At 47.3% G+C, this 288,358-nt stretch overlaps 1 protein-coding gene across 2 annotated transcripts; it reads right to left on the bottom strand.

Annotated features, from left to right (window-relative positions):
* Window positions 1–64,526: 64,526 nt before the first annotated feature.
* Window positions 64,527–217,367, bottom strand: ESRRB (estrogen related receptor beta). 2 transcript variants are annotated; one of them, XM_015240803.3, is made up of 7 exons: window positions 217,241–217,367; window positions 110,497–110,906; window positions 97,569–97,685; window positions 79,147–79,257; window positions 78,489–78,650; window positions 70,653–70,922; window positions 64,527–65,326 (listed from the first exon to the last, which is right to left on the bottom strand). In XM_015240803.3, coding segments are annotated over exons 1-7 (1,317 nt in total). In that variant the 5' UTR covers window positions 217,243–217,367; the 3' UTR covers window positions 64,527–65,081. The 2 variants fall into 2 exon arrangements, with proteins under 2 accessions (XP_015096289.1, XP_015096290.2); XM_015240804.3 differs by lacking the exon at window positions 217,241–217,367 and adding an exon at window positions 158,260–158,571.
* Window positions 217,368–288,358: the final 70,991 nt, after the last annotated feature.

Here is a 288,358-nt window from a genome sequence, read left to right as displayed (position 1 = left end):
TGCTGCAAATGGCAAAATTTCGTTCTTTTTTATGGCCGAGTAGGTATTACACTGTATATTTATACCCCAGCTTCTTTATCCAGTCATCTGTGGACGGACATTTAGGTTGCTTCTATGTCTTGTCTATTGTAAATAGTGCTGCTATGAACATTGAGGTGTATGTATCTTTCTGAATTAGGGTTTCCTCTGTATATATGCCCAGGAGTGGGATTGCTGGATCATGTGGTAAGTCTATTTTTAGTTTTTTAAGGAACCTCCATACTGTTCACCATAGCGGTTGCACCAAATTATTCTACAGCGGTGTAGGAGGGTTCCTTTTTTTTCCCCATGCTCTCTCTAGCATTTATTATTTGTAGACTTTTTGATAATGACCATTCTGACTGGTGATACCTCATTGTAGTTTTGATTTGCATTTCTTGAGTAATTAGTGATATGAGCATCTTTTCATGTGCCTGTTGGCAATTTCTATACAATTTCTTAGTCATAGCATGTGGCCCAGTGAAGAGCTTGGCCTTTGGGGTCAGAGAAGCCAAGTTCAAAGCCATTCTTTGAGACCTGAGCAAGTTCCCTGGCCTCTGAGGTATAACCCCTCCCCCCATCCCCACAGACACCTTATCCTGTGCCCAGCTTTGTTAATTCCTGGTCCCCTATCCTGTCCCTTCCTGTCCTTCCCTGTCCTTCTGTCTATTGTTCTGTCTTTCCCTTTTTTTCAGTTCTCCCTGTCTGTTTTTCTCAAGCAACATCCCTTAATTCTTTCTTTAAAATGAAAGAAACAACCTTTCAACCAGAGTTTCATTTTTAGACACTCGCTGTCTTGCTCCCCTTCTTCCTCACCTTGTGCCCCCTCCTTCTCTCCCCTCATCCCACTGTGGCCGCTGCCTCTCCCAGCCCCAGACCTGGCACGCAGCCACCCCCTGAGCTCACCCAGGAGTCCGCCAAGCCAGGGCCATAAACATAATGAAGCTGGCACGGCCCCCTCCCCAGGGTTCTCACTGCCGTCACTCACTGTCGCCAACAGGCCCGGTGTCCCCAGTTCCCTTTGCTGTGCTTGGGAGGAGAGAGCCCGGAGTGAAGGGGACTTTGATTTTCCTCCGAGGGCCTTTGTCTTCCTTGTTCCTGCTGAAATCTCTCCTGCTCTGCTCTGGGCCCCTGGCAGCTTGAAATAGTTTTGGGCCCAAATGGGCCTCTCTCCTTCACTCAGCAAACACTAATTAATTAACAAGAATAGCCAATGGTACCAATAAAGAACTTGCCAGGCTGGCCTGAGGGGTGGAGACAGTATTTTGGGAATGGAGGGCTGCACCTTTGGTGATGGATGGGCTGGATCCCTAGGGCTAGGACTCCTGTTTTCCCTCTGCAGCTTTTCCAGCCCCAGGGCTGTGATTTCCGGGTAAAAGTAACACTCTGCTACCAAACAAATCTACACAGCTTATCTCATTCATCATCAGAGCAACCCCGCTTCACTGATGAGACAGAGCCCAAGTTCAGACAGCAGTAAGAGCCCTGCTCCTACCACAAGGCTGCCCTGATTTGTGCAGACAATCTGCTTGTTTCAACAGGACCAGGGAGGCCACCAGCCACCTGCAGGACTCTGCTCAGTCCCACGTCTGCCATGCAAAGCTGTGTGAACTTGCGTGGCAGATGTCACAGCATGGCTACCCAAAGCTATTCCAAACCCCCTCTGTTTCACCTGCCTCTCTCTAAACAGTATGCAAAATCACATACTTACTTTCCTAGTGTCTTTTGCAGCTAGACATAAGTGTGTAATGCAGGTCCCACCAATATATGCAGAGAAGTCTGTAGAAACCTCCAGGGGAGGTTTGTTGCCTTGAATGAAAGGGGAGGCCCTTTCTGCCTATTCTCTTCTTTCCTGCTTAGCATAGTGGTAGGAGGCTATAATGTTGGGAGCTGAGGCAGCCGCTTTGTGAGCATGAGGTGGCAAGCTTAAGAACCAAAGCCAATATATGGAAGGCCATAAAGAGCCTGAGTCATAAAGCACTGCCCCCAAGCCCCATCTTCCACCCCTAGACATATTCTTATGGGAGGAAAATAAACCTCTATTTGTTTATGCTTTTACTATAGGCAGAATAAAGTCTGCCACCCCCAAAGATGTTCATGTCTTAATCCCCAGATCTTGTGAAAATGTTAGGAAATGGCAACGAGGAATAAAGGTAGCAGATGGAGTTGAGGTTGCTAATCAGCTGACTTGGGAAATTATCCTGGAGTATCTGTGTGGACCCAATGTAATTGTATTAGTAAGGATTCTTCAGAGAAACAGGATGTATATATAAGGAATTGGCCCTTGGGGTTGCGAGAGCGGGCAAGTTTGAAATATATATAGTGCAGGCCAGGCCAGCAGGCTGGAAACTCAGGGAAGAGTAGATGTTGCCATCTTGAGTCAGAAGCCTGCAGGCTGGAAACTCAGGCAGGGTTCCATGTTGCAGACCTGAGGTAGAATTGCTTCTTTGAGGGGCTATCTCAGTCTTTACTCATTAGGCCTTTAATGGATTGGATATGGCCCACCCACATTAGGGAAAGTAATTTGCTCTACTCAGAGTCTACTGATTTAAATTTTAATCACATCTAAAAAGTATTTTCACAGCAACATCTACACTGGGTTTGACCAAAGAAATGGGCATCATAGCCTGGCCAAGCTGACACATAAAATTAACCATCACAGTGATCACTTAGTTCCTTAAATGATGGAAGAGAGAGGCAGATAAGTGAGTGTCAGAGTGATTCCATGTGATAAAGACTTGACTGGCCAGTGCTGGCTTTGAATTTGGAAGGGGGCCATGAGCTCTTCTAAGGAATGAGCCAAGGGTTAGTTGACCCCCTCTAGGAGATGAAAAGGCAGCCAAGAAAATGGGTTTTCTTCTAGAACATGGCCTTGCTGACATCTTGATTTTAGCCTGATAGGACGTCTTTGGGTCTCCTGACCTCCAGGACTATAAGATGATGTTTTAAGCTACTAAGCCTCTGGTAGTTCATTATAGCAATCATAGGAAATGAGCAAAGCTACTGTTAGGTCAGGTTTTTTGTTTTTTTAGGAACTTGCAGCCAGAAGCACATCTACCGCTCACTTGGGAATGTTGCTTTGCCTCTCTGGACTTTCAGTTCACCTCTGGCCATGGTGGGAACAGAGAGGGTGTTGTAGACTGGAGCACTCTGGGCCTGATCCTGCCCTGCCCATCTTGGGTTCTAAGCCTACGCTTCTCAGGAGTGGCGCATCACTTCCTCACCAAGTTCCTCCTCTGTAGGATTGTACAACTGGCCTCCAGGACACTGGCCCTGTTTGCTGGCTGCTGTCTTTGAGATTCCCTAGTCACATGCTAAGCTCTTCAAGGCAAGAAGCCCCGTCTTCTCTTTTCCTCATCTTTCCACAGCACCCACTGCATGAACCAGCTTTTCTAGCATTCTCCTATTACCAGCTATGTGACATTGGATAAGTTACTTAACTTCTCTGAGCCTCAGGCTATTAGTTTATAATAAGCAGATAATAAAAGTGCCTACCTCATAGGCTTATTATAAGGAATAAATGAGATAGTGTGCATTACACATTCCGCACAGTGTCTGACATACAGCATACTTGGCAAATATCAGCTGTTATTGGTGGTGTTATTATTATTAACCAGAATAAATATACCAACCAGCTGTGACTCTCACCATTTTGCTGTTGAGGAAACTGATGTTCAAAGAGGTCAACGAACTTGCTCAAGACTGCAGACCTTGGGAAGGCAGAGTTAGACTTGGAACTCAAATTGGCCTGGTTAAATCAAAGGAAATAACCTGGTGAAGTGCCTGGAACAGTGCCTGGAACATACCAGGTTCTCACTAAATGGCAGTTGCTATTATTTCTACTACCCTGACTTAGGTCTGCTTATTCCAGTGACATTTATTGTGTGCCAACTGTGTCTGTGTCAAACCTTGTATTAAGCAGGAAGAATACAGTTTACCTGTCACCCTGTGCTCAAGGCCCTCTTCAACCACTTGCTATTTCTATCAATTCATTGCAGCAGTGCAGCCTATCTGCAGGGTAGGAATGGGGTGCAGCAGGGCGGAGAGCAGGGATCCACACTCTCTTCCCTCCATTGTAACCTACTGGGGCTACTCTTCATCCCTTGAAATGGACTTTCCTTTTCCCACCTCCTGGCCTTGCTTGCTGCCTCTTCCTCACCCACTGTAGGAGGTACTCCTCTCCTCCCCCTACTTCCCATTTCTGCCTTTGGAAATCCCATCCCTTCTTTAAAGCCCAAGCCACCTCCTGCCCTGAGCACTAAGGCTTCCTGGACAACCCCACCCATCTTCCTATGAACAACTCGGGCTGCTATACCCACGGGTGATGATCTAAGTATTTGAGAGCCAGCAGGTCATGGGCGCTGGAGGGCCAGGCTGCACCCCAGCTGTAAGTAATCATCAGCTCTGCGGGGCTCCCCAGCTGAAGAGCAGCCCTTGCAGGCCACTCAATTGCCACTTGGCATTGGCTGCCTTGACTGGTAGGCATTTTTAAATTTTTCATCTTTTTGCTGTTTATGGGGACTAAATTATAAGCTTGTTTGAACTTCTCATAGCACCTGGCCTAGTGCCTTTATTGTTGCATCTATTAGGAACACTTTTAGGTGCAAATAACAGAAACAACTATCAGTGTTTTCAACAAATAGGGGGTTATTTCCCCCCAAAACAAGGAATCTGAGAGTAGATGACTCTGGGCATGGTTCAGTGGCTCAACAGCGTCAGCTCTGCATGTCTCTAGGCTTTTCCTTCATAGTCATAAAACAACTGCCACAGCTCCAAAACGAAGACAAGGAACAGTGACATCAGCAACAGCTGTCCTTTCCGTCATGCTTCCTCTTAAATCTTATTGGCCACATGGTGTCACATGACCATCCTTAGCTGCAAAGGAGGCTGGGAATCTAAATATTTCCTCTTTTCAGCCTCAGGTGGAGGCAGGCTAGGAGTGAGGGGACTGGGGTGGGCATTGTATTAGATAGCGAGCCACCAGTGTCAGCTGCACCATACCTGAATGTATGCGTAAATGAACGAGTGGAGGAATGTATCTAAGAGAAGGTTTTCACCTGGATGAGTCTGTGTGAGACAGGAACCAAGGGACCTGGTTTTCGGAGCTCCATGTGGTCACTGGGTCATGCCTGATGAGAATCTGCTCCCAACTGTCCCTCAGGCCCGGCTTCCCTCCTTCGTCTACCTGGCCGCTTGCAGGCTCCCCTCCGTTGTGGAACCCCAGTACAGCTCTTCACCGCCAGAAGAGGCAGCCAGGGGTCTGCCGGTCCCTGCCCCCCATCCTGTCCATACAAGATTGATAATGAAACCAATACCTTTCACCAGCGTAATTTTCATATTTAATGAGCGTGACTCAAAAACTATTACATTAATTAGTCAAATCCCACAAACCGTTAATGGTGCACGCTGTAATTAATACCATATTCAATTAAAAAATGACCTGTTTCGGGGTCCTCTCCCAGGTTGGGGGCGTTGGCGGGTGTTTGCAGACAGGCTGGCAGAAGCCCTGTGGTTGCCACTGCTCTTTCTTTTCCGTTTTCTTTTCCCTGCGCTTCACAGAGGGAGAAGGTGCCAGGAGAACGCCGTCCCCCGGTGCCGCCGCTGGCCAGCGGCTTGCTTCCCCTCTGCGCGGCCGCCCTCCCCCAGCCCCTTCCCCCTCTGCCAAGCCGACAGCCTACTTGCTGTGATTTATGGGAGGGCCTGGCACAGGGCTCACAGACTGGAAAATTTCCAGTTTACACAAGAATTCCCTGAAAAATGAGCTTGGTTAATTTATTTCTTTCATTAACGAGTTTGAACTGTGAGATAATCTTTCTGAGTGCACCCCCTGTGCCCACCCTGCATTGTTCACACATCCTGACAAGCTGCACCCTTGCCTGCCTCCCCTCCCTTCTAGGCAGGAGGGCTGGGGACCAGTCTCAGGGGGTCTCTGCCCATTGGACCATCCACTGGGACTGAGGACCTGTGGCCAATAGGGGATCCCCTTGTCTCTCACCCTGTTAATGACCAGGATTAAAACTGGGGCTAAGTCAACAAGATCTCTTGGCTTCGTGTTAGCTCAATGCACTTACAGAGGGCACAGCACTTACGTCCTGGGTGCCAGCGGCCAAGAGGAGTTTAAGTCAAAGTGCTCCTCAACCAGGAACTTAAGAAAAGTATGGCTAGGACCTCTATGCAGTGCACAACTGGAGGGCAAGGCCTGAGACCAGGCACATCCCTCACCTGTGTGGGCTGGAACAGGAGTGCACAGGGCCCCCCAACCTGTGCCTCTCCCACTTCTCTTCCCCCAGGACACCTCACCCCGAGATTTGACCCTCTGCCACACAGCTGCCCTCGACCATCCACCAGGTCTGGAGTAAGCATGTTGGTGTGTTGAGCTCACTCCTAAGGGTGGACCCAAGAAAGAGCCCACATAGGTTCTGGAAGCCATTTAGGGCCAGGTGGACAGGGAATAGGCAGAATGTGGTCTACAAAGGGGCACGGGCTTGGCTCCAGGAATCCTTATCCCATGGGGTGGAGCACAGCAGAAGAGATGCAGTGGGGTGACAGGGACCCCACTGCCTGGGTGTAAGGGCAGATCTTATGAGATTATGGTGGAAACACAATTTGAAACCAGAAGGAGGACAGAGTGAAGCCAAGGAGGCAACATGGTGCAGTGGAGAACCTAGGCTTTGAAAAATGTCTGCTTGGTTGGAATTTTGACTACCACTTTCTGGCTGTGCAACTATGGGCAAGTTATTTAACCTATCTGGTCTCAAGGTGTTGGTTTTAGCATGGGGAAGGAAATTATTTCCTCATAGGACTGTTGAGAGTTACATAATCTAAGTAATGCACAGAGCCCACTCTCTGACATGTAGTTGGGATTCAGTTAGTGAAAGTGATTATTATTGTATTAATGGCAGCATTATTAGGCGACCCAGTGACAGTGCTTTGGAAACATCCAGCCTTGTGGTTGATATTGAGGACTCTGGAGGCATCTGCCTCTACCACTTACTTGCCATGGTATTGTGGGAAAATCACATAATCTTCCCGTGCCTTGGTACCCCCTTTCGCAAACAGAGATTATAAAAACACCTCCCATTAAGCGAAGTAAGTGGAACAATGTATGTTAAGGGTTTAGTGCACGGGGAGCACTTTGACAACCTTAGCTATTATCTGTTAAGCGTCTATCACCGCATCTAAATATTTGGGATTCGTCATTATCATCGTCCTCCTAACAGCACTATGGGATGGGTGTGGCAATGCGCACGGCTCCCCAGGGATCTGGCTAAGATGACTTTCTGACTCAGCAGGTCTGAGGAGGAGTCTGAGATTCTTCGTGTCGATCCAGCTCCCACGTGATGCTGAGGCTGCTGGCCCATGGACCACATTCTGGGTAGCAGGGCATTGTTTTACCTACATAATTGATGTGGAAATGGAATTTCAGAAAGGTCACACTTCTTGTGCATGACTAAGACTAAACCACAGAACCAGGATTCAAACAAAGGCACTTGGACTCTAGAGGACCCTGAAAAAACCTGTTTAGGCCCTGAAAACTGTCAATAACTAAAAACTTGATGGTGCTACAAGTCACTTATGAGGTACTAACCATGCTTGGCCTTATTGCAGCTGTTGGTGGCACAGTGAGGGTCCCAGACCTCAGACAGCTCCCCCAACCCCACCCCCTGGACGCATGTCTGAATCTTGGAAATAGTAAGCTAATATGTAATTAGTGCTATGCACTTTAAATGCATTATCTCCTGTATCCTGTTTGCTTATTCTCTCTGCCTCAGTTGTCACTTCTGTAAAATGGGTGTAATAAACAGTCTGTGTCCTAGGATTGTGAGGATGACATGAGTTCTTTCAAGCAAAGCACTTAGAACAGGGCTTCCCATGGAGGACAGTGCAGCCCAGAGGTTAAGCTCATAGCCTGTGGGACTAGAGGGTCTGGGTCCAAAGGCTGACTATGCCACTTATTAGCTGTGCGACCGCCGGCAATTAAAGTTAGTGACTGTGTGCCTTAGTCCTCACATCTGTGCAAAGGGAAGGATACTAGTTGTGGTGAGTAGTTCTTGTTTCACATGAAATGCTATTTAAGTTTTATTATTATCATCCATCCTCATATGGTAGTTACTGTTGTCTTATCTGTGTTACTAATGTGGAAACTGAGGCTCAGAAACTTAATTTCTTGGCCAAAGTCAGTAAATGGCAGATCTGGATGTGAAAGCAGGCATTCTGGCTCTGAATTTGCCCCTCCTCCGTTTTAACTCCACATCTTGTGGAACAATTGGGAGTAGAAGTCAGCACTGTTGGTGGGGATGGGGGAATGCCAGGAGGAATTCTCCCTCATCCGTGCAGCAGAGATGGTCCAGCACTTGGGAGACTCCAGGGTACAATGTGTCAGCAGTACCCACAACAGGAGGGGGGGCTCTGGTGTAGGAAGTGGCAGCAATAGCCGTGGTGGGAGCTCCTGGTGTAAGCAGGGCACTGGGTTCTTTGGGAGGCCTGGGGGATGCCCAGCACCTACGCCTGCCTCTGTAAAGGTGGGTTTGGGCAAAGGTAGCAATATTGGCGGCTGTGCCCAGGTAGCATCCTCCCAGCAGCCACAGGGGCAATGGTGGTGAGGGTGAGTGTTCTCAGCAGTACCAGGGCTGCGCCGAGCCATCAAGGTAGAAGGGTTTTGTCATGTGCTGGCTAGAGTGGTTGTTAATGAGACCACTGGACATACCCATTAGGAACTTCCAGAAACCGCAAAGATGGACTTTGGCCCAGAATGGAGGGAGAGGAGACCTGGAGAAATACAGCTCATTGCTGTTGATGCTACTGCATTTTTATCTCCAGGTCCTGGGGGTGGGAGGGATGGGTCTTTGAACACCCCAGCTAAGCTGTGCATTCCTGGAGAACAGGAACCATACTTTATTCATTTCGATGTTCCCCACAGGAAGTACCACCCTGTTTTACAATTAATGTGACTCCTCTCTTCCATGAATAAATTAACCTAAACCAGTGTATAAAACTGCTATGGAGTGAATGTTTGTGTCACACACCCCTATTCATAGGTTGAAGCCCTAATCCTCAATGCAGTGGTACTAGGAGGTGGGCCTTTGGGAGGTAATTAGGTTTAGATGAAGTCGTGAGGGTGGAGTCCCCATGATGGGCTTAGTACCCGCATTTAAAAAAAGAGGGTACCAGAGCTATCTCCCTCTCTGACATGTGAGGACACAGCAAAAAGGCAGTCTACAAGCCAGGAAGAAGGCCCTCATCAGAACCTGAACTGGCATCCTGATCTTGGACTTCCACTCTCCAGAACTGTGAGAGAAATATCTGTCACTTAAGCCACTCAATCTATGGTACTTGTTCTAGCAGCCTGAGCTAAGACAGAGAAGGAGAAGAAAAGGGCTAAAACACTCTTGCACAAAGATGGCTAACAAACACCCAGGCGGGAACAGTGATGAGGGCAAAAGGACAGGGATGGTTAGGGAGCTGCGATGGCATTAATCCTATCAGTTCTTCAACCCCACCCCTCTCTTTCACCAAATGTTTTAGTTTTACAACTCTAAAATGCAATCCACAAATAATAGAATCTACCTAAATGCATAATTTATAAGTAGTATTACAACTTCTAAGTGTGGTACAAGGAAGAAATCAAATAAAAGTAATTTATTTCAAAAATAATGTGACTTAAGCGTAATATATAGAAAAAATAAAATATAAATAATTTATAACAAAACCCACTTGCATTTTAATCTATTAATGTTCAGGCACAGTGACACTAGATGACATAAAGGAGGAGTCAGTTGGAGCAGTCTGAGTAAGGTCTGTAGTCTCGCCAGCTGTCCTGTGCCACTTGATTTCCTGACTGTGGTAAAGAACCATAGTTGGGTAAAATGTTTCCACTGGGGGAAGCTGGGTGATGGATACAGAGCACCTCTCTGTGCTACACTTGCAGCTCCTTTTGAGTCTATGATCATTTCAAAATATGACCAAAGATCCTTAGAAAGGAATTGGAAGCTTGCACCTATTTGTAGACTCACTATAAATTCAACAGCTACAAGTACAGACCAATACATACCACCAAGTTAGTGCTATACTGTGAATGGCATCCCCATCTTGTGATTTCATTTTCTGAAATAGTGCACAATTCGTGGCAAGTCCTCGACAGAACAAAGTCCAGTTTCACCTTGATTGACAAGAGATGAATTGCTGGAAAGTTTGATGATGTTAAAACTTGGCAAGTGATTACTTTGTGTTTGCATGTGGAAGAGTGTTAGGTCCAGACTCAGACCACTCAGATGAGGTTTTTCACTCACCTGAATGTCCAGCAGAATTGTTGGAATTCACGTGGGACAGGAGACGATTTTTGTTGTGCAGGATTGTCCTGTGTGTTTTTGGATGCTGGTCTCCATGGACACACCCACTAAATGCCAGTTGGGAAGCCTGGGCATTGGGCCCACTCCTTCCCCTCACACACTAAGAGCCATTATCATGATGAACTGGGTTCCTAACCTCTGGGCAGAGGGTATTGTCTTGAATTGGGGCCTGTAATGCCAAGCTTTCCTTGCCCCTACCACTCTAGGAAATGGCTCCCATCCCCATTCCCTGCATATCCGCCCTCAACTCTGTATTCCTTTAACCTGATCCATGTCAACCTCATCCTTACGAATGAGCCTTCTAAAGCCAGGTGCCAGGAGCTGAATCCCTGGATACAGCTGCTGTCCTCCTCAGAGAGGAGTCATCCTCTTGGCTTGCTGCACAGGGAGAGATGAGGTCTAGGCTCAGTCCGAAAGACCTCCCCATTGTGCAGCCCAGCCGTGTGCTTGAGCCCCGGGCCTGCACCTCATGCTGCTCTCAGGTAGCTCTCTGGAATTTGCAATTTGGGTAGGAGTTCCCACCATCCTAAAACACCCTCAGAGAATGAACTGCTCAATTAGCCTTCACATTTTCTTACTCATAAAAGGAAAATATGAAACTGGGGAAAAAAATGCGACCCTTGACAAAACTGATCTCAGGTAGAATCAAAAATACCTATGAGCTGTGCAAATCTGAGCAAGTCACTTAACCTCCCTGAGTCTTTATGTCCTCAGCTTATGTAAGGATCATGTGAAATAGTTTATATGAGTGAGATCTATAAACTACAAAAAGTTATATTAATGTGATAAATTGCTATCACTGTTGTTATTTGAGCCAGTCTAATGATCCATTTAAATATGCCAATGAACAAAAGAGCAGGGGGTGGGAATCCTGAGTTACAGGCACTTAGAATACACATACTCTTCAAATTCATCATCTAGACGAGGGGTTGTTGAATTATGGCCCATGAGAAAACCCAACCCACAGCCTGCTTTTGTCAATAAAGTTTTATTGGAGTGGAGCCATGCACATTCAGTTACATACTCTCCTGGGCTGTTTTTGCACTATAGCAGTAGAGCTGAGTAGCTGTGACAGAGAGCAGATGGCCCTCAAAGCCTAAAATATTTATTACCTGGTCCTCTACAGGAAAAGTTTGCCGACCCCGGGTCTACAGTCAGCAGAAAGATCTATCTAAAGGGTACAACCATGTTCCTACCCACCTTTACAGTGGTTCCTGATGGTGACAGAGTAAAAATGTTAACCTGGAAGAGAAGGCTCTCTGCAGCCTGGCTTCAGCCCACCAGCCAGCCTCACTCTTCTGCTCTAAACTGCAGGCTTTAAAGAATAGGCTTCTTTCTTGCATTTCCCTTGTTCAGTGCTGTTTCTCAGCTCATGCCTTTGCCAACGACACAAGTCTGGCTTGGGATGGTTCTGGCAGGCTGAGGCCTGAATGCCTTTCCCAGCTCACAATCAGACCTCTTAGTCCCATCCCTGGAGGCCTCAGCCCCTCTGTCCTTGAAACACATGTTCATCTCAGCCTGGGAAGGCCCTGCAGGGGAGTAAGCATCACTCAGGAACTTGCCTCTGGGGTGTGTAAAGCCCCAGCTCCATGCCTGTCACCCAGGAAGTAGCAATGAGAGACACATATATTATGTATAACTACCTTTCAAGCACTGCCAAGGCCCAGAATGCTCCAACTTTCAGGGGCCATGAGGATTCAAGGGGAGCAGACCCCCTCCCCTACTGTCTACCTGCCGCTTCATCCTCTCCTCTCTAGGACATGGCAGGGGTTTTTCTAAGGCAGGTAACACTATAATTTCAAGTGCTCTGTAATGACTTCTTAGTTACATAGACATTTCATAGAATTTTCTGAGAAAGAGATTGAGTCCACAGTCATTCTAGAACAACTACCGAGTTGAGCATAATTGCTGCTAATAGATGAAGAGGTAATTATGGTGTAACCCGCCTTCTGGTTTCAAAGCAAACAGTCAAGATGTGATGTGCGCTTGGGGGGATCTGAAGACTGTTGCTGTTGTGCCCTTTTGTGCCCTAGTCTTTGTGCTGCTTGAAAAGACCCAGTGATCCAATTATAAGACCACTGAGTCTCTGGCTGGGAAGGGACACAGAGGTCCTACGGTAAGCAGATAATGGCCCCCAAAGATGTCCACATCCTAATCCCATGAACCTGGGAATATGTTGCATTACACGGCAAAAGGGAAGGAAGGTTGTAGATGGAATGAAGATTGCTACTCAGCCAACCTTAAAAACAGGGAGATTATCCTGAATTATCTGGACAGGCCCAATATAATCACAAGGGTCCTTACATGTGGAAGAGGGAGGCAGAAGAGGTCAGAGTGATGTGTTGGGAGAAGGCCTCAACCCACCGTTGCTGGCTTCAAAGATGGAGGAAGGGGACCACAAGTCAAGGAATGCAGGAGACCCCTAGAGGCCAGGGAACAGATTCTCCCCAGAGCCTCCAGAAAGGAACACAGCTCTACTGATGCCTAGATTTTAGTCTAGTGAGATTCATGTTCGATTTCTAACCTATAGAACTATAAAATAATGCACCTGTGTTGTTTTACACCACTAAGTTTGTGGCAATTTGTTACAGCAGCCAGAGAGGACCAATGTGGGACCCTCATTTATTCTAGCTTCTTCCCTGATATGGAAACCCCTCTGCAGCAAAGCTGATTCAGGGTCCTCCAGCCTCCGCTGGAGGACTTCCCGCAACCAGGAGCTCACTCCTTAAGTCACAGCCTATCAGATGCTGGTCAGCTATCATTGTTGGAAAAGGCTTCCTCTGGGGCTCAAAATTGGTCTCCCATCATGATCACTTTCTCCTTGGCAAATGCCCTCCTTTGCTCTCCAGTTGTCTTGGTTGACAAAGCTTTCTGTTCTTGCCCCCACCTCTGGCCACAGCGATTGGCTCAGGATGGAACATGACTGAAGCCAGAAAAACTAGAACCAGCGAGACCCAGTTCTTGGAATTTGGTGGAAGGACAACCATTAAGAAAGAGGCACTCTGAGAACATCCTGAGAGATCCAGGAATCCAAACTTTAACCAGGAACCCTAGCTTTCTGTATCACCTGTTCCCCTGTCACACTTGGAGAAACACTATAGTGGCATTGTTTTCTGTGATCTCAGTCTGAACTCCACACATGTGGATTCAAGCACCAATCCTGAAGGTGGCTTTTAATGCAGGATCTTATGAAGGCAGGAGAGGGACTATTTCAGAAGATTTAAATCTATATGAGAATAAACTGTGGGTAGTTTTGTGAAACATAAAAATACATAGCTACTTAAAAACATTAGTAGGGAGTCACCCTTTTTCCAGTCTACGCTCTCACTGGAGGTCTTGTCAGCCTGCTAAATAGTCTGCTTCTCTGTCTTTGTCTCTGTCTCTTTCCATAGCTGTCTCGCAGCTTCTCATGCAGACATCCAAGTTAAGGAGAACAAAGAGGGGCCAGTCCAGGGAACCCTCTACTGCTCCCCCAACCCCAGCCCCTACCCTCAGAACAGGTGAAGGCCTCATTGTGCCCATAGATGATCAGAGCCAAGGTGCTCCTGGGGGCTGCTCCAGGGGACAAGCACCCTATCCTCACTGGGAAAGGAGGTGTGGGTATTAGCAATTGGGCCTCTGGATTCCCCAGGTTTCTATGCCTCTTGAACTGGGCTCTCTCTGTCCTTTAGTTGGAAGCCCAGTCAAAGTGCCAGCCATTCTCTCTCTGCTCTGGAGGGCAAAATAGAAGTTGCCACCAGAGGACTGAGTGGCATCTGTGCTTTGGGGCCAGGCCATGATCTCCTGGGACCTGCTGCTGGGAGTTAGGGCTGTTAAGTCCTAAACTCTATACCTGTGAATGTGATTTTTCTTGCAGGTATAATCAAGTCAAGATGAGGTCATTAAGATGGGCCCTAACTCCAATATGATTAGTGTCCTTATAAAAGAGGATTTTGGACATAGACAGAGAGACAGCCTTGTGAAGAGGGTGGCAGAAACTGGAGTTAGGCTGCCACAAGCCAAGGACATCTGGGGCTTCCATAAGCTGGGAGACACAAGGAAGTCCCTCCCCTAGGGCCTTCAGAGGGAGCGTGGCCCTGCCAGCATCTTGAACTATGAGAACTATGAGAAAGAACTTCTACTGTTGTAAGCCAGACTGTGGTACTTCATCACAGCAGCTCTGGAGGGGTAGCGTGGAAGAGTGTGTCAAAGCACGATTTTCCAGGCCACACTTCCTTAATGAAAGCGAGAACAGGCATATTTGGAAAAGCTCTCCACATATGTGAGGGTTTTAAATTGCTTCACAGCGTTGTTGAGGATCAGGAAGTCTACCTGTGAATGAAAGAGGTTTGGAAAGTGTTAGGCACCAATCATATATGTTTATGAGATAATTATTCCATTATTGTGAAAACAGAGCCAAAGCTGATCGCTCGGTCCTTCTCCCGTGCACGCTCATCTGATAATTTCTGAACCACTTACATACCTCTTTCCGTCAGTTCTCGTCTTCTTTCCTCCACTGTGTGCCCTGCAGACACGAAGCAGCGATCGTCCCTGACAGCCCAGTTAGGGACATGAGGTGGGTTAACCCAGCTCTGAGGAGGCATGCTACACATGGTTAACTGACCCACAGGGAGCTGGGAACCCCTGTCGCCCTCCCAAGGCGTGCGTGTGCACTCATGTGTGCCCCCGGAGCATAGGGAGAGAATCCAGTGATATTTCACACAAATGAGAAATGTTATTCTGCAGATTAAAGCCTCGCCGAGCCTGGTTTTGTCTTTATTTATGCTTTTCCATTTCCCTCTGCGCTGACATGGGTGCCCACGCCGGGGAGCACCGAAGGACGTAATTGGCGTGGTGAAGGATTGTTGAGCGGCCCGGATGCTCCCTCGCAGGGCTACCCCCCTTCTCTCCCCCATCTGTCACCATCTAATGTGACAAAGTTTTTATCGGGCATTGAGGCACAGGAGATTAAAAGTAAATACTGCAATCAGGAGGCAGCTGGGGAGAAAATGCAGTGCATTTCACAGTAAGCTGCACAGCTCATCAGGGTAGCCTTGTGGCTCCAGGAGGCAAGGGTGATGGGGGATGGAGGGCTCGGGTGCAGGGCGGAGGGTGGTGGGCGGTGTGGAGGGCTCCGGAGGTGGGGGGAAGGGGGCGGGGAGGGGTGAGGAAGGCCCCACCAGCTGCGCTTTCACACTTTGATCACTAATAATAAAATGATAGCCGCCACCGTATCTCAGGGGCCTACTATGTGCCAGGCATTTGGACCAGGTGATTTGGGTTCATTTTCTAATTTAATCCTCACAATGCTCATGTAAAGTTAGTATAGGCTCCTTCTTTAAAGAACCTGAAGGCCAGAGAAGTCAAGGCACAGGCCCAAGTTCCCTTTCCTCCCAATCTTCCCTGCCCTCTTCTTCAAATGAACAAATAGTGGAGCTTGAGTTTGCAAGGTAAATTGTCAGAGGAGAGATTTTGTTTTGTTGCATCTTTATTATTATTTTGCACTAAACCACAAGCTTCCACCACTAATTAACTGATTCAATCATATGTGTGTTTATTTAGAATCTAAGCTCTGTGTTCTATTTTTTTTTCCTACTGTCGCTCCAGCACTTAGAACATTGTCTAACATATAGTAAGTGCCCAATAAGTATTTGTTGGATCCTTGAATGAATGGAAACTGAATGAGTGAACAAAGGTGACCTGTGTGCTTGCGGAAGTTTGAGAGACACCCGCACATACTAAGACCCTTGGCTTGATGGCCTAGGCTCTCCTGCTTTATCACCGTGGATGAAGGGGGTTGAATGTCACACGTACTGCTGTGACAGTGCTTTATGCCATGTGTAGTTAAATCCCATTGTTAGATCACCACCATTAGATGGTCTTTCAGGGTGGTCAGAATCAGCTGTGGATGGGCACCAGCAAATCCTTTCTCCCTTTGTCTCCCTGCCCCTTCCCTTTTTCTCCCGCTGCCCTCCCTACAGGCCCCGGCCTCACAGACCTGGCCAATAATGGATCCTTGAAATCTTCACAGTGGGCACCATCTTTAGGCACCATGTTCTCTCCTGTAGAGTGGATCCTCTCTCATGGGGAGGATCAGAGCAGGTGAGGAAGAAAGAGAACTTCATTCTGCCAAACTTTGAGCCACAAAAGCCTTTACTTGTTATGGTCCATCAGAAAGTCTGGTTCATTTCCATTTTACAGTCAGGGAGATTGAGACCCAGGAAGGAGGAGGAGCCTCAGGAAGGCTGATAACACCAAACACTGAGTAGTATTGGGTCCTTGAGGGACAGATGCAGCACTGGACTGGATCACACCTACCTGCTACAGAAACAGTTCCCTGTGGAGCCTGTGAGTTGTCCCTCCCTTCCTGCTTCAGACTCGTGGGCTCCACTGCTTGGGGACAAACGTGCTCGACTGTGACACAGTGTCCTGCTCCAGCCTCTGACATTGCTAGTCTCTAGCTGCCAGCCTTCAGATAATCTAGGATTTAGAGTCATGAAACATGAAGCCAGCTACTCAGGAGCATCCATTATCACATTACCACAATTCACTTTATCAGATACTATACATTTAAATGTGTTTTTCTCATTTTTTTATATTTCTAAAATCAGAGTGCAACTTACGATAGATAAGTACATTTGATAGATTGCTTTATTAAAACAACTTGTATTGAATTGATGGTTTGTGTTACAATTGTTGGCACTTTGGAACTGAGGAAATATGGTATTAAGGCATTAATAGAATGGGACACAACACAGGTACATTTTGATAAATGATAAAGAGCTTAGGAAATGTGGAAATGAGGATAAATTAATAATCACTGAATAACTATAATTAATGCTACTTACTACTTTTTTGCCAATTATATATTTTCTCTAATTCATAAATAGTCCCACAGGAAGATAATGTGACTTTAATCATTTTAAATATATGTATATGTTTCTTTTTCTTTAATAACAGCTTTATTGAGATATAATTCACATGCCATAAAATTTACCCTTTTAAAGAGCACAACTCAGTGGATGGATTTTAGTGTATTCCCAGAGTTGTGCTTATAGTCTTTTTATTTGAGTTTCTTGAGGATCTGATCTTACCATCTCTTAGTCTGCCAGTGTTCTGCCAGTGTTCAGCCATGGTAGATTATTTCCTCATGCACTTTGTAATTTTGGATTGTGAGCTCATTTCCAGTGAGGCTATGTGTGTGTAAATACCCAGTTGATTGGATAGAGGATGTGTCCCTCTAGAGCAAGACCTCATCTAGGGGGTCCAATGAAGAAAGTGATGTCTCCCCTGCCTGGGCCTCAATGTCCTCCCTAGGGGGTGGGGCAGCCTGCCACGTGCAGTTACAGAAGGCCTCTGAAGACCGTAAAGCCTTGTTCAGATGTACATGTGTTCACATCAATGTCAGCAGGACCAATGCCACTCCTGGACAGGGGTTTATCTCACTTTGTTTGCCACTGCTCCTCCTGGGTCTAGATCAGTGCCAACCATGGTGCGTGCTCAATTACTGGCTGTTAGAGAAATCAGTCATTCTCCGAGGATTAGGACGTGCACATCTTTGGGGTGCCCTCTCCTCTTCTTATAAGGATACCAGTCATATTGGATCTAGGGCACTCCCTAATCCAGTGTGACCTCATTTTAACTAATTACATCTGGAAAAAGCCTATTTCCAAATAAGGTCACATTCTGAGGTTCTACGTGGATATGCATTTGGGGAAACACTGTCAACCCAGTACACCAAGTGAGAGGCACTATGACCCACAAATGGAATCCTGGGGAAAGCAGAAGGACCCCAATCTCTCCCCTCCACCCCCACCCCTGCATCACATGCATGCAAGGTGTGGCCCTGCACCTGTGCAGTGGACTCTGGAACAAGTGAGGCAGAGCCAGAGCTCTGTTCAGATGGCTACAACACACAGCAAGTGGCTTGTGGTGACAGATCTCCATGGCCTTCCATCCAGGGGTCCTGCTGGCCCTCAGCAAAGCCCACCTGCTGCAGAAACAGAATGGCGGTTTGTTGTTTGTGGCCCCTGCCCTTGGCTTCCATCCCCCTTCTTTGAGTAAACAGTACTCATATTCCCTTTTGGATCCTGGACTTCAAGCTTGAGAAGCAGAATGACAGCTACAGTCGGAGATGGGGGGAACATTAAAGGGGACCAGATGTCTGTGGAGGTGGGGGCGTGGTGAGTTTAGTTTCGACCTTGTTTGGTGTCTCGTGCCCTCACCACTTCCAAGTGGGGATGTCAGATAGGGAGCTGGACACACAGCACTGGGGCTTGGCGGAGAGGCTGGGCTAGAGTTATCTGAGTGGGGTCACCTGTCTACAGAGGCAGCTGAGGCTAGAGTGCAGGGGATTGGCTGAAGGAGATTCTACAGGGTGAGAAATAAAGGCCCCTGGATGGAGCCTTGAGGAGCACCAGCAGGAGGAAGAGCTCACCGCCAGAGCATCCTCTACCCTGCTCCACCAGACACCAGAGCCCAGCTCTGAGTCACTGCATCCTAACTCCTGAACTTGACTCCCTGGTTTTATTCATCTGAAACAAGCTTGTGGAAGGGATTGGGTCTGCCTTATGCGCCACCTAGGATAAGGCTGCTGGTGTGGCTCACCTCCCCCTGCACTCACCTCGCCTCTGCAATTACCCCTCTTCCTGCATCCCATCTGTACGTGCTTGGTCTGCTCAGGGATTAGATCAGAAGTACCAAGGAGCTAAGGCCCCTGGGGATACCCCTCAACCCTCGCTGATGACCACTGGGAGCCGAGGGTAAACACCCAGCTCCTCTGTCTCTGTAGGGGTAGGCAACTCTGAGACCAGCTGTACACACTTTCTCTGAGTCCCCAGTGTGACCTGCTCATTGTCACTCCTGAATTGCCTCCTTTCCCTTCCCAGCTTCACTCTCCACTCCCGTTCTGGTGCTTCCTGGGATCATGGCCCAGCAACCCCCCTTGCTCACATCCTGTCTCAGACTCAGCTTCAGCAGGGCATCTGGCCTCGGACAAACACTGAGCACCCAGGACAGTGCCTGGCTCACAGCCAAATAAGGACTTTTTGAAGGAATCCATGAATTCCAGCACCTGCACTCCCTGGCACGAAGAAGCAGCCAGTCAACTTTGGTTGGAATGAGAACCATTGATCCCGACACTCATCCACCCTCACCACGTGCCCACGTACAGGCATTCAGTCTCTGCCATGGTCACCACCGGTCCCTCCCTCTAATCGAAGGAAGCCAACCAGGAACCCAGGTCCCCATGGCCCACTGGCACCAGGCACAACAGCAGGGGCGGGGCCCTTGTGTTCTTGACAGTGGCCTTGGGCCCACTCCCAGTGTCCCATGTTCACAGGGGCTCCATCGTCACGGCCCAAAATATGGGTAGCCCTGGCAGCACAATCTCCAGGGTGTCTCTGTGCTAACAAACTGGGGCCAATCAGCTGTGTGTGTGGGGGTGTGTGCCTGGGCATTTGTGTGTGTAGGTGTGTTTAGCTTCTGTGTGTGTGTAGATGTACCTATGTTCTTTTGCTTCCATGTATACTTGTATGTGCGCGGGGCGGCTGTCATTATGCTGCTAATGGAAATACTGCCACGGATCGCAACTCTCAATTAGCTCCTGGGGCGATCGCTGTGACAGCCAGTTACTGAACAGCAAGGCCGAAAGGAATGAATTAATTTGTAGTACACGGCAGTTAGAATCACCGTGTTAGCCACGGACTCGACAGCCAGAGACCCTGATTAGAGGAGGTGGGACCACTGGGTACCAGCGGGGACCTGGGAGGTGGCTCTCGTGTGGGCCTGATCCTGGAAAGGGATCAGAGGGACATCGGGACCTTTGCTGAGCTCAGGACCATGCAGCCCATTCACCACTCTAGGGCTCTTCCATCCACCCCTGCGGACAAGGGCCCTGGCTGGCACACAGCCAGACCGGAGGCACAAGGTGCCAGGAGCTGCGAGAGAAAGGTGAGGCCTCGTTCGCTCTCTCTGCAAACAGGAACTTCTGTTGCCCCCTTTGGCTGGAGCAGGGTCAGGCCTCGTCAAGGATGGACTCTCCTTTGCCTGTCAGCTGGGGGAGGCCCTAGGGTGCATGGGAAGGACAGAAGCCTCCCTTTCCCCACAAGTATCAGTTAGGATTCTTTCTTTTTTTATTTTTAATTGAGGTGACAGTCACATAACATATAGTTGACCATTTAAAAGTGTCCACTCTAACGGTATGCAATGTCTTCACAATGTGCAACCCCCTCCTCTCTCCAGGTACAAAGTATTTTCATCACCCTAGAAGGACACCCCATACCCTTTAAGTAGTCATTCTCCCTTCCCCCTTCCCTTAGCCCCTGGCAGCCACGAATCTACTTCCTGATTCCGTGGGTTTGCCTATTCTAGAAATGTCATAGAAAAGGAGTTATACAATATGTGGTCTTTTACCTCTGGCCTTTGACTTAGCATAATGTTTTCAAGGCTTGTCCAAGTTGCAGTATATGTCAGTACTTTATCCCCTATATGGCTGAAAAGATTCTTACAGGTAAAGGGTGTGCTAGTTTAAATAAACAAAAAATAATGGTGAATTGATTATAAGATAGCTGGCATCTCATGGGCCTGCAGGGCAGAACTGCAGCCTGAGCTCAGAGGGTTCTGGAAGCAGAGACTGGGGCTGCTTCTTGCCTCTCTTCACTGGTGGCCTCCACGTCCCCACTGCACAGGATGCTACAGGCCACCTGCAGCACCCAAGTTTATGTGTTGTGAGTTCAGCCATCCACAGACTCCCCTTGTCACCTCCAGCTCCCCTCCAGTAAGTGGCTCTGGTGTGCCATGTGTTCAGGAGTGAAGAGGCCTACAGTACATCCATGGCTGCCCAGAGCCCACCTCCGATAGGGTACGTAGTTCCTGGGAAAGAGAGAGATGACTTGTGGGCTGGTCAAATACCCAAAAGTGGTTCCTTGAACTGCCCCTAATGGGAAAGGGCAGAAGAGAGAAGCCATCGAGGACGTGGCTGCTTGTCTTCTGGGCAGCCCCATGCTTCTACTAGGCCCCTTGTTTGGGGTACACTCAGGAGTTGGAGGCTCTGGGGCTGGGCCATGTCCAGGGGAAAACATGAAGATGGCGATGTCTCTGTGCCAGGATGCAGAGAGACTCTGGTGGAGAGCAGTAAGATGGACCCGATGGAGAGAGAAGGGGCCTCCAGCGGCCTGTCTTGGACTCCTTCTTCTCTGGAGTCAGTTGACCACGGAAAATCCTCTGTGCGACTTGCCTTTCCTGTGCCTCGGTTTATCTGTCTGCAAATGAAGCAAATAGAAACTATTGTCTTCTGACCTTGCTTGGAGCTTTGCAAACCAAGATAAAAGCCAGCATTGTGCAATAAAGGCCCTGCCTCATCTTTCCACTTTCCCCATCAGCCCTTGAAGTCACAGAGTGGGTGACCTAGAAGCCAAGAGTCCAGAGACAAGATGAGACTCCAGCAGACATGACAGTCCTCAGCGCCCTTCCCCTCTTCAGTGCTTCCCTCTCAACAGTCTGTCCACAACCGGACTTCCCCAAACCTCTGTCTCCCCAGACTTTCCCCCCTCCTCCAACTCCTTCCAACCTTCCCTTTTACTTACCATGCCCCACTTTCTGACAAAGGGTGTTAACACCTCCAGAGCTAGAGGAAATCTGTGGAGGGCTATGGGAAGTCACACACACACACACACACACACACACACACACACACACACACACTGGAAGCACTGACCTTTGTTATGTGTAATACACTTGCTATTTTTTATTTATTCCCTTTCATTAAAAAAAAAGTGTGGATCAGCCACCCCCTGAACTGATTTATGGTTGTGACCCACAGTTTGGAAAGCAGAGCTTCAGGGACCCCAAGGGCTTATCCTAGCTGAGTAGGGCACGTGCCCTCTTCAAGGCCCTGATGGCCTCCAAGGTTTCTTTAAAGTCAACTCACTATGCATTTACCTATAAGCTAAGTTGTCTGTCCAGTCCGTCTGAGCTTATGTTACCAAGCTCAAGATGATCTTCCCTGTTTGTACGCACAGATGCCCATGGCCATGTGGTTGGAAGAAAATACCTTCAGAATGCACAGGAAGCCTGGTATTTGTGATGTTTTTTCTGATGTGTCAACTTGGCTAGGCTATAGTCCTCAATTACTCAATCAAACACTAATCTAGGCATTGCTGTTATGATATTTTTACAGATGTGATTAAACACCATAATCAGATGACTTAAGAGAGATCAGCCTTAAAAATCTGGATGAGCCTCATTCAATCAGTTGACAGGTCATAAAAGCAGAGCTGAGGCTTCTCGCAAGAAGAAATTCTGCCTGTGGACAGCAGCTCTAGCCCATGCCCAAGAGTTCCCACTCATCCTCCCCAATGGCCTCTTTCTTCCCCAGCATCCTCCCCTTCTCTCTCTCCCCCTGCTTCTCCAGTTGAACCCTGACTGGCACAGGTTTACCTATCATCTACAGCTGCTTTTTGCCCTACTCCACAGAGAGGTAGTTGTAACAGAGGCTCTGTGGCACACACAGCCTGAAATATTTACTATCTGGATTTTTACAGAAGAGTTTGCCAATCTCTAGTCTAGAGGAATGGATGCTGAGAACCCAAACCAATAAATGCTACTGAAATAAATGAGAAGCTCAATGCCTATTAATTCAGGCTCCCACATGGGACTCCTTAGAATGGCCTTGCTTCTTACCTGAGAGTTAGCTTGTGAAGTCAACATGTAAAGCAAAAATCACATACATTTTCAAACTTATCCTGGAAAGTCCTCTGAAAGTCACTATGTTGAAGATTGATCTGCTGTTTCTAAGTCCAGCATAGCCAGGTTACCAGCAACTACAAATCCGTGGTGAGCATTTGTAGTTGTATGCATACAAGGTGCAAGGAACCACTGTAGGCAGCATCCCCAGCCCTGAGACCTGAAGGCTCAAATCTGCAGTGTAATCAATTGCAATTCTGAAACCAAATCACATATGGGCTGGCAATGTTTAAAGGAAATAAATGATTAAAAACCCTAGACTAGCATTCCCCAGAAGCTCTCTCATTTGGAAAATTGCAAAAGGAAATTGAAGAGAAGTGGGAAATGTTTTGCCAACATGAAAGTTAGAAAAAAAAAAAACCTCTTAAACATATGTTGAGACTTTCTATTTTATATCTAGATCCTTGTAAATTCCCTCAATTATTAGCGAGTGCCATAAACACCACCTAACTGTGAGTGATTAAAAAACTGATTTGAAAGAGCATTCCAAATATCTTTGAAATGCTATGATGTGGTTAATGCAAAAATGAGACACTATTTCATACTCACTGGATTGGCCAAATATAAGTTGGGGTATACTAAGCAATGATCAGGATGTGGAGAGCTGATTATGCTTACATATTGCTGGTGGGAATAAAGTTAATACACCCACCCTGAAGAGCAATTTGGGAGTGACAGTTAAAGGTGAAATGTGTATACCCAACCACCTCTGGTTAGATACCGTAGGGCAGCAGTTCTCAAAGTGTGATCCTGGACCCCTACGGAGCTCAAAGGAGCTGCTTCCAGGGGACCTACAAGGTCAAAACTCTTTTCAGAATAATACGAAGATGTTATTTGTATCTTCTGCTGCGTTGACATTTGCACTGATGGTGTAAAAGATTGCTGATACCTTAGTGTGAATCAATGCGGTGGCCCCAAATTGTACCAGTCATCATTGCATTCTGCACTGCCATGCACTTTGTAGGGGGAAAACAGTTTTACTAAAGAGTGTTCTACCTGGAGCAGTAGAATTTTTAATTTTTAAAAATCTTGACCCTGGAGTCCTTGTTACTTAAAACTCTGTGTGATGAAATGGGAATTGCACAAAAAGCCCTTCTGCTGAATGCTCGAGTATGACTGTCTGGAGGAAAAGCACACATGTGACTGAGGTGAAAGATGAACCAGCCAGTTTTTTCATGGAACACTATTTTTCCCTGAAAGACCAACTCAAACTATGATGATTCAGGTTTGGCTATTTGGCAGATATCTTCTCAAAAATAAAGTGAACCTGTCACGTCAAAGAAAACAACAAATTATGTTTGTCGCCAATAATAAAATTTGAACCTTTAAATTTTAGGAGACTTATATCTGCCACCAGGAGCATGACAGCTTCTCATCCTTTAAAGGCTTTTGTGATAAGATCAGAAGTGATGTTAACAAGTGCAAGTTTTGGCTATTATATGATGAAGTATGCTAGCATCAGGATGATCTACAGGACCTGGTGAACCAGTAGTTTCCAAATGATCAATGTATGATGTTACAAAAGTTATAAGTAAAAGATCTATTCAAACTGCAAGATAGATCACTGCATCTTGCCGTAATAAAGAACAAAAAGTTAACTGATGTGGTTTCAGGTTTCTCATTGCAACTGATCTTTAAGAAACTACCACTTGTTGAGTTTTGGTGTATTATCAAAGAATATCCACAATTATCTAAAAACGCTACTAAATTACTCCTCCCTTTCCTAACTATGTATCTGTGTGAGGCCAAATTTTCTTTATAGACTTCAACCAATACGTGTAGTACAACAGACATTAGATTTGTAAAAAGTGAAAACCAGTGCTACTCATTTTAGTATATTTACTTTAAAAAACATTATTTTCCATAAAATATGTTATTTATGTTAATATGTGATGGGTTTATTTTTGTTTTAAATTAATTAATAAGTGTATTTTTTAAATCTATTTTAATTTTTAAACTGGTAACTATGATACCTATTGACAGATATAATTCCCTTAAACAAAAGCTCTTAGGGTCCTCAATAATTGTTAAAAATATAAGAGTCTTGAGATCAAAGAGTTTGAGAAGTCCTGTCCTAGAAAGCAAACTCTCCCACAAATACATAGGAAATCTGTATAAGGAAGTTCATGTGTTACTATTAGAAACAGCAGAAAAATTGAGAAGAAACTAACTATCCTTCAGTAGGAAAATAGATAAACTGTAGTTCAGTGATACAATGTCACGTTAGTTAGCAGTTGAAATCAATGAACTAAATTTTTACATGTGAATATCGACAAGTTAAAAAAATCACAATGTTTAAAAAACAAGTTGCAAAAGACTATCAAAACAATTTGATACTATTTATAATTTTAACCACAAGACAAAATTATTTATGAAGGCATATATGTAGTAAATATATTAAAAGTATAATATTAGGATGATTTACATCACCTTCAAGATACTGATTATTTTGAGTACAAGTAACAGAGAAAAGATAAGAGAGTAAGGCTTATACTATATCTATAACATTACAACATTTTTTTACATTTCTTAAAAACTAAAACTTCTAAAGCAAATAAATTCACATTAGGTATGTAGGAATTTGTTTATATCATTTTCTGTATGTTTCAAATATTTCATAATTGAAAACAAAACATTTTTCTTCATTTCAATAAATGATTTATTTTGAAATAGAAGTATATAATTTTTGTTGTTATTCAGTAAGTATCAGTTTCTCCCGACTCCTATTAAACCCATTAAATCATTGTTGAATGTATACTTGCAGAATATCAGCATAACCTGTTAATTCCAGCTCAGCCTGGGGAGCCCTCACCCCCTTGTCTGGCCTTGTGACCGAGGAGTAGAATGCATAGGGAGAACTTTCACTTTCTCTGTATTCTTTTAACCTTTTAGTACGATAATGTTTTATCAGCAAAAAATTAAATAGCACAAAATACGTCTTTCGGTTTTCACTTTTAAAATAATATTGAGACCATGCTCTTCATCCCACTGCGAACACTGATTTTTCTCATTTAACCTTTAATCATTTTCGATGTCATCAATGTTCCAAATCACTATTTTCATGGCTGCCTAATAGTCCACCTTACAAAGTGCCGTATGTTTTATAAAATATTCCTTGTATTTTTAGTCACTGTGGCTGCTTTCAGCTTTATACAGTTGAGACAGGAGGGAAGGGGGCAGGGCACAGCTACTCAAGGAAAGACAGCAACCAAAATGGTGGAAGATTCACCTCCTAGTCGGCCTTGAGGATTAAGAGGTTTAACTTCTAGTAGACCTTGAGCTTCATTATATGCTCATAGTAACAGCTGTGATAAAATAACATGCCTGCAGTCACCATGACAGCCCCAAGGCTAACCGCAAAAGGCCAAAGAATGGGTGGTGGCCCAATTCCTGGTAATCCCAGCCCCTTCCCCAGGGCAGTTAGATTGACCCCACCTGTAGGCATGTGAAGCTACTGAGACCATAAAAAGTGACAACCCCACGCCTAGTGGCCCTTTGCACTCTCTCTCCACTTTGGAGACGGCCCGCACTCTGTCTGTGGAGTGTGTACCTACCTTTACTTTAACCTGAGCACTCAGTTCCCACACCTCTTTCCTTGCCTTCTCTTGCCTTACACTCTATGCAGTATGTATCTCTCTGAACAAATCTACCTTTACTCAACTGTGGCTCGCACTTGAATTCTTTCCTGCCCGAAGCCAAGGACCCACACTTGGCAGGGCACGTCCCAGGGGTTTAATCGAGACCTGAGACACGGCCCTGCTCACGCCCCACATCTGTTTTCCTGCATCACAGTGATGCATCCCTTTGTATGTGGTCTCCATTTTTACTTTTGATTATGAAGGAGCTCAGAACGTGTCATTCCAAAATGTGCCTCTCTGGCATATTGACTATTCTGAATTAAAAGCACTTGAAAAACAGCAAATACAAGAAAGACACTCTGAAGCCCCTTCTTTTTCCTAAAAGCAGGAGATGAACTTCCCACGCAGAAGATGTTTTCGCTATGCCAAGGAAAGTAACATTCTTATCACTGAGGACAGAAGTTAAGACCAAGAGAATTCTATACAAACAGACCCTGTTAAAAGAATCCTTATCTTCCCTCAGCCTAGTTCAGTCCCCGTTTTACAACGGCTTCTCTTTGTTCATTCTAATGTAAGAGCAAGGAGGGTTTGTCATTTCTTTGGGTCTCCACTCCTTATGAAGCCTCCCGTGTCACATAAACGTGCATTAAGTAAGTAGCCCTCTTTGCTCTCTGTTGATCTGTCCTGTGTCAGTTTCTCAGGTTCGGCCAAAAGATCCCTAGAGAGTAAAGGTAGAAGTTTGCCTCTCCAGTGATTTCCTGAAATCTTAGCTGTGTCACTGCCCTTGAGCAAAGATTTTAGCCTTTCTGAGCCCCAAGCAGGACTGGAATGATTCTTAACCAGGGGCAATGTTGTCCCCTTGGGGACATCTGGCAGTGTCTTGAGACATTTTGCAGTTGTCACATCTGCAGGAGGGAGAGGTTGCTGCAGGCATCTAGAGGATAGAGGCCAGGGATGTTGCTGAAACGCCTGCCCTACACAGGACAGCCCCCAGAAGAGAGAATTATCTGACCCCAAATGTCAACGGTGCCAAGGTTGAAGGATCACTAATGTCCCTTCCTGCCTGGAAGATCACTGGGGACTTTTGGAGGGCTTCACTGACTTGATAGGGCTGGAGAAGGCTTTTATCATTTCACTTGGGAAGCCCTTGAGGAGGATGGATCAGAGCATAGAGGGTGTTTCCAAATTGCTCCGACTCCTCCAATCACTAGAGGCAACTGTTAAATGTTCACTCCCAGCCCTGGAGAGTTGAGGGTGGGGCCCAGGAACCTATGCCCTTAACAAGCGCCCCAGAGGAATCTAGTTAGTCCGATCAGACTATCAGACTCTTCTGGGGACTTTCTCAGCAAGGCTCGGGTGGGGTCCAGGAATCTGGGTGGTTTTATTTGTTGGTTTGAAGCTCCAAAAGTGATTCTAAGGAAATCCTCTTGAAAGTTTACATCATCCGCTTTGGGAGATATCTGTGAGAGTTACCTGGACACACATTCATTCATTCATTCATTCATTCATTCATTCATATTCAAGGATTAAAGAGATGCTTAGACTCAGAGTCTTCCTTCAAGGACTCAAGGTTAATAGGGAAGGACCCATTAGCAACTCATTCACAATTCAACTGCCTGTGACAAAGGACAGGAACAAAATTCTGGAAGAGCAAGGAGGAGTCTGTGCCTGAGGGCTTCATGGAGGAGGCTGGCTTTTGAAGTCAGTCTTAAAGGGTGGAAAGGAACTGAAGGGAGGAACTCTTGACTGCAGGAACAGTTGAAGGAGGCCCCTGGGCAGAAAGAAGAGGCAGCAGGAACAAAAAGAGAAAGGGAGGGAATTTACCCCTCTTGACTTAACCTTCGACACAACAGCACAGAGCAGCTGCATTTTTAAGCAAATTTGAAACTGGGCAATTAAACAATATGAATTATGTCTCACTTGTCCAAAATTTGAAATCATGCAGATTGCACTTTATTTCTATGGGAAAATTAGTCTTGAATTTGAGTTTGAAATTAGGAGAGTTTTCAGGAATTCATCTCTTCAAAACTGGACTGCCAGGAATTGAACACCTACGGTGTGCCAGGACCTGTGCTAGGGGTTCTGGAGAGGCAGCCCAGCCCCACCCTGAGGAGATCACATCCCGTCCCAGCCCTGTGGAGCCACGCCCTGCCCTTTGATGTAAGTCTGGCTGGTAGAGTCCAACAAGGAGGCAGGCTGGGCCCAGGTGGGGAGGGTGGTGGATTGCCTGGGGCACCACACTGGCATTTTGAAGAGGACCCCCTGGGGAGAGAACAGGCACTGGGCAGGGGAGTTGAGGTGGCCTGCGGCTGGAAGCCACAACTATCCCTCCTCTCCCACCGCACAGCGACACCACTGCTCTTATCCTCGGAGCTTGACTCCCGGCTGCTTAATTCATCAAAAAATATTTACTGAGCACCTACTATGTCTGCACCAGGGCCGTGTCAGTGTAAATAGACCCAAATTCCTGCCCTCACGGAGCTTACATTCTTGTAGGAGGAGACATCATAAGCAAAATAACCGCGATTTACAAAGCGCGGCAGAAGGGGGTTAGTACACTGGAGAAAAATGCAGCACAGAAGTGGGCGGTGAATGCTGGATGGGTGTGTGTGTGTGTGTGCACATTTAGGTGCACAAATTTTAAAAGACTGTCAGGGAATGCCTAACTGAGAATACATTTGAGGGTTTTCTGTAACTCACACAAGGATCTCAAGTCACGTTTCCACGTGTATGTTCCCATAAGTATCTCCCAGCAAGGGTATACAGTCCTCGAAGGGGTAGAAACTACCTCTCTTGTCTCTAACGTTGTGCAGAGGGCTAAGCAGGGTTGGCCCCTCGTGGGTATTCAAAACTACTTTTTGGATGAATGAGTGAAAAAGAAATGAATAAATAAAAATGGAATGAATGAAGAGAAATGGAAAAGAATTCTGCTGTCCAGCCACTGGAGTCTGGGCGCCTAGTCCAGATGTTACAGAATCGTTGCTGCCCTGGTCCAGCCAACCAGAGACCCTCCCTCTTCTGTTGGGAAGGAGAGGCTGTGACTTGGGAGGGAGGCAGCACAGGGTAGGGTGGGAGGGTGAGGAGGGGTGGGGTGGAGTGAGTGTAGGGGGTGGAGGGGAGACAGAAGAGCAGGAGGAACAGGAGGGGAGAAAACAAAAGATCAATAAGAACAGTCGGGAGGTGACAGCAGCCAGCCAGGGAGCGCTCCTCCTTTGATTAGAATTCATGAACTCCCCTCTTACATTAAGTCTTTATATGACACCTGGCCTTTAATGCAAAGCTGGCTGCGAACATTAAAAATTAAAAGCCGAAGGTAGGCTACATCCATCTCTGATAGCGCGGCTCCCCTCCTATCTGAGGGCTGCACAAAGCTATTACACATTGATAAATTATTTTGGGTAATAGCCGAGATATTACATTGTTTCTGAGTGAAGGTAAAATCTCTCCCTGACATGGGCATTTATCAGAAGCGCCTTTCATCCTATTTATTATGGGCCAGGTGAGCAGGGGCTGCAGCCGGCAGGGGTAAAGGCTGGGGTGTGGGCTGGGTCCCCTTCCCCTCCCCTGCCTCCCCTCCCTCGCTCTCTGTCACTCCCTTGATGGGGCATTGATGAGCTTGTGACAAGTTAATTATTAACTTAAAAGATTTGCACTTCCCCTTAAAGGAGGCAGGGGTTCCTGAGGAAGAGGGAAGTTTGGTTATTGAACAATCACAGCATGGCTCCCGGACCCCACCTTGATGCCACCTGGCAAACCTGAACTTGGTTCTAGGCACATCTCAACCTGCTCGCGGTCACCTGAGAGCAATTGCACAGTGTCCGTGCCTCAGCTCTATCCTGCCGCACCCCCACGCCATTCTGCACGAAAGCTGGCAGCCAGTCAGGGTTGCTGAATGATTGTTCTACAAAGGGCTGCAGGCTCGGAGGGCTTCACCCCTTCACCCCTTCCCCACAACACTCACACCAAAGTATATCCTGAGTCCAGGCTAGAACCCCCGCCTCCTGCTGCGGAGTTTCCAAACTGGTACTATCTGCCCCTCCTGCCCTTTCTTCTCCTTTTCTAACCTCCGCACCCTCACCCCATACTCCTCTGTGTTCAGGTAAAAGACAGCCTTTGGAAGCTGGGTTTTGATAGTAGGCAAGTCATTTAAACTTTCTGAGTCTTAATTTCCTCAACTAGAGCAGGAACATAGTACTAATAACGCCACCCTCTCGGGGTCACTGTCACAAAGGGTCACATCAGGACTGGCTGGCCGTTGGATAAATCCTCACAGGTGGTGTCCATGTGAGGGTGTGGGCTGATCCACAAGTGTGGAGCAACACCCTGGAGCGTTATAGCTGCAGTTAACAGTCGCTTGTCTGGGGCATTCAAGGAACATCTATCCACAACCCCTTTTGCAAGAAGCATCCCTTCCAGAACGTTGACCGAGCGCCTTCCAGTTTCCAAGCACTGTGCTAATGGCTGACCTGACAGTAATGAACAGAACCGGCCACGTCTCTGCTCTCTTGTGGCTCGCTTCTAATGGACTTGACCTGTGATCCCCAGAGCGGAGAAGTAAGTGCTCTGGATAGTTTTTCTCTCCAAGGATAGGTTAGCTCACTAGCCTTCCAACCCTGGATCTGAGTCAGCTGCATCTCCTAGCAAGTGCTTGGCACATAATCGGTGCTCAATAACTATCCTAGGAATGGATGCCCGGAGGACTGAAGAGGCGAGCATTGAGTCCCAGGTGGCCAGGTGTAAGCTTGCTGAGTCTCACTGGGCCCAAGGTGTATCGCCAGCCCTGCTTTCTAGCAAACAAAGGCTGCCGGCTCCCGTCGGGAGACTGCCATCTTCAAGCCCCAGGCAAGTAAGATGACCTCTAACGAAAAGGAAAGCGCCCACTGCAGCTGGGCGCTAAGTCCTCACTGCTGCCAGAGGAGCCAGATGACTGTCTTCTTTCTGGAATTTCTGGCTAATGACATCCAGGGACCCCACCAACCAGTAGGATAAGAATAGGAAGGTCATCAAAGGGCACGTACTCTCTCTGAGCCCAGCTTCCCACTCAATCTACGAGGCAGCCCAGCGTGTAAGACCGGTGGGAGCTGGAGGAGGCCTGCCGTGCTATGTATCATCGCAGTCATGCTCTGTCAGCCTGGCCAGCACCGCTCCAGTCTCTGTCTCTCTAGCCAGCCCTCTTGAACTTTGGTGGGACCCTCTGATTGCTTCTCAGTTTTGGCTTCAGCCCCACTTGCCATCTTTCCAGTTTCCTGACTCCATTCTCTGCCACCCAGGACCAGCCCCACCCCAGCCTGTACCTAACCACACTTCCCAAAGTCCAGGAAGGACGCCAGGGCCCTGATGATGGATGAACTTGGGCCTCACCCAGAGTGCCAGACCTGTCTGCCTACCTTGAGGATTCAGTCGTCAGGCTGAACCAGCTCCTTCTTGATGGATGTTTTCTTATTAGAGGAAGCAAGAGACTAAGATGGTGATTCTCAGCCACTATCGCAGGCTGTTTTCCCTTCCCTCTGTGCAATTCCGGTATCTCTGCTGACTGAACTGAGTGTCATCGCTGTCTACTGCTGAGAGTGGGTCTTATTCAATGAGTGTGATGAAGCAGAATAAAGACTGAGATGCAGCTCTAAAAAGTTGATTGTGTAAAAAATGAAAGGAAAAGCCTTCCAAGATGAGCTCAGTGATAGAGTGACAGGAAGTCATCACCATCATCACCGTCATATTAGCAGCTAATGCTGAGTGTTCCCTGAGTGCCGGGCACTGTGATAAGCATTTTGTATTCAATCTCTCATTTAATCCTCATAAAACCCGAGGAAGTTGGTTTTACAGAGGCCCGGAGCGATCACCAGTGAGAGGTGGAAATGGGCTTTGACCCTGAGTCGGACTCTAGACCACATGCTCTTAACTATTACACTGGAAAGGAGCTTTGTGACTCACCACTCCATCTCTTTATTTCCACACAAGGAAACTTTATTTCTTTATTCCCCAGAGAGGGAATCCCACTGCCTAGAATCAGTAGCAGAGCTGGGCTTGGATGCTAAGAGTCCTAATTCCAAATCCAAAGCTTTTCTCTACTGCCCCACAGTTTACTAGGAACACAGCTCGCCTCTCCTGTCCTCTGTCCTTCCAAGGCCAAGGGAGATCATCAAACCAGAGAGGGAACCCAGAGCCAGGAAAGCTGGGGTCTGGATATGAGCAAACATTGTCAAATGAATCGACGGGTGTGGGCTTGAGCCCCAGGGAGCTCCAGGAAGCTGGACTGAAAGATGGAAGCCAGAGTCAGAAATCAAAGAGCAGCTGGAGGTAAGGAATGTGCAGGCATCTGGGGGCCCAGGTGGTTCTGGAGTCAAAAATCAGTGAAGACAGTGGCCTTGAGGCCCCAGTGTTGAGTGGAACAGAAGCTAGCAGAACCAGGGATCTGCTGAGATGGGAAAGATCCCAGCCAACCTGCGACAGAATCACCCAAGGAAGGTGAGGAAGGTGCCAGCAGAAGGTAAATGCAGAGACGGAAGGGGCAGCGAGGCCCAGTGGTGAGAAGGAGGAGAGGATCCTAGTTACAAACGGGAGAAAAATATAGAGGCAGCCAAGTTTGAGGGATGGTGGCAGTGACAATAAATGAAGACTGGGGTGGGAGGGTACAGCTTAGTGGTAGAGCGTGTGCTTAGCATGCATGAGGTCCTGGGTTCAGTCCCCAGTACCTTCATTAAATAAATAAATAAACATAATCACCTGCCCCACCCCGGAAAAAAAGAAAAGAAAAAAGAACAGTGAATAGGAAAAAAAAAAAAGTGAAAACTCGGCCACTGCCTTACACAGCCTGCTTGGGTATGTGCAGCAACCCAACCGAGAGCACACTCCGGGGCTTGGAGGACTTCTTGGTTTGGAGTTGAGAGTTGCAGAAGGAAAAAGATGTCATGAGCAGGTTAGAAATTTTTTCTGAGCATCAGATAAATATTTCCCTGTGTTATTTTCACAAGTAGCTGCTATAAATATTTAACTTGTACGAATTGCTTTTTTGTCAGACTGACTCCACATCCACCAATGGAAATTTGTGTGGCAACTGGACCACAGGGGAGCTTACATTTCTGAGGGCTGTATATTTAATCAAGGAAAAAAATTAAATAATAAAAACATGATACTGGCATATGTCCATCTATATCTAGAACTGCTTCCTTTCTGTGCAGTATCAATTTTAAACTGTCAAAATGTTGGCTAGGAGTGGTACATGGTATATAGGATGTCGTTTGTCTTGATTTAGCTCCCATGAGGCTTCCCAAGGTCCTCAAAAGCCTTTCCATCTCTAAAAGGAGTGCTCCAGCCAGGGAGGAAGTGTGCTCTCCTCTTCACACCTTTAAGGACAGCAGACCAGCCCGGAGAGAAACTTGCAACATCAGACAGCAAGGGAATCAAATCGCAATCTTTCAGGATGCCTAAGCAGGCCAGTCTTGCATCTCAAGTCTTCGCTAATTCTGCACATTCCTAATCTTCATAATATTTCAGGGAGCTGGGTTTTAGTCTTGGCAACTGAGAGTTAATATTGCTCTGGGGGTGGGGGGAGGGGTAAGGAGGAGGGGTGATGAGTTTCTACAAACCCAGTGCCTCTGTACCCAGAACCTGGTAAGAGGGCAGTGGTCAGAGGGAAACAGAGGGAGAGAAAGATATCAAGTGTAGTAATCAGAATGAAAAATGGAGCCACGGTTACTTTAAACAAGAGCTAATTCATCACAAGAACGAGTGGATAAGTAGCTGAGTTTCAGGCGTTCAGTAAGTTCCCCGTTCTGCTCCAAAAATTATTCCACCCCTGTCTGCATGCTCCCATAAATCATCCCCTCTCCACATCAGCTCCGATTACCAATTACTCCTGCCTGTAACACGCTTTCCTTGCCCAACACCATCTGATGGGGCCCTGCCTTTTAATTTTACAAATGCCTTTTTTCCCCCACTTTTCCTTTCTTCTGTCTCCTCCAGTCTCTCCCCTCCCCCCTTCCGTTCTCTTGCTGTCTCCTCTCTTTCTCTCTGTCTGTCATCTCTTACTTGCACAAGCCCCTCCCCACACCCCGGCCCCTGCCAACCTGGCCCTCTGCAGCGGTCCCTTGGAAAGGGGAGGGGCAAGTAGTATCAGCACTGGGAAAGCCTGCAGAGGAGGTAAGAAGGGCACAGGTCTCAGCCCTCTTGAACTTGCTGCCTGCCCCCACCCCAAGGCGTCCATCCTCAGCCTGCTTCCTGGTCTGCAGACCTGGGTGGAGTTTGAGTCTAGGGTTCTGACAACTTGTTGGAAAGGGCTATGAACTGTCCCTAAGAAGAGAGTTTTACACTCTGCCAGTACCCAGCATGATCACAATGGTCGCTGTAAATATTTATCGTATATTTATGGGCTGCTGACAGTGTTTGATACCCAGAGATGGTGAGTCTCTGCAGGGTGCTAAAAATCCCTTGGGAAGCAGCCCTGCCTTCCAGCCTCACTTCTGCTCCTGACACTGAATCACCCAAAGCTGTGTCTCCCAAACTGTCATCGCTGTTGCATCACTTTCACAGTTGTTGTCGTATTGCAGTAGCATATGTGCCATATTTCCTTAAAATCAACTTGAAATTGATTTCGGGACTTCACTTTGCCCTAAGCAAAAATTCATGAACTCGTGTGCTTGAAGTGACAGTTACATTTTCCCAAATATTATGAAAACAAATGCTTAGCTGCTATGCCAATGAACTTAACTATACCAAGCGGCACCCTCGACACATCTACTACACATTGGTTAAAGCATCACTTCCTGCTGGACACTCAGATATGCAGTGTGATGACTGACGAGGGGACACGACACAGAAGTCAGAGAAGTGAGGACCTCCACGAGCTTCCCTGCCCATTGCAGCACCCCCGTCAGAGACTGAAGCAGGAAGTCAGGGGTACGGGATGGATTGTGAAAGGCGCCCAGCTCTGCTGGGGTGGGACAGGGAAGCTCAGCCTGCTTCCTCCAGCAGCCACTAGGGGATCCAGCCCCATCACCTCTGGGCTTTTACATGCGGGCCTTGCATCACCGCTTTGCTGTGTTTTGATTGGATTTGCAAGCTACAGATTCCAGGAGATTTGAGAACCCCAGAGTGGATGCTAAGCCACTTTCATGCTGACCATTTAAATACAATTGTGCATGGGTTATGGAGAGATAAAAAGTCACCCAGAAGCCCTGGTGGGGACTAGGGTGCCTAGGGAGCAGTTTTTATGGAGACACTGACTCTCAAGGGCTAACCCTGCACTTGTACAACCCTGAGAGTCGGGGCCTCCTTAAATGCTGCAAACTGGGTGTCTTCTTGAACTTACCTGCCCCAGGCCTGGCTCTGCAGAAGCTGTAGTGTTGCTGGGTCCAAATCCTGGCAAGGCAGGGTGAAGTCAGGAGTTAACCCAACAGCCAAGGGGAAAGACACTATGCCAGGTGTACCCACACATGTCATACCTCTAGTCTCACAGGAGCCCACAGTGGACGCATCATTAATTTCACTTTACACCTGAGGACCTCAAAGCTTAGTGAGTAAAAAGGAAGGAAGGAAGGAACTGGTAAACCCAGTAGATCAAACTGGAATGTGAACTCAGGACTACCTGTGTTCTTTTCTCTTCAATATTGACCTTCCCTTTCTCCCCTAGTGCTAGTTAAAATAGACTTGATTCCACCTCACAGATGAGGCCAGTGAGACCCAGACGCCTCATGTTTTCTATGCATTTAATAATTTAGTGCTTTTAGGTCTTTCATATTCATTTAGACCTCTCACATCCAGCCACCATCAAACATGACTGAGTGGGCATCCACACAGAAGAATGGCAAGGCTTCTTTGGGGGGGGATCTGAGAAGCCAGTGGGGAGACAGAATTAGCTCGCGATAATGAATGAGACCAAGGTGAGCAAAGAAGGGAGAGAGACTTACAGCAGAAAACAGGCTAACGGTGATTGTCAAAATGTCACAGAACCTGGCCCTGAGCTTCCCTGGTAAACACGGCAGCTGTTGCTCCCCAGCCGAAGCACTCCTGCTAATCAGATGAAAGGTTCTCTCCACTAAACTGTAAGCATAACGCGCTGCTGAAAATCTTTACCTAAGGGGCACTGACAGAAGCAAAGCCAAGAATAATAAAAATAATAATGTAGTGGTAATAACAGTAATCATAATAGCTATCATTTATCGAATAGGCACTTTCAAACGTTACTTCATCTAATCCTCACAGCTTTACTGGAAGCAAGTATTGTTATAACCCTCTGTTTTCCGAGTGGGAAACTGAGCCGTCAGCAACCTGCCCACCATCCCACAGTCAGAAGTGGCAGATCTGATGGAGAGCACGTTTCTCCAAAGTGGCCTGTATCCCTTGGTTGCTCCATCTATTAAGACCAAAGCTGCTGGTCACAGGATGAAAATCACCTCTTACTATTGAAGGGATATGTTAAATAAGTGACACAGACATTCAAGTTAATTAACTCTTCTGCCCTTTGCCCTTTCATTTCATAATCAGCCCTATTTATCTGAGGTCGAATTTCCTCATGTCTCCTGTTTTATTAAAGTCTTCTCTTCCCACGTGAATGGGGTCTGGACAGAGCTCTGGGGGGAGGGCTCTCATAAGGGAAGGGTGACACAGAAGGGAAACATGCAGTGTGTCAGGCACCCAGGAGCATCTGCACGATTGGGTGAGACTTAAGTGAGATGGTCCAGAGCAGCGATTCTCAAAGTGTGGTCCAGCAGGAGCAGCATCTTGGAACTCATTAGATATGTATTCCTCCAGCCCCATCCCAGAACTACTGAAACCCAGGGTGGACCCAGCGATTTGAGGTTTAACAGGCCCTCCAGGTGACTCTGATTTACTCCAAAACTTGAGAAGCACTGGTGTAAGTGAATAGATTTTCAACTGCGGCGGCACATTGACATTACCTGAGAAGCTTTAAGAACTAACAATGTCAGCAGCATACGTATGGGTCTTGTCTTTTTTTTTAAATCATTCAGAACATTCTCTAACATCATATACAAACATAAACTAAAAATGGATTAAAGGCCTAAATGTAAGACTGGAAACCACAAAACTCCTAGTGGAAAACATAGGCAGAACACTTTTTGACATAAACTGTAGCAATATTTTTTTGAATCTGTCTCCTAAAGTAAAGGAAACAAAAGCAAAAATAAACAAACAGGACCCAATCAAGCTTAAAAACTTTTGCACAGCAAAGGAAACCACTGACAAAATGAGAAGACAGCCTACTGACTGGGAGAAGGTATTTGCATATGATATGACTGATAAGGGGTTAATATCCAACATATATAAGTAGTTCATACAATTCAACATCAAAAAAGCAAACAACAACCTGATTAAAAGATGACCAGAACTGAACAGACATTTTTCCAAAGGGGAAATGCGGATGGCCAACAGGTGCATGAAAAGAGACTCAACGTCGCTAATCGTCAAGGAGATGTTAATCATAACCACAATGAGGTACTACGTCCCATCCGTTGGTATAGCTATCATCAAAAATAACACAAATAACAAACGTTGGTGAGAATGTGGAGAAAAGGGAACCCTCGTACACTGTTGGTGGGAATGTAAATTGGTACAGTCACTGTGGAAAACAGTGTGGAAGTTTTTCAAAAAATTAAAAATAGCACTACCACATGACCTGGCAACTCCCCTCCTGGGTGTATATCCAAAAAAAACAAGAACACTAATTTGAAAAGACACATGCACCCCAATGTTCATAACAGCGTTATTCACATTTGCCAAGATATGGAAGGAACCTAAGTGTCATCAACAGATGACTGGATAAAGAAGCTGTGGGGTATACAGTGGAATACTACTCAGCCATAAAAAGAATGAAATTTTGCCATTTGCAGCAACATGCATGGACTTGGAGATTATCATGCTAAGTGAAATGTCAGGCAGAGAAAGACAAATTCTGTATGGTATCACTTGTATGTGGAATCTAAAAAATACGACAAACTGGTGAATATAACAAAAAAGAAACAGACTCACAGACATAGAGAATAAAGTAGTGGCTACCAGTGGGAAGAGAGAAGTGGGAAGGGACAATATAGGGGTAGGGGATTAAAAGGTACAAACTATTATGTATAAAATAAGCTACAAGAATATATTGTACAACACAGGGAATAAAGCCAATATTTTATTACTATGATTGGAGCATAACCTTTAAAAATTGTGAATCACTATACTGTACATATACCTGTAACTTATGTAATGTTGTACATCAATTATATTTCACTTTAAAAAAAAAAAAAAGCAAGAAATAACAATGCCTGGGTCCTACACCAGATTCTGATTTAATGGGCCTGGGCCAAGGCCTAGGCATTGGGATGTTTTTTAAGATCTCCAGGTGATTCTACAGTGCAGCCCATAAAGGTTGAGACGCTCTGGGTTAGGGAGTCAGAGGACTCAAGACGGCACCCCAGCTCAGTGCCCCTGACTGAGAGAGTGGGTGGGTTCCCACAGGCTCAGGAGTTTAAAGTTGTCTCTTTGCCCTGAAATTCTCCTCAGCTTGAGGGCTTGGAACTAACGGGCTGGGAGGTGGTGTGCTGTCAAGAAAAGAACCTGGAATTGGAAACCAGGTAATAATATTCAGCTCTAGTCGTCCCCTCTTCAACCTGGCTGAATGCTAGAAACTCAGAGGTTGCTCAGAGAAGAATGAATTAGATGAGGCTATTTGGATGGAAAAGAGCTTCCCCCAAAAGCATAGTGAGTATTTACAAAGTATAGTTGGTGTTTACTAACTGCTCACTAAGTGCCAGGACCTCGTGGGCTTGCACTGTCTCACTGAGTCCCATCGTGAGGGTTTAGTCGGTTTCATTGTCCTCCTTTTATAGATGAGGAAACTGGGCACAGGAAGTTAAAGTAGTATTAGGCAACCGAGAAGTGGTTGGAGGCAGAATCTGAACCAGACCCGGTGCCTATACCCAGGCAGCTACTTGCCACTCAAGTACAAACTCCAGACCTGGCAGGTCAGGCACAAAGAAGTATTAGCAAGCGAGGCGCTCCATTCCTGAATGACTGGGAGGTGAGTGAAATTAATCAGGGTCTTTAAGTGGCTGAGAAATGAACCACCGATTAAAACCTGTCTTTAATAAGAAAAATAAAGTTAGGAAATGGGTGCAATTAGTAAGTCATAATAAAAAACAGGTAAAGGGTCACTTAGACAAATTAAATGCTGGAGAGATACATAAATCAGGGGGTCCTATGGCATGCAAACTGAAAGGTCTGGCCAGAATTAGCTAATGAACTTCAGGAACTCTTGACATCGACTTTCAAAAAATGAGGGGGAACCACAGGAGATGGCATAGAGAGGGAAAACAGGGGAATGGGCTTGAAAAACAGGAAGAAAACTGATTCCAGCAACTCCCCCCCAGGGAAGCCATAAGTTCCGTTTGTAGGCAAGCCATAGAACAAATTTTATGATTAAAAATTTACGATAAATTTTATGAGCAGAAAATCCAGTAAGCAGCTGGAGGGCAACAGAGGCCTGAGCCATAAACTGAGCTGGCAGGTTTACGCAGAAGTCATGCCGGGAAACCATAACGCTTTTTTATTCTAACTAATTTGTAATGTTAGTGGGAAGAGGGTCCACTGAAGATTTAGTGCTTTTTGATTTTTAGAAAAGCTTTTGATTCAGTGTCTCATGAAATCTGACTGGGAAAACTAATTTAAATTGGCACGGACAGGGACTGTCTCAGGGATGGGGCTCGGTTGAAAGGCTGTAAACAAAGGTGTGATGAATGGGAGTCACAAGCTGGAGGGGCAAGGGGGCGGGCCTGGGCGGCTGCTGGCAGAGGTGAGTTGAGCAGAAGCAGGTGCCTGATCACATTGATGGTCTCCATGAAGGTGAGGTTAATGGCTGATCGATTAAATCTGCATGTATAATTCAGCCAGGGTGACACAGACAGGGGAGGGTGGGAAACCTGAGCAACATGAAGAGGACAGAATTATTTCTGGGAAACAGTATGTGCTATGTAGCAGGGGCCCGAGACCTGGAGAACCAAAGTCCCCCTGGCAGGAGAAATCTGAGTCCAGGAGAATGTCTAGCAAGATCCCTGAGGGACGGGGACACACACAGGCGGTCAAAGCTGGAAGGGGTGCAGGTAATAGGAAATCTGCCTTGAATGACAAAGAAACCCATCTCACATGTAGGGAGTAAGGAAGTAAGGTTAGCTTCAGGCACAGAGTGATCAGGGCTCTGGCTTGGGTTCTTTGCCATTTGTTGGCTCTGCCCTCTCAGGCTGGTTTCCTTAAGATTGCTGTAGTTGGGGGAATGGTGGCTCCTCCAAAGACATGTCCATACCCTGGAATATGTGAATATGATCTTATTTGGAAAAGGGTCTTTTGAAATGTAATTAAGGTAAGGATCTTCAGATGAGATCATTCTGCATTGGCTTACTGAGTCTTAAATCCAATGACAAATGTCCTTGTAACAGACAGAGGAGGACATAGGCATGGTGGAGAAGGCCATGTGAAGACAGAACGGATTTACATAGCTGCAAGCCAAGACACCTGGAGCCACCAGAAGCTGGAAGAGGCCAGGAAGGATTCTCCCCTAGAGTCTTCCAATCCTGCCAATGCCCTGATTTCAGTCCTCTGGCCTCTGAACTGTAAGAGAAGACATTTCTATTCTTTGAAGCCACCGGTTTGTGGTAATTTGTTACAGAAATCTCAGGAAATGAATACGATGCCCACTGGGAAGCTGTGTCTTGTAGCTCTCTAGTGAGACTGAAGAAGTCCTTTCCAGTGAGCCCCACGCGAGCCTCTCCTCACATCTTATTCGCTTTTGTTAGCCCAGCCTTGTCCCTGAACCAGTCATGGGAAAGATCATGTTGTATGGCTTCCACTCACCACCTGGATGGAGTGGGCAACACCCAATGGCTACCTTCTAGATGGTGGAGCCTTGCAGCCAGTGTCTCCTGTAAGGGGGACATGGAGCAGAGACTACCAGCCTCCATGGTGCATATGTGATGTGCATGAGCAAGGACCCTTTCCTATGCACCCACATGTCACTTAGATCCGGGGGCTATTTGTTACTGAGGCCAACCTGACTAACACAGAGGGGAAGATCATTGACTTAATCTGGGAGAACTGGAAGAATTTTGACAGGAAGATGTGAGAGAGAATCCAGGCAGGCAGAACAGCTCCAAAAAGGGATGCTGGGACAGTACGTTCAGGGAAAGATGGATGAGGAAACAAGTTTTAGAAAGGAAGAAGAGGACCCAGTCAGGGAGGGACAGAGGCTTCCCTGGTACAGAGTTTGGATCTGAAGAGGAGGGAATACGGGTGACAAGATAAATTCAGGAAGATGTTGCTGCCAAAATCCAAGTATGGATGCTGAAGACCTGACCCAAAGAGGGGCAGGGGTAAAAATGACAGTAGTAGCAGTGCTGTAGTGATAGTAGCAGTAATAGAGACCACTTAGAAAAGCCTGGTGTGCCGGGCACTGTGCCGAGTGCTTTATCTTCAGACACTAGTGGAAAGGAGAGTTAGGGCTGAGGGAGAGGCAGCCAATGCAGACACCCCACAGGTTAGCCCCAAACTAGCCAGGCCCGGTGCCCTAGTCTGCGGGCCCGCTGCTCAGTAGAGCTCCCCCTGCAAGGCCTGCAGAGTCGGGGAGTTGCCCTGAACTTTAGTGAGCGTGTTCTACAGGCTGGTGACCCACCTGCGGGAGACCGGTCTGGGGGGGAGCAAGCCCAGGGCCACAGGATCCTAATCTAGGGAGGTGGGCCCGGCCCTGTCCTGACTGGAGACGCACTGTTGGGAGGTGAGGGAGGGTGTGCTGCTCTCTCCAGGGGGCTGCTAAGCTGTCACGGTTTTTGTGCGCTCGCCACCTTGGAAACAGCAGACCCTGTGAGACAGCACAAGAACTCTCCAGTGTCCTGTGGAGAACATTGCCTCTGCTGGGGTGGGGATATCTGGCTCCAATGAGAGGCAGGAAGTTGTAACAAACTAAGGGCTTTGTTGGCTCGTGTCATGGAATGGCCCATGGGTAGGTGTGGTTTCATGCGGAGCTGGGACCTAGATGCCATCAGGGCATCAGGAATCGTCCCTCCTGTCCTCTCTCCATCTTCTCGGCCTTGGTCTTTCTCTACTTGGTGGTGAGGCCACGCTGCTAGCTCCAGGCCTTCCTGGTCTTTGCGGCCAGGGACCCCAGTGAAAAAGACTGGGCCTCTTTCCCTGTGCTTTTAGCCAAAGCCCCAGGGATGGCCCTCAGTGGCACAACTTGGTCAGGTGCCCACCTCAGGGCAGCAGGTAGGATCGGCTCCACCCAAAGTGCATGAATGAAAGATGGTGAAAATGTGGAGTCTTTGGCTGGATTCCCCAAAAAAGACCCTGAGACAAGGGTTTGAATGGTATTTTAAATGGGAGGTGGTCCCAGAAAGCATCATTAGGGGTATGGGGTAGGGAGGCAAGGGAGGGAAGAAACAATAGAATTGTGTTAATGAGCAGGTTACATTATAGGCAACTGGAGCTTAACTCCATGGAGGCCCCCCCCCCCCACCAGGAGACTGTAGAAGCCACCAGTTTGTGGCACTTTGTTACAGAATCTTCAGGAAAGTGGGGCATTTCCCCACCAACGCACAGCTTATCTTTGGTTGAGGATTGCTTCCGGGGACATTAACTCCCCAGCACATCTTACCCGCTCCATGTACGTGGGCTGAGCACGCTTCTGTGGACAGAGAGCCCTGGCAAATGCTCACAGTGAGAAGTTACCTGTGTGTTTGGGAAAATGGGCAGTTCATTGTTGTATATGGTCCCCAAGGGGAAGTAAGAGGCAGTTACCAAAAGCAGGGGATGGGCATGCAGAGCAGGCATAAAGAGCGATGTCCATTGCAGCCAAGCTCCTGATAGAATGGACAAGGCAAGGAAGCTGATTTCTGACCCCACCGCCACCCTCAATTTGTGCTTGTTTCTGGACAGAACATCTGTAAATTTCATTGGACTCTCAAACAAGGTCTGGTCTTAATTGTAGAAAAATTAAGAACCATTTTTCTAAGGGATAACCTGTTAAAACTGAAGATATCACCATTCCCAAAGGATTCATACTAATAAAGGAGGATGATAACTCCAAACAAGTGCATCACGAATGGTAGAATTTCAGGCTCCTCACAGATGTTCACAAGGGAGAGATTCTTGAGAAGAGGGACCTCACCTAGCATTGATACCCCACAAGAAGTCATCCTCTATGGCTAATTAGACATAAGCTGATAGGACTACAACTAATAACGATCATTATTGAGATCTTTTAATAATCTGTGAGGCAGGAAGGGTAAGTATTATCCCACTTTGTACAACAGAAAACTGAGGCTCAAAGAGGTCACACAGCACAGCAAGACTCACCTGGCTTATCTAACTCCAATCGATTCCCCCACTGCTGTCCGACAGGTGGCAAAAGACACTAGCAGGAGAATGCTTGCTTGTGGGACTTTTTGCCAGCAACTCAGAGCACATTCCTTTAAGACTCTTCCCTGTGGTCCTAAAGCCTTCCCCCAAATCCAGACCCCACATCGGGGCTGTGTCAGAGAGGGAAGCATGGGGTTCCCAGGAGCCAAGTGCAGATGAAGACTCAAAATAACACCATAAAATAATAATGGGAACCCAGTCACTAAGGAGACAGGAGAGCAAAGGTCTCAGAGTCTCTAAAAGCATTCAGTTGACTTTACAGTCACTTGATTAAACATTTTTGCCCTGTCTTTGCCCTCTTATATACGCACAAAGCAAAGATCGCACATGTCCCAGAAAGCAGGCTCTTTCTTGGTAACTTCTGTACTCTCTGGACACTCGTGCTAACAAATTGTGCTTCACCCTAAACCATACCGCCCGAAGAGCTCAGATCAACACTCCTAGGTTGGTATTCACAGTACAGACACACCTCCGTTAGAGAAAAAAAACACACAGCACAATCTAGATATAAAGACTGTTTAAAACATAGGAAATATTCAATAAATGTTGGCTATTTGGATTACTGATAAAGGAGTGAGGACGTGAGGGATGCCTAGCTCTGGAAGAGAGCTGCTATTTGCAAGAGCCGTGTCCTACGAGGGTCCTTTATGACTTCTCAGAGGTTCCTATTCCTGCACCATCCACATCTGGTGAGCTGACTGCCAGAAACATCACTGCTGTTTTCCTGCCCAGCTGTGGCTGAGATACTGGGCTGTGGAGCTGGTGTCTTACATGGAGAAGTTTTAGATTTGCTTAAATTTCACTCCAAAAAAGGAAGTGGGCAGGCAGACTCCCTGAGTTCAGCTCGGGACATTAGACAGAAGACAATGGCCAGATGCTTTCCAACCTGCAAGAACTTGTGGAGAGGAAACTCCATGAGCTGAGGAGAGACATAGGTTAGCTGTTGGATCAGGCATATTTTGAGGTCTCCTTCCTGAGAGTCTTGAAGATGAGCATGGAGGCTGCTGTCTGCACTGGGGCAGCCAGTTTTATTGCTAGGATCGCTACCCTTCCTAACTCTACTCATGCCACTGAAACTCGCTTGGCCAATGTTTTTCCAGGGCAGGAGAAGAATCTCACTATTTTATTTCATCTTCACAATAGTCTTCATGAGATAGGTACTGTTTTATCTCTATTCTAGAGTTAAAGAAACAGAAGCACAGAGAGGTTAAGTAACTTGCCCAAGGTCACACAGCTCTTAAGCAGAAAAGTCAGGTTTCAAACTCAGGTCTGTGAATCCCATTCCAGAACCCATGCTCTGAACTAAGCCAAAGAGAAGTATGTCTGTAACTCCCTTCTGTAATTCACTCAGGAGCAATCAGGACGTGAGCTGCCTCATTTAGATCCCTAACTCTTGGCTGCTCTGGTTCTGTCCTTGTCTGGGTTGCCATGATGTACAAAGCCCTGGGGAAAGAGGGAGCACCAAGATTCCTGTGTTTTGTTAATGGGAGAAGCGGTCAAAGAGCTTCCCCCAAACAGACCCAGAGATGGTGGCGATGCCACGGGGCAGAGAATCCAAAGCAGCAAGAGGTAGCCAGAGGCGAGGAAAGCCAACTTCCCACAGATTCTCGGTTTGCTCTGCCTGGCACTTTCCTTCCTGTGCACCCCTCTCCGACTGCCCCAGCCCCCAGGCCCTGATCAGGATGCAGCATCACAATGGGCTGTTTTTAATCCTGGCTAGATCTCTTTTATTTTTTTCCCCCTTTGCTGGGCTTCCTGGGCTGTAATTTTTCCCTCTGTGTCATCCATCACAGACACAACGTCGCTTGTGCAAATTAAAATGCACCTCAGAATAATAAAAAAGGGGCCTTCTTTCCCCCCTCCTTTTCCTTCCCAGCAGCAACTCCTCAACACAAAACATTTGTCTCTGGGCAAGAGCCCGAACGTTAACCCTGCATGTGCCATCACCAGGCCCATATAGTCCCTGCAGCCCGTGCACCAGTGATCAGAGCCGGGGGCCGTTGGGAAGCAGCAGAGAAATGAGCCTGGTTCTCTCCACTTCACTGTGTGCTCATGATGTGCTAGGCGCTGTTCATACCTTGCCTCTGCTGTCCTCACTATAACTCAATTGGGCAGGAACTATTGATGTCTTTCTTCATTTTGCAAATGCAGAAACTGACGAGGATTAAGTGACTTGCCTAGTTGGTTGGTACCAGAGCTGGTACTTGAACACTGTCTGACTCCAAAGTCCATACTATTCTCTTGTTACTCAAAGTGTGGTCCACGGACTAGTAGCTCCACAGGCATCACTTGGGAGCTTGTTAGAAATGCAGACTCTTGGATCCTTCCTCAGACTTACTGAATCAGAATCTGCATTGTAACAGGATACCCTGGTGAGTCACGTGCACATGAAGTGCTGCTCTAAACTGTTATGCTATAGCCACCCTCATCTGTCCCCCACTCCCACAGCTTTGATGTCCCCACCCTGACCTGCCAAGAAAGGACCTTTTCTAGGGACGGGCCAGGAGCTCCCGTGGACTCAGCTCAAGCATCTCCTCCTCCAGGAAGCCAGGCCCCTGGGGGCGCTGACAGATCTCCTTACTTGGGCCTATTTCCATCACAGCACGTGTAACAGGTGTTGTACTTATTTACCTATGTGCTCGCTTCACCTCTCCAGCGTGAGCTTCTTGAGGCTGGAATTGTGCCTTATTTTCTTCTGTCCCTATAGTGCCGGTACAGTGCCTGGCATGAGAGCAAAAGGCTGACAGTGAGCCTTGATGTGGCTGTATCTTAACGCTCCCCCGCCTCTCCCTGCCACGCCGCCGAGACACACACAAAACCATATATAGTCACTGTTTTTTCTAATTTTAAAAGTCATACAGTAGGATTTCTGCTTCTGGGAAGATGAAATAGACATACATTCCCCTATTGTTTCCACTAAATATAACTAGAAACCCTGGACATTGCATATAAAACAATCATAAAAAGACTCTGAAAGGTAGAGTGAAGACAGCAGACCAGCCAGGGATGTCGAGGCCCAAGGAACAAACTGATGGTGAGTTCTCTGTATTTTCCTTTTGCCTCATATCCCCCAGAATGGAAGCTGAAGAAGCTGGCAACCTAGAAACACCAATAAACACAGATTTTTACAAGTCCAAACCAAAGCCTGCTCTCCCCATCCAAAGGATTAGGAAAGGGAAGCCTAGCAAGCCAGGAAACTTTTAGATGACAGCAACTCTGCTCTAACCAAATCCAACAGGAAAACCTGGGGCCACACCCCCTCTCCCAGCAGCAGTGGCCAGGTGTGAAGCCTGGACTTCCATCCTGCTGGGCTGTGATGAGGCACCCTGCCCTCTCCACCAGGGTAGTGTCAGAGAGGCCATGTAGGGAGGGAGCTGGGAATTTTATCCCCATCAGTCGGTAATGAGGTCCCTCCCTCTGTGGTGTCAGTGGAGGCCACGTGGAGAGCAGTAATGAGGCACTCCTACTCTTCCCAGCCAGGGGGTGTCAGGGACATCTAATGAGGAGCCAGGGCTCCCACCTCCACCTCCATCCAGGAGCAATAAGAAGCCCTGCCTTCTACCCCTACCTGGCAGTTCAAGGCTGCAACCCCTCTTCCCCTGCCCAACTGGTGTCAGGAAAAAAACTAGCTAAAAGAGGTTTAAATAAGACCCAGAGTTTCATAATATAAATACCAGATTTCAATGAAAAATGATAATTAGGAAGATCTCAAACTAAAAAGAAAAAGACAATCAATAGACGCCAATATCAAGCAACAGGGATGTTAGAATTAGCTGACAAAGATTTTAAAACAGCTATCATTAAAATGTTTCAATAAGCAACAAACATGCTTGGAACAAATGAAAGGAAAAAACAGCCTCAGCCAAATAATAGAAAATACAAAGAAAAACAAAGTGGACATTTTAGAACTGAAAAGTACAATAACCAAAATAAAAAAAAATCAATAAGATTGGTTCAGTAGCAGAATGGAGAGGGCAGAGGAAAGAATCAGTAAACTTGAAAATAGAACAATAGACTTTAAAAACAGAGTCTCAATAATCTTTGGACTCTAACAAAAGGGCTAATATTTGTGTCATCAGAGTTTTGGAACAAGAGGGGGGTGTAGTTGAAAAGTACTCAAAGAAATAATGCTGAAAACTCTCCAAATTTGGCAAGAGACATAAATCTATAGATTCAAAAGTTGAGCAAATCCCAAACAGGAGGAATCTAAAGAAATCCACATTAGCACACAAGAGTCAAACTTTGAAGACTAAAAACAAAGAAAAAAATCTTAAAAGCAACAAGAGAAAAGATACCTTACTTATAGAGGAGAAATAATTTAAATAGCAGCAAGTTTCTCATTAGAAACCATGGGACCAGAGGGAAGGGGTGCAACAATTTTCAAGTGCACAAGGAAAAGCAGCATCAACCGAAAACCCTATATCCAGCAAAAATATCCTTCAGAAATAAAGGAGGACATCAAGACATTCCAAGATGAAGGAAAACTGAGATAAGTTTTTGCCATTAGACCTAAGCTTAAAAGAATGGCTAAGGGAAATTCTTTAAACAGAAAGAATAAAAGAAGGGACTTTGAAATGAAAGGAAAAAAGATAGAGTACAGTAAGCAGAAATGTGGGTAAATACAACAGACTTTCCTTCTCCTCTCAGGTTTTCTAAATTACATTTGACAGTTGAAGCAAAAATTATAACACTGTCTGATGTGGCTCTAAATATGTGTAGGAGAAATATTTAAGACAATTATATAATAAATAGAGAATGGTAAAGGAACATATAGGGAGGCAAAGTTTCTACACTTTTATTTGAACTGGTAAAAAGATGATACCAATAGACTGTGACTTGTATATCTAATGTAATACATACAGCGACCACTAACAAAGCCACGCAAAGATAGATTCAAAAAAATTATAGATGAATAAAAATTAAATTCTAAAAAATATTCAAAGAATCCAGAGGAAATCAGGAAAAAGAAAACAGAGATACAAAACACAGGGAGAACACACAGAAAACAAAACTCTAGCATATCAATAATTACATTAAATGTAAATTGCTCAAAGATGCTACTTAAAAGAGAGTGAATAAAAATGACATGACTCAACTGTCTTAGCTCAAGCTACTATGACAAAATACCATAAACTTGGCAGCCTAAACGATAGAAATTTATTTCTGTTCTGGAGGCTGGAAGTCCAAGATCAGGGTGCCAGCATGGTTGGGTTCTGATGAGAACCCTCCTCTGGGTTGCAGACAGCTGACTTCTTTTACCCTCACAAGGAAGAGAGAGCTAGCTAGCTCTCTAGCTTTTTCTTACAGTGGTCCTAATCTTGTTCATGACCCAATGACCTCTCCAAAGCCCCACCTCCAAGTACCATCACATAGAGTTTATATATAAATCAATAGCAGAAATATAATGAAAAAATCTCTAACTATTTGGAAAGGGAACATTACATTTCCGTATAATCCATGGGTCAAAAAGGAAAGTCTCAAGGGAAATTAAGGAAAAATAAATCAAACTGAATGAAATCAAAGTACTGCATATTAAAACTTGTGGTTTTGTAGCTAAAGCCATGCTGAGAGGGAAATTTATAGCATTAAATGCTTATATAAGGAAAGACAAAAAGTCTTAAATCAATAATCTAAGCTCCCACCTCAAGACTTTAGAAAAATAGGATCAAAATAAAGCGAGCAGAAGGAAGAAAACAAGAACAAAATCAGTGAAATTAAAAACAGGAAAAAATTTTAAATCAATGGGGAAAAAGAGCTGAGTATTCAAAAATACCAATAAAATTGACAAACCTCTAACAAAACTGACAAAGAAAAAAAGAAAAATGCAACTTACCAATATCAGAAATGAAACAAGAGCTATCACTATAGATGCTGCAGATACATTTTTTAAAAGTAAGAGGATACTGCAAACAACTCCACACACATACATTTGACAACTTAAATGAAATGAACTCATTCCTGAAAAAAACACCAACTACCACACCTCACCCGGTATGGAATTCGAATTACGCTGTAACTTTTGAACAAATTTAAATTTGTAATTTAAAAACTCCCAAATTAGAAACCTCCTGGCCCAGATGGAAGACAGTGATAATATTCTCTTCAATATGTCAACCTAAGATCTATACCCAGTGAAACTGCCTTTTAAGATCGGGGAGGTAGGGGTATAGCTCAGTGGTAGAGCATGTGCTTAGCATGCATGAGGTCCTGGGTTCAATCCCCAGTACTTCCATTAACAGCAACAACAAATTTTGAAAAGGATTTAAAGTAATACATTTTCATATGTATAAAGACTCAGTTTACCTTCATCTAATATTTTATTAAGTGCCTACTATATGCTAAGTACTGTATAAGGACTGCCATTCTGATGAAGTAAACATGATAATTCCCAATTTATATATGGGAAAACTGACGCTTAAAGAAGCTAAGAGACTTGCTCAGATCCTTCTGATTCCAGAATCCATATTTTTTACCCTATACCAAGGAGATGCATCTGAGATTGACAGTGGACTATCCAAGATCCTTCTGTTTCAAGGCTGGATTTAGGATGGACATTTTGAAGACAGAAGGCTATCTGTTTAAGGAGATGGAGCTACAAACTCCCAGGTCTCAGGAGTGTACCTCGTCCACACACCAGCGAGTCTGGGTAAGTCTGTGCAGACAAGTGATCACGGCTTGGGAGGAAGAGCTTTCTGCACACGGTGATGTCCTGTGTGTGTGTGATGCTATGGGGGAGGGTTTGGGGAAGAGTAGTCCAGCTCCCTCCTCCTCCCTTTTCTCTCCTCTGCTTTGCCCTCTATACCCACCTTGCAGGTCTCATGTTCCCTAGCTTAGATAGTCCTTTCATGATGGTTATAATATCATTTACCCTACACAGTTGCCTTGAAAACTAAGTGAGCAAATTCCAGGAGAGCACCCCTCCATGTGTACACCCCATGAGGCTACTCTTATCCTCTGTCCTGTCCCCATCTGCATCAGCAATATTTGATGCCATGTTCTGTGACTGGCACTGAGAACCCAGTGACACAAATGCCAGAATGGGGGGAGGAAATAGCTCAGTGGCAGAGTGTGTGCATAGCATGCATGAGGTCCTGGGCTCAATCCCTGGTACCTCCATTAAAATAAAGAAATAAATAACCTAATTACCCCCAAAAAATTAAATTAAAAAAATGCCAGAATGGAATGACCATCATCATCATTACCTAGCAACATTCTCCCAATCTCCAGTGGAAGAAATAAAATCAAGCAAAAAGTCATAAAGAAGCAAACATGTAGCTGTTCTCCAGGAGGTGAGGAAAAGGAGGTGGAGAAGAGAGAGGAAGAGAAGTGGAAATCACCATCGTTCTTAATCATTACATGGTGCATTAGAATAATATGATTATTCATTGGCATTCTAATTAGTCTTAATGAAGAGTAATGGGTATGAGAGAAGGCCTGGAACACATATGGTTTTATATGGTGTATGTACCCCTCTGCCAGGAAGACACAGGGCCCTACATCAGGACCCCAGGACTCAGAAGCTAGAACAAGATGCAACCTGGGTCAGCTGGTGCCCAGCCATAACTCCTGACATGCACGACTGACGGGATTGACGTCTGATGAACCACGTTGGCTCAGTGTGTTAAAAACCAGACAGACCTTGGCAGATGAGGGGTGGGGACTAGCAGAGGGACATTTTGTGAGCTGTGAATGGTATGGACGTCGGCTGTGGAAGGCACATGGGTGTGATATTGTGTGAATTGTGGTCCCCTCCCTTCTTAAGATGTGTAGACATACTTATAAGGGTATCTCAGGGTACATATGAGTTAGGAATGGGACTAGGGTCGGATTTAGCGTGAGTTTTAAGGATCCCCAAATAACTGGCTACATAGAAGGGAGGAAAATTCCCCAGCTCTCCCTTTGCTGTCTGAGGTGGGCTGATCTATCCTCATGGCGGTGAACTCACCATGGACTTCAGAGTTCTTGAGGCCATGTCTCCCTAGCAGCCATTCAGCTGGATTCCTGGTTAATGGTATGATGGCTTTCCTTCCTTCCTCCCTTCCTTCTTCCCTTCCTTCCTTCCTTTTTATTTCTGGAGAGAGGAGGCTGGTTAGATTGAACTCAGCATGGGCAGTGAACTGGACCAGAATGAGGACAGAAGGATAGAATATAGTTTAGATTAAGTACTTTGAGCCCTCATCAGTGTGTTAGTTGTGACAGGTTATACTGGTTAAAAAAAAAAAGTCAGAAGTTCACTATAATAAAAGCTTATTCTCATTTATCCTACGTGTTACTCACTGGTCAGCAGGGGGCTCTACTCAGTGTTGTTGTCACTTTAGGATTCTGATTGATGGAGAAGCCACCATCTGGATCATTGCAGCTTTTCAAAGTAGAAGGAAAGAGAGCTCTGTCATTAAATGCTTCAGCCTAAAAGTGACACCTGGTAATTCTGCTTATGACTCATTGATCAGAATAATCACATGGTCTCCACCCAACGACAGGGGGCCCAGGGACTGTGCCAAGTGGGTGGGAAGTTAGAAATACTTGAATATGAATAGCATTAATGAATTTAAGAGGCTCCATGGTTCCAAGCACACTTGTCCTGAACTTCCCAGCCTGTGGTCATCAGCTACTCAGTTGTCAAATATTTGCTGAGGGCCTATTCTCAGTCCATCACTGGGCTGGGTTCTGGAGGTATAAAAGTGAATAAGCCAGGGACCCTGCCTTCAAAGACCTTAAGGACTGCCATCACGTGACCCCTGCCCCAGAGTCTGATTGGCCAAGCTCAGCTCCTGGCCCCACCCCTTGCTGGGGAGGGCAGTATGGTTGACAGCCTTGCCAGGACCATGTGGGGAAAAAATGGTGACGTGGGGTGCTGTCATAAAGAGAGAAAGGGTTGAGAAAACCGCAGATACCCGTTGCTGAGTTGCATAAGGAATAACAATAAGAAAATCAGAAGGTAGCTTAGAGTTCCTTTACTCAGCCCAACAAGATAGACCCAGAGGGGTTATATAACTCTTCCATGGCAAAGCTGAGCCCCAAATCCAGGCAGTCTCCCTGATTCAGAGTAGGGCTTCTTCCACTCCACAAAGTGAACAAAGGAGGAAAATGTGCGACAGTTAAGTCTCGGATCGTCTCACCAGCCCCAGCAGGTGTGTTTCAGTTTGCTTATTCTTGGAGCATCTTTAGTTTAATATTTAGTGCTCCATAAAAGGGGATGGGACAAATGCCCCACAACACACATGGAAGCCAGCACCATCTGGTTGACCCCAGACATGGAAGGGAACAGTAGAGTCACATGAGACGACTGCTGCCCAGGAAGGGGACATTGTGGAGGACAGCTGGCTCAGGTCAACTTCCCTCCCTCTCATGAACCCCAGGATACTCATCCCCCCCAGTTTCAGAAGACACCCCAAGGAAGATGAATTGGGCTGTTGACTCCAAGCAGAAGGCGACTGAGAGCCTGTGCCTCTTCCGACAGCAAGGCACTGCCTGGTGCCAGCGTCTTGGAATGTGCTGGCTTCATTGCTCTGACAGCATGAACGATGTTTGGTTTTGTTCCCAGCGCTGTTATCATTTATCATCCTCTTGTAAAAGCTGGCACTCTCTGCCTATTCCCCCTTCTTTCTCACTCTCTCCCTACCCCTTCCTCCAATCCAACCTCCCCATTCTGCCACTGAGGGGAGCCCTCTTGCATTTACCCCAGAGGAAACTCTCTCACATTGGTTCCCCAAAGCCCAAGAGACACCTTAGTTGAATTCATCTCGTAAGTATGTACTGAGCGACCTCTCTGGGCAAAGTGATGTGCTTGGGGCTTTGGATGATAAAAATAAGTGAGACAAGTCCGTGACTTCAAGAACCTTGCATTCAGGCAGGGAAATAACTATGAGCACAGGTATGTGCAGAGTGAGGGAGATAAACCACACATTTGGAAAGCCTGAGAAAGGCAGTACTGATGGCCTTTCAAAGAGCAGAGACTGTTGGGTGAGAGATGGCAGAAGATAGAATGCATGGGTAAAGAGTGAGTGGGGAAGGAAACAATGAAGGCATCAATATTTTCAGAAAAAAAGTTGCTGAGAATACAAAGAAAGAGATGAAAGTCATAGCTGGAAGAGGAGCTATCAAATTTGAGCTGGTTTGAAGGTGAAAGAGATGAAGCCAGTGGAATGCACAAGGTTGAAAGTACAAGAGAGAAAATAATTGATGAAGCAAAGGCCCCAAAGGGGCTGGAAGGCCAGCTTAAGACAGGGGGAAGGGCTGGCTGTGCAGGGAAGTCAGAACACATTTATTTCAAGAACAAAGGAAAGAAGAAACTGGTGTGTGGGCTCCATCTTCTTAGTGAATCAGAAGGCAAGGTCACCTGCTAAGGAATGAGACTGGCTTGGGACCTTAAGAATACTAGAAGTTGGAATATCCACTGAGGATAGATAAAAATATAAATTAAAATAGAAAATGAAAATTCTGATAAATGAAAGAGTTGTCTAACATTAAAGCCCCCTGCTGCAATTCAGTCTCACCCCAGGGCCTTTGCACATGATATTTTTGCTATTTAGAACATACTGCCAACCACTCTGCGTGGTCAACATTTTCTCACCTTTCTGAACTTGGCCTAAATGTCACCTCTTTAAAGTGACCCTCCCCAATAATCTTATTTAAAGTAGCTTTCCTCCCCAACTCATAATTCTCCATCTCAGTTCCTTTATTCCTTTCTTGCCTTCACACCTGTCATACTTTATTAGCTGCTGCTGCTTCTTTTTAAAAAGTCTGTTCAATCCAGCAAGTATGAAAGCCCCGGGGAAGCTGAGACAACACTTGTCTTGTTTACTCCTGCATCCTCAGTGTCTACTCATGTGCCAGGCACGTAGAGGGAACTCAACAAACACTTGTTGAGTAGAGGAATGAGTATCAAAGAATGTGTGTTTGGAGTGGAGCTAACAGCCAGGCTGAGCAGTTTTCCCTGAGGTTGAGGACCGCAGGCAGAGGCTAAGATGGGGTCAGGAATGTAAGATGTCTGTTGGTGGTGGGAACTTGTGAGAGATAAAGGGAAAGAAGCAAAAGTGTTGCATGTGGCCCAGAAGGCAGAACCAGGATGGGGATGGGATGGATAGAAATGAAAAGAAGGCAGAGGTGGGTCAACCCCTGACTTAGTGATTAGATGTGTGCAAAAATGGAATGGATTGTCCAGGATGTAAGATGGCCAGATTTATGAGTAAAAATACAGGACACCCAGTTAAATTCAAATTTCAGATAAACAATAAAAATCTCATGCAGTATTTGGGACATGGTCATACTAAAAAAAAATTATTCCTTATTTGAAATTCAGATTTAACTGAGCATCTTGGATTTCATCTGGAAATCCCTACCAGGATGATAAGTTTTTGTCACTGAAGGCTTACCAGCTGAGTCTGAAACACCACATGAGAGACCATGGGTTGATGATTGGTTGAGATATCAGATGGTGGGCTTGAGTTTAAAAGCCCCACCAGGTATTCCATTTCCCCAGTTCTCCTTGGGCAGAGTGTTCAGGCAAGGGACATTCTGCCTGCTCCCCAGGAAGGATTTAATTCACTGTCCTGGAGCCTGGGAGCTCCTTGTTTAAAGGGCTGTTCTTCAGTCAGCATCATCCCACATCCTGCATCCCCATCCAAGAGCAGCTAGCCTGGGGTGGGGGATGGGCTGGGCAGGTGGCTAACCTCATCCCTAAACCCCTGGACACAAATGTGGGTCCATTGACTCCCCCACCCAAGGCTGGGCTCCCTCCCCTACTGCCCCTTATCAAGCCTCTCTCCTGGGTGGTGAGCTGTCACCCGCCCCGGTGCTGCCCCCTCAGCCTGCCATCACCAGATCCGACTGACTTACAGGGGCTCCTCTTCCCCAGGGTCGGTATTTGCATAGGGTGATGGATGCTGAGATGTCATCTAAACACATCTGCACTTTGCATTTTAAACAAAGCAATTTCCAGAGCAAGCTGGGGCAGCTTTGTCTCCTTCCAGGAACATTTCCTCTGAGTGAAATTCTTTCTCTCTCTTATTTTTTGGCCAGTACTTTTCACACCTGTCCCAGGTTTCGCTCCTCTACTGGCCTCCTGCTCACTCCCCACCCCTGCCCCACCGCCACGGTAGAGACTCCAGTGTGGAGCAAAGGGTTACATGCGCCGCAGGATGGAGAAGGACGTAGGACCTGGCCAGGGCCAGGCAAGGGTCGCCTAGCTCCCCTCTCACCTGGCCACTCTGCCAGTGAGGGCAGAGCAGGGGCTTCTGAGCCTGGGCCAGTCTGAATCTACAGCTAGTGTCTCACCCCGACAGCCAGCCCAGGGAGGACCGAAAGCTTGCCCCACTGTCTCCAGGTGGGAGAGACAGGTCTGACCATGTCCTTCCCCTGCTTAAAACTCGGCCAGAGTTTCCAATTTGTTCTGGATTGAGAGCAATGTCCTCAACAAGCCCTGTGCAATCTGGTCCCCGATTTCCAGCCTTCTCTTCTCTTCTGCCCCTTTGCCACCAACCAACCAACCAAATGGTCTTTTTCCAGTTTCTTGAGCAAGCCCGAGCACATTAGCCTCGCTCTGTGTGTCTCTCCCTCTCTCTGTCCTGGAAGAGAGCTCTCTCTTCCAGAAACTCTCCCCCACCTTACCTGGCTTCCTCCTCTCCTACATGTCTCAGCCTCCACCTGCTTCTGCAGGATGGTTACCTGCACAATACCCCCCATCCCCCACCCCATCCCTGCCAAAGGCTAGGTTGCTTTCCCTGCTACATCCTCCCATATGTTGTTGAAAGTTTCCTGGATAAGATGCCCTTGTAAATTGCTAGTTCAATGCCTATCTTCTCTGCTCAACCGGGAGCCCTCAATACACCCCCAAACTTAGCTCCGTACCAGGTGATGAATGAATGTGTAAAGAAGCAGGTCAAAGGGACCAGAATCAGTCAGGAGAAAGGAGGGCTAACAGAAGAGACAGCACATCCTGAATTGGAGAAGATTTCTAGGTGTTCCCCTAAAACAACTGCCAGCCTTTGAGCCTGGAGGTGTCCCCCTGGAAGAGCACATCTGGGTCCAGTGTGCACGGCAAAGCCTCAGGGCAGGTAAGGGGCAGCTCTCTAGGATTCCAGGTGGCATCTGTTCTGTGGGGGCGAAGTGACTTTGCATCAGAGGCAAAATGAAATACATGAGGTGGCGAGGTCTTCAGTCTTCCTCCACTGTCCTCACCACACGCCCTCTGCTCAAGAAGACGTTTGCTTACTGGAGCAGCTTCTGGCTTCTCTTCAGCTTGTGCTGTAACGTGGAAAGAAGCTGAAGAGGCTGAGCTGATTAGGTAACAAGGAGCTGAATCGGGGAGGGGAGGGCTGAAGCTGGGGCACCTAGAAGGCTGAGTTAGGGGGAGCTGGGGCAGCATGGAGATACATGGGAGAGATTTCCAGGAGCAGGGAACCATCCTGCAGAATCAGGTGGAAGCTGAGACATGTAGGAGAGGATGCCTGGGAGAGAGAGAGGAAGAAAGAGGTTTCTGATGAGGTTTTGCTGTGCATTGATAATTTACTATCCCACTGGTGGTGTTAAGGGTATGCTAAGGGTCAAGACTAGAGTCACTTTTAGTTATTTTGTGGTTGCTGGACTGTTGTTTCTTTGGGAGGGATTGGCTGGGCATTGAACATGGCTTTGGGTTTCATCAGGAACATGTATTTAATGAGAGGCCTTGAGAATGGGGTCAAGTGCAGTTCATGTGGCCCATGAGTTGCTCTAGAGTCTTGTCTCCTTTATGATGGCCTCTGTCCTAGCCTTGCTCCAGGCTTGACTGTAGAGGCTTGTCATGTGTGTCTGTGGGACGAGGGGACAGGAAGCTTTGGTGGTCCCTCTTCTCACAGGGAATGTGGGGAGAGGCTCTTCAGTATTCGAGTGAGAGCCCCAGTGTCCTGGCTTTGGCTTGTGACAGCTGCCAATGGGATCTTTGCACAGATGAGTTGGGCATTTGGGCTGACAAGGAGGGGCATGTCTGCAGAAGTGAGACCAACTTCCTAGAAAAAGTAAGTTGGAAAAAATGTCTCCAAAGACTCCTAACCTTTCTTCCTGTAGAGACGAAGGCTTGGCTTCTGAGCATCACACACGGGGCTTTGAATGGCTAAGCCCCAGGTTCCCCTGCCCATCCCAGGCTAGGGAAAGAAGTGATAAGAGAAAACCCACAGGCGGAACTGAACAGGCAGGGACAGTCATGGGGAGGGCCATTTGGGGCCAAGAGGAGGAGGGAGAGGAGGAGCCATCTTCATCCGTAGCACTCTTAAACAGGGAGCACATGGTCTGCCAGAGGACTCCCCACTTCTTCCAGACATGAAGCCATAAGTGCAATCTTGCTTCCCCAAACCAAAAGTCTACACGTAAAGGGAAACCAGGTGGACGTGACAGCAGAGACTGCAGGACTGGAGCCCTCTCTCCTCGCACCTCTACATTGAGTTAGAACAGGAACCATTCATGTAGTGCATGGGATATTCACCCCGGACAGATGTTTTCGGGGTCAGAGCAAGACTAGGTGAGGTAAAGGTGGCTTCAAGTGGTGGGAAGAGCTTGGTAATGTGAGTTGACACTCCCAAATTCTGTTCCCTGGAACCTGGGGTTTTTTTCTTGAAAATGCCCAGAATATGTGTAAAGCAGTTTCTCAGCCTCAGCACTGCTGACATTTGGAGTCCGAGTCTCCCTCATGCGGAGCTGTCCTGTGCGCTGCACGATGTCTAGCAGCATCCCTAGCCTGCACCCACTAGATGCCAGGAGTGCCCATGGCATGACAGCGAAAGATGTCTCCAGGCATTGCCAAGTGCACCTTTGGAAACAAAACCACCCCTGTTTGAGAACTTCTAGTCTACATTAAGTCAAGCACTCGTGTGCTTCCTAGTCCAGTACCCCACAATGTTTTTTGAGAATCAAGGGTGAGGTTATCATTTAGGCTCATTTCTCACAACAGGCAAATAGGGATATAAAATGGTAATTGCTAAGCCCTTTCTGCTCTAAAAATCTGTGTCTCTAAGACGAGATCTACTTTACTGCCTTTGAGGCTGGGTAGAGAGCAAGGGAGGGTGTCTGGTGGGTGTGAGAAGAAGTCACAACCTGTGAAGATGGTCAGTGCTAACACTGCTATGGAGGGAAGCTCATTGCCTGTTCCCTACCCAGCCAGCTCCATGGCCTGCTGCCTTCCTGGTGCCTCCCCTGACTTTCAATAGCCTCTTTTTTAAGCTTAACACAGTTGATCCTCCCACCTGGCTCCCAGACTTGCCTTCTCTGAGTCTTCCCATCTCAGTGGATGACAACTCTATACTAGTTGTTGGGGCCCAAATCTTGGAAATCACGGATGCCTCCTCTCTTTCCCTTGCATTCCACATCTATCCTATCAGCAAATCCTGGTGGCTTCAGAACTGATCCAGGACCCATGCACTTCTTAATCCCTGCTCTTCTCCCACGCTGGTCCAAGCCACAGTCATCTCCTCACCCGTGGTTTCCTAGGTGGTCTTCCTCCTTCCATCCTTGTCCTCCTATGGCCTGTTATGAACACATCAACCAAAGGCTCCTGTGGAGACGTGTGATCACAGCACTCTTTTACTCAAAATCTTCCACTTAGAGTAAAAGCCGCACTTACTATGACCTCCTACCCACTATGTGATTTGCCCCAGTCCCCCTTGCCTCACCCATTCCACTTCAGCCACCCTTGTTTCCTTTATGCTCACTGAACACACCAGGCATATTCCTACCTCAGGGCCTTTGCACCAGCTGGTCCCTCTGCTTAGAGAGCTTTCCCTCCAGATGCCACATGACCCTCACTTTTTCAAGTTACAGTTCAATGAAACATTCTCATTGAGGCTGCTCTGACCACTCCTTTTAAAATTATATGCCAACCCCCCATTCCTGAGCCCTCATATCCTGCTTTTTTCTCCTCATGGAACTTAACACATTCTAGTTATTTATTGTGCTTGTTCTCTTTACTGATGTAGTCTCTGTGTCCAGTACAGTGCCTGGCACAGGGCAGACTCTCAGTGAATATTTGTTGAATGAATGAATGAATGACCCTCAGTTTTGTTTTCCCCTTTCTTTAAATCTTCAATTCTTTTGCTAACTCAAAGAGGGGAATATTTGGGGAAAGAATGGAGACAAAGATATGGATGAGGGTTAAGTCTTTGGAAAAATGAACTATTAGCTAGTCTGGTCACCCATTATCTAGACAAATTAAAGAAGTAATGCAGAAAATCCTAAAATACAGATAGTCCAGTAAAAATTTCTATTTTGATTGCATTATATGATGTAATGTTGACTCTTTCTTAATTATTTTTTCTTAAGGTAGTAGCATGAATATCAGCTCTGGGTGTGTGTTTCTGTGTGTGTATACATGTACACATGCACAAGATGTAGGTGAACTGGAAAATTACCTAAAATAATTCAGAAACTGGATGCTTTCATTCCCACAAATACTTAATACATTTCATGCACAAGACTTGCTAGGTATTAAGTTCAAAGACTTCCATGTGGATCCTCCTTTCCAAGAGCACAAGGAAACCAAGAGCTCATTGAAAATTGACCAGATCTTGAGCTGTCTAGGTGTGTGGGTTCTATGGGCATCATGGTTGGGTTGTTGCCTCCTAGACTTCCAACCCAATCATTTTTGTGGAGCAGCTAGACTGATGAGTGGAACTGGTCCCACCTCATAGTGGTCACAGTGATCCATTATGGGATAGGCACAAAAGCCATTGGGATTCACAATGAAGATCAGATATTTTCCATGGTTGTAAGAAGGGATTTTTTTCCCTCTCCCTGTGATGTGAAATAAAAAGCTGGCAGCCTTCTTGCTACAATGAAAGAGGCTAGTTTAAAGACAAAGCATACATACAGAAGAGGGCAGAACTGAGAGAATCAAAGAAGTAGAGCCAGAGCCCTATTGACTTTGTGAACCTCTGGATCAAACCCTGCCTGATGCCTGAGCCACTTCTAGACTTCACATATATCCAAGACAGTAAGTCCAGGAAGCTTGTATAAGCTGGGGGTGTTTTTTTCACTTGCAACAAAAGGCATCCTGATATAGTCTTCTTTCATGTTTTTCAGGCCCTCCCTTCTGCCTCTCACAGGTCCTGAGCGTGCCCTGTTACAACACGTGGGCTCCCTGTGCTGTCTGCATTATGTGCATACGTATACAGATGCATTTCAAAATCCTAGGGCGACAAATTGTTTTTAGTTCAGATATACCTAAGGTTCCATTTCTCTGACATTAATGAAAATAGAGGGCTTCAGCATTCATATTAAAAGCCTGAAAAGAAGTAGAAGGGGTTCTTGGACCTGTACCTCACGGCTCAAGTTCCATTCTTGACTTTTGCTGCTGGATACACATTTTAACGCCCACTTGAATCCCCAGAGAACCCTGAGGTGGAGCTGCCTCTCCCGATGGGCTCTCCTGGCATCAGCCCTGAGACCTGAGGGCAGTGCTGTCCAGGGGACAGCCAGCCAGGAAAGATAATGTGTGAAGAAACTCTCCAATAGGCCGTTCCTTATTTATTAGATTCCAGATACACGGGGCCAGGACGGAAAAATCCTAGGGCATTTGGGAGAACACGTACAGAGGTGGGAGTGCGTACAGGGAGGTGATGCAACGAGGGACCGCCATTTAAAAAACATATACATCTGAAGAAGCCATTCCAGCCGTATCATCATTATCAGAAAATAAAACAATCTCCACATAGTGCTTTTCTTTGGTGCTCTTCCGCGGGCATGGGCCCCTGTCTTCTTGCCGCAAGTTTGTCACTCCTTCCCCTCGCCACAACCCCCTTCCACCTTCCCCCATCTGTGCGGGGGGGGGGGGTGGGGAGTCTGAAGGGAAGGGTGGTCCCCGATGCAGGGGTGCGTGCAGTCTGGCTCCTCTAAGGCCCTGTGATGCCTCCCCACCCAGCTTCCTGCTCTGGTCTTGAGCGCTTCCTACTTGGTTCTTAAACTGTGCCCTGGAAAATCACTGAAGTTTTCTGTATGCAAAAAGTGGGAGCCACTATCAAGGTTCACGTGTGGCAAAACCAGTCCAGAATCTTTAGAAAGGGTGGGGATACAGGGAGCAAACAAAACCCAGCCAATACCACCTTCTCCGTGGTTGGATTTTTTTCATTTTATTTCTTGGTTCATTTCAATGACCTGTATCATGAGTACAACTGAAAAGGGCTATTTCCTCTTTACAGAGTTCCCAGGAACAGCAGATTTGGGGGATAAACTTCATTTCTGTTCTGTCTGGGTTCGGGGAACAGGGTGTCCTAAATTCTCCTCACTCCATCCCCTACTAAGTCAGGGCCCTCCTCTTTTCAGGGAGTTCCCAAAGCTGGCTAGGTTTCCAACTAAGTTGGCCCCTAAATTTCCCTGAATGTCAAAGAGTCCATCACGTACATACCAGGGCCATTCCCACTGGACAGCATTCCCATGGTTACTGATACATTTCCTGCTGCCATTGGAGTTTTTAAAGCAGCAGAAGTAGCAGCATCCATCTCACTGGCACCAAGCCATCAGGACCACCGCCCCCTCCCTGCTGTAAATGGGCTCTAATGCTGGGTCACCTGCCCTAGATCCAGCGAGACAAAGCTATTCTGGGTACCGAACACCCACTCACTGCAAACCAGTTGCACTGTTAGCTGAAGGTGCTTTTCCTGAAAAAGGTGGACTGCAAAGGTCAGCTGTGCACAAGCCCCTGGCGTGGCTGACAGCTCGGATCCTCATGCTTGAGCAGGAAGTCACACTGCAGAGAACCAGGTGCCCAGATGATGAGATGCGACCCTTTTCCCCCACTTCCTCAAGCACATAGCATAATGAGAGAATAGGGGAGGCTCCTGCAGAGTGGACCCCAAGTTCTCTCACTGTGTGATCTCTCTGGTCCAGACTTCAGGGCACGGCCCCTAACGGTTAAGTTAGGCTTGGGTTTTATCCCTGGTCCCTTAGAGGTGCCTATGCATCCATCCACCCAGATTGGAAACTGCACAAAGAGCTAGGGCTGAAGCATCCCGGATCATCCCAGTGCTGACTGTGGCCTTGAAGTCCCTGCAGGCAAAAGGGAGGAGGGCACACCTCACTGGTCTGTGATATCTCTTGAAATCCCTGACATTTTCTACGTGAAGATATTCAAGAGCAGACACTGGGAACCCTCCTGCCTAGGGTGACCTGAACATGTCTCAGCATGAACCTTCAGGAGGAGCGGTGTCTGGGAGAGGAGACGTGGAGCCAGCAGTAGCCACTTCCCTGGGAATAGCTGGGAGTTGTGGGAGAGGGCACATGGCCTCCTGGTCCTAGTGACGGGTCGGGGGGATCTGCTTGCCTCTCGGGGTGGAAAAAGGTCGGGTTAGAACAGGTGTAGATTCCCGAGGAATGTGTCCCAGGTGGGGTTGGTCTGATCCCTGCTTTAGAGGGCAGCTGATTGGAAGGAGCATTTTCCATCACACTCGATGCCCCTTCATCCTCGGGAGATCCTCTAAGCTGCCGTCAGTCAGCCCTGTGAGCACCAGATGGGTTGTTCAGGGCTGTCCCCCTCCCCCAGTGTGTTGTAATGGACTTTCATGGCCACTCACAGACATGCATGACCCACTGTCCCCATTTGGCCAGGACTGAGGGGTTTCCTTGGAAATGGAACTTTCAGTGCTATAACCAGTCCTGGGCAAACCGGGGTGGCTGTCACCTTACATAACAGCCAGGACTGGAGGGGATGGGGGGTGTCCCATCAGAAAGCTGGGCCTCAATGTGCCCAGGGAGCTGGGCCACACCTCCTTAGTCCAAGGGTGGCAGGAGCAGCAAGGGTGGCAGAAGCAACCGCTCCTGTGACACTGACTCATCCAGCCCTTTGGAATGCGGGGGAGGGGCGTCCTGGTACCCACTGCCCTGGATGCCAGGAAAGATCAGGCAGGCTGGTGACCTCCACTAAGGCCCTGTCTTCAGGGTTCCCCTGCCTGTTCATCTCTGCTTCTGGACCTTTCTGTGCTCAGCAAAGATTGGTTTGGGCCTCTCCCTATCCTGCCCTGGTCCTCCAGGACTGCCAGTCTAGAATTAGTGCCAGGGTGCCCTCAGACAGGGCCAGGCCACTGCATATCCCCTACTTCCCACAGGCCCACCTGCTCTGGACCTGCGGGGAAGGATGATGGGGGTGGGCGGGGGGAAGCAGCAAGCAGAAGTGGGGCACTGGAGTCTTCCTGGACCCTGCTCTTCTTGGAGCCGGCAAGTCCCCAGCTATGGCCCTGAGGTCATCTTGGCTGGCTGAGCCCACTGCGGGAGAGAACTCAGGAGGTACGGCAGGAAGTATTAGCAGGACTCCTGGGAGATGAGGGGGGATGACAGGCTGGCCCTGGCACACGAGTGAAGAGCAGAGCAGGTGGGGGTGCACAGAGGGATGCGGGGCCCAGGAAACCGCATGCGCTCTGGCAACTACTCTCTTGATGTGAGCCTGGGCCGGGAGCTGAGAGAAAGGAAGGTGGGAGGGAGGGAGGGAGAGAGCATCTGGACTGTGGAAGGTGTAGGGCCTCTTGAGGGGCCCCACAGAACCCCAGAGTAGGCAGGGGCTCTGGAAGAAAGCACCTGCCATCTGGGAAAGGAAAACCTCCGTCAGGTACCCCACCTGAGTGTGCCAGAGTCCTGGGCGCTGAGCACTGCCCACCCCTGCACCATGGGCAGAGGAATGGGGGGCAGCATGGGGTTAGGAAAGGTGTGTGCTGCCTCTTGGTAATTTGGTGGGAAGAGGGGGCATTTCCTCAGCGGTCCCAAGCCACTTGGGAGTCAGCCCTGGCCCAGGCCTCAGCACTGCCTGTGGCTAAGGAAAAACATACCAAAGAAAAAGCCAGTTACAGATGAGCCCGCACCCTGCCCTCCCATGCCCGTTCCCCCGCCCCACAGCACCCAGGACTCTGCACACAGCTGGGAGGCGAAGTCCCTTTCTCTGGGACTGCTCGTGGCCATGATACAGGACTTGAACGTTGAGGCTGGTGGCTGTGGAGGTCTCTGCGTCGGTCCATCCGTTTGTCTGTCCTCGGGCGGGAGTCGGTCCGCGCGTGCCAGGCCCTCAGACCTTGGCCTCCAGCATCTCCAGGAAGAGTTTGTGCATGGGCACCTTGCCCTGCAGTTTGATGCTGTAGAAGTGCTGCACGGCCTTGGCAGCCGTCTGCCGAAGCAGGGGCAGCGTCAGCAGCAACTTGCCCGTCCTCCGCGGCTCCTCATGGCGCTGGCTCAGCTCGTAGTCCTGCAGCGCCTCGTGCAGCAGGTCCTGCAGCTTCTGGACTGCCTCCAGGTCCTCGATGTACATGGAGTCTGTGGGCACATGGGTGAGTGTCAGCGGGTGTGGCTGGAGAGCACTGCCCCGGGGAGGGGGTGGGGAGGGGAGCTCCCATGGTCCTGGGCCTCTGCTTTGGAGCCTTCCAAATCCTCACTATACAGAGAAGGAAACCCAGGCTCAGGGAGGATACACTGCCAGTCTAAAGTCACAGAGGCCAATGACAGAGCTGGGCTTCACATTCAAGGAGAGACCTCTATCCATGGAGGACTTGAGAAACCGTCAAGAGGTGGCAGTGGAGACCCTGAGTGGAATTGCAACCTTGCATCCCTTACTTGCTAGCTGTGTGACTTTAGGAAAGCTATTTAATTTCTCCGTGCCTCATTTATAAAATGAAAGAATGCCTACCTCAAGAGGTTAAATGAGTTAATACAGATCAAGAGCTTGAAACAGCTTAAACTTGTCACAGATTAAGTGCCCACCTAGTGATATCACTACCATTGTCATGACCACCACCACCACCAACACCACCACATTACCACCACCACCATCAGCCATCATCATTACCACCACAATCACCACCATCATCACCTTCATCATCATCACCATCACCACTATCACCATCACCTTCATCATTGTCACCACCATCACCTTCATCATCACCCCCACCATCATCATTGCCATTAACCATCATCATTACCACAGCCACCACCATCATCACCACATCACCATCATCACCATCAACCACCACCATTGTCACCACAACCACCACCATCATCATCTTCATCATCATCATAATCACTCTCACCATCAGCAGCAGCAGTACCATCAGCACCGCCATCATCACAGCTATTACTGCTGCTGGTGCCACTAGGCATTAGCTCAAGTCTTCAGTGAATTCACTAACCTTACACAGATAAAGGGGCTGAGCTCTGTGTCTGGGTGCCTTGAGGTGGTGGACACAGAGGAACTCAGATAGCATGGCTGGACATCAAGGAACAGTGGTGGAAGACACTTAGGAGTTCTATAAAATTCTGGGGAAAGCTTTGGACTCAGATCATGAATTTCAAATGAAATTTACCTAAATCCCAACAGTGCAGGGAGGCTCCTGCTGACAGCTGGGTTTTACAGTTGGGTCTGAGCCGAAGCAAAGCGGAATGTACTTCCTGGCCTCGAGGGAAATAACCAGCCTTCCTCTGATGTTCCTTAAAGATACTGAGCCACTCCCTGTACTGCAGCATCCAATACCTCTTAAAGGTGGGAGGGGATGGGTGCACGTGAATCAAGTGAACTGGAAGCTCTGGGTGGGTCACAGAGGAAGGCTGAGCAGAGTTTCCTGAATTCCTCAAAAGAGCAGGGCAATTCCTTTGCAAGCTGGGTTGGTTTAGATACCAGACTGCCAAGGGCAGCAGCACCAAGTGGCTGACCCACTGACTTCCTCTGAACTTCTGGATCCACACTCAGCCCATGACTCCAAGGGTCCTATCTCTTTCTCTTGAGAGAATAGCAATAGAATGAGGTGGATGAGGCTCTGGAGTCTTAGATGCTCTGTGACTTTGGCCAAGTGACTTAAGCTCTCTGAAACGGTTTCCTCAGCTATGAAACAGAGCAAATAAGAGTGCACACCTCATTGGGTGATGGTGAGGATTAAATGAAATAGTTATCAGGCACTTAGTAGGCATCTAATAAATGCTACTATTATTGCCAGGAGGGCTCAGACTGAGGGCAAATGCCTTGCAGGGCTGGCCCCATACCCAAGACTCCTCCACATTTTTCTGCCCCTTGTTACCAAGGTGATGAGGACTCCTCCTTTGCTGGTGGGGATGAAGCACGGCTCCATTCCTACACTCTTGGCTATTTCCAGAGCGTGCCCCTGAGATGCACCTGGCCGTCCAGACTCCCTGCCTCCCCCCAGCTTCCTCTCCCCATTCCCCGACCCTCCCCAAGGAGGCCAAAATTGGCAGCTGCCTTCAACCAAAAATGAAATAAAATAACATTGCAAGATTAATTTCTTTGCAATCCATCAGCGAGTCTGTATTGATGGCATTGATAAACTGTTAATTACAAAATCAATGGCTATGAATTTTTTCTGCTGTCAAGGAGCCTTGGAGAGGCTGGGAGGTGGGGTGAGAGATGGACAGCAGGCTCCCGAGGGGCTGTGGTTTGGGGCCACAGCCTCTGACGTGCTCCCATTCACTCCACCTCAGCAGTGGCACCCACGGTGGCCCTTGGGGCTGCCACCAAGACCACTCCAGTCATCTCCTGGGCCCTGTCTCTCCTCTAGCTAACACGCTGTCTGCCTGGGTGGATTTCCTACCCTGCTGCTGGGGACAGGTCTCTCCCCCACAACCTTTCATGGCTCCCTCTACTGACTCCATGAGACCCTAATCTCGTCACAATCCTGGAGCCTGGTCTGACCCCAACAACCTAACCTCCAAACAGGCCTGTTCTTTCTCCATTTCCTGCCTGAATCTGATTGCTCCACCATGCAGCCGAGGCCTTACACATTACCAACTCCTCCTTCTCCACTTGGAGCTCTTGTACCCGCAGAGCTGCAGGACAGCCTGGTAAATGCCACCGGGGCAAGAAGTCCAGGTTCTGAGGATCTGTCTTGCACGACAAAGTGTGTACTCAGGCAGAGCTTGACGCTCGCTGCCGCTCCTGTTGGGCTCTGTTGGTCCTCAGGCGCTTTGTATGTGTCCGTGTGCCTGTGTGCGCGTGCACACATACGTGTGCCTGCCTCTGTGTGTTGCGATCAGGGCAAGAACAGCTGGCCGAGCTGAAGAGTCCTCTGAGAGCCCCTGCAGCTTGGCGCCTACGGGTGGGTGGAGGCGACAGGGTGGCCTCCCACCTTTTCACTCTCCTCTCCTGGCACGGGCAAGTGTGAGCTCTAGGTCTCGTGAGAAGTGGTCAGGAGAGTCCAAAATCAAGGATGTGTCCTCCAGGGCCTGGCCAGTCTTGCTGCGCCTCGCTGTGCTCACCCCCTGTCCTCTGCTTCCACTGGTTCCCTCTCCTCCTCTGCACATCCAAATTCCCAGCCCCTCTGCAAGCACTGCAGAGGGGTTACCCTGCTTCCCTCTGAATAGGAGAGCGCGGGGAGGGTGTGAAACACATCCTCATAGCGTGTAATGATGGAGATCTGTCATTGTGTTTGTCACAACCCACAGAACGGTACAAACACAGAGTAAACTCTGAGGGCAACCGTGGGCTTTTGTTAATAATAATGTATCAACATTGGCTCATGAATTGCAACAAATTACCATACCAATGCAAGATGTTAATAATAGGGGAAATTGTGGTCAGGGGCTGGGGACACGGGTAGGATGGTATGTGGAACTCTATGCCCTATCTGTCAATTATTTTGTCCATCTGAATCTCTACTGAAAAAAAACCCCAAAAGCCCAACAGTGTTAGCATTCTCCAACAAAGAACACAGTACAATTTTAGAATCCTACGGTATGTGTGAATGGTCTCTATAGAAGCATGTAAAAATTTTAATTCTTATTTTGCATTAGTTTTTTAATAAAAGAGATTTGAACTAAAAAAAAAAACAGCTTCCCTCTGTGTATTAGGTCAGGTTCTCTGGAGACAGACCCCTAGACAGGGCTTTGGGTGCATGGGACTTGTGGAGATTCAGGAGGCAGGAAGGTGGAGAGGCAGGATAGGGCAAGGGTGGGAGCAACCAAAGTAAGGAGGTAGCCTCGGCTTGGGCTGGATCCCATGCCAGGGGTCCAACCCTTTGTTCCCCTGTGTGGGTCCCCCATCGGCTGGAGGTGCCAAGGTGGGGCGGGTACTAATCCTCCAGGCAAGGCAGGTGAAGGTAGGTCTCTTGTGAAGGGGGCGGGGGGCAGCTGTGAGCTATTAGCAGCAAGATTCCGCAGCTGGGGCACAGGAGCACTAACCCAGTAAAGGGGGTCTGACTTGGGCATCAGCATCCGCAGGGCATCAGCAGCATCCCCTGCATTCTCTACAAGGCCATTTGTTAGGGGACCAACTGTCCCAGTTTTCCAGGGCCTGAGGTTTCCTGGCACATGGAACCTCCAGTAAAAGTGTGACAGCAGCAAGCAAACCGGCTGGTTACCCTGTTTGTCCTGTCTCCACCAGGAACCAGCTCTTCCTCTTCCATATGCTGGTAACACTTGTTTCCTCTAATATTCATAATATTGATCACATTTATTGAACACTTCCTCTAGGCCAGGCACCAGGCTAAGTGCTTTATATTCAGTTGATCATTTCAAACAAAAGTGCTTGGAAGAGGAACAGGGATATCCCCACTTTACACACAGGACAGAGCTAAGGAAGATTGCCAACTGGCCCAAGGTCACACTGCTACTAAGTGCCAGAGCTAGAATTTTAACTTGGGTCCAAGCTGAACTTGACTCAGACTTGAACAATTAATGACTGCATGCCGCCTGGCAGTGGAATTATGTGTATGCATGCTTGACACCCTCCCTTGCACAGGGACCCTGCCTTTCTCCTTCTTCTGCAAGCTTGACCCCTGCCCCAGCTCCTGGCCTATACCTGCAGAGGGTGGACACCCTCTAAATGTGGATACAGGTTACATTCAGGCTCATTCACCTGTGTTACCAACACCAGCCCCTCTCTCCAAATAGTCTAGCCAGAAGTTGGTTGGGGCTAAAGAAATGGAGTGAGGCCCCCTTTTTAATGCCAGGAAAGGTTTCTCTCTTGGGCCTGAGCAATTTGAGTGGGAGATTCAAGGAGTGGGTATAGGCTTGCAGTTGATTCTGGAATTAGAGGACCTTGGTTCGAGTCCTAGGGCTGACCCTCTTTAACTGTGTGACCCTGGGAAATTTGTAAGCCTCGGTTTCCACATCTGTAAAGTGGGGTTAAAATAATAACTTTGCTCATAGGGTTGACTGTAAGATGAAATCAGTTCGTGGCTAATTGATTTACCTTGGTTGAGTACTTATCATGTGCCAGGCATATTGTAAGCATAGTGATATATAGATGAATCCCTTCATAGTTTTGTTGGGTAGAGATGGTTTATGGTCCCCATTTTACTGATGGAGAGACTGAGGCAGAGTGAAGTGAGGCACAGATTTGTCCAAGTGGTAGAAGCAGGATTTGACTCTCAGCGACCTGGCTCTCGAATCTGTGCTGTTAACCCTTGTGTTCATCTGGTCAGTAAGGCTTGAGGAATACTCAGCCAGTGCCAGGCTTCACCACCATCTTTTCGATTCTGCACCCCCCCATCCCTTGCACAATCTTCAATGACAAAAAGAACCTCAGTGTCTTCACACCATCCCTGCCTCTACAGCAGCCCTGCTCACAGGCCAGAAGCTGTGCCTCCCACCGCCTCCCCGGCCCGGAAGCGCCCCCTGCAGGCCACACTCCCGCCCTTACCTGAGTTGGCCAGGGCCAGGGCCTTCAGCGTCACAAACTCCTCCTTCTCCACCTTGAGCTTCTTGTACCTGCGCACCAGCTGCAGGATGGCCCGGTAGAGCTCCAGCAGCCCCGCCAGGCGGGAGTGCTCCTCGTCCATGATGTAGTCCTCGGCATACACCAGCTTGTCGTCGTAGGGCAGCGAGCGGAACACGATGCCCAGGATGAGGATCTCCATCCAGGCGCTCTGCAACAGGCTCATCTGGTCCCCCAGAGAGAGGCTGGAGAAGCCTGTGGGAGGGGGCACGTGGGCAGCCACGGTCGGGGGCGGATCAGGGGTCCTCGGGCACCTCCAGATCCTGCCCCGCCCTCTTTCCCTCCGGACTCATTGTACTTCCCGTGGTGAGTGAGTCAGACACGGAATTCGTAGAAGAGACTTACGTAACAGAACTCGGTCAATGCTGACTGTTGCTACTATCAGTACTACCGTTAGTCCCATTGTATTTTTCAAATGTCTGGAGAAGCTCTTTGATTCATTAAACGCATGTGTAGTTTTAGGAGTTACTGAATTCATAGCAGAATCAGGAGGTGGCAGTACAGGGTCCTGTCCACTCTGAGGAGTTTCCAGGTCTCCCTCTCTGCTCGAACCAGGGGCGGCTTTTGGTGTTTTAAAGTGACATCTGATCCTCAGTGCAGAGTCTCAGCTGTGCCGAGACCCGGGCGCTCAACCAGGAAGGAGTCAGATGCTCCCGGCCAGTGACCTCCAGTGACCACAGTCCAGGACTGCTAAGAGCTCAAGGGCCCCCAGGTCAGAGGCCACCTGTCCTCCCAAGGGTCAGACCCTGCTGGCCCGGCCATCACTCTCCACCTAATGATGACCCAAGCAGTCCTATATTCTGCAAGCTTGGATCATGGGCGTTCCCCTTCCCTACTAGCAAGGAGGCTGTGTCCAGAGTGAAAGGAGGTTGGCGGTGGGGACGGCTCCAGAATTATGACACTGTCTTGTTCACTGGAGATTGCCTGGTATGGAATCCCGGCTCCTCATTTACTACTTATAGGCTGACCTTGTTAAGAGCTGTACTCCTTCCCCAAACCTCAGCTTCCTCATCTATGAAATGGGTATAATAGTAGTGACTGCTTCAGAGAGAGCAGTGACATATAAATGAGACAGTGACTATAAAACATGCAGGACATTTACTGAGCTCTTATTATTATTAATGATGAGATGACAGTCTTCTGCAAAATGAGAATAATATACTGGAACTGTATTATATAGGCACTCAGGTAAACTCATTAAAATATTGATTTAAGAGAAAAGGGAAAAAAAGAAAGGAAGGGAGCAGGTAGGGAAGCAGGGAGGGAGGAAGGCAAGGAGGGAGGAAGAAAGTTGATTTTCAAATATCTTGGTCACTAAACACAAGGCAGTATGTTCAACCAGAAACTCCATGATGGTTTCAACACTGACCAGGCCAGATGAACCGAAAAGGAAAGTTATCCACCAAGCCGTTTGCACCATGCGCCCATCACAGACAGCTGAAATTAAGGAATCTCCGGGGTAATTTCACTGATGTAGGACTATTTACTTCACTTGCTGACCTAGAACCTAACCCGGCTTGGATGTGGTGTTCTGATGCGGGTGTGGTAAGATGGCGCGTGGGAAGCACTTAGCATCTCCCTCTACACACGCTCAGCAAACCTGAACTAGGAAGGTGGTGATGGCTGGAGTCATTACTATTACTGCCATTGTTGTTGTTAGCATGCTATTGACATGACTTTCTTCTCCGCCACCAACTGAAGGCCTGGGGTGGTCCCAAGCCTCTGGTCTGGCCCAAGGCTCTGGGTTTCCGTGGGGTCTATCCCACCCTCATCTGCTGTCCTCTGTCTAAAAGCCACTGTCCCTCCCCATTTCCAACCAATGCAACCAGTGTTCAACTTTACGGCGTGTCCAGGGGATGCACCCTTTGTGCGGCAGGTCCTCTTTCCCAGCAAACACATTTTTGATCTGACCACCTCGATTAGCAGGCCAATCTGTACAACCCGCACCTGGGATCACCGCCTGGCTGCTGGCATCCCCGCATCTGATCGCCCACAGAGCTGGCGCAATGATACTGACGACATGGGGCAAGCCTGGATTGATGCACCTTCTCGGGGAAGAGGCCAAGGCACAGAGGGGTCAGGTGCACATGTGTTGTTGTCCAGATCAGTGTGGGAGAGGGTGTGTGGCTGCCTGTGGCAGTGGGGAGAGCCGGGAGGTAATGAAAGATAGATAGAAATGGACATCCAATTTCCCTTATCGGGCCTCTGAGCGGGAGAGGCCTTGGGCGACATTAATTAACAGATACCAATCAGCCAGCACAGGAGGGTGTGTGTGCGGAGGGACGTGTGGGGCTGCACTGGGGGCGGGGGTCTGAAGGCAGACAGACTGGGAGGGAAGGTGTAGGAGGTGAACGGGGCAAAATTAATAGACAATTGAATTGGAAGGTGGCAGGGGGGAGGGGTGTAGGAGTGAGGTTTCTGGAAACGAAGGAGAAAAGCCTCGTGGGAAGCTAATTACTAGAAGAGTGTGAACAGCACGCTCCGGGCCCCTTCATTCATTCCAGATACTTACTGAGGATCTACTAAGTGCCAGGCCCTGTGCTGGGCATTGGGGACAGAATGACTGGCTCAAACCAGAACCGGTCGCTGCCTTCGAGAGCTCAGTCAGGAGGGAAAGACACACCCCAGGTGACCACACGGCCCCACGAGGTTACAGCTGTCAGAAGAGCTACGGGGAGATGGAGGGCTCTGAGAATTCACAATGGCGGAAGAGAAAGTCAGTTCGGGGGACTTCGCAGAAAAGGAGACTTTGGGGCTGAGCTCTGAAGGGTGAGGTGGGGCCCTGACCAAGCACTGGGCCTGGTGCAAAGAAGGTGCCCCATGAACATTCTGGGCACAGAGGACAAAATGGACAGATGCCACTGGGCCAACTCCTCGGTGATGAGACAATGTGCCAAAAGAACTCGTTTAGACCCTCTTAGTCATTTAGACCGGAGTCCAGATTTAGCTGCCTTTGCTTATTGTGTCTGAGTCAGAGACAGGCCTGCAGGGCGGGTGGCGGGCGGAGGGAGGCTCGCCTTGGAGATGTGGGGCCACCATTGAGGATGCAGCTGAGACCTGTGTGCACACCCCTCTGCTAGGCTGATCTGAGGAGACTTGGCCCCTGACTCCTTTCTAAGAATTTCTCCTAGCAACCACACAAAGATAAATGTGAAAAGGGCGTTTGTTAGATCCACTTGTAATGACCCAAAACAGGAGACAACCTAAGTGTAACCAATGTGATACATGCACTTATTATATAAATGTACTTCTTAGCAGATGAATGGCGTATCAGAAGCCACTAGAAAGAATGAGGAAGAACTATTTGTGTGGACGTGGAAAGATACCCAAGAGCCCAAGGAGGACGAAGCTGTTAAGGGCACAGATGCCAGAGCCAGCCTGTCTGCTGGATTCCTACCTCTGCTGGCCACTGGCTGTGACCCTGGGCACGGTTTCTGTGCCTCAGTTTCCTCATCTGTAAAATGAGGATAATAATAGTACTTATCTCATGGAGTTTTTTGGATTAAATGAGCTAACGTGTGGAACACTCAGAACACGGCTTAGCTTACTAGTAAATCCTACTATTTTATACAACCAAAGGAAAAAAGCAGTGCGTAAAGCACTGTTATAGTATGAGCCATGGTGGGTAGGGACAAAACACACACACACACACACTGGCTATACCCATACAGGACTTTCCCAGAATGATGCTTAAGAAAGAGAGAGGATTTGGAATGCACAACTTCCACCCCTCAGCCACATCTTTACTAGAAGCACAAATTCTTTCTTTCATTAAACCCAAACAAAGGGGCTGAAGCACTCCTCCCTAGCCTTCAGCAGTGCATGCTTCACTTCTGCATTTCTGTGCTGGGCTGGGTCTCTGCCTCCATCAAGTGATCAGCAATTCTGGGGCAGAGGGGCTGCTGGGAGAGGCTGCACGTGGCCCGTGACCCTGGGAGTGCCCCAGCTGGATGCTCACGGCCCTCTCTTCCTACCTCTCCCACCTTGAGCTCTGCTGCCCCTGGAAAGTTACTTTATCTGTACCCACTGATCTAATAACAGTCAGGCTCTTCCTAAGCCCCCATCCCCCAGCGATTTGATGGCTGAGCTCCTAGAATTAAAAAAAAAAAAAGGGCACATAATTTGTGGCAAGTGGAGTTCATAATCTGTTAATTTATTATCGTTTCTGTCGACCTGGAGGGCCATTAGCAGAGGTAATAAAGGGAGATGTAATTATAGGATCTGAGGCCACTCCAGACACAGCTGCTGTCACTCGGCAGCCCATATTTCATTGGCCACTGGCGTTCTCTCCCCAGCGTGAGCCAGACGCTGGCTACCTGGAAGCAGGGCAGCTGAGGGACCCCCTGGTGAGGAGGCCTCTGGGGGGGTCCCCTGCAGAGGCCGTGCACAAGTCAGCCTGGGCCGTGCAGGCCGGAGGTGACGCACCAAGGGCGGGCAGGAGGAGGCGGTCCTGGCTGGGGTACCCTCGGGGCTGCCGGGGGTGGGGGAGGATAACGGCTAATAACATCTGGAGGCTGCAATTCATCAAGTGATGCTCACTGCTTGTGAAAGGTTGTTGCCTCTTGTTCTAATCTCCCGCTCACGGGGAACGAGAGGTGGACACTCTATAAAGACTTAGGCTTATCCCTGGGCAACCCAATACTTGGGAAACTCAAGCCTGTGTTGGGGTGGCCAACTTCAGACTGACTCCAACAAAGAATGGCTGCTATTCTGAGGGAATCACAATCAGCCCTTGCAAAAGTGTCCTGTGTTCAAAAATATGGAGGAAAGGGATGGGAGAGCTGTGATCGAGTTCATGATCAAATGATCCTTCCGTCCAGCTAAGCTGGTGGCTCATTGTACAGCACATAGTGCCCTTCTGGACTTTTCCTCCAAGGTCCCTGCCCATCTATCCTGAAGCCTAACATATGCTCTACTCTCTCCCCCGAAGACCATGGCGTCCCTCCCGCCTCTGCGCTCCATCCTGTGCTTCTTCCTGCTGCATTCTAAGCATCTGCCTTTTCACGTGTGAGAAACAGGAGGCGGGAGACGGGTGGGTAGAGAGGAAAGAAGACTGGCTGTGGTGGGTATAACTGTTGAGCTGGGTAATGGAGGTTCACTACACTATTTGGCTTACTTTTGTTTGAGATTTTCCACGAAAAACTTTTTTAAAAAATTATTTATCTTATTCCCAAATGAGACCATTAGGGTAAAAATTCATCAAATCCTTTGGATCAGCCACAACTCCTCCTTACATACAATTAATTCTCAATAAGCGTATGCAAAAGCAAGTATGACACACTCTCTGTGTGCCAGGCTCTGGACTAGAGGCTGGATGATACTGAGGCATGAGATGCAGTTTCCTCTGCCTAATTCAGGGCAGTGGCTTGGGCTCCACTCCAGAGCTCTAACCTGAGCCGTCTTAAGAAGCCAGTCCTTCTGTCTGTCCAGAAACCAAGATGGACAGGAGCTGACACAAGTCCCAGGGTGGGACCCTGGCTCTCATCTTCTCTACTCAATCTGCCCTCTTGCTCATTCTTTCTCTTTCTAAGAGCTAGTGAGCAGGTCTTCAGATGAGTTTTCCATCTAATCTGAGATGGGATTAAGTCGATTAGTTTAACTGTATCAGGCACTTGATTATGTCATCACCCTTAATATGAGGTTTACATGCAGTGGCAGGAGACCTTGTTAATTAATTTTACCTTAAACACTAGAAGGTCAGGCCCAAATAATCCAGCATGCAAATTTATGCAAAATAGGCAAATTAGCATGAGATAGACAAATGAGCCCCTATGTTTATTTTATTTTTTAATCAAAAAGAATTCAGCTTTGGACAAGGAGAAATGATGATATTAAAGGAGGCTTTTAATACTATTAGCAATGACCACGGCCGCAGTCACGGTCTCTGCCATTTATCCAGCGCCCACTGTGTGGAGGCTGGGCTGAGTGCACCATATCCTCCCAGTAACCCAGTGACGGAGGCTCTATTACGAGTCTCATTTCAGGTGGGGGCCCTGAAAAATGCAGTATCTTGCACAAAGCCAGTAAAGATAGTGCTGGGATGAGAGCACAAGTCTGCCTGAATCCCAAGTCTGTACCCTCAGCAACCATTCTGCTCTGCCCACTGCCCTCTTGGTTGGGCACAGACAGGAGGTGGAGCCGTTAGGTGGGAAGGAAAATGGATGCAGGGGAGGCAGTGCCTCCTGGTTGGACTCCACCCCTTGGGAGATATCATGGGTGGGGTAGGGGGTGGGTAGAAGGAGGCAGTGACCCAGGAGCCCCACCAGGAGCCACTCCTGAGCCATTGCTATGATCCAGTATCTGCTGAACCCGGAAGAGGAGTATGTGGTGGGAAGGGGTGTGTGTGGGCAGAGCTGTGCCCTATTTGGCCCTGGGTTAGTAGAGCAATCCGGGCTGAGGTGTCTTAAGCAGTGGCCTGACCCTACACCGGTGCTGAATCAGCACAGGGCAGATTGAAAAACTACTGAGTGTGTAATCCCAAGAGGCTGAGCTCCTTAGTAAGGGCGCTCCAGCCCAGATCCCCAGGGAGCGCACCCCGAGTCAGGGAGTCCCTGTGGAAGAAATCCTAGGCTTCCGCCAGCTGAGTGACACTAACACCCACTCTGAGCCATCGTCCGCAGGAAGGCTCCTTCCTGTATGTTAGCTGTGCACAGAACATCTTATATAAGGACTTTCTGACTTGCCTCAGTCAACTGTGAACTTTGGCATCTCAAGTCTAGGACACCTTTGCTACATAACCAGGCATGCTGTATTCATCCTTCACAGCCGGCGGCCAACACAAAAAGGATCTACGGACAGGAAGATAAACTGTCGCCTGACGCATAGCTAGAAGAATCCGAGTCCACAGCGGGTCATTGCCAGAGGAGAGCAGGATGTCTCCAACATGCTCTGAGCCAAGCTGTTAGAACTGTCAAGGAATTAACTGCACAGACCTTAGAAAGCTCCCCAACCAGGGTGTAATGCAGAATATGTGGGTATCGGCATCTAAAAACCAAATTAAACATCAGCCCCCTCCCTATATCCAGAATGAAAAAAGCTCCAAGAGGGGCTTGGAGCCACATGCAATGAAGGGGAGTCCATATCACTTGAAACATGTTCATTACATGTACTTTTTATGCCAGAAATGATCTTAAAATCACAGAATCCAAACTAAAAGACAAGCTTCCCTTAAGACCAGGCAAGTGGCAGTAGCAAGCATGCAACTGATGTCAGCAGGTGCCAGAAGCATCACACACATGCTTGCATTTTATCCCCACATCAAAGCCCAGAGAGGTTAGGTGACCCACCCAGGGTTGCACAGAGAGCAAGTTGCAGACCCAGAACTTGAATCCCAGCCTCATTACCCAGCCCATATTCTTAACCACTCCACGTTACCGTCCTCTAATAAGAAGCAAGAGAGTCAGTCCCTCTTCTGTGTTGTTTTCCAGCAAATTTCCAATAAGGTCTATGTGAAAACCCTACTCTTTGGCCTTTAAGAATCCAAAGACCTTGCTTTGATTATTACATAGTGTAGAAACAATCGTAGCCCCACTAGAATGAGAACCAGTTCTGAAGAGCCCCCAGCAGCTCAGGAATATTACTGGACGTTCCAAACACCTGCTCACTTCCAATCCCACAAAGAACAGAGCCCAGATTAAAACAGGATTGCCAAGGTTCCACTGGGCTCCTGGGTCCCGGGCTCCCATGCATCAGGACCAGAGACGTGGGGAAAGTGGCTTCCAGTCTCTGACTACACTCTTCCCCAGGTCTTACGGGACTCACCTGGGATGTGCTTGGCCCAGCCAATGATGACCACGAGCTCCCTGTCCGCCAGGTCACAGAGAGTGGTCAGAGCCTTGATGTCACCCTCTGGCATGCCGGGGGGGGGCATGGCGTAGAGTTTGTCCGGCTCAGCCACCAGCAGGTAGGAGACAATTTTAGTCACTGCAATGACCAAAGGGAGAATGTAAATGCTGGGAAAAAGAGGAAAGGGGCCAAGGTGGAGTCTGGGATGGTTCAGGAAGGAAAATCAGGCTCCAAGGAGCCCCAGGAAGGTCAGACATGGCTAGAATCTCCCCTTCCTTTCTGATGCCGTAAAGTTGCTGGCTGTTGGGAAATATCCTCCAAGGTAAGTTGCCCAGTGAATTCTTTAAAGTGGCATCTGCTTTGGGTGGGAGGTGAGGGGGCATGCTCTGGATGCTGGGCCCGTGCCTTCTTAGGACCATGCTTCATTGGGAGCCATGTTCTATAAACCCCGTAGGAAAGGCCTTCTGAATGAAGCCTGAAGTACCCGACACCAATGCCAGACGCTGGTGCTTCTCTCTGTGACCCCCTCAGTGCCCCATAACCTATCATGCAAAGACAGCATTTCCCCTAAAAGGATGCCAGATGTTCCAGGGACAGATGCTAGCAAAAGGGGTGTGGACTGCCCTGCACTCACAGGGCTTTTTAGCAGGAGGAGAAATCTGCAAGCTCAGGTACGGGCTGCTTTCTGAGTCCAGCCGTCGCTTGTATTTCTGGCGGCCTCCACGTACTCGGTCAAGGCGCACACCTGTTGGGGAGGAAAGGGGGAAGGTCTCGGGGTTATTCGCAGACATCACCAGGAGTGTTAACACTGACTTTGGAATTTCAACAATGGCTAAATCTTTTGGGACTAGCCCAGATGGCCTTTTATAGCTGCCTGAGGGCCAGCCTCAGGCCAGGTGGTTGGACAATCCTAAAATAATTGTCTTCAGTGTAATGGCTCATCCTGGTTGCCCTGAGGCCTGATCCTGACTCTCTGGATTCAGCATCCTCCAGAAATCCATCCCTGGCAACCTTCAGCTGTTAAGTCTTTCAGTCTCCAAAGGCAAAGCACAACAAAAGCATACTTCCAAGTGTTGGGGAAAGAAGACACATCATTGCAGACCTGCTGTGAATGCAGGCAGGACTGCGTTAGCCATAGGCAGCACCTCCACAGAGCTAAAGCAAAGATTTTCAAACTTTTCACATAAGAAGCATCTAGGTAGGCATTTGTTACAAATGGCAATTTCTGGATCCCACCCTCAGAGATTCTAGGATTCAGTACTAGATAGAGTCTGTCTTCTACCAAAGCCCTCGTGGGATGGAGCACAGGGGGTTCTGGCCACACCTGGGAAATCCACGCCTAGAAATATCTCAGCAGCAGGTGCCAAAGTGGTTGTGGCCACTCCACACTGACACCCATTTCCAGGATTGAGGCCATATCCTAGGGAGACCTGTTTTTGTCACTGGGTCTTATACAGCCCTCAAGAAACCTGCCCCGCCCCAGCTCCTGCTGTCTGGACAGACACGTTGGTACCATTTGCCTCACAGGCAGGGCGGAGAGGGCCTCCAGTGGGCTCCTCAGCCCAGGGTACACAAGCCTATGTGTGGCCACCAACCTATGTGGCCTGACCTGAAAAACTGGGTGGGACCCATCGACTTAGCTCTGAGTGAAAACTAACACGGGAAGCAGAGCGGCTCTCCTTTCCTCACCATGAAGTGGACTAGAACACAGAAGTCAGAACCAGAGTCCCCAGAGGGAGCAAGCTCTGTGGCCTCAGCCTCGGAGGTGACCAGCAACATTCAATCCTCCTCCCTTCCCCAAAGGTCAGCAGCATCATATGCACAGAGACCCAGCCAGTTGGTCTTTAGGCTCTGTCTTTCCCTGGTACTTCCTCCTGAAGTCTGACCATCCTTCCATCCTCCTAGCCCATGGGGGCGCACAGAGGGCAAGGAGGATGCTGTAAGCACACCAAGCCAGGCTGCCCTGGGGGGACGGTCACTGCTCAGCATTTCAGCAGCAGCATCCTTTGTACCCCACAACCCGGCACTTCTGCACCTGATGCGGAACACGGCTGTAGCAAACTTCCTTTTCAGGGAGACAGTCCGCCCAGCATCCCATCCCTGCTTCCTATTTCAAGGCAATTCCCTGTGGGGGTCATCTTATTGGGGAGGCAGCTGTAGCGCCTTCAGCAGGGCAAGGAGGTGGGCAGATGCCACCTCTGTCGCCAACTCCATGTGGAATACTCTGTCCTTATGCAGGGCCTGGCCCTTTGTGGGTGTTCAGGTAAGTCTTGATACACACAGGAATGAATGCACCTCCATCCTTCCAACCCCCATCCAGGCTGGGTGCGTCTTCCTGGGCCCCAGTAACACACTGGGCTTTCCCTACCGACTAGGTGCCCTTAGACCAGGGCTGCTCACCATCCCACTCCAGGGTCTGTCACAACATCCAATACACCACGTGGGTGCTTAGAAAATGGGAGCTGTCACCATGCTCACCACCGTCATCATGACCATCACTTCCCCAGCACTGTGTACACCGCTGGTAAGTCACATTGATAATGAGAACAGCCTAACCTGTGGAGGACTTCCTGGATGTGTTGCCTATTTAATCTACAGCATAGAAAGCAGGTGCTATTCCCATTTTACAAACAAGAAAAACTGAGGCTCGGAGAGATTTAGTAATTGCCCAATAAATTGCGCTCTTTGCTGTTCCGGGTATGACCTCCTAGGGCACAGCAGGTGTAAACTCCCTAAATTTTCTCTGCTAGATCTTTACAGTACGATGGTCAATAGCTCCAAACAATAAATGTATCAATTAACAGGTTATTCTGTTAAAAGACAATAGACTTTTGGGTTTGATTATGCACAAATTGATATCTGGCATGAGATATGTTTGCTCTCCTCATGTCCTGTCTGTTTCTCCGAGTCCTACTCAATGCACAAGCCCCAGACGCTCCAGCCCACAGGACCCATCCAGCAAGGTCGCAGGCCCATCTCTGCCCCTTAGGGGTTACGTGGCCTTGGCCAAGTTGTCTCTCACGGCCTTGATCTCATCATCAGACGCAGGGGAGGAGGCAATGGTAATACCCACTCCGCTCCTGCACATGGCTTTCCTGACAAATGGCATAATAGTGGGAAAATGATCGGTAAATTGGAAAGTGGCTTCAGGAGCCAGGTGAAGCCATCTCTCTGTGGTTCTGTGCCTCCACATCCACCTGACACTTCACGTGCCACCTCTGACTCAATGGGCTCTTGGAGGACAGGGCCCAGGTCTGCCCCATTTTCTGAGCTCTCCCTTCCCCCGCACACTGTCCCATGGTCAGGGTTTGCCAATCATCATTTATAGGGTAGAAGGATCCTGGGGCATAGACCTGGGACCCTCAGGCTGGGGGCAGATGGCCCCCCCCATCTAAGTGAACAGCTTGCAGTACTCCCAAAGGCAGTTCACATCCTGCATGCACACTTGAAGGCCCAGTTCAAGTATTATCTCTACTGGGAAGCCCCTCCAGACAACCCCTGGCGGAGCTGGCCGCACCCTTCTTGGGTTCCCTTTTGCTCGTTCTCTATTACAGCAACTCTGGTCTAAACGACTCTTCACAATACACTATATGCCCATCTTGTGGGCAACTCCTAGGCAAGGACTTAACACTTATCTTTGCAGCCCAAGCTCAGCACCCAGCCCGTTATCAGTAATCAAGTGTCTGAGTGAAATGATGTGCCCAGTTAAATGAAGCCTTTTGGATTTAGCAAACAGAAGAATCTCGGGATTTGGTCCTTTCCCCAGCTTCCATTTGTCCTTCCAGCCTCCAGAAATTCACTGAGCCCATTTGTCATGAAATTTTCTCCTAGTATTGAGCTAAATTCTGTCTCCAGATCACATCCTACCCTCCACCCCATCCAGCGAGACTATCCCCTCTTCCACAAGACACCCCCTTATGGACTTGAAAATCCCGGACACCCTCCTTCCATAGCCAAGCATCCTTTATTGTCTACATTTGTTTTTAGGCCAGTCACCTCCTCATTGTCTACGCATTTGTCTTTATTTGATGTGATCTTCTCTGCACTGAGAAAAGTCAGCCCCTCAAGGGCAGAGACAGTGGACAGAGGTCTGAATTCCTCTGTACTCTGCTTAACTTCTTCACCAATATGTTTTTATGTTTTCTTCAATATGCTGCTCACAATTTTAGTAAACAAACAGCAGCCTTTCCCCAAAAGGTAATGGTATGGACTGGATTTTCATCTCGAGAGCTGCAGTGATGTATCATGAATTCTTTAGAAGAGGATCACAAAATTCTAACAGTTGGGTCTGGCAGACATGATTAGTTGTCTACCTAATTCTCATTCCATTCCCTCTCTTCCATGCTCACAGAACCTAGATTTTGTTCAGAGAGATAGTGAGCCCTAGCCAGTCCTAGCAATCCTGTTCCCCACTTTCTCAGCTTCTCAGGTAACCAAGGTTGGTCATATGACCTGGTTCTGGCCAATGGGATATAAAGGTACGTCCACAGTGGGGGGCTTCTGGGAATGGTTTTGCTTTTCTGATAAAAGAGACTGACATGGTTGTTACAGCTTTTTGCCTTTCTCCTGCCCTGACTTGGAGGGTAAAGCCCACAACTGTGGCAACCACCTTGCAACCATGAGGCAGTCATGTGAGGACACCAAAGAACACCAGAGAAGAAAGGAAGAGCCCGGGTCCTTGCCATTGTGGCTGGTTTGCCCATGTAGTGCCAGCATTCGCGTGTCTCTGGACTCCTTGTTTGGCAAAGAAATCAGTCTCATTTATCAATGCTTAAGCCACTAGCAGTCAAGTTCTCTGTAACTTGCAGCAGAAAGCAATCTTCGCTGATACAATGCGCAATTACTTTTCAAATTAGGATGCTGAAGTCTTACAGACAGCAAATGGAAAATAATAAAGGAGGGGACTTGAACCTGAAATGAGTGTTGCCTTGTTGTTTATGTCCTTATATTAGCGAAATGTCTAAAAACTAGGCTCAGGGAGCATATTAAAATACTAATTAACTTACAATTACTGTCCAGGATGATCAGATTGTATCACCTTATTGATAGTTTCTGAATTTAAAAAAGCATCAATAATACTCTCATGTAAATTGTGCCAGATCTCCAAATACTATAATAAATACTTACCCTTTGTGTTCACTGCTGTTCAACACGGTTTAATCCCTCAGTATTTAAGTATTCATTAGCATGTCATGAGTACTAAAAAGAATGCATGTACCTATGCAGACTGAGTCCTTTAGCTGAGCCCAGGACCAGATAAGGACCTGTCCCCCTTCTTGGTCAATATAGTAATCCCCTTAAATCTAATAGACACACGTATAAGCAGAAGTTCACCTCTACTGACCAGTTGTTACCTGGTGCTGCCCCTGCTCTAAGCAGTGTAGGTATATTACTTCACCTCAGGATTGCAACAACCCTCTGAGGGAGCTTCCATTATTATTCTATTTTACAGATGGGGAAAGTGAGTCTAAGAGAGGTAGAGTAACTTGTCAAAGCTACATAGGAAGGGATGCATTCTGATTCCAGATCCCAGGCTCTCCACCACTCTGTCTCCTATGTCATCCTATGTCTCTCAAAGAGCTCAGAGTCTCTGTGGTAGAAGAAAGGCAGCAAAGAGACCCGGGGCCAGGGGCACATTGCACAACCATGGGGGACCATTCACCTAGAATTCTGTCTCAATGTGCCTCAGAGCACCCTGCTGCGATCTGTGTGGCCTCAGCTGAGAATAGCCTCCTTCTTTGCTGGTGGGAGGATCCTGCCCTGAGGCCACTGGAGTCAGCCTCCTTACCAGCAGCCTTCTGTGCTGGTGGCCAGGCTGGCTGTTCTCAGTTGGCTCTTCCAGTTCCACACACAGCTCTTGTCTGCCCCGCCCCCTCACCTGGGATCTCTTATCTTCCAGCCAGAGGCACTGGAGACACCACCACAGAAGGTCAGAAAGCAGGGATGGGGGTATTTATTCCTAATTCCAGCCTCTCTTCCCCACTTCCTGCTGAGCAGAAGCATGACTTTGACCTCCAAGTACAGCCCCTGTTCTCCCTGGCTTCCTGGAACAGCTCATCCCTGGTCTCTCCAGACTGAGGTTATTAAAAGCTCCCTCCTTTTATCAGTCCTGGGGTGTGTCACCCCCTCTGGCTGGTTCCCTCAACCCCACTCATCCTCTGTAAATAGTTCCTTCATAAAATCCTCTTTGGTGGCCCTACGAGGGGACATCTGTACCTGTCTGGCCCTGATCAAGACAGTGAGGAGGTGGGCTGTGCTTGGTCACCCTTGCAAGGAAGAAGGGGAGGACAGTGTGAACAGAGGGAGTAAGCAAGTCCATGCAGAGATGCTCCATTATCAAGTCTGGATGCAGACACTCAGGGCCTCCCCAGCTGTGGCTTGCTACCTGGCCTGGTGACTGTTTAAAAAGTAGCAACAGTGCGGAGGCCCAGAGTGGTCTGTGCCTCTAAAGCAGAAGAAAGAAACACTAGCCTCAAGGTCAGACTTGCCTTATCCCTTCCTATCTGAGTGACCTTGAGCATGTTTCTTCACCCCTCTTTGCCTCAACTTCTGCACCTGTACAATGGGAGTAATAATAATACTTCTCAATTAGTGTGAAGATTAAATGAATTAATATCTGTAAAGCATCTAAAATATTGTAGATGGCACGTAGCGTGAGTTCAGGATTTGCAGATAGTAACTACTATATATAAAATAGAGAAATAGCAAGGTCCTACTGTATAGCACAGGGAACTGTATCCAGTATCTTGTAATAGCCTATAATGAAAACGAATATAAAAGGAATATGTATGCATGTATAACAGAATCACTATGCTGTACACTAGAAATTAACACAACATTGTAAACCAACTATACGTCAATAAAAGCAAAGCAAAGCAAAACAAACCCCACTTCACCTTCAAACTGCTCAGTATCGTGACTGTATTAAGGTAAATATTCTGCTGTGACATTGTATTTACAGTTCAGCAAGATGTTACCATTGGGAGAAATTGGGTTAAGTGTACATGAGATCTCTCTATATTATTTCTTTCAACTGCATATGAATCTACAATTATCTCAAAATAAAGGTTAATTAAATTTTTAACTACTTGTGGAAGTGTAAAATGGTCCACCTGTTGTGGAAAGTAGCCTGGCAATTCATCAAAAAGCTAAACAGAATTATCACATGACCTAGCAATTCCATTCCTAGGTCTATACTCAAAAGATTCGATATCAGGACCTGGAACAGATATTACTATGCCAACGTTCACAGCAGCATTATTCGCAATAGCCAAAAGGTAGAAGCAACCCAAGTATCCACTAACATACAGTGTAGGCTTATACATACAATAGAATATTATTCAGTCATTAAAAAGAATAAAGTCTGATACATGCTATGACACTGATGAACCTTGAAAACATTATGCTAAGTGAAATAACCCAGACACAAAAGGAGAAATGTTGTATGATTTCACTTATTAAAAATAGCTAGAATAGACAGAAAGTAAATTGGAGGTTAGCAGGAACTGGGGGGAGGGGAGAGAGGGGGGCTATTGTTTAATGAATACAGTTTCAGTTTGGGATGATGAAAAAGTGTTGGATAAGTGGTAATGGTTTCAAAACACTGTGGATATGCTTAATACCTCTGAATTGGACACTTAAAAATGGTTTTTAAAAGGTGAATTTTGTTGTATATATTTTGCCACAATTCAGAAAAACGAATTATGCAACACACCTAAAACCAATAAATCGTACACTTTAAAATGGGTGGATTTTATCTCAATAAAGCTGTTCAAAGATTTTAAAAAATACTTCACCTTTCTCTGGCTAGTGGAATTAAATACCATAAAATGTGTGAAACACAGCAATGTGCTTAGGATGCAAGAGGCACTCAGTGGTAATCTCTTTCCTTTCATCTACCTGTTGAAAGTGGAAGCGTCTACCTTGACCTGCCAGCTTTCTTCATGAGAAGAGAAACATATCCCCTTAGTTATAACTACTATAGGTCAGATGTAACTTAAACAAAAACTCTGAAGAAACTAAGGTTCAGAGAGGTTGCATAATGTGCCCAGGGGTACACAGCGCCAACACAGGTGCTCTCTTGAATATGCCAACAAGGCAGAGGGGCCGCCTCTGTCCAAAACCAGGATCGCAGGTGGACCCCCCCCCAACCCCCAGCAGTCTCTGCGGTGGTGTCCCCATATCCGCAGTGTCCAATCCCACTTCCCAACTCAGGCATAGGAAATAGTAAAGAAGCTGCGGGGCTGCTCTGGGGAAGAAACTGCTTGGGAGGAGAGGAGCGGGGCTTCCCAAAGCTCCCAAGCCCATGCCCCATCTGCCGATCTCTCCAACCCACCGCAGGCACGTGGGAGCAGCCAGAGCTGGCAGCCGCCACGTCCTGGATCAGATGTCCACTTGCTGCCTTGATAAGATCGGCCTTCTGACTTTTTTCTTAATGGAAGTAAAATAATTCCTGCTTCCCTCCTCCTCCCCTTTTTCTTCTCAGTTGTCCTCCCTAAGCTGGAAGAGAGCCCAGCCTTTTGGAAGTAAAAATAGAGTGTGCAGGGGTGGCAGAAGTGGGGGGCTGTTTAAGTTTCTTTCTTTTATTCCAGGCACTAAAAATAACCAGTTAAAGCTTGGAAAACCGTGGCCCCACACCTGGCCTGCAGCCTGTCCCAGGCGCTGCCCCTGTCACATTTTCTCTTCCCACAGGAAATGCTCAGACCAGGCAGAGAGGGGCAGGCTCTGAGCCTGTGTCCTTCTTTGCCTCCCCTGCACAGCTGCTGTCCTGACACTGCAAAGTTGTCACGGTCAAGGCCCTTCTCCTCCTCTTACCTAGAAATACCACACCCATCCCCCGCCACACATACACACAATTTAATGTCCTTGGTTTATTAATGATGTGTGCAATGCTTCACAGTTTACAAAGCTATTTCCATATCTCATTTCATCTCTGTGTAACAAAATTGAGGGAGGGAGAATGCATGATTATTATTATTTCCACGTGCAAACTGAGGGCTTGGAAAGCTCCGGTGACTTGCTCAGGGTCACGCATCCAGGAAATGTTAGCGGGAGGAGCTAAACCTTATAATCTCTACGTCCTATCTCCTTTGTCCTGAACTTGAGACCACCCATCCTGTATGATCATCCTGAAAACCTCTGAACTACACAGACCTTGAGGATTTACACTTAGTGGTTCTGAGTCCGTAGGTCTGGGGTGATATCCGGGAATGGATAATTTTGTAAAACTCCTATAAACGATTCTGATTACTTGCAGGTCTTGGGAGCCCCACGCTGGACCTGTTTTATACCATACTTTGATCTAACCAGTGTTCCTTCCAGGAGATTTAGGGATTGACTCTCTGCCTATAAGTGCTACCGAGCTAGAGCTGACCCAGCTCTAGAAAGAGGAGAAAACCACCCCAAAGGTGGAATGCATACTCTGGGCTCCTGAGAGCCCAGGGGCGGTAGGTCATGTGGGCAGGCTGATGGGCACTCCGGCCCTGCTCCTGCACAAGCTGGGCTCCCTTCAGCCACCTGTCCTGTGGGGTTTCTAGGGGACGGGTGAGCTCGCCTTGCTGCCTCTCAGAGAGGACAGCTATTTGGGGCTGCCTCTTATCCTGGCACCACGTTATAATGGTGAAGAATGCCTCACACCTGACTCAAGAAAAGCCGAGAGAGAGAGATGTGGGTGGACAACACACATGCCACCCCATATTCCAGAGCTGTGCCAACTGCTCCAGGCTGGCTGGGTAAGCTGGTACCAGGTGGTGAGGTCCTGGCCTTCTGTCTATTAAAGAAGCGTCCACTCTTGCGCTGCTCCCTCCTCTGGACCCTTCTCACCCGGGGCACCATGTTCCGAAAGACATTTTGGCAGTGTTGTGATATGCCTGCATCCCCAGTGGCTAGGAAGTCTCTAAAACTGAACACCCAACCAGGAAAAGCTACTTCAGCTCCGCCTCCCCTTCCTCTCCTTCCCCCTTTGAGGGACGGCCATAGTCTTTGCTACTCGTCAAGGCAGCTACAGTGAGTTGGAACAGGCTTCTCAGAAGGAATACTTGAATAACCAAGGAGACTAGATTCCACCTGTTATTCACTCATTTGCTTGCTAGCTGTGTGGCCTTGGGCAAATCATTTAAACTCAGTCGCACTAGATCACTCACAGCAAAAAGCTGTCAGCTGTGCCACTGCCCTCCATTTCCCAGTCTGTGGCAGACATTGCTAATCAATCATGGCACTCTTGCCTACTGATCCCAGGCACTGCCTAAGAAGCCTTTCAATCATGCATACTAGGCAGCTGCTCCCCACCCTAGGGCTGACAGTCCAACTAAAAGCAATTTGCTATCCCAGAGTCTGGATGGAGTCTGAGGTCCTTTCTACCACTCAAAGGCCAATTCTGCCACAACACGTCTTCATCTGGCTTCAGGAACTGCTTAGCTGGGCTTCAGAGGCTCTGTGAAGTTGTCTGCAAAATTTTATGTGTAGGTACTTGTATATGTTTTACGGTAGTTTTCAATGGATTTTCAAAAGAATCTGTAAGTACCTAATTCAAGAACAACTTGTGTTGTTCTATCAGAGCGAACAAGTATACAAACAAACAAATGGATAAATAAGACCACTTCACCCTGGGAGAGATCCAAAGAGGAACTAAACAAGGGGATATGATAGAAAGTAATGAAGTGGGAAGAGAGGACTTTCTGAGATGGCATTTAAGTTGAGGCTGGAAGGATGGGGAGCCCGTCACGCAAGAGCATTCCAGGCAGAGGGAAACACCTGAGGGCCATAAGGTGAGAAGGAGTCTGTCGTGCTTGAGCATCAAAAGTAAGCCGGAGAGGCTGAAGCAGAGTGGGTAGGAGTGAGGGGGCAGCAGAGGAACCGTGCGAGCTGGCACTGAAGAGGTAGGGAGGGGTTGGCTCACGCTGAGACAGGCTGGGACCTGGGACCCTTTGCTGCAGTGCCTGCACCTGGACAAACATCTCCTCAAGCAACAGAATACAAAGAAACTACAAGGAACCAAAAATAACTGCCTGCATACCCAGCTGGTGCAAATTATGAACAAGATACAAAAAGACCAAAAACCCAACTGCCACTTCTGAGGTGCTGGGAGCAAAAGCAGGGTACTGCGGGTGATCCCATCACACAGCACCACCAAGAGAGTGGGCAGACCACCTAAGCCAGCCCTCTGGCCCAACCCATTGATTAAGGAGTCCAAGAACCTTGGTCAGTAACAACGCAGGGTCTTGAAAACCAAAGTGTTTAGATTTACTCTAAATGCAATGGAAAGCCACTGAATGATGTGAAGCAAAATGACAGGATCATATTAGTGTTTTAAAAAGACTCCTCTGACTTCTGTGGGAATTGGATTAAATAGGACCAGGAGTGGAATCAGAAGTCTATTTGGGAAATTGTTGCAATGATCTGGGGAAAAGATGGTGTTTCCCTGGACCAGGGGCGTGGCCATAGAGATGAAGAAAAGTGGGAGGATCTGAAATATAGTTTGGATATTGGCTCTGGAGGAGTCCAGGATGACTTCCAGGTTTTCTTGAGCAAGGGGAAAATCAGGATACCATTCCTGAGGTGGGGAAGCCTGGGAGTTGTGGAGGAAGGGGTGGGACAAATCTATAGTACCTCTTAAGATGTGGTGGATCTGCGATGTTGCATAAGGGAGCCAAATGGAGATGCTGGTAGGGCAGTTAGAGATTGGAATCTAAAATGAGGTCTAAGATCTAGTCTTGGATCTAGGAAAGATCACCTGCAGGGCGCAGGGGAAGACGTGGGCCTGGGTCCAAGTCCCAAATAACACAGAAGTGTAAAGGCCAGGAAGAGGAGGAGTGTGTCTTGAAGTGTGGTCCGAGAAGTAAGGAGAAAATGAGGTAAGCGAGGTATCAGAGAAGCCAAGAGAAAAGCATTACAAGGAGGGCTGGCCAACTCTTTGAAATACTGCCCAGAGGCTGAGTGAGTGGAAGACAGAGAAGTACCAGTTCGGCAACTCAGGCGCTGTGCTCATGGAGCAGACTGGGGGTCACCAGCTCATCACACTCAGAAGTCACCTCCAGCAGGATCAGAGACATACATGAGAAAGGCAGATTAAGAAAGCATCTTTATAGTTGTAGGTTAGGAAAAGATCTTTTTTTTTTAATGACACAAAAGTGCAAACCATAAAGGAAAAGACTGTTACAAGAACCTCATGGTGCAATGGTAGCTTATCTGACTCCAGACTGATACAATCAATTTACTAAAATTAGTAACTTCTGTTCATCAAAGGACTCCAAAAAAGAAGAAAGCTACAGATGAGATTTTTACAACACCAGCAACTGATAAATGACTAATAAAATGACCAGAATATATAAAAATTTCTAAATAAAGTGGAAAAATTGGGAAAATGATCAAACACCTCACAGAACACAGCCCTGTTACTCATTTACATGTTTGTCTATGGCCTCTTTCACATTACAACAGCAGAGTTAAACAGTTAAGACAGAGACTTTTTGGCCCACAAAGCCTAAAATATGTACTATCTGGCTGACTCCTATAATACAGAAATGAAAATAAATGAATTACAGCACCATAGCACTCATCTCAGAAATACTGATTAAAATAATCAAGATGCAGAAGAATATGTATAGTCAAGATTCAATTAAAACTAAAAAAAATATGCTTAGGGATGCAAATATACAATAAAACTATAAAGAAAGGCAAGGGAAAATAATGTGAAATCAGGATAATTATTGCCCCTGAAAGTGATGACTGTGGGGACAGGCACAGAGGGAACCTCAAAAGTAAGGGTAAATGTCTTTTTCTTACACTGAGTGGGAGATAGCAGTATTCTTCCTACTTTCCATGTTTTTGGCAAGTAATAATGCCTGTCCTCTAAAATATGTCATTCTTTTTTTCCGTATCAACAGTTTTAGCTGGACATATGGCATCTCAGCTAAAGACTACAATGCCCGGACATCCGTGCAGAACAGTGTGGCCATGTGATTAGATTCTACCAAAGGGCTGTGAATGGAAGGAACCTGTATCACTCTGGGTCCTGCCCTTCAAATGATCTGATGTAGGCTCGTCTTCCTTTTGGCTGTCTGGGAGATGGAGATAACTGGGTCCACAAACGCAAGGCACTTGTGATGGATGGCAAAGCTGCCAACCAGTTCTGGATCACCTTTGACCTTTGGGACAGTTATATGAGAGATGAAAGAGCATTAAAGTTCTATCTTGCTCAGGTTTCTGAGTTTTTTATTTTGAGGGAAGAGGGGAGTCTCTGTATAGAAGCTTAGCCTTACCTTAGCTAATATAATATACTATAAATATTTTTCTGGATCTACTCAATGCATTCTTTTTAAGAAAGTTTGTTTGTTTTTGTTTGTATTTTTTAAGTGGATGGGGTACAGAAGTGGATATAGTAACTGCTATCAACTCTTCAGGGGAAGTTTGGTTGAGAAATAAAGCATGGTAAGGTAGCAGTAGCCAAATGGAGATAAAGAATCAAAATACAGTTGTGGGCTTTTTAAATTACATTTTGTTTCTGTGCTGATGAAAATGATCCAGCAATGAGGAAGAGTTTGACAAGACTGGAAACTGACACAATACTATAGGAGTAAAGTCCTTGATAAAGAAAGAGGAATGTGATTCAGAGGACGGGTTGGGGAGACTGGCCTTTGATGGGAACAGAAATATCTTTAATGGGCGGGGAGACAAAATAAGCCAGTAGGTTTGTGGATTCAACAGCAGGAGGTTTAGAAATTCCCCACTTGACTGTTTCTATTTCCTCAAGAAAATGTGAAGCCGGGTCAGCAGCCAAGGAGCGGGGAGAGAGGCTCTGGGAGGTTCAAAACTGCCTTCTGGAGCACAGAAAACCAAAGATGTAGCACAGTGTGGGGCTTCTCAAATCAATGACCAGCATCTTACTTTGCAGTACAACTCTAGGGTTTTCCCTGATAAATCGCGAGCAAGATGAAATGGCCACTATTATTATTCCCACTTTAGAGAGGAGGAAAGGGAGGCTTAAAGAAGTTTAAGTGAACGGCCCAAGGAGCTGATACATGGTGATGCTGGGCTTTTACCAGCCGGTATGACTCCCGAACCTGTTATCCAACGTCTGACGCGCCGAAACCCTGATGAACAGTAGTAAGGGCCCCGTACAGACAAGACCACCCCCTGTGACTTTATTCAATCAACACTTCCCCAACCAGAGGTCGTCAAGTCATCGCGCCTGAGTGGTCCAAGGCGTGAGGCCACATGGGAAGATCTTGTGGGCGGGCAGACACGTGTGTGTGCGTGCATGTGTGTGTGTCGGGTGCAAAGTGGTTCGGGGGATACAAACAGCCATCAGAGTTCTTGGGCTGTAGTTCAAAGCTGTTCTCTAAAGTGCTCAAGAGTTGTTTTGTTTCAGAACACTAATGTATTTTGGAGAAGAAAAAGAATTTTTAAAGGCAAGTCATCTCTCATCCTCCTTCTTCCTGCATAGGGCCAGGGAAGTGGTATTTCTGGCATTGGCTAGAGGCAGGATACTCTATAAATACAAAGCCATTAAATCCCATGCAGCGGGAACCTGATCGGGGCCTCCTTTTAATTTCCTGACATGAGCTGGCCACTAACCCAATTACCCAGAGTCCCTGGAGGAGCCCTCTGCCTTCCCAACGAGCACAAAGAGAGTGAGGGCATATTGCACGGATGTCAGCCTGGCCTTCACTGAAATCAAATATCTTTTAGAAAACACTTGGGGAAAGGCAGGCAAGGGGCTGAGGGGAGGAGGAAATGGAGCGGGACCGGGAGGCTGGTGGCCTCAGGGAGGTGAAGTGAGGTAAGGAGAAGTTTGCAGGGACAATCTGTGTAGGGGGAGTTGCTGAAATCACAGACATGGGGGCGCCTGTGGAATGCTGCAAATAGTTTTCCAGGTTCTCCTGGCTTAGAAGCTGTCAGGCCACACCCTAGTCAGGTTGCAGAGCCCACCTGTCAGGGGAGAGCCTCTCCACCATCCTCTCAAGGGACCTTCTCATCTTCATTTTAGACCCCAGATGGGGGTCAACCCAAGGTGGATGCCACCTCCAGCAAATCCAGGAGGAAAATCAGGGCGGCTGGACACCAGGATGCCAGGACACCTGGACACCATCTAGCACAATGGCTGGGCTGCTGAAAAGCTGAGCGCAAACGAGCCTGTTTGAATCAAATAGTATTTTTAACGTGCCCAGGAAGCTGACATCTTAAAGCAGCCCCACAGTGCATCTTACCAAGGAGTTGACCCATCTGGTCTTCACCTTGACCTGGTGATGGAGAGCAGGTTTCAGCCACCCCTGCTCTCCAGGTGGAGAGGTGGTCGCCCAGGCCCGTGAGAAATAATATACACAGCAAGGATATCTCAGAGCCACGAGGGGAACACAGGCACCGATTCCCAGCTCAGAGCAGATTTTATATTCAGTTTCTCATAAAGAGAACAATCGCTTTTCCCCTGAAAGTACAGATTTTTCATACACTGGATTTGCTTGAAGCGAGATAGACCCTTGGACATCACCTATGTTCCACAGCCCCTAGCAGCCTCAGCAGAGGCGGCCAAAGAAAGCCCCACTTCTGACATTTTCCCTGGCAGTTGTTGGGCCCCCAAAATCACAGGGCAGTCTCTCAGGTCATTTTACTTAAAGGAAAAGCTGTGAAAGGTGTCCAGAGCTGCTGGATGGAAGAGGGAAACAGGGTTCTGATGTGTTGGTGAGATGGGGAGGAGGCGGAAGCCGGCCTTCCATTCTCTCCTTCCCCAGCCCCCTCCCCCTGGAAGACCCAGGACCCCAGCGCCTGGCTCCCCAATGCCCAAGGCCCACCGTGGAAACTTAAAGATGGGGAGCAGCCCCAGAGAAGGCTGGAGCCTGCATTTCAGAGTCAGGTCAGAGTCTGAGGGAGATGGAGGGAGGCAGGGAGCCTGAGGGCCTGGGCTCCTGCATATGGAGGGGGTGGGAAACAGGCACCCACACAAAAGCAGGAGTCAGGGCAGCTGCCAAGAGCCCTTGCCTGGCAGGGACCCAGGCTCCTCGATGAGGCGCGCTCCTCCTAAGGGGCCGGTCCCCGTGGAGCTTCAGATCCCGGGATCTGGCCAAGGCTCTGTACTGCAGGGACAAGACGAACTAAATGGAGGCGCTCAGAGCCTTTCTGTCATCTTCCCCACTTTGAATTTAGCTCTGGGGGAGGTACAGGGCCAGGGAAGGGAATATTCTGGTGACTGCCCCTCCTCCTAGGGCAGGGCTCCTGGGGGGCCTCTCAGGCTGGGCCCCAGTTAGTTCACCTCAGCAGGTGCATTTGGCTCCTTCCAACAGCCTCGGACGCCCTTGTTAGAAGCCGATCTGCACCAGTCCTGCATCCTGCATCCTGGGCCAAAAACAGGGCTTATCTACAGCAGGAGTGGTCAACACTGGGGCCCACCCTGAATGTCCTCCCTACCTGAGACATGTTTCTCTTGGGCCCGCATGACCCAACACCCTAAACCATCATCCTGGGACACACAGCATCCATCTCCTTTTAAGTGGCTGGTGGGGGTGCCTGGGTTGCTGCCGCCAATGGATTGTGCCCTTGGCCACCTGCTTCTCTGCCTCTTTAGATCTCCTTCATCATTCCCCCTTTCTGGGGGGCCATCAGGAAGTTCCTGTACTCTCCTCCCAGCACTGGGTAGTCCCTAAATAGACTCCATTCAAGGGTGCAAGATGGTCCAGGGATTTTGAATGGTGGTCCCTTCATTTTCCTCACCTCCCTTCTCCTCTGCTCTTTAGCTCACAATCCTGGGGTTGAGGGGAGGTGGCCTGGGGTTGAAAGCCTCTCCATCCCTGACCCATGCCTCTGTGAAGAGCAGACGCAGCACAGAGCATGGAGAAGCTCCAGGCTCTCGGACCAGCTCCCCTCAAACCGACATGTGACTGATGGTGGGAGAATCATCTCACCCCAACCCTGTTAGGACTCAATTTTGTCACTCTTCAAATTCAGGGGTATATTGATAGCAATCAGCTTCCTCTGCATTATGTTCCTCCAATGCTGTGAAGTAAGGAAGCCAAGAGAAGCTACACCCTCCAACCATTGGATAGCTGCCCCCACCCCTTGAGTCAGTGTCCTTACACCCTGCTTCCCAGAACAAGGTGGCAGCTCCCATCCTTACAAACTTAAGAGCAAGGAGTCTCTCCAAGGTCTAGAAAGCCTCAGGTTGGTCCCCAGCAGCACACAGAGGGAAAGTTGAGAGACCAGCACTAAGGCACACTTCTGAGGGCCTTTGTGCCTCAGTTTCCTCATTTGTGAAGCCCAGGATGCTCTGGAGGAGCAGAAAGAATCTGGTGTAGGAGTCAGGGGACCTGGTTCAGCCACTAGCTTGGGTCACACCTTAAATAGGATAGACCCAAATTGGGTAGAATCAAAATGAACCAACACAGTCTTTCAGTAGCTCAAATACAGCCCATTTTTAATCTAGAAAGAGGGCTGTTTCTTCGGTCCATACCCCACCCCTCCGCATGGAGCAGCTGGCATGTGTCTAAGAGCAGAGTGCCTTCTCCATCTCAGAAGGGTTACATGAAGTCATGAGTCAGAAATGCAGTTCAAAGGCCAACGTGCCATGTGGACACAGGGGTGTTTGAACAACTGCTTCAAGGGTTCCTGTTTTACACGTGCAGACCCCGGGCTAAGCTGAGGGGAAGGGGGGAACCTGGAATGGAAAATGGAGGGAAGGGGCCTCTGATTTCCACATTACAACATCTGAGTTGTCCTACTGACAAAGCAACTTAAATTTGAACCCTCTTTCCCAGAGGGTGCCTGAAGAGGGGATGGGAAGAGTGCCTCAGGGCTCTTAAGGCTGGGCTGGGCTGGGCTCCAGAAGCTTCCAGTGAAGGCCAGCATTCCAGTCCCACCCCTTCCCCTTCCCTCCCAGCCCCTCTTGATTAGATAATCTGACCACCAGCACATACCTCTTGTCCTGCTTCCTCCCATTTCTGGAAGGATCCCAGGGCCCAGAATCATGAAAATTCATCTATAAGTATTGCCACTGGCTCCCCTTGAAAGGTGGGGAAGGGGAAACACACACACACACACCCACCCACCCACACACACACACACACACACCCATCTCCAAAAATGATACTGAACAAAAGTCATCACCCTGAGCAGATCCACAGGGAAGGTGATGGAGACGGAGAGCTATCCTAATAACGAAGCCACAGGTTACTTTAAATGTTCCAGTAGCCACACTAAAGACGGTAAAAAGAAGCTTGTGATATTAATGTCACAATGCATTTTGTTTAACCCAGCATATCCAGAATACTATCATCTCAACATGAAATCATTTAAAAAAGTATTATTACAATATTTTATACTCCTTTTTATCATCTTAAAATGTCTTGAAAATCGCGTGTGTGCCTTACACTTAGAAGGCGTGGCTCGTGCTGCCGTGTCGGACGGCACAGCTCTAGAGGAGGAAGGGAGGCAAAAGGCAGAGAAAGAAACGAGAAGAGAGAGGACGGTGGGGACAGGGAACCGGGGAGGGGAAACATTCTCCAGGTGACAGCCATGTCCTGAGCACCTGCCGGAAAGCAGAGGCCGTCCTTGGCAGGTGAAGGGTACGTGATGTGTCATTCTGGGCCTTAATGTCTTTGCACCACCACACTCCATGGGCCACTGAGGGGTAATAAGGCATCTCAAGTTTTCCTTCCCCGTGTGGAGAGGAGGCTGACCCCAGAGGAGGGCCCTCCCCAGAGCGCCAAGCCAGCTTCCTAACGCCCAAGTAGGGTCGCCATTCCCCAAAGGATCCTTCATGGAGAACTTCCATCCCCTGCCCCCAAATGCCCTCCTGAGGGCGTGGAGAGCTATGCGGGGACTGGAGGCTGTATACCTGCTTGCAGTGTGTGTGAGATGGGTGCCCCGGGGACGGGGCCTCCACCTGGGCTGCACAGAGAGTCTGGTAGGGTCTGAGGACCCCACAGACCCCTGTGCTTGTGCCCTGCCCTGGGAGAAGGTCCACAGCTTGCTGGCATCTCCCAGGGATCTGAGACTCCCCTTGGAAAGAAGAGCCTCGCCAGGACCCAGCCTGGGTTCCGCCTTGCGCGGCTAAGCGGGGCCTCTTACCTTCCTTCAGCATCCCCACTTTGAGGCATTTCATGAAGCGGCAGGCCTGGCAGGACTTGCGCCTCCGTTTCGTGATTTCACACTCGTTGGTGGCCGGGCAGCTGTATTCAATGTTCCCTGTAACCAGACACAGAAGGGTTGCCAGGTGCTGTCCAGGGCCCCCACCCACTGGCCAAAGGCTGGATGGGAACTAGCCAGCTGGACGACTACTTCCCCAGCCCTGAGGTTCCCACAGGGCAGTGGTTCTCAAAGTACGAGGTGCTCCGAGGTACTTGTCAGAGTGTTTCCATCTCTCTTACATATAGAGTCCAGTGCCAGGGTAAGGTGGGCCAGGCAGCCACAGTTTTGAAGCCATCACTGAACTGGGACATCAAATTTCACTGAGCTGGCATTTTGTCCTAGTGCTGACCAGAACCTCAGTGTGGCCCATGGGCCCTCTGCCTGCAGCTGGGGCCCCAGCTCATGGGAAAAGCCTATAGGCAGCTCTAAGCCCACAGGGACCAGGGCCTGCCTCCCACATCCCACAGCAGAGGCCCAGGCCACCCAGCTTTGCTGACCTTGAGAAAATCTTTACTACCACTGAGCAGTTTCCTCATCTTCAAAACATGGTATCTACTAAATGAAGGATTAAGCAAGATCATGTATTTAAAACTGCTTTAAATATTGTAAAGCCCTATCAGTGCGAACTGGTTCATTGCTGCAGAGGGACTATGTGATTCGTTTTCCATGTCACCCCTTAAACGGGTGATAATAACAGCTTCCATGAACCTGACGACAGTGGGCTGTGGGCACCATGAGGGCAAGAGTGTGTGCTGTTCACCACAAAATCTCTGTCGCCCTGAGGTCAGCCCCTGCCACACAGAGGCGTGCAAGGCAAACCTGCTGAATGGATAATCTACTGAATCTCATAGCAATTCCATGAAGTAGGTACACTACCGTCCCCATTTTACAGATGAGAAGCCTGAGGTTACAGACTGGTTACAAGCAATGTAACTGTACGGGTCTTATGTAGCTTGACCTTCAAATGCTCTGGGGAGGCCACTGCCCTTTTTCGGTGTCTCTTCCTGAGAAGGCTGACAGGGTGGTGGGGACAGGCCCCAGCTGCCTGTCTACTGTAGGGGCCTCAATCCTGTGCATTCTTAGCTGCCTAAACTCATGTTGCAAATGTGCACTGCACATCTATCACATGCCTGGAGGCCAAAGGAAAGGCAATGGGAGGGGAAGAGGGAGTAGAATTGGTGATGCTGGAGGAGGGGGAGGCAATAGGAAGATGCAAGTGCAGGACAGTGGACCACACAGTGCTGTCTTGTTTTTATTTTGTCTCCTCTGCCGCCATCCCAGTCAGTGAGGTGGGACTGAATCTGTGGTTTTCCGAGAACAGACTCCGAACTAGTACGAGCCTTCCATCCCCACTCCGACCCAGGTCCCCACCTCCTTAGGGGGCAGGGAGACGTGACGGCCCAGCATGCTGCCTGCCCGGATTACCCACCTTGGCCCAGCTCACCCAGCTAGGACGCTGCCTGGTACAGAGCAGCCTCTGAAAGGCCACTCCCAACCCAGGGACAAGGCTCGAAGGGGCAGCTTCAGGCTTGCCTGTCCTCAGGATCTCCGCACATCACCCGTCCACCTTAGCAATAATAATGGCCACCTTTATTGTGCACCAACTATGTGCATGATCTGCCTCAGCTCTCCCAATCCTCTGGGACTCACCAGTGCCCCATTTCACAGACCAAGAAACCGAGATTCGAGGAGCTGAGGTGAGCTACCCAAGGCCACAGAGAGCCCCTGTGCCACCCCTGCACCCCCACAAGGAGCTGGGGGACAGCTTGTGCTAACCCAGCAAATGAGGTGTCTAGAGGAAGGGGAGGAGGGGCTGTCCTCAGGTGTCCCTGAGCCTCAGCCTCCCCGGGTGGCATTTGGAAACCACCTACCATTGGATTTTCTGAGAACAAGCATGAACCAGGTTCCACTACTGATGAAGTGCTTAGAAGTAATGAAATTATGGAGCCCCAATTACACGGTGCCTAATTGTACTGAGTACCCATGACAGCTCAGTGAGTATTCTGATCCTCGTTTTGTGCTGGTGAGAAAACTGAGGCTCACAGAGGTCGATTTGCCTGGGGTACCTCACAGATACCTCCCTCCCTCTCTCCCTCCCTCTCTCTCTCTCTCTGAAGTCCAGCCAGCAGCACCTTTCTGCAGGGACGGGGGCTGGAGGTCATCCTTTGTGCTGTAAGAAGGAAGGAAGAGGAAGGGAAGGAATAAACAGTCTGTGAGCCCCTGCCTCTAGTATCTCACTCTAACCATTTCTCAGGTCACTCTGGCTCATGTGACTTCTCAGGAAATAATTTCAGTATTCACATAAGCGTGGTAAAATTAAAAAGAGAGAGAGAGGAAACCCCATACATCAACGAATTCATCCAGGCCCATCCTGGCTTGGAAGGCTCTGGAGAATTTGGCCCTGGTTCCTATCCCACCCCACCCCACCCCCACCCCAGCCTCAACATCCCCATTGTCTGCATAATTATCAGTTCCTGGAACTCAGCGCTGCCTCCTGGGCTCCCAGGCTTTTGCTGCTTAGAATAAACCCACTCTGCTCCCTCTACCTCCTTGCCACACCTCCAGTTTCCCCTGGGGAAGGTGCTCCTTCTCTCCATCACCTGTGTTGCAACTGTCTGTCTCCTGCTCCCAGACCAGCTCCTCTCCGCAGTCCCAGGGCCTGGCACATGGCAGGTGCTCAGTGCACACTGAGAGCTAACAGCTGTGGTCCTACTTCTCATGTACTGAATCTTTAATTTTCCCAGCAGTCCTGGAGGGAACAGCTTCCTCTCCATCTTACAGATAAGAAAGCGGAGCTGAGTCTAGGACCAGGCCGAGCAAGGACTTGAACCCAGGTGGTCCGGCTCTGCTCTGCATGACTGGGCCATGAGCTCACAGGGGCCTTCTGGCATGGGAATTTGGGCTGCCTTGAGATACCACTTGCATGCGGCTAACCCTTCACGCTCACTGGTCTCAGCCCCTCGGCCAGCCTGCCAATCCCTTGAAGGATGGATCCCAGGTTTCGCAGGGTTGTCGCCCCAGCAAGGGGTCACTGTCTGTTGGCTTGGCGTTGGTGCTCTCCCAGGACAAGAGACCGAGCGTTAACAAGAATCTAGGGATGTTCTTGACCCTTTGTGTGTGTGTGTGTGTGTGTGTGTGAGAGAGAGAGAGAGAGAGAGAGAGAGAGAGATCTAATTTTATTTATTTATTTTTGTTCCTTTCAATTTGTTTTATGGCCCCAGCGGCTGGCTGCCAGCAAAGCCAGGCTGGTGGCCTTGCCTTGTAATTTTTGTAAGTGCCTCCTTGATAAAGTGATGAGATTAATTCATCAGAATTCCTGTGGTCTCTGGAGGGCAGTCTAGGAGAGCGCAGGAGCAGGAATGGGTGTCTGTGGTATGCGCGCATGCACGTGCACGTGCGCGCGCGCACACACACACTTATACACACACATTCTCACCAGCAGAGTGGCAGGGTTGGGGCTGGGCTCTCACAGGACAGGGACACAGCCAACCACTAGCGCAAATTCAGAGTTCTAACCTGGGAGTGTGCCTAGTCCAGACATATACAGACTCCACCTCAAGCAAGTCACCCAAATTCTCTGGGCCCCAGTTTCCACATCTGTAAAATGGGCACAGTATGTTTCCATCTCATAAAGTCCTGTAGACTCAGTGACAGAAAGCACATAAAGGGCTTAGTGAAGTGCACGCACTGGGTAGCAAGCAATCAAAGTGATCATGCTGATTTTTACATCCAAACAGAGCTTCCAGGGCTCATATAGCCAAAAGACTCCGGGATAGGTCATTTCTAGGTGTCAGACCTGAGGCTAGCCACCCATTCTGCCTTTTAAGAACATTAAGATCAGGGTCCCATAGAGAGACCTCGGAGCTGATGCTGCGTGTGGCTGTGGGAGGAAGCCAGGAATGACCCAGTTTCAGTGTGACCTCGAGGCGGAGGGGAAATCCCCACCACCAACTCTCTTTGATCCTCTGCCCCAGGAAGGAAAGCCCAGGGGCGTCCCCATCAGCTGTCCTTGAACAGCTGCAGGGAAGCGGGAAGTCCTCTCCCTGGGGCTCAGGGATAGGGGCTGCAGAGCTAACAGGGCTCTTGAGGAATTTACGGGCTCAGAGGCTGTGGGCTAACATCAGAGCCCAAATGGCCACCCTTTTCAGCTCTGAAGTGATAGGGCTGGGCTGGTAGTCACTTGGTTTCACTCCCTTATTTATCTCACTTCAGAGACTATCCCTTTCATCCCTGTGTGGTCCACTGTCCACCCTTCCCTCCTCCCTACCCTCCAGCTGATGATCTCATTTGTGCCACTGGCTTTAGCTCACGTAACTAGCAAGGACGGGTAGCAAGATATACTGTCTGTGCTTCAAACCCCTATACCCACCTGCCTCCTGAATATTCCCACCTGGAATTCCCTTGGGTTCCTCACACGTCCTCCAGCTGAACCTGTTCTTACCCAGACTCTCTCTTACTGTGGTCCTTGCCTCAGCAAAGCCATCACTAAGCCAGCTGCCACCTAGGTGAGAAACTGAGGTGGCACTCTGGATTCTTCCCTCTCCTTTACTTTTAAGGTCCTTCATCTTACTTCTCTGACATTTACTGCCTCCATCCCCTTCTGCCACAGCTATTTGCCACGCCCATCTTCTCTTGCCTCACCTCTAATGTACCTGCCTCCTCTCGTCCCCACTGCCCTTTCTGGTCACTCAACCCTCCATGCTGTCCCTGGAGGGATGTTAATAACTTTCCTGTGCTAAATGCCTCCATGGACCTCTAGCTCGTCAAGCACATGGAACACATGTCTGCATGCCTTCCCGAGAGCCTGCTAAAGGCCAGCGCAGGAGTGGGAACTGTTACAGAAGAATGCAGGAAGTCCAAACCAAAGTAGCCAAAGAGGGGACTCCAGATATGAAATAAGCAGTTTGTACTACAGAACCACAAAAAGCCTCAGGCGCTGAAGACACAGCAGAAGACGGAGTGAGGTACGGGACTGAAAGCGGGAATTTGCTGGAAACCTGTATTTAAGGAGTACTTAGCTGCCACTCCACGTGGCCACCAAGGACCTCCCCGCATCCTGCACAAGAGAAGCCAACTTAATCTCTGGAGAGTATATGCAGGTGAAGTCGGGACTTAGGGACCCCAGGCTCAGCAGAGGGCAGAAGGGAAGCAGAAGCTGAAAAGAGGATGACTGAATCCTGCACACTGAACAGTGAGACTGCCCAGCCTCACTCCCCCAGCCCACTCTCAGAATTCTAGCAGCCAGATGTACACTCCACCCCCTCACACCCACCCTCCACCCCCACTCCACCAACCTGAAGATAGGAATTCATAGTGTTCTTTTCTGGAAAAACAAACAGCATCAGAGGAAAGACCAGCAGATAAAGATAAGCCAAAGGAAAGCTCCTTCTATGCTTTTTAGCCCTGTTTGCAACTAAGACAGCCAAGGATTACCGATATGTTTGTGAAAAGCCTTCAATGTAAAAACCAACCAAAACAAACAGGGGGGAAGTGTGTGGGAAGAAACCAGAACAGAGCAGCTTTCCCTGGAACAGGCTTTCCTGGAGGACCTATTAAATCAGATTGCTGGGCCCCACCCGCCAGGACCTCAGAGTCTGCAGGTCTGAAATTTGCAGGTCTAACCAGCTCCCTAGTGAAGCTTGTGCTGTGGTCTGGGGACCACATTTTGAGAACCACTGCCCTAGATCTCATTGGACTGAAAATCCTTCTCGGATTCTACTAGGTTTAGCCTCGTATTTCCAGCTGTCCAGGGTAAGGCCTGTGAACTGATCAAACTCAGTATGTCTCAGATTTCATCCATTATCCCAACCCCTCTTCCTTGCCTGCACCCCTTCCACCAGCCAAATTCTTCTTTCTAGGTTTCTTTCCCTCTAATGGCCTCACCATCGCTTAGTAGGCTAACTTAGAAATCCAGGAGCCAGTCTCATGATCCAGTCACTATTCTTTTTATACTGAATCTACTTTCAAAATCCTAACCTCTCCTTTTAACCCTTCTGCCGCTGCCCTGGTTTGGATGCTTCGAAATGGACTGTTAATTAGATCTCTTAACTGGACTGTTAAAATCACCTAACTGGTCTGCCTGACCCTAGACTCTCCCACTTCAATGATAGGGAAGATGGTCTGGAAGTGGGAGATTATCTTGCTAAAAGGAGATATGATTAATTGTCTGCCCAAAAATCTTCAATGGCTTCCTGTTGCCAAGCATAAATAACAAATAACAATTACTATTTATTTAATGGTTATCATATGCCAGGCACTAAGCTCAACACTTAACATGCATGTCTCATTTAATTTCTGCAAGAACATTCTAGGAGCTGGAACTATTTATCAGCCCCATTAATCCCATCTTATTGACAAGAAAATTAAGGTCCAGAGAAACTAAGTAACTTGCTCAAGTTGACACAACTAAGAAATTATAATGTTGGGATTCTAAACCAGGTGAAACAGCTGAGAGGGAATTATTACGCTCCATTCTTCCTTAACACGGCCTGTGGCGCCCTTTGACATCCGGTCCCATGCTCTGTTCCAGCCCGTCACCTACCACTGGCCCCACTTCCTGAGCAGAGCACACTCAACTCCTGTGGGGCTGTTCCTGCTGTTCTTTCTGCGAAGCATGTTCACTTTTCACCCCGCTTACATGTCCCTTCCTCTGGGAAGCCCTCCCTGGTCTGTCCGGCTCTGTGTCTCACCTGACTTGCACCCCGCCTGTGCCTCTGGAAAGAGGAACTGTGATTTGTTCTTCCTCTCACTCCCCCAGTGCCCTGCAGACAACAATGCTTTGTGGGTTTCATTGACTCTTTTTGTACAGATGAGGAAACTGAGGCCAGAGGACTCCAGGCCCTGCTCAAGGTCAGCTGGCTGGTGAGTGGCAGGCCTGGACAGCACCCCACTCCCGGCTCCCACGTACTCCTGGCTTTGTCTCTGCACCCCATCATAGTCTCTGTCCCCTAGGATTGCCTGCCTCATTCTCCAGGACAAAAGGCCTGGAGGCGGTCCAAGGCAGGGTAACCCATCAATCACCCCTCCCCTGTCCCCTCTCGGCCGGTAGTTTCCTTCCGCGCCTGCATCTGGGCCCCAAGTGAACAGAGGAAGCTCAGTGCCAGGGCCTCTTTCTTGCTTGTTCCTCCTCATCTTAAGGAGCTGCTCAGGGGGCCTCCCCTCCCAGCCACCTGCAAAGTTGGCCACGTGCCCTGGGAACACAGGGAGGGGTACCAGGTGGTCTCACCCTCCTCATCACTCCTCAGGGCCATGCAGCATGTGGCGTCAGTGGCTTCCATGCACCCAGAAGAGAATCCAAACGCGGCACTCACTGCGACCCGAGGCTTCGTCAGCCTCTCAGCCCCATCCCTGTCCCTCTGCCCCCACTCACTCACAGCAGCCACACTGGCCCTCCTTCTGGTCCTGAAACAAGGCTGCTGTTTCCTCTGCCTGGAATGCTGGTCCCAGGACTCCCTCCTGTGTTTCACCTTCCTCAAAAGTCACCTTTTTAGCGTGGCCTTACCAAATCCTCAGACTGAATTAGACCCCCTCTCTCATCACCTGCGGTCTCATCATTGGATTTTCTCTTTCACAGCTCTCGTCTGGGTCTGACATGATGCTTCTTTACTTAGTAACGTATTCCTTGTCTGCCTCACCTCCTAGAATGCGAGCCCGCAGCCTAGGGCCCTTGCTTTGTCTTCAGCTCCTGGCACAGTGGTTGGGACTCAGTAAAGTTGCATCAAGGAACTAAACAATTGCTTCATAAGCTCCGATGGAAGGCAGTCTCCCCCAGACCTCGTCCTTTATAAAAGAGGAAGTTGCTCAATACTTGCGCCTCTGGGAGGTCTCATGTTAGAGGCGCCGTGCCAGTCACTTCACATTGAACAGCCACTGGGAAGACCCATCGCCCTGAGAAGACCCCAATCAAGGCTAGTCATTTGACTGAACCAGTAACAAAGGGGGAAAGACATGTAACACAAAGTTAGTTATCCCTGGGAAGATGGCTCACAATGACAGGCATTGAGAGTCAAAAGCAGTGCAGTGCTGATGCGCTGTGGGAACCATGACTGCAAATCGACGCAACTGAAAAAGAACTATCCTGATGGTCTAGGAAGTGTACTCAGGGCTCAAAACAGGATTTTGAGGAATAGCAGTACATGCACACTCATAAAATCTCACGTAACTGACAGTGTGTTCTGAGATACTGCACCTAACGTCTCACACAGTGACCCTAGAGAAGGCAAGGTCTCTTTTACCAAAGAGTCATGTGAAAGATTTTCTAGACCTTGCCTCCCAAAACGTGACCAAAAGTTTTTCTAAAAATAATGCAAGTGTTATCTGTGGGCCTGGAGAAGCTTTACGAGAGCTTCCAGGAGGGGCCATACCTCTGCCAACTTGAAGTGCCAGCTAACTTGAGACCTTGAGACCAAATGGACACAAGAGGGACCTGGAGGTTGGGGGAGGACGAGCAAAGAGAAGATGTTGTGCAAGGTCTAGAAATTGAAAGTAGAGACAAGTTCTGGGAACTGGAAACTAGCGCCATCAGGCTGACCTCCAGGCTGCAAGAGGTGGTAAGGTCAATGTGGGGCAATCCCCACACTGGGGACATCCTCAGTCAGGGCGGAGCTTCAATTTTACCCACAAGCAAGATACAAGAGTGACACATTCAGGTGTGTGTTCAGAATGGGAAGGGGTGAGCCTGGCAGCGGGGAGACCAGTCTGAAAGGTGCTCTAATCAGAGGTCAGTGGTGGCCTGAACTGAACCAGGGGGCATGTAGAGAAGCTGTTAGCTCAGGAAATAAGGAGAAGGGAGGATGAACAGGATGCAGCTGTGGGGATGTTGGTTTGGCAAGGGGGTGGGAGCTGTCAGCTGGAAGCAGAGTAAAGAATGAGACCCAGGTTTCTGGCTTGAAAACACTTCAGGCACCAAATCGGGATACAAGGAGACATGTTTAAAGACAGCAGACAGAGCTTCTGTTAAAGACTCGTTGCATTTGGGGTGCTTCTGGGACATCCAAGTGGAAATGTTCATTAGGTGCTAAAGGCCCTGGAGCTCAGAGGAGCGGCCGAGGGCAGGAGTGCTGAACTGGGATTTGCCCTGATTCCAGAGGCAGCTGAAGCCATGGGCAGGAGAAGACATTGGGCATGTGAGGCGGGTCAAGAACTGAGAGGAGGAGGAGAAAGGGTGATCCGGGAAGCTGGAGATTGGAGGGATTTTCTTTTGAATACCGGAGATACTAGCGGTATTTACATGCAGTGGAAAGGAGACAGTGGAGAGTGAGAAGATAAAAGAGAGGAGATAGTGAGGAAAGGAGGCTCTCTGGGGATGGAGAAGGGATGGATTCCAAGCCGGAGAAGAGTTGAGCCCGGGGTGGGACGCCTCTTCCAGCAGGAGTGGCAGCAGTGAAGATCTGTGCCGCCAACGAGTGAGAGATGCTGCAGATGTGCGAGAGTGGGCAGGCGTGGGGGCAACAAGCTGAGGGAGCTCCCATCTGACGGCCTCCAGTTTCCCAGTGGATCAGGAGGCAGGGTTGTTGCTGAGAGTGAGAGACAGAGTGATCGGGTCAGGGTTTGGGGTTACACCTTGGCAAAGACCCCCAGGTGGCTCCCCAAAAGGACCCCTCATCACTGCAGCCTTCACGACAAAGCTTTTCATAACTGTGGGTCAGTATCACGGTCCAGAAGCTAGCACTCTGCCCTATGATCCAGAAGCCTGACTGTGCCAGCCACAGAGAGGGGCACCGTCTCTCAGGGGCTGACTCACATTGCCCCAGTTCACAAACCGGATGTATAAGCCAACACACTCAAGGATGAGGAGAAACTGATCAGCCCAGCCAGCATTCTGCCTAACCAGCAAGTTCCCTCCAAGCAGAACTACAGGTCTTAGATCATAATCAGAAAGATGCTAATCAGACCCATTGGAAGTTTAATCCTAACAGGCTGTCCCCAGGCGGACTCCTCTCCTAAGGGTGGGGCCTTTGCCGAAAGTCTATCTTCTCTTTCTATGCCTCCAGGGCTGATCCATCCACTTGCGATGGGCTTTTTTTTCTTCTTTAGATACAGTAAATTTTTATGAATTTATATATATATATAATTACATAAATTTATATAAATTTAGATACTAGTAAATTCACTCAGGTTGAAGTTTATCTCCTTTGCCAGGGAGCATTTCTGTCCCCTCAGGACTGTGCCTTTTTGTTTACCTCCGAGCTCACCTACTCTGGGCCAGTGACACCACACCCCCCAGCACCGACAGAGCATAGAACTAGGCAGACAAAGCTGTCACGAACACTTATGGGTGCTCCTAGGCATTGATTATAAGCCCTGCAGGGGCCGGGGGACAGCATCTCCCTTGTTCAATGCTGAAGTGCATGGTGTGCAAGTTGTTCCTAGGAAAGGTCAGAAAAGTGTAAATGCCTTATGCTTTGTGGCCACGTCTGCCAACGACTCAACCAAAGCACTAAGCCAAAGAGCTGACAAAATAACCAGAGCTATCCGTCAGCCCTAGAGTTCCCTTTCGCCTGTTCCAGATAGGAACCTTTTTCTGGTGGCGAATGAGTAACTCTTCTGGAGACAAAGGAGTCTAAATGCTGCTGTTTGCCTTTCGATTTCTAGGAAGAGATCTTTATCCTATTCAAGGTAGAAAATCATTAAGACTATTTACAGATTCTTCCTGCGGGCTCTTGACTTGCTGAGGACGTTCGGCACCCAGGCCTCTGTCAAGGGCGTGGTAGTGTTCCTGAGTCTACAGCAGCCTCTGCTTTCAGAGAATTTGATCCAGAACTCTCCAGCACATTTAAGAATGTGGAGAGAAGAAAATGTAATTATCTAAGAAGCCAATTTTTCAAAAACTGACCTCTAAGGGTCCAACATAGTGGCCATCTTACCAAGATTACTTTCCAATCTGGGATGAAAAACACTGCTATTTCAGTAACTGAAATGGGTTTAGATATCTCATGTTTGTCAAATATCCAATAATACTGACTGGCTATCAGATTAGAAGTTTTCGACCCTGGCTGAGGCAGAAGACTTAGAATTACTTTCAGTGCTTTTCAAATCTAGAGAGTCAAGGGCCTCCTCCCAGACTGCGGATTGCGAACCTGATGGGGACCAGGATGTGTTCATTCACTGTGCTCAAGGCTAGCACAGTGCCTGATGTAAGAGTGCCTCAGAAATATCTGCTGAGAGAAGTTGGTATCATGGCTCCTTTTGGGAAAGTTACAGGGAACAGCGGCCTGGGGTTTTAGGGAACCTTAGTTTCTATTGTTTAATTCTTTTGCACTGTTTGAATTTGTATCACACTTACATACTGTTTTAAAGGTTAATTTAATAAATCTTATCTACAACCAAAATAGCTAAAATAATTTAAATCTTGTTAAGTCATAATAATTATACTGTTTCATTGAAATGTATGTAATTACAAAAAGCCTGCTCTGTAAGAGAAACCAAACTATATATCTGCTGCCTGAGTGATCCTATGTTTTAAGTGATACTGTGAAAATGAAAGTAATAATCGCAAATATTGATTTAGCGCTTACTAAGTGCTAGGCAACTTACATGAGTGCTTTACATATATGAACGCACTTAATTCTGTTTTCACAGCCTTATGTGAGGTAGAAAAGACAGCATCTCTCCTGACCCAGGCGCAAAGTGAAGCAGAAACTGAGGCTGCCTGCCCAAGGGCCCTGAGCTGTAAGGGAAGGGAAGGAGCTGTCTGACCCGGGAGCCCGCTGGGTGGTTAGACACCACAATATCTCAACTGGAAACCTGGCCAATCCTAGTGCCCTCGATTAATTCAATAAATACATTGTCACAAGAAATTTAAACAAATATTCATTGAATGAACAAACTGAGAATCACCCCAGGGGAGCTCAGACTGCCTCTTCCAAAAGTGAAATAGAGGAGTGGGGACGGGAGGGCCCACCCGACAGCCAGGCTGGGCCAGGGGCATGCCCTGGGCTTTCTGCAGTCTGGCTTGCAGTTTCAGTGATCGCGGATGGCATGGGCTCATCTCAGTGACTTCCACGAGCAGAGGGCGGTGTGTCTGTCCTAGCATCAGGCTGGCATTTAGAAGGTGCTCACGGATGACGCGTCGGAATGCAGAAGCAAGCACGCTCCCCGTGGCCCACTGTAGTGGGAATCTCGGCTGCCGCGGCCGGCTGTTCCTCCGTGCTAGGCCCTGTGCCATGAACTTGATGACAGCCCTGGGAGGGTGGACCCACCCTTCTCCCCAGTTTACCTAGGACTGACTTCACAGAGTGCACCGTGGGGGCTCTTGGCCACCTTCATCCAAGTTGGTACCCATGAAAAGAGGCAGCCTCTCCATGGCCATCAAAACGTGACTCAGCTGATATGCAGATGCATTGTCAAAAGCCCCAGAAGACTGGCCATATGGAGATGGGACAGTGAGCGGGGGAAATTTCCCTTGCTCTGTGGCCCTGACTCTTTTACAACAAGGAAAATATTCATGCTCGACTTGTGCAATTAAAAATTATGAAGAAAACAAAATGAGAGCCCTGTTAGAGTTCAAGAGGCCTGGCATGGCAGGGCCAAGAGAGCTAACTTGTTTCCCCCAAATCTGCCTTGTAGGGACACACATTTGACAGTGTTCCCTATCTGAGTATGAGGCACACCTGTGCTAAGGCATCTGTGTGGCTTTTCTTGGGGTTTTCTGGGGTGCCCTGTGGGGATGTGCACCATTTCAACCACAGTCTGGAAGTTGGAGCCCTGGTCCAGAATCCCAGAGTGAGAAACCCTGGGAGTCAGTTAAAAGGGAGCCTCTAGAACCTCTGCTCCAGCAGCGCCCAGACCCAAGCTGGCAGCTGGCGGGGATCACCCCGTTTCCCACTGGACCCGAACCCCGCCCAGGCCCGGCCCTGCTGCCACGCACCTTGGATGGTCCTTTTGAAGAAAGCCTTGCATGCCTCGCAGGAGGCCACGCCGTAGTGGTAGCCGGAGGCGATGTCCCCGCACACGAGACACAGGCGCTTGGGGATGGCGTTGAGCATGTACTCGCACTTGATGGCCGAATCCTCCATGATGCCGCTGGCACAGTCCTCGTAGCCCTTGCGACATGGGGTGCCTCCCAGCCCGGCGCCGGCGAACATGGGCGGCGAGTCCAGACCGTTGGCATGGGCGCCCAGGGCCAGGCCAAAGCCGCCGCTGGCGTCGGACGAGCCGCTGGGGCTGTGGTGGCTGAGGGCATCGATGCCTGAGGACGGGCTGGACGGCTCTGTCTTGATGAAGGAGCCACAGCTGGAGCCCAGGTGCCGGTCGTCAGCGGACATTCTGTTCAGCAGCCTGGGGACACAGAGCGCAGGAGAGTCAGTCAGCTCGGATGGAGGAGGGTGCGGTGGGTGTGACACCGCACCCAGGAATTAGCTTCAGGCTTTGGGCACCAGGTGGGTGGGGTGGCTGGGAGGGGCTGAGGCTAAGGCATTGGTGAGATAAAATGTTGGCTGAGAAGGTCAATGGGTCTGAAAAATGGCACAGCCCAGAGCAATTTTCTGGCATTACCCCTCCAGAACCTCTGAGTCTTCAAAGAACTATGTTTGATCAATAAACTTCAGCTGAGGCACCCCAACCCTTTGCATATTGCTGGTCTGAGGGGGACAAAAAGTGGCAACAAGTCAACCAAAATATTTGGCCAACCTTCCCACACAACAGTACATTTGAATATCCAGGGGTACCAGCCCCTGGGCCAGACACCCTCACAACAATGATCTGATAACCCTGGTCTGGACTCACTGGGGCAGCAGGTAAGCCCAAGCTTGGAGCTTCCCCGGAAATGCCACCATCATGGAGATTGGGATGAGAGATACCAAGTCATCTGGCCCGGACAAGAGGCAGGGCTTGTGGCCAGGGCATCAGCCAAATTGATTGCCTTCTGGGTTCTGCCTCTGGCCCAGGGCACATCTGGAGGGTGGCTCCCAGGCCTCCTCTCTCATTCTCCTTCCTAGTCCCTGCTCAGGCTGGCCTCCCCCTCAAGAGGCTGTGCCTGCATCATGCAACACGAGGGAGCCTTCCAACCCCAACTCCGAGCATCCCCCAGCTGTCTCCTAACCTTAAGTTTCAACCTCTGAGTTCCCCGGCCTCACCTGTAGGGTCAAGGGAAGCAGGATCACCATGGAAGGTCATACAATATTTCCCATCATGAAAACCCCTCCTCCCAGAACCAAGCAGGGTGGGTGAGAAGGCAGGCTAGGTGGGACCCTCCCACATCCCAGTTCCTAGGACGTGGGGAGGGGCTCCTCTCCTTCATAAGCAAGAAGAGCAAAGGGCAAAAAGATGAAGGTGCCTTCAGGGAACCCAGCTGAAGCCCTCACTCAAGAGCTCTGGGACAGCCAGGACCTGGTGTCAGGAGCCTGGGGCAGGGTCCATCTGTCCTTGTCTTGGCCTGGCCAAGTGGAGATAAAAAAGAAGCCAAGGCTGAGGCCTGCAGAGCAGGTGAAAGAAGAGGGAAATCTCCTGGAGAATGAAAAGGGCTGGAGAGGGCGGCAATATAGCCCCACTTGTGGAAAGATGACCCCAGGTTGGGAGGGCGGGACGGAGGGTCCTAGGGCTGGAGGGCTCACTGGGGGAGCAGCCATGGTCCTACCTCCAGTGATGCTCAGAGGTAGCCTCTGTTTTCTGAGCACTCCTTGAGGAAAGGGTTGGGTACCATATGGGGAAGGGGCTATCTTATCACATCCACAAAGCCCACCCTTACAACACAGCCTTGGCCATACACCTACACCACCAAAGGCCAGAAATCTTATGATGGGGAGGGGCCTCCACTGTCCCTGGTCCCACTAATGATCTCGTAGTCAATACACCTCCCAGGGGTTGTCCCATCCATCTATCCTTGAACATGTCCGGAGGCAGGGAACTCATTGCCCTAAAGACAGTTCTAATCAGAAGCTGGGAGCTGCTTCTGATAAAAAGATAAAACATACCTATAAGGCTCCTACTGTCAAGCAGTGTATTATCTATGGAATGTGGTGTTTGAAGGCAGAGGCTCCTGGGTCTCTCCTGAGTCTTCCGAGACACCTCTCCCACTGGCCCCAAGTTTCCCTTACGTCAGCAGAGCGTACCCCATTGAGAGTCTCCTCTGGGCTTTTGTTTTGCTTTTTTGTACATCTCTGGCTGGTGCCCTGTCATGTCCCTGGGCTCCACGTGACCCACATGTCCCTGGTGTGTCCTCAGGAAACGCCACTGGCCTGGTCAGACACAATATGCACCTGTAGGGTGCCTCTGTGCAGCACCCTTGCATGGGGCCTGCAGGGAGAGGGACCAGGTGCTCTTACATTTGTAATCCCCTCCTGCAGCTGCTTGAGGCTCTGAGGTTCACAGGAACATCCCCGGCCCACGGTGACAAACACTGCTGCCTGAGACTGCTCCCAGATCCCAGCCTTCCAGCCCACCCCTCCCCCGGGCTTGTGAGAGCCCCAGAGATTTCGGGAGCTACACCTGATAAAATCAACAGTAATTACAGCAAGTGCTATTGAGTGAGCATGTATTATGTGCTACCTGCTTCAGATCTGCCCCCTTGGAAGCAGCAAGGGCCCTGAGGGAAGCAGCTGGGGAGCCGGCCTGAAGGTGGACAGCAGGCCACAAGTTTCCCCACCGTCTTCCCAGCCTCACAGCTCAGCCGGCCCTGGAGGACACCCAGGGCAAGCAGAGGCTTCATCCCCTAAACCTTGGTTTCCCCTCCTGCCCCTCTCCTTGGTTCAGAAGGGCACAGAGCACTCTTTAGCAGGCTGTGCACCCTGTCCAGGTCCCTGCCCCGGGGCCCTGGTCAGACTCTAGGACTGAGAAGGAAGCAAACTTGACCCTGGCCTCAAGAGTCCACCCCCCTGCCTGCCATGTCCCTCTGGTCCGGCTTCATACTTTCAGTCACTCATTCATTCACATTTGCATTTATTTTCCCTCCAGGAAACCTGCCCCCTGCATCGGGACCTCTGGGACGTCGTTCATATATTCAAAAGCAAAATGTAAAAGAAAAACAGAGGAAAAGAAGTCCAAGGAGAGGGCAGAGAAGAAGTGGCCAGTGGAGCTGGAGAAGAGAAAGAGGGTGAGTGGTGAACTGCAGTGAGGAGAGCCGTCGAGAAGGGGGCGTGCAGCTGCAGAGTCAGGGGAAGTCAGAAGGGACAAGTGTGCCCTGCAGTGAGCAGTCAGGAGGCGACTAGTGGCCTTCCCAGAACAGAGTCAGGGCACTGGGGGATGGGAGCCACCTGGCAAGGGCTGCGGGAAGTACGGGAGGCAGACAATCCTCTCGAGAAGTTCCGCTGAGACGGCAGAGGAGGGGGTGGGGGGCCCCTAACACACCTTCAGGCAGCACCAGCCACTTGAACTTGGGGGTGGTGGAGGCTGAGAAGGAATGTTTTTGTTGTTATTGTCAGTAATCATCGGCTTCTTTGATGAGGAGGGGGTGTGCCAAGAAGGTTAGGAATTTAAGGAATTTAAAAATTACTTTCCAGTTTGCCCTGGGCAGTCCTGATCCCATCTACTGACCCAGTATAATTCCCCATCACGCCCTGTCTTGCCCTAGAGTAGACAGTGAATTACACGGCGACTCTATGTCACCTGCTTATGGTAAGGAGGGAATCGAGATGGAGAGATTGAAATTATGGAAGATGAATGTCAGCTTTTCTCAGATTCTCGTCTGACCTCCATCAGAGTCAGCCGAGGTGCTTGCAGAACAGGTAGCTTCCTGGACCTGACCACCCCCTCTCCACGCCCCACCCCACCCCAGCCACATTTTGCACATTCATCTCTGCAGGTGGGGCCCACACATCTGCATGTTTGGTTTTGCTGGTTTGTTTGTTTTTAGCCCTCCAGCTGTGACTCTCCAGGGAGTCAAGTTTGAATCCTATGGGAGTAACAGATGCAGTCAGGGGACCTGGTTGGAGTTTACAAGGAATCTGGGTGCCCCTGGAAGAGAATTAGCTGAAGCAGTCAGAGAGGGAGTGAAGGCCTGCTGTGCAGAGGGGAAGTTTGGGGGTGGCCTTGGGGAGAGTTGAGGCCCCTCACCTCCCTCACTCCTACCCCATGCAGCCTCTCTCCTCACTCCCTGAAGTGGGAGATGCAGGGATGAAGGCTGAGGTCACGAGGTCTAGCAAAAGGAAGAAAATTTGGGACAGCAACTGTGGGAGGAGGAGAGAACAGAAATCAGGGCCGTAAAGGTTTGCCAGGCCCTTAACTCTGCAGGGGCAGCAGCGCAGGGGAGCCTGAGTCCTCGGGCAGCTCAGGTCTGAGTTCCCAGCCCAGGCACCACTGACACCTGGGCAGGTAATTCTCTGTTGTGGGGTGTCCTGTGCACTGTGGGACGTTCAGCAGCATCTCTGGCCTCTACCCACTAGAAGGCAGTAGCACCCCCACCCCCAGAAATGACAACCAAATCCTTCTTCAGACACTGCCAGACATTCTGGAGGGTGGGGGAATATCACCCCCCAGTTGAGAACTACACATTTGGATGTTCAAGGAAGAGGGTGGACAAGGGGCCTGGGAGCTGAGGGTTGGACCAATAGTGTAGTTTGGGGATAGAGGGGAGTGATGTCAGAAAGAGCAGAATTGGGAGAAAACGGAGGGGCCAAGAGCATAGGGGGTCCAGTGGGCAGAGGCAGAGGTACAGCAGGAGGAAGGGTAGAGACTGCTGGAAGGATGGGAGCTCGGGTCAGGGAAGATCTCAGAGGTGGAGTCCTGATGCTAAGGCCCAGGAGGACGTGGCCACAGGGTGGGTGGCCAGCATGGTGCTTAGGAAAAGCGTGGCCTAGGGATGAGGGGGAGGTGGCTGACACTTGTGCTCTGGGGAGGAGAGAGAGGGTCATGTCGAGTCCATCCTCTGTGCTTGGCTGGGATCCAGTTCCCAACTGGTCGATGACTATTGACTTTATGGGAGGGGACCAATGCCCCATCTGAGCCGCCTTTGAAAGAGTAGAAGTCAGTGGTCGAAGCCCCTCGAGGCATCATTTTCCCTCTGATCCATCTCCTAACGGGAGGGCAGCCAGAGCGGCCCTGGCCTCAATTTCACTAGCATCTGATTAACATGCCCCCACCGGCCCCCACCCAGGCCCAGCCCCCTCAGCGTCCAATGTGGGGCCCCAGACCCCAGAGATGCCTGACCTCCAGGGGCGACTGAGCTTACTGGGGTGCTCTCTGCCGCTGTCAGACATCACTTTGCTAGACAACAAAGTGAGCTGAAGGTTTTCCTAATACAAAGACCAACAGAATCTTGGAAGTTCTGAGGGAAACACAACTGTTCAGCTGTTTTGTCACAGACCTCCAGAGGAAGAGAAATTCCAGGATATCAGCAAGAGACCATCATCAATTGTTAAGTTGGAATCCTAGAGATCTATCAGCCTAAAGGCTGCCTGCTGGTGGGCAGGCAGCAGGAGAGAAGCTGGAGGAACAGAAGCTCCCGGGGTGGGGGACAGGGAAGGACCAGCCTGACTGGCCTAGAGCCGGGCTTGCTTTCCTCTGCTGGGTCAAGTCCACCCTGTCACACACAAGGATCTGATCACATGCAGAGGGGCTGCCCTCAGAGCTGCCTGTTGGCTCTGTGCCAGGGCCACCCGGGGAAGAGCAGGAACAAGCCAGAGAGTCACATGCCGGTTATGAGCCTGCACTCTGATGACAGATGAGCCAGTTCCTAGTAGCTGTTGACTCTGAGTAAACAGGTCACCTTCTCTAGGCCTCAGGGTCCTCATCTGGAAAATGGGCTCACTCACAGCACCTCCTTCATAAGATTGTTCTGGCTGAGCAAGGGCCCATGCAGGCAAAACATTCAGAACGTGCCAGGGCCCAGCAAGCTCTCAGCGGACAGCAAGCTGCTACTGTGATTCTCCCAGGAAACCCCTTCTGGAAAATCCAGCAGCTGGTGGTGGCTCGGGGTTAAACCCAGCAAAGCTCTCCCCTCAAGCCGGTCCCCAGATCCAGAATGGAGGATAATTCCACAAGGAACTTGCCATTTACCAGGAAAGTGGCAGGTTGGGCAAATTAAGAGGATAAAAAAAGCCTGAAACGGGAATCCACTCTATAGAAGAAAAACGGTTTCTGAACACTTGAGAGACTTATGTATATTTCCATAATTAATTTGCTAACCAGGGTTCACAGAGCTAGTCATTAGGGCGGACTCTCAGACCCTCCCGCAAGGCTTTGCTTGTTACGAATCAGCACCTGAGGCACCAAAGGTAACACAGTTAAACTTCTTTCAAAAATATTAAGGGAGGGTGGTATACAGCTCAGTGGTAGAGCTCATGTTCAGTCTGCACGAAGTCCTAGGTTCAATCCCCAGTTCCTCCCTTAAGTAAATAAATAATTAAACAACTTAATCACCCACCCCACACCAAAAAAGACTGATTAAAAAATAAATTTTAAAACAAAAATGTCAAAAAATTATTATTAGAGAATGCAGAACGAGCTTTTAATTGTGGGAGAGGATGGGGAGGACCATGTGGGTAAATGTGAATAACAGTCAAGGTCCCAGCACCCCTGTCGGGATGTGGATTCATGGGCACTTCTTACGGGAGAGGGAAGGAAGGAGGGAGGAAAGGGGAGCCAGTGATGAAAATTATGAACCAAAAATTATACTTAATCCAATTCTATGCATCTGAGTCCATTAGTTATATATATATTTTTTTCTTTAAATGCATGTATTTCTTAAATTCAAATTGACCTTCCCCAAAATTAGTCTGAATCACCTAAGTAGTGTTTTTATCACTCCTTGAGACTGAAATCTTGTGACGCGTATCATTCAACATTGGTTCCACTTTTCTGGACAGACACCAGCACAGAGAGAGTCAGTGAGTCATAAGTGCTCAGAAATTCTCCTGCCTGGCCCGGTGACTTTCAGATGAGGAGCTGAAGCCCCCGGAAGTGGTGATTCATTCAAAGACACTAACTGGAAAGCCAGGCTGGCTGGGGGCTGGCCGGGGGTGGAGAGACAAAGTGGGCAGGTGCCCTGAGCAGGGGAACAAGCTGACTCAGGCGGCGGCTCGCCTGCCACCCTCCATCACCTCGTCACTAGCACAGCACCGGTCCTGTGCAGGTTCGGTTTTATCTGGTCTCCTCAGGAGTGCTTTCCTGATTCTCTGTTTCTCTCTCTCCCCTCGAGGGCCCCGCTGGGACCCGGGACTACAAAATGACCCAATAGCAAACTGGCTTCAGGGAGAGCCTGCTTCCCGCCGCCCCATTCGCTGGGACTCAGGCAAAAATCTGTAATTAAGCATCTTGTCGTTAGAAAGATTAGTCAAAACCAGGCTGATCCCAGACAACTGATTGAAATCTCGTTCCACACAAATTACGGCACGGAAAATAATGATGGGTAATTAGCGCCTTTCAATCGGGGCTTTTTATCCACAATGTTCCAAGCTGCATCCATCATTGTGAGAAGAGAGAGGCTTTGCCAAAGCAGGAGGAGACTGCTGGATGCTGAGTGGCTGCCCAGGGACAGCTGGGAGGACCCGGTCCCCGGCAAAGCTCCGCCGGCCCACAGTGGACAGCCCTGCTGGCTCGCAGGATGGCTGCATGCAGATTAGAAAGAGGACCCTCCTCTGGGGAGATCAATTCGAAACTTGAGCCCTCGCCCGGTCCTCTCAGGGGAGCGCTCTCACGCAGGAGTCAGAGGTACCTGTCCAATCTTACTTTAGCCCGCTCAGCCTCTGACACCACAAGGGGGTATGTCTGGAGGAAGGACAGCATCACAGTTTCAGAAGGTGCCCCCAAACACATCTCTAGTGATCTTCCTTCCAATAGCTATTGGAGGGGGCAGGATACAGCTCAAAGAGGTAGAGCACATGCTTAGCATGCACGGAGGAGGTCCTGGGTTCAATCCCTAGTACCTCCTCTAAAAAGCAAATAAATAAATAAATCTAAGTACCTCCCTCCTCCCCAAAATAAAATAAATAAATAAACCTAATTTTAAAAATAGCTATTAGAGATCTGACATCTGGGAATCTTAACTCTTCCTAAACCTGTTTTTACTTTCATCCTATATCAAGCAGTGATCGGGCATAAACATCCTACCCACTGTCGTTGAACAGATCTGGCAGTTTCCAGATAGCATTGAATTCTCACAGTAGTGATGGTGCTGGTCCATAGAGCTTAGTGCCTGGAGCTCAGCTGCCTGAGTCTGAATTCCAGTTCTGTCTCTTACAAGTTATTTAACCTTTCTGGGCCTCAGTTTCCTCATCTGTAAAATGAGGATGATGATAATTATCTCATAGGGTGGTCTTGAGGATTAGCGAGTTAATACAGAAAAGAGCTTAGAACAGTGCCTGGCATACAGTAAGTGCTCAATAAATGCATGTCAGCAGTTGTTACTAGCACCCCTTTTTAGTAATGAGGAGACAGCTTCCATTCAGTCTCTAAAAAGTTCAGTCTCACAGCAAGCACAACTGTCTTGTTCCCTCTTTCCTTCCATCAGTCATCCACCCGTGCATCCACCCACCTACCACTTAATTGTGCATCTGTGTGCCTCTCTGCATGCCGGAACTTCCACCAAGACAGTCCTTTTTCAGGTCAAGGGGCTCCTTGTTCAGGCACTACTAGAACCAACTATTATATCTAATCAGGCTCTCTCCCAGGAGCTGACACCCAGGTCCAACATTCTCTCTCTTTCTCCCGGGTGCACACAGAGCTCGCACAGGAATTGCCACATTCGCACTGACCTCCATCCTGCTGGCCCAGCGGAGTGACCCGGGGCTGTGCACCTGACCCAAGCCAGGCCAGTGCGTCTCTCCCACGTACCTGGGCATCACGGCTGCCTCCCCAGGCACGGAGGCAGTAAGATGGACAGCTCAAGTGTGAGCGAGGTCATCCTTCACATCACGTGCAGCAAGGAAGGAGAATATCGAAACTGGCAGCAGAGAAGGGGGCCAGCCAGGGCGGCAGCCTTGGGAGCCTGGGGAACATGGCAGCACCTCTGCTCAGGTGAGTGATGAGGCCTCATCCCCTGATGCGGTAGCTCACACACGGTGGTTCTGACACCTCACCATCTCCCACACTACCTCATTCATTCATCCACTCCCTCTCTCCCTCCCTCATGCATTCCATGCCTATGCCTTGAATATCTACCATCTGCCAGATACTTTTAGTCCTGGGGATGGACTGGTGCCCAAGGTGGACAGATTACTGCTCCCAAGGCCTGACACCACCATATTTTATTGACTCTAAACTACATCATTTTTTCGCATCTTAACATCTTGGCAATCAGAATGCATCTTGAATCGATGGCATGCCATGGTTTAATTTAATTAGTGGTTCCCCCAAATAACTGTGTCTTTAACAATAGATGATGGCCTAGATTCAATGAAATATGATAAGTAAGTATAGCTGAGACTGAGAAAGCAATTTCATGTTTTTCCTAGACACCAGGAAGACCACATTTCCGAGCCTCCCCTGCAGTGAGGTGTGGCCATAGACTGGGTCCTGGCCAACAGCATGTGGGCAAAGTGATGTAAGCCACTCCCCCATCTGGTCCATAAGACTCTCCCATGGCACTCCCTTACCCTACTCCCTCTGTCTCTCTGCTCTTTCCCACCTGCAGGCCACATAGGATCCAGGCAGCGTTTCCACGAGGGGGCTCCATGGCCCTGGGGGGTGGCAGAGCCACAGGGTAGAAGGAACCTGTGCCCATGAAAAACCTCATGTAAGGCAACCTGCCAAACACCTTCACCAAAATGTCATGTGCACAAAATGTAACCTTCTGTCGTGCTAAGCCACTGAAACCCTGGGGTTGTATGTAATAAGAGCTAGTGTTACCCATGCTAACTAATACAATGGGTAAGCAACCAAATAGGATAAATTCTGTTAGTGATGAGCGCTGTGAAGAAAGAGCTATGTCTTCCCTCTGGAGCTTTCAGTTATAATTTAGACAACTCTCTCCCTCAGGACCTACAGAACAAGTCTAACCCACCCCCCATTCCACATAAAAGCCCTCTAGATTGCTGAAGGCAGCTTCCTGCTCCCTGGTGAGTCCTGTCCTCACCAGGAAGGCCACTTCTGGACTTAGAATCGCTCCTCTTCACATTGTGCTTTCCTTTATGAATAATCCATCTGCTCTGTTTACCTGTCATAAAAAGGAGTATCAGAATCAAGCACAGTCTTCCAGGTGAGCTCCGACCAGTTCAGAGCCATACGGACACCCCCCTCATCCTAGACACTATACTTCTATTGATACAACCCTAGACAGAATCAGCATGCAAGGAGCTTGGCTCACACTGCTGATTTCCACTCTACTCCTTGTGCAATCACACATTTGAGTCTCTTTTGTATGTGCTGTTCTTGCAGGACAGTATGCAGACCCAGTGAGAGGGACCACACTGCCATCCGCTGCCTGGTCACAGCTGTGAGCAGTGGCCCTTGCCATGTGGCCTTATGCATAGCAGGGATGACACAGGAAGCTTGGGGCTCTCAGCATCCATTGCTCTTCCTGACTCAGTTTTTCAGCCTTTGTGCTAATGGTTAGCCTGGGCAGATGACAGAGAGACATTAACTCAGGTGGACAGATGGGGGACCTGGCACTGCAGCCAGCTGGGAACCTGCTTCAGATCTCTGTACTGATGATAATAGAGGAATTGCTCTGTACTGGGCATCAACCTATAAGGACTAGGTCTTTGAATCCTTTCAACAACCTGGTGTTCCCATTTTGCAGATGAAGAAACTGAGGCTCAGAAGGGCTAATTATCTTAGCAAGGGTTGCACTGCCAGAAATGCTGAAGTGAGTTACAAAGCAAAGGGGTGTAAGTCATAACATGCCTCTGCCAGAAACAGCCAGGGACTTCCCATCACACTCCCACTTTCCACAGCTGGGAGGCCCTCAGGTGACTCTAGCCCCTGCCCGCTCTCCCCTGGGGTCACTCTGTGCCAGCCACACTCGCCTCCTGGCTGTTTCTGGATTACACCACATGCTCCCATCTTGGGGCCCCTGCCCCCTGTACACAAGTGCAGGGGCCATGCCTGCTTTTCTTTTCTACTGTTCTTCACTGTCTAGAATGCTTCCACACACACAACAGATGCTCCGAATATGCTTGTCAAGTGAACAAATGAAGGCGGGGATCTGAGAGCTGGGTGGGATATGAATCAAGGCCTGCCCCTCTCTGGCTGTGACAGTCACAGGCCTGAGCCACAAGACAGGGCCAGGATCAGGGCAGGGGAGTCAACCAGCACCTCAGGAAAAGAGACCCAGGCCAACAGTCCCACCGAAAGGACCCAAACCTCGCCACCAGCTCTCACCAAATTCTGCTAATCCTAGTGTAAAGACTGCGCAAAGGATGTGTGGATTTTTCTTACTGTCAATATTTTTAAGAACCTAAAACCACGTACTGTGTTTGGAAGCGCCTTAGAGAAGCTAGCATCTGAGATCCATTTATCAAGAAACCTAGGTTTGAAATGTTAAAAGAAGATATTTGAACACAAAAATCAATGTAATTTATGAAAACCTGTGAGAAGTGGGGTTGGGAAAAGCTTGTGTTGACTTTAGAGCCAGGACCCTGACTTACATAAGTGAAAAAAGTCACCGCTGCTCCCTACCTTCCAGAGGGGACCGAACCAGGCCCAGGCACAAGGGTTCTGGGCCCAGATCACCTGGGTTCGAATCCTGGCCTTGTCACTCACTGGCTGTGCTACCAGCTGCTTAACCTCCCTGTGCCACAGTTTCTTCATCTGCAAAATGGGTGAGATAAAGATCCCTACCTCTGAGAATTGTCCTCAGGATTAGGAGACCCAATAAATGGAAAGCACTGACAGCAGTGCCTGCACGTAGTAAGTGCTCAGCGAACTGTTACTACGAGCTGTTACTATGATTCCTGGGTCTCTGGGGTATAGGTCTTTCCAGCCACAGCAAGGATATTCTGACAATTTGGGTCTCTTCTATAAACTGGATATAAGATGAAAATGAGGAAAACTGACGTTAAGGTGACAGTCACTTCCAGGCTCCTTGGCCCTCCCTTAATCTGGACCTTTGGGGGTGGGGGACAGATTCACCAGGCTTGCCCTTGGAAATGCTGTCACTTATCACGCTGAATTCTCCAGATGGGGCATTTTGACTATTGATCTGATAAATAAACAGCCTGCTGGCTCGATCAAAATGTTATTTTGCATTTCAATTACTGCTCACTAATGCAACCTTCATCCCGCCAAGATGCTGCTGGCAATGACACCGGCCCTGCCACTGGCTTGAGAGGTGGGCCCACCCCCTGCCAGGACCAAACAGGATTAGGGCCCTTCTCCCTGGGAAGTCAGAGCAGGGGCGGGGAGGACAGCTGCCCGGGGAAGGGGAGGCAGGAAGACGGGAGGAAGAGTCCTTGTCCTTCCTCCAGGAGTGGAGCATCAGAGGGGCAGGGGCTGCTGTCCTGCGTGCCAGGAAAGGCCCTTGGGGCTGCAGTTGTACCAGACTGGGACCCCCCCGGGGACCTCAGGGTCAGGCCTCAGAGTCCCAGTGCCTTGTAGAGTGACCTCGGACCAGTGACTACACTTCCTGCTGCACTGGTAAACTGGGTCCAAGAAAAACCACCTCATTTTCCTGGGTGATTGTAAAGACTCAGTAAGAAAACAGATGTGGAAGCCCTTTGGAGGAGAAGAAATTTAACACTACTGTATTATTTAATGTAATAATAACACAAAATTTCCTCTCTTGTTAAGCAGGCACTTACTATGTGCAAAGAGCTTTGCACATAGAAGCTTATTCAATCCTCACAATAACTCTGGAGTTTTAGTCCTGTTTTACAGATGGGCAAATCTATGGAAGCACACAGATGGTGAGCCCCACGGGCCACACGACTTCTGCTGTACATTGAAGGGTTACATTTTGAACTCTGATCCATCCTGACACCCACGGTGGGGGGTTCAGCCACTATGTCCCCTCCCTACCTCTTCAAAGATTAAGGACCATCTCTGGAGAAGCGTGATGTTTCCAGTTACTTCTTCCCTTTCTTGGCCAGACTGGCCTTTCAAGGTGACAGAAAAGAAACTTTCCTCCTCCAACTGGGTCCAGGCTGAGAGGAGGGACAGAGGCTACTGACAACCAGAAAGACAGTAGGTGCCATAGACCAAATGTGCATGTCCTCTCCCCAAAATTTCCATGTTGAAACCTAACCCCCAATGTGATAATATTGTGGGGGGAGGCTATGGGAGGTGACTGGGTCGTAAGGGTGGAGCCGTCATGAATGGGATCAGTGCCCTGATAAGACACCCCAGAACTCTCCCTTGCTCCCTCCACCACATGAGGACACAGTGAAAAGACAGCTGTCTATGAACGAGGAAGTGGCCCCTCACCAGATGCTGAACCCGCCAGCACCTTGATCTTGGACTTGCCAGGCTCCGGAACTGTGAGAAGTAAATTTCTGTTGTTTATAAGCCGTCCAGTCTATGGCATTTTGTTATGGCTTCCTGAATAGACTAAGACAGCAGGTCTGAGCAAGGACACTGATCTGGACGACCCAGGTAAAGAGACCCATGTCCCAAGGCCAACCACGAGGACCAAAATCCTGCTGGGGCAGGTGAACCCTCAGCCTGCTCAGTGAGACAATAGGCTGCTCAGAGATCTGGAAAGCTGGGCACTCCATGGTGACGGGGTATGTGCAGAAGACCTGGCACTCAAAATCAGAAGAATTGCCCAGGCCATGTCATCCTTGTGCTGAGCTATGAGTGGGTAGGGATGGCCTGTGAGCCCTGAATATATAAAGTTCAAAGTGGTTGGAATGGAGACACAAAATGTCAAGGGAATGGCAGCCACAGACCCCAGAGGCCCTCTTGGAAAGGATTGCTTACCCCCCACCTTCTGTGTGCCTTGGAATTGAGGATAAATTTTGGCTATTTGGCCTAAATGCCAACATTCCTTTGTTCTTTGTCCTCAAAGTGTGTACACACACACACACACACACACACACACACAGCTCCTCTTTCAAGAAGAATTGCAATCTTGTAGTTTACATTTCAGGTTTTTACAAAAATAATAAACAGCACAAGAGTCTTCTGCGTTCTTATTATGCCTGGTAGAAAGAGCCCAGTGACTAAACTGACAAGGCTTCTGTCCCAGCTCCAAGGCTGCATGTCCTTGAGATAAAATGCCCCAAGCCAGCTGCCAGCATGGCCTGAAGACACACGACACAGGAGGTGGCACAGTGGGCTCTCTGGAAGGAAGCAGCGCACTGGTCCCAAGATTTCCCTGGGGAGCTGGCCCCCAGTCACCAGCTTTTTGCTCATCCCAATTTCACAGGTGATTCAAGGGTTAAAAGTAAAATCACCTAAAGTAAAAAGAAAATCCACATTACAAAATGAAACACTCCCTGTCATACAATGTCTGGCATCAACATGATGTCTATAGACTGGGAATCCATAACTCTCCAGACTCTGGCCCTGATGCGTCCATGGGCCCCTCTGACCTGCTCCAGCCCAGGATCAGGGGAGCAGGGCTTCTGCACCCACATCCACCCCAGAGCTGCCCGCCCCAAGCACCGGCCAGCTCAGGCCAGGCTGCAGTGGGAGGAGCACCAAATCCAGCTCTCCCAGGCCAAGCTCAAGTCTCAGCCCTGACCCTTCCTTCTTCCATGACCCTCAGCAGGTTCTTGACTGTCTCTGAGCCTCAGTTTCTTCCTCTCTAATACAGGGCTCACCCATCTCACTATCTCATGGAGTTAACGGTGGGAATCAAATTAGGATCTGATTTTCCAAAGCTTTGAAAGTGTCAGCTTCTTGCAAAGTTGTCACACCCTTCCTGCCAACCTCACTCTGGCATTGCACAACCCTGGCTCACGCAGAAGAAATGAACAAGGTCTTCAGGACAATCAGTCCCCAGAGGTATCCACCAAAAATGAAACCTGAATTTCTGAGCACTTCCACATCCACCCAGTTAACCCTCACCAGGCCCCTGAGGGAGGCAGCCTCACCCCAACTGTAAGGGGGAGCAACTGAGGATGTAGGGGTTCCTCAGTCAATGTCACATCGTGGGTCGGGGGCACAGCCAGGATGTGAACCCAGGCCCTTCTGACTCCTGAGTTCCGAGCTTGATCTCAACATTTCACAGCCTCTCACCATCACGATTCCAGGTGGAAACAGAGAGTTTAGAAATGAAAAGCAAAATACCTGACCTAGCCCTGGCTGCCTTTCCGACGTCACAATATGAAAAGGGTATGTGTGGAAGAAAACGTGCAAAAATGAAAAGAGAAGGGAGATTTGGGGGAAATTAGCTGAACTTAAAAAAAAAAAACCTTTCTGAAATTATTGAACATTGTACCATGGTGGGAAACTGAAGGGGACAAGCTTTGATACTATTCAGACCTCATTTCCTTGCTGAGTGGCTTTAGGCAAGCCACTTAGCTTCTCTGAGCTTCACGTGTTTCATCCATAAAATTGCTGTCACATTCCCTTAGTCAGAAGGTGGCTGTGAGCATTACAGAGAAAACAAGGAGACAGTGCTTCAGCACAGTACTTGGCACATAGGGGTGGATCTCCATAAAGGTCACTTCCCCCCACCACTGTCTGTTCTGTTTTGTTTTGTTTTACTGATGTCACCTTCTCTACAACTTTCTAGAATTAGGGACTCCCCTTGAAACCCTGTTGAACTTAGAACACATGTTAAGTTATAAATGCTGGAGCCTGCTGCTTGTCAGTCTCTCCCTACCCCAGCTCCTGGAAGGCAGGGCCCTGGTCTCATTCACATCTGGATCCCACCTGGCTGAGCGCTGGGCACAGGCTCTCAGTGATGCTGAATGAATGAATGAATGATTCACAGGTCAAAGCAGGGGTGGGGGATGGTGGTACTTAGATGTAGAGTTTTCATAGAATTTTAGGGCAGGAAGGGATCAGAAGGTTCATTTAGCTTGATCCTTTTTTTTTTTTTTTTTACAGAAGAAGAAACTCAGGCTCAGAGAGGATAAAGAACTTGCCCAGGTCACTCAGCCAGTTGGGGCCAGGTGCCTAACTCCCAGCCCACCAAGCCATGCGACTGAGGCAGGAGTGCCTGACCACAGCAGTCAGCTCAGGTCCTCTCTGGGGGAAGGTACAGGCTAGGGGAGGAGAGGGTTACAGAGTGTCTCCTTCCGATCAGTGATTGTGCTAATCAATCAACTCAATTAAATCTAGAATACTTTAAAAAAAAGTAAAAAACAAAAACAGCAGCAGAAAGGAATGACTAATAATCAAGTAAAATTGGATTACTTCTGTGCTGACTGGTTGGAGTGGGTAGAGAAGTGAGAAAGTTCACCAGAGCGGGGCAAGAGAGAGAAACAGCCAGCTCAGCAGCCTGGGGATGGGGGGTGTGCCAGGGGCCCGGGAGGATCTGCAGGGGCAGGACTCCAGGGCCCTCCATCGAGAAATTCACCTCCCTGCACTGAACAAGGTCCAGGCACTGTTCTAAGTGCAGCACTTAATCCATCTTTGTAGCAACCCTAAGAGGTCAGAACTACTACAATCCCATTTTAAAGATGGGGAAACTGAGGGGCTAAGTAATTTGGTCACACAACTGGCGTAGAGCCAGGATGCATTTGGACTCCTGTGACCTAACACCAGGGTTTGGCTCTTAAGGACATGCTGTGTGGTTCCTGGGGGAGTGGAGTTGCTTCCTGTGCCTGACCTTATATAAAATGTAGTTGCCACTCATTTATTTAATATCATTTACTACACATGTACTGAGTCAAACCCAACAAGGACCCTACCCCTAAGCTTGGCACCTTATAGCAGATACAAACAAGTAAACACTGACAATAAAGTGTCCAACAGTGTTATGATAGAGTCACACACACACATCTGCACAGACCCAAGAAGCAGAGAGGAAGGGAGTCAGGGAAGTCTTCTTGGAGGAGATGTCCTCTAGGCTGTCTTGAAGGACAGGTAAGGTGTTAGCCAGACCAATAAAGAAAGTGAGTTTGGCATGGTCTCTAGGCAACGGGACCACCATGTGCAAATCACAGATAGGAATGGCAGGCAGTATGCATCTGGGGAATTGGAATCCAAAGTGTCCTGGGCTGTCTGGGACAAAGGTATGTGGCAGTGGGACAAATGAGGACATGGCAGGAGATCTGGAAGGAGAGGTGGGCAAGGGTTCATTCCAGAAAATCCCCGGGTGCTACATTAGGGCATTTGTTTAGACTCTCGAACTTTGCAGGGAGGCTGCGGGGATCTGGGAGCATCAGCTGGGCTGATGCATCACACCTGCTCTGTGAGGCGGGTCTGCCCAGCCCAATGCACATGCAGCTGGAGCGGCGGCCGCCTAGGTCATTTACACAGCGTTCAGGTCCTCCTGCCTGCACTGTGGGACTGGGCAGGGAGGTCACTTCTACTTTCGAAAAGAAAACTGAGGCTCCAAGAGGTAAAATGACCATCACACACTGGGCTTAGAGCTCAGGCCTTCTGCTTCATAGTCCTGTCCCCTTTTTTCTCACCCCCTCTTTCTCTGCAGTACAAATGCATTAGCAAAACCAGCTATTTAAAGGAACCCCACAGCTAATCCTCGTGTAAGCGGAAAATCTTTAAGCAAAGCTAATAATCACTGGGTAATCCAGCTGTTACATAATTCAGACTTTTACAGTACAGCATCAGGGCTGAGGTCTTCGGGTCCCTGCAAACCCTTCCATGTGGGGAGAAGCAGCCTATCCCTTTACCCTCACCCCTTCCCCCACTCTCCCCTGCCCCCCCACACAGCTTGGACTGTAGTTGGTGCCCCTGTTCTCAGTCTCCCCTATTTGATTATCAGCCCCTTGAGGGTAGGGTCCACTACCTGTATTTGTTTTTGTGCCCCCAGCATGTAGCAGAGTGCCAAGTAAACAGCTAGTGCTCAGTAAATATTGAGTAAAAATGAAAATTGGTTCATTTTACAGAAATTAGATTCAGAATGGAGATAAAAGAAAACCAAGAGCTTGATTTAAAGCTGGTAAAGGGAATGGAACAAAAATGAAAAATCACATTTATTGAGAGTTTCTTGTATGCCTGTCATTATACCAATTTGTTGAAAACAACTCTATTATGTAAATGGAATTGTATTTTGAATAATATTAGCTATTAAATAATAGTAAATCATAGTATAATAATGTAAGAACAATACTATTCTTTCATTCTGGTAGGGGTAACTTGTACAGAGTAGATGAGCAGTATATTAAAGGCTACCTTGCTAGTATTATTAATAATTGCTAATATTTATTGAGAGCTTACCATGGGCCAGGTGCTGTGCCATCCTATTATTCAGACCTCCCAGGAACCTTATGAGGCTGGTTCTGTTACCACCTGTAATAAGCAGGGCACTGACCCTAGATTCTGATGCCACACTTATTTTGCTGCACACACTGTTATTCACACACACCTCCCTCCTGCCCCCTACCCCACCCACCCACACACACACACAAGTGCCTGGTAGGGAAGTGGACAGAGGAGATTGCCCACAAGATCCTAACAAAGCAGACAAGGACTCAGTGCCCTCTCCCGAAGGGCTGTCAAATTAAAGGAGTCTCCAACCAAGATGCCCTTGCAAGTTTCCACCCTGTTTGGGGGGTATTTGGGTACAATTGGGCAAAATGATAGTGCATGAGTGAACCCAAGAAGAAAGTTGGAGAAGTAAAAATCCAAGACTTCAGCTTTGAACAGTCCCCTGTATTTTCAGGGTACATGATCCTGTGAAAAGACCCCAGGATTTAAAGCCATATCACTGACAACTTGGATCCCAGCCCTGCCACTTACCAACTGGCACTTTACCAATCTGAGCCTCAATTTCTCCATCTGGAAAATGGGACACCCAGGCTTCCTTTGTAGGTTTCTTGGAGGGATTAAGAAAGCTGTGTGTGCACATGGAAAATCTGGGAAAAGACACAAAATTCACACAAAACTTGGTAACAGTGGTTACTTTGGGGAAGCTGTCTATGGGACCAAGGACTAGGGGAGAAAGAATAATTTACCAGCCTAGACTCTAAAACTGTTTGACTCTTTTTGTTAGACATGTAAATATTACTTAAAAAATTGAAAAGTGAAAAAGATATATATCTATCTATCTATATATATATATATAGATAGATAGATATATATGGGCTCAGTAAATGGCAAGCAATACAAGTCTCTTTAAAAGTTTTCTTCATCCTCCTGGACTGGGTAAAACCATCAGAAATGCACATCCTTGGTAATCCTGGGTCCAGCTACCCCCAGAGCCTGTGCTGAAAGCACCCCATTCTCCATTTCCTCACCCTTCCCACGATGTCCTGGCCCCATCCCCCCAAAACCCTCTCCCCAAAAGAGCCCCTCTTCTCCAGCTTGTTTGGCTAATGTATTCGCAAACCAAATTAGGGGCTCTGGCTCAAAGGGAGGTCCCCAAGCCAGTTGCTAGATGCAAGGAATTAGATACCATCTAGTGCTCAAATCCGATTAGGTCCCATCCTGCCCCCCGCCCCTACATGCAAAAGCCCACTTTCTAATCAATTTTACAAAGGGCGCTCTGCAGATATACACTAATGGTATTGAGCTGAGATCTTTAAACCAAGCCTGCAAGAAATCTGCAGAGATAAAATATACATAGTGTATGAAGGAGGAGGCCTGTCGCCACAGTGTCCTTCCCCTCAAAGAGCGAGGTCTGGGAGTGTAGCGGAGGCCGGGGTTGTCCACTACCGACAGCTGCCATCCCTGCTCCAGGAACACCAGCCTCAGCTTCTCTTTCTCCTTTCAGACTGGACCCCCACCCCAGCTCCTTGCTCTTGAAGTTCCTTGTCATTTAACCTTTACACACTGGAGGCCCAGTAAGTGATCCAGTGACTGGTACCTTATGCTCTCTCTCCTAATTCTTGGTCCCACAGACAGCCTCCCCATGGTAACCAGTGCTACCAAGTGTTTTATGAATCCTGTATCTTTTCACAGATTTTCCATGTGCGTTCATGCAGGGCTTTCTTTTCTTTTTTCAGTGTTACACACATATATATTCTTTTTCACATTTTTTTCATTATAGGTTATTACAAGCTACTAAATATAGTTCCTTGTGCTATACAATAGGTCCTTGTTGTTTATCTGTTTTGTGTATAATAATTTGTATGTGCTAATCCCAAACCCCTAATTTATCCCCCCCGCCACTTTCTCCTTTGGCAACCATAACTTTGTTTTCTATGTCTGTGAGTCTGTTTCTGTTTTGAAAATGTTTATTTGTGTCATTTTTTTCAGATTCCACATATAAGTGACATCAAATGATATTTTTCTTTCTCTCACTGATTTACGTCACTTAGTAAGACAATCTCTAGGTCCATCCATTTTGCTGCAAATGTCATTATTTCTTTTTTATGGCTGAGTAGTATTCCATTGTGTGTGTGTGTGTGTATATATATATATATATTATATATTTGTATGTATATATTATATATGTCTATGTATATGTGTATATATATATGTGGTGTGTGTATGTGTATATATGTGTGTGTGTGTGTTTGTATATATATATTTATATATATATAAAACCACATCTTCTTTATACATTCATCTGTTGATGGACATTTAAGTCCTGCATAGCTTTCTTATTCTCTCCAAGAAATCTGTAAGGGAAGCCTGAGAATCCCACTTTACAGATGGAGAAATCAAGGGTCAGATTGATTAAGTGCCAATTGGTGAATGGTTTAACACCTGGTTCTATCACTTACTACCTGCACGGCCTGGAGCATTAATTCTCTGGGTCTCAGGCTATGCAACTGTATAACAGGAGTGGTCACCACTCCAAGGGTTAAAGAGATGTGCAGCATGCTCAGAACATTGCCTGGTTGGGACTCCTTGCTAAACAAAAGTTAGCTCTTACTTCTCTTCTCTACACTGCTACTACGCCAAATTTCTTCACCGTCTCCAAATATTTTACAACTCTCACATCTTTATATGGAATGCCTTTTTCCTCTGCCTTCATGAAGAAGTCTTCCCTGGCATTGTTCTCACTCCCTTCTCAATGTTCCCCCAGCACGTGGCTGGGTGCCTACTGTGTGCAGCACTGTGCATCCAGCAGCTGCTCTGTAAATGCTTGTGCTTTGAGGCATCATTTATTGGTTAAGTTCCTTGAGGACAGGGATTGTCTTATTCATCAATGTGTCTTCAAAGAAGGTGCCTAATACATTTTTATGGAATGAACAAGAGAATGAACCAATGAATGAGGCCAGATGACTCAAGTAAGGTAACTGCCACCTGGTTTTTTGCACTCTTTTGGGGCCAAGGCCTGATGGCCCCTCAAACCTGTCTCATGATTCAAGGGTACCGACTCTGCTCTGCAGACATAACAGTATATGTGACCCGCATGCTAGGTGCTGCCTGGTGTCTGTCAGGGGCTCAGCAGCCAGGACCCACAGTCCAGCATCAATAGCCACCCAGCCAGGGGCTGCACCAGAGTTGTTCACAGGCCCTTTGTATAGCAGGTCAGGCTGGGAGGATCTGTCTTGCTTTGGAGAAGCAGTGAACTGGCTGCGTCCATCCACACTTGGCTCACTAGCTTTGGGCTGCCAGCAACTCTGTGCCCCATGCCAAGGTCGTCAGGTAGTAACTTGCCCTCCTGGAGGCACCCAGGCCTGCTCTTCCAAGACAGCACAGCTCCCATCAATACTCACAATGAAGGCTTCAGGCTGAGTGTGAACCAGGTCACATGGCCCAGCTGGCCCTGCAGGACCTGGTGTGCACCCTGAACAGTCTGTGTGGCTGGCAGCTCTCAAATCCTCCCATCTAAAAAGAAGAAGTGTGAAGACTAGAACTCCAGTACCAAGGGATACCAAAACCAGAGTCATGGTGCAGGCTCCTGGGCTCCCAAGAAGGGAAGCCCCCCATCTCCACCTGCCACCAACCTTGGAACCATGGGATCAAGGGTCAGACTGCATTCCAGCCTGAGAGAGCCAGGGGCTCTAGGTTCTCATCTTGATCTGAAAAATGAAGCAAAAGTTACAACTGGTATCTCTGTAAGGGCTTCTCCCAGTGCAGTCTGGTGACCCACAGCATCAGTGTCACCTGATACTGATTGAGAGCCACTGTTCTGTGAGCCACGTCGTGAACACCTGGAAAACCCTCTGCAAAACCCTCTGCAAACAGAAAACGTGTTTTGACTCCTGGGGCCCCTGGCACATTAGTTTATCATTTGAAGAGTGAATCTCTCCTCACCTGATTCTCCCAACACCCATTGAGGGAAGGCAGACAAAGATTAGTCATTTGCTCATTTACTGGAACCAACAATTATTTACTCTGTTTGAGATAATAGGTGCCAGGCACTGTCCAAGGTGCTGGAGACGCTGCCGTGAACAGAACATAATCCCACTGAGGAAGAGGGTCCAGACAGACCGCATGCAAGCAAATAAACTAATACATGACAGGGGACACTCCCTACTTCCTTGTCCTGATTTATTTGTCTTCATAGTATTAATGGTTAACCACTGCATCATGTTTTGGAGGAGGATGAGGTGCCACTTTGACTAAGATGACTTTGAGTCGTCTTGAATGAAGAGAGGGAAGGAGCTAAACGGGGATCTGGAGAGTTAGAAGAGAGGCACTCCAGGCAACAGAACAAGGTTTTAAAGCCCTTTTACAGATGAAATCAGCTAAACATCAGAGAAGATTCCAGAATACAGCTCTGATCCTAGCCTCAGCTCCGCCCACCACCCAGCTGGCTCTGAGACCCTGGACTTCTCCAGCCATCATGTCCCCCTCCTTTACCTCCCCCTCCTGCCCCTTCCCTACCCTGTAACTACCAAGGGCCGAACAGGGTCAGTTTGTCCACTCAGCTCTGTATACACATAGCCTCTGGCCTATGAATTTTTTCAGAGACCTTTAAGTGTTTGAAATATGCAAAATATTATTAATTCTCAAATATAAAAAAGGAAAACAATACAAAATCAAAGAAGTTTTAATGTTTAATTAAATGTCCACAAAGCATAACTTGATGTCAACTTGCCCTGTTAATGGTATATTCATAAATGTTTCATCACATCTAAAGATAATTGGTAGATTAAATTTTTTTTCAGTAAGAGTTTCTGAGTTGGTTTAATAATTTCCAAGAAATCAGAGCCTATTGTAAACTCAATGAGTTATTTGCATCCCCAAAATTCTAAATGGTTTTTAAACTTTCCAAATCTTTTTTACAATAAAAATTATATTAATGAGGCATTTAGTATGGATGCTTTGATATGGATTTGTGAAGATCTTAAAACAGCCTTGGCTGAGAGCGTGCAAGGCTCTGGGCTAAGCTATGAGGGCAGCAGCAGGGACAAAGGTTCCACTGACCACAGGGAAGGGCCTGGCTCTCCCGGCAGGTAATGAGCACAGAGTGGAGTAAGATGCAAGCACAGGAGTGAGGAAATCGAGTGGGGGGAGTGTCTTCCAAGGTGCCACGGTGATAAGAGGAAGGCAGAGGGAAGGCTTGGCAGAGTAGGAGGCTAAATTAACCTTGGTTTACCAATCCGATCACAGCAGGCCCTTGGAGATTCTAGGCATTGTCCATTTCCCCCTCTCCTCTTGGATTCGTTTGCTGAAGTTCACGGATGCCACATTCCCAGGTTCACTAGGAAAAGATGCCGGGCACATTCTACCCTCTTCTGATCACGCCCATCAGTTCAGCATCCAACTCCCAAACCACCGCACAAAGAAACTTAGAGGGCAGTTCATCCCACCCTCTGGGCATTGGGCCTTCTTCCAAAAAGTATTAATACTCAGAAAAATATCAGTCTGATTACTACACCTCATTTATCATCTCTGGGTTAGTGACCAACTTGGCCAACAGACCAGCTCATATGCTTGGTTCCAAATAACTTTTGTCTCTTAGGAAAAAAAGGTAAAAAAAAATCATCACTAAGGATGTTCAAGAGGATGGGCTGGAGCCAGAGATGACTCTGAGCACCAGGGGTCTGGAGGGGGTGCCGAGCAAGAGGGAGGGGGAAGAAGAGACGGGGGGGGGGGGGGGAGGAGAAGTAGGGGAAGGGAAGGAAAGGAAGGGAAGGAGGGGGAAAGGAGGGAAAGGAGGAGGAGGGGAGGGAAAGGGGAGGAGGAGGTGGGGGAGGGGAGGGGGAGGAGAAAAGGGAGGACAGAAGGAAGGAGAAGGGGGAGGGGAGAAGAAAGGGGAGGAGGAAGTGAAAATGGGGGAGGAGAGGAGGATGAGGAGGTGGGGAAGGTGAGAGGGAAGGGGAGAGGGAGAGGAAGAAGGCAGGACAGAAGGGAGGAGGGGGAGGGGGAGGGGAACGGAGAGCAGGAGGGGAAGAGGCTGGGAGAGCTAAAAGACATTTCCCCGTGGAGTTCTGCTAAAGCGGTGCAATTCATATGAAGAGGTAATTTCAGGGCATTCACTAAAAGATCATACCTAGTAGTCTGTCCTTTTCTTCAAAATATTTATTGGGTACTTCCGTGTTCTGGACACTGGCGGTGAAAATGAGGCCTATGACCTCAGGCAGTTTTTATTGGGAGTGACATGATTAATAAGGATATAATATAATATAAACAATATGATAAAACTAGAATTTTAGACAAATAATTTGAAAGTACTGTGTGGTGCAGGAACACATGTACGTGTGGTGTGTGTACACACGGATGCAGACACACTCCCGTGGCCACCTCTGTGGCAGGGGCGAGGCCCTGATGAGCACTGGCTGCTGAAGACAGACACAGTCACAGGCGTGTGCACACACACTACTCTTCCTCTGTGGGTGCAGCTGCCTTGCTCACTTAGCAGACAGGCAGACAGCACGCCAGATACTTGGGCGCACCCAGCTTGCCCAAGCCACACCAATTATAGACCCAGTTAGCAGGGCCTTGCTGCCTGTTACTACCTCCGCCCTCATCTGGCGCTCTCAGGGATCACCTCAGAGGGTGCCTGGCCATTTGTGCACCCAGTGAAACACAGCTGAGCTGGGTCTGTCACCAGCAAGTTTGATGACAGACCAGGACATTTTAAGCCGATGTTCTGCCGCCTTTCCCTCTGGAAGGTGTGCACATTTTAGAAACACACAAAATCTCTCTTCCCTAACTGGCATTCTCTTCCTCCCATTCCCTAATCTCCCCAGTTTTCCCTTTTGCCATCAATAGACTGATTTCAAATGACATGCCTCGTGAGGCCTCTGCTTCCTTTGTCCCTAAAGGATGCCCAGCCACAGAGTGGGAACCAGGATAGCATGGTGGGAAAGGGCATGGTTCTGGAGCACACCTGCCTGGGTTCAAATCCTGACTTCCCACATGCCAGAAAGTAACGGAAACTCTCTGCGCAGATTTATCTGCAAAATGAGGTACCTGTTTCTAACTCATACCGTGTGTATACAGAACTTAGTACCAACTCAGCACTGAATGAGCACCCAGTACATGCAGCCTAATTAAGAACTCTCAGAAAGTTCTCTTTTGGATGTACAGTTTGACTATGATGGTGCATGGAAGCTTCAACATGCACAGTTGCCCCTGTCATGGACAGGACACCTTCACGCTGCCAACAGCACAGTGGAGAGCAGGGAAGAGAGGTCCAAGAAGCCAAAATCAAGCATTTGCAAGGATGAGTTATGATAGAGGAAATTCTGAGGACCAGTGCTGTCTCACCTGATGTCTCCAGGACAGTGTTTCCTACTGCCTGGTCCATAGAACCCAGTTGCATGGGATTTTAACAGGTATCTTGCTTGTTCCCTACACCCTCTCCCTCCACTCCCCCAACACATACATACACACAAAAATTTATTGTCACATAAATAAGCAAAACCCTTGACTGAACAAGTCAAATAGGTTTCTTTACTGCTGAACTTCTCAGAACCTTTAATAACACACTAACATGCACTGGAAGGTCTAAGACCCAACTAGAGATACAGAGTGTCCCAATTTTATCTGATCGCTGTGATGATTAATCTATGTGTCAACTTGACTGGACTACAAGGTGCCCAGATATTTGATCAAACATTGCTCTAGCTGTTTCTGTGAGGGTGTTTTGGGGCAAGATTAACATTTAAGTCGATAGACTGAGGAAAACACACTGCCCTCTCTAGTGTGGGTGGGCCTCGCCCAATCAGTTGAAGGTCTAAATTGAACAAAAAAGCTGACCCTCTCCCAAGTAAGAAAGAACTCCTCCTGTCTGACTGCCTTCAAATCGGGACATCAGCTTTTTCCTGCCTTTGGACCCAAAATGAAACATCAGCTCTTCTTGGGTGTGGGGCCTTTGGACTGGAACTACACTACCCACTCTCCTAGTTCTCAGGCTTTTGGACCTGTTGACCCAACCTGAGTATCTTAGGACTTGTCAGCATCCATAACTGCATGAGCCAATTCCTTAAAATCTCGTTATGTATACGTATGTGCGTAGGTGTCTATCTATATGTGTGATACACACACATACACACAAACACACACACACAGTATTCGTTTTGTCTCTGGAGAACCCCGACTAATACAATCACAGAAACCTTTTTCTCCCGAGAGCATCTTGCAGTCCTTAGGTTCCACGAATGCTTTAAGGAATGCTGCAGTTGAGGGTCAGAATCTAAGAGCAGAGAATCTATAGAACTCTGCTCCAACCCGCTGCTCAGAAAGTGGGGCTACCTACACCCTGGGGCACTCTCTGAAGTAATGTGTCACTGTGGTCCCTATTCACCATCGTCCCTTTAATCTGAAGTCTTCCAGGCTAAAAAGACCGGAGTGGGGATTAAGAAGGCATGCTCTTTCATGAATGACAATTCCCAGTCTGTTTCAGATCTTCTTTTTTTGTTCCCTTCTCCTTTGACACAAGATGTTGAGCGCTTTTCTCCTCTCCGTCCTCTCACTTGAATATCTGGGGCTGTGCCAGCCTCAAAAGTGCCCTGGCCCTGAACTGCCATCACCACAAAGGGTAACAGGAGTCTTTCTTCCCCAACAGGCAGCTGCTGACTCCTTGCAGGAGGCCAGACCTCAGGGCAGAATCTGGAATCCGGGGAGGGTGAGGACAGGGCTCGCTGCATCACTTGGCCAAAGCACAGAAGAAATCTCCTACCCCTGCAACTTGAAATCAGCTACACTTTGAACAGCACAGAGAGCAGAGCACCAAGGGGGAAGGGGATTCCTGGGGGGTCAGAGCACCATCTTGTAGGAGCCTCCCCTTGAAAAACAGCAGTGGGAAACACTCATTTCTTGTGTCTGCGCTTGCTGTCCTCAGGTTCCCTATGGAACCTCTGGTCCAGCGTGAGAACACCTGTTTTCTGGGCTTTGTGTTCTAGGCCAGCGGTTACCCATCTTTCAGGCTCATAGAAAAAACCCCACTCCGCTGCACTACCACCAAATTTGGGAACCAAATCTGGGTTGACTATTTTGTCAGGTAAGAATGTTAAGGAAAAAAAAAAAAACAGAGAACCTAGTATGACCATCATTTCATAAAAGAAAAGCCATTTAAAAAAAAAGAAAGAAAGAAAAGCCATTTTAGCGTCCCAAATGAAGAAGGCCATAGTTGGAGAGTAAAGGACGATCTTCCATTGGAGTGGATGCTTTTGGAGGGCTCACTGTGATGTGCTTTCTTTCCTCATTTTGTTCTGAACTCTCACAGTCTCGAGACCAGTGTCTGAGGTCCATTTGCTACTAGTCAGGATTCTCTGCCCCTGTGCTCTGCCTTTCTCCTCCAATTATATTCTTGGCTTGCTATTTTCTTTTTCAAAACTTCTAAATCTCTACCTTTCCCAGAACGGTTGCTCCGAAAGTTTTCCCAGAAGCAAAATGCCAGGGGATGGCAGGACGAGAAAAGTGGAATTAAGTGCCCACTTTCAGGGCTCCCACCACCAGGCTAATTCTCAAGGGCAAATGATGTACTGGGGATCGGGAGGGGGTAAGGGTCCTCCTTCCCTTTTGCCTCCGGCTAGACCCTCCAAACCTCCGGCTCATTTGGCCTTCCTGGCCGAAGCAGCGTGGGTTCTGCTGGGTAATTTGCAGGTTTGGCTGGTAAGACGAGAAAGTTATAGGCATCTTGCTGGGCCATTACTTATTCTGCACGGAGCTGGGACTGAGCCTGACCCGTGGCTGCCACAATTACCCAGGTTTCCCTGGATACCTCCATAAGCTCCCACCAAGTCTGCTCCGCGAAGTGGTGGCAGCTGCTCAGGAGCAGCCGGGGGGTGACTGTGAAGTCAGGAGACCGAGTGTGACCAACCGGTATTTATACAGCCGGTGAGTGCTATCCCTTTCCACGTGGTCACCTTGGGCATCTCTTCCCAGTTCCCAGTGATGCTGTCTTTGGTCAAAGCATTTTTAAAGCTCCTCTTTAGAGCCAGGTTATCTGAGAAAGTGAGTCACCTCCTCACTTTTCTTTGTAATCGAAAATTGCTTTGTCACTCAGCTAATTCCTTACACTTGCCTCCAAATGACCTTGTTGGCATTAAAAATTAAATCCACCCCCATAGGAAAATTTGCCACCGGCGAGCATATTCAGAGAAGGTGATGCAGACTCTGATGGCCCACCAAGGAGGACTGAGGGATCGCACTGCTATGATATACCTCCCAGGAAGTCAAATCTCACCATTGCTGGAGACTTGATTTCACCTAACCCTCACATGTACCCAGTGAGTGGGGACACTATTATCCCCATTACACAGATGAGAAAACAGAGGCTTAGAGGCTAACTGACTAGTTAAGATGACAGATTTACCAAAGGGGCCATGCTCAGGTCTCAGACTCCGCCACAGGTAGCTTCCTGTTGGATTGGTCTAAACACTCGATTTGTTTAAATCAAGATGTGTGCACTGATTAAACAAACCCAAAAAAACAGCCGGCCAAGAAATTATCCAGTCTCCTCCCCTTGCAGACAGCCGTGTGACCATTTTCTCCAAAATGATCAGCATCTGCTGTTTGGACCCGTCTGCAAAGAGACCAGACTAGAGCCAGGGAACAAGGATGGGCCTGGTGGTAACTCTGGCCCCAACCTCTGACTTCAATAAGACACTCTGGAATCACTGGGTCTCCACTTGGAAAATGAGGATTAGAATAATCCCTCACTCACCTATACAATGGCATTGGTTCCCCCTACATCCCCTCAATAAAACAGCAGAGGCCGAGCTGTATAAAAACGTGCAGGATGGCGGTGGGGAGATTGGGTTAGGCATCAGGTAGACCCTGATCTGAAGCTGATGCCACTGTCCACTAGCTGATCAACCACACAGCCACTCCGACCCTCAGTACAGCGAGGCATAGGAGAGCTTCTGTCCCAGTGGGTTGTTACAAGGATTCGATGAGCGTGTGTTTCAGGAGCCTGGAAAAGCTGACTCTGAAGGAGATGCCCGACATTAAGGCCTCCTCACCCCAGGTGAAAATCCCCTTACTGAAGCAGGTGGTGCCCTGAGAGCCCGCTTCTTGGACTCCCTCCCCTGCAGCCTGCCCTCTCTCACCCCCTGGACCTGCCAAGGCAGTAAGCAGCAAAACAGGGAACACCCAGTTTCCTGACTGCCTTTGAACTCTGATGGTGTAAACAGTGACAAAAGGGAGACCCAAACAATTTCCAACCGGAATACAGGGGGGAACCATTTGCCATCCACAAGAGTGCCCAGCAGAGTGGAGCTGGAGACGGATCTGGGTTCAAATCCTGGCTTGGCCTTTTATGTGACTCTGTGACTTTGGGGATGCTACTCAACCTCTCTGAGCCTTGGTCTTCCCATCTGTCAAATGTGGAAAACATGTGTGCCTATTTTAGAGACAGTTAAGATTCAAAGACAAAAATAGGCAAGAGCATGCAGGGCTGGGCCTGGCACATAGTAAACATGCAGGTATGTCTTAGCTACTAGTGTTACTGAACCAATTTTCCAAGCTGGCTCAGGAGCACTGCCCCACGTTGGAAAGATCAGAAGTAAAAATGTGAGATGATGTCCAATGTGGCCCGGTGCAGGTCTGCTCCCCCTCTGCGTGAAATGAAGGGGCTTATTCCAGAGGACAAAGTGTACAATAGCATACTCAGTCCAAATAGGTCCCCTTTCCACTTACATACCTCTAGAGATGGAGAACTCACTGCTCAGTAGTCCACCTCTGAGTACCAAACATCCCAGTTCATCAAAGGCCCTCTCTTTTGCACAAAATTACTTTACCCCGAATAATTCTATCTTAGAATTACTCTAAAGCCAGCCTCTGCCTTCTTAAAGAAAATATGGTTCTGAGACAAAAACCTAGATTTCTAGGGCCAAAGCCAAACTCTATACATTTGCTGACACCCCAGATTGGGTACCTGGTACTCTGGCTATTTTGTGTGGGAAGAGTCAGACTGCAGGGGAGGAAATGTGGAGCTGATAGCACCAGAAGGTTCTAGTGCCTGGCCTGGCCCTGTGGGACCAGCCTGCCTGGTGCAGTGAATAGGATCTTGCCCTCTCTGAGGTCCTGGGTCCTGGGTCTCCCTCTACAAGCCCCCTTTGGAGGCAGCTCCAGGACGGGAGGCCCCAGGCCCCACAGGCAACCTCTGGAGGCTGTGTCTCCCTGTGACCTTGAATCCGAAGGCCCTGCCAAAGGAATAACAATGAGAAATGTCACCAGACACAGCTCTCTTTGATGTGTCCCAACCTGGGGAATTGGTGTCAGAAGACACACAGAAAAGCCAGATGGTCTGTTCCAGGGTCACGGTCCACCATGGAGAGAAGCCCAGGGCCCCTTTCATGTCCTTTCCCGAGTCTGTCCATGCCAGAGCGGCTGGAGTGGGAGGCCGGGAGGCCGAGGAGACACAAGATTAATGGCTTCCGAGGCAGGGGGGCAGCCACCCACTCATCTAGGCAAGATCCTCCAGCAACTCCCTGCTCCTGGCTCTGCGAGGCGTGAAGCGGAGAAAGACTCTGAGGGGAGGGCAGTCCTTGCCGACGCGGCAGAGCCCGGCTGCCTCATCCACTGTCAGTGCCACCCCTTGGGAGCCCAGCCTGCGGGCTGGTGGACTGCACCTGCTGCGGGCAGAGGCACTCACCTGGGCTTGGTGAGCTGTGTACAACAGGGACGATGGGGGAGCAGGTGGGCAGGGAGCTGGGCAAGGACAGAGCCCCATTTCTGGAAGTCTGCCTGTCTGGAGCACTGGCTTCCAACTTTGTAGAAAGATCCCCCCTACCTTTTTTTAGGACCCTTTTTTATTTTGATAGTTTTCTTAGGAGTGTTTGTTAATTTGCTTATTTAGAGTCAGCTTCCTTAATTTTTTTTTCTTTTCCTTTTTTTGCTTTTGGAGGAGGAGGTAATTAGGTTTGTTTGTTTGTTTATTTAATGGAGGTACTGGGGATTAAAACCAGCACCTTGTGCATGCTAAGTATGCACTGTACAACTGAGCTATACCCTCTCCCCACGCCCTTAACTTTAAAATTAAAATTATATTTTCATAGAGAACACATATTCACCAAAGGGATAAGGTCAAAAGAAAAATCTTTCCCAATTCCAGGATTCTCAAGCAGATTCCCCAGAGGTAACTCAAATGACAGTTTTTTGTGTCTCCTTCCAGAAGTTCCCAAAGAACATGCCCAGCATTTGGAACTTAAAAAGCCATAAATGTAATTTTATCATATATTCTGTCCAGCCATCTGCTTTTCCCCATTTAACTCTATGTTGTCTATATTTCCGTATCAGTCCATATGGACCTAGGAGGACCTCTTTTTAATATCAAAACATTTCTTGATCCTCCCTTGTCATAATCTGATATCTTTATTCTTCATTGGTTGGGAAAAATACATAATAAATTCACAATTTAGTCATACTTTGAAATGAATATGCATGTTTCCTTTCAATGACCACAGAATGTTTACAGAGACTGCATGGGACATGACTGACTATGAGGTCCTGAGCATTTTACAAGCATTACTATATTAAATCTTCCCACAACCCTATAGGGGAAGGATTATTATTTCCATTTTTCAGATGAGGCCAGCCTGGCACAGGGATGTTAGGTGACTTGCTCAAGGCTGCACAGCAAGAGGGGCCAGAGTTGCCAGGTGAATTGAGACCCCTGAAGTGGGTCTTTCCTTTTGGCAAGAGGAGGTGCTTCTCTCAACCCAGCACAGACAGGCACTTCTGGATGCCTTTGTTCAGCTGCCCTCGGTGGGGAACTGGTGGCAGTCTCCTGAGTCATGTGCCCTCCTCAGGGGCAGTGCCCCCTTGCTGAGCCTGAGGTCAGCTGAGAGGTTCAGCTTGGGACCATGTTAACGTGCCAGGGAAAACGTCAGGAGGGTCAGTCCGGAGTTCTGAGCTATTTTAGGCAGACTTGGATTTGGTTCCTGGCTCTTTAAGAGGACCCACTTGTCACCTTGAGCAAGTTATTCAACCCATCTGGACCTCAGGTTCCTCTTCCATCAAGGGGGATAGGACCCCCGATTTTACTGAGGTGTTACCGTAAAGATAAAGAGATATGCCTGCAAGCACCCAATCAAATGCTACCACAGAGGTTCCCTTCCCCTCCATGGCCCCTCCAAGGTGATGAGCTCTAGCACGCCCTGAAATCTACTCACAGAGGCCTTCAGAGCCTAGGGACTCTGTGACACTCTCCCTCTAATGTGTCCCTGCCGGCCACACACCCACACCCACACCCACACATCACCTGGCACCTTGAATCTGGGAACATAGGGACCCAGTACGTCTCTGCTCCCACAGGCATCCTGAATTAGCCCCAGCAAGAGCAGGGCCTGGGTGCCCCTTCCTGGTTGTGCCTGCCGAGAGCTGTGGGGACCCACTAAGAACTGCAGCTACACCAAACAGAAAGCCTTCTGAAGAGCTATCAAGCTCTAAATTCAGGCTGCATGGATAGGGCTGGCAGACAGAAACACAGTGGCATTATAGAACCAGGCCATGTGTTAGTCAGGGCGTTTGTTCCCAGTGTGAGTCAGGGCCTGGGACTCCTCAGTCCCTCTAGGCCCTGAATTCCTTGGAGACCCACTGCCTCTTCTCCCTTCCATGTGTGCCCTGGTGTGAATTAGAAAAACTAGGTGCAGACCTCACCCACTCCCTCAACCAGGCACTCTTGTTCAGTGAACAACTTGTGCAACTGTAGAGGTGGCTCACTGGCAGTTCAACCCAATGCACGTATTTTCTCAAAATGTATCCAAGCTTTTAGCTCATAATTTACTGAAGGCTCCTCCATGCCTGGCCCGGTGCTGCAAATTCACAAATAAATCAGACCCAGGCCTTTAAGGGGATCAGGATGATGGCACAACTTTCATGGAGAGGTGGGAAGGAGGGTTTGATTCTCAAGGCTGCCTCCTCCTTGGCAAGGCCATTGCCAAGGGCATTTCCCTGCAGACTAGGGGTACAAAGAACGAAATGAGCCCCCAGAGATGAGATTATCCCCTGGCATCTAAGGCTGTGCAGACCTAGCCCTTGCCCAGTGCATGCAGGCTTGCGTTCTCTTAACACTGAAAGAGGGCTGGGCTAGTTCAGAGCCTGTGTGTAACTGAGTCACTGAGCAGGGCCTCCTGATGCCAAAGGTCTGAGCTTGAAGCAATTTCCAGGTAACTGTCAGTGCAGAGACCTCCTCCAGGGCCAGAGCTGGTTGGGGCTCTCAGAACCAGCTGAGCAGGAGATCTGGAGCATCTAGCACATGCTGGTCCTCTCCTGAACCTCTGCTGTGTGGGGAGCTGCGAGTCAGATGCTCTCAACTTCCCGCTTTTCCTGCAGATTCCCCAGCAACTGCAGCACAACCAGTGCAGCCACAGCTCAAGCTGGTTACCGCATGTGCGCTAACTTGGATGGTCTGGAATATTCCCTCAGCTCCCCAAACCAGAGGGGCCCTTGCCTTTGTAGGCACAGTTGCACTACCATAATTGGAGGGACCCGCTACAGCCACTGCAGAGCCTCCCTTCACCCTGGAGCATGGCTTTTCTGAGCATCTGCTCTGTTTCTTTCCTGACCTCACCTGTGCCTGCCTCACCTGTTCAGCCATGTTGGCAGCTGTTGTGGTCCCAGCTCCTCTCCCGGCCCAGAGGCTTGAATGCATCTCTCCACCAGGGCCTTTCCCCTTGGAAGGCTAGTGTTTTCTGCTTCCTGCTTTCAGCTACTGCAATTAAACCCCATGTGCAAGCGTCCCACAGGGAAAAGCAATAACCTTAACACTCTTAGGAGAAAACTCATGTTCTGCTATCTGGAAAGGTCATTAGTCTTGATAGAATTTGGGTAGGGACACGCCTGTGGCTGTGAGGAAGAAATACTAAAAAAGAGCCAAAATTTATTGAGCACTTACTGTGTATCAGTCTCTGCCTTAAGTACTTTATATCAGCCAATTTTGAATGTTTGTAGCTCTCCCCTGAGGGGGATCACTGGTTATGAGGAATCCAAGGCACAGAGAGATTAAGTAACTCATCCAGGGTCACAGAGCTGGGATGTCAGGCAGCCAGGCAGTGGCGTGGTGGTAAACATTTACACCAGCTGAAGGAGGGGGACTGATTTATCTATTTCCATGGTGTAAATACTCCCATGTGGCCAGTTTCAAGCTACCAATGTGACGTCACTGACGTTATGCTTCTGTGAAGAGATGGGCACAAATAACCCATCATACAGCATTCCCACCACACAGACATACTAGATGCAAATTGAGTTCAAGAACTTTTAAAGGTAGTGAAATATTCGAAGTCATGAGTTTTGAGTATGTACTAGCTTGGTTTTTAAGACAATGTATTTAAATGTAAGTTTACGTAATTTCATTTGTAATAATGGTTTGTGTTCAACCATCAGCTACAAAATTCCTGAGAATTTACTGGTCAGTTCTCCCAAGCCAGTCTGAGCTGGTTTCAGGATTTAGACTCAGTCTGGAGCCAGAGCCTTTCCTCCTAACCATTACCCTCTACTGCCCCAAGAAGGGCCTGGGTGCTCACCTAGTCAGCCAGATCCGCTCTCGTGGATCGACAAGGTAGCAGACGCGGCAGGCCCCTCCTGGCCACTTTTTGAATGGCTTTCTACCTCCCTCTTACGCCTCTGGGAGTCCCCTTTACCCACACCTGACCTCCCCAGGTTAGCCCCACCAACATGCATGACGTGCTTACTCTGTGCCAGGTGCTGTTCCAGGCAGTGGGGACAGGGATGAGCTTCTACTGTAGGGGCTCAGGCTGTGGTGGGAAAAGATAGGTATGTATTCAAATCCAACAGACTGTGACCCCGTCGCGGGTACGGGCCAGACTGTAGCTGCAAAAAGAGAGATTAATCCCCCCTGGGAGGTGTCAGGGATGGCCTCACCCAGAGGGGAATCCATGAAGAGAGTTTTAAAGGATAAATAGAAGTTTTCCAAGAAGACTGGGGGTTGGGGGATCAGCAATAGTACAGATAGGCAAGAATAGGTCTGAGGTGTCTATTTAGGTAGAAGTTGTCCAGACTGAGAAGGGGATTGGACAAAGAATTGAAGATACGCTCCGTAGCCCAGCTGGGGAGGTCCCTGTGTCGAGCGAGGGAGGAACAAGGAAGACGCATGGAGAAGCAGTTTGGAGGAAGATGCTACAATTCTGTTTTGCATGTGCTGGTGGGAGGTATACCCAGGAGCCCAAGTTGGACTCCAGCGTCGGACCCTGAGATTCAGACTCAGGAGTGGTTGGAGATCAGGAGATGAAAGGACAAGGGGAGGGTGTGAGATGGGAGAAAATACAGCTTCAGCATACATTTATGACAGACTTAGAGGGAGGCATGAAGGGGATGTCTCTGGAGGTGGTCCTGGGCCCTTGGAGGATGACGTTGGGAAGACCAAAAGTTCCCCCTGCCAGTGACACAGGCCGAGGAAGAATGGGGCCTCACTTACTGTGGCCTTCCTTCCCTCTGCCTTTTTAGGAACAAGTCACAGGGCCCAATTTTCCCCTCCACCTCCACCCTAAACTGAACTGTGTGTCCCACCCACACAGCTAAGAGGGGTTGTTCTGAAAGCTAGAGTTAGAAAGCAGAAATTCTAGATGCAGTGAGGGACATATAACACAGCGGCTGGAGTACAGGCACACAGCCAGACTGCCCCCGAGCAAATCCCAGCTTTGTCAGCTGTGTGACCTTGGGCAAGTGACCTAGCATCTCTGTACCTTAGTTTCCTTACCTGTGAAAGGGGGGTGGTAACAGAACTACTGCCTATTATGCCATTCACCCTAATAGGGTTATTGTGCGGAAGCGATGAATTAATACCTGAACTGTTCTTAGGACAAAGCCCGGCACCCAGTAAGTGCTCAATAAACATCAATGCCTGTTGTTATTATTATTGTTGTTGTTGTTGTTGTTGTTGTTATTATTATTATTATTATTACAATTGCCAACCTGTGACTCTACCATTTATTTTCAGCTCTCCTGTCTCCCCAAAAACTTTTCTTCCATCAAACCCTAAGACGATCCCCAGGGAGCTGAATGTCGTGGAGAAGAGACTCTAAACACGAGTTGATCAGTCAGGCTCTGAAAATAGCACTAGCTGCCCCTGCACATGCAGCAGCTAGAGGGCCGTCCTGACAGAGAGGCCTGGCTGCTGTCCAGCCTGGCTGGGGGTCAGGGCAAACCACAGAGGCAGTGAGCATCCTGCATGTGTTTGTGTGCGTTGGAGACGGGGCAAGGAGGAGGTTCTCACAACACACTAGGAAGCAACTGCAGTGATTAAAAAAAAAGCCTGGGGAAGAGGGTAATAGCTCAGTGGTAGAGAGTATACTTAGCATGCACAAGGTGCTGGGTTCAATCCCCAGTACCTCCACTTAAAAAATAAGTAAGTAAAATAATAAATGGCTTGGAGTGTGATTCCGAAAGGCAGGTCCAAACTTAAGCTGCTTTCTGAAGCTGGATTCCTGCACTCACCCCTCCAGGATCCTGCATTTCTGCAGTCTCCCGGCTGGATTCCTGCACGTTCCTCCCACCCTCAGAAAGCTCTGTAGCAGACTGTAACCCATGAGGTGCAGTGCCATCGAAGGCCTGCAGGGGGCTCTAGAGCTCTTCCATTTCCCATCCTCTGGGCTGTGAGGGTACCACGCTTAAAACAATGGTTGTGTTTACCCAGGCTGACGACTATGCTGCTCTGAGAGGTGAGTGAAGAGAAGCTGGGGTTTGCTGATCCCCCGTGGTGCACCCCAGTTCATCCATGCCCACAAATGACTGTATCAGGTTCAGCCCCTGCTCCTTCCTACTCCACCACTCAACAGTGGTTTGGGCTGTTTCCCCTACAGCCTCTTACGGGATGCCTCCAAAGGGTCAGCCTCTCGTCCTTGTGCGGAGAGGACGCTGCTTTGGCCTCCAAGGTGCAGCAAGGGTAGCTTCCAATTGCTGGGGCCTCAGGTTCTAGCAATTCAGCCCCTCAAACTGCCTGTCAGGGAAACATGCAGAGACAGGTTCCCAAAAAGACTCGGCTTACTCTGTTCCTCCCCAAGGCAAAATTCAGTAGCCCTGGGTGCTATGCTAGGAGACCTAATTCGGCAGATTAGGTTACCTAATTGCAATTCTATCAATATATCTGGATGATGGAATTCACTTGTATCCACTAACTTCTAAGGACATGGACAATCTAACAATATTGGCAAAAAGTTAAAGATAGTCATTCAAAAAAACAATTTGAAAAAAACTACACAGAATTGTTCTTTTGGGCTTTGTCAAAAGTAGAAAAAATAAGGGAAATGTTGTTTCTTAATCAGACCAATTTCAGGAAAACACCCATGAGTAGAGTTGCCAGATTTATCAAACACTACATAGTGCATAGTTATACTAAAAAATTATCTTTTATCTAAAATCCAAATGTAAATGGATGTCCTGTATTTTATTGGGCAACTTTACCCACAACGAAGGATATGGGACTTCATTCAGAGGAAATTTTCTATTCATCACCTCGGCCCCAAATCGTAATTCCTTCTGTAATCCCCTTGTGTTACATATGGAAACCCAAGCCACATTGATCGCATTAAACAAAGTAATCAGTTCAAGCACCCCAATCTCACTGCTGGGGAGGAAGGACTCTCATTGTGAGGTTATATTGAAGGAATGAAAACTTCCAAATGATAACATCAAAAAATTAGTAAGAACATCAAACATTTAATGCACACCCACTATGCGCCTGGTGCTTGTGAATTACCTCTGTTTAATCTTCACAACAAGCCAGGGGTGTAGATACTATTCTGGAAACTAAAAAGAGTATCTACAAGTCTAATTTCTGTAGTTCTTACAAAGATATGTAAATTTCTGGTCAATTACTTTCCAGGGAAAGAAAGGGGAGGGAAACCAAGAGACAGACTCTATCCCATCAACAAACTGGTTTATTCATAATGCAATGCCAGGTCTGTTGCTATTTGGTTATGTGCCACTTACACAGGAAACTGTCTTAATTTCAATGAATTATCACTAGCTTGTGGATTGTGGGAGAGAAGTGGGTGGGAAACCGGTAACAGTCTTCAGTAAGTTGGCCTTACAACTGAGGAAGATGTGTTATACCTCGGGATAATAAACAGCTCATTTGCTGTGAATAAAGGCACGCTCAAGCCACTCCGAACACTCAGTGACAATGACACGCAGATTCCAAATGTTCTCTGTAAGAAAAAACACCCTCTCTCCTAATCCTTCTTAAACTCAACAAGACTGATTGGTTTTTATTATTCATGAATTAATTTTTTACTCAGGGTCCAACAAGGGAATTGAAGCTATAACGTTTCTCACCGATTGAGAGGGGAAAAGCAGATCTCGGCCTGAGCAGCACAGCCAGATTCTTGCTGGGATTCCTTGTAGGGTAGGATGTTTTGTTTGTTAAATCAGATAATAATCAATTAATAGCCCAAAGCTTTGGGTTGTTGGTTTTCTTGGGGGGGAGGAGAAAAAAAATTGAGTAAGAACATAAATAAGAATACTGAAGTAGAAAAAAAAAGAGATGGTCATGGGACTCTGGCATATATTATGTTAGGCTGGTGTATTAGGTTGCCTCCTATTTCCAAGGCACACATACCAAAAAAAAAAAAAAAAGGCGGGGGGTGGGGGTGGGAATGAGGCAGGAAATAACAAGGGCAGTGCTGATTTCAAAAGTAACACACAGATGAACAGTTTGTAGGTAGCAAGTCCGGGTCTGGGAATTGGCATGGAAAGTCACAAGAAAGGTCACAGGGATCCAGAGGGGTGGGCTCCCTGGTGCCCTCTTCTAATCTCTGCCTCCAGAGGGCAGGTTGAGGTACCCAGGAGCAGGGACAACAGCCTGGGAGAAGCTGAACGGCCAAGAAAGCAATCAAAGGTGGCGAGGTGACTTTGCCTCCCTGTTCAGCCAGTTCTTTTCCCAGCTATTCACATGTGCCAAGTCATAACCCACCTTGTCCTCTGTGTGCCTTTGGTCTGCAAACTTCTCCTGAGATTGGGCCAGAGGAACCAAGGAACGTAGGGGCATGGAGAGGCAGAGCATGGCATGGGCCTCAGATGCTTGTGTCAGGGGGTCAGGCCTGACACAGCATCCTTTACAAGAAACATTTCTCCCTTTCCAGTTCAAAGACAACACACCCAGCGTATCTCCAGGGGACCATGTGGCTAATACCGTATTCTCCTCTACCTGTCTGTTCATATTTCAGATACCAGGCATTTTTAGCTTCCGGATGAATTTAGACATGCAAATCCAAAGACTTTGCACTTTTACATTTGCAGGAAAATATTTATGTTCAGGGGCAACACACAGAAATCCTTATCCAGTTACTATGAGGAAACTAGTTCTGAGAACTGCTTCGCGCTTTTGGGCAAGAAAAAGCTACAAGCTGTTATTACCATTATTGTAATTATTACAACCATCGCATTATTGCTATTATTTCTGTGAAAGCGGTGTTCTTTCTGCCAAAGCTTGTTAGCCTGACTGCTTAGGTAGACAATGTCAACATACCCAAGGGACAAATGACAAAGAGTGAGGCTAAAAGGAAAAGGATAAATACTGCACTCTGCATGCGTGCTGAAGAGATGTCTCACCATCAAAAAGGAATGTTCTCTGCTGATCGATTAGGAAGGCGAAAACAAAAGTAGACACCAGCTCATTCACTCGGCATCACCAACATCCCAAACTAGAGCTTGAAGTGCCAGGAAGTGAGAGAAGAAAGGGGAGGGATGGAAAAATTGGTTCCCAACAAAGTTTGATGCTTCCTGGTGCCCACTCACCCGTTCCTCCAGTCCCTATTGCCTGGCTTCTCGGGTAACAGACAACCAACCTGGAATGTGCTTTGAACTGGAGGTTTTTACCCTCCTTGCTGTTCCCACCAAAACATGCGAGCAATGCACTAATAGTGGATCAAGGTCTTGATGGCTGGCCAATAACAGTCATTCTGCTTTGGGACTTCTCCCGACTAATCGTGCTCAGTACCTCGAAACAGGTCCAACACACACACACACTCCTATGTGCATATACACACGTGCACACATGCTCAGGTAGACACACACGCAGACCCAGTCACCCTAAACACCTTCCTCCAAAACACAGAAAACCAAAGAGGAATGAAAGGACAAAGGCAAACTAGAGCAAGCTGGAATGAAAACAGAGGGAAAAAAATAAGTGAAGACAAAGGAAAATGTTAAATTGTAAGACATGAGAGAATCTCATCTAAAACATCACCTTTCACATCCTCCACCCTCCGCTCCCCTAGAGCATTTCCTTAGGACTGTATTCCTTGTTCTTTGCCCTTCCGAAACCAAGAACACACGAAAAGACCAGTGATACTCAAAAGCTTTTGCTGAGTATCTTTTTAAAAATACAAGCTGGGTAAAAACACCAAACACATAAATCTAAGTAAATGTAATGCTTTAAGAATTATGTAACAACAAGAAAAATAAAACAAATTTATGAATTCAAGTTAATGCAAGCAATTAAAAAAATAAAGTTAGCACTTAACATTTGAGGTTTTGAAACTCACAGTTTCCTAGATAGAAAAGCTTGACTCTAATTGGGCACTTAAAGTGCACATTTGTGCAGTTTTAATGCAGTGTTTCAGTCAACACCAATGGTCAAGCATGAGGCTGGCTGCTGCTGTAATTGGCAGGAGAGGATTCTGATATAGTTTTAAATGAAAATTGATCACATTTGAAACCAGAAGATAAAAACAAAACCTTGTTGTAGTTTGTTTAACTGCCTTTTGACCTCTGGATGAAATGACATTGAGAAACAAAATAACATTTTATCCAGAGAAACCATTCGCAGAAAAGGCTCAATCCTGGGGACACTGAATGATGATATTGAATAGAATATTTTAAAGTACTAAGGAACAGAGGAGAGAAATTTAAAGAGAGATAGGAGGGGAGGGGAGGGAGAGAGAGAGGAGGGAAAAAAATCTTTGAGACTAAAATGCATAGATGTTAAAAAGCTCAGCAAAATGAAGATGAAAAAAACGATGTCCCTAACCCTCAGGAAAACTTTTTTGGGGGGCTTATTTTAACCCAAGCTCATAGACCTCTGAATTTAAGACATTTAGCCAATGGATTTTTTTTTCCACCTTGTCCAGTTCCATACTGAAAGTCCCAGGGGCAAATTAAAGCCAGTATGATTTTCCTTGACTTGAAACATTTGACCTTTTTGGCGATAGACTGTCAATGGCCATACCCAGGGAGAGAAGGGTTGGTCGGAACTGGGGCAGGACTCCCAGTGCTCTTTTAAGCAGAGCCATCTGTTATCCCGGAGGAGGGCAGCAGGGCCTGCTCGCCCTCTCCAGGGGTTGGCCAGCCCTACCCGGGCCAGAAAACTGAAGAGAGGCTTGTAAGAAATACCGAACTCCTCTGGCTGCAGAGACAGCCAGCCCTTGGGTCCCTCTGTGCTCCCTTTCACACCGTGGAAAAACCCCAAGGCTCAGCAGCCCCCACTGGAATGTGGCCACAGCCTGACCTCAGCCCAAGCAAGGCAAGGCGGCAGGGGCTGTGTCTAAATAGCAGAGCCCCGAGCCCCCTGTGACTCCCATCTTAAAGGAGAATACCACTCTAGCACATCCTCACGCGTGTGCACACACAGACCCTCCAAGGCGGGAATTCTCCTAGGAATGGATGCGGGTTTGATGTTTCGGGGTTCAGGGACATCCTCTATATCGGGCATTAACGGCAGCAAGAAAGGGCTTGACACTCCCTTAAACCAATGCTTATAAATAAAGGTGCTATTAAGATCCTTCCTATTGTAATCCTGATCAGTACAGATAGGCAGATACAAGTGCACGCATGGCGGGGGCAGGGCACCATGCAGCTCCGGGTTTCCCCACTTGTCTGGGGATGATTGGTTTTGTTGGATGATTGGTTGGGGGAGGTGGTCTCTGCTCCCAGGGACAAATTGTGCCCGTGCTCTCCTGTGGTCTGCCTCTCCACATGTCTGGAGTGTAACCACCTGAACTGTCCTGCTCGGCGGAGAACCCCCGCAGAACCTGGGAGCCAGCGGGCAGTCACTTCCCCCTGCCCGCCGAGCCCCAGCAGCCCTCGCTGGAAGTCAGGAGGGCCCTCTAGCGCCCTGCTTTCCCCAGCAAGGCCCCCAGAGCCACAGATCAGCACCTGTGCTGCAAAGCCCCGCCAAGCCTTTAGGTGACCTCCTTCCAGTTTAGCCCAGGAAATGCCCCAGAGCAGCCTGCCACACAGGGTGACACTGTCACAAGTGGTAGGGGTCACTCACCCGGTGGCCTAGAGAAGAAATAACACCCCCCCACCCCCCACCAACTACTGATGCCTCCCAGCCACTCCCCTGACAACCTCTCCAAGGAAGAGGTCTAGGCCTGCCACCCATTCCCCAGGACAGTACTGCTATTATCAGTGAAAGGTCAGTGGCCTCACTAGAGCCCGGGAGCAGGCTGGCCCAGTGAGGGTTAATCTGCCCGACCAGTCATCACAGGGGTCACTGTGATGTGCAGAGAAGTTGAGCATCCCGGTCCCCCAGAGCTGGTCTGCTAATTACATTTGCAATTATAAACACCACAACCTCCCTGCACAGGGACCAGGCCACACCAGCGGATGGGGCAACCAAGATATAATGCTGCGGCAGCCCATCCCAACCACGCCAGGGGACACCGGGACCAGAAGAAGCCTCTGGGCCCCTCTTCCGACGAATGACCAAGCATATAACAGTTCCCCAGAGGTCTGAGGCTGCTGGGACAGAGAAAGGGGACACTCACCAGAGATGAAGCCCAGTCAGTGGTCACCAGCACGTACACTGCTAAAAAGACCTGTGATTTATCCCCAGAAATCAGCAAGTGGCCTCCAGGGCAAACAATCAGGAGGAGGACTCAGATTTGTCCCGTTCCAGCCCATTCCCAAGTTAAGCCCTTCAGGGCTTCCTGACATGGTCTGTGGACCCTCTACTTGAAGCGCTCCCTCCTCCCACCCCTGGCACACGCAACCTCTGGGAACCACAGCCACTGCAGGGGACATCACAGGTTCAGCAATCAAGCCGTGCTAGGGTCCCCCATGGGACCCTTCAGTCAAAAGCCACCAGACTCCAAGACAGAAGCTCCCAGCAGAGCTGTGAGGTGTCCTGACTAATTTGGGCAGACCTCCTGGTCAAGCTGGAAGAGCACTGGGAGGGCCTCACCTGCAGAGATCAGGGGACAGAGCTGGATGACGGCCGGTAGGTGTGGGAAGGCACCCGCATGGGATGTCCAGGGTGTGGGGTGGACTTGACTTTGAAGGAGTGGATTATCATCTAAATATCTGCTATTCCTTCCCCCTTAAATTAGAACCACACATAATTTTAATCATATTGAGGAAGCCACTTAAAGCAACTGTGAAGACTGGTTCTAGAGACCGGCACTGCAGAACCTCAGCAAAAGCATCCCAGCTCTTGTCTGTTGGTCTGTCTTCTGAACTAAGTTCACTTGCCTTTTGAATCTTGCTTGTTAACACAGCCAGCTCCATCACCCACTCCCAAGCACACACGCTCGATTGCAATGTTTCTCTCACCACCACCCTGTTTCCTTTGGGCTGCCAGACTTGTACAGAGCGTCCCAGGTCCAAGTGCTCAAGAGAAACAAGGCATTTTGCAGAGGACTGAGGAAGGAGACAAACTTTTTCAATGAGTTTAAATTATCTTAAAAAAATTTTTTTGGCAAAATGTCCCATTATCAGGAACACAAATCAAGCATGCAGGGCAAAGTCACAAGGGCTCCCTGGGCTAGGGCTGAGGGCACTCTCTGAGAAGGCAGGGTTGTGACATGAAATCTCTATCACAGCCACTTCCCTCAAAGAGCTTTCCCCGAAAGTCCCCTCTGTCCCTCCTCTCTCCGACTAAATGGAATATGTATTGATTACTTCAAATCAATAGAATGAAAAGGTTCTTGTTTGGTGGGTCAGTTTGTTTCTTCATACACACACACACACACACACACACACACACACACTCACACACACACACATATATGTATATTTTAAGAAACATCTTTTCATATGTCCCAATTATTGGTAAAATAGAGAACTGTTTCTAAAATGAAGGGAGTTGGGGAAATAAGCTCTGAGAGGAAATTTCCAGTTGATGTCAAGATCTCACTGAGCTGGAAAGGGCCTTACCCGGGACTGGGGCCCTCCATGCTGACCTACTGTTTCCTGCTAGTTGATCGCCCTCAGGCCTGAGTCCATCACCCCATCCTCTTCCACGGCAGCCCACACCTCCAGGAGGGTGGCAGGCACGTAAAGGTTTATTTCCCAGAGCCCCTCCCTCAGAAAATCAAGACTAATGTCCTCACTTTGATTTATTTTTAAATGTACCATTAAAAATTAATTTCCCCCTTTGTTTTTCTCTGGGTCACTGATTCTGAATTACCATGTGGCATTTCTCCTACGTGTGAACCCACATATTTTACCTTCAGGACAGTTTGTTCTTTGTTTCGTTAACAACAGCAAAGTGGTCATCGGACGGTGGGTGAGGCAGCCCGCCCTCCCTGCTCCCTGGGTTTTATGCCGAGGGTCTCCGGTGGGTCCCATCCCTGGCGCGTTTGTACACAGGCCCACACAGGCCAGCACACTCACTCCCACTCTGGCTGATTATATATGTACATAAAATATTGATTAGAAATGGTAATGGAGTCACCTACAGGATTGGCTACAGGAAAATGAAAATGAAGGAGAGAAAGGTATGAAGGTATGGATATATCTCTGTGTGTGTGTGTGTTTTAATTTCTCACCTGGAAAGTGAGAATAACACAAAAGCATTAAAAAAATGCTCTCTGTATATTAGCAGGTGAGAAAGAGGGCTGGAGAGTTCTTGCTCCCTGGACTGTGGTCCCTGCGCCCTTGGGTGTTTTCAAGTCTGAGAATGTCAGCTAAGCCAAATAAGTAGAAATTGTGTGTACAGAGCACACGAACCCACTCATGTATGTTTCCCTAGAAACATGGGCATCGTAATGGATGGATTTATCCTGTGGTTTTGCCAACAAACCAAAGAATGCAGCCCTCTGCTTTGTTACTTTGCTACCAGTGGCTCTGAAGCTACTTGTCGTGAAGCACCAGGGTTGAGGTCAGAAAGATGCCTCCCCGACATCAACCTCTGACCTCCACAAGCTCATCCTTGGAAATTTTGTACCCCTGTAAAGACAGCAGAGGTAAACCCTCACCGGGAGGCATGCACCTATATATGGGACCGGCTCACTAATGCTTGAGCTGCTGCCCAGCAGCTCCTGGGCCCTGAGAAACAGCATCTCACAGGAATGCTTAGTTCCTCGGTGGATGGAGCAGGCACCTTTCTGGCTTTTCCTGTGCCCCATGGAGTGAGAAGGTAGTTCTTGGCAAAGAAACAGGAAAGGGAGGGAATCCAAACCACTGTCAGGCTTACTTTATAATTGATTTCCAGTTTAAACCCTTCCTAGACACCCAGGACCCCAGCTCCCTCACTCCCCTTTGCCGCTTCCCTGACATTCCCTCTTTGCCCATATTTCTCCTCAAACTCAAGCCAGGGTTGCTGTCAACTCAATGAATTACCCAGCTGCTAAATCCCTCATCTCTCCTTGCTTTCTTGGTCAACATAATCAAAGGATGTACTTCCTTATATGAAATTTCGTATTTATTGACTGTGACTTAAGCCAGGGACAAATACATAGATATTTCGAGCTCAACTAAAGAAGTCACCTCTGGAGAGAGGGAGCCTAAATAATTTAAATATCCAATATTTGTCGTACTTGGTAATTTTATGTGAGGAAATACCCCACAAGCATCAAACATTGTTCAAACTCTCACCCACCCTAGAGGGTTCTCTGGCGGCTCCCATTCTTTTCTGGAGGGAGCACCCAGCCCTCTCGGCCGCCAGCCAGACAAGGGATCAGTGTAACCTTTAAAGAGAATGAAAAGCCACTTTTCAAGCTATGGAAACCTGAATCTATTGTAATTAAGGATTTCTCTCACCTCCCAACCCAGTCACCTTCTTCTGACACTCTACATTCTAGTGGCACCTAAAGGACCCTCTTGCCCGGGGAAATCCCAAAACTAGAACCAAAAAGGTTAGCGTGGAGTTTGGGACAGTCTGGTCACCCACAGGAGACGCTGCTGTGAAGTTGTCTCCTCTCTCACGCGTGGTCCACCTGGGGTGGAGGTAGTCGTAGCATCAAGGGGGTGTAACCACACTTCCTGGAACCCCACGTTATCCAGAGTATTTGTCTTAGGGATGTCGTGGTTCTTGAGGGAAGAGGCAGTATGAAAATGAAAGGATAGTGGAGCCAGAACTGACTCTAGTAGTTCAGTTTGCTTCAGGGAAAACAAAAAAAAAACAAAAAAACAAAAAAAAAAAAAAAGAGGAGGAAGAAGAGCAAGAAGTTAAGCGGGTCTACGAGAACCTAGAGTTTTCATTTTATTATTATTGAAGCTTTCCGAGGGACCATTCCGCGAGCGCCCACATTCACACGCTGGGACACCAGTTCGGACGGAGCGCGGCGGCAAGCGAAGCGCCCAAGGGGAGGCCCGGGCAGGTACCCCGGCCGGTGAGGGGGACGACAGCGGAGGGCCCTGGGAGGGAAACCGCGGGTGGCAGGAGCAGGACCCCGGAGAACCCCAGCTGGACGCGCGGGGCAGCCCCTCTACCGTTCGGGAGATCAGTTCTCCGCTTTCCCAGTCTACGCGCTTGGCGCGCTGCCCAAGCCCGGGACTCGTGGTTCGTGGGAGTCCTGGTCCGCAGTCCCCACCGCCAACCACGCGCACGGCGCTCCGACGACCCCAGGTTCCCGCGAGGCGAGCTCACAGCCGCCCCGGGGCACGGAAGTCGCGCCCGTCTGTTTAGCCGGGCGCAGCCTCCCCTGAAGCCGCGAACCAACTTTGCCTCCGCTGCAGCGTCGGGCCGGCTAGCCCCACTCCTGGCGGATTGCGGGCTCCCCTCGCAGGGCGTGCGGGGCGCAGCCTGCCCGGGCCGCGCCGCCCGCTCCCCTGGGGTACCTTGGGTCCACCGCGCCGCGTGCGCGCCCTCGGGGCGCCCGCCGGGTGAGACAGTGCTGGCCGCCCGCAGTTTCCATACCCGCGCGGCACGTTCGATTTCGCCCGCTTGCCGGGATCGTTTTTGGTCCCCAGTACGGAAATTAGTATTAAAGTCAAAGGGCCCGCGGGGAGCCTTTCCCAGATGGGACAGGACATCCTTGTGACATTCCTGCACCTGTTCTGGGCTTGCTCCTCCCCATTCCACAGAAACTCAAATATTTTTCCCCTTGCTGGGAAGAGCAGGGAGGAAGAAAGAGTGAATGAAAAAGCGCTGCTCTTACCTAAAAGTGAGGGTTTGTAAAAGGGGGTGCGGGAAAAGTTAAAGTCGGGTTTACCCCCTAGAAGGAAACCCAGGAAGTGTGCGGCTTTCTCCTTCCGACGTCCCCCAAGTGCCCCTGGGGTCCCTGTCACTTCAAGAAAGCCTAGAAGAAGAACTGCGACACCCAGGACAGAGGCAGCCGGACAGGCAGAAGGACAGACAGAGACGGAGAAGCAGAGCACCTACTGGTTGTGGTAGCCGAGGGGGTCCGGGATGCAGAGTTCTGACACGTCCATCAGTCCCGTTTTAGCATTCCCAGTTGGTAGAGAAAGGCGGCGGGGAAATCACGCGGAAGAGCGAGTGAAGGGCACCGGCGAGGTGCGAGTCCGGGCAGGGGCACAGTGAGCGGGAGAAGGCAGAGAGGGAGGAGGCGCCGTGGCGGGGCGCGAGGGAGGCAGAGAGCCGTGCGCGCACAGCCCAGCGCTCCCACTCATGCACACACTCCGAGCGGGCAGAAGGGATGGGAAGCCGCGGAGGAGACTCGGGCACCAGAGACTTGGAGCCCACTAACCCTACTGTAGCTTTAAGGCTGGGAGACTGATGTATGGTTTGGCTCCTATTGGCTATCTCTCAGGGGCTGGACTTAAAGTGACAGAATCGAGCTGGGGTGGGGGGAGGGGGGTGAGCCAGAGAGACTTCAATGGAATCAGACGCTCGCGCGAGGTCCCCACCTCCTGAGGAGTAGGAGGACTGTGCTGTAGAGCCGCAAGGCCTATCCTCTCGCCATTAAAGAAAAAAAAAATTGTCCAACTGGCTGGTGGGACTAGGGTGCTGAAAGATATGCCGCTTACTTGTCCTCTCACCCCTATCCTATCTTTTAACTGGCAGGCCTAGCAAACTCACCTCTCAGCCTTTTAGAATGGGTCTATTTTACAAATTAAAAATGAGTGACATTTCTCCTCCCTTTTATCAAGGAGAAGAGGCCAGCACCTTAGAAATTCACAGCCTCAAACCTGGAGTTTGCTGCACAAAAGTGCAAAAGGTCAGGTGAGGTGCCCAGCAAGAGAGAACAGGACGGAAACAGATTCACTTCCCAGCTCTCATCGCCTGGGCCAGTCGGTTCTGAACCGCTTTCATTTGGCTAGACGCAGGGCATACACCTCTAAAATGCTCTCTAGGTGTATAAAATGATGCTCTCTTCATTGGCAACTGTCAGAAACGTACCCAGGACACAGCTACCAGCAAATTAATTTCTGTCTGCCTAGGAAAACACAATTGGGGTTAAAATTACCAACTTACCTGCCACATCCACTTTAAGGCACAAGTAGACACTTCAGTAGCCATACCTGAATTTCCAGCTATGAACACACACCTGCACCCCTCTCTGCTGCTCCCTCCATGAACTCGAATACTATGGGCTGCCACTGTATGAAAAACCAGCTATAAGTCTAGCCCGAATCCTTCTTCTGGGCCCTGTCATCTTTTGAGATGTGCCAGCCACAGGGATAATGATCAATTTGATGGTTCAAATGAGTATGTGGAGAGGATAGGTATAGAATTATTTAAAGGGGGGAAAAAAAGCCCTCAGAAGAGACCACCACCGTATTCTCCTATATTCTACAAAAGACAATAAGCAGTGGATGGAGGACATCATTTTATCATCAAAATAATGTCTGAATGGAGTGTAACTGCAGACAGCATTCAAACACTTTCAGGAATAAAAGCAGGGAGGGTCGTAAGAAACCCCAGGAGAGGCCAGCAGGCCAGCCGGCACTCGGCTGCTCTGGAGGTGCTGGGGAATGGGCAGCAGGATGGCAGATGATACTTGACTTGGGTAAATGTAAGCTCGTGCAGGCTGGGAAACAGGACTGAGGTTTTTCATATGTGCCTAAGTGGAGGAACGTGTGGGATTCTCCGGGCACGGGGCGCTGGCAGACACCTCACAGAGAAATGGATGAAGATGTTGGCTCTGTCAGCAGAAGGCCCAGCAGCCCAGGATTTTTTTTTTTAATCACATAGGTCCTTGGTTACATTGGAGACAGAAAGAGGGGTGCAGAGACACCACCACTACCTCTTGCCAAGACCTCAGTGACTGGTTTTTTTGCATCCTTTCTGGCCCCCAGAAATCTATTCTCCCAGAGCACAGCAGCCAGGGAGCGCTTTGTAAAATGCACCTCCGAAGTCCCCTTTGCAATTTGTTGCAATGAGGAAAGAGGCCCCAGTCCTTTCCTGTGGCCTACACGGCAGGTCCCATATGGCAGGCTCCTGTGTGTCCCTCTGCACCCCTCCTCAGCCCATGCCGTGCTCCCTTCATTGCTCCCTTCATTCTTTGCACCTGCCACCTAGAATGCTCCCCTTCCAGATCACACCAGAACCTTCTGCTCTTTGCCTTGCCTTAGGTAACTTTAATTAGTTTGTGATTATACATATATTGGTATGAATAATACCCACCCACTTCTGCACTAGATTCTAAGCTCCATAAGGGCAGGGACCTTGTCTGTTTTTGTTCACTGGAGAATCCCCAGTGCCTGGTACATATAGTTGCTTGATAAAGACTTTGTTGAATGAAATGTTAGACCACAGCAGTTTGGGTGCGGGGCCAGAGCCTGCCAAGGGACAGGCCAGCTGCCCCGGAAGGGGTAAGGCTTTGACAGATTGTATCAGATCTGTTGGCTCCTTGCTTTGGGTGGGTGTACCTTTTTAAACTGGAGACAGAGCACACAGAAGAGCATGAAAAGAAAGACAACTTCAGAGCCTGGAGCAGTGGGTGCAAAGCCACTGGGGGCAAATGAGGGAAAATCGGAAGACTGTGTTGGTACAAAAGCTAGGCTAATGCCCATACAATTACCGTCTGCATCCTAGGCACAGGGATGAAGGTAACAGGGCTTCACCCCGGGCACTAGCCGATTGTCCTCCAGGACGGGAACCAGGTCTCTGAGATCTGGTCCTCTTCTAACAGTCCTCTTCCGCAGTCTCTGTCCAGCCTCCTTGCACACAACCCTGGGGCAGAGTTCTTCTTCCCTCCCTGGCAAGTCTGAGCCTACAGACTCCACTGGAGGAGAGAAGAGGGCCCACTGATAGGGCCACCCTGGGTAATTGATCTAGCCTGGTAGGTCCAGGCTTCTCCTGTGGTTTCCCAGGCAAACGTGGCCGGCTCATACACTGTCTGCGGGAACAGCTCTTCTCCCTCTGTGTCCTTAACCAGCTCACGAGAGGTGAGATTCTGTCCCAGAGCCAGAGTCAGATCTATGCTCCAGCTAGAGAGGCAGCAGTGTGGGAGGATGCAGAGGACCCTGGGATCTGGTCTTGACAACTCCCTCTAGTCTGGCCAAAGTTATCTCTTCTCCAGAAAACAGAGGTGGTGCTGGAGATAGAGTAGGGTGGGCAGGGCTCTTGGGCCCCCTCAAGCTTGAAATTCATTCAAACGATCATCATTTCATACTCTCACTGCTCACCTACAGCAGGTGCTATTTGTAATCCATCCCAGCAAAAGCGTCTAAGCCACCCCTACCCTCTCCTGTGTCCCGATACTGGCACTCCCAGTTGGGCAAGTCAGCCAGAAGGGACTGGAACAAAGGTATTAGACACAGTAATTGTGGAGGGTAGAAGGGGACAGGAGCTTACTTTATTTTTGTGACAAACTCCTTTAAATAGATATTTATTACATTTACAGGACCTTACAACTCAGGGCATCATTTAGAACCATCATCAGACCTTATAAATAAATTTGCAAATGTCCCTGTGTGGTGAAGTGACCTACCCAAGGTCACACACTGAATAACTGGCAAAGCATGGATTTCTACTTATTCAACTCCTAACGCTGTGTACACAAGGCTCTTCACTTTCCCTCCTCCCTCCTTCCCCAAGTTCAAGCTCTTTCCTAAGGAATATGAAGCCAAATCAGAGCCGTGCCCTTGGCAACACATTCCATACTCACATCACCTGGGAGATGGTGGGGACCCAGCCTTCTGTGTCCATACCCTTTCCTAAATGGTTTGCTCAGGCTGGGGTTCCAGGAGGCAGATAAGTAGGAAAACATACCCAGACACATCTCAGCCTGTTCTGTTTTCCAAACCAATGCTCTCTGGGTGCATACAGCACCAAGTGTGTCATAAACAGCCAAACCCAGGTCCACACTATCCACCCGCAATTTCCCATCCCAGTCTGGCTAAGTCCTTACAATGGTCTGTCCGCATGCTTGCACCTGGATCTCGAGGGTCACTCGAGCTGTCTTGCCATGATCTAGGAAGCTGACCCCAGCACAGCACCCTTTGCCACAAGTATGGTGAAGAACTCCACCCTTGCCCTGGTCCCTTGATTAGGATGTCCCTTGTCTTGAGGTGCCCCACCCCCCGACTGCAGTCACTTCTGCACACACAAGGCAGCAGCAAGCAGTGTCTCTTAGGCTCTTGAATCCCCTCCCTGGACATGCTACTCTCAGCCCAACAACAAGAAGGCCTTCCCCAACTTTCAACCCAGGCAGCTTAGCAGGATGTCTTGGTGGTTTATCACTAACAGACAAGACCTAACAGGAATTTGGTGATTCTGGTACCTGCCCCCTACATGCCATGAATGCAGGACACTGACTGGTTGCACCATCCTTGTCCCTTGTCCTTACCCACATTTCCCAAACCAAGTTTCCAGGTGAGAGTGATGACTAAACACAAGGTGTGTAGTCACTTCTTACCGCCAGCCCAGGAAGGAGAGGATGCCTTCAGGGAACTGCCTGAATCACAATCCAAGTTTGTTTCTGTTCCACCCCAGGGTAAGCACTGGGGTTGTTGAATTGCAGAAACACATCCATTGACAGTCCCCAACGACTAGGGTAGGCCCGGTCTGGACAGTCAGCCTAACCTGGGCATCTCGGGACAGTGCTGATCAAGCCAAGGATCCATGGACTCCTGGCCAGGGAAAATGTCCCTGACCACACATCCCTGTGGGCCTGCCCTCTTCTCAATGCTTGAATTTGGGGATGTGGGGTTATATCCCTGCGTGCTGGTCAGCAGACTGGCAGCCCACTGGCTGGCACATGTCCCACGGATCATAATTAACTGATAACGCTAATACAATGTGAGTTTGTGCTCCCATAATAGTCTCCTGCTGACAGATAAATGCCGCGGAAACATGATGGCTTTTCCTGAAGCTGTAATGGGCCATTATTGGGGCAAGAAGGCTCATGTCCTATTAGCACTGCTGCCATGACACCAAAGATAAAATATGAAAGGGACGATGTCTTGAGTGGATAAATGCTTGGGTTCCCTCCCACCACCAGCGTCATCCATTTCATTATCTGAAATCCCTAGCAGGGGTCCTGGAATAATTTCCAGATATTCCAAAGCTCCGTTATTCCTTTTTTTTTTTTTTTCCTGAGCCTCCAGATCCCATTCTTACCAACATAGCTGAATACTAGCATATTACAGTTCTCTGTTTACCAAAAAGATTCCTTGCCCCAGTGCAAGATGGCGACTGCAGTGAGCAGGCAGGCTGGGGGGCATGAAGGTGGACGTGTCTCTCCATAGAAACAAAGTTCTTTTCCCTCCCAATCACCAGGAGGACAAAGCACATCCAGACTGTAAAAGTCTGTCACCTACCAAATTTTGGGGGCAAGAAAAAGGAGGAGGAGGAGGAGTATAAAGAGAAGAGAGAAGCAGAGGAAGAGAAATGGGAGGAAGGTCGAAGAGGAGGGAAGAACACGCCTTGATGGTACCTGGTACCTGAGAGGCACTAAACAACTAGCTATTGACTGGATGAATGATCTGTCTAATTAAATATTTTCCATTACAGTGGATTGTGGGTTTTTTTCATAACTTATCACGAAGAAATTTGACCTTATTTTCATCTATGTCCCATATTAATTTCTCATCCAGTTTCTTGTGACTTTTGCATCGATTTAAGCATAAAACTTAGTTGGTTTCGAATACCAGTCCAGTTTGTTTCCAGTGTCTCATCGTTGGTAAAAGGAAATCTACTTTTTCTTGGATGATTGTGTAAACTGCAAAAATCTGACAGTCAACACTGGCCACAGAAAGAATGAACAATTTGCTTTGCAGACTCACAAATTACGCCTCCTGGTACATTTCTATTCACAAGGATAATTATCTTAAAGAAGCTATTAAATACATGAAACTTTTGGAAAATTGATTCTAAACTACCACACACATGTAAAGTGTTGTTATTAAGCGGGAACAAAGCAACATGTTGGCCAAGCCTGTCTCTTCAGCATTAATGACACCAGACTCAACACTGGGAACATTCAAATGTGTTTGCATTTCCTAATGGCTCAGTTAAGGTGGAACTTCTTATTTCATTATTTTTCAGAATCAAATGCATTTTATTTTTGCTCTGAGAAAATGTTTTATGGAGAGGGAAAAATGGCACCTGCTTTTAGGTTTTAGGGAGCAGCAAAAGTAAGTATCTTGTAAACTGTTAAGTGCTATAGCTGTGTAAAACATGATTAAGAGGATAGCTTTTGATTGTGTTTTTACATGAGAGAAGGGCTGGCCAACCGCTCCCTTCCCAGATGTAAACTGTAACGGAGCCAACTCCATCGGTGAAGTCTCCACTGCTCTGAACCATGCAGGTATGAATGGGTTGGTACCAGTTCCAGATGAAGGTTTGAGCTCAGTAGTAGGGCATCTCTAACAGCTTGATTCTTCATAAACAATTAGGAACAAGATTTAGTAGAACTCCTAACTTAGAAGGGTTTGCCTTTCCAAGAAGGACAAGGCAAGGCAGGAAGGGAAACTGCAGGAGGACCAAAGAAGGTTTAGAGAAATGGGTTAAAGGCAGTCAACGATACAAGATTTAATATGGATAAACACTGGTAATACACTTGTCAGCAATGACCCTCGAATGAGCCTGACTGTAGGAGAGCGGGTGGAAGGGCAGCGAGGCAGAGAGACATCTGGGGTCAGGACAGATAGCACATTAAGCATGGGCCTCCAGCTCAATGGCATGATAAACACTGCTTTGGGGTAATTCTACAAAACCCAGCCGAGCAAGGAGCAGCAATAATTCCTCTTTACTCTCCCTTACTAAAGGCACAGATGGAGTTTTATGCTCAGCCCTGAGAGACTTGCTTCGACAGCAGACTAGAAGAGTGAAGGGGAAGATGCCGAAGGCCTCCCAAGGGGGTCTGAGCTCCACAAGGAAAGGGACAAACGTGGGATGAGGTGGGATGGATTGTCCCTGCACACTGAAGGACCAATACATGGTCCACTTTCGGTGCCTAAGATCTAGTTTCCCAAGGGGCCAGGTGATGCACCCCAGAGATTCAGGAGGGTCACTCCCCAATTTCCTCTTCTTTTTCCTGCCCTCTGTGTACTGTTTCACGGTGGGATTTCTTTTTATAAACCTTCCAGGAAAGAAATGCCTGCCGAGCGACCTGCTAGGTCTCTGAGCCCAGAAAGGACATGATGGCCAGCACAGTTCACATCATGTCACATTGCTTGGCATCTGTCCTCCCCCACCTCCTCTTTTCATCACCCTCAATTCCTGGCCTTACACTTCTCAAATGAAGTGTCAGCATTTTAAAACTCACCTCAGGCTATTTTCTAGGGGACCAGGGCTAGGATAAAGAATGAATTAGCAAGTGGCTCAGGGCCACTGACTTCCTCTCAAGTCAAACAGTTTTGTTATTTGCCACGCCTTCCTTGCTTGGGGAGAGGGGCCATAATGAGTGTAATGATTGATGGATTACTACGGGTGGTCACTGCCTGAGTTACAGCCTCACTAGCTTACAAAGGCCCACGTGGACCCCGCCCCACCCACCCATCTGCTCAGACACCCTGGTTCTGGTTCAGTTGCCAAGACATTTAGGTCAACGGTGTCATCTGAAGCCAACCATCAGGACCGACCCCCTTCCTCCCGTCTCCCCCACGTCTGGGAGGCCCAGAACGTACTGTACTCGCCCTTCTCCCTGCTTTTCTCTATACTGAGCTGACCACTTCCTTGGGTGACTGTCTGTTCCCACATGCACACCCATCCAACAATAATTCTATGCTGGTTTTGGCTTCAAGGACCAGGCGAGTCTAGTGGCTTCGAGGGTAGGAGTCTATGGTCTCACACATCAAAGACTCTGGGGACAGGTGGTTTCATCTTTTTGGTGGCTCGTCCTTAGCATATTGGCTGCCACGTTCACCTTGTTCTCTCAAGGGGTGAAGGATGCTTCTTGTGGCCTAGACACCACTTCCTCACCCAGTGCGTCCAAACTCAGGAAGTGAGTGTATGCATGTGTGTGTTTATGTTGGGAGAAATGTCACTCTGTATGTCTCTAGTCTGTTTTTCAATATTTACTTGTTTAGATTTGAGTCTGGGGGACAGACTCCCAGGAGTTCCCCATCCTCATTCCCGCAGACTTATCCTCACATCTTCTTGGCCAAAATCCTGAATCATACTCACCCCAGACCCATCATTGTCAAAGGAGAAATGGATTGCTATTATTGGATTAAAATATGTTTACTCTCTGAAGCTAGGGGAGAGGCTTACTGTTCCTGAGTACGTTAACGTTCAGTGACAAACAGGTCCACTTCTGTGAGAGGGGGAAATGGGAATGGCTGTTGGGTGAGCGACCAACAGTGTCTGGCACACCTGGTGCTGTACCAGTGGCAGGGCGGTGGTGACAGGCCACCAGTGGATGCAAGCAAGAAGAGGGTCATCTTCTGTCGAGATGTAAAAACAATAATAAAACTGACTTTATGCCGGGCTACTTTGGGTTATCACCTTGTGTCAGCAAGTCACAACAATGTCAGAGAATTCTTCCCCCAGAAAACCTCTCGTTGGTCTAAGTTCTAAACAGCTGTTATAGTTGCTGTTGAGTTTTAACCACACATGTAACCTTCAGGATGGACCTGGAGATCATCAAACTAGGTGAAGTAAGTCAGACAGAGAAAGACAAGTATCATATGATATCACTTATATGTGACTCTAAAAACAATGACACAAATGAACTTATTTATAAAACAAAAACAGACTCAAAGACATAGAAAACAAACTTATGGTTACCAAAGGGAAAGGAGGGAGGGATAAATTAGGAATTTGGGATTAGCAGATACACACTACTGTATATAAAATAGATAAACAGCAAGGACCTACTGTAGAGCATAGGAAACTATATCAAATATCTTGGAAAAGAGTGTGTGTATATGTGTGTGTGTGTGTGTGTGTGTGTATATATATATATATATATATATATATAATGATTCCCCCAATAATTATTATTATTAATGACTACATGATTATTACTCAGCACAAATTTGTTGTAGAGGAGGTTGAATCCAGGCATCAAAAATTCAAGGTCTGAGGTGGGAGGATATAGCTCAGTGGTAGACAGCATGCTTAGCATGCACAAGGTCCCAGGTTCAATCTCCAGTACCTCCATTAAAAAATAAAAAATGCTCAATATCATTAATTATCAGAGAAATGCAAATCAAAACTACAATGAGGTATCACCTCACACCAGTCAGATGGCCACCATCATTCAAAACTCCACAAATGACAAATGCTGGAGAGGCTGTGAAGAAAGGGGAACCCTCCTACACTGCTGGTGGGAATGCAGTTTGGTGCAGCCACTATGGAAAACAGTGTGGAGATCCCTCAAAAAACTAGGAATAGACTTACCGTATGACCCAGGAATCCCACTCCTGGGCATATATCCAGAAGGAACCTTACTTTAAAATGACACCTGCACCCCAATCTTCATAGCAGCAGTATTTACAATAGCCAAGACATGGAAACAGCCTAAATGTCCATCAACAGATGACTGGATAAAGAAGATGTGGTATATTTATAAAATGGAATACTACTAAGCCATAAAAACCAACAACTTAACGCCATTTGCAGCAACATGGATGCTCCTGGAGAATGTCATTCTAAGTGAAGTAAGCCAGAAAGAGAAAGAGAAATACCATATGAGATCGCTCATATGTGGAATCTAAAAACAAACAAAGAAACAAACAAAGCATAAATATAAAACAGAAATAGACTCACAGACAGAATACAAACTTGTGGTTGCCAAGGGGGCAGAGGGTGGGAAGGGATAGACTGGGATTTCAAAATTGTAGAATAGATAAACAAGATTATACTGTATAGCATAGGGAAATATATACAAGATCTTATGGTAGCTCATAGAGAAAAAAATGTGACAATGAATATATATATGTTCATGTATAACTGAAAAATTGTACTCTACACTGGAATTTGACACATTGTAAAATGATTATAAATCAATAAAAAATGTTAAAAATAAATAAATAAATAAATAAATAAATAAATAAATAACCCTAATTACCTCCTCCCAAACAAACAGACAAACAAGCTGTGAAAAAAAAATTCAAGGTCTGCCCTCCATCCCTCTTGCCCACTTGTTCTTTGTCTCTTCCTGTACCCAGCTGGACTGACGGTCCCGAGAAAGAGAAAGGCAACTGCTGATATTTCCTTAGGATATTTTAAGGGAACTCAACTCCAAGCAGATCAGTAGTAACCATCCCGGAGGCCAGAAATTGTCCGGCAGCCCCTCAGCATGTTCATCTCCCTCCACTTGAGTAATTCTGCCTGTTCTCTATCACCAGCAATAGAGACAGAAACTCTATTTCTTATTCATGCTATGATCAATTCCCTGTTTTGGTCCATCACTAATATTGTACCATTTTCATTTTCTCCCTTTTATTCACTGTTCACTGAAGAATGTCAATTCTAGTAGGACTCTTCAAACTCAGTGATAGGGTGGAGAGGGGAGGTGGGGAAGTACCACTTACTGAGCACGCATTCTGTGCTGAGCACTCAGCACGGTTCTGCCGGTCAGTACTAACCCAGGGTGATCAAGCCCACTTTACATCTGAGGTCGGGATCATCACTCTCATTTCATCTACTGAGGAGGAGAGTGAAGCTTTAAGGCTACATGACTTGAGGCTAGTAGACAATCTGAGATTTGAACCCAGTTTTGGCTCACCCCCAAACCTTGCTCTCCATCCATTCCACCATGTTACCTGGAAAGAGTTCACACCAACTCTGCATCCTACAACTAAGGAAGAGACTTTTGTGGGCTAGCCTGGGAACCCAAGCCCAGTGGATAGATGGGAAGATGTGTGCTTAGGTCCAATCAATCAATTCATAAAAGTACTTCAGGAACATAGCCTCTGGATGGGTCAGACCTATCTCCACTGTACATCTATTTAGCAAGACACATTCATTTTTCATAGAGAAGTTCTTTCAAATCAGGGGAAGGTGTACTCTCAGAACTGAAGGGAGAAAATTAGACAAGAAATATAACATTAGGAAAGAAACCAACAGATTTTATGGACTGATGCCAAAGGGTGAATTTTAGCTTCCTATGACTTGAGAAGGTGAAGGGCAGCCGAAAGAAGACGGAGGTGGTGAAAAGGAAGACCATCTACTGCCAAGCAGAATTTCTCGATTAGGGCCAATTTGCTTGGTTGGAGCAGATTCAAACGGGCAGCAATTCTGAAACCACCTGAATGCACATGAATGGTTTCTGCAAACACCCAAGAAATTAGGAGGCCCCCTTTAGAGGTAGAATAAATCCCCTAATAAGACAAGGAGGGCTTGCTACCCCCATATTCCTTCCTCTTCCATCCGAAAGGCCACTATGAGACTGAATAGGTGATTTTATTTTCCTATTTCGTCCAACATTATCCTATGTACATTTCCTTTTGTTCCCTGGATCCTAGCTAATCTAGCCATTCCACCAGGGAGACTCAGTTCTTGCCCCATTATCAAAGGATAGGCTAGAGGATGGGTCTTTACAGAGATTTAGCTCCTTAACAACTCTTCAATGACAGCAGATATGCCGGTTCACAGGAGAGAGGCTCGCCCACAAGTAGGAATGATTTTGCCTATGAGATCACAAAGGAATCATTTTAAGTGGTGGTTTTCAAACTTGAAAAAAGATCCCAAATGTGTCTTTCTCCAGATATAACTGTATATAAAGCTCTGCTATATAAAACAGCAAAAAAAAAAAAAGTAGCTGTTCTGTTTGGTAAGTGGATCCTACTCTCGTCCTTCACCTCCAGGAAGTCCATGAACCACCTGAATGGAACCTCTAGCCCCCATTGGAAGATGCTTTGAAAATCAAGAGTGTTTCTAAAATCAGTGTTCTCTAAGCAGTGTTGAATTAATTAATCAGTTAATAAATACATGAATTAAATAAGAAGCATCACCCCCACAAGTCAGACCCATGCATAGAACATCCCCTTTGCAGGCCCTGGGGCCGTGTGAGGGGATGCCTTGGTTAAAAGGTAAAAACCTGCCTGAACACCTTTGCTTCAATGCCCTTTGCCACTCAGAATGAGACCAACCTCATTTAGATGGCTGGCCTTGCAGCATACGTGAGTGAGGACCAAACTCGTCATCGTGGATAGTGCAGCTTGGCGGTTCTCAAACAGCATCCGAATGTACAGATGGCTTTCAGGTTGGCTATGGTATGGAGTCAGTTACTAGGAATGTTAATATGGGTAACATGCCAAAATTTGTAAGCACAATATTCTTTCTCACTTAGTATTAGTACTACTAAATAGTCCTTAATAATGTCACTTTCAGTCACTTGAATTGGATGTGCCTCTTTTTGAGTGGGAGCAGAAGGGCTGAATCAAGATAAAGCTAATGCTTTGTGAAGTACACGGAACACTGATGCTGGGGGGAGACAGTCTCCAGGTAAATGTCTCCTGCTGTCTGTGTCTGGCGGAAGCAGTTAAGAAGCACCGGCAGGCGGAAGAAGAGCACTATCTTTGGAGTCCAGTAGACCTGAGCTCAAAACCTCACCCTGCCTTTCATTAGCTCTATGATCCTGGGACAACATGTAACCTCCTTGTCGGTGTTTCTTCAGTCTTTCAAATGGTTTGTTGCATGGTTGTGTGTGTAAAGCTCTTTGTGCAGTGGCTGGCATAGAGTTGGTGATCCACAGACACTGGCTGCACCCTGTCCTTTCCTGGATGGAGGTCCTGACCTCAACTCTGTGGCTCCAGGGGAAGCCCACCTCTCACAGCGATCTTCTCCCCTGTGACACATCCATTGTCCACATTAAACTCAGCCCTCCTAAGGGGACAACAGAGGCTAAGTTTAGCCAGGACAGCCCCTATGAGTCCTGTTCCCAGGTTTCCCTCTCTTCTCTGTTGCTGCTCCAGGTCCTCGGGGGTCTGGAGATGGGAGGATCTGGAGGAGCATCTTCCCAGCTGTGATGGCAGCACAGCTCCTGACAGCCTGTCCACCCTCTGCCCACTTTACCATAAGCTTCCCAACCATATAACCCAAGTGTTGAATGTCTGGCCTATTATGGTGAGCTGCAGACTCTCATGCAGTATCAGGGTCAAGGCCACACGGTTAGGACTACCCATTAAAGATGCCCTTGGGTCTGCCTTAAATCTTCATTGTGATTCAAACATGAGATTTCATGTTGACCTAACACTGCACTGGGATCTGAGTATTTCCACAGGGTTAAAAGGAACCGCCATTCCTGTAGCCTCTGAAGCTCACTCCATCCTTAGAATTCCTCCTTTCCCCTAGACTTCTGTTAATAACACCAGGCGATGCCCAAGCATTCCTCAGAAGTGTGTGTATTACTCTCATCTCTTATTCTTGGAGGAAGAGTCATAAATATGTAAAAATCCAAACACTGGTCATTTCTTCTCCAAAGAACCTTTTGGAGGTAATGAAGAAACGAGGCTTATTTAATCTCCCACAGCTGGATTCTCCTCACCTCACTGCAGCAGAGAAGGAGCTGACTAATTTGAGGTTCCCCTCACTTGCCATTCTCCCATCTCAAGGCACCTCTCAATGTGGCCACCTTGAATGGCATCAGACAACAGCCCAGGCAGAGAGGTGTGGGAGCCCCTGACCCCAAGTGTCTGGACCCTGGGTAGCCAAGTCATCTGGGATATGTTGGGACCATCTCCAATGTAGGACGTTCTCAGTGTAATGAAAACACAGGAACAGGTTCTCAAATATGTCCTTTTGTGATTCCATGACCAACAATGTGAGAGAGCTCCTGTCCACCGTCTGTAGGAGAGCAGGGTAGCAGCCCCTCCAAGCAAGATGGAGGATGTGTGTGTGAGAGAGAGGCTTTGCCATCTCAAAGCCCTTCCTGGATATTGTCTCAAGTCTTAGCTTGTGATCAGAGGCAGAATAGTACCTTCCATCAGGCGAGGGGGAAATAACTAAAGTTAGTCCACTCTCTGTGCGACACTTCTGGGTCCCTTCCCGGGGGGGCGGGGAGTGTTATGGAATGAATAGATACTACAGATTAATAGCATGTCCTTAGAGTTCAGGATGGAACAACCCAGAAAGGTAGGCAGGTGCTAACAGATCTGAGGTCATGGGGACAGAGCAATATCAAATCTTTATCATCTGTTAAGCCTTAGTGTACACAATGCCAGCTAATGCAACTGAGTTTCGTAATAATGCAGTCTGCAAAGCAGTAGGCTTGGTGAGGCGCCCTGACTAATACAATGATGTGAGCCAAAGAGAAAGGGAGACCGCCAGCCCCCCTCCCCACAAGCCACCTCTGCCCACAGGAAAGAAGGAAGTGTTGTGAATCTGATTGGTCAGTGCCCAGGACAACCTCTGGGCCAATTCTACTACAGGCAGGACTGCTCCATGATAAAGGTCTGCACACCTGCCCTGGGCTCTGTCTCGCCCCCGATCTTCAGGCTTCCAGCCTCCTGCAGGCAAAGCTGGCTTTGCCCCACTCTCCTTCTCTGTACTTTCATTCCCCTGTCTGCAAATGAGCAGCTCAGGGTCTGCTGCAGAGACCCAGGTTTCCTGGATCCGTGGGGAGGGAGGGAAAAGCAAGTGCCTACAGGAGGAAATCCACCAGTACCAACAGGAGCCTTACAAAGGCACTTAACCACCTGGAGGGGCTGCACGGGGCAAAATTGCCACCCTCCCACACCAGGCTGCACCCCAAGTGGAGAAACACGACAGTGGGACAGGGATGCTGCGAGCAGGGCACTGTCAGCCTGCCACGCTCAGCCAGAGAAGGGAGAAAGAGCAGGGCTCCCTGCCCCACCACCCAACCCTGCAACTGCAGCCTCATTCAGACCACTAAAAACTAGACCCCTGGCCACCTGATCTTAACTACTCTTTTTTTCCCCTTCTATTATGTCCTTTGAAGGAAAGTCAGAAAATAAGGAGAGGTAGGGTCCTGAAGGCCCTGAATGAAGCCACACCTGAGGACAGGATCTGCAGATCCTGTGAGCTTTCTGTGCTTCTGTGAGTTTCATCTCTAAGTCCCAATGAATCCAGCCCATGGTACCTAGCCTCCTGGATCTTTCTCCGCACAGTGCGTCCTCTTCCTCCCTTCTCAAACCTGCCTTCCCCCAAGCCTACCTCCTCCACCAACCCTTCCTATGAAACTCATCCTTTCCCTGATCTGCCTGTTCACTCCGCCCTGACATCCCTCCTCCCCAGCCACAACTGCAGGCAGTTCCCAGAGGGAGTGACTGGGTGCCCACCGGCTCTGCCTATGCAGGGCCACAGCCTCGGCACCTGGGCTTCTCTCCACACATCCATGTAGAAGCCCCGGGGCTTTGGGTGTGTCATGGGGATAGTGATCGTACTGACCTCGGAGGGGTGAACTCAGACAAGGCATGCATAGCTCTCGGCATAATGCGTGGCGTAGGGTAATTGCTCAATAAATGTGTATTATTTTTATTCACTCCCAAAATGGCACTCACTTGAGTTTAAAGATACTATGCCAAGAGTTCTGATTTGTCCATTCCCCGTTCTTGAATGATTTTGCCTCTATGTCCCTTTCATACCTGGCAAAACCAATACTAGCTTCGGCTGGGATTTTTGGAAGACATCAGTAGGGCCAGTCAAAATCAACTTCTTCCACACAGAGCAGAATCCTGGATGACCGTAGGCACTGAAATCTTCTGCGGTGGTAGAATTATTATGACAAGACCAAACACCAGCTTTGGTTCTGCAGAAGCAAGACTATGCCTCAACATTCATGACCCACCCCTACCACCAGTCTTGGGATTCCAGAGCGTTATCTTACGGCAGTGATTATCAAAGTGGGTTCCACAGACCAGTAGCATCAGCATCACCTGGGAACCGGTTACAAATGCAAATTCTCAGGTGCCACCCCAGACCTAGGTGGGACCCAACAATCTATGTTTTAACAAGCAGTCAAGTCATCCAGAAGATTCAGATGCATATTCTGGTTTGGAAACCACTAATTTGAGGTTTCACAGATATTAGGCACTATAAATTCTTAAGTCTATCTTCTTGCTGCCCAGGGCTTCAGCTTCAAACAATCCTAGAGAAAAGGACTTTTTTAAAGAGTTACTACTAATTTTTAATAAAAGGACACTTTAGGGGAAAAAGAAAGCCCTTACTGACTGTGCTACAGTTCAGAGTGTATTCAATTAAACACAAGGTGGTCACCCTTCCTGTTTTTAAAATCTCACTTTTTTTCTTTTCTTTTTAAACTTTTTATTGAAGTAATATACATACAGAAATGTTCAGTGTATAGTTCACTGAATTTTCATAAAATGAACACATCTATGAACCCAGCACCTAGATCAAGACATTGAACATTGCTAGCAACCCAGACATTGCCTTCCAATGTCTTGTTCATTTTTTTAAAATTGGAGGAATATTTCAAACAAGGAAAATTATTTTACTTTTTCTTTGGAGGGGAGAGGTAATTAGGTTTAATTATTTGATGGAGGTTCTGGGAATCAAACCCAGGCTAAGCATGCACTCTACCACTGAACCATAGCCTCCTGGCTAGGCACATTATTTTAAAGAAAATTACCACCCTAATCCCATCACTTACACTGAAATTATTACAATTTTTCTCATCCCCTTCTGCACATATACTGTATATAGTTTTATATTTTGTGTAGTTACAATGTACACGTATTCCCAGCTATTACACACACTTCACAAGCATCATTTAAAAGGATCCACATTATGCCATCATATTGGAGTCTTCAATTATTCCACCATTCTCCCATATTTATGTTCCTAATTTTTCACTTCTGCAATGAACTCTCTGGGCCTCATGCCTCGTTCTTTTCCTCTGGAATGGTTTACCTTAGACTCAGTGCTCGGAAGTGAAATAACTGAGTCAAAGGTCCTGAATGTTTTATTAGGGCTCTTTAGTATCTGTACTGTTTTAAAAATACAAATCCCGTCTCACTTGGGGTGACACTTCTGCACATTTCTGGGCTCCTCCCAACATCTTACAATTCTGGATAGATTCTTCTCTCCCGTACTCCTGTGGACTCAGAAAAATTCTTTGGGTAACCCTGGGGAGGGGTGGTGAATGCTAGTAAATTGCACCCCCACCCTCAATTAGACGCGCTGCAGCTGGTCAGGGCCACCAGGCAGCAGCCCGGACAACCCTCCCCTGGAGATGCATGTGGGGAGGAGGGGGCTTTCAAGGAGAGCAGAAGCCTTCCCTGGGGACCCCCACAGGAAGCTCTTAGTGCCCATTAGAGGGCCAAAAAGGGGGGCTGGCACTGGAAGGAATGGGGATGCAGAGTTTAAACAAAAATATTTGTTCTGTCATCCTGGAGACAGTATAACAGCGGTAGAGAGAGGTTTTCAGAACTAGATTCTCTCAGTTTCCTTATCTGTACCATGTGGGAAATATAGTACCCAGCTTATAGGGCTACTGTGAGGATTACATGAATCAATGAAAAAACACTTGGAAAGGCACAAGCAATAAGCTTGCCCTGTACACGCTGTGGGAGCCTATGCTTTGGCTTAAAGACACAGGGAGCGGAGAAGGTAAGAAGCAGCTGCTAAACCCTTCTTGCCATCACTCGGGAACCCAGTGAGAAATCCCAGCCCCATCCCCAACCCCTCCCACCATGCATTCATCAACCCATTTATGGTGGGGGTGGGAAGGGGCTCCGAACAGGTCAGGTCAATGACAGCTCTACCTGCAACTTCTATCTCCAGCTTCTCAGGGCTCCAGCTGGATGTTGAGGGGACAACAAGGCCAAACCTCTGCTTATCTGGGGCCCAGGGTGTCCCTGCCCTTCCCTTCAAGACCCCCGAGGTTGCAAAGGAGAGGGCATCTGAACCTCTGAATCCCAGTCACCTGGGCCCAAGGTGGTGCTACTCGCCCCCAGTCAGAGCAGGGCACCGGGGGGTAAGCTGGCCTGTGTCGACAGGGAAGATGGGAAACTAACACTGAACGCTTGCCTCCTGTGTTCTGGGCCCTGTGCCAGGTACTCGGGTGTACGCCGTCTCATACATGTGGATATGTTATCCCTATTTTACAGAGGAGGAAACTGAGGCTCTTGTAAATTAAGCAATTTGCCTTCTCTTGAGCATCTGCTAGTGCCTAGCACCATGCTGGCCACTAAAGGGGAGGCAGACAGGACAGAAGACCTGATTTTTCTCCTCAAGAAGCATCCACTAGCACAGGAGAAACAGGACTGACCTAGAAATCCCTGCTGTGGTCCACACAGACACAAACACTGTGCTCAGTGCTGGCCTGAGATGCTGAGCACAGAGCAAGGGACTGTGTGAGAACATCTCCCGTTTGGTTCACTCTGTGGAGTTGGCCGAACCCCTTACCCCTGAGGGAAACACCCCTTGGCATTTCCACCTCTAAAATGGGACTACTGTCCATTTCCTCTTCACTTTAGAGGCAACAGTGAGATAGTCCCTGGGAGGCGGTTGCTGCTATTTGAGTCTGGCCTAATTCAATGAGCACCCACTATGTGCCCGGCACCGACAGAGCAAAGACAAATAGCAAATAGCCCCAGCTGTCAGTGACTCCCCAGCCCAGTAGCAGAGGCAAACAAATAACACAGGTGACGAGTGCGTGAAGAGAGAGGGCCGGGGTAGGGTCTGGGGCCCACAGAGAGCAAGGGAGAACTCACAGGAGAGGTTGCCAAGTGGGAGTGAGGACGGGCATTCTAGATGGGGAGGTCAAGGCGTACACATACAAGGGCAGGGGTGCAGCAAAACAACACAGTTCTTCAGGGGGACAGTAGGACCCTGTGCTGGTGACATCAGCTTGGAGCCAGACTGCCAGGATCCAAATCCTCATTCTGTGTGGTCTTCCACAGATCACCAACATTTCTGAGCCTCAGTTTCTTCCTAGGTGCTACTGTCCCTCGAGGTCTAATTTTTTCAGGATAAAAGGAATTACGAACATAAAGCACTTAGAACTCCACCTGGCACGGGCTTAGTGCCAAATAACGTTAGAGATGATGATGAAATCCTGAGGCCGCAATGCCAAAGTGAGTCCACGTAACAGTAGATGAGAACTCTAATCCCCTAGTCTTAGGGGCTGGAGATGGCTGATGAGCCCAAGATATGTGGGGTGAACCCTGAAATTGGCAAATTTGCAGATATCAGGCCCTTTCGGCTGTCCAGTCGGTTTCAACATCATACTATGAAAAAAAGCAGGGGGATAGGGGCTGTAAAAGAGCCTGCTCAGCTCTGCTCCCTCCTTTCGGCCGGAACCCAGAGGGCAGTCCTGGCACCGCCTGGATGAGGGGGTACCCTCTGCCCGCTCTCTCCCGCGCTCTCTAGGCCCGTTCCACTCCTAGGCTCCCTGGGACAGCTGCACGCGCTTGAGAAAGGCCGCAGAGAGACACGGCTTTTCCTACAGACCCCTCGCAGGAAGGAAAGCCATGGTCAAGGGCACCTCAGGACCGGAAGCGTCAGAGCTGCGAGACTTGCCCACTGATGACTCTCGGCGCGGCCGGCCGGTCCCAGGCCGAGCGCCACCAGAGGGCGCGCTGGATCTCAGAGAGCGCGGAGCTGCGGGCGCGGGAGGGCGCGGGCGCGGGTGCGAGTGGGCTGGTGCCCGCCGCGCGCGCGCTGGGAGCCGGGGAAAAGCAGACAGAGTCCGCCTGCCCACAAGTCAGCCCGGAACTTGAGGGTTAGGTTTTCCAGTGATCTAGCCCCGAGCAATCAGGGAAGAGGACTCGGAAAAGTGATACTCATACTAAATGTCCATATTTCTCACTCTGTGCCAGACATTGCAATTGAATACTCACTAGAACCCCAGGAGATAGATGCCATTACTGCCCCACTTTAGTGTCGGAGAAACTGAGCCTCAGCACAGCTGGCAAGGGCCAAAGCTGGGATCTGAACCCCCAGGGACTGCCGCAGACAGACCCTGTGCCCTTATGGGCCACTCTATCGTGCTCTCTCTAGTAACCCATTCTCCTCCTTCCACCTGAGGGCCAATCACTTCCTCACCAGCAGGTCGCTGGTTAAAGCAGCTCAACTCTTCCCGGCAGAAAAGAAGTGGGCAGCTACATTTCTACTTAGCGGGTTGGCATCACTCCAGCTATAAAACTCAAAAGACTGCACCATGGATTCCGATTTAATGAATATTTATTGAACACTCACTATGTGCCAGGAACTGAGTGAATGCATTTACATGGGTTCCATGCAATAGTCCCAATAATGTGTGAATTGTGTGTACTCATTCTTATTTCCATTCTACATGTGAGTCGGGGGGAAGGTGACCTTCCTGGGGTCACACAGTTAAAACCTGACACCCCTGGCACCCCCACCACATTCATTCATTCATTCAGCAAACTTTTATCGAGCACCTACTCTGTGCCAAGCACTGCTTAGGTGCTGGAGACTCAATAGTTAACAGGACAGATAAAAACTGCTTTCTTGGAGCTTACATTCTTCATCAGCTAACGGAGTCCCTGGCGACATTAATTCAGTTCTTGTTTATAGACGCCCTATGAGAAGAGGCCATGTGGATGCAACAGAAAGGAAATCAAAGCTTTTTGCATACAGTGCCATATATGAGATAGTATTCCTGACCTTCACCTGGAAGGAAAAGTATCAAAGGTTATTACAGGTAGAACTGTGTCCCCCAAAATGATATGGGAAAGTCTAACCCCCAGGATCGTGAATGTGACCTCATTTGGAAATATGGTCGTTGCAGATGCAATCAAGTTAAGATGAGGTCATACGGGAGTAGAATGGGCCCTCACCCTTATAAAAAGAGAAGAGACAGTGAGACACACATTCACACACATTCAGGGGGCAACGCCTCATAATGGTGGAGGCAGACCGAAGTGCAGCTGCAGTATGCCAAGGGACTCAGGGGATTGCAGGCCACCAGCAGAAGCTAGGAAGAGGCAAGGTAGAGTCTCCCCTCTAAGTTTCAGAGAGAGCATGATCCTGCTAAGACCTTAATTTCAGACTTCTAGACTCCACAACTGTAGGACAATAAATTCCTGCCATCTTAAACCCCCCAGTGTGTGGTACTTTGTTCTGGCTGCCTGAGGAAAATACTATAATGGCATTAACTTTTTTTCCATTAATGGGGATAAACCTGGCTTAACCACCCGCTGTTTTCCTCGCCCCGCCCCCACAACGGCCAGGGTCAGGTATTACTTTGGCCATGCCCCAGAACAGAGCTCACTGGCCACAGTGGCATCAGTTCCAAGCCTGTGGTCTCAGCATTACTGTCCTCTACCTGTCTCAGCTAGCCCATGGCTCCCAGCAGGATGACAAAGGTGTCTCCAGTTGGCAGAGGCAAGGCAGACGGCAGGCAGGTGTGCCCAGGCCCCCGCACCTCATCTGCCAGCCCCAGCTCTGCCAGCCTCGCTCAACATCGCCAAAGCCCCGCGTTCCTGGTGTACTGCTCGCTGGTTCCTGGAGAGGGGAGTCAAACTGGAGGAGGCAGTGTCAGGCTAGTCCACCCAGCTGTGCCCAGGTGGCCCACGACAGTGGCAGACAGAGGGCATGAGCCTTGTGGGGAGTCACACATGGCCCAGTCCCTCTCACTCCACAGTCACCCCACGAAGTGCCTTCATACAGCTGTCACTGAGCCTGGTTCGCCTGAGAGCTCCCAGTTCTGGAAGGCAGAATATTGACTTGTTTGGCTTAGAATATTCTGGTTTGGAAATGCACAAAGCACCAGATCTGAAAACTGTGGAGGGACCCAGTCCTTTACTGCGAAGTTGTGGATATATGGACCTAGTGGCTCCCACTCTCCTGGGAGGCTGGGGCCGTTGCATGGCCCACTCTGATCTCCCAGGAAGCCTTCCTACAGCCCCCTGAGCTCACGGAATCTCTTCCACCTCTTTCAGACACAGCTGCTCCGTCTCTCTAGGAAGACAGCTAACTTTGTGAGGGTGGGGCTGGTCTAGCACAGTGCCTTCCTGAATCCAAGGAAGCTGGGTATGTGAACTGCCCTGCCCACAGAGGGAAGACATGCTTTAAGAGAAGTAGATGTTCCTTCTGGATTGTCCCACCTAGCTAACGTGGGAGGGAAAGGAGCAGAGATTCCATTTAGATGTCCTGCCTGGGACTGGGAACAGCTCTTGGCTGGAACCTCCCCTGGAATGGATATTTCAGAAATCAGAGCAGGTTGGTGGGTGGCAGCAAGGGTAAGGAGAAGGAAGGGAAACCTCCACATCGTTTGTTAAGAGAACACTTGTCTTCCCCATGAACAGGTGCCAGAGGAATGGGATGAGAAGGGAAGGATGGTGTAGAGACAGAATGGTACTGTTCTCACCAAGCTTGCCTGTTTCTCATCAGACCCACCCAGTTGCATGGGCCCCTCCCTCCCTCCTTTCCTGCCTTCCCTCCCTCCTTCCTTCCTTCTCTATTAACTCATAACTTAACAAAACTTTAACGAGCACTACTCTGAACCAGGTATCGTTCTAGGCGCAGGGTGCCCAGCAGTGAGAAAACAGACAAAATGGCCTCCTTTGGGGACTTTACATTCTAATGGACACATCTCTTTCCCTCTTAACTCATTTCTTTCATTCTTTTCTTGCTACCCAAACAGCTCTTGGCAGCCAAGGTAAACCCCAATCGGAGAGTCTAAACCACATTCATTCATTCAAAGCTGTCAATTAAGTGCCTGAATGTGCGGGGTTCCACTCTAGGCCCTGGACATCTTGGGTATCTGTTGTGAGACCACACCTCCCTGGGTGCATAGCAATCAAGAGAATTATCCCTCCCTACCAGACCGGCCCATCTCACTGGCCACAGAGAACTCAGAGGCAGTGGTTGATTATTGGTGAATACTATGGACAGAATCCAAAGGAAAGTAGAAACAGCCAGTATTAAGCCAAAGTGTTGAGCTAGTTTGGAGAGCTACACTCCACCTCCCTGCTGGATTCATCTTCCCATCCAGACCCTGATCACCCCCTTGGGCGACCACAGCCGCCGGCACCCTTTGGAGCCCAGCAGACACAGCCGGAAGCTCCGTGCCTGATGGGAGTCACCTCCCGCCGCAGCAGCCCAGCCGCTCTGGACTCCGGCTGCCCCCGCCAGCCTTCCCCGCTGTAATTAATTCCACCCGGATGCGCTGACTCACTCGTGGGCTCCGTGACCCGCCTGGTCACAGAGGACACCTCCTCAGACACAATTACATTTGAGGATGAAGCATTTCCTCTGGGCACAGAACGAGCCAGTGAAAGCTTTTCTGGGGGTGCGGGGAGGGGGGCCTACTTGGAGATGACTCACGGAGCAGGCCTTGAGAGTCGGGTGCGTCTCTCTCAAACGTTATCTGCCCAGGGGTCCTTATTACTCTATGAAAGTTTCTCTTCTTGGGGGAAGGAAGAAATGTATCTACCTTCCCAGACAAATGGGTCCAATACACGCATCAATGGGGTCACATCAGGCCCCAGCAAAGGCATCTATTCTTAGAATTCCTGAAGGTCCAGGTGGCAACCAGCAGCTTGGCACTCAGTCACCCGTATTTACTTAATATGCTCTATGTGCCTGTGAAGACACAGGGGAAACAGAATATGATCCTTTATCCTTGACTTGGGGGAAGTATCAAGGACCCCAAACTCCTAACCTCCCTGTGAGACGGATTCTCAGTCCCATTCTACAGATCAGGGAATCAAGGCTCGGGGAGACCAAGTGACCTGCTTTCTCGGGAACCACACTGCCTTTAAGAATGAAATTAACTAAACATGACTCTGAGCTCTAGCACAGGTGACTGGGGAACAGCCCACAACAAATGGAAGCCCAAGTCCCCTTTTCTGACTTGTGTTTTGAAGACACAAGGAGAGAGAGTAAGAAATCGGCCTGCTGGGGCTGTGATGGGACACCATTCTGGTGGGAGAAGTCCTGTGGTCTTGGAAGTCCAGCCCCTTGCAAACCTCTGGGAGCCAGCAAGCTAGATCCCACCCCTGGGCTGCGTCCAGCCCTGTGCTTAGTGGGGAAAATGTATTGATGTTTCCTTTGCTGGGAGCCAGCATCTCTGTTTAAATTGAAGCGGAGGAATTTGCATTTTAATGATGATTTTCCCAGGTCTGTGCCACCTTGAAGTGGCTGTTATTAAGGACACTGGACAAGACAGATCGAATGGGAAATGTGGCACATATTTAGTTTAAAATGCACTCACTTTTCTTATGAAGCTGGTGGGGACATATCCATCCATCCATGCATCCAACCATTCAGATACTTCCAGCCCAGTTATCGGACGTAGGGAGAAGAGTGAGCTAGACACACATGGTACATACCCTCAGAAGCTCATAGTCAGATGTGCATGCCATAAGTGATAAAGATACTCTATACAAAAAGGCAAAAATCGAATCAGCTCTACCCTTGACTCCCCAGTATCTTTGAGCAACAGGACCAGGGTTTAAGCTCCACAGGAGGAGGAACGTCCATCTGAACAGCCCCTACACGGGCGGGAGAGTGGAAGGGAGGGGCCGCTGCTTTGGTAGTTAGACGGGGTGGCGGCTCAGTGGGGCAAAGAGGGTCCTTCTGAACTGTTTGCTTGGCGTCCTTGACCTCAAAGTGGGCCTAACAAAGATACCCTGGACCTTAGGGCCATACAGAGCTGGCTTTGAGTCCTGACTCTGTCACTTAATAGCTGTGTAACTTTAGACAAATGACTTAACCTTTCTGAGCCTCGAGTTCTTTATATGCAAGATGGAGCCATACCCACCTAGAAGAGTCGCTGGGAAGATTAGTGAGCTAGCTCAGTGTCTATGATCTGCCCGCAGCGGCATAAAACATCCGTAATAACAGCTAATAGTATCTGGCCTGCCACACTGTGCTAAGGGCTTCACATGAATCTCATTTAATTATCCCTCTCCCTGCCCCTGCCCCCGCTCTCTCTTTCTCTGTCTCTCTCTCACACACACACACACACACATTCATGAATGAATGCTACTATCACTGCATTTTACAGATGATGAAAGTAGGACTTGGAGAACATGTAACCAGCCCAGGGTTGCACAGGTAGTAGGAGAACTCGCCGGGGTTGGGGCCACATCTCTTCGGCCCCAGGGCCCATGCAGAATATTAATCTCTCTCACCGCCTGCATGCACAGGCATTGACTGACAGCAGGCTAGTCCAGAGGCCAGACTCCTCCTTAAATCCACAGAGAGTAACCCCAGTTGGACGAGAAAAAATAAAGTCAGAATGAAGAATCTCCGTACAGAGCGAGGCTGATGCCCAGATGAGCAGACCTCTTGCTTGTTCTGAAGAGGCCAGGGCAGGGGAGGAGGCGGGAGGGGAAGGCTCCCTCCCTGCTCGGCCCCCAGCCCTGGCGTCTGGGGCCCCCCGCACAGGCGGGCAGTGTTTGCACAAGCACGTGCCTGTGAGCGTGTGTGTTGGGGACGATGTTATTCACAGCCGCTGGCCAACAGTAAATAAGACAGTGGGGCTTGATTCATGAGGTCTGACAGGAAATCTATAGCATGTGGTGTCTATAATCCGCACGCTACGACGTGGCAAAATGAAAGAACAACAGTCCAATTACGGAATCCTGGTTGACGCCGGGCACACTCCTCAGATCGTGCAGGGCCTGGCTCGGCCTGGGGGTGGGGGCGGCCTGGCAGGAGCAGCTGGGACAGATGCCCTCCAGGTCTGGCCCTGTGGACCACGGAGCTGGGACACAGGAAGGGGTGGCCTGGTGGCCTGTGTTCCCAGCCAGCTCACCAAGTGCCCAGCCCCTGGCCTTGTGAGACCCAGCCCTGGAGGAGTCCCTTGGCAGACAGGAAGCTCCCATCCCTGCTGCCTCCTGGTTTAGAACCCAGGAAGCCCAGTGTGCTGCCCTGGCCGGCGGACTCATTTCAGGGTCTGGCCTGTGAGGTACTCAGAGAAGCCTGGGTCCTAGGAGCTCAGCGGGTGAGGGGTTAACTCTCCCCCTGGGCACACAGCACTTCCCTCCTGGGCCTTACAATAATCCACAGAGCGGTTTTCCTTCACCTGTAGGGCAGGACCTGCCTCTCTTCCATCATTTTTAGCCCTGATAACAGCCCTGATGATGTACTGGATTGAATCCTGTGCTGCCAAAATTCACGTCCACCTGCGAATGTGACCTGATTTAGAAATAAAGTCTCTGCAGATGTCACCAAGTTAAGGCAAGGTCATGCTGGATTAGGGTGGGCCCTAATGTCCTTATAAAGAGGGAGGCACATGCAGACAGAGGCAGGGATGGGAGTGATACATTTACCAGCCGAGGAGCACCGAGGGTTTCTGGCAACCATCAGAAGCAAGGAGAGAAGCACGGAACAGATCCTTCCTTAGAGCCTTCTAGAGGCCTTCTCATAGCTCTGCCAGGCACTTTTATTTTGGGCTTCCAGCCTCCAGAATTGTAAGAGAATAAATGTCCATTGTTTTAAGCCACCCAGCTTGTGGGACTTTGTTTCAGCAGCCCTGGGAACGAATGTAGACAGTATCCTGCACACAGTAAACATTTAATCAGACAAATGTGTGCAGGGCACCCCACAGGCCTAAATTCAAGTCTTGGCTCCATCACTTAACTGGGTCTCCCCGATCCTGCTCAACTGGTCCTGCAATGCCTTCCCTACATGGTGGCCAGAGCACATGTTTAAAAGAATAGATCTAATGGTAAGAGAGCAGGTTTTGAGCACATAATATGTGCCAGACACCATTCCAGTCCTTTACAAGCAAGAATTACATTGATTTTATCCTCACAACAACCTCTGAGGTAGTTACCATTACTAATCCCATTTTACAGAAAAGGAAACTGAGCCCAGAGAAGTTATGAAATGTATTCTGAGTTCACATTACACTTAGAATAAAATAAAACCCCCTTGCCATGAGTAGCAAGGCTTTGTCTGATCTATCTCTGACCTAACCTACCTCTCCAAACTCCCTAGTACATGGTTACAAATTCTTTACTAACCCTCCTATAACGAAATGGAGTCTGATTCCTACCCCCTTGACTTCGGGCTGGCCCCAGTGACTAGCTTAGTCAATAGAATGAGACAGAACGATGATGCCTAATTTCTAAGGCCAGATCAGAAGAACCCAGTCGGCTTGGAATATTTACTCTTGGAACCCAAGCACCACGTTGTGAGGAAGCCCAAGCAGGAGAGGCCCAGCTGGGGAGGACCCTCGGCCCCTGGCTGACTGCCTGGCCAACAGCCAGCACCACTTGCTAGACATGGGGGTGAGCCATTGACCCAGCTTCTCCCCAGTTTGATGCTATGCGGAGCAGTGACAAACCATTCTCCCCAAGCCTTGCCCACGTTTCAGATTTGTGAGCAGAACTAATGATTTTTGTTGTTTTAAACACAAAGTTTGGGGAGGGGTTGGTTACACACAGGACTGGAATCCAGACAGCCTGGCTTCACGTCCCCTACTCTCAAACACCGCATCACACACCTCTCCTCTCCTTACAGCCACTCAAGGAGTTCACACTGTGCTTGGGGTAAACCACCAGCTCCTCACCCAGGCTTATAGGCACTGGGGGATCTGTCTGTCAAACGTCTTCTTGACCCACCCTTCCCCTCACTAGCCCCACCCATTTATGTTCCTCTAACCTTCTAAGGACCCCAGGCCTTGGCACGTGCTGTTCCCTCTACTAGGACTGCTCTTGGCACAACTGGATCTTTCTCACGCTTCCGATCTGATGTCAGAAAGTTCTTAGCCACCTCCCTGGAACACCCTGTCTAGAAGATCCCTCTATGTTCCCAGCCGCTGTCTCGCCATGGCCGTCTTTATTTCCTTCATCACCACTCATTCCACTCTGCAGGGATCTCACTCTTTGTTTACTCGGCCACTGCCCGTCTCTCCACTAGAACAGAAGAGCCACAAGAGCAGGAACTTGGCTGTCAAGTTCGCTGCCATGATTCCGGGACCTGGCACCACGCCAGGCATGGAGTAGGTGCTTGACAAGTATTTTCTTGATGAATGAACGAAGAATCCAGGCAATTACTATTTACCGAGTTCTTACTCTGGGCCAGGAAATAGGCTAAGTAACAGCCGTCCGATGACTCCGCGGCAGGAACGTTACTATTCCCATGTTGCAGAGGAGAAAATCCAAGCTCGGGTGAATCGAATTCAAACCAGAACCCTTCGGCCTTGCAGCCTATGCTCCTAGGTGCCGCATCAGGGTGGTTGGGGATGATCCCATCACCTGCTTGTCAGGGTGGCCGGCGACAGGGGAAGAGTGCAGGTGGAGGTATTTGTAACGGGCTCTGTGTCAGGAGGAGGAAGGGCTTTACTGTGATCGGCAGTGTTTCCCTGGTCTTGGAAAGGCCCAGAGCTCGGCCGGCTCTGCCCAGAGTTCTGCTTAGGGCTCTGGCCAAGATTCCCCCTTCCTCCCACCTTTGTTCATGATGTCCTTCCTCCCCTGCTAGGACACCACCTCTTCTGAAAGGTGTGTGGTCTGGAGAGGCAGAGGGGAGAAGGCAGCACACACCTGGGAGGGCCCCCGGGCCTGCAGGCCTGCTCCTTCCCGTGAGCACCCGCTCTGCCGCCCGATGAGCTCTTCATCTTCTCAGGTGGGGTCCCTGTGTTGGCTGCTCCCTCCACAGACATCCTGATGTCTCTAAGGTGAAGCCAAGCCCTGTTCTTCTGTGCATCCCCACGGCCACCTCCTCTGCCTGTCCTCCCATGGCCCCACCAGCCCAGCATTCTGAAACTCTACCCTGGGGCCCCCATCAGCCTGCGCCCAGGGACAGCCAGGCCCACGGCCTCCTGAGACACTCTCAGGGACACGTGAACTCTTGCCTCCCAGAGCACCACCTCCTGCCCCATCCTCCGACAGGTTTTGGGCTGTTCGTTTAGAGAGAGGCTCATCTGGGTTTGTCAAAAGCGTCTCACAAAAATCCTCACCTAGGGACACCCTTAGATTATTCCCAAGCCTGTGGTGCCCTGGCTCATTCACTTTTGAATTTTCTTACTTCCCCGTCTGAATAGTTTAAAGAAGACCAACTTGACCACCAGAACTAGGTTCAGATTCCGGCTCTGAGAGATCGTGGGTGAGCTTATCACCCCCCTGAGCAGGGATTAAGATCTCTATCTAGAAAGGCTACTTTGATCAGTTAAATGCGTCATGAAGAGCCAGCACTGAGCCTTTGTTCCCCATCTACCCCAGGAACCCCAGAGCCTGTTCCTTCCTGGGACTCGGCCTGAGACTCGGGAGGCCAGAAGCTTTGAAAGCTTTTAAGCTAAGTCAAATGCCTGGGAACCAGGTGTCAGGAAAGCCGGGGGCCTTGGGGGACAGGAGGCCACAGGGAGTGATCGTAGGAACTGGTTATTGGAGGCCTGGCCGAAGGGATGTGAATTTTGAGGTATCTCTGAAAGGTCAGAATGTGGCGTGTGGGGAGGGGACAGCAGGACACAGGGCCCCCAGCCTGAGAAGCAGTGGACGAAATGCTGGGATGGTGTCTACACCGGGCGAGCACCTCTCATCTGAGAAATATTAGGTCTCGGGCCCCGAGAGGGTGGAGCCCAGAGCAGGAGACTCAATCCCTGACAGAAGAGAGGAGGAGAGAGAATTCCACATCAGGGAGGCTGGTGCCCGTGGAGCAGAGTAGGGTGGAGCAAATTCAGTGAATCTCAATCAACCCACTAAGCAGCTACCTGGGTGCAGGGCTGAGCTGAGGCAGGTACTTCACATGCCGCCTCTCCAGCCCTGAGGGGGAGGGGTGGTTATACCCATCCTCATGAGGAAACTGAAGTTCGGAGAGAATAAATGATTAGACACACTTGGAACAGAGCGAACACTTCAGCTCAAGTCCCACACCCCTACGTGTGTTATTTCCATCCCCTCTGAGCCAGCAGACCTCGCCCAAGGCAGAGTTTGCCAGCCCACAGCTCTGTACCTCATTTAACATCCCCAGATTCACTTGCCCTGATGATTTTCAACACTGCTGAGCAGGAAACTCACCCCAGAAGGGCAGAAGGCTTTGTCCTTAGCCTTTGATTATATCATATCAACTGCCCCACTCCCTGAATAAAGCTGCTCATTAGATGGATGGGAAGGCGGGAAAGGCAGGCAAGGAGGAAAACACACCTCCCTGCACGCACATTTCAGTCCACGGCCTCAGCAGTCCCACGAGTGAGTATGCCGATCCCCACTTTGCCAGGAGGGCAGCTGAGCCCAGAGAGGTTAAGCTGCTTGTCTAAGGTCACGTGAACGATGGATATGGCACCAAGGAGCCAAGCCATAGGACTCAAACCTAGAACTTCCTTGCTCGTTCTATTATGTCATTAAACACACACACACACACACACACACACACACACACACACAAAGGGGAATTCAGAACTAACGAAAAGAGAGAAGTATGTGTCAGGAGCACAGGGGTGAGAGACAGGGATCCTTGGAGACATCTGCACATCTACGGCGAGGCCATTCCCTGTGCCCTATCCCTGCAGTCACTCAGAGGGCTGTTATCTGAGGCCACAACCCCTGCCCCTGGGGATCAGAGCCGCAGTGATTCCTTCCAGGTTGTCTGGGAAGGACGCTCTCCCTGGGTGAACAGCCACTCGCCATGTCCCGCTGTCTCCTTTCCCTGCCTCCTGGGCTCCCCACCCTGCCCCCCCAGTTGTTATCTGTCAGTACACAGTAATTAGAGATGTGGCGTGCTTGATAAAGATTGCCGCCTGCCCCAAGATGGAACTGCCCTCTCGGACGTGTCTAATTAAAGTCCTGATTGATAAGATGAAGAAATCCCACCCGGATGGATGTGTGCCGGCCTCTCCCCACCTCTGTGCACTCGGCCCCTTCATTACGGTGGCGAAGGAGAGAGATATAAAGGACCCCAGGAAATGCTCCTACAAACCAATCAATATGTCCTTTTGTGCGACGTGATGGGGCACGCGGCACAGCCTTTTGAACCGTTCCTGGGGCCTCGGAGGCAGCTGTGCAGCTGGAAGAGCCCCCGTTGCCTCGGGCTGGCCAGGCTAGAGGGCTGTACTTCTGCTCAGGGGGTGCAGGGCCGAGGAGCCAGCCTGGCCCGATCCTCCCACCCAGCCCGCCTTTTCCATACGGAGAGGCGAATCGTAGCGCTCCAGGACTCCTCGCAAAGCGCACACACGTCCGCACAAGGGGACGCCACACAGCCTCAAGCAGCCTCAAGCTGGGTGGGCCTGAACATGAACACTTGAAGTGGAGCCCAGAAGCCACATGGGCTCCCCACGAGGTGCAGGCGGAAGGGGAAGAGGATGGCGGTGAGGATGTCCTTCATCTGCGAGCGCTCATCACGTGCCAGATACATTACGAACTGCGTTTGTTATTTCATTTCGTCCTCACAACAGGTTCTATCACGTGGGTGCTGTTGTTATTCCCAACTCCTCAGTTTCCCCTGAGGAGGCATGGGGAAGTTAGGTTACGTGCCCACGGTCACAGAGCTGCAAGCTGCATTTTGATGCCAGAGTCCATGATGCTACAGAGTGGAAAGGAGAAGCAACTCAGTAGATCGCGCCATCCTTGGATACACATATGTTATTTAAAAGAATTTTTAAAGGCCCAGAAACATACATAGTAAATTCATGACACTTGTCCCTGGGGAAGGAGGGGGTAATGGCCCTGGAGGATGGGCACAGAGGTCTCTAACTTACCTGACACATGAATTCTATTATTAAAACACGACACATATATCACAACATATTAGCAATTGTCAATTTTCGGTGCTAGATACATACTGTTTTCTACACTCATTTTCTTAAAAATACTATTTTCTTAAAAAAAAACTATTTCCCAGAGGAAGGCAAAAGCCTATACTCTTCTCTCCCAAAGTAGGGGAGAATACGTGTGTTCTCATAAATCCACGGCAATTTCCTTCCCAGCTCTGCCAAGGACAGGCAGTCTGGGGCTGAGATGCGCCCTCTGGCTATGAGAACACGCAGGTACCCACGAGGAGCCGTCAGGGCTGAGTAAGAGATGACTACGGCTAGGTGTATCAATAGCTCATCCTGGCTCTCCGGGGAGGCAGGGCTGGTGCCGAGGTGCCAGCTGGGAGCAGAGAGGCTGGACTGACCATTCAGCGCTGCCCGCCTCCAGCAGCCAGAATGCTCCGTCCCTGCCCACCCCAGGACCAGGGCCTGATGGACTGACAGTGCGGTACCAGCTAATAAATAGGAGTAATTTGATTAGCTTTCTCTAACTGGTGATAAGATCCTGACAAACCTTTTCTAATGCGTTTCTGGAGCGGGACGAAATTGTTTCATTCGGAGAGTAGGGCCCCCCGGGAGTCGCCTTGAAGCTCCTTTAGTGAGAGGTAAAAAAATGCCAATCATTAATGAGGGAAGAATTACGGAGACTTTAATACAATCAGAAAGAGGAGCCCTCAGGCAGCTCGGGAATAAAACCTGCCCTGAAATCCGAGAGAGGCGGCTGCAGGCAGGAAGGAGGAGGAGGCAACAGAAGCACAGAGAGCAGAAGCCTCAGGCTCCACTGGGCAAAATAGCCACAGCACTGTGGCCTGTGTTCCCACGGGACCCCGTGTCACATTAGGGACTCCTACCCCCTGGCGAGCAGGAGACACAGGAGAGCTAAGTAATGAGGCTGTGTTCACTGAGTGTCCCCAGGGTACAGCCCCCTCAGAACAATGACCACTATCTCATGAGTTCCTGGAAAAGTCAGTGATTGACTGTGGCCTCTTTCCTAGGGCAGCTAAGGGAACAGGAGCTTTTAAAAGTCCTTTTCTGGAGTGAAGAGAAAGATCATTTCCATTGTAAAGAATTCCAGGTGGATGGAGCTTCAGTCGGATGAAAAATCAAGCATTTGCCCCAACTCCCACTCCGAACACACATCCCATCACCCATTCCCTAGAAAGTTCGGTGGATTCTGCCCACAGTGCCATGGAAGGTGAGAGGAAGACAAGGGGTGTAAGTGGACTAGTCTTTTTCTGAAACTCCCTTGGTCATGAGGCAGGGGTTGGCAAGAACAGAAACATCTAACACTGTGTACTCTTTCTACCTGCCAGTGGTTTTCACAAACCTTCTTGTATATCTTGAGCCAACCAGGGCAGCTCAGGGAGACTGACTTCATGGTGAAAATCCTCTACCTCCATCCACTGGATAGGAAGCCTCAGTCCCAGCAAGCCTGGGCCACTGCAAGTGATTTCTGTCTCTCATTGACACCTTCGGTCAGTGGCGTCAGAGGTGTGTCTATCCATCCTCGGAGGTTCACTCTCTCAGCACATCTCCTATACTTCTCATTTGCTCCACACGAGCTACTAGCCTCCTTGCTGTGCCTAGAACACACTGAGCCCATTTCTACCTCAGGACATTTGCACTTGATGTGTGTTCCTTATACCTGACATGTTCTTCTCTGGACTTTTGCAGGGCTCGCTCTCTCACCTCCTTCAGGTCTCTACTCAATTGTTGTAAGGGCTCTTTGGCTCCTTTGCTTCCCTATTTCTCCACGCACTTACCTATTTAATATAATAAATGCACTTATGATCTTAGGTTTGGTTTGGTTTTTATCTACCCCTAACCCCCCCAGCACACATAAATGTAAGATCCATGAGGGCAAGGACTTTTGTCTGTCTGGTTCACTGCTGTGTCTCCACCCCCAGAACAGGTTAGCACAGGTGCTGGGATGAATGAAGAGTGAGGAGGGTCCTTGGGGCAGACTCCCTACTCCCACTCCTGCCCTGGGCTCTGTGGGGAGAAGCTTGGGCTGCTGCTGTCTGATGCCCCAGGGACAATGGAAAGGGAGGTGCGGGGGCTATGAAGTCGGGGACAGCGGGGGAGGAGGGGGGAGAGCAATGGGCCTGAGAGCCCAGGAATAAGGGTCTGGATTTCAAGGACTGCTGAGAGTCAGGAGCAGACTCAAGGGGTCAAGGGCTGCTCATACGCCTTTCTGCCCCCTTCATCGGAGACCAGCTGTCTGTCGCCCACCTCTACTAACCTGTGTAGAATGATCCTCTGGACATCAGCCCGGGGCTGTGGCTGGCCTGGGCTGGGAGAGCCACGCAGTCAAGACTTGGTCTTAAGCCCTTGGTCCAGGCCCTTCCGCTCCCTGGTCCTTGGTTCCCTTGGCTGATGCATGAGGACAATGCAGGAGAGGCCCCCAGAGGCCCCCGAGCACTGCCTCTGTGATTCTTGGGACAGTTGGTGCACAGCCTAGGTGTAGCCAGCAATAGTTAACTAAAAGGCAGAAAGTTTTGGCAGACAGAGTGAAAATAGGTCTTTCTGACCTGTCTTATACATGATAGGAGGCAGCTGCAGGGTGACACAGTATGGTTTAGAACACAGACTCTGAGTTCAGACTGCCTGGGTCAGTCTCCCAACTCTGCCCATTATTTGCTGTGCAACCTCAGACAAGTGACTTAACCTCTCTGTGCCTGATGTTCCTCTTTGATAAAATGGATTGAAATAATAGTACCTATTCAATGGAGTTGTTGTGAAGATTAAATAAGATTGTATTACCTGTCTTGGCAAAGTGTTTAGCACCTGACACAAAACAAGCACCTAATAAATGTTGGTGGTTGCTATTATTAATGTTTCACACCTGAAATCAGAGCTAGCTGAGCCAGGACAGGGGGGACTACTTCCTGGTGGGAAGCAGGTAAAAGCCCAACCTAGGAATCAACCTCACAAACATAAAGCAAGGGGGAAGAAAGTGGCACATATGAGAATTAGGCAACTTTGAACCAATCAGCCAGCAAGCATTTACTGAGCACCTGCTGTGTACAAGATGCAAGGGTAGATATAAAAAGAAGCATGGGACACCTGTTGGTTTGCTTAATCTTTTCCACCAAACTGTAAACTCTCTGAAGGCAGAGAAGTGTCTGGGTTTTTTGCCACTGTAGCTGCAGCACCCAGCACAGTGGCTGGCACGTAGTAGGGCCTTCATAAACATTGGTGGAATAAATAGCATGCCCACATTAAGGTGTACTGGCCTCAGCGCCCCTACACCTTCCTTTACACCTCCTACCACAGCACTTCCCATATAGTGAACAGGTTTATGGGCCGATCACTGGCCTTCCCCACTAGATGGAGGGAGCAGGTGCAGCACCTGGTGCATCCTGGATGCTCGGTGATTGGGAGGATGGACAGAGGGCTGCGCAGAGGACAGCAGAAGTGCCAGGGGAGTGGTGCAGACTTGGGTAATGTGGCTGGAAAGGAGACAGGGAGTTGGCTGACGGAGATCGTCATTGTGAGTCAGGGGAGTCAGGGAAGGCTCATGGAGGAGATGGGATGCAAGTGGAACTTCAAGGATATCAGGAAGGGTGAAGAGGACAATTCCAAACTGACTCAGTGCAAAGCTAGTCGCCAAATGGGATGGGCCATCCCTGCAGCAGGTGATCCAATAGGGAACTAAGGTGCCGCCTCCTTCAGAGAAGGGCCAGCCAAGCACCAGGTACCACCACAGTGAGGGCAGCCCAGACGGGTGGCTCCGGGTACCCAACCCCAAGCCTGACAGAGGCTAAGAGAAAGAAGAATGACTCCAGGCCTTGGAGGGTGGGCAGGTAGATTCCTCTGTAACCTCCACACACACATGGCCCCTCATCACCACCATGGTTCCCTGTCCCCGCTGTGAATCAGCCAGAACCCTGGGAGAGAGGGTCAAGTCTCTGCTATCCCCAGCTTCTGCCAGCCCTAGCCAATGGGCACCCAAATGTTTCTGGTTCCCCCAACCGTAACCCCCTTTTGGAAGAGTCACAGCCCAGAGAGAATGACTTGTAGGCCATGGCATGGCCAGAAGCTGGGTCCACAGCTAGACCCTCTCTGAAGCTGGGGAGCAGTCTCCCCACCAGAATGGGGAATGTCTTATCGGCCAGGAAGCCAGCTCCCCCCTCCCCCCAGAGCAGACCTTTGATGGGGGGGGGGAAGCCAGCAGGGGCTGCCTGCTGCAAATGACTCCCTTTGTCATTCTGTTTTGTTATGATTAAAAATGCATGTCGCAGGCGAGGCCCTGGAGTGGAACCCGGCTGAAAATTGAATCATTAATATTCCCCCTCCAGCTGATGCCCCAGCGCTTCCCAGAAGGCTGTGGGCGGGAGGCATGCAACAGTTTCAGAGTCAGAGCAAGACGGGGAAGACTGACGGCTACATCAGAGCCCCCACCCAGGGCTCGCACCCTGTCCCTTGAGATGGGAACAGGTGTCAGGCAAAGTCTCAGCCCCTAGAATTCTCTCTCTGGTTTTGCAGGCTCTGCTCATGGAACAGAAAAGGAAACCAAGCCCTTCAAGACTGGACGCAATGGTGGCCACCCTGCCAGCCTCCTTCTCTGTTGCCCCTCCCACCCCACCCCATCCCCCACATTGGCCACTCCTTCTTGTGCTCTTGGTTTTCTGTCTTGACTGCTTTTCCTTCAAGAGACTATTATTCTCATTTTTCTAATTCTTCTTAATAGCTAACACCTAGATAGCACTTTCTGCTTGCTTGGCACTATTTTAGGTCTTTATGTTTATGAGCTTAATTCTCATAACAACTCCAAGGGATAGGGTCTATTATGATCCCATTTTGCAGATAAAGAAACTGAAGCACAGAGTGGTTTAGCAATTTGCCCAAGGTCACACAGCTAGCCAGCGGCTCCAGACTTAGTACTCTTAACCTCTGGACTTGTTCTGTCAAATATGGTAGCCACTAGCCACATGTGGCTCTTAAGCATTTGAAATGCAGTTGGCCTGAATTGAAAAGTGCTGTGAGTGTAAAATAGACATCAGAGTTCAAAGGTGTAGTACAAGAAAAAGAATGTAAAATATCTCAGTAATAATATTTATTATAAAAATTATTACTGAGATATTTAATATTTTGATATATTGGGTTAAATAAAATATATCATTAATTTTACCAGTTTATTTTGACTTTTTTAAAATGCGGGTACTAGAGAATTTTAAATTACCCAAGTGGCTTCCATCTGTGGCTTGCATTATATTTCCACTGGACGGCTCTGCTCTAGCCCACATGGATCCTAATTTAGCTCTCTCAGTCACCCACGCTGAAGCTTAAGTGTCACCTCCTCTAAGTTGCCTTCTCCATCCTCAGAAAGAGGTTGCCCCACCATCCTCTTATTTACTTCTGTAGCACTGGCTTTTCCCACTAGGCATATAATAGATGCTTCATAAATATCTGTTGAAAGAATGATCTGTAAACCAGGCGGTGAGAGGGAGGCAAGGCTGGCTTTTTGATTTTCCTGACTCTTAAGCTAGGGTGAGAGGCAGGGACCAAAGCCACAGTGGCCCAAGCCATGACCAAACTCTGTTCAGTGGGCCAGACCAAGCCCGGAGACTCCCAGTCAGCACAGCCAGGGGTGTACCCCTCACCTCCCGACCCCCAGGGCTTAGGAACCAGCCGCAGTGCCTTCCCATCAGAACCACACATACAGCAGCAGGGCTGAGAGGGAACAAGGCTGGGCCTCCGCCTCCAGGTCACTGTGGAGAGCTCTAAGATAGGCCCCTAGATAAGAAGACAGGCTGCTGCACAGCACGACACCCACCCCCTGCCACTCGACACCCCCCCCCCCGCCAGCGTCCTTCAACCTGAGAACCTTGGAGGGTCCAAGTTCAGCCTCCCCAGTCCCCCTTCACGGAAGAGGGAAAAAACAGGTGAAGGAACAAGCATGAAGCTCTGAAACCCCCTCGCCAGCCCCTCACATGCCCCCTCTCCATCCCCATGTCTTTTTTTTTCATTAAGGTATAGTCGATTTATAGTATTACATAAGTTTCAGGTGTATAACATAGGGATTCACAATTTTTAAAGATTATATGCCATTTATAGTTATGATAACGTATTGGCTATATTCCCTGTGCTGTGCAATATATCCTTGTGGCTTTTTTTTTATACATAATACTTTGTATTAATCCCATCCCCATGTCTTTAAAAGCGGGAGCTAGACAGCTGGAGCCCTCACTACTGTGCTGTACACCTCACACGTATTAACTCATGTGACCTAGGGACTCTCTCATCCCCATTTTACAAATGAGGAAACTGAGGCACACAAAGGTGAATGAGCTGATGGAGCAGGGCTGTGATCACAGGTCTTCCGGTTCTAGGACCCACAGTCCTAACCACTGGGTGGTCGCCGCCGTGCACGAAGGCCATTAACGGTTCAGCTCAGACAGGCTGTGAGGAGCCAGGCAAGGGCTGTTACATTTCTAAGGTCCCCTGACAAGCCCCAGTGATGGGATTTGAGGCTGCAGCTGCAGGGTTGAGGAAGGAATCTGGGAAAGCCTATCTCTCTCCCTTTGACCCTGTGGAGGCCCCTGTTTCAGCCCAGCCATCTCGCGTGAGTTCCAGTCAGGGCAAGGCCTGCAGACAAGGGAAGCCGAGGGTTTACCCTAAGGCCTTCCTTCCAGGGCAGGGCAAGGCCATCCACAGGCTCTCTAGCAGGGCTGCTGTTTCTGCTGATTTAGGGGCACAAGAGATGCAGACTGAGCCCTCAACTGCCAGCCAGACCCTCTGTGGGCCGGCCTCCCCCTCCATTCCCAGAATCTCCCATGAGGCCTCAGTACAGGCCCTCACTCACCCCTCATCCCTCAAGACCTGCCCCCTTTCACCCCCATCCTGGAATTCACTGTGTCTTTGCCGAGGCTGTCTGCCCCACTGGGGACGCCCTCCCTTCCTGCCTCTACACCTGTATTTGGTTTCAGGTGAAGGCTCAGCAGGAATTCGAATGCTTCACAGAGCCACCTGACAACCCAGCCCACAGCTGCCAGGGAGGGGCTCTCCAAACTTTCACTCCCGGTGCCCTGCTCACCGTGGGAGAAACGGTTCAGGGAGAGTGTGCCAGACAGAGCCAGGGGGCAGCCCCAGCCTGGGGCCCTCTCAGCCTCATTTCAGAGACGCACTCAGTCACCTCTGTAGCCCTGCGGGCTGGGAGGGGTCTGTGGGTTGTCACCCATACCGTTCTGCCAACAAACATGTAAGGCAGTTCTTCGGTACATTCAAACTGTCGACCCTCTGCCACTGTGTCCAGGCTGGATGACAGTCAGAGTCCAGGAGTTCAGCCTTTGGGGAGACTGAGGCTTGGCTCTGGGGACCCCACCACATGGCCCTGATCCTAAGACTTCTGGGCCTTAGCCCCTCCATCCCTGGAGGGTAATGGATCATTTGCTGCCCAGATTCCAGAGCCTCTTCAGAATCCAAGGCCCCTCCCCACACTGTGGAAAGTCTGGACCTCTTGCTACTCAGTGGCTGCTGCCGAGGGCTGGCAAGCCGTGTCACTCACCCGCCGTGGGAAGTGGGTGCCGGGCCAGGCGGGGAGACAGAGTGAGCAGGTGCATCGTTCATTCGCTCCTCGGTTCCCCACCCCTTTACCCCAGACCCTCACCCCGCCCCACCCTCAGCCATGCTCGGTCCCCTCCCCCCTTCCCCTCCCTCCCTCCCTCACCCCCACCTCCCCAAGGACAAGCAAAGTTATTACAATAATGAATTAGCCAGCCCGCTTACTGCCGCCACTGGCGAAGACAATTATCCCCCCGCACATCCCTAGCCGCTGCTGGCTCCCTCATAAAGACAGGCTTTTGGGGCCGCTTTGTGCTTTGATTGGAAATGAAGAGATTGCTAATTAGGGAACACCTGCTGGGACCCGGGCTGGCTGGAACAACGGCAGGACGGACCGAGCGGCCATTTAAGGCGGGGCTGTGTGTGCCTGAGAGCACCCGCCCAGGTCTGTGTGCCCACTGGTTGGGGGAGGCGAGAGGAAGGAGGGAGAGCCAGCGCCACACCAGCACCCCCGTGATTTAATCCAACTCCCCAACACCCCCACCTCGGAGCCGTAAACAAAACCCAGACGTTTTATGGAGCTTTTCACCTTTTAAAGGATGCTAATTTGTTTCTGGGTGGCTGTAATTCTGCTTGTGTTTGCATAGGTCAGGGCCTGGTTTGTGCTGTGCAGTGTTTGTGCTGCGCCCAGCTGTTTGCAGCTGGGCCAGCTGATGTTGAGGAGCACAGAGCTTCGGGCTCCCTGCAGAGGGATAGGGATGGGAAACTGGTGCACTGGGACTGCCTGGTGGCAGTGGCAGTGACAGTCAGGGACATGAGGTCAAAGAGGAATTAAACCTGAGACTGACTTGCTCGTTTATTCTTGGGCTGGGAACCACCTCCTTCTCACTCCTTCCTGGGCCCTGAGAAAACAAGTCTATTGGTGGCTCCTTTCCCAGAATGGGAATCCAATTTTACACTGGAGTTAGCGGGGCATGATGGCCAAACAGGTTGCCAATTGCTTTTTCTTAAATACCGTAAAATACCAGCTGATGGGTCCCCACATCACTCTCCCACCTGGAGCCGACCCTGAGCTGAGTGGTCAGCTCCCTTCACAGCCTGATTGTTTAGCCATTGCTCCTTCTCTGAACTGGATTCACAAAAGTGTATTGAGCAACTATAGTGTGCACTGAGGATTACAAACACACACACACACACACACACACACACACACACACACACAATCTCTTTAGGACATTCTTTTGAATATTTGCAACACAGTTCCTGGCTCAAGGAATCTCAGCCCTGGTGGAAAGACACAGAACTGAAACTCCAGGAAGACTGTAGAAGGGGCACAGGGGACATGAGTGGACCAGAGCCAGAGAGGTGACTTCTACAAGAGCGAGCGCGAGGAAGGGCTTCTCTTAGGAGGGGATAAACAATCGTAAATGTGTCTGTGTGAGCCAGGACACAGGAGTGCAACCCAGCCTGGCCCACGTTCAGGAAAATAGAGTGTTTCAGCAGCGCTGGAGCCTGGGACTCAAGGGCGGTGAAGGGCAGGAGGGAGGTGGAGGTGAGGGCGGAGCCTCGGAGATGTGCTGGGGGCTAAGTGGGGCCCTGGCCATGAAGAAATGTGATATTTACACACACCCACGGTTTTTTAAGGCTGCCTGCCACACTTGTTTTTGGATTGGGGCATATCATCCAGAGGCTTCCAGAAAATAGTGGTCCTAGATCCTGACTTAGGGGGTATAAGTGGCCTCCCATCCAGCACACCTCACCATTGGGCCAATTCTAGATGCTTTCTCTCTCGCCTCTACCTTCTAAACTTTTGGTTTCTAAAACCCATGAGTACATTTGTCCACAGACTGGAGCATTTGCTAAAATGCACAGAAAGTGTCCCAGCAGCCCCTCAGTCCACTCCAGGAGGTGAGGACCCTCACAGGGTCCTGTATTGGCCTGAGCACTGGACTGAGAGTGCTCTGACAGCTGGACTTGGTTTTTCCACCTACAGAATGGGGAAGTACTCATTACTTGTTTGGGGTCTCCTGCAGCTTTGATATTCCGTAATTCCACTAAGCCTTGCACGGTGCTGAGATACAACACAAGAAAGGCAGTTACAAGTGTAGGTGTTACCAGAAATAAATCCTTGCAAATAGGGTGAAAGGTTTTTCGAACAGGGTGTCAAGACCATTCAATAGGGAAACAGTCTTTTCGACGAATGGTGTTGGGAAAACCAGATGCCCACATGGCGAATGAAGTCAGACCCTTCCCTAGCAACATACACAAAAATTTACTCAAAGACCTAAATGTAAGACCTAAAACAATAAAACTCTTAGAAAAAAACAAGGCAAAGTCTCATGACACTAGATTTGGCAATCATTTCTTGAATAGGACACCAAAGGCACAGACAATAGGTGAGAAAAGACACATGCTGCAATTCATAAAAATTAAGAACCTCCATGCAGCAAAGGACACCATCAACAGTGAAAAGGTAACTACAGAATCGGAGAAAGTGTTTACAAATCATGTATCTAATAAAGGATTAATATCCAGAATATACAGAAAACTCCTAGAACTCAACAACAGAAAGCCTCAAACAACCGAATTAAAAAAGGGGCAAAGAACTTGAACAGATATCTCTCCAAAGAAGATACACAAATGGCCAATAAAGCATGTGAGAAGATGCTCAGTATCACCAATCATTAGGGAAATGCAAGTCAAAACCACAATGAGATACCTCCTCACATCCATTAGGATGGCTACTGTAAAATAAATAAATAAATAAAACACAGAAAACCAGCAAAAACTAAGTGTTGGTGAGATTTGGAGAAATTAGAACCTGGTGCACTGCTGGTGAGAATGTAATATAATACAGCCACTGTGCACAACAGTATGGCAGTTTCTCAACACATTAATAACAGAGTTGCCCTATGATCCAGAAATTCAACTTCTGGGTATACATCCAGAAGAATTGAAAGCAGGGCCTCGAAGACTTATTTCTACACCCTTGTTCATAGCCACATTATTTACAATAGCTGAACTGTAGAAGCAACTTCAGTGTCCAATGGCAGATGAATAAACAAACAGTGGTGTATACATACAATGGAATACTATTCAGCCTTAAAAAGAAGGAAATGCTGATACATCCTACCACATGGAATCTTGAGGACATTATAAGCCAATCACAAAAAGACAAATACTGTATGATTCTGCTTACATGAGGTAAGAAAAGCAGTCAAAGTCATGGAGACAGAAAATAGAACTGAGATTGCCAGGCACTGAGGGGGCAGGGGAGATGGGGATTCATTGTTCAATGACTACAGAGTTTCGGTGTTGCAAGATGAGAAGAGTTCTGGAGATGGATGGTGACAACAGTTGCACAATAACATGAATGAACTTAATATCACTTAAAAATGGTTAAGATGGTAAATTTTATGTTATGTGTATTTTGCAATTTAAAAATGCCAACAAACAAAACAAAGCAAGGAAGCCTGCAACATAAACTCTCAACCACTTAATGGTTTTAAATGTTTACGTTTTTGAATATATAATATATACTTGTGGTTTAAAATTAAAATGTATATAAAAGTATGCAAAAAAAACCAAAACCACACCTGTTAAACAGACACCAGCCTCAAATGCCCATGCTGCCCTCCAGACCCTGTGTGATCTGGGATAAATGGTTTAATTCCTCTGGGGCCTCATCTTTCTCATCTGCAGAATGGGGGCAATTACAGTACCAGCTGCCTAGGGTTGCTGAGTATGAGAAGAAACAATGGGAGCTGAGCACCAAGCACGCTGTGTGTTCCTCCTCCCTCCCTCCCCCATCACCACAAACCATATACTTTTCCATGGAGTCAGCTTAGAAAAAAACATATCTATGTTAGTGTCATATCCTTTCAGTACAATTGAACAAGTACCTCTGTTTTCAGAGCCACCTGTATGATTTTCCCCTTCAACTCATGTGAGAATGGATATCTTTTAAGGAGTTTCCAGACCTGTCAGAGAGAAATGGAAAAGCCAGCAAAGTCCCACCCCAACTTGGGGTTCACACCCCTTGTGGGATTGTCGTGAGGCCTGAGAAGAGGCATGCAGGTAGCCATGGATACAAGAGACCCAGGGCCTCTTGGCTGAAGATCCTTTGCCAACTGCTGGCACATACCGGGCAGCGTGAGCCTCTGGTATTGAAGGACAGTGGGCCCCCTGCCCGGCAGCCAGGATGGGCCCCTGAGAGACACAGAAACACAAGCCCCCCAGGGGCTGAAGGCACAGCTGTGAGGTCACTCAGCCCAGGCCTGGGCTCCCCCAGCCAGGGCATCTGCCAAAAGCTGGGGCTGGGGTCTTGGAGACCATGCTGGTGCTGGGCTCCAGCAGATGGTGGCTCTGTGCACGCCAGAGCCCTCCCTCCACCCAGGGAAGCCAATGCGCCAAGCGCTGAAAAAAGCTGCTGGCAGGAAGGCGCTTTCCCCCACCCCCACCGACTCTGTGCATGGCACAGTGAGAAAAGAAAATTGTGTGGCCTTTCCAAGGTGTCCTGGGGTCCTGAAGGTCAAGGAGGAGTGAGGAATCGTGTGGAAATGTCTTCCAAAGAAAACTTCATTTCAAAGAAAGCCTTGTTCCCTGTTAGATTTGACAAATTTCATTACCATCAGAATGCCCCCCTACCCTGGCAGGGTTGTGTCCATGAAAACCCCACGGTACTCACTGTCCGTGAACTTTAGCCCCCCAGCCACAAGGAGGGCAGAGCGCCTGACCCAGCCCCGAGCTCACGCTTCCTCCTGCCTCTTCTCAGGCCTCACGACAACCCCACGAGACTGGGTCTGATCATCCCCTTGGCACAAGCGAGAAAACTGAGCGCCAAGAGGCACATTCACTTGCCTGAGACCGTAAATGGAAGAAGTGGCAGAGGCAGGATCGGAACCCAGGTTTGCCCTAGACTAAAGCTGGCGCCGAGCCACTGGATTCCCGTGTGCGTGTGTGGGCTCCTTCAGCGTGGGGACATCCCTGTGTCTTGAAGTTCCCTTTTCGTTTTGACAGCACAGAGCGCAGAGTGGTGTTGACAACAGACTTGTGGGTGGCGTTCTGAGTGGGTACAGGAGGAAGGGGTGAGAAGCTGGCACACATACTGAATCTGTAAGTATGGCCATGAAGACCTGTGGGCTCTGGGTGCGTGGATACCTTGTGGGAATCAGCGATGGATGCTGGACTTGCAAGATAGGGGTGCTTTGTGGTTGGGCTTCATATCACTAGGGCAGCTCCAGAGAGGAGACACCTTAAAATATCACAGAGAAGATGTGGTTTGGCATAGGGTTGGGGGAAGGGAGCACGATGGACGTCATGATGGGCGGGAGGAGGGGCAGTGAGAGGATGGAGGTAGAGTAGGGCAGAGCAGCTCACGCAGGGAGAAGCACCAAACAGTCGGGGACGGGGATGAACTGGGTGACCTGGACTCGGTGGGCCAGCATACTCTCAGGGACCTGACCCCAGTGTTCCCAGAATCAAGTACCCAAGCCCTACTGGTTTAGTGATGAGCTAACATGGACTGAAGAGGGAATCAGGTTTGATTTGAAACTCATCTTTACCATTTACAAGTCTTCAGTGCTCTCTAATGTGGGAGCCTCTGTTCCTCCGGCTGTAAATGGGAGACACCAGGTCCTTCGGGGCTTGCTGTGGCCATCAGATGCAATAACACACGAAGAACCTGGCTATGCGTGGTCCTCAGCGCACATGGCTCCCTCCCCCAGGTACTCGCTGTCCTTACACACGTTCCCTGGTCTTTCCCCTGAGGCAGCCAGACCAGCTACAGCCCAGCACGAGTATGCAAGTGACCCCTCTCTCCTCGCTACCCTCTCCAACTAATTCCAAACAAACAAACAAACAAACAAAATCCAAGAACTAATCTACCTGTATTTTCTCCACACAGAGGCACATGGCCATTTATAATAAACACTGCTGGGTGACAGGTAATGCCACATAGCCTGTTCTGGCCTTTGGCTGAAGGGAAATCAAGGGACAGTAGCCAAAATTTTCTCCTGTATGGAAACTTTTTTTTTAAACATTTTTCTTCTTGAAGTACAGTTGATTTACAATGTTGTATTAGTTTCTGGTGTGCAGCATAGTGATTCAGTTGTACATATACATATGTCTCTATTCTTTTTCATATTTTTTTATTACAGGTTACTACAAGCCATTGAATACAGTTCTCTGTGCTACACAGTAGGAGCTTGTTTTTTTGTTTTTAATCTATTCTGTGCATAGTGGTTTGCATCTGCCAGTCCCCAGCTGGAGACTTAATGCCGTCAAAGGGACCCACACGGAAGCCATCCTCTGGAGAAGAGGAGGAGGCTGTTTCTCACTCTGTTTCCAGCTCCCACAGAGTGAAAGCATAAGGTGGTGAGTGATGCTCTCTTCCTCTGCCTTTGGTGAGCAAAACCAGTAGAGAGCGAGGTGTAACACAACTCTGGGCATTGGCGTCTGCAAGTCCTGTCTCTGTAACCTGCTGTCTCCAACACCCAGGTGCTTTATGCCGGCTCTTCCCCAGGCTCGTCCTGGAGAATGATGACATGGAGGTGGAGAGACAGAGGCCCTCACCAGGACCTGCCTCAGGTAATCTCTCTGGGGGAGATGCTGCTGGTGCTTTGCTCAGATCCCCCGGCCCCCAGTGCACCCATCCTTAGCTGCTTAGGGCTGAGGCCCTCTCCTGAGAATTGCCTTTGATGGGTGGGAACCCTCTTGGTCCAGAAGGGTCTGGGAGGTTAGTTCCTCCCCTGGGGGCAGTTTCCAACCACTGACAGATTGGGAGGAGGGTACAACGGCCAGTATGCTTGCCCCAAAGTGGGACAGCTCTGTGTGTGGTGCCATTTATGCTCCAGAGCTCCCCCTGGGATCAGGCTGATGCCAGACAGCTGAATCCACATCCTTACTTATTTTAAATTTTCTCCCTGCCCTCTCTCCCCTTCCTCACTCCCCTACAGCTTTCTCCAGACAGCCCTCCCTCAATACATCTCTTGCCCAGAATTTCCATTTCTGGTTCTGCTTCTAGGGACACTGACCAGACGCACTGCCCTCCCCCACCTCTCAGGGATCTTCCTCAAACAGGCGGGTGACAATGGAACACGAAGCAAGGGAATGCTGGAACACCTAGCAGAGACACTTGCGCACCTATCAGATGAAGAGGCAATGACTAAGCAGCAAACAGACCCACCCAACCTGGGGCAAACGCGGGCTTCTGCCCTGGGCAGGCCCCGCAGTGGGAGAGAACACAGCTGGTCTCTGGGTCACACCTATCTGGAGAACCAGAGCCGGGGTCACAGCCATGACTCAGGAAACCAGCAGATCCTGCAGTTCACCCTGATCCCTTGTCCCATGTGGCCTCCACCAAGAGCAACCACAGTCACATCAAAGGAGTCCCTACTACCCAGCCCCCACCCGCAACACACACAGAACTTTCATATTCTCCCTGCAAAAAGAGAGCTGGAGGATTAGAGACCCTAAGAACCTCAGACAAAGCGGGAAACAGTCCCCAAGGAAAGCGAGTACTTCAGTGACAGGAAAGTCCTCCACTGAACTGTCTCAGCAGCTTCAATGATCGCACAGAGGTTTTCAACATGACACGGCGGCTTAGGAAAGGGGGGAGCTTGGGACGCTGGGAATCCGTGACTGTCAGACATCCACTAGCATTTCACTGCAAAACCCAGGCCAGTGGCCCCCCCACCGCCTCACCCCATCCACTGTATTCAGGAGGCAGATTGCAGGCTCTGAGGGCCGCTTAAGAGTAAGGGAGACCAGAGGAAAGGCAGGAATCTGATGAACCTTTTCCCCGTGGAAGGTCACAGACAGGGAGATGGTAAACACTTTGTCCCAAACCGTGAGCACATGCTGGACTCCATCCAGGTGGGGAGATATTATAACTCTGCTCTGGGATGTGATTCGCATCCCAAGAGCCAAGGTGGGCAGATCAAGAGGAGTCAAAGGTCGCAGGAGACTGGGCGAGAAGTCCAGCCACCCGAGGCTGTGGCACTGGCACTGGCGAGTGACCCCTCCTCCCCCATCTCACTCCCTCAATTTAAAAAACAAAACAAAACATGTGGTGGATTAAGGTTGGCGCAGCCCACACAAGAAGGAAGGACACACAACATCCCACAAGAAGTCAGGATGATACTGGTGGTGGGAGAAGGGTGCAGCACCAGTGTCACGTTTCTGAAGTAGACAAAGCTCTCAGAAGACAAAGTCAAGACAGACGACGTGTGGATAGAGCGTGGTGGGGGGAAAGAAGAAAAGGGAAACATCAAGGGAATGAAAACACTGTCTATGGGCTGATTGAAGAAAGGATACAATGTCCGAAGTGGGAAAGGTGATAGGGGAGCCGGCAAGGAACAGTCACAATAAAGCAGGAGACACAGGAATTGACCACGCATCACCAGGGCTTTTAAAGTCTACCCATGGTAGCCACTGATGAGGTCTACGTGTTACCATTACCAGCTCCTCTGGAGAGATTTAAAAAATTGATTTAGGGGAAAGGCGGTTAGTAGTGGCAAGGGAGAGCTAAGGGTGATTAACAGGGACTCATTTGATGGAAGCATCTGTGTTGCAATATTTACAAGGATGCAGGGACTTGGGGAAGAAAAGCCAGAATTGTAGGATCTCTTGATGGGTCTGTTAAGGGGGACTTCTGACACTTTTCAAAGAAAATAAATAAAAACGCCTAAACTTTTAAAATGTTGGACCAAGTTCAATATTTATGTAAATGATACCAAAGGGTATTGGTGTGGTTTTCATGGGTTGCCTGCTTGCACTTAGCCTTGTAATGTATTGTGGAGGTGATGGCAGGTCGTACAACTTACTTCCTGGGTGACCTGAAGTAAGATCCTCAGTGCCTCTGTCTCCTCTATCTGTAAAATGGGAACAATAATAATACTTACATCTTTCAGTCGTTATAAGGACCAAGTAAGAGAAACTATGTAGTTTCCAGCTTATAATAGGCCCTTGATAAATGCCTCTTTCCTTCTTCCATATTCAGAAGAGGTGAGACACAAGAAGAAGCCAAGAAATGATGCAAGCAGTAAACAACAACGTAAGGAAACTGCAAAGAAGTGTCTCAAGGAAACGTCATGCTTAGGTACCAGATAATGGTACTGTTAACATGCAGTGAGATTTACTGTCAGGAAAAAAATAAATAAATCCTTCACAATACTGTGCAAAAAGAGTAATGCTGAAGGATTTTCTAAGGCTTTAAATTCGTAACGTGGTTCCTCTGCAATGTGAAAACTGCTGGTTAAAGAAAATATGAGGTTTTAGGGGGCTAGAGAACAAAGCATGTCCCCAGGCTCAGTATGGAAATGACAACGACCCAAGACCCCTTGAACCGTGAGAGTGCAGTTGTCAGGACCGTCCTTCCGGGAGATTTTGGTGGAGGACCAGGAAAGGCCCGAGATCAAGGGTCCAACATATGAAGGGATCCCTTTATCAGTTTTGTGAAATGGCACAGACTGAAGCGAAAGGGGCACAAGGGATCAATAGAAGCAGAGTTCGGGACTTATGGGAGAATATTTTAGAAATCAGTTCAAGTGAAAGAACTGTCACACCGAGATTAATGATAAAATCAAGGCCATTTAGTAAAAAATAAGAAAAAAAAACTCTATCAGGAAGCACATAGGGACTCTGAAAATGGGGAAGGCAAACTTTGTGCTCTGTGGTCTCTTTATTTAGCAAGTCTCCAAATGTAATATTTTAAAATTAACAGAGTATGATGGAGAGAGGGAAGAAAAGACCAGCAAGAGACAGTAGAATGGTCCTACAAAGACACAGGCACGGCAGCTGGGAAAATGTATCATTCCTAAAAGTGTTTTCAGTGGGTTGGTTTCAGGCAGCTCAATTTATATTTTGCTAACGGATTTTCCAGTTTACACTATGAAGGCATGAACCACCACCCCTGACCAACGAAGGAGGACACAGAGGCTGGAAATTCAAGCCATTAACCACCGTCAGCCTGGTCTGTGGCATTTCTGGAAAAAGCCAAGTTGATACTGGGTTGGGGGCTTGGAGCTTACTTGTGTCATTTCTTTCACTAGTACCTTCAAAGGCCAGTTGGGTTACTGTCACGCCCAGGCTTTGTGCTAGGTAATGGGACCCCCAATCCCTGCCCATGGAGCCTTGATTCTGGAGGGAAAACCATGACACAAACAGTTGTGACCCAAGATGCTTACTGCCGGGGTGGGGCACAGGGACAGTTCAGAGCTGGACCTAGAAGAGCGCTTGGACGTTATCTAGTCCACCCATTCCTTTTACAGGTAAAGAAACAGAGGCAGAGAGAAATTAGGTGGCTTGTACAAAGTCATCAGGCAGAGGCAGAGCTGGGAGGAGAACGGGGGCGTTTGAAAATGAATTTAAAAGCTTGCTCAACATACTGCCATAAAAATCAGTTTTATTTCCGTAAACAGTTTGGTAGCCTCCATAGCAGTGTCCGGCTACATCAGTAAAGTGTCACATTTCAAGGTAATGTATCAGATATTTTTAGCAAATAGATTCCACAGGTTTCATTATGATGCATCCACTTGCCTTCCCTCTGGCCCTATCCCCCACCTCCAATTATCAGGCAAATTCATCCCTCAAAATAAATGGTGACACGTGGCATCTTTGCATGTTTTAAAACCTTCTCTAAACACTATGATCCTGTCTCTAGAATTTTCCTGACTGCTTTTCGTTTATCAATGCCGCTGACTCTTCAAATCCACCAAGACTGCTCATTAGATTAATGGTTGGTTCTGCTTCAAAGCGTCTATCACAGAGGGCAGAGATCCGGGTGAAGATTCTGCATGAGATAGATGCCACCACCCTACTTCTGTTGCCCAAGAGTAAAGCCTGAACTTGCAGGGACTAATATCCACCCCATGGTCTTTTCCTCTGGGCGTAATGTGGTGCTGGGTTCCCACTCGTTTCCAAAGGAGCAACAGCAGATGGGCATCTGAAGGCAGAATTACATTCGAGTCATTACATGAGGGTGTTCTCAATTGAGTGCCCTAGAGTAAATAGTAATTACATGTTCCTTCAAGATTGCTCTCAGCCTGAGACGGGGAAAGAAGAGAGTCATGGGTGGTTGACCACAATATCCTTAATGTGCATACATGCTCACAAACGCACAGGCTGGTTATGAGTTTGGATTTGGAATTTTCCCCTAAGAACGTGATGTAGGTTCTACAAGTCCCTTGAAATATATAAATCGGGCCCCCTTGGAGACATTAGAAATTGCTCTTACCTACTCCCATTCTTCTTTCTTTGCTAAGCACTCCTTAAATATGCACCAACAGATATGCGGAAGACAAGCAGTCCCCGCTCAGTTACTTTGTACGAGGAGGAATTGGCCCTCTGCAGAGAACACACTCCAGTGACTCCACCACACTGATGGACACACAAGACAACCCATCAAAACCATTTCCAGCCTCACACCTGCACATCAGCAGCCATCTGTGCTAGGTGCTGGAGAACAGATCTCCCCGAGGGAGACAACTTGGCCAGATCACCCCAAACCCCATGAAGGCACTGGGAGAGCGCTCACTTGGTTACGGGACGTGGAAGTGCAGGGAATTGTGGGGGACCAGGTATGTGTTTAAACCGCCTCTAGAGTAGCACCTTCTGCTGCATTTCTAAGCTGCCCATGGGGACTTTGGGAGGAATGTAGGGACTTTGAAAATGTCCTCCCTCTTGACCTTTTTGGCATGGGGCCCTAGAGGCTTTCCAAATTTATCTAGCAAGCACTGTTCAAGGGCCTTTCCGTGGCTCTCCTTTCACCTTCACAACTAGTCCACAAGGGAGGTGCCCTTACCATGCCCATTATACAGATGAGGAAACCCAGTGTGGAGTGGGAGGGGGGGAAACTCGCCCAAGGTCACAGCCAGTACAAGGTGGACCTGGGTCATTTAGACACCACCCAAACCACTTCATGAAGGTCACCAAATACATCAGTCTAGAACAGGTAGGCACTTCCCTTTCTAAAGGAATGTTTATCCTCTGAGTCTTATTTTAGCTTCACACCAATCTTGTGAGGCACTCAGAACAGGTTTCAGCCCCCTTCTGCTGGTGAAGAAATGAAGGCAGGCAGAGGCTAAGAACTTGCTGAGGGCAACCTGTTTGGCAACAGTCTTCCCAGATCCCAAATGTGCTCCTGCCAAAGGATTCAAGGAAACCACGAGGAGCAGATGCCCCACCCCCGGGGCTTCTCCGGATGCCTAGAGGCCCAGATGCCATTTCTGGGGCGGAGGACTGTAAGGGAGGAGAATGAGGACCACAGAGGTATAAAACCATGGTCTCAACAAACTAAAAACGAAATGAAAAACGCAGTTTATTTTTTTCCTAATTTTCTAGTTTTATTTATTTGTTTATGTTTTAAATTGAGGTCCTGGGGATTGAGCCCAGGACCTTGTGCATGCTAGGTGTGTGCCCTACCACTGCGCTATACCCTCCCCGCCATATGTTTGTTTTTGAACAAAAAGCCCTGACCAGTTTCCCCCTGCACCACCCAGGTGTACTTCTAGAGCAGGGAAGGTGAGGAGAGAGAAGCAGCTGAGGAAAATGAGAGACAACAGGGATGGACTGAGTCGGTAAAGGTGCAGATTCCACCCCCGCCCGCTGCCCCTCACCCCCACCATGACCAAAGCCAAGTCTGGGCCCAAGGCCTTGCATTCAAGGGACATAGGCAGGCTGAGCTGTGGTTACTGGTTATGTTAAGAGTACCATGTATCAGGTCCATCATGAAAAAACGTTCTCAGACGTAAACTTTCAGAGCTGGAGGGCCTAAGAGATCGACTCCAGTCCCCTAAGTGATGACGCAGGGAGCAGAGGCCCTGAGAGCCTGTGTGCCTTAACTACCCCTGATGAACTGGGGGTGAACTGGACTGAACTCACCTGGCACCTGCCTCCGCCCAGGGTACCCAGCTGCCCCTCCGGCCACCAGAACCGCAGATAGAGGCGGCCCTCATCACTGGCCTCCCTCCAGTTGACTTTGGTTTTTAACTCTTTATTTCAGAAGAATTCCAGCTTCACAGAGAATAGAAAAGAAAAAGTAGGCAGAGATTCCATGCTCACTTCAGCCTGCCCCTCCAGCTGACCTGCGCGCACAGGGTTCTGACGTAACCACAGACATACGGCGGGTGACAGGCTCCTTCCTGAGACTGACTTAGGAGTAAAGAATCCATCACACTGCTTTCTCAGATCTGATCTTTCCCTCCTCGTTGCCATGAACCCTAACACACACACATACACACGCAGCCTAATCAGCAATAATTTCACTCCTGAATATTGCTAGAAAGATCACTAAGCCAAGCTAATCAATTGTCTCAGCCAGAGACCAGTCCCCAGGAGATGCCTGGACTTTTCATTGCTATCATTTAACCCTCAGCAGCCTGAGCTTTTAGCCCATTTTCCAAAGAGAGTAGAAATATTGTCCTGGGCAGAATCCAGTGCCTAAGATGATGCCTCTAACTTGCCAACTTTCAAAAGCCTTGTCTGTGCTAATGGAAGCAGACACTCTGAAACACTTCAGAAGGAAGGTCTCCCTCTCATGTGCACCACCCGGGACCAGCGTGTTTAAAGCAAAGGAGGAGGACGAGGGCCCCACAGAGTACGAACAGCCAGAGGAAGAAGGTACAGCCTGGAAAGGGGAGAGGAGAGGGCCTGACAGATGAGGGACACAGTCACAGGAGAGACACCAGTCTAGCAATTAAATTTGACATCAGCTTAGACAAAGCTTCTCTACTGAACATAGTGAAATTCCTGGGAAGGTTTTTCCACATGTGAATAAAGGACAGACCTCATTTTTCCCCCCCTTTTTTCCCCTTGGATGGAGGAACATGAAGACAGGAGAGACAGAGAGGGATGAAGGGTGGGGGCAAAGACCATGGTCAATGGGTCATGAGCTGATGTAGTTAAGGCAGCTAGACATTCATAACTTCAAATCACTCCCTGCCATGATTAAGGGGTTGGAAGTGCCCCCTTGAGTGGAGAGACTCCATGCAATTCACTTTGCATGCATTTATTGAACAATACTACGTGCCAGGCACAGCGCCAGGCACCAGGGCATCCAAAGTGGAAGAGTAAGGAGGCAAAAGGGAGGCTGTGACAATTCCAATGTTTACTAGCGGCACCTCCAAGGTTCTGGAAGGGAGAGCGGAGAGGAGGCAGGGAGAGGAACACAGGGTGCTTCATAAGTTTGGGAGGCACTGCATTCAAATTCTGATCCCCTGATCAGTGGGGGAAGAAAAGGAGGTGGGCTCATTGCCTTGCAGCATAGAGTCTCTCTACACAGACACGCAAGACGTGTCAAGGACGTCGGCACTGGGGGCAGCCCATGAGAGACCACCTCTGGTAGGAACTCTGGCAAGGCCCACTTGGCTGCTGAATTCATTGGTCAAGCGACCCTGTTGGTAGAGAGGCCAGACCAGGCACCCGCTGCCTCGAAAACAGTCCGGTTGGCTTCACAGCCAGGACGGCCTGGCCGGCTCTGCGTGGAGAGCCCGAGCTGCCCTCTGAGGATGCGGGGTGGCGGCAGTACCCAGGTGACTCAGAGGCCCAGGAGCACAACTGCTCACTGGAATGTGAATGGGGCCAGGAGCATTGACCAAATTCTGTTTCCCCAGGGCAGCAAACAGTCAGGCCTTCTTCCCCAACTTGGCACTGCTGTCCGAAGAAGCCCGGCTCACACCCTCTGCTCTCCCACCGCGGTTTAAAGCCCCGGATTCCTTTCTGGCCGGGGGAGGGAGGTTCCCGATCTGCCTTGAACTCTGGTTTCCAATTGCAATAGCCCATTGGAGGATGAAGCTGGAAGTCTTGCTGACACAGGACTGCTCTCCAGTGTTCAGGGAAAATAGCTGAATGTTTGTCCCCACCCAGATTCCGATGTTGGGGTCCTCATCCCCAATGTGATGGTATTTGGAGGTGGGGCCGTTGGGAGGTAATTAGGTTTAGATGAGGTTGTAAAGGTGGAGCCCCCATGATGGGCTTAGTGTCCTCTTAAGAAGAGGCGGGACCAGCGCTCTCACCCTCTCCTCCACGTGAAGACACAATGAGAAGGCAGCCATCTGCCCACCAGGAGGAGGTTCCCAACCCTGCTGGCACTCGGGTCTTGGACCAGCCTCCAGAACTGTGAGGATACGCAGAGTCCATGGTATTCTGCCATAGCAGCTGATGCAGACGAAGACTGAGCCCTTTAGTGGGAGGCACAGGGAACTGTTTTAAGCCATGTGACATGATGTGTGCAGAAGAGACTCCTCCCTGCTGAGCAGATAAAAGGGCTAACACTTTCCAGGCACTTCATCTCCCCAACAATGATAAGGTAGATGCTATAATTACCCCCATTTAATAGATGAGAAAATCGAGACCTTAAGAGGTTAAGTAGCTCAAGTCTGGCAGCTGAGAAAAGGTGGTCCCAGAACATGAACTCTGGCTGTCCGACGCAGAGTGTGTGCTCATAACCACAGCTCTGCACCGTCCACGGGAGGCACTCGTCGGGGTGGGAGGGCAGAAGTGATCGATGACGAGTTGGGCTCACGAAGGGGCGTGATGCGTAGCCCCTGCCATTGGGGAGGTCTTGGTGCAGTGAGGGGACCCACGGGGCACTCCCACAGAGGGGTGAATGAGATAATGAGGGAGATGATCAGCTGGAGCTTCAAGAAGAGGAAGAAGCCAACCAAGTAAGGACAGCTTCACAGAAGAGCTGATTTAGACATGTTACAAATGGCATCTTGACACAAGGAAGGGCAAATGCAAGGGGACTCTCAGGCCACTGGGCATGAAGCACCAAGAGAAAAGACAGTGCCCCGGTTGGAGGGAAACAAGAGGCCAGAGGCCCCTGCAGATAGAAAGGCGGCTTCTGGAACCTCTGCTGACCTCCTGGAGCAGGATAAAATGCCCAGGCGAGAGGACTAGAGGCTGCTCACTTGGCTGGTGGCATTAAAAGGCCCAGTGTCTACACAGCATTCAGAATCTTCCTGTATCAGGGATTCTTGCCCATTTTTTTCTGAAGCTGAAGAAGGAAACTGCACTCTAGGGGAGCTCGGGGAACGTCTTCCCAGCCCAGTGGCTCTGACTGGCCCCTCTCCTCCATGTACCCTAGAAAATGAGGGGAGGGAACTCAGACTCCTGACCTCGGCTTTGCCTTGACTTTGCTTGACCTTGGCCAGGTTGCTCCTTGCCTTCTCTGGCTGGAGATTGGAGTTCTCCACCCGCTTTCTCCCGGGCGCAGCGAACCAGATGGGTTTTGTGGTCCTGGTGTGCAGAGAGCAGAGCCGAGGGGCCGGGGACCCAGGCCGATCACAGAGCAAAGGAGGAGAGAGGGGCCGGCGGGGATGTGAATTTACTCTTGAAAGGGAAGCCAGCATTTCAGAGGCAGGATGGAATTCGGGAAGACCCCTCTCTGCCAGCTCCGCCAGGCCGCTGGGGGATCTCTCCAGCTGCTGGTAAATTGAGCCATTCTCCTGTCTCCACGTTCTCACCTCAGGACTGGAGGAGGTGAACTGATTTGGGGGAGTTGAAGGCACCAGCCCCTCCAGCCCCTCCAGGCCTTCCGTGAACCCTGGGATTTTTTGTCTGAACACATCAGCTGACTGGTTTCAGAGCTTCTGCCACAGTTTCCATCTTCGCTTTGTGAAACGGTTCCCCTCTCTCTCCTCCACCTTCCACTTGGCCCAAGTTGTACAGCAGCCTGAAAATGCTGATGGCTTAACTGGTTTAATTTTTTTTTTCCCCAGCAGCCCTGAGGGGTTTTAACTCTTTCCTCCTGCAGAAACCCTGCTTTTGGAGTTGAATGTTTAAACTCTCACTGGGAGACTCATAAATATTCGGAGTCACTCTCTCCCTCTCTGTTTGATTAGGAAATGAGCCTTTAACTCAATGTAATCCCCAAGCCATTAACAAAAAAGCCCTCAACAGCTCCACTATTAGAATTTCACTCTTAACCCGCTGAGGATTGAATTAGATTAACATAACTACCCGCAATCTGAGTTTATTTTCTGTGCCAGATAGAAATGTGTTTTTCAGGGAAGGCGAGAAGGGGGAGGAAAGGGAGGAGGGAGAGAGAGAGAAAGCGTGGGAGGATAATGAAATGTAAAAATAGAGATAAGAGAAAGATGGACAGACACACTGTAGAAGTGAAGTGATGGGGAGAAAGAACTGTGCACAGTCTTTGGTTGAAAAATTCTGCCAGCTGCCATTTTTCACTTGTGGGGTATTTGGAGAGACCTCAGCTATGGGAAATGGTTTGAATGAGGGGAGCGCTTTCCAGGTACTTGCGATTCCTTCTTCCTCGAGATTGATGTTCCTGCACCTGAGCCCGCCCGTATTCCAAAGCACCTGCTCACTGGCCCCACTGGCCCCACTTTGGGAGGGAGGAGGTCGGGGCTGGGTTTCCACGCGCTCGAGGGAGGGTGGGGGACACATAAAACAGCAGCATGCATACAGGCAACCGCGAATTTACATCCAAGAAACAAACAATGATGAGGATGGAATGGGTTAGATTTTACAGACTTGAAGTCACAGGCAGCCCCGTGACCAATTGCATTTAAGAAATCCGTTTGGGAAAAAAATGAGTTTGACGGGAGCTTGGTCCACATAAAATTAATCGTTATTGAAGCAGAAACGAAGTAATCAGAGGCTGCCTTATGCAAACACATTGAAGTTTCCCCAACCGCATCTCTATAAATAAACCCAAAGGAGAAAAACTACACTCTGAACTTCAGGATGAAAGCCAGGCCTTCTATCACACTGCCAAACAAGCCCCCACCCCACCTAAAAGCATTCACAGGTAGCCAAAGGGAGGGGCAGTTTTTGTCCAAAGTTCCACCAAGTATTTTCCTCTCTCAACTGTTAACGTTAATGAGAACATAGTACTTGTTCAGAAAGGGGAGCGCTCGCCCACTGCATTTCATCATTGGCCGGCAGGCTCCAGTGTGCATGTTTAGGAGGGGAAGGAATGGTTTGCTCTTGTATGAAAAGCTTAAAAAAAAGTCACACTGATCCTAAAAGGCCATCGAGATCAGAAAGTCCTAGAAGTTCAATTTTGCAAACAGCTGACTGCTGAGATTTCTGAATGCAATGTCTCAATCACTTGATTCACTTTGAGCTTTAATTAACAATCACCCTCCAAATCCCACTTCAGCATTGTTGTGGGAAACCTTAGCAGGATACGTGTATCAAAACAGAGGCCTTGGAACAGAGAAAATAATAATGCTATTATTATAATAATGTATAATATGTTCAACTCCTGTTTATTTTTTTTCCTCTATTTCTTGGGCTTTTCTTTCCCTATTAGGTTTTAAATGGTGACATTTCCCCCCATTTTCCACCAAACTCCTTATTCTGAATTTTTCCACCAATGAAAGTCAATTTACTACCTGAACATGTGACATTTGCTTTCTAATTTTTTGTTCCTTCCCGATCCCTAGTCTGTCCTCCACAATAACAAATGAATGAATTAAAGATGTTAATTACCTCAAATAAATACTGGTAAAAATAAAGCACCAAGAGAAGGAAAGTGAAAGTTCCATAAAGGTCAAAATGAAAATGAGATTAAATTGCCACTCTAAACATACGTGTGTGTCCATATTTAATTTTCATCAAGTAGTTACTTTCTACTAAAACAATTTTGTTTTTAAATCCAAAACAATCCAGACATACCTGTTTTGTTTCATGTTTTGAAATTGTTGGAAAGATTGATTTGTCAGAATATTGTTTTCCCAAACAAATGAAGAAGTAATCCTTAGCAATATAGTATATGGAAGCACTGTATTGGTAAATGGAAACCCAGGCATTATTTGACTGGTAAAAAGAAAAATGCCTTTTAAACGTTGTGTATAATATATATTAAGCGTCAACACATTTTTTTTTAACTTGGGCTACTACTCCTTCATAAATAATATTTGGCAAATCTCTCCAAGTGCAGCATTTTTAGTTAACACTAAGCATTTTCCAGAAACTAAACTCCCATATGTTCCTTGGGAGGCCAGTGGCATGTTGGCCGTGTGGACCAGCGGACGCCTGGGGACCGCCCTCTCTGGGAGCCACTGGAGTTGCTCATGGATCCCGCACTCTGATTGTCTGAACGCAGGGCTTTAAAGAGGATCCTGCTATTCAGTTTCTTCCTTCGGGAAGGGTGCTGAGCGATGGCTCAACGGCACATCTGGCTTCTGTCCTTTCAGACGCTCTTGTTCCCCCAGCCCCCACCCAAGTTCCCCTTTCAGGATGAATAAAACACACCAAATAAGCGAGCCAATGAAAGCCTGGAAGGCAAGACAAACTGTCAGCTCTCATCCTGACTTCTCAAAGCCAACTCACTCCGTGCAGGAAAAAAAAAAGTCATTTTCCTTTGAAGCACTATAGAAAAGCTGGCCATTGGCACTGTCATGATTTCGCCCTGAACCTGGAAGCTCCGGGGCTGAGCCCAAACCTGACGAGAGCCCTCCATCATCACCTGTCCTGCGTGAACTGGGTCTTCCCTCCGTAACCTTCCCAGCTCACCCAGTGCTGGAGCTGCCAGCAAATAAAAGTTTTCATGCTGGGAGGCATAACCGCCCCGCTGAGTCGCATGTAAACTTTCCCTTGCCCTTTTGATTTACTTACTTTTTCTCAGCGAAAACAAATAAAAATAAAAGGGAACCTACTGATTCTCAGTGAGTTTGTGTAACCATCCCGCCCAGCCACTCCTGGTCCCTCTGACCTTCCCATGACAGTCTGTAAAAGGCAACATTTCCTCTGGGCCACCCAGAGATGCTCGACGGTGCCGAAAACCAGGATGAAAGAGCAGGCGTGGGGAGATATTTTTATCTGGTAAAAAGAGCGAGGGAGGGAGAAAGAGAGAACCGGGGTGTGTGGGAAAAAGGACAGGAAGGTACGGGGCAGAGTCTGGGGCAGAGGGAAGGGAGAAGGCGCCGTACTCACATGCTTGGGGAGGGGACAGAGCTGGCGGGGAAGGGTCTCCCCCTCTGCTGTTTCCAGTTGCTGATGGCTCCTCGCTCGGCTCCTCCGGCACCAGCTGACAGTCCCCTGTCTGTGTCTCTTTGTGACTAAGGACACAGTACTCCCAACCTATAAATAGATCCCCGACTCCGTGATTGATATAACAGGCAGCTGACAAAAAAAAAAAAAAATCCCACAACCATAACCAGGTCTTAAACAAAACAGCAAAAAGCTCGAGACTTTCAACTCCATCGAGCCCCATGCAGACCGCACAGATGCGCACTGGAAAGGGGGCAAGCAAAAGAGACAATAAAGAGCAGGAGGAAATGGGGGGGAGGACAAAAAAAGAGGGAAAGTGTGGAAGACAGTTACTTCTCTAGTGGTGAAGAAGTCACCTGGGGTCACTGGAGAGCCGAGGGGTGATGGCAGGCAGAGAGAGCAAGGAGGAGGATGGGCAGGAGGGCCTGACCCCGTGAAGGAGAGGCCCTGATCCTGAGCCTCTGGCCTGGTCAGGGCTGGAGTCAAAGTCCTGACTTGGGAGCATTCGTCAGCGCAAGTGCTTTCCACGAAAGTTTCCATGCCTCCTGCCAGATCAGGAGGAGGGGAGGGAGCAGGCAGACTTTCCTAGCTCAGGGGCCAGAGAGACTTTTTGGGGGACATGCAGGAGGCTCCTGGAGGGTCCTCCAGAGGATGGATATGCAGGTGAGGGGTTGGGATGGAGCTTGGAGTCACCTGTGCCAGGTAAGGCAGGGCCCAGTGGGACTGTTCTCAGCATGTAAAGGGTTTTTAAAAGGGCAGGGGTGACATTCCAGACAGAATAATTGCCCAGAAAGGTGGGGCAGCCTCCCCAGGGCAGTCCAGCCCAACTCTGAAAGCTGAGTCACGGGCAAAGTTTCCAGAAGTGGAAGAGTCATGGAGAAATGACAGAAGTGTGGACTGCCTGACAACTAACCAGGTGAGTTCCTGCTCACCCCAGGGCTCCCATCCTGCCACCTGGAGACCACTTGCTTTGATCACACAAGGGTCCTCGGCCTTGATGATCTGGTTACTTGTACACATGGATTTAGGCGGACTGTCAGGTGAGGCTCTCCCTTTCCCAGCGGCCTTGGATGGGCCCAGCCCCTCACTGGTGTGATCAGGGATAGGTGCTTAATTATCCTTAAAACCTCCTGATCTGCAACTTTCTAAAAAGTTAAGTGGAATTTTCTCTTCTTGTTAGATTGAATCCTTTACTCTCCAGATTAACAGAAACTCAGAGGCTAGGGGTTAGCCAGGCTACTGAAGTCAGAGCCCATTTAACATGCAGGACTTCGAACATTTCCATGAATAGCCTGTCATTGGAATACAAGCTCCCAGATGGGAAAGGCATGTGTTAGTATTATTCACCATCGCATCTCCAGTGCTACCATGATACCTGACACATAGAAAGATGTTTCTGAATATGGATTGACTGACTAACTGATTGAATGAATGAATGAATGAGTGATGCCTAAGATACCCACCATTTGAGTCTCTCGTTTGGACTAAGACATTCTCTCTAGAAATGTCCATATTGTGAGACTGCCCCTAGGAAGGTGGAGGATTTGGAGCAGGACTTTAGGCAGATATGGTCTGACTGACCCACCATTTATTCATAGTCTTATCTGAAAACCCACTGTGCTCTATGTACCAGGCCTGTGTGCACATCCCTCTAAGCAGGCCTGAGCACTCATGGGGTTCCCAGTGAGTGTGGTCACTAGGAAAGCCGATAACCCGGTCACGAGGCAGGGCTCTAGCCCCATTCCCGTGCTGATAATTGGGGATATAGCCACCTGGGGACACATTCCCTGCCAGGCTCCTTCCCAGGGGAAAACCTTTCTTTTCTGATGCAAACCAAAGACTTACCTGCTTTCTCTTCAAGTTCTCCAGCTGTGCCTGTCCGGGCTTCCGCTGACCCCTCCCTGACTTCTGGCAGAAGTCACATGTGAGTCTTTCTCTGCGGCTACAGCCTCTCCTAGAGCCTCCCCAGCCCCCAGTGCCGGGCCTGGCCTGCAGTAAGTGCTCGGTGAATGGGGTGAACCAAGCCACTCCTCCCAGAAGGCAACCTCCTCAGAAAGCCCTGTGGGATCTTGACTTTGGCTTTTCACCCCCAGGCCGATCTCTGAATCACTGACAGTGACTCAAATCTCCCAGCTGAACTAAGCCTTTGTGTCCACTCCCATTAAAGGGCCCCGGGGGGACAGCTGATCACCGGCAGGCATCCCTCTGATCACACGGGCTCCCCTGAAATGCTGGGCATCATCATGGGAGACCATAGGCCTTCGCTTTCAGGAGGCTCTTAATGGCCTCATTTTCTCATCGTAAAGCCTCTCCAGCTTTAAGAGCCAAGCCCCCTGGGCAGATGCACACACAGACACAGACCCCTGGCAGTTAAAACACAGACTCTGGATCGGACTCCCAGGGTTGGAAGCTTGCCTCTTCCACTTAGTATTGGGAAACTGGTGAAATCCTGTCATTTCCCTGGGCTTCAGTTTCCCATTTGCAGTGTGGAAATTCTACATGTCTACCTCCTCAGATTGTCATTTGGACAAAATGACTCAATGCAAGGAGATGCTCAGAACATTATCTGACACGTGAGAATCCCCCATCAGTGCTCCTGGGAGCATGACCAGCCCCATGCATGCCTCTGTGCCCATCCCGGACGTGGCCTCTGCCTACCTTGGCCACATCACTTCCACTCTTCCCCCAAAGCTAGAGGGGGTAGCACTGGCAGGGCAAGTACTTGACCTGGAGAAGGGCTCTGCCTACAGAGCCTGGCCAGAGGGCAGAGGGCAGGAAGAGAAGACTGTGTGGAGACTTTGGGGGTGTAGTGTGTGAGCCCAAGGGCAGGTGAGGGGAAGAACAGGAGGGCCCAGAGGACCTTGACCCCCTTACCACCCAAAGCGCCAGGTTCATAACATGCTCACTCCTCCCTCCACCACCCACTCCCTCTTCCCAAGAGATGCTCTGCCCACCCTGAATATCCGAGTGTTCTGGAATCTCAGTGTCCTGGAAGACTTCAGGACCCCACCCTGAGCTGGCTATTCAGCAGCTGACCAGAACCTGGCTTTGGAAAATAGTGACCAAATATCACTGAAACCCCAGTCACTGAACTGATTATTCAATGAGGTTACAAGGCTCGCTTTCCTCCTTTAGAAGTGATTTCAACTCTGGGACTTCTTGAGTTTTCTGGACACATTTTTTTTTTTGTTAGCATATACGTTTTCTTAATATTTAAAATTCACATGATGGAAAATTCACCGTTTTACCCATTTTCAGGGTACAGTTCAGTGACATTTAATACATTCACAATGTTGTGCAACCACCCCGACTGTCGAGATCCAGAACATCTTCCTCACCCTCAAAGGAAATGCTGGACCCATTAGCAGCCATCTCCTATTTCTCCCTCCACACAGCCCCTGGCAACCACGAATTTGCTTTCTGTCTGAATGGACTTGCCTGTTCTGGACATTTCCTGTAGAAACAAGGAGTCTGACCATTTGGCAGCATCTCTTGTTTTGTGTGTCCACCAGCGTCCATCTGTCTGCCTCCACCCTGGTCTAGTCCTCCCCTGTGTCTTAGGATGAGCCTCCTGAACTAAAGATTTAACAGCTCTCTGTGAGCACCCATCACATGCCAACTGCCTCACCTGGGTCTCTTGGTGACAGCTTCATGCAAACCCATGGGGAGAATTATTTTTCCCCTGCATTAATTGGCTAGGGCTGCCATAACAAAGTACCCCAACCTGGGTGGTTTACAACCACAGAAATTTATTGCCCCGCATTCCTGGAAGCTAGAAGTCCAAGAACAAAATGTTGGCAGGGTCCATTCCTTCCAAGGGAATGAGGGAGACTCTGTTCCAGGCCTCTTTCCTAGTTTCTGGTGGTTTGCTAGGAAACATTTGCATCCCTTGGCTTGTGGAAGCATCACCCCAATCTCTGCTTCTGTGATCACATGGAGTTCACCCTGCGCATGGTCTGTTTCAGGGTCTGAATTTCCCCTTTTAATAAGGACACAGTCATACTGGTTTAGGGTCCACACTAATTATCTCACCTGAACTTGATCATCTGCAAAGACTCTATACTTCCAAAAAAGGTCATGTTCACAGGTATGGAGGGTTAGGACTTCAACATCATTTTGGGGAACACAATTCAACTCATAACATCCCCTTTTACAGAGGAAGCAGGTGAGAGTTCAGGAGCTCTTGCACTCCTCAGTATAAGACAAGGCTGAGTGAGCATCACCAGGAAAAAGACCCAGGGAGGGGGAGGTGAGACCTTGCAGGCCCCTCTCCGGGCCATAGGCATGCAGGCTCCTGCCCTGGCTCAGTGCCACTGGCCTCCATCTGGCTTGCTCCAGCGTCATTAGTCCTGGCACATCAAGGTGACTTTTACAGGGGCCACTGAAGGTACCGTCATCCCTGCCCCCACCGGCTTATCAACTCATTTACTTTTCAGAGTTCCCTAACAGACTGCGATCGGGAGGGGTAGGCAGGGACCCGCAGCCCAGGAAGGGCCTGCCTTCATTTTATCTGGAAAGGAAAATCTGTCTTCTCAGGAATAGACCTAAATAAAACACATCGGCACAGCTGGGTCATTAATCATCTCCCACCGGTACCCAGAAGACCAGAGAATGGCCATCGTGGGCACAGGTGTTATACACAAGGGCCAGGTGGAGCCAGGGAAACTTCTGGCTCTTCCCTCTAGGGGGCATTCCACAGAGATGTGGGCTGGGGATAACCCAGCTCAAGACTGGGTTGGGAGGAGAAAGGGGGAGGGGCAGTCAGTCCCTCCCTAGATGGTCAGGTCTGAAAGGAGGTGTCCCACTGAAGCAAATACCCACCCCTCTCAGAGGATGCAGAACATCTCTTGACCAGGAACCCCACCTCCCTGGGAACTGCCAGACCCAGCATTCTGACACATGCCTGAAGCCCTCCTACACTCTTAGAGGAAGGGGAGGTACCAAACCAGGGCTAGGGGAATAACAGGGGACCTTACATGGGGCCAAGTCAACAAATCAAAGACCCTCAGCACCCCCTCCCAATTTCTTCCACTTCTTTACCCCAAGAGACCCCACCCTGCTGCCCACCCAGCCTGCATGCAAGCTGCCCCTGCTGGCTGCATTCCTAGCTCTACTGCCTTCCCTCCCTCCCTCACCTAATTTCTATTTATTCTCATGGTCCAGTGCAATTGTGAGGTCCTACCTGTCCACTTCCGGCCCACCAGGGTCCTATCTGCAGAGCCCCCCACAACACTATATCTTCTTCCAGCCGCCCGCAACATCCCACTTCGCCTTGAATTGTGTGCTGTCTTCTTTTGTGTATTTGCCTCTTGCTACAACAAAGCGGTGACAATGGAAATAAGGCGGCAGGTACTGAGCACCTACTGTGTGCCAGGGACTGTGTAAAGCTCCTGATCTATGGTGCCTTATTTAACCCTTACAACTGTCCTATCAGGTAGGGATACCTCCCCTCATTCATCCAGGAAAATGGCAGAGAATGAACTGAGGTCACACAGTGGGTAAGTGAAGTGGTGGAGTCAGGATTTGAACTCATGTCTGCCTAACTAGAAAGGCTGTGTTCCCAGCCACTGTTTAACCATCTCTGCCATGGCACCCCACCCGCATGGCTCTCTATTATGGTCCATGGGATAAAATCCAAGTCCTTTGCCTGGCTCTAACCTATACTGAATAATTCCACTCTAGCCTCTATTTCTAGTCGCACCTCTCACTGTATCCTGCCACATGGAGCTTTTTCCTCTACAACATACCTCTGCCAGGAACCTACCATTCAACCTTCAAAACCCAGGTCCAATGTCATCTCCTCTGGAAGCCCTTCCCAACTTCAGCCACTCCTTCCTCCGTACTCCTACAGGATTGTGGGATTGTGCACTCGGCTACAGCACTTATCACATAGTGTTATAAATATTTGTTCACTTATCAGTCTCCATCCCTAGGATGACGCTGCCAGAGGATGAGGACTTGCTTTTTGTATGTTTGTTTCATCCTCTGTCCCACTACCAACCAATGTCTATCCCAGGTCCTGGCATTTACTAGGTAACCAATAAATGTTTATTGACTGAACAAGTGAAAAACTAACAAATTAGGAAATATCGAGTAAGAGGGTGAAGGGTGAGGTAAAAGAGCAACATACGATGAGTGAGAAACAGTCCCCAGGCTGCTGGCTGAGTAGGTGGTGTGCCACACAATGCCCGGAGGCACTGTTCATGTGATGGTCCATGTGAAGGTCCATGTGAACTTCGAAGGATCAGGCAGAACATAACGTTTGCAGGTGTACACAGCAGCCCCACCAAAAGAACAGACTCGGGAAGACACAGACCCTCTTCGAGGGAAGAAAAGAGCCAGCCAGGTAATGTGAGTTGGAAGGGACTCTGGGAAAAGGGAACATAGATGAGAATTCTGGAAGAGGAGCTGGAAAAGGTTTGGCAGATATGATTGGCTGGCCACCCTGCAATCTTCTCCCACTGCGCTTCTTGGCTGGCTGGGCCCACCACATACTGTACAGGCTGAAAATGTCTCTTGTTTTCCCAGCCTTCCTTACACTTAGAGGTTGCCCCGTGTCCCAGTTAGACAATGAGACTTAAGGGGAAGTCTGGGGAGAAGAGACATTTGGGCAATATTTCCCTCCACGTTTGAGAGAGAGAGAGGTGGGCAATGTTGAAGAAGCCATCTTGCAACCATGAAGAAAGAAGCTTGGAGAAGAAAAGCCAATATGCAGAGGACAGCAGAGCACAGGAAGGGAAAAGGCTTGGGTCCTTGATGGCATCGGTGACCTGCTGAACTGAAATCAACTGTGGAGCCATATCCTTCTTGTTATAGGAGATGATTTGTGTTTTAATTGCTTAAATCACTATTAGCTATCTTCCCATTACTTACATCCCAAAGCATTCTAAGTGATGTATGGCGGGGAGGGGAGGTCATGCTAAATATGGCAATGCAAGCTGGGAGCCAGGCAATTAATGTAAACTGGATGTAAATGAGCAGAAAAGTCCCGAGATCTCACAGGTTAAGAATCCCTAAATGCAGGGGGGAGGGTATATCTTAGTGGTAGAGTTCATGCTGAGCATGCATGAGGTCCTGGGTTCAATCCCTAGTACCTCCATTTACATAAACAAACAAACAAATAAATAAATAAATAAATAAACTTAACTACCCCTTCCAAAAAAAATTTAAAAGGAAATAAAAAAGGAATTCCTAAATGCAAACATGAAGCAATGTCAATGGTGGACTCAATGTCATAATTTTGGTTATTCCATTTCTCTCTGACTTAAGTATGATAAGTTGGTACCGTCTCTTCTTGGCTGTAATCCAAGCCCCCCACCTCCACCTCCCCAGAAATGATTAGTCTTTGGGCCAGAAAAAAAAATACCCTGCATGTTTTTGTGGCACTTTACAAAATGTTATTCATTTAGTTAAGTTACAAGAGCCCCCTAGCAGATGGGACAGGGGTGAGGAAACAGCCAAGGGACAAGCAGCAGCAATGAGGATCACCCTCTTTCTCTAAATCATTTGGGCCTCGTGAATGAGTTTCTTGAAGAGCTCCTTTGGGCACCTGAGCACTTATTATGTGCTCTCTTCTAAGTATGTTACATGTGTTAACTTATCAGATCCTCACTGCAACCCTATGGCGTGGAGATACCATTCTCATCCCCATTTTACAGGTGAGCAAACTGAGGCAGAGGGAGACCCTGTAACATTCCCACCTTGAAAGAGACAGAGCTGGGATATGAATCAAGTCAGTCCCTCTCTAGACCTACACTCCCCCAACAACCTGCTCAATGACGGGGGCCACTCCTTCCTAGAAGGAAAAGAAAGCCATTTTGTGTTTATGAATCTGTGTCCCTCAGGGAAGAATCCCAGGGTTTTGGGAAGAGCTAAGCATCCCTCTGTCTTGGCTGGTCTTTATTCAAGGGTTCTGCCATCCTCCTGCTGGTTAACTCCAAGATCCAGGCTTTTGTACTCCCAGCACTGACACCCAAGGGGTAGGTGTGAGGGGTGGGGTTACCACTGCCACCATGAGGACTACACAGGCTTACTTAATAAATAACCTGGAACTCCATAATCTTTCCCCATAGATTGCTTGGTATTTGCCTTCAGTAGCCTCAGAAGTAATTAAATTACCATGCAACCAGGCTGTAAGTCTCAGGAAAAGACTTGAACTAAAGTAAAGGTTTACTAACTCAGACAAATGGAAGGAGGGAGGGAGGAAAACCAGAAGGAACTGTGGCTTTCCTTTGAAAAGAAACACATTTTTTACATTTCTAGTACTTGTAGTAAATCACACGAAACATTAACAGCAGCCAAATGGGGTTCTTGCTGAGTTTGCATGAATGAATAAATAAAACTAATTTTAATTAGCATATTCCTTGTATGCAAATATCTTCTATTAATACTCTTTTGAGAGCTTGTTGCTTGAAGGTTAAACATTCATTCATTCATCCAACAGGCATCATGGAGAATCATTATTGAGAATCTACAATGTGATACTATGTTCTCTGTGCTAGAAGCCAAGGATAAAGAGTTGAACAAGATTCAGAGGATGCCTTGAAAGAAGCTATATAGGCAAACAAGTAAATTATGATATGGTATGCTAAGACTTACTAGAAATATATAAACAATGTACTGAGCAACCCAAGCCATAGAACATTTGACTACTTAACAGGAGGTAAAAGAAGGCGTCACTGGGAAGGTGATATCTGAGCTGGGCTTTGAAGCATGAATAAGAGTCTGCCAAGAAGAGAAAAGGAGAAGGGTATGGGTGGCCAGAAGACAAAGGCCAGAGACTCATTCAGGGGCCCAGCGATGATGCTCCAAGGTGGCTACTCGTCATTCATATGAGCTCATGTGTCACAAATTGTGAATTGTTGGAGTAGAACTTTTCAATCAGATGATTTAATGCAGAAAAATTGTAATATAGAAAACTGCAAAAGGTAATAAATACCTATGTACTGCCACAAAAAGGAAGAAATGTTAACCTTATGTTGTTAGTGACAAATTTCTTTTTTTTTAGGGGACAAAATTTTACATCATTAAGACATTGACACAGCTCATCGGGTGTTCTGTTACCTCCTCCAACAGCCCTTTCCCTGACTGCCCTCTACAGAGCAGAACCCTCTCCTCTCCTCTCTGTCAGGGGTGATGGGGGGACTTCTGCTTCCTTAGAGGATCTCCCAAAGTCTGAGATCACCTTGTTAATTTGTTGACTTGCCCCCCACTGTGAGGCCATGTCCATAGAAGAGATACCTGGAATGTCTTATTTACCATGGGCCCCTCTGTACCGGACATGTATTAGATGCTCAATTAATATTTGTAAAAGAATGGAAGGAAGGGAGGAGGGAAGGAGGAAAGGGAGAAGGGCGGGAAGGAGGGCAATCTTCTAGGTTAAGGTGAACTCTTCTAGGAAACGGAAACCATCTTCAAATGAAGAAGAGACAGCAATTTGGTTTAAGTCTGCTGATACTCTGAGCCTTGGGATGGGAGTAAGAGGCTTGGTGGGGGAGGCACAGGACCGGCCCTGTCCCCAAGTCTCTTACCCTCAAGAAATACCTGAGGCTCCTAGGAGCTGGCCTCTGAGTGGGGGTGATCTGGGGGCAGGTCTGGTGGATTTGAGAAGTCTAGCCCTGGTCAGTCCCCTGCGGCTGGAGACAAAGTGTCAAAACCTCTGTCGATCAACAGGGTGCAGAGGTGGCCAGGCTTGTGGCACATCTGCAGAGGAACTGTAACTGCTCACTGTAACCAAGGAGACCGAGCAAGGTGAACGTGTTACAGGCAAATGAAAAAAAAATTGACATTCAGGAAAGGTGACCAGTTATACATTAAACCATGCACTGGGAGAGGGCCAAACCTCCCCCACGGCGTATCCCCAAAGACCTGGTTTTGTGCTCAGAATGCAGAAGAAAGTCTCTCCATTTCAGACGTTTTTTAACATTTCCCTTCCTTGGTATGACTGGGGATGAGGCGTTAGGCTGGCGGTGTGAGGGCTTGGTAGCAGTGACTGGGGAAAAGGAGTCAACCCTGGTTCATTATCCTGACCACCTGCCCTCCCCTGCCCAGCCCACTGATACCATTCATGGAGCACATGTTCACTGAGCGCCTCCTGTGAGACAGGCACTGGGCTAAGGACTAGGGATCCAGAGGTGAGCAAGGCTTCTTAAGAAGGCAAACATTAAAAGTCAAAATGTAACACAACATAATAAATACTAAGGCAGAGGTAGGACCAAGGGCTTTGGATGCTCAGAGGACTTCCTGTGAAGTTGTTGAGAGTTTATGAGGAAGTGGGATATTTGAGCTGGGCTTTGAAGCCTGAAGAGGAGTTTGCAGGCATATTGGTGGGCAAGGGTTGTTTTCCAGGTAGACCAACAAAAAGTATCAAAGGCCCTGGCATGTCCTGGAAAAAGGACTGGGGAAGGGGGCAGGGAGGGAGTGACAGGAGCTGGACCCTATGCCTAAAATGCCCCATCTGGCCTGGAGGGCTCCTTGTCATTCAGATCTCAGTTTCGTGGTCACCTCCTCTGAGATGCCTTCCCTGGCCACCCACCTGTCAGAGTGTCTGTAACTTATCTCAAAAGACCCTAGCATGTATGTATGGTATTACATGGGTCAGGTTAAGCTATAACCCAGGGACAGCTAGCATTTCCATCAAGAATGCACAGTGCAGGGGGAGGTGAGGGCTGGCAATTAGCTGGGATGCCTATGGTCAGTGGGTCTAGTGTTTTGTGTCTAGATCAACGAGCAACACTTGGGAAAGTAACACAGTGAATGTCAGAAATGGAATTTTATTAATTAGAAATGAGTTCTCCCGTGAAATTTTCAAGATCTGTGTGAGAGGTGCTGCGAGTACCCCACCCCGTAACCCCACTGCCCACCTAGGTTCGCCTGCATCTGAGGTTGACAGTGTCCGAGAGCTTGGCCACCTCCCATCTCAAGCACCTGTATCTTTTCTCTTTTCTGCCTCTTTTCAGCTGTTTAGCTTGCTCTGCTAAAAGCTGGTCTAACCAGGAGAGTTAATGCCCCAGGGGCAGTCTTCACTGCTAGAAGATGGGAGTCACTGGATAAACACCCCAGTCTCCCAGTTCTTTGGTGGAAAGATCCTGAAGTTTTGCTCTATGTGGTGTCCCAGAGGGTTCCTGATGGGTTTAGGTCCTTCTGTTTACAACAGCACCTAAAGAAGCCCCCCACTGACATTCATATAATCTTACTTCAGTTTCCTAAGAGGTACTTACTGGTTTTAAAAACATATAATATTCTTTTTATTTATCTGTTATTTTTGTCTCCATATCCTCTCCAACCCCAGCCCTTAGTGAAAGGTAAGCTCTGTACGTTGTTCGTCTCTGCCTTTTCCGGCCACACAATAATGCCCAGCCTTTAGTAGTACAGCAATGCCTGGCCCAACAAATGTCAAATCGTGGGGGACCTTGTATTCTGAAGAAGGGAGATTGCCCATTACCCTTCAAGCCTATGATTCTTAGGCTGTGGAGGTCACGGACACCTCTGAGAATCTGAAAAAAGCTATGGGCCATTGCCTTCCCCAGAAAAGAAAAGAAGGATACATAATGACACACATTACATTGTACCTAAGATTTCAGGGAATGTATAGGCCCTGGGTTCAAAATTCCTGCTTTTAGCCATATGCAAGCCAGAAAAGGCTTTTAAACAGAAGCATGACAAATCCAGCTTTGGTTTTTAAGAGGATAACTCTAATGGTCCCATAATGATGGAGGAGCAGAGAACAGGAGGCAGGGAGACCAGAGTAGGCCAGGAAGAAGATGTAGGGGTAGATTGAGGCAGTGCTGAGGGAATGGAGAAGAGAGGGGATTTGGAGGAAACATCTCTGAATGAGAATTTATAAGAGCTGATAATTGACTTGTTGGTGAAGGTGATGGAAGGAGAAGAGGCAACGTAGCTGGCCTGGGACCCTGGTGGATGCTGACAACCTGAACAAAGGCAGAGAGGGGGGCATTCCTCCCTCTGGAGTGTTGGGGGAGTGGTAGCCTGAACTTCAGGGCTAAGTCAGAATCGTGCAGACTTCGGTCGCCCTTCAGTTCCTGGGAGACAGCCTAAATCAAAGGGCATGGGTAAGAGAGAAGGAATCTGCCTCTTCTGTTTCCAAAGGTGCCGCCTTGAGAACAAAAGGACAACAACAACAGAAAAAGGTCTACAGATGAGCCGATACTAACATTGTTAGACATAGACTTTAAAGTAACTCATCAAAATGTTCAAGCAAGTAATTGACAAGATGGAGAATTTCACCTGAGAAGTCGAATGTATTAAAAACATTGGAGGCTCTACCACTGAAAAATATAACATCAAATTAAGAACTCAGTATGTGAATTTAACAGCATAATGGACAAAGATGAAGAGAGGATTATTTTACTGGAAGATAGGTCAGTTGAGAAAAAATCAGACTGAAACACAAAGAGAGGGAAAAAAAGGAAACAGGCATGAGACAGGGAGAAAAATTCTAAAATATATGGATTTATAGTCCTAGTATTTGAGAAGAGAGAATTATTGGAAGCAATATCTGAAGGAAAAAAGGCCCAGAATTTTCAAAATTGATGAGTGATATCAAACCAAATATTCAAGAAGCAGTAGAAATCCCAGGGAGAATAAATACAAAGGAAATCACGCCCAGCGCACCCTGGTCAAGCTTCTGAAAACTGGAATCAAAGAGAAAAAGCAGCCACGGTGAAGATACATCACTCAAAGGAGCAGCAGCAAGTCTGACAGCTGACTTCCTAACGTAAATGATAGAAGCCAGAAGACAAGGAATGCCATCTTTAAAGTGCTTAAAGAATATAATAGCCAACCTAGGACACGCAGTGAAAATAAGCTTCAAAAGTGACAGCAAAGTAAAAACATTTTCAGGCAAACAAAAATTAGAATTTCACTGCACTCAGACCCCCAGTAAAATACTAAAGGCAGCTGTCCTCTGGAAGAAGGAAATTGATCCCACATGTAAACGTGGGAACGAAAGAAAGAATTATGAAAAATGAAAAGGGCATATATGCAGATGAATCTAAAAAGAATATTTAAAGATAATAAGCAGACAAAAAAAGCAGTTAAGAATACAGAAGCTCTGCCAACATGGTTAACGAACTTGAACTAACTGACATACACTGGACACTTCATTCAGCAAACTTCAGAATACACATTTTTTTTTAAATGTGCCCATGAAATGTTTACCAAAATTGACCTTTTATTATATATACATATAGTTTAACATAAACTCTCTTAACAAACTAAGAATAAATGAGAACTTCCTTACCTTAAAAATGGGTGTATATGAAAAGTCTGCCAAAAAACTTAAATGATTTTCTATGTAGAAAATACAAAAGCAATACAGATGAACTATTAGAATAAGTGAACTTGGCAAGGCCTCTGGATACAAGGCCAATACAGAAAATGCATTTATACATCTCTATAATAGAACCAAACAATTAGAAAATGTACTTTTAAAAAAGATATTATTTACAGTAGCATCTTAAAAAATCACATACCTAAAAATAAATACAACAAAAGATATGCAAAAAATTTTAACATAGAAAAATACAAGATTATTGAGAGAAAAGAAAATCTAAATAAATGGAGGGATATGCAATATTCATGAAATGTAAAGAGGGCAATTGTTTATTATGATGTATATATTCAGTGTAATGCCAATTAGATCCCAAGGAGCTTTTTTTTAAAGAAATTGACAAGCTGATTCTAAAATTTTTATGAAAATGCAAAGGCTCAATAAAAACTCACTAATGTTGAAGTAGGCAAACAAAATTTGAAGACTTACAAGAAGATGTCAAGAATTTTTATAAATTTCCACTAATTAAGATACTATGCACACTTCTAAATAACACATAGGTGAAAGAAGAACTCCCAAGAGAAAGTTTGAAATATTTTGAATGAAATGAAAATTAATACGCAACTTATGAAAATGTGTGGGGTGCAGTGAAAACAGTGCTTAGAGGGAAATTTTTAGTATTGGTGCATATGTCAGAAAAGAAGAAAAGATCTAAGACCAATCATCTAAGCTTCCACCTTAGGAATCTAGAAAAAGAAGAAGAAATGAAACCCAAAGTAAACAGAAGGAAAGAAATAATAAAAATTTGAGCAGAAATCAATGAAATTGAAAACAGAAAATCAATAGAGAAAATCAATGAAACCAGAAGGTAGTTCTTTGAAAAAATTCAGTAAAATGAATAAACCTCTAGCCAGGCCAACCAAGAAAAAAAAAAAAAAAAAGAGAGAGAGAGAGAGAAAGGGCACAAATTACTAATACCAGAAATGGAAAAGAATACATCACTACAGATCCAATGGACGTTAAAAGGTTAATCAAAGAATACTATGAACAACTCCATACCCACAAATTTGATAACTTTGATGAAATGGATCAATTCCTTGACAGACATAATCTGCTAAAACTCACACAAGAAGAAAAAGTCTGAATAGGCCTATACTATTACAGAAAATTAATACATAATTAATAACTTTCCAAACATAAAGCACCAGTCCAGATGAATTAATTCTACCTAACATTTAAGGGGAAAATTATACTAATTCTCTACAATCTCTTTGATAAGATAGAAGACTATAAAAAGAATGAAATATTGCCATTTGCAGCAACATGAATGGACGTAGAGACTATCATCCTGAGTGAAGTAAGCTGTACAGAGAAAGACAGATACATAGTATTACTTACATGTGGAATCCAGAAAATAATACAAATGAACTTCTTTACAAAACAGAAACAGACTCACAGACACAGAAAACACACTTATGGTACCAAAAGGGAAAGTTTGGAGGGAGGTATAAATAAGGGATTAACAGATACACATCACTGTATATAAAATAGATAAACAACAAGGATTTACTGTAGAGCCCAGGAAATTGTATTCAATATCTTGTAATAAGCTATAATGGAAAAGAATTGGGGAAAATATATGTATAACTGAATCACTTTGCTGTACACCTGAAAAAACACAATATTGTAAATCTACTATTCTTTGAAAGAAAAGAAGAAGAAGAAAGGGAATATATCCTAACTAATTCTATGAGGTCAATATGACCCCAATATCAAAACCGAACAATACAAGACAATATAGCATTGGCACAAAGATAGAAAACTAGACCAAAGGAACAGAATAGAGAAACAGATCCACATATGGGTTACTTGATTTATGACAATGATGTAACTGCAGTGAAGTTGTAAACAGTTGCCTTTTTGATATATGGGACTGGGCCACTTAGATGTCCATTCACAGAAGCCATTTCCAGATTGAATAACTAAATGTGAAAGGTAAATCTGGAAATGGCTTATAACTTTGGAGTAGGTAAAGATTTCTTAAACTGGTCATAGAAAGAACAAACCATAAAAGAAAATATTGATAAGTTGGACTGCATTAAAATTAAGAGCTCTGATGCTCACTTCAGCAGCACATAAGCTAAAAATTAAGAGCTCTGTTCATCAAAAGGCACAATTAAGAGAGCATAAAGTCAACTGTAGATCAGAAAGAATATATTTTCAATACCCATACCTGACAGAGACCTATATCCAGAATATACAAAGAATTCATACAAATCAGTAAGAAAAAAGGTAAACATCTTAATTTTAAAATGAGTTAAACACATACTTCACACACACAAAAATAACCAAATGGCCAAGAAGCATTTCCAAAGGTGCTCAGTATCAGTTGCCACCAGGAAATACAAATTAACCACAATGGGATACTACTCCCCACATACCAGAATGGCTAATATTAAAATTCATCAAGCTGTATACATATGATTTGTACATTTTCTGTATGTGGCTTTCCAAAAAAAATTAACTTCAAAAATAGCTACATATTATTTTTTATTCATGTTGTTTTTATCAACTTTACTGAGGTATATAATAAAATGCACCCATTTTAAGGGTATAGTTTGAGTTGTCTAGACCAGGGGTCAGCAAACTATGGCCTGCTTTACTTATGCCTGCTTTCATGCTACAGTGATGACACTGAGTAGTTGTAACTGAGACCAGATGGGCTTCAAAGCTTAAAACATGTATTATCTGACCTTTTATAGAAGAAAGTTTGCTGACCTCCAATCACCATCACAATCAAGAGATAGAATATTTCCATCATCCCCCAAAAGCCCCTTCCTGCCTCTTTGCCTACCCGCCCCCAGTCCCAGAAAACTGTTGATCTGCTTTCTGACACTTTAGATTCATTTTGCCTCTCCTAGAATTTCATATAAATGGAATCATAGGGTACTTTTCTGTGTCTGACTATATTTATCATATAATACTTTAAAGATTCATCTATGTTGTTGAACGTATCTGTAGTTTGGTTCTTTTTATAGCAGGTTAGTGGTCCACTATTTTTATATACCATAATTTATCCACTGGTTGATGGACATTTGGGATTATTTCTAAATTTTAGCATTTACAAAGCTGCTATGAACATTCATATTTGTCTTTGCATGGACATGTGTTTTCATTTATCTTAGGTAAATAACTAAAAGTTGAATCCCTGGTTGTATAGTAAATCTATGTTTAACTTTATAAAAAATTAGCAAACAATTTTCCAAAGTGGTTAAACGTTTTGCATTCCCACCAGCAATGTATGAGAGTTCCAACTGGTCCACATTCTCATTAACACTTGGTATTGGCAATCTTTTCAATTTTAGTCATTGTAACGAGCATAAGATAGTATCTTGTGGTTTTAATTTGCATTTTCCTGATAATTAATGATATTATGCATGTTTTTGTGTGCATATTTGCCATTTATATATCTTCTTTTGTCTGTTTGAATCTTTTGCCAATTTTTAAATTGGGTTGTTTGTCTTATTATTGAGCTGTAAGACTTCTTTATGTGTTCTTGATACAAGTCCTATGTCGCTGTGTGTGTGTGTGTTTGTGTGTGTGCATGCGTGCGTGTGTGTATTCCTAGTGGTGTCTGTAGTAGTTTTCTGTTGATGCCGTAACTAGTTATCACAAACTTAGTAGGTAAAACAACACAAATTTATTATTTTATAATTTTGAAGTTCAGAGTCAATTTCACAAGGCTAAAATCAAGGTGTTGGCAGGGCAGCATTCCTCCTGGAGATCTGAGAGGAGAACTGATTTCCTTGCTTTTTCTAGTTTCTAGAGGCTGCATACAATTTTGGCTGGTGGCTTGCATCATTCCAACCTCTGCTTCCATCATCACATCTCCTCTCTGACTCTGATCCTCCTGCCTCTCTTAAAAGGGCCTTTATGATTACATTAGGCCCACCAGAGTCCAGGAAAATACCCTTATCTCAAGATCTTAATTTAATCACATCTGTGATCTCTGTTACCATGTAAGGTAAATATATTCAGAGGTTCCAAGATTAGGACATGGACATTCTGGGGAGGCTAATATTCAATCTTCCACAATGTCTTTCAATGAACGAAAGTTTTTGTCTGTATTAGTTTTCTAGAGAAACAGAATCAATAGGAGATGTATCTATATCTTTATGGAAAGAGATTTATTATAAGGAACTGGCTTATGGGCTTATGTGGAAGCTGACAAGTCCCAAAATCTGGCAACCTGGAGACGCAGAAGAGCTGGTGGTAAAGCTCCAGTGTGAAAGCTGGCAGGCTTGAGACCCAGGGAGAGCTGATGTTTCAGTTCAAGTCCAAAGGCAAGAAAAAGCCAATGTGCCTGCTCAAAGGCAGACAAGCAGGTGAAATCTTCTTACTCAAGGAAGTGTCAGACTTTTAGTTCTATTCAGGCCTTCAACTGATTGGGTGAGGCTCACCAACATTAGGGAGGGTAATCTACTTAACTCAGTCTATTGATTTTAATGTTGATCTTATCAAACACCTCCTCATAGAAACATACTGTTTGACCAAATGTCTGGGCATCCCATGGCCCAGTCAAGATGAGACATAAAATTAGCCATCATAAGTCTACACTCCATTTTGAGTTAATTTCTGTCAGATCAGAATAATTGAGGTTTCTGTTTTGTTTTATTTTTTTCATATGGATATCCAGGCATTTCAGCACCATCTGTTGAAAATACTATCCTTTCTCCATCAAAACCCTTGGCATCTGTATAGAAAGTCAACATATTTCTATGGGTCTACATTGGAACCCTCCATTCTCTTCCATTCATCAATATGCCTATCTTTACTCCAATACTTTGCTGCTGTAGCTTTCAAATCTTGAAATCTGGTAGCATAGCTCTTCCAACTTTGTTCTTTTTAAAAATGTTTTGGCTTATAATGAGGCCTTGGCATGCCCATGTAAATTTTAGGATATGTTTGTCAATCTCTATTTTTAAAAGCCTACTGGTAGTTTGATTGGAATTTCATGAAATCTATAGACCACTTTGGGGGAAATTGGCATCTTTAATCTGAGTTCTTTTTAAAAGTAATATTCTAACTGTTAATAATCTGAGGATCCTCACTGCTGATATTTATAATAAATGATAATAAAAAGGAAAATAGCTCAAATTTATTGAACTCAGTCTTGTATAGGTACTCTTTCTATATAATTTCACTTAACAGTCCCAGCAGTCCTATGAGATAGGTATCATTATCCATCCCCATTTTTAAAAAAGGTATAGATGAGGACTGAGATTCTGAGAGGTAAAGTAACTTGCCCCAGGTTATAATGTTAGTAAGCAGCAGAGTTAGAATTTGAACCTATGGCTTCCTGACTCCCAAATTCATCCCTTTTTTTTCAAAAACACCATGGCTGTTTTACCTTATATTCCTTGCTCCCTCGCCCTCCTGCCCTGATTTCAACTCCCACCTAATTGGCTCCCTAGTTAACATTTATTAAGCACCTACCATGTGAGCCTGGTGCTAGGCTGGGTGATTTATACCCAGTGTCTCATTCACTCCCCTAGGGAGATACACGTTCTTACAGATCTGTGGGCACTTGTGTGAATATACATGCCCTTTCCACAGCCCCTGTGACTGGAGCGAGGTTTTGCCCATCTTCAACTGTGCCATCAAGGCAGGAACCAGCTGAGGGGGGAACTCCTAGGCCTGTTTGCCTCCCCCCAACAAGCCCTAGCTGCCCTCCCCAGCCCCTCCGGGAGTCAGGAGCCTCACCCAGCTCTGCTGTCTGGTTGCTCTTGGTAGAAGGGGTTACAGATTTCCAGCTTTGGGTGAATGATTTGATCCTTTTCTCTGACTCTTAATAAATAAGCAAATTTGCACAAAGCAGCCAAGACGAACCGCAGAGGACCCGTCTCTAAACGTGGGAAACCAGCACTGCTATTTTTAGGTAACCCACTTGCTCTGCTACCTCACCCCTCTGTGGATAGATTCCTTCTGCTCACACAGGACTCGCTCCGAGGAAGCAGGTTTTCCGGACACTCTTTCCTTCCCGGCCGCTCTGATATATCTCCTGACCTCATCCATCGGCCTCCCCATGCCTAGGCCCTCAGGTCAGGATCTGCCCTTCAAAGGCCTGAGAGGAAGAGCAGCAGTAGCTAAAGTCCAGTCACTGCCTGCAGCAGTAGCCACACCTGGGTGCACAGGGTAAAAGGGCATCTTGGTGGCACTGTCACCTTCTGCCATACTTAGCAGAGGACACTTAGTTCAGTGCTGTGGTGGGGTGTCTGGTACAATATTAAAAATTAGGGAAACATTTAGAGGCAGGCTGGATGTGAGCCAAATAGAGTCATTCAGGCATTTACTCCCTTGTTCAGCAAATATTCACGGAACGCTCATCACAACATTCCTGGTACGGTATTAAGTTCAGAGAACACAAAGGGGAACACGACATAGTCTTTGGCCTCAAGAAACTTGCAATCTAGTGCACAGGCTACAAAGAGCCTTTGAGGAAACAGTAGGAGGGACTTGGAGGGAAAAAAGAAAGAAAGAATAGTGCAGAACAGGACTCACCAGGCAGGAGGCTCACCCAGAGGCAGTGGGGTACCCCGTGGAGGAAAGGGCGGAGGGTGGAGGATGGAGCGGCCCAGGAGAAGGCAAGACCATGAACCATTCGCACAGCAGCTGGTTCCCTCACTGCCCTGTCTGTAAGGAGGCAGGCAGACGGGCCTGATGTGGACAGCTCGATGGTGTAATGAGTTGTCCAACCCTCTGTTTAGTTCTGCAAGACAGGGAGCTGGAAGACGGCCTCAGACCTCAGGAAACATGGTGGTGCCCCTCCTGCAGTGTATGTAAATTCCTGTATGGGACATACTGAAGAACCTTAGGGCAGAATTAGGGAACTTAGGCAGAGGAAGACTTAAAAAAAAAGAAAATCTATTTGTTGAATGCTCAGTATACACTGAAAAGTGATTAAGGGCAGGCAGGGCTGGAGTCAGGACCACTTTGGGTTCAAAACTCAGTTTTACCGCTTCTTACTTGCTGTGTGACTGTGGGCAAGTTATTTAACCTCTCTGAGCCCCAATTTCCTTATCTATCAAAAAGGGACTAAAATACCTTCTCCATAGTAATAAGAAATAATGAGGAAACGAATGTTAATCTCCCACCCCTCCCCCATCTCATGCTTGTTAAGCAAATGAACGAAGGAAGTGCTACTCACAAGAAGTAAATATTCAAAAAGCCCCCCATTGTCATTGTTACCAACATCCAAATTCCTGCTCAGGCCTTCCCAGCGAACGTGCATGCTTTCAGAGCATTTGTAAAACGTCACGCACTACAAGCATAAGGGCAGCTCGTGGCCAAGGGCTATCAGCTAATCACAACATTGCTTCTCTTCTGTCATCTCCCCTTCAGTCTTTGGAACCAGGTCTCCTTTCTAACTCACGCCAGCGACTTTCTACAACGAGCAGAGAGGATCCTCTGTTCCTCTCCCCTCCTCCACCCCTTTATTTTGGCCCAGGAATGTGTCCCCAGCATGTCAACAGCAGTGGGAAGTAACCTAATTAGTAGTTATTTGATAGACTGCCCACCCTCGTGTCCCACTGGCAATCCAGCAGCCTTTTTCTGCAGACAGGAAAATATTTCCTTGCTAATTAATCTGAGCACAGGGATTTGAGTTTGGACCAAGGCAGGGAAATCCATCTCCACAAGTCTTGTTCAATTGCATCTTTTTCTCCAGCAATCATTTCCTTCCCTCCGAATCCCCCTGCTCCAACCCACCCCTCTCGCACTTCATCTTCTACCTTTATTAAGGCTGGTTACCCTGATGGCTTTCCCGCATGCCCCCGGCGGCCCCTCTCATGAAGAGGCTGCTCTCTGAGGACTTGCTTACGGTTGATTTTCCTCCAGCACCAGGTGCGGCCCAAGGATAGGCGGGTTCGCACCCCCCTGCTTGGGGTGGATGAGACACCGATGGTCCCGTCTGTTCTGCTCCCAGGCCCCATTAGAACAGCGCACACCTCACTGGGTGCCCCCTGCCCCCGCAATCCACACTGCCAAACAAATACAGACATCTCACTGTCGCTTTTAAATAAGGTTCAGCTTCTGTCCCTAGGCCCTGCCCTGGTCCTCTGCAGAATCATCTATTTGCATCCGAAGTGTTTCCTAAGAAAGGGTAAGCGCACACACTGTTTCACATGGGGTTCCTCCCTGGTCTCTTCTGCCTGATCTGGTTATGTTTCCAGGACACACACTGGACACGGGCAGTGGGAGGGGGAGTTGGGTGTGGATGGGAGACCGACGCGGAGGTGATGAGCTCATTTCTGCTGGATGAGCTTGGGCTCCAATGTGAGGTAAAAGCCGGCTCATTTGCCTGTTGCAGACAAGTCCCACCAGCCCTTGGGCCCTGTTCTGTACCACTGAGGCTTCCCTGGCTTGGAAGCTTCTTGAGGACACTCCTCACCCGCTCAGGGCCCGAGACTCCCTAATGATATCTTCTTCCTTATAAAGAAGAGCTCTTTCCTCATCTACCAGCCGCATGAAGAATAAAGCTCCTCTAGCCCTAAAGGACGTGTATTTCTCCTTGTTCTCTTGGACAGGGCTAAATCCATCCTGATTAATGAACCACCTCGTCCACGTGGTATCTGCAAGTCTCTTCTCACCAGGACGTTACTTGAAGCTCAGTCTGAATGTGTCTAAGGTCACAATGTGACAAGCCTCCTGAGCTCGCCTGTCCATCTCAGACAGGACTGACGACCCCCAAGGGCTCCTCAGGTACCAGGGGACAAAGTGGTCACGAGCACGGGCTCGGGAGTCCAGCTGCCGATGTCCGAATCCGGGCTGGGCTCTGACAAGTCGTATGGGTTACCTGTTGCTGCGTAACGCATTCTCCCCAGACTCAGCAGCTTAAAACGCCTGTTATCATATCAGTTTTATGGGTCCGGGGCCTGCCTCACTGGTCCTCTGACTCCGCATCGCTCACGAGGGGACAATCAAGCACGTGCTGCAGTCACCTCAAGGCCCCGCTGGGGAACGAGTGGCCTCCCACCTTACTCCCGGGGCTGTTGGCGGGTTTTGGCTCCTTGTGAGCGGTTGTCCAGAGGCAGCCCTCAGCTCCCTGAGACATCTCCACAGGGCCACTCATACCCTGGCAGCTGGCTTCATCAGAGCAAGTAATCTGAGGCAAGCTGGGAAGAAGGGGTCACAACCTTCTGGAATCTAATCTCTAAGTGCCATCCCATCCCTTGTGTCATACTCTGCTCATTAGAAGCAAGCCACCAGGTCCAGCCCACACCCCGCGCAGAGGACGACAGATGGGTGTGAAGACCCGGAGGTAGAGAACAGTGAGGGCATCTTAGAGGCTGCCCACCACATCGGCCGTGTGGCTTTGGCAAGTTATCTAACCTCCCAGGGCCTCTGCTTCCTCACCTCTAAAACAGGGATGTTACTAATGAATTCACGCTTAGCCTGAGGGAATATTATATGGAATGAATGCAGTAAAGCACTGAGAACAGTGCCTGGGAGGATTATGTTCAATATGTGTAAGCAGTTACAAGGATTAGAGAAATACCAGGAAATGGGTTTTGAGATCCTAGTGTGCACCCATCAAACTAAGCACCTGCCTGCTTTCTGCAGCTGTAGGTGACAGTCCAGTGCTACAGCAGTGGAGGGTCCCGGGGGGCCCGCAGGTTGACAGATCAGCAGGGTGAAGATGCTGAGGGTGTGAAAAGGAACCTGGCAAGCAGGGCTTTTCTTGGAGCCCAGGTCTTTGTCTCCTAAAGGAGCCTAGGGTTCAGCTGTATCTCATCTGTGGCATCTACATATATTGGGCCTTTTATGTACAAGGAACGGTGCAAAGCCCCCTGCATGCATTGCCTTGTTAATCTTCATAACATCCTCGTGAAGGAGGTACTACTACTACTACCGTCTATTTACAGATTGTGCACACTCTTACTGGGAGGATTATAAATTGGAGATTTAGGGCTTGAGAATGGAAGCTCAGAGAGGTTAAGAAACTTGCCTGGAGTCACACAGCTCCGAAGCGGCAGAGCGAGAAGTCAAATCAAATCGAGGTCTGTCTGATTCTGTATCCACTGGGCTAACAAGGCAGGACCAGGGCAGAGAACAAAGAACACCCTCACAGCGTCTTTATTCTCTCACACTTTGAATCCCACTCCCTGGCCTCCCCAGATCCGCACATGATCTTACCCAGTCTCCCCTCCCTGACCTCTGCAACCCAAATGTGGCCCTTAACAGGGTCCAAGCTCTGGATCATGCGATTCAGCCTCCTTGGCCCCTCACACCTCCCCATTCACAGCAATCTCAGCATCGTCCTTAGAGCCCTATTCTGCTCCTTTAGATTTCTCACAATCGGCACAACCTGACTCCACATGCCTCCCAAAGTCACCTTTCTTCTCCACTTTCATATTAACCTCTTTCTTCAGATTGTACTCATCTATCTTGAGCTCACAAGCCACCCTTGCTGACCCCTGGTCCTTCTAACATCACTGGGACCCTCCCTCCCATCAACCACTATGTCCAGACCCCTCATCACACAGCCCCCTGCACCACGCCAGAGAGATGCCCACTGCCTGACAAAGGTCCCTCCTGAAAGAGAGAATTTTCCCTGCTCATCACCAAGACGGAAGAGAAGGCCAAACCCCAGAGGAGGGACAAGAGAATGATGGAGCCCGAGGTGAAGACACGAGGGGAGAGTGTGTGCTCCAGGGGGGCTATAAATTCCCTTCTAATTCCAAATAATTCCGATTACACGGATGAGTAGTTTTCAATCAGGAAGATAATCTCAGAGATAGATGGCAGGATAATTGTTCGTAGCGCCGACGTAAATATTGTGTCGTTTCTATTAATCTCCGCGAATCGGCTGTCAGGGGTGTCACTCATTCATCACAACAAATTAAAAATAAAATTTTAAGAGAGAAGATCATGCCGGGGGGTGGGCGGGAGAGGCTGGGGTTGCTGCAGGAACTGTGAATAAGAGGGGGAGGGGTAGCCAGCAAGCTGTTGCCAGAAATAAATTTGGCTTACCTTATTTAATATATTTATTTATGAAAGCAAACAGTAACAAGGGCTGTAGATCTCTATTAACCTCCCTGTAGGGTGTGCACACATGTAGCTTGTGCAAGCGTGCACCTGCTTGGGGGTCTGCCCCACTAACTGCCCAGAGGTGAGCCAGAGCTTCAGACCCATCTGAACCCAAGCACGTACACCCCAGAGGCAGTCACTTGTGTTCTGCACACCCCAACCTCACTCAGCCAACAAGGGGTGGTGGGGCAGGGGGTTGGAACTGGGAAGTGAGACCCCCATTCATAGCGAAGATCAGCCATTGAGAGAAGCAGTAACTGGACCCAAGTTGGCGTTCCTGAAACTGGCTAATGATTTTCTGCAGCGCTGTGGTCTGGCAGAGTTACTCAAGCACCTAGGAGCATAAATCCAGAGTAAAGACTCTTTTGAGAGGTACCTGAGAGATAAGAATACGAGCTCATCCCTTTGTCTCTCTCTTACTTGAATTCTTCGAGGTATGGGTTCCCTCCAGGAGAAGGCATATGTTCTCAGAATTCTGCACCCCCCACACCACGCCCCCTTCATGTCTAACCATCCATGGAGTCAGACGTACTAAGACACCACTGGAATTCAGCCCCTGCAACGAGGCATGCTCTCCAGTATCACAGTAGAATAATCAGCTCTATTCTTTGTATATGTATTCATTGATACCAATCGTACACCCACATACACTTCCAAAACGAATTCAAGAATACTCACCAAAATGTACACAAAGCCAGCATGTGAGGTCCACGGGGGCAAGTCCATGGGCCCCAACGCTGAGCCTACTGTCTGGCACACAAAGTGCATTCAGTCCACCCATGTTTGTTGAATGAGTGGGTGAGTGGATCAATAGATGGAAATCAGGGTGATATTAAAATAAGATGTAAAGTCAGAAATAAATTTAGTGCCCAGAAATATATACCAGAATGTTCTACACAACTTCTTGAACTGGGCAGAAGATTTGGAATTATATTTCCTAGAGACAAAGCAAAGCAGGAAGGTCCCTTCATGACAAGAGGCACGGTGTTCCTAAGATGGTGCTCCTCGGCTGTGGGAGAGAAGCATGGCTAAGGGCTGGGGGAGGGCGCCGGCGGGCACAGAGAGGGTCATGCTCCCCTCCGTGGATCTCCCTCTTGGGCTCGTGAGCTTCCTCAGAGAGGGCTCTTCCACTCTCCAGCTTGGGTTGTATAATGGGAGCCGAATGGGGAAGGGGTAGAGGGGATTAACCATCAATGTGCAGACTTGCCCTTAACACTCCTGTTGCCCACATGGGATCCCTGCCTTTAAGGAGGTGCAATTCCCGAGCCTTTGTGGCTCCGTTTCTCTAGAATATAAACCTCTCCTCTTCTGCCAGGGTAGGGTGAGGAAATCAGTTGTCCATGTCTGGGGGAGGGTACGGGGTAGTCTGAAGGTTACTTTTCCAAATCTAAACCGGTCCTTCTGTTTTTAGTACCATCTATCTTCTCATTTTCCAAATACAACCTGGTGCCTCTAACACTTAAGCCTTTCTGGGGTGCCGTTCAACCTGCCTCCGGGCTCCTCTCTCACACCCCTACCTCCACCCCGACACTGACCTAGGCTCCAGCTTTCCCTGATGTGGTCAGTAACCATTTGTGCATTTATTTTCCAACTTCCAAAATGCAATTGCTATCATTTCCTTCTCATTCTCTTTATCCTTCTGGGTTCATGTTTTTGCAACTCTGCTTCCCATACTTTTAGCTGGGTTCACAGAATGAATAGCAATAAATGCATGTGTTTCCATCTTCTATCCTTACTCCCGTGTCTCAACAGCCTTCTTATAAGAAATAGGTTGTTTGTTGTTTGTTTTTTTTGCTACAGCTAATGTCGGGGAGACAGTGCTGTGGGTTCGCCAGCCTGTGTTCAGGGGCACTTGGGGACATTTCCCTGACCCCCTTTTAGTCTGTGATCACACGGCTGAACTCAGGAAAGGGAACGTAAGTGTCATTGAATTCTGCTCACTGGTTCCCTTCTGCCCAACCCCTCCATCCTCAAGAAGGAGAGAAAAGAAGTCAGAGATAGCTGAGAAGCCAGGTGGAAGCAGCCTAGATTCCTGAGTCTCTCTGGGAGGAGAACCACTCCACCCATATCAGACGCAAGGTGAACACAAAGTCATACTTTATTGTGTTAAACCCCTGAGGATTCAGAGTTTATTTGTTGTTGCATCATGGCCTGGAATATCCTGACTAAGACAACAGCTTTTTATAGCGCACTGCAGTAAATCCAAGGGCCTATTCCCAAGACATGGCTCTACAAGGGGGACTGAAGCCATATGGTTGAAATAGCATTGAAATACAATTCTTGGGCAGTTCCAGCTTGACTAGGGTTGCAGTCTGGACCATCTGGAGAACCAGTCACACCGTAAATGCTCCAAACAGTCCTCCATGAGAATTACATTTTGAAATCAAAATTTTTGTAAGAGTTAGCCAGTTAAATCTTTGTGGTTATATTCCTTATCAAGAATCAGATGCTGTGTTTTCAGTTAAGCGCAGAAACATATACTTTGAAAATGAGCCAGACGGGAGGCGGGATTAACATTCTCTTATGAAATTGAGGTTGCACACCGGGACTCAGGCTGCAGTAGAAGGACAGCTCTGGGGCCTCCGGAAAACAGCAGACCAAGGAGATCCATTAAACAGGGCCAAGGAGTTCCCCAAATAAAGTTCTAGATTTCCTCTAAGACCTGCACAAGGAAGGCGGAGGCCCCAAGATGGAGGTCAGAGTGGACATCTGGGTTGTATCTGCCTGTTGGTTATTCCTGCTTCCTGTGGTAAGAATCTCCTAATTTTCTTTTGAGGGACATCCTCTCCTTCCCTTTCCATCAGTGGGGGTGAGGTGAGGCTGACCTCGCCTACCCACAGACATGTGACCCTGGTCTGGCCAATCAGCACGCTGCATTCTCCGGGCCACAGTGACTGGTTCAGGATGAGCACCGGACCCAGGTGCACTGAAGGAGAGTAAACCCTGGGGGTCTTGCTGCAACTACTGGGGAAGAATTGCTGTTTCCCTGGGGTTGTTACACTGAATGAACATGAGCCTGGCTGTGCTGAAGACCCTCTTGTCACCAGAAGGGGAGCAAGTTTCCTAGGAATAAAACTAATACAGAGGAAAGCAAAGCCAAGGGATGGAGGAGCCAGAATCAACCTCCTCTGAGACCCTAGATTCAGACAAACTTAAATCCTATTCTGTCTCTGGATTCAGGGGTTATATTTCCTTTTTTGCTTTTGCCAGTCTACTGTTTCTATACCTGCAATGACAGAGGACTTGACTCATAGAAAGATCTTTCAGCCCACCTGTAGCTCACAGTAAGCTCCAAAGACATCCCTGGATTCATAAATAAAATCTGGAATAGGAAGGGATGCTAGTTACTACCTGGACCCCAAGGATTTCCTTCACTTTCCCTTCAGCATAACCACCCCCCCCCAACCCCTTGCTATCAGTATTGATATCAGACCCGCCCTGGGATGTTTCAGCGCAGCTGCCTCTGGCCTCTGGCCTCTGGCCTCACCTGACCTCCATCCCTGGTCAACAGACAGAGTAACGCCTGGTTCCTCTCTGCACCTCACTCCCTCCACACCTTCCAAATGGAAGTGACCCTAGGAGGCTGTGTGTGTGTGCTAGGGGTGAGGGTGGAGGGAGGAACGGAGGACTGATGGATACCTGCTGTCCAAACAGTGCTGACAATAAGCCGTGCTCCCCGGTCTCCCACTCAGGTTCAGGACTAACACCGCTGATTGCTGCATGCGGTGGCCAGCATTCCATGGAGTCTTTGATGAGCAGCCCAGCATTTGTCTGGCCTTCGGGAAGTACTCAGGGGCTGTAAGCGCTGGGGGCTGGGAGGGGTTGTGGCAGAGAATAGCCTGGATGTGTCGGGGTGGGGGGAGCTAAGGAAGAGAATACTCTGTCATCTCAACCAGACTGTGAGCTTCTTGAGGGCAAGGGCTGTTTGCCAAACCCATGGGGACCGCATGGTACCTGGCCCATAGCAGATGCTTAGTGAACATCTGTGGGATGATGGGGATGTGGGGGAGGGGATGAATGGTGATCGGATAGCTGCAGCTGAGGCAAGTTCCAGAAAGTTTAACAGAGGAGGTGGTGACTAGCCAAATAACCATGGCCACCCTCCAGCTGGTTGGAGATGTCCCAGCCTCGGGATGGTGTGTCTCTTCAGAGCACACAAAACATGGAAAACACGAGGTGGAAGGATCAGCCTCTTCTCTGCTCACAGACCCCAAGGCGAAGATAAGGGTGCAGCCTGGGCCACCCATGAAACCCAGGTCTCTCTGCAGCTCTGCTGGGGCTGTTTGCTTAGGGAAAGGGGTCTCAGCAGCTTGAGTACCTCTCAGCTCTCACCTGTCCCCCCCCGCCTCCCACTTGGCCTCTCCTTGACAAGCAGCAGCTGGACCATCTGCAGAGGCACAGCCATCAATGTGCCCTCCACGCCCTCTCCTGCCATCAGGAAAGTTCTGCCTGGAGCACCTGAGAGCTGGGGGTGGGGGGCTAGGCTAGGTTAGTGATGGAGCAGAGTCATCAAAACGCAGAGGTGACAAGGGTCTCTTATCCTTTGGCTGAAGTGGCAGTTTTGAATATCCTTTCCTCCCACTTCTAGATTCTAGATCTAAAATGTGTGGCAGTGTTCTAAGACTTCCGGTACAACTTCTGGCCCCACACCACTCCATCTGAGTAAGACCACACACCGCAATGGAGGCGGCCTCTCTGTGCCTCGGCTTCTTCATGTGTCAATGGGAATAATAATACCTACTACACCCAGGTGTTGTGAGGGTTAGATGAGTTGACACAGGTGAAGTGCCGGGCACAATGCCCCACTAATACTAGGGTCTTGCCTCCCTTGCCCCACAAAGCTGAGCCTCTTTCTTTAGGAACTGAGAACCCAGCGCTCACCCTACCATACCTAGAGCATATAGTGCACTCTTCTTGGCATCAGTACCCCTGCCCAAACTTACTCCTGCGTCCTTCCAGAAGCCACCCTGCCCCCACGGTTAGTATCCGGTGCCAGTGCGGCTTGCAGCAGTGAGGCCTGTGACTCCTCAATGCTAAAGCTATAAATCAGAACTTCAGCTCTCCCCGGGAGCATCCTCCAATCAGCCTCGATCACCACCACGATCATTCCTATTTTCACAGTTTCTCAGGCACATTTCACTCTGCTATGCTAACGGTCACTAACGTGAGCAATAAATCAGGAAGTCGGCAGGCCGCTCCCCCAGAACTCGGATGGTATCTCTTCTGGTGATTCTGCATTTTTAAAATAACAGTGAATGAGTGTTTTTCCAAATATCAAAGTGGAAAAGGCTGAGGCATTGTGCCCTGCTCTGTCCAAGGGTCTTTGTTCCTCCATCAATTTAAGAGAAGACTTGTCTTAACAGGCTCCTGCATTTTTAAGGCTTGGTTTACCAAGTGATGAGGACTCCTGGCAGTAAGTCTGAGCATCTTCCATTCCTCAGAACTAATCTAAATAGGGGATTCACTATTTTGTTGACTGTCCAGCATGTAAACCTCCTTCCTGTTACCATCCCAATATGGGGAATCCCCATTGGATGCCTTCTTGGGAGCACCTGCCATCTCCTTAGGAAAGAGAGCTCCTGCCACAATGGGGAATCTCCCATGAGGTGACGTCCTGGGGGTAGGGAGGACCTGCCTATCATTAAGGAAGCTCCATCTTGGCTCTTTCCATCCATCTCCAAAGGTGGGCAAGAATGTGAGTTCAAGTTGGCCAGTTGGACACTCTCTCCCTGGAGCAAACGAGACAAGAATGTGGGACAGTTGGAGGCCATCTTTATCTCAGCAGTCACTGCGGGGCACATACCAGCCAGCTCCTGCTCAGGTGGCCTTGGCTGAAGTTCCTGCTGCATAGTCCTCAAAACGGCCCCTTGCCCCTGGTTCCTGACATTCCCAAGCCTGGCTCTCCTGTCTCCTAACGAGTTTGTGAGCCCTTGACAGCCCTTTAGAAAAGTCCTTTTCACCCATAAGAGAGCCAGAGCCAATTTCTGTTGCTCACAACCAAGAATCCTGCCCGATACAATTTGCATTATAATAGCTACCATTTATTTAGCATCTACCAAAGCTGGGATATTGTACACCTTGAGGTTTGACTACAGCTGCCTTTATACGACTTAACAACAAGATACTTTCTCTGGGTGGGAAAAGTTGAAAAATTTATCCCTCTGACACACAAATGACCAAAGCTGCCCCTTCCTCCCTGCTGACACAGCCCCACACAGAGACACGGGGCTCGGCAGCAGGGCATGCGCTGGTCCCTCTGGGCGTGCGCGTGGCCACACCCAGCAGCCTGGATGTAATTCCTGTAACGACTTTTCAAGAAGGTTGTTTTCAACAGTTTCTGGGAAACCAAGGCTCAGATACACTAAGTAATTGCTCATTTCACTTAGCTAGTAAGTGGCAGAGCCAGGAGGCAGACCCAGGCTGCCTAACTCCAGAGCTTGCCAGTTGTACAACAGCCCCCTTTCTGCCGCAGGAGGAGTGGACACGCGGGGATGGACCTAACCGTTGGAGTTAGAGAAGTAGGAATGGACAGGAAATGAAGCCAGGGGAAGACAATTTTCAGAAGTCAGTGGCACCATGCCGAGCAGTGTCCAAAAGCATTTGTTCAGGGCTGTCTGATCGACATCAGAATGCGGGTTGGACATCAACACGCTGCCCCCACTGGAGTTTATCAGAAAAGACAGCAAAGCCATCTCCCTGCTGCTTCTCTTTCCAATAGAAGCCAGAGTAAAGGTACATGAAGGACAACTTCCCTGTGAGCCAGCACCTCCACCCCTAGGTATTTATTGACTCCAAAGAAATGAAAACACTTATCTGTCAAAAGATTTTGATACAAATATTCACTGCAGTTTGTTCATAACACCCCCAAACTGAAACAACCCAAATGTCCACCAACTAAAAGCAGGTAAACAAATCACAGTACAGCCACACAACAGAATTCTGCGGGGCAATAAAAAGGAAGACACTGCTGATTCAAGCAACGGACTGGGTCAATCTCATAAATGTTAGGTGAGTGATGGCAGCCAGACACAAAAGACTGCATACTGTGTGATTCCATGTAACTGAAACCCAAGACCAGAAAAAACTAACGTATGGAGATGGAAGTTGAAACACCAGTTGTCGATGGTGGGGTGGGGGCAGGAGAATAAGGGGACCTTCTGGAGTGATGGGAATGTTCTGTATCCTGTTTGGGGTGGCAATTTCATAGCTGTACACATTGTCATAATCCATGGAGCCTAGCTCAAGATCTGCTCATTTTATCATATATAAATTATACTTGAATTGTTTTTCAAATGCCAGTTTAAAAGAAAAAAAAAAGAATAAAGGCCAGAAACTGCTCTTCTCTGGGGCTTAGATTGCCCCGTGTCTCGCCTCCTCTGCTGGTCTGGCCATCCTGCAGGTGACAAATGGCACTCCCCCCACTCTTCCACCACACACACCTGCTCTCCACCCTCAGGCAAGTCCACTTATCCTCAGCCTCCAGCCTTATCGCTCCTTCCCCCAGCTGGTGATGGAATCACCTCCTCAGGCTTCTAGCTGGGAAGAAAGGTACTAGAGAAACCTCTCAGCATCCAGAGGAAGTCCTCGGCTTTGGTTACAATTGTCCCATTTAGGCCGTCCATCCATCAGAGCATCAGAGCCACGCTCACCAACAGACACAGCCTCAGACAGGGAAGTAAGTGATAGCTCGGCTATTCTGGTCCAGGGCGTTCCTCTGGGAAAGAGAAAGACCGCTTATCTCAGCCCAAACTGAAGAAGGCAGCTGAAATTCCAACCGCCTGGAGGAAAGCCCTCAGTGAAGTGTTGCGATTTTATGTCGGGGAGAAAGCTCCTCTTTTCTGAGACTTTGTAGCGTGAGAGAAATAGCATGCATTTGGAGGCAGAGATGTGGGTTCAGATTCTAGCTATGCCGCTTACCAGGAGTGGGACTGAGAACAGGTGACAGCCTCTCTGATCTGGGAACGATGCACACTCAGAATCTTCTCTCTAAAGTCCCTACCTGAGCAAACCACATGGTACGCTGAGGATCCTTGCAAACTTCCTGCCATGTTTCCACAGACGTATAGTAACAAGCATGTGTGGAGGTGACCTGTGTGAGCATGAACAGGCAACGTCTTCACCTTTCTTTGCATCTCAGGCTGCATGTCAGTTCCTCAGGGAGGCTGTCTCAGACTCCTTGCAGACTAAATTAAACACCCCTCCCGAATTTGCTCCCAAGCACACTTATCCCAGATTATTATTACATATTCATCTGGGCTCACTTCTGTCACGTCTCCCACGGCCCCGGGCTACTATTTTCATGAAGGTGGAGGCTACAGCTGCTCTCTTGACCCACTACTTTCAGTAAACACCCAACTCAGTGCAGGGCACATCGTGAGTGCTCAGTACATATTTGTGAATGAACAAATTCAGATCCACAGTAAAGAGGGTTTGAAATTTATTCCAGAATCTAGAATGTGACAAAACCTGGTACGTAGCTACATATTGTTAAAGATAGGAGATGTTTCTGCACACAGACGAGTGTTCATAAAGATTATTATTAAAGTGAAACCCACAAAACTTTATTCCTCGTTGGGATCCAGCCATAACCCAGCATCTGGCAAAAGCATCACTTTTCATTCAAACAACCAGCATCTCTAAGTGGCACATGCCCATAACAGAGCAAATGCCTTTTCACTTTTAAAAGCTCAGTAAATCATTTGTGATATCTTTAATGGAGATGAAATTAAATTAAAACTACCAGCTTTTATTTTTTATGCAGTTCACATTTTCAACATTTATTTTAGAGTAGTTCAGGATCTGTAAAACCCAGTGCTTTGAAATGGCCTGGGGTTTCAGGGTTAATTTCCATATTAATTTAAACTATAAACATGATTAGGACGTAAATCTACTGCCAAATATATATACATATAAGTGTCTTCTGAAATCAAAGATGCATTTGGGATTATCAGTGGATATAGATTTCCAAGGCAAAGGAGCCCTCAATTAATATGTAGGGATGTAAAATTGCTCTGTTTTCACTCGTTAAATTTTTATGGAAGTCAGCTTTTGAAGTTTCAGGCCACTCTATTAATCAACAACTTCCCTTTCTTAAAATCATTCCCTATGAGTCACTTCTTCTGAGAAGCCTATTCTAAACCCTCTTCAAGCAAAGTAAACTCAGATGTAACCTTGACTGCCTGCCCATGAGCTCTCCCCCAAAGGACACAGTAACTCTGGGCTGAGTTTGCTGGAACATTCTTTTTTTTCAATTGAAGTTTAGTCAATTACAATGTGTCGATTTCTGTTGTACAGCATAATGTCCCTGTCATGCATATATATACATATACTCGGTTTCATTCTGAACAAAAAGTCAGCTCACCTTTGCTCACCAGGGTCTTTGCTCTGGGCTGGGCAGCCTCTAGTTAGTCAGGTTTTCTCAGTCTCGAGTCAGTAACACCTGACATTTTCATTTTTGATCACATCCAGTGAGTGGGACATTGTTCTGAGAAATGTTGGTAGGTTATCTTAGCTCTATAAGGTCAACTTCTTTCTCTCCCCATCTTACACATAAAGAAACTAAAGCCCACAGAGGTTAAATAACATGCCCAAGGTCACACAGCAACTAAATGGCAGAGCCAGGAAGACTGCCTCCAAGCTGGTCTCTTGATCACTCCAGTCTACTGTAGTGAGCTATGCAAACTCAAATTTAATCTAGTGTTTGGAAGTCTGGAAAGGTGTCTACAAAGAAGAAGGACAAAGGGAAGGATCTGAAGAAGCCTGGCAGACCTGCCCTCACTTACTCAGAGAGCAAAACTCAAGTCTACATACAGATGGCCAACAGGCACGTGAAAAGATGCTCAATATTGCTAATTATCAGAGAAATGCAAATCAAAACTACAATGAGGTATCAACTCACACCAGTCAGAATGGCCACCATTTTAAAGTCCACAAACAATAAATGCTGGAGAGGGTGTGGAGAAAAGGGAACCCTCCTACACTGCTGGTGGGAATATAATTTGGTGCAGCTACTATGGAAAACAGGATGGAGATTCCTTAAAAAACTAAAAAAAGGGTTACCATATGATCGAGCAATCCCACACCTGGGCATATGTCTGAGAAAACTCTAATTGGAAAAGATACATGCACCTCAGTGTTCATAGCAGCATTATTTACAATAGCCAAGATGTGGAAGCAACCTAAATGTCCATCGACAGATGAATGGATAAAGAAGATGTGGTATGTGTGTGTGTGTGTGTGTGTGTGTGTGTGTGTATTATATATATACACAATGGAATACTACTTGGCCATAAAAAGAATGAAATAATGCCATTTGCAGCAACATGGATGGTCCCAAAGATGATCATATTAAGTGAAGTAAGTCGACAAACACAAATATCATATGACATCACTCACATGTGAAATCTAAAAAAATGACACAAATGAACTAATTTACAAAACAGAAACAGACTCACAGATGTAGCAAACAAACTTATAGTTACCAAAGGGGTAAGAGGGAGAGGGAACCCTCCAGATCCAGCCTCCATCCTGGATCCACTCTCCTATTCCTACAGCCTGCCATGGTGGCAACTCCACAGAAACCAGCACCAGAGATCCTTTCACTCAACAAATAATAATTGAGTGCCAAGCACTGTGATTGGCACTGGGGATAGAAATACAAAATTCAGGTAAGATCTAGCTGAGAGTTCATCCAGAGGATAAGACTTACTATAAAGCTACAGTAATTAAGACTGTATAGAAATTGGCACAAGGATAGGCAAATGGACCAATGGAACCAAGTAGAGTCTAGAAAAAGACCAACACTTACAGGGTCATCTGATTTACAACAAAGGTGACCCTGCAGAGCAGTGGGAGAAAAGACGGTCTTTTGAATAAATGGCACTGGGCCAATTCAATATCAATAGGGAAAACAAAAAGAAAGAGACAACACCTACCTAATATCATACACAAAAATCAACTCCAAGTGAACTACAGCTCCATAACGAACACAGAACAGAAAAGCTTCTAAAGGATCAAGTAAGGCAAGAAGTGCTACCCATAAAGGAAGAGATTGATATATTTAACATTATTAAATTTAAGAAATTCAGTCCATTAAAGACCCCATCAATACAGTGAAAAGCAAGCAACAAGGTAAAAGGAGGTTATTTGCCAAACATACATCCAGCATAGGACTTATATTCAAATATATGACTCCCTCATATCAGTTTTGTTAAAGAGAAATATGAAAAAGAAAAATGGGCAAGAGGCTTGAACAGGCAGTTCAAAAAGAGGATACCACAGAGTCAGAAAACATGAAAATGTTGACCACGTTATGAATCAGAGAGATGCAAATTAAGGCCAGGATAAGTTACCACCATCTATTTGGAAAGTCTGACGTCCCTGTGCTAGGAATGAAACAACAGGGACACTCGTGCAGTCAGTGCTGGGAGAGGGAAACTTGTAAAACCAAAGTGAACACTTTGACCCAGAAAGTCCACTCTTAGATCTACATCCAAGAAAAATATGTGTACAGGAATACCAAAAGACATGGACAAAAATGTTTATAGTTTACAGTAAGACTTTTCATAATATTCAAAAGCTAGAAACTGCCTGGATGTCCATCAACAATACTCTAGATAAATAAACTGTGGTAAGTTCCAACAGTGGGGTACTATACCAAAATGAAGAGAAACCAATTGCAGCTACATGTAACAACATCAAATCAGGCAAAAGAGAATTTACATTGTGGTCCCATGTATCTCTAGTTCCGAAATAGACCAAACTCATTGTGATGCTCGAGGTCAAGGGAACTGTTACTTGCAGGGAAGAGGAGAGGTAAGGATTGAGAGGGGGACGGGAAGGAATTTTCTGGGGGTGCTGTCAATGTCTGGGCCACGAATACACAGAATTCTGTTTTATAATAATATATTGCCCTTTACACTTTATGTTTCGTACCATTTTCTCTAGATGGGCTACACCTTACAATAGAAATTGTTTTTTAAGTTAACTTTTATACCACCAACAAATTCACAGTCAAGTTGGGAAAGCAGAAATATAAACAGGTACTTAGAACACAGTGAGATAAATGTGATGACAAGTCAGAAGGCCCAGCTTCCCCTCCCAGCTCTGCCACAGCCTAGCCATGTGATGGCAAGTGAATTAGACTCTGTTAGCCTTTCCCTCTTGTATAAACTGGGAATGATAACCATATCTGCCTCCTGGGACTGCTGTGAGAATTAAATGAGTAAATATAGGTGATACAGCTAGAATATGGCCTGTATATAGTAACTGATCGATATTTTTGTTAGCTATTATCATCGTCACTACTGGTTCCACCTCTAGTACCCCAGGAGCACAAAGAGGGGCACATAACCTATACAGAGCAGTGGAGTTTTCCTCCATCATTTCCGTCTGCTCTTGCTCACTCCCCAGCCAGCCAGTGTACCCAGGAAGGTAGAAGAGGAAGGCACTGGGTTACTTTTCCCTCCCCTCCCCGCAAGGTCCTGGAATCAGCCACAGCAGTCAATTCTCAACCCTTACTTTACTCCGAATCAGGCAAAGGAACACCAGAGCCACTACTAATGCCTGAGACATCAGGTCAGTGCCCTTGTACACAGCAGGTGCTCAAGAAATGTTTATTGAATGACTGTAAAATAAGGGGAATAAATGAAAGAGGGAGGAGGGTATAGCTCAGTGGTAGAGTGCATGCTTAGCCTGCAAGAGGTCCTGGGTTCAGTCTCCAGTATCTCCATTAAAATTACTAACTAACTTAATTATCTCTCCACTCCCCGCAAAAAGAATAAATGAGAAAGTGGGTGAGCCAGTGAGTGAGCAGAGCAAACCGAAAAGCAGCCAGGAAACCCACATGCACCAACAATTGTGAATAGAAACTGAGGTACCAGTCGTCTGTTGGCCGTCTCCTTTTCCCTCCATATGGCCAGAATCTTTGTTCTTCCCTGTTCCTCGTCCTGCTCTAACCTGCTGCTCACCCACACTGGAGGTCACATCATGATCCACTGAGCCACCTACTGCTCAGATGGCCACGTGAGGGAGTCGCTATTCATCTTTGTTACTGCTGCAAGTGTCTGAGAAAAAACGGCTTCAAAGATCACGTCTGTTGGGATAACCTATTGATTTGTGTCACATTTCTCCCAATCCCCGTTTTATTGTTGTTCAAGACAGGGTCAGGGTAGGTCAAAAATAACTCTTTCCAGTGGAGGCCACAGACTGGGGAATTCTAACAGGAATTCTAAATTCTCAAAAAGGGGTGGGCTGGGGAAGCAATGGAAGACGGAGGTAGCCCACTGCCGAACTGGGGAGTGTGGGGAGGGAGGGTCAGGATGAGGTCTCTGACATTCAAGCTTAGGGAGAAAAGAAAACATTAATGAGGAAGACAGAATGGATTACAGCTTAGGATCTATACCCAGTGCAAGATTTTAGGAGATTTTTAAAAATTAATTTTTCATACTGGCCAAACCAGTTTGCTGAATATAGTCTAAGTATTAGCCAACTATTCTATGATCAATGAAAGGGAAGGCATTTCATGCGTATGAATTCCAGATCATCTGCCAAAAGCTTCATCTATAGCAGCAGTCAGAAAAATATGACCAAATCTAACCACTGGCTGTTTTTGTAAATAAAGTTTTATTGGACCACAGGCATGTCCATTCATTCATAGGTCTGTTTCACTACAGAAGTAGGATTGAGTAGTGGCCTCAGAGAGCATACGGCCTCAGAGCCTTAAATACTTACTATCTGGCCTGTTGCAGAAAAAATCTATAGGATCTTAGTTAATTGCCACCTCTCCGTTTTACAACAGGAAACTTTAACTCATAAGGTTACAAACTTGTTCAAGATCAGATTTAAGGATGGTACTGGGATTTGAATACAAGTCTGCTTGATGCAAAAAATTTCCCCTAGATGTGTGCTACTTTCCAAAAGAGAAGACACCATGTTCGCTCTTAAAAATGCTATCTGTATAAGTCAAATATCTACACAAATTATATCTTTACAAGTCATGACTGCTCAAACTCCACTGTTTCACTAAAATGTCATTCAGCTGAGTAGTTTTTGAGGTTAAGGAAGATATCATCTTAGGTTTAGAAATCTTTTGATTACACTGAGATTTCAGGGTAATGGCATTTGTCATTGAGTTAACTTATGGTCCATTTCCTCTTAATAGCTCCAACTTCCTCTTTGGTCTTGACCGATACTGACAGTAGGAAGAGGGAACAAATATGAACCCCTTCTTACAGGAGGCTAAGTAAAGGCATGGAAAAGCAGTGAGATGGCATAATCAGTAGTGATGTAAGGATAACCCAAGTTTTCTGTGCATTTGTCTTTCGTCTTCACTCCCTTCCCTGGCAATAGAGTCCTTCCCTCAGACATCGGGCACAGCTGTCACGATATTCAGGCTGAGGGAGAGGGAAATTGTAGAACTATTCAGAATGCAGTGCTTTCCAAAGAATCTCTGATTCTCTCAGATAACTGATAGGAAGAGACAGGAATAGATAACTGATAACTCAGAGGGGAAAAAAAAAACTCATTGTGGTCAGAATGGAATAAGGAAACATGCAACTGTTTGGAAAAAATAATTACTAAGTGAAGGGGAAAAGGCAAACACAGAAGGATTCACAATGGACATGACATTACATCAGGGTCTTGAGGAGATTGTTTAAGGAGAACTAGAGAAGAAATACTTCATAGAATGTGATTTTTGAATCATTCCAAAGGACTCCAGCGTAAGCCCCTGGTCCCATGTCCTCTGTAACTCTGTTATTTTGGAGCCATTTGTCCAATGCATGGTCATGGAACTTGGAAAAAATAATGTCTGGGAACGGCAAACAGATCTCAAAGACAGGAAAAGAACAACCAAGAGGGTATTTCATTGGATGATGTAGAATAAAATCCATCAATGCAAATGACAGCAATTCCCCAACCCTGCCAACCCTAATTCTGAAGCAAGATGTCTTCAGGAATGTAACTCTGTTCAGAGTCAACTTGGGGACCTCCAAGAGACACTAACCTTACCTATTCTTGGAGTAGGGATGCCCCAGGTTACGTTTGCCCTCTTTCAGCTGTCCCAGACACCCTGGCTTTCCTCCCATAATTGGATCCCTCCCTTGCATGACCTGGGCCAGGCTTCTCTTCCGACCTCCTCGCTAGCTTGAAGGCATGGACCACATGACCGTGGGCACACCCTGTTCTTGCCATATAGCTGCCCTACACAGGATTTCTTGCCAGAGAACAGCCCTGGCATCTCTGCCCTATTGAGACCCCAGAGAAAGTTTAGTTATAGTGATGGGAAAGCCAGGAAGAAGACCCAGGTAGAGGCAAAGCCCATGAAACTGACGGACACACAAGGAAAGACGTGTGGATGGGGGACAGTGAAAGCACCACTGAAAAAATCTCAGTTTACTTTGTTTCTTCAAGCTCCCACCTAAATACGAAAAGGGAAATGAGAAGAAAAAAAATCAAATATACACTAAAAATGGAAGATGATATACGTCTGTAATATCAAATCTAACCCTGTCTTCCCTCCCCCTCAAGACCACCTTTTCCAATGGAAGAAATGAAACCCCATCAGTCATTGATTGCTGCGGGGGACGTACAACTTCGGGTCCAAAGCAGTTCTGGTCCCGGGCAGAGGCACTTCAGGAGTTAACCAGGGGTATTTACTTACAGGTTAAAGAGGCCAGCTCCAGAGTGAGCACCGTGCACGGAGGAGACGCTGGGCGTGAGCTAACAGACGCTCTCTCTAGCGGCATTCTGGGCGATTACTCCCGAGCACCCAGCCATACCAAAATCAATAAACAATTTCAGCGCAGCCCAGGGAACTTTGCCACACTTAATAAAAGTCTCCAGCTGCAGTTATGGCTTCATTTCACCTTAACGTCTTCTTTAACTGTCCCTTCTTTCAAGATCAATTAGAGGTACATGCAAAGAGAATAAAGAAATCCGCACGTGCGGGTGGCCACACGCTAACACAGACACCGCAAGCAAACAAGGTCAAACCTAGTTATGCGTGCAGGTGGGCTCTCCCCTCCCCACTCGTAATTTCCACTTTAGGGCGACCGGCAGTGGGTACATCTAGGGATGGGGTAGTGGGAGTGGAATTGGGCTTGGAAGGGAAAGGAGAGGGAGGGACTAGGGGGTCGGCCCTATATTTCTTAAGTACGTAGAACTAATCCCGATATGCAAGGTACTCCTACTCAGTTCGTAGATTTCCAAGGAGCTCTTCCTCTCCGAAAATGACCCATGATATTTTGCTTTTGACTGTTTCCCAACTCCCCAGAGATACCCACTTAAGAATAGATAGAAAAAGAGAGAGCAAATGAGGACAAAATCTGTTGATGTTATTGTTAGCGTCTTGAATTAAATAGTTGAGAAGCATTGCCCCAGGTAGGGAGGCTGGAGGGAGAAAAAGAGGAGAGCTTCAGTCTGTTGGCTAAGATGATGTGTGTGGTTGGGTTTTTGTGTGTTTGTTTCACATGCATTAAAAGCCCAGTCACATTGGCTCTGGAAATGGGGCTAGCCCTTGCTTAACTGACTGGTCTCATTAGCCATTTTCCAGGCTTGGTTGGATATGTGACGAAACTGAGTGAGAATCTGTTTAATTTTTAAGAATGGTCTCAGTGTGTGTTACATTCTATACATTTGAAAGTTCATTATATATGCACACTTCTGTGCGCACAAACCCTTTCCACTCACTTTAGAAAATTACTGTGCTCTGTGAGATGAACTGCTCACCCTTTTAGGAAGTCAATAACACTAATTAATTCATCATCTTTCTTGGATTCTTTGCCACTAAAATGTGGTTAGAAACAAGTAGAAATCTCTATCTGCAAGAAGCATGGAGATAACGACCTTCCGTGAAACAAACACACTTTACAAAAACAAAAGGAGTCACTCAGATGATGCGAATAGAGGCAGTAAGAGGAACTTCAGTGTGAATATAGAAACAGTGACACTGCCCCTCCTTTTCCCTTTCTCCAGCTGTAACCAACTCTGATCAGTGAGCTCCAAGAAACTGTCAAGCCGGCCATCTTCCTTTAGGTAGAGGAGTCCTTTTGGAGGAGGAGACAGAGACTCTAATTGCTTAATTGATGCTGTCTCCTTTCCCTAGACTGTAAAGGCACCCTTTGCCACTGAATATGTGGGAAGTGGATACACACAGTTTAGGGGAAGGCTTTTACCAAGGGCTGTGGGCTGGTCTAGCCTCCAGGCCTGCTGGGCATCTTGGCTGTTAATTTAAATGGCCGGTGGCATCTCCCTGGAGCAGCAGGCCTGGCAGGGGGAAGGGGACTCCATTCATCCTCCTCTGCTGTTGTTGTCATTACTGACTCTACCCTCAACTCCACTCTGAGCACAAAAAAGTAGGGATTGTCCCAGAATCCTCTCTGCCTCAAGATGTGTCAGTATGTCGGTGCTGGTTCTCTGGGCTATAGGCTTTCTCCAATTTTCGAAGGACTTGACTCTACCATCAAGGTGGCTGCTTTCTCTCCTCAATTCTCTCCCTTCTTCCTCCAACTCCAAACGTTCTCATTCCCGCCTGCCATTCCCCATGGACTCTCACACCTCACTAGGTATCTTCCAATCAAGCATTTGGGAGGGTAGAAGACATCAGAGTAGCAATTATAGCAAAGGTCACATTTCCACCTGCCGGTATAGAAAGTGGCTCTGTGAAAAGTGCCACTCCTAGAGGTAGAAAGAATCATTGTGAGGTATTTGACAACTTCTAGTGCTGATACAACAGGTTGGAATGCTAAAAAATTTGGAGTTTGGTAGAATATTTTTTAGCACTTTAGAGTAAAGAATAAAGACATACCAACCACAGACATAAAGCAGACTTTCTAAATTTGTCTACTTTTTGTTCTGAGACCAAACTGGATATGTCGACAAGTCAATCACAGAGCTGTCTCTGCACTAGGCATTCCTTAGTTTCCGGTGGCCTTCCATTGCTTACTGGTGTGAGGGTTCCTGACACCTAGTTAACACATTAGGCAGGAAATCCTAAACCTACTGGTGGCTAACATAGGATAAACCACAGGTACACCTACCTTTCTAAAACTCAGTCAATAAACACATTTGTAAAAATATTCTGCAAAATGAAGACTGATCTGCAGGTTCCAGTGGAAAAACCCAACTACAAAGGTGTGTGCTCCTGTGCCTTCCTCATGCCTCTATCCTATTTAATATTTTCATGGTGAGCACAGAGGGGGAGGCTCATCTCTAATTCTGTCTTTTGATGTCCTGCCAGAGCTCAGGATGTGCAACTATCTCTATAAGCAACCTTCACAAGCACACTCGTTTAAAAAATAATCAACTGGGAATCTGGTTAGAGTGATGCTTAGCTGTTGAGGACTAAGAAAGGCAAAGCGGAGATTAATGCAAAATATATTAGGTAGTAGCTAAAATGGAAAGCAATTGGACACCTGGGTCTCTGCAGACCTCCTTTATTTTGAGAAATAACATAAGGCTTTTAGGACAACACACTTTTAAGTGGCGATTCGAATGTTGTAATTCACCAAATTCACAAATGACAAGATCTGATCTTTGTATGTGTTCTGATCTCTGTACTGTCCGGTATTTCATGCAGAGCTTTGAAATATATATTTGGAACAAATAATACAGAAACTGACTTCAGCTATAAATCAATTTCTCGCTTTCTGATTACTTTTTAAGGAAATTATTTTGACAATTAAGTATATATATGTATATATATGCCATGAGAGGTGATGGAAAAGCTTCCTGTAGAAAAGAGAAGACTAGAAATAATCAGACAATGTGCTGACCTGGCCTCTCCCAACCTAAGCAACCTCCAACACCCATACTCACTCCACCGTGACATGCCTGGTAATTGATTGCCTCACACCCAAGTCTCAGCCAGACTCACTGGGCTGCTAATACTGGGGTTCTGCATAGCCATAGCTACCACTCAGCCTGCTCCTTCAGGGCCTCTTGACTCATCCCGTTATCACCCGAGTCCTGCGGGAAGATTTCGACAGCTGCACAAAGAGGACTGGAGCTTCCATTTCTATTCACTACAGTGGTGTAGGACTCTGATTCTCAGAAGGTCCACGTCCCACTGCTGGGTTGTGTGGGGTCCTTCACTGGGCCAAGAACTGGCACAAGTGCTTTCGTGGTTCTTCTCAGGGCAAATGAGGAGCAGTTACAAAGACTTTTCATATGACTAAGGGGTTCTTACTAGTAACCTCCTAAGAGGGTTATGAAGGATTGCTGAACTATACTCATACACTTACATTAGCACATTCCCAGGGTTCACCAGAGACTTCTAGTCCTGGGTCTGCTAAGCCGTCTGGCATCTGCACAGTCCTGAGCCACACTGCAGAGCAACTCCTGAACACGCATGCATGGACTCAACGTTCCCATAGCTTTTGAAAAGGCCAATTTATTATCAGTGTGCCATCAATCATCAGTGCCACCCCGAGCGAGTCAGGGTTTTTAATACTCATCATTCTTTCCTTTAAATTATTAATTACTATTGTTTTGGCTTCAAAAGTATCAGCTTGGTTTGTTATGAATTCTGTAGTATTTTCTGATGTGTATGTGCAGATCCACTTGGAATCTGTAGTTTTTACAATTACTTACTTGACTTAAAGACCCTTAATTTTGCCATTCAAATGTGAATCACCTACGCCACTTATGATTAAAAAAAAATAGATTGATGAATCCACTCCACATACAGAATTTCATTGTAAGAGACCCTGGACTGCAATCACTGAGTTCTTTTTTTCCATTAGAGACTGAGAACAGATAGATGGTTAGCCAAAGTCACAGATTCTGGCCCTTTCTGTGAGCACACAGGGTTCCTGAGTATTAACAACTTTATACAGAGATTTAACATCTGTGGGAAATTATATGTTTCTTAGTGACCTTAAATTTGCTCATGAGACCAGTCAAAGTTGAAGCAAATCACAGTTCACATTTTAGAGTTCTCCTGTGATTAAAAAAAAATCCTCCAACATTGTAATGGTTCCATTTATAGAAATTCTGAAAGTTATTCCTAGTATGGGGAGACAGTTCACAGAAGAGCTGTGTTAATATCACTACACAAACCAAATCTTTCTAAAAGTTGAATGATAAAAACATCCAGGAAAAGATAGTTTGTTGAAACAAAAATAATTATAAGAAAATCAATACCACACCCAGGACTCTTGGCCTGGCAGCTTTTACTGGACTGTTCCCCCACCAAAAATCTTGTTCCTCTTCTCCAAGTTTCCTGACATGGCTCATTCTTCCCCAATTCCAGCACTAGGGAAGAAAGATAACCTTTTTCTTCACTAACACTCCTTCCTTCCAAAGGCTTGCTTCCATTTTGTCAACTACCACAAGAAAGAAGTTGTAGCAACTTCCAGAATTCAGACAGCGGGAAACTGCAACACACTGTTGGGTGAATCCATTGCTGACTCAAATTTCAGAAGGGAATGGGGGCTCCCCAGCCACCCCTTGCTGACTTCACATCCTCTGTGACCCCAGCATAGCATAGCATGTTTGACTGCTGGCTTAGTAGGGTTACTATTACATTTAATTCTATTACATACAATATGGAGATGTAGATTTAGGTACAAATACAGGTATAGATACAGATACAGATACAGATACAGATACAGATACATCCATGTATATGTATAGATAGATAGAATTACATAATGATTCCTTGTTAAGTATCCATTATGTATAAAGTAGGTTCTTTGAAGGCAGAAAGCCAAGAAGGTTAAGGAATGTGAGTAGATACTAAGAAGACAACATCTGAAAAACTGTTTGGCCCTATATCTATATCAAAACTGAACACACGCCTACTCTATGACCCATCAGTCCAGCCCCTAGGTATGTATACATATATTCACCAACAGAATGTACAAGAATGTTTATAGCAACACTATTTGTAACAGCCCCAAACTGGAAACAACCTAGATGTCCATCATCAACAGTAGAGTGGATGCATAAATTGTGGTGTATTTATACAATGGAATACTAGCGTAATGAGGATGAAGAGACGACTGAGACATACAACAAATTGGATAAATCTCACAGACGTAATAATAAGCAAAGGAAGCCAGACCCCCCCAAAAAAAAAATAGCACTGTATGCTTCCATTTGCATGAAATGTAAAAACAAACAAAACCGATCCATGTTGTTAGATGTCAGGATAGTATTTACCCTTCAGAGGGGCTGATAATTAAAGGTAGGTAGGGAAAATGAAAAGGAGAAGTAAAAACTTTACTTTTATTTACTTTTTAAAAATAAAAACTGGATATATTTAAGATGTACAGTATGATGTTTTGACATACATGTTCATAATGAAAAGTTTACTGTAGTCAAGCTAATTAACATAGGCATCTCTTCACAAAATTTCCATTTTTTTGTATATGGTGAAAGCACCTGAAATCTACACTCTTAGCAAATTTCCAGGATACAATACAGTATTATTAACTATAGTCATCATGCTGTACATTAGATCTCTAGACCTTCATCTTACATAATGGCAACGTAATACCCTTTGACCAACATCTTCCCATTTCCCCTACCTCCCCACCCCTGGTAACCAAGGTTCTACTCTCTGCTTCTATGCATTCATTTTTTTTAGATTCCATACATAAGTGGGATCATGCAGTATTTTTCTTGATGTGTCTGCCTTATTTCACTTAGCATAATGTCCTCCAGTTTTATCCATGATGGAGTAAATGGAGATATATATCTATGTATACACACACACACACACATATATTTTCTTATCCACTCACCTGTTAATGGACACCTGAGTTGTTTCTATATCTTGGCTACTGTGAATAATGCTGCAAATCAACATGGGAATGCAGATATCTTTTCAAGGCACTGATTTCATTTCCTTTTGCTATATACTCAGAGGAAGGATTGCTGGATCATCTGGTAGTTCTATTTTTAACTTTTTGAGAACCCTCCATACTGTTTCCCACAACTATACCAAATTATATTCCTACCAGCAGTGTACAAGGGATCCCTGTTCTTTACATCCTCATCAACATTTATCTCTATCTTTTTGATATTAGCCATCTTATGATGAACTGTCACTATGAGGTAATAATTCATTATGGCTTTGATTTGCATTTCCCTGATAATTAGTGATGGTGAGCACCTTTTCAAATACCTGTTGGCCACTTGTAAATCTTCTTTGGAAATCTGTTAAGGTCCTTTATGGTCAGGTCACTCAAGATGGCTGCTCTCTTGCTCTTTGTCCTTCCCCTGCTCAACCAGTCCCTGCTTCACCTACACCTACTCACATGAACATGGTTGCCTCCTGCCCCAGCTAGTGATGGTTTAATCCTCAGGCCAGAACGGCCCCACCTGCTAGCTTATTAAAGGAAACATTTGATCTCTTGATGGTCTTTAACGTGAGAGGCTGTGAGGGATGTGCCCCAGTTGCCAGTTTCTGATGAGCCAACCTGATATCAATTCCCCCTATAAAAGGTAGCCTCCTTTCCCACCGAGTAGGGAAGATTGCTGCCATGTTCTGCCTGCTCTCTGACATGGGGTGTTGCTCCAGGACGTTTTGCTGCATACGTGTAAGATCCCCCTGTCCAATAAATGTTGATATCTGTGTCGCTGACTCCGGGCTCTTTCTTTGGTCTCGAGGCTGGGCAATCACAGGGCTGCAGGCGGGGTGTAGCCCAACCATTGAAAAGCCAGCCAGGAGGCCAAGGAAATGCCCGTGAGCGCCAAGATGTCAGGAAATAAGGATGAAGAATGGAAAGTTGCGGGGCGGGGGTAATCTCAAGGTATATTTCTTCCCAAGTCTGAATGGAGGGAATCTGTTCATGAACTGGGCGATGATGGTGGCCTCCCTGTGAAATGAGTCTGATTGCTGGGTCTACAGTGAGATGCCATTGGCATCCTCCTCTGGACTTTCAAGAAAAATTGACACAGTAAGTGACTGGCTTACTCTTGATACTCTTGAGCTGCACTTGTGGTATTTGGTTGCAGCGTACCGCTGCATACCTGACTCCAGGGATATGGAGGAAGAGGGGTGGACCAAGACTGTCAGGGTCATGCAGGGTATGTAGGGGTGGAGTGAATGGTCAGGTCACTCAAGCTGGCTGCACTGCTTGACCAGTCCCTGCTTCACCTTCACCTACTCACATGAACGTGGTTGCCTCCTGCCCCGGCTAGTGAATGTTTAATCTTTGGGCCAGAACGGCCCTACCTGCTAGCTTGTTAAAGGAAACATCTGACCTTTTGATGCTCTTTAACATGAGAGGCTGTGAGGGATATGCCCCAGTTGCTGGTTTCCCTGGTAACTGATGAGCCAACCTGATAACAATTCCCCTGTAAATGGTGGCCGCCTTCTTCCCTGAGTGACAAAGATTGCTGCCATGTCCTGCCTGCTGACTGCCGTGCACATTGGGGTACTGGGTGTTGCTCCAGGATATTTTCCTGTGGACGTGTAGGATCCCTTGTCCAATAAGCCATTGATGTCTCTGTCGCTGACCCCAGGCTCTTTCTTCGGTCTCAAGGCTGAGCAACTACAAGGCTTGCAGGCCTGTGGGGTGTGGTCCAACAAGTCCTTTGCTCAGCTTTTAAACTGGATTGTGATTTTGCTGTTGAGTTATATGACTTCCTTATATTTGGGGGCTATTAACTCCATATGTATATATATGTGTAATATATATATGTAATATGTGTATATATATACATATATACATGTAATATGTGTATATATATATGGATTGCAAATATTTTCTCCCAGTCCCTAGGTTGCTTTTTCATTGTGTGGATTTGTTTCCTCTGCTGTGCAGATGATTTTTAGTCTGTAGTCTCACTAAGTTGTTTCTGTTGCTGAGCTTTTGATGTCATATCCAAAAAAATCATCACCAAGACCAATGTCAAGAAGATTTCCCCCTAGGTTTTCCCATTTCAGGTCTTATATGAAACCTTTAATGTGTTTTAACTTGATCTCTGTTTATGATGTAAGGCAGTATCTGATTTCATTCCTCTGCATGTGGATATCCAGTCTTCCCAGGACCATTTATTGAAGACATTATCCTTTCCCTATTGTGTATTCTTGGTGCACTTGTTGAAAATTAGTGGACTCTATACACTAGGGTTTATTTCTAGACTCTCAATTATGTCCCACTAATCTATGTATTTGATTTTTGCAGTACCATATTTTGGTTTTTTTGGTACAGTGATGGGTAAGCATTTATGTAGAAATTAGTATCTTTCAATAAAAACAAGACTACATAGAAAGAGAAAGGAGGGGGAAACAGTAACAATAGCAGCAGAAATGGTAAAACACTTAGGAATAAGATTACAAAAATTGTGTGATCCTATATGAAGAAAGATGTAAAACATGGAAAGATGCAACGACTTGAACTGGAAAGATGCAGCACTGTTGGAAAAAGAAATTTTCCTCTGTCCTTCTGGGTTCTTCTGGCTGGTCTAAGAACTAAATTGACATGAGACAGGTTAACAGGAGAAAGTCTAACTTTGTGTAACATGTATATATTGAGGGAGAGCAAGAGAAACTAACTCACCAAAATGGCTGAAACCCTCACCTTAAATATATTCTTCAGCAACAGACAAAAGAGGAAAAGCAAATATTTGGTAAACAAATGTTTGCTGGGCCGTACAGAGACCATGGGACAGAGTGGACGTAACTCTAGTAGGTTCTCTGCCAGACCTAGCCTGTATGCATCGCAGATATCTCTGGTGGATAGCTCTAGTCCTGTAATAGGTCCTCTATCCAAATTCTTTGGGCAGTTAAGGGGAAGGTCAAAGTTTCCTCCTGAGTCTTTTGGGTCTTGACTGTTTTTTTTTTTTTCTTCAGCTTGAAATAATCCACATGCCAAAGAGATATTTGGGGGTGGCAGATTTTGTTCCCCTATAGTCCTGCCTTTGAAACTTCTTAAATAGTCCAGAAGTTGAATTGGTAGACTGCTCCATCTCCTCAAACCAGTCTTGTTTGTGAGGATTTTTGGGGGGGCAGAGGGGAGATGGTAATCGAACCAATCTTAGTGCTAACAATAGGTCAGTCCTGTTAAATTCATTTCGGGAGGCAGTACCGTATTGCTTTGATTACTATATCTTTATAATGTAACTTGACATCAGGAAGTATGATGCTAATACAGCTTAGTTCTTTCTCAGAATTGCTTTGGCTATTTAGGGTCTTCGTGGTTCCATACACATTTTAGAATTGCTTTTTCTATTTCTGCAAAAAATGCCATTGGGATTTTGATAGGGATTGCATTGACTGTGTGTGTCACTTTGGGTAGTATGGACATTTTAACAATATTCTTCCAATCCTTGAACCTGTGATAGCTTTCCACTTATTTGTATCTTTAATTTCTTTCAATGTTTTGTAATTTTCAGTATACAGGTTTTTCTCCTCAGTTAAATTTATTACTCATTATTTTATTTTTGGAGCAATTGTAAATGGGATTGTTTTCTTGATTTCCTTTTGGGATAAATCATTGTTGGTGTTAAGAAATGCAACTGATTTCTGTATGTTGATTTTTGTATCCTGTAATTTTACTGAATTTATTTATCAAGTTCTAACAGTTTTTTAATGGGGTCCTTAGGGCTTTCTACATAAAGAATCATGTCATAGACAAACAGATAATTTTACTTCCTTTCTGATTTAGATGCCCTTTATTCTCGTCAGATTGCTCTCGCTAGTACTTCCAGTCTTATGCTGAATAGAAGTGGCAAGAGTGGTCACCTGTGCCTCTTACTGGACCTTAGAGGAAAAGATTATTTTTTTCCCCACTGATTAAGAAATTAGCTGTGGGTCTTTCAAAAATGGCCTTTATGTTGAGGAAATTTCCTTCTACACCTATTTTGTTGAGTTTTTATCATGAATGGATGTTGAACTCTGTTAAATGCTTTTCCCATATTGAGATGACCATGTGATTTTTATATCATTCTGTTTATATAGTATATCATGTTTGTTAATTTGCATATGTTAAATCAATCTTGCATCCTAGGGATAAATCCTACTTTGTCATGGTGTATAGTCTTTTTGATGTGTTGTTGAACTTAGTTTGCTAGTAATTAATTGAGGATTTTTGCATATATGTTTAGAGATATTGATCTGTGTTTGTAATTTTCTTGTGTCTGTCTAGTTTTGGTATCAGACTGGTGTTGGCCTTATAGAATGAGTATGGAACTATTTCATCTTTTTTTTTCTTTTGAAAGAGTTTAAGAGAGATTGGTATTAATTCTTTGAATATTTGAATGTTTAGTAGAATAAGCCATGAAGTCATCTGGTCCTTGGCTTTCTCTGTTAGAAAGGTTTTGATGACTGCTTTGATCACCTTATTTGTTACTGGTCTGCTGAGGCCTTCTATTTCTTGATTCAGTCTTGGTAGGCTATATTTCTAGGAATTTACCCATTTCTCTAGGTTATCCAATTCATTGGCATATAATTGTTCATAATCACCCCTTGTCCTCTATAATTCTGGGCATCCATTGTAATGTTTCCACTTTCATTTTGGACTTTGAGTCTTCTTTCTCCTTAGTTTAACTAAGGGTTTGTCAATTTTATTTTTCAAAAAAACCAACTCTTAGGTTTGTTTTTCTGTTCTCTATTTTATTTCCTCTCTGATCCTTATTTCCTTCTGCTTATTTTCATCTGTTCTTTTTCTGATTCCTTGAGGTATAAAGTTTCACTGTTCTTTAGAAATCTTCTAACGAAGGTGTTTATCGCTATATTCCTTCTTAGTACTGCTTTTACTGAATCCCATATGTTTTGGTAAGTTGTGTTTTCATGTTTGAGATAGTTTTAAAATTCTCTTTTGATTTCCTCTTTGACTCAGTGGTTGTTCACGAGTATACAATTTAGTTTCCATGTATTTGTCAATTTTCTCATTTTCGTGCTGTTTTCTAGTTTTATTCCACTGTGGTTAGAAAAGATACTTGGTATGATTTCAATCTGAAATTTGTTCAGACTTATTTTGTGATATAACATGTGATCTATCCTGGAGAATGTTCTATGTGCTCTTAAGAAGGAAGTATTTTTCTGCTATTGGGTGAAAACTTCTGTATGTGTCTGTTAGGTCCGTTTGGTCTGTAGTAGTGTGCAAGTCCACTGTTTCTTGATTTTTTTCTGCCTGAATATCTTATCCATCATTGAAACTTAGCTATTGAAGTCTCCTACAATAAATGTATTGCTGTCAGTTTCTCCTCTCAGATCTTTCAAGATTTGTTTTCCATACTTAAGTGCTCTAATGTTGGTTGCACATATATTTACAGCTCTTATATCTTCCTGTTGAATTCTTTTTATCATTATGTAATGACCTTTGTGTCTAGAGACAATTTTTGACTTAAAATCTACTTTGTCTTAGTATAGCCATTCTGCTTTCTTTTGGTTACATTTGCATGGAATATCTTTTTCTATCCCTTCACTTTCAACCTGTGTGTCTTTGAATCTAAACTGACTTTCCTATAGACAATACACAGTTGGATCTTGATTTTTCCTTTCAACCCATTCAGCCACTCTCTATCTTTTTACTGGAGAGGTAATTAAGGAAGGATTTACTATTGCCATTTTTAAAACAATTTTCTATTTCTAGTTCATCTCTCTTTTTCTTTCTTGCTGTCTTTCTCTAAAAACAAGAACATGGGTTTGTGTGGGGTTTTTTTTATTGATACCTTTTTATTTCTTTTTTGTAGCTTCTATAGGTATTTTGTGGTTACCAAAGGACTTTTTGTGTATTTTTTTGGTAATGTCTTCAATAAAGATATAATCCCTGCCTTCCAGATTATGACAGGATACAAGAAAAAAACGACTATAGGGGTAAGTCTTTAAAAGTATCACCAGATTTTTGTGCTAATTAGGATATTTTCAGCTGCCAGCTGCAAATAACAAAACCAACTTAACTGGCTTAATTCAGAATATCTAAAGGACCTCACATACCATGAAGTCCAGAGGTAGGAAGGTAACAAGATGACTATTCATGGTCTGAAAATCCTATAGGACCCTGGTTCTTCCCATCTTATACTCACCCGTCCTTAGGCTAACGTCCCTGGTGTTTATAAAATGGTTGCTGTGATTCTAGAAATCATACCCACACAGATAATGTTCAGCAGAACTGTTCCTTCCATAATCTTAAGTGTTTCCAGATTTAAAAATATTTTTTAAAGCCTTTCCCAGAATGCAGACATTTCCTCCTAATTCATTGGTCAAAACTACATCACATGACCACTTCTGCACCAATCACTGCCAAGGGGATAAGAACCACTCTGGATGGCTTCAACTAATGAATATTTTCGCCCTGAGTCAATATGAGAAATGACCACACAAAATAAACCAGGGCTCTGCCGGCATGAACAAAGAGAAAGGCTGCTGGGTAGGCGGCAAATAGGAGCACAAAGTACAGTGGGAGTTTGGATGAAGACCAGAATATCTGGTTGAGACACTCAAATAGTTTCATGAAGAACACAGCTTTGGGAATAGGACCTGGAGGATGCAAAGACTTTTTAGAGATGGAGCTGAGATCTGGGGAATATTTTCAGGCTGGTGGGCAAAGGTATGAACATCTGAAAAGTATTCAAGGTGCAGCAAACATTCAATTGAGTCTGCTTAGGGAAGTTGTGGGAGATACTGTAGCAGGATCTTGGTCACCCAACTGAACAGTGAGCACCTAATTTAAGGTAACAAAAAGTTAGAGCTTCTCAAAAAGAATGTGACAGGATCAGAGTCTCAGTTCTCATCAGCAGTGATATATACGTTTGTCTTATTGTCCTGCATTAATTTTCTAACCCTATGTAACAAATTCTCCCAAAACTTAGTTCTGAGAGCACCAAAATTTTAAAATCTCAGTTTCCGTGGGTAATGAATTTGGAAGCAGCTTACCTGGGCAGTTGTCTCAGGGTCTCTCATGAGGTTGCAGTTATTTGAAGGTTGATTGGGGCTAGAGGACCCACTTCTGAAGTGGCTTCACTCACAGGCTTTTGGCAGGTGGCTTCAGTTCCTTGCCCCATGAGACTCACCACTGAGCTGCTTGAAGGTCCTCACAACATGGCAGCTGGCTTCCCCAGGCTGAGTGAGCCCAGGAAGTGGGGAAGGAGGAAAGAGGCTGCAATGCTTCTTATGACCTGCCTTTAGAAGTTATTAAGTGTCAGGTAATATGACTTCTGCCATATTCTGTTCATTCTAAGAGTCACTAAGTAAAGCCTATACTCAGGCGATGGGAAATTAAGCTCCACCTCCTGAAGGAAGGCATAACAAAGAATTTCTGGACATATTAAAATCATCGCAAGTGAGTACTGATTCCCTGCTCTGCTTCTGGCACCAGAAGCAGAACCACTGGCAAAGGTGGCCAACCAGTCCTAGGAATGCAAGGTGTTAGGCGGCTAAGAAATCTTTTTCCTACTTGTTCCTTGGTCTCCCTAAACCTTCTTTGACAGTGGCCAGACTCTGGCCAAAATGGATGCTGACTCACAAGTGCTTTGAGTTTCAGATGACAGTATTGGGGAAAGAGCTTGAATCTTTGGTGGGGGTGGTATTTAGGTTTATTCATATATTTATTCTTTAACAGAGGCACTGGGGATTGAACCCAGGACCTTGGTGCATGCTAAACACGCGCTCTACCACTGAGCTATATCCTACCCTCCTCCCAGAGCCTGAATCTTTACCCAACAAATTAGATCTTTTAGCCTGCCACCTGTACTGACATGTTTGCCACACTTGAGGATAATATTTTTCTAATTTTCATAACATTCTCAAGCATCTGAGCAACACATGGTGTTTTGTCCAAATGAGAACTATGGAAAATTCAGTACTCCTCAGTACTGAGTGTGCACACTGACAAAGTCTAAATTAGTTTTCTTGTGACTCCAGTTGGAGGTAGTCTAAACCTTGCTCAGGGAGAGTCCTAGTTTGGGTTAAGAATGAAGCCAAAAGACAAAGGCGATTTTGGGATGGTTTTCATTTTTTAATTTTAGGGATGAAAAAAATGAGATGGGAATTTCCAGATAGATAACTGGCTGCCCAACCTAGGATGGTTCAAGGGAAAGAAAGGAAGTGTCTTTAGAATAGCAGTTCTCAAAAGTGTGATCTCTAGACAAACAGCGTCACCTATTAGAAACCTGTTGGGAATGGAAATTCTCAGACCCACCCAGACCTACTGAGTCAAACTCTAGAGGTGGAGCCCAGTGATCTGTGTTTTAACAAGTCTTTTAGGAGATTCTGATACACCTTCAAGCTTTAGAAAAATCCTACCCTCTTCCCACTCACTGCATATAATTTAATAATAGCTTAGTAAAGTGGCTGGACTGGATATTTTGATTTCCTCTTGTTCAAGCACAAGCACACAATTGCAGGAACACACCACAGATCAGGACACACAGTGCAGTGATACAGATAAACACTTAGAGTCAGCATCAGAGCCCAGGTTCCCCAATTCCAGAAAGTGGAAAATGTCTAACGTCCTTTCAAGAAGAGTAAGGAGATGGAGGCGGAGGGAAGGAGAAGAAAAGGAAAGGGAAGGGGAAAGAAAAAAAATGGTGTATTTTCAAACTTGATTGTGTAAGACATCAATTCTTAAGACAATCACAGAATTCAAACACCAGTGATCTTCACAGACAGCAGCCTTAAACACTTTTAACAGTTTTATGCCCCGTGAAACTCAGCATTATTGAGGGCGTTGTTCACATCTTTAAAAGAACAAACATCCCACCAGAGATGTGTCTCATACTTCAGAACTTTCTCCCAGACAACTAGTTTGCTTTTATCTCATAGACACTGAGAAGGGAACCATTGATTGTGTTTCCTTCTTCCAGAAAACTCAGAATCAAATTAGCAAGTGCACATCAATCAGCCTTTGGTATAAGAGCCTCGTGTGGCTGTCTTATTTTTCCTGCCTTTATTTCCCCCGCCTGAAGTTCCTCCCTTACCATCTACCTTGCTGTACTGTTCATATTTTTGTCAGACACTTCAAATCCTTTTAGGAATGAGACTAGTCATGAGAAAATTCAAAAGGCAGAGAGGGATGCTCTCCCCAAGCAAACTGAACCTGGGGGGAGTGGCAGAGTGACAGCCATCCTTCCAGCGGAGCCTCCCTGATCCGTTCCAGCAGAGATGCCCAGGGATATTGCAGTCAGGGTCAGCTTTTGAAAGAGCAGGAGCAAACAGGGGAAGAACAGCTGTTAGTGGCAGACAAGCTCTTTGTGTGAGTTGTTTTCTGGGGTTAAGAAAAGGGAGTGAGAAGAGGAAATTGAGGTCTTGCTTCTCCATCTTATGAGATAGACCTATTTATGTCTTAGTCTTATTTTAAGACTAAGTCAGCATCCACACAAGATTGGCAAACCTAACGCAGGCCCCCCAGATCCCAAGCATTTCTCCCTCTGGGTGTAATGAACCAGCTACAGATGCAGACCACCCTGATGCCACTCTGCTCAGAGTCCCCAGGGAGATGGGCCAGCTTCAGGACAGGAAAGTATGAACAATTAAGGGCATCTGGTTCAGGCTTATTGCAAAACTGAAAGAATATTGGTTTTGATTTCCTATCTACCTAGTTTGGAAAAGGTCAAGGGTATTTTCCTTGGGTAGCTGCCTTGGACTTATTTCAGCTTCAAGGCAGGCTGACTAGAAAAGAATCAGGAGTCAGCCACAGAATGGTGGTGCTGTTTAGAGCTGCCCACTCCACCAGCCAGCGGTGCCTGCCAGGAGAACTTCCATCAGCAGCTCCGTCAGGACTGCAGCATCAACCTTCACCAGTCACTTCTGAGCCCGGTTGCATCCATAATGACACCTGTCCACCTTCCCCCAACCCACAGCATGACAGACGAGAGGCTTCATGGAACAAGCCCCTGAGCTGTGATGGGGATCCGTCTCGCTCCACTGCAGGAGAAATATATATCCCTGAACAGCTGGGAGGAATTCTCTCATTATTCATCTACAATCTTAATGCCAGTCCTCACGTCCTCTTTTTACAAAAAAAAAAAAAATTAAAACAGGTTGAATGGCATATTCTGTCAATGCTTGTTTTTAAAAAAGCTGGATGGAATATGGGAGGTGATAGAGCATAAAGAGGACAGAGGGTGTGTGAAGCCCTGGGTGGCAGAGACAAAGAGGAGAGCTGCCCCTACAGGGTGGAAGCAAGGAAGTTTCCTAGGGTGGCTTGTCTGCTTGGTGACCACACAGAGTTGGCTCAGGGCTGCATGTTTACATCCTACTCAAAAGCTTTTTGTTGGGAGCAATTTACAGCCATCCAGAAATCAGACTGGGGAAGCTGAGTAGACAGGAGAAGGTAAATTATATCAAAGGCAGAAATATTTGCAGGGTAAAGAAACTGCAGGGCAGACACCCAAAGATCATACACTCTATGTTGTCCACATTACAAGAAACTACCAGGCATATTGAGACGGTACAAACCCTTGGAGGGCTCTCATGAGGATGCTTACCCTCCAGAAACTCATCCCAAAGTCAGTGTAAGCAGGTGGAGGGAGATCATGGTGGAGGGAGATCATGGTGGAGGGAGATCATGTGGGAGGGGATGGGGGAGGGAGTGTGAGGCCATGTTGGCATAGACCACAGGTGGCCTGGCTGGAAGACTCATTCAGCTAAAAGCAGTGTCTGATCAGTTCTTAACTAACCTTCTTATGCATTCAGTCAATTCATCATAGATTTAGTGAACACTCATTATATTCATTTGGAATATATGCCTCTTAATTAATTACCACCAAGTATTTAGCATCTTTAAACACACATTTACAATCTATAGTTTCTGTCAGTCAGAAGTCTGCACACAACTTAGCTGAGTTCTCTGCTGAAGGACCTCACTAGACTGCAGTCCAGGTGTTGGCTGGGGCTGTGGGCTCATCAGGGGCTCAACTGAGAAGACATCCACATCCAAGCTCCCTCAGATTGTTGGTTATTTCATTTCCTTGTCGTTGTCAAGTGAGGGTTTCAGTTTCTTGCTGGAATTTCCCCTCAGCTCCCAAAGAGTGCCCACAGTCCCTTGCCACATGAGCCATTTTATGTAGCTTCCTCCTCCATAGCTGGCAACAGGAAAAGAGGAAGAGGTGGATGGAGGGAGAAAGAAAGGCTGTGAGCAAGCTAGAATTTTCTATAACGTGACCATGGGTGTGACATCCCATCACCTTTGCCACGTTCTATTGATTAGAAGGAAGACACAGTTGAGGGGATTACACAAAGATGTAGCCATCGGGAAGCAGGAGTCATGGGGCATCTTAGAGCCCGTCCATACTGACTAGGAGCCAGCAGCTGTTTTAGGAACCAGGGGCACAACAGCAAGTCATGTCTTGGAGGCAATGAGGGAGAGAGAGAAGAACGGAGTCATGTCTTTAGAGGGAGGTGAGGAGGGAGAAGGAGGCTGAGAGAGACATGGAGACAGAGAGAGAGGATCTGTATATTAGAGAACACATGTTAGATTAAAAGATGTATCTACAAATCTCAAAATATGAACCTCATTTGGAGCCTGATTTTTTTTAATATTAAGACCTGATCATTATGAAAACTGGATATTTGAATATCAAGTGGATATTTAAAGACATAAAGAAACTGTTCCCTTTTGAAGTATGATCATTGTATTGGTGATTTTTAATTGAGTCCTTAGCTATTAGAAATTCATATTGAAATATCAAAGATAAAATGATGCATCTAAGAGATTTTCTTCTAAAGACTATGGGAGTGAGAGAAGGTGCTGCTGTGAATGAGGTAGAATTTCCAGGGGTTAATGTCTGTGGTGGGGGTTCCTTAAGCTATTCTGTCCACTTATGTGGGTGTTCAAAATCCTGCATAATTAAAGCTTTAAAAATAAACACACTGGTATATAGCCATATTAGTTATCATAGACATACAAATAAAAACCACGTGATATCACTTTGTGTCTATCAAATTGCTAGAGAAGTTTTTAAATGACAATGCTCATTGCAAGTGAGGATGTGATAAGACAAATATTCTGATGCGCTGCTGGGTGGAGATGGGGAGGGGTAGAGTATAAAGTGGTAGACTCTTTGGAAATCATTTTAATAATATGTGTTTTCAAGAGTCTTAAAAATGTTCATAACCTTTGATCCAATCATTTCATTTCTAGGAATTTACCCTAAAGAAATAGCCCTCAAAATGGACAAAACTTATACACTAAAGTATCCATCCAGGATGTATAGTAGAGTATTCACCTTACCAAAGAGCAGTCCAGCCTTTGCCCTCAGCAGTAGGGAGTGAGCTCTAGGCCCTTGGAACATCCTACCTGACAAGAGTGTCTTTGTTTTCCTGGAGGCCTTGGCCACTGATCAGTCTAACACTGTGATTTATGATGGGGGCTTTGGGCCAAGTGGCAATCACTCTGTGCCTGGCGGGGGTGGGGGGTGTTGGGGACTAAAGGAGCTCCATGGCTGACTCTGGACATCGAGGCTCGAGTGAGCATCCCTGGTTGGCATTCCTCCATGCGTGTGTCACACATTGTTGCCAGAAGAGAAACACTGTCTGTGACTCCACGGGCAGAGGACTGCTGGAAGCTCTTCCCTTGGCTGATTTGCATCTCTATCCTTGAGCCTTAATAAACCATGACCACAAGTATAATAGCTACCAGTGAGTTCTCTGAGCCCTTCTAGTGAAGTACAGAAACTCAAGGTGGTCTTGGGGACCCCTAAACTTACGATGGGTGTCACAGGGTGGTCATGTGAACTGCTCCCTAACTTTGTAGTTGGTGTCAGAAATTAGGGCAGTCTTGTGGATTGTGCCCCCTCTAACCTCACATGGGGTTATTTATAAAAGAGAAAAAAATTCGTGGGAATGACTTCAGTGTTCACTAATAGAAGCACTGTTTCACGTATGTAATATTAGGCAGGCATTAAATATAGTGCTTATAAAGAATTTCTGTTAATGAGGCGGGTGCTATGTAACATGTCCAAAGCAAAATGTTTGATGTATAGTATTATTATTATACACATGATTTGGAAATACATGTAGATTGTCTACATGAATGCCAATGAGTAGCTGTTTTGTGGTGATAAGATTATGTGATTTTTTTTCTGCTTCTCTAAACCTTTCAAATGATCTACAGTATGCCAATATACATAATTTACTTTGATAAGCAGAAACGTGTACATGTGTGCATATTCAGTTTCTAAATTTTAGCCACATTCGCAATGATTCCATAGCGTGAGGAAGGTGGTTCATGATTGGGAAACTCTCAAAAGTTCAAATCTGACTCTGTAACTAAAGATGTCACCGAAAGGAAAGAAAGGGAGATGAACTGGAAGGAAATCTAAGGGACTGCAGAACAAGCTCTGATAAGCACAAATATAAAGGGTGGAAAGAAGCAACACGAAACCAGGGACCCACGTAACTGAGAACAGGGGCAGGCAGTGCTCTAGCCGAGACGCTCGTGATGACGGGTGATGTGAGTCTAACGGGGCCGTGGTCTGGTGAACCCTTAGGATCACTTCCAGATTAATACTAGCAGCAGAGGCTTCAGTCCTTAAGTGAGGCAACAGGATCTTGAACTGATACAGTGCTCACAACCCTTTCCCAAATAACGCCTCCATTCTCATGGGCTTCTGGTCTTCAAAATCTTGGCAGAGCAGAACGTGAATAAAAACTTTAATAAACAAGATGGATTTTGGCTAAAGGGTGTCAGAAGGCTGAAGGCAGCAATGAATTGAGACTTGCAAAAAGAGCCAAGGACATCAAAAATGGCTTCTGCTTTTTAACGTGATGTTTAGGGCAAGTTGAAGAAAAAGATGATGTGGGAGCTGTTTAGGAATGGTGGTGATTTTTATCAGAAAAAAGGCAAAACTTCTACACTCCCTTATTTGCTTCCATCTTTTCTGTCAAATAAAATCTTTTACCATGAAATGGGTAACACATATGTTGATAAGAGAGAATTAAAGCCCTGAGTGAAGAGATTATAAAAAGTGCACCTGTTTTCTAGCTACTCTAATGAATTAAAGTCACTTACCTCGATGAATTACTTTCCTGGATGCTGATAACCCTTGCAAATGGGATTGCTAAATTATTGTCAAGCATCTTGGAAGCTACCAGGGGAACAGAAGATTCTAGAAGATGAAGGTTGGAGCTTTTACAACAAAGTGCAGCCTAGATATAATGCATTACATTTTACTTAGTATTTTCACACAAATTATTATTTGTTCTTTGCAACAAATAAGTATAGTTGGATCATATGAGAAAATAAATGCTAAATGATGAAGCGCCATACAGAGGCATGGAATCATGAGTGGGATGGATATAATTATTCTATCCATTGTACAGGTGAGGATGCTAAGGTTCAAAGAGACCTGCCCCAGGTCCCACTGCTGGTTTATTTTGAAAATGAAGAGGCTTCTTACTACACCCAAACAAGAGTCTCAAATTCTAACTAACCTCCAAGCACTTAGAAAACAGAATGGTGAACCATGGACTGCTGTATGGATTCATTTATAAACACACACACATAACATCAGATTGACATCACTTCTGTCTTTGTCATGATTATTAGGCTCTTGGATATGGAATAGCTGTAATTCAACAAAGGATTTCCTGATCCCTTCCCATCAGGCACGAGGCTGGGATGTCCGTTAATGGATGTGGAAGCACGTCAGAAGAGGCGTCACCCAGGAAACCTGAAAAGTGGTGTTCATGGGCCAGAAGCTGAGTCAGGGAAAGCTGGGTCAGAGCCTGGTAGCTATCAAAACCTGCACTGTATTTTTCTTACAGTTACATTGCTGTAAGCAATAGACACTCTCATACATTGAGGGGGAACGGTGGGCTTCCCTGGGAAAGTATCGGAAAACTCACAGAATTGGTAGGAAGGTGGAGAGGCAGAACTCAGCTGGCCAGAAGAGCTGTCATGTCAGGGCACTCCCGCTGGAATGTGTGGGTGCAGTGTTGTCTCCTGGGGATGGAGGCTGGCCTTGCATCACCCTACTCAGGATTGGACGTTTGGGACAGTGTGTTCCACTGCTTCCCTTCAGTGGTATGCCCATCCCCTGAGCTTGGAGAAGGGAGGAGAGATCTCATCTAAACCACATGAAGTGAAAGTACAGGAGGACACATCTAAAGAAGATCAGACCTGTTGTTGGAAATAAGGTGAATGAACTCTGTTTGGGACCCCTGGGGTAATCTGTTTCCAGGGCCAATGTTAACATGCGGTACTTCAGCAAGAAAACACTGCTCCTCCTGTAAAACGGTAGGGACGTAGGATTGAGTGAGAGAATGAGTAATAGGAAAGTGCCTCATAAATGGTAAAGCACCAAAGATGCTTACCACTATTATTAATAGGACAGGAGAAGCAAAAACTGGTGCATTTTGAGAAGGAACAGAGCGTGTCCATCAGCACCTCCGGGGCACTCTCCCCCTTTATTTCTTTTAATTTTTTTATTGAAGTGTAGTTGATTTGCAATGTTAGTTTCAGATGTACAACAAAGTGATTCAGTTATATACATACATACATACATATATATATATTTTTACATACTTTTTTTTCTTTTCAGATTCTTTTCCATTATATATTATTATGAGAAACTGAATACAGTTCCCTGTGCTATACAGTAGGTCCTTGTTGTTTATCTATTTTATATACAGTAACGTGTGTCTGTTAATCCTGGGTTCTCTTGAAGCCTGCCTGCCCACTTGGAGTCACCACTCTCTGATACGTAGTCACTTGGTGGGGCAGGCTCTGACCCCCACACTCCATTCAGCTATAAAGCTGATATCTGGGTCTCTCTTTCAGTTGGTTCCCAGCGTGGGAAGGAAAATGGATCTTATCTATCCATTTCCACTCCCATCAAACCCAATCTCAGTGAAACCAGACCCACTGAACCAGCAGTTAGTGGAGGGGGCCCAAGGTGGGACCCCCGTGCTCATGGTGGCTTCATCCCCCTCACACTGGCTTGCATAAATATGCAGCTGCTGAAGGATCCGGAATGCACAGGCACACGGCAAGGAATTTCACACTGTGATGGATGAGATGTAAGAGGGGATAATGGTATGGACACTGAGTCAGAACACTTGGGTTCAAATCTTGGCTCTGACACTTAACAGCTCTGTGGTCTCAAGCAAGTTAACTAACCTCTTTGTGCCTCATCTGTTTAATGGGAATAATGACAGTACCAACCCCACTTGGTTATTATGCAGATTAAATGAGACAAGTCTGGAACATAGTAAGGCTCAATAAGTAAGCGTTATCATTAAGAATACAGCATAGATGCTAGTTTAATTAGGGTGATCAGTAACTACCATACTCAGTGAGATGAGTATGGTAGTTACTGATTGCCTCAGGAATATTAACTAAAGGAGGTTTCTAAAGGTTATTCAAGGGCTCTGTCCTGGACCACATCCTCTCATTTTTGCCGGTGATGGCGACCAAGACAGAAAAGGTACGCTTATCAAATTTGCAGATTAACCAAAGCTGCAAATAAAAGTGCATGCTTGCAGTGGCAGAATCTGATTTTGATCTTTAAAAGACGGAGCAATGAACCAACCTAAGAAGATAAAATGTATTAGCGACAGTTGTATTTTTCATGTAGGTCTAAATAAAATCAAATTGTATAGGATGGAAAGTATGGCTTTGTAGCATGTGTCAAAAAGGCAAAGAGAGTTTAGATTAGATCCATTTTAAAACGAATCCAAAGAATGTCTTCCAAAGCCAGCTAAGTGACCACAAGTACAGAAAATTACCTCTGGGCTGATGGGTGTGGGATTAGGCAGGAGCAGGGAGGCCACCCAAGGAGTTTGAAAGAAGAAAGACCACTGGCATGCTTCCAAGCCAGAGTCTTTGATGAATGACTGAAACATAGTGGTTAAATCTAAAGGAACTTAACAGGGTTGTGAATGGGGAAGAGTCAGAAGAGATTCAGAACCAAATGGGGAACTGGATCTAAGTGAAAGAGGGGGAGCATTTGGAGAGGAAACTAAGTGATGGCTGTGAGCACCATAAAACAGATTTCGGTTAGTGTGAGAAAATACTTTCTAAGGGTTGAGCTTTCCAACAATGGCTCAGCAATGCTGGAGGCAGTAGTGTGGAGGAAACCATTGGGTTTTCAGGAAAATTATGGCAAATTCACACATCAGATGGGAAATAGGGCTGGACCACAGATTCAAGTCCCTGTCAATTCTGAATTTCTGTGATTCTATCATACAACAGTGAATACACAGCCTTGTTTGGACTGTAAGCACAGCATCTAACACATCAGGGAACATCAATCCATTATGTAACCCAGAAACTAAAGTTCAGCAAAGTTCCTGAGCTGCCATGTTTGATAGTTTGCCAAGCTCCTGACACAAGAGTTCAAAGAAATTGAAGTCTTGTTTTTCTTGATGCCCATGGAGAGTTTGCAATCACCTGGCTGCCGGCTGCAGCCTTCTGGGTGGAAAGCATGTCTGAGTCAGTGCCTGTGTCAGGAGACAGATGGAAGCTGGCCATATGACCCCCGGTCCCACATCCATTCCACCAAATGGAGAGACATGACAAGCCTTTTATTTTCAGGACAGAGCGCCATTGATTATTCCCTGTTAATGCTTCCCTGTCGATGGCAGGCAGGGACTAGAGGGAAATGGAAGGATGTGATATCCGGGCCCCCCAAAAGGAAAATCAATGTGATATGGTTTGTATTTCATCCTAGGATAATGTCTTTCTTCGAGTCTCAACCCACAGGCCACTGTTTCTCTCCACCAACTCCTCCAGACACTGTCATGTCCTTTCACACTCACCAAAGGACAGGGAGGAAGGGGAGAGGAGATGGGGAACAGACACCAGGAATGATTAAACTCTGCTTTCACTTTCTTTTAGGAATTTACAGTCACTAAACAGGCTACAGGATACACGAAAACTTCCTCAGCAGGTTCAGATCAGAGGGGAAAAGCCAACTAAGTCAGCGGAAGAAACCCTTGTTTGACTTATTACAGATGCACCCAGCAGTCTGCTAGTCTCAAAGGATGACCTTGGAAAACCGACAACCTAGAAACTACATGCCCCCTGGCACAATGCTGAAAGTTACAAGTTCAGAGAAAGAGGCATAGACTTGTAATGCAGGGAGGTGAGAGGGAAGAAGCAACCTTTGTTTGTGTACACACACACACACACACAAATCAAACACCGAAAGTGTTTATGTTCCTCCCTCCCCAAAAGGAACTCAACATTTGAAACAAAATGCTTGAGAATCTTGGATATAACAGAGGGAAGTTTTGTTCCCTGTGGGGTCCAGGAGGAAGAGAGAGCAATACTAGTTTATTGTCTTTTAAGTGGGGATGCAGACTAGTAATATCCTGACACCTAGAGCTTACACTCACCTTCTGGTTCCAGACAGAGTTTTTTATTAGCATTTAACCTCTTTGGTGTTGCAGCCACGGAGACCCATAAGGTAGTGTTGCTTCTGGAAAGCTCCAGGATTGTCTACTGCTGTTTTTCCCTTTCACGTAGGAATTGCCCCAAGAGAAATGAATAGATATTTTTTCTCCACTTACCTTACTCCCTGGGGCCAAAAATCTTGGATCGAGCCCTCTGGCTAGGGGAGGCTGGACCAGGGGCCCTCCAAGGGGTTTTCCAACTCTCAGACTCTGTGTAGGGTCCCTTCAGTGATGACCAGAGTGGCCAGGCCTAGGAGGCTGTTTTCTGCTTTTAGGCAGAGTTGAGCAGCTCAGGTTTTACATGCCTTCACAAAGTGGATACTAATTCCACGTGTTATAAACAGTTCTTTTCCCAACGCATTTCTAGATGCATAGGATGGTATCTGTGTTACAAACAAGAGCTAACTTTTAATATCTTAAAATTAAAGTACATGTCCTAGCAGGAACATGGGTCACTTCTTGCTGCTCAGTTCACAAATGACCTGCAAGCGGTACCACCAGAGAGGCTGTGGAACATGAACATCCTAGGATGGCCATGAGGCAGTGTCATCCCTGGATTCATCCCCCAGTGGGGGACCAAGTTCATGCCTTGGGCTCTACCCTGATCAGCTGGTCACAGTCACTTCTGCCTGAGTCCTTCTCCCCTGGACTCTGGGCTCCATCAGTCTTACTTCCATGCCGCATGGGCTCTTTCCTCTGCTCCACTCTCAGACCCTTTGAAGTTGTGGGGAGAGGTGCTAAGGCGTCCTTGGGCAGCTGCTTAGTCCTGTAGCGGGGACATCCTGCAGGGAGAGCAATCACCCTAATCAGAACGAACAGATGCTGGCCAGAAGACTAGGGGGCTGAGTCTCAGCATGGCCTTTTCTGTGGAAGATCCCTTTCAAACAACATGGAGAATTATATATGGCCCCATGGCCTATTCTGAAAGGAAATGCCAGGGGCCCTCAAGGATCCCTAGAAGCAGGTGGGAGGGCCCCTCAGGTGTTCCAGGAGGGAAGGCCTCTGTGCAAGACTTCCTGTCCAGGTCCTGAGCTCCAAAGCGATGTGGGATCTACATATGCCCTGCCCTGGCTCTCAGACATCCCCCCTACACTCAAACATCCATGCTCACACACATTTTCTTGTTTTACTTTGTGTTGTTTTTTTATCAACTACAACATACTTCCAGGAAAATGCACAATTGTAAACATACAGCTCAGTGAATCTTCACAAAGAGAACATACCCCCTAAACAAAGGTAAGAACATTATGGAGACTTCCCGAGGCCTCTGTCTCCTCCAGGTGTACTCACACCTACAGGCAGAGATTTCTGACAGCAAAGTTCAGTTCTGCTTGTTCTTAACCTTATGTAAGTGGAGTCATACAGTGTGTTCTCATGTGTCTGGCTGCTTTGCTCAACATTATTCCTGAGATTCATGTTGCTGATGTAGCTTGCAAATCCTCATTTGTGTATAGTATTCTATTGTATGACTGTATCACAGTTTATGAATTCATTCTGCTGACGGACTTTTGTGTCATTTTCAGTTATGGCTGCTGTGTTTAGGGCTGCTTTGGGCATACGTTTCGGTGCATGTATGTACACATTTCTATTTTGTATACACCTAAAGGTGGTGTTTCTGGGTGGTTAGGTTTGCATATGTTCAGCTTCAGTGGATATTGTCAAACAACTTTCCAAGGTGGTTGTACCAGTGTACATCCTTACCAGCAGTTTAGCGGAATGTCTGTGGCTCCACATTCTTACCAGTACTCAGTGTTGTCAGGCTTTTTAATTTCAGACACTCTGTTGAGTGTGTAGTGGTATGGTGTTATGGTTTTAATTTACATTTCATGAATGACTAATATTTAGCACTCTTTCATACATTTATAGGCCATTTAGATATCCTCTCTTGTGATGCTTTCTATAAGTCATTTGCCCAGTATTGGATTATTTGATTGTGCTAATTGATTTGTAGCAGTTTCTGAAAAAGATTCTGGATGCAAGTCTTTTGCCAGATGTTTCTATTGCAGGTATAATCTCCTACCCTATGGCTGGCCTTTTTACTCTTAATGAGCTCTTTTGAATAGAAAAGTTTAATTTAATCTAATGCATCAATCTTTATCTTTCTAGATAGGACTTTTTATTTTCCATAAGGAATATTTACCTTCTCCGAGGTAATGGAAACGTTTTTCTGTTTTTGTTTTTGTTTTTGTTTTTTGGAAACTTTATTGTGGACCCTTTCACCTTTATAATACAATCTTTGCGAAATTGGTTTTGTTTAAGTAGTGAAGATAGGGGTCAAGATTTATATTGCAAGTAAATATCCAGCTGAGTGAGCATCCATTCCTCACTGCACCACAGTCACCTTTGTCCTTAGCCAAGTGATTGTATATGTGTGGGTCTGCTTCTGGTCTATTTGTCTATGTATACACCAATACCACATAACACTATAGCTTTATGAGAAGTCTTAATACCTGGCAGTAGAAATCTTCCAGCTTTGTTCCTTCAAGCCTGTCTTCTCTATTCTTGGTCCTTAACATTTTCATACAAATGTTAGAATTAACTTATTAATTTCTGCCCCCCAAAATGCTGTGAATTTGGATTGCATTCCTTCTATAGATAACTTGGAAAGAATTGATATTTAAGCCTTCAATTCATGAACACAGCAAAACTCTCCATAAGATCTTTTTAATTTTCTGTCAAGGTTTTCTCTGTAAGGATCTCACATCTTTCATTAGCCATATTCCCAGGTATTCTATGTCTTTGATGCTATTACAAATGGTATTAAAATTTTTCACTTTCTGTTTATTGCAGGAATATAGAAATATTATATATATACATATATACACACCTTTTTCTTGAATCTAGAGACCTTGCTATATTTATTTACTTTTAATAAAACTATAGGTTCTTTAGAATTTTCTACATAAACAATAATTTCATCTGTGAATAAGAACAGTTTTATTTCTTCCTTTCTAGTCTTTATAACTTTTTTTTCTGCCTTTTTGCAATGGTTAGGATCTCTAGTGCAATACTGAATAGAAGTAGTATTAGGAGGTATCCCTAATCTCAGGGAGAAGGCTTCCAATATGTCACTATTAGCTATTAAACTTTATGAAAGATTTTTATAAATGATCTTTACCAGTTTAAGGAATTTCCTTCTATTCTTAATGTGTTAAGAGTATTTATCATGAATAATATTTGATTTTATTAAATGCTTTTTCTACATGATTCTCTTGAGATGATCCTATTTCTTCCTACTTTTTATGCTAATTTGGTTAAATACATTAATTTTTAAATTGATATAATTCATATACCATAAAGTTCATCCTTTTCAAGTGTACAATTCAGTGGATTTTAGTATATTTATAAAGCTGTGAAAGCCTCACCAGCCTCTAATTCAGAACATTTTTATAACCCCAGAAAGAAACTCCCTATGCATTAGTGGTCATTCTCTGTTAGCCTCTCCCTCCAGCCTATGGTAGTCACTAATCTACTTTCTGTCTATATAGATTTGCCTATTGTCATTTTGTATAAGTGGAATCATAACATGTGACCTTTTGTGTCTGACTTCCTTTGGTTAGCATAATGTTCTCAAGGTTCATCCACACTGTAGCATGAATTAGTACTTCATTCCTTTTCATGGCTGAATAATATTCCATCACATGGATAAACCACATTTTGTTTATCCATTCATTAATCAATGGACATCTGGGTTTTTCTGTTTTTTGGCTATTATGAATAATACTGCTATGAACACAGGGACATAGGTTTTCAATTCTTGAGTATATACTTAGGAGTAAAATTCCTGGATCATGTGGTAACTTAACCAGTGATTAACTTTTTGAGGAGCTGTCAAACTGTTTTCCAAAGTGGCTACACAATTTTACATTCCCACTAGCAATTTATTGAGAGCTCCATTTTCTCCATATCCTTGCCAACACTTGTTATCATCTGTATTTTTAAATTATTGTCTTCTTCTTGGGTGTGAAGAAGTATCTCATTGTGGTTTTGATTTACATTTCCTTAATGATTACTGATGTTGAACATCTTTTCATGTGCTTATTGGCCATTTGTATATCTTCTTTGAAGAAATGTTGATTCAAGTCCTTTGCCCTTTTTCTTTTTCTTTTTTTTTTTAAGTTGGGTTGTTTGTCTTTTTGTTGCTTAGCTGTAAGAATGATTTAAATATTTTGAATTCTAGACCCTTATCAGATATATGAGTTGCAAATATTTCCTCCTACTCTGTGGGCTGTCTTTTCATTCAGTTGATACTATCTTTTGAAGCACAAAAGTTTAAATTTTAAATGAAGCCCAATTTATCTATTTTTTCTTTGGTTGTGCTTTTGGTGTCATATCTAAGAAACAATTGCCTAATCAACATCATGAAGATTTACACTATGTTTTCTTCTAAGAGTTTTATATTTTAGGTCTTACCTTTGTGTTTTTGATCCATTTTAATTTAATTTTTGCATACTGATGATTTTATAATGGTAAGCCAAACTTGCATTCCTAAAATAAAACCATATAATTGGACTCTACTTGCTAATATTTTATTTATGGTATTTGTAAGTATGTTCATGATAAATATTAGCCTGTAATTTTCCTTCTTGTAATGCACTTGTCATCTTTTGGTATTAAAATTATGGTGGCCTCAAAATGAGTAGGAAATTATTCTTTTTCCATTATTTGGAAGAGTATGTGTAAGATTGGTGTCATTTCTTTAAATGTTTAGAAGAAATTGCAAGGGAAGAAATCTAGACCTGGAGATTTCTTTGTGCAGAGGTTTTAGTTACAGATTCAATTTCTTAAACAGATATAAAACATTCACATTTTCTTTTTCCTCTTAAGTTGGTAATTGTGTTTTCCTAGAAGTTCCATTTCACGTGGATTTTCAGATTTATTGGCATGAAGTTGGTTTGTAATATACACTTATGACATTGGTAATTTGTACCTTCTTTTTTCTTATTTTCTTCATCTAGACATTTTTTTTCTTGCTAGCAGTTTATCAATTGTATTAGACGTCTCAGAGGACCAGCCTCTAGATTTGCTGATTTTCTTTTATATATTTTTTTCTATTTCATTAATTTCTGTTATTACCTTCATTATTTTCTCCAATCTTCTGTTTGGATTTAATAATATTCTACTTCTTGAGATGGAAACTTAGATTGATCTTTAGCCTTTGTTATCATTTATTATATGCATATTTAAGAAACAAATTTCCCTTTAAGCACATCTTTAGCTTTGTTCTACAAGTTTTGATATGTTATATTTTTGTCATTTAGTTCAAAATAATTGACTAATGTTCATTATAATTTCTTTTTGAATTATTGGTCATTGAGAAGTATATTGCTCAATTTCCAAATATTTTGGGGCTTTCTAGTTATCTTTTTTGTTGGTGATTACTACCTTAATCTTACTTTGGTCAAAGAACATGGTTTTTGAGATTTTAGAACTCTTTGAGACTTACTAGCATATGGTAAATTTTGGTAAATGTTCCATGAATGCTTAGAAAGAATATGTATGCTGACAATGTTGATTGTAGTATAGTATGAAAGTCAATTAGATTACAAAATTGTAGAATAGATAAACAAGATTACACTGTACAGCACAGGGAAATATACACAAAATGTTACGATAAATCACAGAGAAAAAAAATGTGACAATGAGTGTGTATATGTCCATGAATGACTGAAAAATTGTGCTGAACACTGGAATTTGACACAACACTGTAAAATGATTATGAATCAATAAAAAATGTAAAAAAAATAAAAAATAAAAAAAAAACACCAGAAAAAAAAAGAAAGTCAGTTAGATTAAATTTGTTACTCATGTTGTTGAAATCTTCCATATTCTTATTTTTTTCACTCTTTGTACCACCAGATCCCTATAGTTCTGTAATTGTGCTATCCACTTTTTAAAACTGAACTATTAAATGCATCAAAATATAGGATTATTATATCTTCCTGATAGATTTGTCTTTTTATTTTTATGAACTGGCCCTCTGTAGCTTCAGTAATGCTTCTTGACTTACATTTACCTTGACTGATATTTGTGCAACTACATCAGACTCCTTTTGGTTAGTCTTAGCTTGTATCTTATTTCATTCTTTTACGTTCAATCTTTGTCTTTACACTTAAAAGTGTGCCTCTTGAAAGCAGTGTATAGTTAGGTTTTTAAAAATATCCAAGTGGTAAGTAGCTTCTTTAAGGTGATCCCGAATGATTCCCACCTCTTGATATTCAAATCCTTGTATAATCTCTTCCCCTTGCTCCTGCACTGAACCTGACTCATCTCTAGTGAATTCTAATGATCAGCCATGCTCATAAGTCACTTCACATGCCTACAATTGGATCTGCAGGAAAAATTTCTAAGATGGCTGTGTTAAAAGATGTAATGTACTTTTGTAATTTTG

Source organism: Vicugna pacos, chromosome 6 (genome assembly GCF_048564905.1).
Source record: "Vicugna pacos chromosome 6, VicPac4, whole genome shotgun sequence".
NCBI lineage: Eukaryota > Metazoa > Chordata > Mammalia > Artiodactyla > Camelidae > Vicugna > Vicugna pacos.
The sequence above is the reverse complement of the archived record's forward strand: the minus strand, read 5'-3'. Positions and strand labels throughout refer to the sequence as shown.

Coding starts and splice junctions, on each gene's coding strand:
- ESRRB (XM_015240804.3), bottom strand. CDS start 158,309: ATGGACGTGTCAGAACTCTGCATCCCGGACCCCCTCGGCTACCACAAC. Junction 110,907..158,259: donor CCCCTCGGCTACCACAACCA/GTAGGTGCTCTG, acceptor CTGTGTCCCCAG/GCTGCTGAACAGAATGTCCG. Junction 79,258..97,568: donor AGTGGGGATGCTGAAGGAAG/GTAAGAGGCCCC, acceptor CCTCCCCAACAG/GTGTGCGCCTTGACCGAGTA.